This window comes from Manduca sexta, chromosome 1, assembly GCF_014839805.1.
Source record: "Manduca sexta isolate Smith_Timp_Sample1 chromosome 1, JHU_Msex_v1.0, whole genome shotgun sequence".
In the NCBI taxonomy this organism is placed as follows: domain Eukaryota; kingdom Metazoa; phylum Arthropoda; class Insecta; order Lepidoptera; family Sphingidae; genus Manduca; species Manduca sexta.
Window position 1 is genome coordinate 1,956,053 of NC_051115.1, and position 224,530 is coordinate 2,180,582.

Sequence of the window (224,530 nt, forward strand, 5' to 3'; positions counted from 1 at the left end):
ATAGTTTTTTTGCATAAAGTTTGTTTTTACATTTATATAAAAGCATCGGTCGCATCGAAACATGCGACAGCTTTTCCTTTTTAACCGACTTCAAAAAGGAGGAGGTTATCAATTCGGCGTGAATGTTTTTTGTTTTTTCTTGGTGGTAAGTTCAGTCTAACATATCGATCATGAAAGTTATTTTGCTATTTATTGAGTACGCATATGAATATCGGAGAAATACAAAAGCCGAGCATCCTTTGATCCTTTTTCCTAAATTTCATTTTCATGGTTTTTTTTCATTTGGCATATATTTTGGGCATTATTTTACATATTAAAACTAAAAAGTATGTATAAAACTTTTTGTTTTTGAATATTACGCTGACGATGTAATTTTGCTTATTTTTTATATGTATTGGGATTTTTTATATATTTTTATGATTTACTCATACTTGGGGCATTGCTATATATTCATTTTATTGTAAGTGATAGTGTAAATTTCGTTGAAAGATAGATGTCATAAAAGCTGTGGTTTATGACGAAATATTAGCAACAACATTATAATTTATAATTTATAATATATGCATGAGGTTATGTATTTGGGAAATAAATATGCATATTATCATCCATGAGGTTACATCATTTTATGATTTATTGTTAGAGAAAGTGGCCCAATCAATAATGTTGAAATTAACATAAATCAAATTTATTTATGTGTGATTTGATTGTCTTGTTTTTCCACATTTTTGAGTTAGGTCACTGTGACACTGAGCTGTCGATTTATGGGCATGGTGTATATCGGCGGTTGAAACGCGAATTGATTTAAGCGACATTTTTTTTTTCGAAAAAAATGACCTTTTTCTAAAAAAAAAAAAAAAGTGTTCATATTAAATATGTATGAAATTTAGTGTCGCAAAAAAATGTCGCTTAAGTCAATTAGCCTTTCGATATTTATTTTGGGTTTTATTGAATGCAGTTAAGGTTCAAATTATCATGAATACTAATGGAGGTTTTTTTTTCATCTTTCATGGGGTTTTTTATTTATACGTAATTCTTGTGTGGAAATGGTGTTTGATATTTATATTTTTACTTAAAAATTCAATTACTTTGTGTACTGCGATTACAACCGACAACACAATTTGGATAATAGTTGTTTTTATATTTGTAATTTTGTTTCATAGAAAACAATTTGTATTTTTTATTGAGTAATATTTTATTACTTTCAAACGCGTAGATTTTTGTATTTTAAAAATTTATCAAGGAAATTTGGCAAAATAAGCCACAATCTCCAATCCGACTGATTACAGGCTATATAAAATGTATTAAAAATAGAGCAAATATATTTGGCAGAATATGCCAAAATCTCTAAGCCGACTTAAAGCTACATTAAAAAACTAGTCATATTGTTTTTTTTTATAAAACTTAAAAACTCCACTTCCGCACATGCCATCATTAAACTAACACCGGGTTTCCTCCTCCCGCGTACGCAGGTACGCGTCGGTCAATCGGTCAGCGGCGTTGCTCAGGGTCTGGTGGTGCCGTACCCTGGCCTGGCGCTGGGTGCCGGGCTCGGAGCAGGCCTCGGAGCTGGATTAGCCCAGGCGTATTACTACGGTGCGGCGGCGGCGACTGCGGCGCCGTACGGAATCGGACTAGACCAGGGCACGCTGAAGGATTTGATCAAGAAACAGATGTGAGTGTTTTTTTTTTATCAGGTTTAATTTTTTTTAGTTTTTTTCATGGCTATAGTTTGAGATAGAAGGAAGAAGGAATGGCTGGTAGTAAAAAATAAGAAAAATAGGATTTTTTATGAGATGTATTTTTTTAGGCTTTTTTTATCGGTAAAGGTGGAGATAGAATGAAGAAAGAATGGTGGTATTAAAAAAAATATGAAAAAAGTTTCTTTTTGTGAATTCGAGAGTAATATAGTTTGTAATCTTGGAACGATGCTGGTTGTTTATATTGGCTTTTTTATGATGACATTAATATTAGTTTCGTATATTATGAACGTCTTTCAAATTTAATTTTGATATATTTTCACCAAAAAACCCAATTTTACTTTTCCGATATTTTTTATCATTTTATAGCTTAGTGGCGAATATGGCGCGCGTGAGTGTATTTCTGAATGAAAGTATGTCGTTGCGACGAATTCTTTCAGAGTAGTAGTAGTGGTTTTTTATTGATATTTACTTTGTTCGAAAATAACACATATTTAATTTACATCTACGGTTCGAGTAACTTATTGTAAAATGTTATTTTGTAAGACCTTGCAAATGACCATCTATAATGTACTCTCCACAGCGAATACTACTTCAGCCCGGACAACCTGGCGCGCGACTTCTTCCTTCGCCGCAAGATGGCCGCCGACGGGACCATCCCCGTGACGCTTATAGCTTCGTTCCACCGCGTGCGGGCCCTCACCGGAGACATGCAGCTGATCATAGAAGCTATACGGGATTCTGACAAACTGCAGCTTATCGGCGGGTTCAATGTAAGTAGTTCACTAGTTTTAGGTCTCTCGATTGATAGTTTGCCAGTGGTAGTATGTAGTTTATATACGTCCAGGTAGCGACTTGAATTGATATCAAAACTATGTAAGAAATATTGTTTGTATGAAGTGTGTTGGGTTCCAATTAGATTCATCCTTTGCAATTAATAGAACAGGCCCTAGTTCTTTCTTGGCATTATAATTAGCTTATTTTATGTTGTTTTTAATTATATGGTGGTAGGTTGTATTATATATTCGCCCGGATAGCGACCGCCGTACACAAGGTGTTAAAAACCCGCCATAGTGACCCACGTGTGTCGCGTTCCGGGATCAGCCTGTGTATATCCAGTTCCAACAGGCATAATTGTATAGACTGAGGGGTAATCATCTCTCGTCAATCGACATTCTATTGGACCCCACACATTACCATCAGGTCCAGTAGGGTCAATTTGGCGTGCACATCTTAATTTTTGTATCCTTTCCCATCGTCAGGTACGAACCGCCTTCGAGCCGTTAAAATGGCCCATACTAGACATAACGTCACCAACAATCGAAAACGATAAGATTCGAGCGATCGACGCCGAGAAGCCGAAAGCCGAAGACTCAAAAGACAAGAGCCCAGAGCCGGAAGTGATCGAGGGAGAAGCTGGTGAGGGACGCGAAGGAGAGCGAGAAGATCGAGGCTCCGAGCATAGATGGGGAAGAAAGAAGATGGAGCAGCATGTGGTGGATTCAGAGACTGATAACGGTGCTAAAATTGATGAAACAGAGGTAAGTGAATTAATTTTATATTTAATACCCTAGCTTTTGTCTGTGGATTTAGAAATTTTCCCAGGATAAGCAGTAGACTAAAACAATCTGAGTAATTTTATTAAATGATCTAGATGTTTGTTTTGCTTATTCCATATTTATTTCCTTTACAAAATCATCCTTTATGCATAATTTCTATGTTTCACGTGTATCATCGAGCAGGGGGAAAAATCTATCGATTCAAAATGGATTTTTTTTATAACTAAGCTGGATTTTTTTAGGTCAAAGAATATACGTTCAAATAGGATAGGTTTTGGTCGGATCTACTTCAGTGGCGAAAGGACCATATAACCCGTTTCTGGCTTCACTTCCGTCTCGTATGAAATCTCATCATTAGAACGATTTGCAGACCTTTATTTATGCATATTAGTACCTATATTGGTGTACCTTTCGGAATATTCCACTATTCGCCACTGACCTACGTCTTATGAAACCTTCATTAACTTCTCGACTTTCCACAGATTCCACCTGAAGAAATGAAAGAGGTAAAAGAAGAAAAAACAGAGAAACAAGAGACGGATGATAAGAAATCTGATTCGAACGAAGATCCACCGCTGCAGTCGGAGAGTGTAGAAGAGAAACCCGGAGAGAAACGGTTAGATCTTATTTCTTTTCTTACTTTGTTTTCTGAATAATACTATATACAGTGATTTTAATGATTCGTTAATAAATGAAACCATATACTCGTTTTTATCAAAGTAAAAATTGTGTCAAAAATCATCCAAGAATAAGAATAAATAAGAATTATTTTTCTGGTTTATTGATTGTTTTGTTGTTAAGTGCCAGTATGATGTGTGCGTGAGTGTATTTCTGACTGAAAGTGTGATGTCGCTGCGACGAATTCTCTTAGAATAACAGTAGGGCGTATTAAATCAAATTACTTTATATTGATATTTATTTTTTTTTTTGAAACATATACTAGTATTTACATGCGAAATAATGAAAATTTCGTAATAACTTAGGTAATACTATTTTTAAACCGCCAAAGAATCAATAAAATATGCGTGTGCGCAAGCATGTTAAGTTCTAAATATCCGCCAATAGATGGCGTTTTCTTAAACGTTCATACTAATGTGTCATAATGTATGGGATTGTGAATCGCGGTAGTGATATTTTGCGTTGACTTTGCATATATACTTGACACTATAAATATGTAACATAGTATAGTTATAGACATACAATTATAGTATTGGTTGTATATGTTATAACATTTATATTGAATTAACTGTAATTAACTTTAATAATAATAAATATATTAAATAACTCATAAAATTCAGACGAAAGTAAAGTAAATATTACATACGATTAAGTAACTGTTCGTCGAAAATAACGTGAAACCTTCACCCCAATAACTTCAACAGTCTTTGTTGTGAAAAACATCGACGCGACGTTATTGGGGTCGACACTAACGCGGCACAACCGAACCGCTCGTGTGGATACGCTGTGTGGATCATACATGTCGCTACAAAATATTTTTGTGGAGTCATGTTGATACAAATGAATGACGAGACGTCTTGCTCGCCTGATGGTAAACGAGCGCCCATAAACAGTAACACTATACAGAAATTTGTATTATAAATTGCGCGGCACTCTACGCCTCTGACTGAAACATTGAAGTCTCATAATACTCAGTAATTTATTTTTATATATGTATATACATATATATGTATTTTTATATATCTATATATTTATATATGCGAGTATGTTGTTATTCCATTTGTTTATTATTACTCTTTTTATGTGTTTTACTGTCTTTCATTATACACCTACCTCCGTCCTCTACACTACTCCAAGGTTGAGAGGGAGAGAATGCCCATGGCGTTAAGTCCGCCTGTATACAATGTGTACAAAGCGTAAAATAAAATAAAATAAATAATTTAGGCTAGTGTACTTCAAACCGAAACACAGACCCCCTTATTCATAGAAATTATTTATCTAAGGATGGAGCATTGCAGTGATAACAAATCTGTCAGCTTTGTTTATCTGACAGCCAACTAGATTCAAGTTGTATCTCAATGTTAGCTAATCACAACGGCCCTATGTCTACGCACTGCGAAGGCTGCCATGCCGTCAGCACTGAGAAACAGACTTGTTATCACAGCAATGCTGTCCGTCCTTAGATAAATAACGTCTATGAATAAGAGGGAGAGCATACACACTGCTGCTTGGCTGTAGAAATAGACATTGCGATGTCCATGATCCTTGATGTCTCATCCTCTCTCAATGATCGTCTTGGGTCGAGGTTCGTGCCCCGTTAGTGGGTCGCCCTGAGCATGGTCACTTAATTTTTAAGGGTTTAGAGTGCCTAAAGCACTCACTCGAAAGTCCGGTGTGTTTTTGACTGAAGGTATATGTATAAATAAAACGAAGAAGGATTCCGGGATGAACAGAGATATATATTACTACAGTAATATGGCAAGAGCCATGGGCACAGACAGAGAGAGAGGAAAGCTAGTGACGTTTTATTTTGTCAAAACGTCATTAGTGACGTGCTCGTTTTCTATTTATATATTGCGTTTACAATAATCGTCTAATAGTGACAAAAGTCAGGTTCAAAAAATAATTGCTATCTTACTTATTACCTACCATTACCAAATACGTTCCCAGTAGACCGCTGATTTATTATTTTGTTTACAGGCGAAAGAAGCAAATGGTGGGCATTTTCCCGCTGGCCACGATGGGGGGTCCGCTGGTCGCGCCCGTGTCGAGTTTGTTGAGGGCCGTGCCCCCGCCGCCGCTGCCAAGGTGTGTACTTAAGTGTAGTCAAAAATAGTATGTGTTTGTTTTTTTGGTGTTTTTAAATATTGAAATAATTGTTAATTTGTGATGTGGCTATAATGTTAATAGTTTTTTATTCAAAATGTTTTTTTTTTTAATTTTTATGATGTTAAAGTAAAGAAAAAAAAATATTTGGAGTTATTAAAGTTAACGGTTAGTGAGTATTTTACGTATTTTTTTTGTTTTTGATAATTTTTTTTTTCTTTTTTATATCACTTTTATTTTTCATGTAATTTGTGCTAAGTTTACTTATGTTACCTTTTTCTTTTTATGATTTTTTTTTATATATTTTCGTTAACTGCACTGGAATGTTTGTATGCAGTGCAGATGTTTTTTTATACATTTAAACGCGACTTAACTTTTTTTTCATATCTTAAAACGATAACAAATACCTATTATAATTTAGACATCATTTTGAATACTAACTAGTTAAATATGGTTGTTCCAAATAATCTCATATTTATTTCCGGATGCGTGCAGGATGTTCCGCAGCACTCGCGGCGCGGGGGGCGCGGGGGGCGCGGCACCGGCGGCCGGCGTGGCTGTGAGTGCAGGTTCGAATGCTGCTGCAGCACACAACGACCATCTCAACCCAGACGTGCCTGAGTTTGTGCCGCAGAACACCAGGAAAGGTATTTACTGATGGTTTTATTGTATCGGATCCTGCAGACAACACCGGGGGAAACAGGCGAATGGAATACTGGAGTCTTCCGGTGACTGCAGGGCTCTGGAGGAAAGTTGGGAGGGGATAGCTGGGAAGGGAGTGTGGGGGAATGTTAAGGAAATCTCTCAAGAACGGGGGTTAATTTAATAATGTAATTGAACATTTTAATATATTACGAAGAAATCCCGTTGTTTTACATTGCTAAACCTAATCCGCCTTATTACAAAAAGATAGGTTAGTACTGGGTTTAAACCAAGACTAAAAAGTCTAGGTTTGTTACGGTATTAAAGTTAGTACTCGGACTAAAATTCATTCTTATTACAAATCCAAGACCAACCGAGGATTAACTAGTACCTAAGATAGTCCCTGATTTAATTAGTATCCACAGAGTATAAGCAAAAAATTACCGTACTCCATTGATTCATTCACTCCGCGTTTGACGCACCGTTCCTTTTAACACAAGCATGTATAAAACGAAGGGCAAAATGTTTAATAAAATGTAATTTAGATAATGATGATGATGCTAAATATAAACTATTTTGCTATTTAAATATATCTTAAAGCTGAATAATTTAAAATGGCTTGGTTTTGTTTTAATTCACTGTTGACTTGTTAAGCTAGCGTACAATGGAATGAAGTGTGCGGCGCGCATATTTGAACATCAAAATGTTTACATTTCGGTTTATTTATGATTTTGATTAACAACACTTCAAGTAACATAAAGAAACGTTGTTCTTTCAAAACAATTTAGGCACGGCAACAGCATCACAAGTGTAATTGTTTTTGTTGTGGAATCACGTACGTTACGTATATTTTGGTTATACCAATAAAAATGGAGCAATAAATCAAAACAAACGAGGCGAATATTGGACTTTTGAAGAAAAGGTTAGTTAAAAGCAATCATCTTGGTTATGAGCAATGTAATAAATTAAAATGTTATTCAATTAGTACAAATTTCCTTCTTAATCCAAGAAATACTACGTTAACTTATTTCCAAGTCGGTTTACATATTAGATAATAAATCAACCAAGACGAGTACCAATATGTTAAGATGGAAAGAATGAAAAAAAATAACAAATAAGTGAGTAAATTTTGCTGTTTTTGTAATGAATATTTAGTTACCATGACTTATGTAAAATGTACCTATATTTGTAAGACTAAACGACTCATTAACTAACGAAAACTACGGGGTCTATTGAACCGCAGATTTGTTCCTAAAATTTTTAAATCTTCTAAATCCATTAAATCAATCAAATTTATTTCCATTTTTTTCTATTTTAGTTTATATTTGGTTCTCTAAACACTACTTTGAAATTTGATGTTTCGAGGTTAGTACTGGAGTTAAACTAGGGGTCACGGCGGTTTAACTTTAGTACCACAGATAGTACTCGGACTAACGATAAACTCGGTTTTGTAATACCATTTTTCTTAGTCCATAGTTTAAACCTGGTACTAAACCCGGTACTATAGTCAGTCTTCGTTTTGTAATAAGGCGGAATAAGTTTCCTCACACAGAAGACACAGTCTAAACTTTAATTTAGTAATTTTGCACGGTTGTTGGCATTTGTATTTTTTTTAGTAACAATTTAGCAATATTCGTTAAAACCGGTCTTACCCCTACTCACCGATACCTTTTTTACATTAAATATCTTGCTACATATGTGTAACATCGAATATAATAGCGGTTGTATAACATGATCCTCAAACGGATGGACCGATTATGATAATGTTTTTGTTTTCAGAAGAGTCGAGCGATAAAATGGATCAAAACGACGGCACTCCCGGCTCGGGACCTCTGAGCCCAAATTCCGAACAAAACACTGACGCTTGGACTGAGGTAACAAAAATATATTTATTTTTTATACATGTTTAAATTTACAGTTCTAATGCAATGTTATACAGACAAAGGAAATATTAATTTTAACGATTAACTTCTTATACAAATACATTTATATTTTTTATATATTTCTATACTTTTCAAACCGTCTATCATAGCGTATAAAAAAGTTCAAGATTAATAAAAAAAACACATATTTATAACTGAAAAAAAAAGAAACATATTTGTGAGTCATAAAAATATACATATATACATTTTTATAAATTTGTATATTACTCTAAAAATTTCGGAGGACCTCAATTTTTTATGTTTTTTGAAATATGTATTTTGAATAGTGTTTATGAAGTTTTTTTTATATTCCAGGTGAAACGCCGCACGAAGGCGGGGTCTCGGGAGCGCGCGCCGGCGCCGGGCGCTGTAGCCGCCGCCGAGCCGCCCGACGACGAGCCGCGCGAGGAGCTGCACTTCCAACTCGACGAGGAGCTAGACCTGCCGCCGCCCCGCCACAACACTTTTACTGATGCTTGGTAAGTTCAAAAAAAATATATATTATTGCTAGTGATGTATACTGTTGTTTTTTTAGGAAAAAAAGTTGCTATGGATTTATTCTACATTGATGTATTTTTTTATAACTGAAATTTATCGTATATGATAGTTGTTGTTTTTTTAAATTTGATGATTACAAATTGCTTTAGTGTTTCTATATTTGTGACTATCCTCAATTATTTACTGGTGCCTTTTAATTTCTTTCCGTACACTCCGTAGAAAAAATAAATAATAAACCTTTTTTGACACCCTCTTTCATTTAAAATCTCGTCAAGAATTTTTTAAATTTTGTTCCAGGTCCGACGAGGAATCAGACGCGGAGTTCACCGATCGCGATGTGGGCCGTCTTCTGATCGTGACGCAGACGACTGCGCGTGCGCACAAGCACGATGGACACGACCGTCAAGGTGACTGGACCACGCGCACAAAGATCACCCAGGATTTGGAACAGGTGAGCGAGTTTTTTTTTGTAAAATAATAAGAAAATATTTTTTTTTTTACTTTTTTGAGATATACAATAGGGGACCGTCCTGTGTTTGATTTTGTACATTATTCTATATGTAATGGTTAATAATACTAAAAAGAAACCCTGCTGCGAAAACTGCATTAAAATTGGTTAAAAAGTGAGCCAGTCAAAAAGTTGGTTAAAAAGTGGGCGCGAAGTAGGATATCGCTTCATCTCTTTCTTTCGCACGCGTCGTAATGCCCGATGACGTCACACGTGGGTATTGCGCCTCTTTTCTGTTTCTTGTTACTTGCCCCTTGTACCGAAATTGAAAGACTTATAACTTGTTGATTTTTTACCGGATTTCAATAATTCTTTGTGTGTTATAATTTATATAACGTAAATATTTGATAATAATAAAGAACAAAAATGAGTCCGGTCCCCTATTATTAGTAATGTGCTAGTTTTCGAAATATTTTCTTTTTTTTTAATGATTATTGTTGTTCGCCTTGTTATATGATTTTTAGTGTGAATTTTTAAAAAAGGAAAAGAACTTATATATATTTTTTTTTCGTAAAACAGGTGATCACCGACGGCTTAAGAAGATACGAAGAGGACTTATGGAATGATACGGATTATACATCAGTAAGTTCCGTTATTAAATATTAATGGTAAATAAAAAAAAAAACATTCGGGCCATAAAAAAAGTTGCATAGTCGTATAAAACAGAATGGGACTTGGATATTTTCTTTTTTTTTTGTACTGTTATTTTTTTTTAAATCATACTGTTTTTTTTTTTTACTTTATGGTTTAAAAAAATACTGTTGTTTTTAAATTGCTTATATATTTGTATGGTGTGTGCAGAACGTGGGCGCGGCGTCGTCGTACCGCACGGTGTCGCTGATCTCGCGCGAGCAGTTCGAGCAGGCCGTGCCCACCGAGCGCCACCGCAACCCGCCCGACCCGCCGCCGCCGCCGCCGCACAGGGTAACACGCGCACACACACACACACACACACACAGAGCTGAACCCCGACTCACACTCGTACCGTCCCCCGCAGAACATGGAGCTGCCCGAGCAGGCGGGCGGGCCGGTGAAGCGGCCGCGTCGCACGGCGCGCTTCTACGCGGCCAGCAAGGACCCGCACGCCACCGACGTCATGTGAGTGCGCCCCTACTGCTGCGTGTCCGGCTCGAAGGACCATCATATACACACGCAATTTTTTGTCGTTCCTTTAAGATATAGTGATTTCAAACGCTTAGATTGATTACAGTAAGATACAATATGATTTTTATCATTGTAAAAATTTAAAAAAAATGTCGTAAATAAAAAAAATATGAGTAAAAATCATTTGCCAGAATGTATGTTAACACATAACTTTAGAACGGCTGCATTTATTTGACTGTTTTTTTTTTTTTGTTATTTGTATTTACCACGACAATGTTCGTATCAAGGAATGATTTTGAAAATTAACGGAAAAAGTTGGTTATTCTGGTGATATTGTTGTATAAAAATATTTTGCGAGAATTTACTTAGTTACAGCTGGAATCATAGAATAATTTTGGATGCGATAGATAGCGCTGATGTGGCTGGTGATCTTAACATGAAAGGTTGACCAGTTATAATTTACTCACGTGATCATCTAAGAGTGTGATCTTTGTGTATACAGAAGCAGCAGGAAGCACAAGACTAGACACAGCCTCAACCCGCCCGTGGAGCATCACATCGGGTGGATCATGGACGTGCGCGAGCACCGACCCCGCACACACAGCACCGGGTCTGTACCACACTCACTATACTGCCGTATATATAATAAACTGACGTTAAAGGACAGACAGACTAGACATTAATTATAGCTAAGCATCTAAAACAATACAATACTGCAGTCAAAAGAGCTGTGTGCACAAAGCAAATAATAATAATATCAGCCCTGTATTATATACTGTCCCACTGCACGGGCCTCCTCTACTGAGAGATTAGTCCTTAGTCCACCACGCTGTAGTGCGGGCAGACTTCACACACCCTCGAAATTCCTATAGAGAACTTCTCAGGTGTACAGGTTTCCTCACGATGTTTTTCTTCACCGTTAAAGCAAGCGTTATAAACTGAATTATTTAGATCTTTGCAATAGTGAGCTAGCTAAAATATATTATTCAAGCCCTCTTAGAATGTTCCAAAACAACGCGACTCGTAAGGCGATGTTTAATTTTGAATCATTAATAATAATTAAAAAAAAACCTATCACCATAAACGACACGGTGTCGTGGTGGTGTGTTTTTTTTCGCCACATTTTAAACACACTATATTTTTGTTTTTTATTTTTATTCGCATTGACTAATATAGGAAGCCGCTTCGTCTTAGTAGTAAATACTAGCTATAAACACATACATTAGTCTCTCAACCAATCGTGTCGCCTCGTGTTTTTTTTTTGCCACATTTTAATCACACCGTATATTTTTTTGTTTTCTGTTTGCAGTAATAAAGATTCTGTATAAATACATACATTAGTCTCCCAAATAATCGTGTCGTGACGTGTTTTTTTTTTGCCACATTTTACACACGATTACCTTGTTTTTTTTGCCACATTTTAAACACGATTATTTTGTTTTTTTTTTGCCACAGTTTAAACACGATTATTTTGTAATTTTTTTGCCACATTTTAAACACGATTATTTTTTTTTTTTTTTTTGCCACATTCTAAACACGATTATATTGTTTATTAACACATGTATTGCCCGCAGGTCGTCGCTCGGCACCTCGCCGACGCTAGGCTCGTCGTGCGGCTCCGTCCCGCAATCGCTGCCCACCTTCCACCATCCGAGCCACGGACTACTCCGAGAGAACCACTTCACGCAACAGGCGTATCATAAATACCATTCTAGGTGCCTTAAAGGTGAGTGGAGTTCTGGATATGTGTGGCTTTGGCCTATAGAGAACTTCTCAGGTATGCAGGTCTCCTCACAGTTCACCTTCACCGTTAAAGCAAGCGATAATTCACAAAGAATACACACACATTTTTTTTAGAAAAGGAAGAGGCCGTGTCCACCATTTCTAATCTTCGACTTAGACGATTCCAATCGGTAACATACATACAAATATATATATTAGACCATTGACGTATATTCTATAGACACGAACGTCCATATATTTGTTCAAAATCTGAACTAAAATGGCAACCAAAACGTCACTGTTATAACCTAGTTATTCACTTGAACAACAAATTTACTTATTTGACTAATATTTTTTATTCAAATCCAGTTTTGCACTTAGACTCGCGTTTTTATATTATGAGCGCCACTCCGTACACAACCAAAAGCATCAATATTGACATGCTAAAGTCAGTTTGAATGGATGACAGTTCAATTTAGTTGAACACAATGAATGATCGGAACGCCAAATCTAGTACGTAGTACATATATATCGATGTTGTAGCCAGTGTAACTACTGGACATAATAAGACTTAACATCTCATGTCTCAGGATGGTGAGAATGGAATACCAAACAATACTTTGTAATTCATGGTGTTGGTGTTTCTACTGTTTATGGATCGTATCGCTTACCATCAGGCGAACGGCAAGCTCGTCTCGTCATTCAAAGCAATATGTCATTATGTTAAATATTTACACTAACAATGTCCTTCAAACCGGAACACAACAGTTACTACACACTGCTTGCCAGAAATAGACATTGCGGTGGTACATACCCAGGACTCTCACATATGAGAGACCTACCACTAGTAAATTTATATTGTTCCTTATTAAAATTAAACCATTTTTCGGACTTTAACGTGGCTCTAATGGTCCCCCCCGTGACCACGAAGGCTGCAGTCTTCGAAACGTGGGGAGAAAAGTAAAATATTATATAATAATATCAGCCCTGTATTATTTACTCGCCCACTGCTGAACACGGGCCTCCTCTACTACTGACAGGGATTAGGCCTTAGTCCACCACGCTGGCCTAGTGCGGATTGGTAGACTTCACACACCTTCGAAATTCCTATAGAGAACTTCTCAGATGTGCAGGTTTCCTCACGATGTTTTCCTTCACCGTTAAAGCGAATGATAAATTCACAAAGAATGTACACATGATTTTAGAAAAGTCAGAGGTGTGTGCCCTTAGGATTTGAACCTGCAGACATTCAACTTGGCAGTCCGTTCCACACCCAACTAGGCTAACGAAAAACAAATACAAAATATTAAAACAGCGTTAAAATTCGAAAAATAGTTTAATTCTAATGTCTAACATTCGCGTAAACATAAATCATTATCGTTCCCTACGTTTCGCAGAACGCAAGAAGCTCGGTATTGGGCAGTCGCAGGAGATGAACACGCTGTTCAGATTCTGGTCGTTCTTCCTTCGGGATCACTTCAATCGGACCATGTACAATGAATTCAGGTGAGTACTTGGATATTTTAATATCATCCTGTTTGAGCAGGCAGGGAGATATCTTCAAGATATCTTTTAGTACCTGCTTGAACTTTTGTGTAGTGATTTTTCGCTTTTTATGACACGATTGAATATAAAATAAATGAAAGAGTATAAAGTAAATAAAGAAGCCAGCCTGGGCTAGCAGAAAAGAAATAAAAAACGGTTCTAAGTTTATATAGAGCGGACATTGGGTAATTGTCATACAAACATTTTGCGCTTATGTGATGGTTACTCAATCTACACTCAAAACGTCAATGTAAAATACTTCACATTCCATATTGTGATTTGCACGATTTGCGAATATTAGCATATTTTCTGTAAATATATTATTTTTGTATTAATATCTAAGGACGCTGTGACGTCACACGGACATTTCAAACGCGACTTATTACCAATTGGTAATCACTTTTGGAGCAAATGTCTGGTCGATAACTAACTATATTATAGTCTCCGCTATAGATCCTATTTCATGTCCTTTTTTTTCTTTAATTTTTCCCAAATGATTCAACTTATATTTATATAATTTTGCTCTTAATATTTTAACAATAATGTTTCACGTGGAGTCAAAGGTGGACGAGGTTCCAGTATTTAATACATAATTAATCCCGCTTCCCCCTTATTTCATGTTCCCAGGATGTTGGCGAACGAGGACGCCGCGGAAGGCTTCCGATACGGCCTAGAGTGTTTGTTCCGTTTCTACTCGTACGGGCTGGAGCGCAAGTTCAGACCTGAGTTGTACCAGCACTTCCAGCAGGAGACCATCGCTGATTACGAGAAAGGTGAGATGAGTATTAGCAGGATCTAGCTGCGAAGTTGTAGCTCTGATACGCTGGCTGAATGTGTGACTGCTTGGTGGCGGAGTTGTACTGCATGCGGTACAACGCGGTACGTTACCACCCTGATATCCTGGGTCGGGCACAGTGATGTATGGGTTTTTCTACTGTGTCAGTCCGGGGTCTGGAATTTGTGCCCGATATGGCGATAGGCTTGCCTCCTATCATGGGACGGAACACACGTGGCGAAAAGTGGGTGCCCTGGTTGCGCCTCTGCATACCTCTTCGGTGATAAATGCGTGATGTGTGTATGGAGACTTCCCGCCCTCACACCCACCACTACAACTGTAAGCCAGGATCAGCAGTGGCATTGTATGACACCGAGCGGTGAAGCTCGCCGAGTCTCACACTAATGTATTTATCCCGCAACGATCAAATAGAAAGATATGGAGTTGGAAATTAAAAGTCCACTTCTATAGTAAAGCGGGAGACAAAATAATTAACTAAGGAGGCATTATAACCTCAAGGATAGGGACGTTTACTAGAAAGGCCGGTTGTAAAACACCACGTATAAAATTTAATTAAAAGGTGGTATATAGGAGAAGTATGAAGCTCACCTCGAGTCGACGTCCGAGCCATTTTGTGCCGGCGAGCGAGACAAATGTTTTATTATCATTTTTTGTGTATGGACACGGCATAGTAAACTGCACATGATGGTAAGTGGAATGGGGTAGCCGAAGATTTCTTTTGACTGGGTGTACTTGATAAAATGATTTTGTCTGTAGATTATTAATCTAACTGTGGCTTGGTGAATATAATCGGTTGTGCTTGTTAAATGCGCTAGACTTGGTATGTTAAATGAGCCCCGCTGGGCTTGCTAAATAAGCTCCAATAGGCTTGTTAAGTATGCTTAAATATTTTGAACGATATAAACCAATGAAATGTTTTATTTAAATATCGCAGTATTTAATACGTAGAATATGAACTTGAAACTGCAAGATTTTAATCTGTTATCATATCTTCACCAGGCCAATTATACGGACTAGAGAAGTTCTGGGCGTTCCTGAAATACTACAAGCATGCCAGCGCGTTGCAGGTGGACCCAAAGCTGGAAGGGTTCCTGGACAAATTCCAGAGCATCGAGGACTTCCGTGTGCTTGAGGTGAGATAAAATAAATAATTTTCTTTTCAATGCTATCTGTTGTATTCTATTTGTGGATTAGTTTCAGTAAGAACGTCTCATTTTGTAGTTATCTGGGATGAAAATAGTAGCATAGATGTAAGAGAAGGTCAGAGAACACTCTGACTTTTTACTGGACAGTCAAAAAACTAAATATTATATTTCTGAACTTATTCATTTGTTTTCCCATCAAAATGCTTTCCACCAAATTTCAAAGCTTTATAACTTATAAATTATTGCGTGGATTTTGAAAATTCTTTTTCCGATAGATTTTGGATGAAATACATTATTTATAAATGTATTTAATTTAAATGAAACTATTTTTCGGATTCTATCGCGGTTCTAATATTTCACTTTTCTCCCGACTTTCTCGAAGACTTTGCAGCCTTCATGGTCACGGGCGGGACACTCACCCAATAAAAACTTTAATTTAAATGTCAAACATAGGAAATGTGTTTAAATAAAGTGGTGATGTACTATTTTGTCCGCAGCCGGCGCTGAACGAGTTGCTGGCGGCGGCGGGCGGGCACGCGCCGGGCCGGCCGCACGCGCGCCGCTACGAGCGGCACCGCTCCGTGTCCGAGAGCGAGCGCCGCGCACACTACAAGTAACCACACGTCTACCACACCACACCACACACCACACACCGCACACCACACACCGCACTGGCGACAGCCCCGGATCTTGAATTTTTTTAAGTCGGGGCAAAATCTGAACAATGCCGCCCCTAACCGCCTATATTTTTACTTTTGTCATCATCATCATCATCATCATTTCGCGCCCCGCGGGAAACAATTTATGTGTGCTATATACTGGATATCTCAGAAGTCAATGTTGCGTTAATGATGAGATGTGTATTCGTCTGCCAAGTTTGAATTTGTCGCCCTCTAAATTCGCCGCCCGGGGCACAGGCCCTGGCTTCCCCCCCCCCCTAGATCCGGGGCTGACTGGCGAGGGCAACACCCTTCGCTAATGAGAGAACAGTTATCGACGGTCCCTACGTATAGTATTGAATTTGCAAAATTGCATTTGCTGATTCAATACTTTGCGTACGAATTGTCGATATTTAAACGGTCCTTATTAAAATGAACTGCATTTATTTAAGACAATAAGGATCGAAGTGCTTATCGCCATGGTGATAAACACTAAACAAGCGATGTATATTCGACGGTCCCTACGTAAAGTATTGCATCTGCATAATGCAATTTTGCAGATTCGATACTTTACATAGGGACTGTCATTTTTAATAGACGATCCCAATCTCAATATTCAATCCGAGAATTAATCAATTGAAACTGATTTGTAAACTTGTCAAATACCACTTTGTTCTGATTGGTTCATTTTTAAAATAGATCAAAAATGCGATTGGGATCGATTATTGAAAACGGTGGTTAATTAATAGGTTTAATTATCACTTACAATTTATAGGTGTAAGGTGAACACTTATGAACGAAGGTTGAGTTTTGCCTGAGTTGATGCCAATAAAAGAATTACGACCATCATAATAACATTATTATAATTTTTAATTAGCCTACTGTCAATATTGTAATTATACATAAATTTGTGTAAGTTGTAAATTTTTTCAATCAATAAAATATAATTGCATATTCAACTCTTATTAACAGTATAGTTTAGTTAAAATGTTTCAAAATAATCCGCAAATAATTTAGCTCTATAACTAACACCTTACCATCCATAATTATCTTATAAATATTTAAACGACTAAATTAGAATCAATATATTTTGTGTAGTGTGCAGTGATGTTAACTAATTGTCTGTTTAGTCGCAGCGGTGGCGGCGGCGGCGGCGGCGGCGGCAGCGTGGGCGGCGGCGCGCAGGCGCACGGCGCGGCGCACGCGGCGCTCCCCGCCAGCAGCAACCGCGGCCGCGCCGGCTCCTGCGGCGCGCAGAGCGTCGTCGCCGACGCGCGCCCCCGCGGTGAGCAACACTACTGGATACCATCACCGATATTGGCACTATCTCCACTGCCACTCGCTACCACTCACTAAAAATCAATAACACACTACCACTCACTAACACTCACTACCCCTCACTTACACTCACTTACACTCACTAACAATCAATAACACTCACTAACACTCAGTACCACTCACTAACACTCACTAATATTCACTTACACTCACTAACAGTCAGTACCACTTACTAACACTCACCAACACTCATACAAACCAATAGTTTCTGAGATTAACGCATTCAAACAAACTCTTCAGTTTCATATAATAGGATTTATTAAAATCTGTACTCTACAACATTAACGTTAAAATTCCATTTCCAGTGACATCCAAGAAGACCGACCGCCCGCAGGCCGAGTCGACGCAGTAATACAGCGCAGTTAGTGTAAATAACGTTCACGTTGTGAGACCAGACGTTAAAAGTGATGTGTGCTACTTAAAATTAGTTTCGTTACGCATTTTATATAAAAGTGTTGACTCGCGCGTGTGTGGTGTGCGCGAGGGATGCGGCGCTGTGCGGTGAGTCGATCAACGTTATTATTATTATCTCATCATCACATTAAATTCTATTATTAAAGTACATACATGTATTAAAGAAAATGGCGCCTGATGTGAGGCAAAGCCAGTGTTTCAATTCACCAAGTTCTCGCGTCTTGGAAGTACAAAATACAGTAACGAAATTTGGATTAAAAGATAGAATACGTGCATGGCAGAGTGAACTTCTGCGCTTGATGGTAACTGGAGTGGGATCCAATATAATGTCGACTGTCAAGGGATAATCAACTCTCGTCAGTCGACATTCTATTTGATTCTATTCCACTTACCCTCAGGTGCAGTGAGGTCAATTTCTCGTGCACGCATAAAAAATACATAAGTTAAATAGTATGTTAAAAAATCTAGTAAATAATACCATTATAAACCTAATTGCAAACATAGTAACTTCTTTTCTAGTGTATAAACCAAGTTAAATATTTTAAATTTTCCATTGTTACAGCGTCAACGCACCGACACGACGCGACGACGCCGACACGACATTGTCGTGAGCCACCACACGACGTGTGCGCACGTCACGGGCGCGCGTAACGTGACGTCACACGCCCGCGGCTCGCGCCGGGGACTGGGTTCGACACCTTGGCATGGCATAGAGAAAACGCCATATTCAGTATAATAGTATTGGCTCGATAGTAACAATCGTAAAGTCGTATCGATACTGGTAAATTTTTAGATCGATAGAAACGATCCCAATAGCTTTTTTTGGATCCGTGGCGAAAATTTACCAATCAGAGCAATTGTATGGACACGCTCACAAATGATTTGCTTTGATTGGTCTATTTTTGGCATCGGATTGAATAAACTGGCCCTGATTGGTTCGCTGTCGATTCAAAGTTTAAAATCGTCTGAAATAAGCTCTGTATCACGGATATATCGGTTAAACTGTGTGCACACACAAGGAATCGAACCATAGTCCGCGACGCGACGCCGCGGGCACGCCGTGCGCTTTCTAAAAAATAATTATGATATTTTTTTTTTGGTCGGTTAATTTTGTTTTTAGTGTTTACAATAGGTCGGACTGCCTTCTAGGTTTAGACTTCCGATTATGAAATATAGTTTACGCGTTTCCCGTTCGAGTCTAGTACTCTTGTCGGAGTCTTGTGTCATCAAGATCAGCAAAAGCCACGTTAGAGAAATCAATTGTTGCTAGCAATGATCGTACGCAACGGCGAGGCAATTCTCGCTCACGTTGACGTGTGAAATTCAACCGTTTATTGCTTGCAATAATTGCTTTATCTAACAGCGGTTTTCAATAAACAATTTTAATCCGATTCGGTAAATGAACCGGTCAAAACTAATTTGTATTGTCAATAACTCTGTTCTGATAGGTTCATAGTGTGGTGGGAATTGTTTATTGAAAAATGTCGAGTCTTGACAAGTCTCAGACGCATTCGTCGAGTCCGCGGACTCCCGAGCCCCGGGATTCGTTAGCTATTCACAGTTCTTTTGTAAATATGACTCGATTGTTATGGTTGCTTGTTTAGTAAAAAAAATAAAAAATAAAAATAATTAAAATAATGGTCATTAATCGCAAAGTTTAGGTACGGACGGTGTTCTAAATACATTTTTACATTTATTAATTATTATTATTCATTAAAATGGTAAGTTCCTAAATGATAGTGTTTACGGTCGATATGTGCTATTTGGTATTTTTTTTTTAGGTTTTTTTTCTTTTATTCGTGTTTTTTTTTTGTTGTTTTTTTTTCGATTTCGCGCGGTCACACGCGAGCGTTGGTTGCTGTTGTTTTGATTCGTTGTTTTATTTGGCTTATTGCAGTAATATATAGCTGTTTGACTGCATATTATGCGTATTAGTGTAGCTTCTAATACCATTTAAAGTTGATCAAATTAAACCATTTCATGAGTTGACCAAAAAAAACACTATAAACTCACCTCCAAGGCTAAACTAACAAATGAATCAAAATAACGGCTTCCAACGACACCTAACTAACTAGACAGGGTCTGTGGAAGCTTTGAACAGAGGTCTGTAGACCTCACAGCAGTCTCTGAGGTCCCACTGACCCTAAAACTTGAATGGTAAAAATGTTAACGGTGGACGTGTTGTGTCAGAAGTAGATGCTTAGTATTTTGTAAAAAAGAAATCTAAGTAATTATAAAAACTATGTGATGATAATAATTTTAATAAAATCACATTTTCATTGCTTTTAATTCAGACAAATATAACAATAATAAGCAGCTCTATTAAGGCTTCATAAAAAAAATAATTTCAATATTTTATGTAGTCAATTCCAAATGTCAATATCCTTCTGTAACCACAACGCGTCCACCTGAAAAAATTATAACGGATGTAAAATCACGCGAACATGTTGAGATTATGCTGTATTTGCTGTTGGTGGGGACAAATATTAGTGACCAGCTTTTGATTGCAGTTCGCTCGGCAGTTATTAAGGGATAACAAGTCAATAGCATTCGGGAGTAATGTAGCTTACTTATTGAAAGAATTTTCAAAATTGATTCAGTAGTTTTTTTATAACAGCACGACAAAGTCACCCCGTTTCACCTGGATAAGTGGGGGTCCAATAGAATGTCGACTGACGAGAGATGATTACCCCTCAGTCGACACAATTATGCCTGTTGGAACTGTATATACACAGGCTGATCCCGGAACGCGACACTCGTGGGCCACTATGGCGGGTTTTAACGCCTTGTGTACGGTCGCTATCCAGGCGGATATAAAATACATCCTACCACCAGCAAATGAGTCATCAGCTAACTATATTGCCAAACTGTCATTATAAACATACCGCTAGATATTTTTGGCTATCAACAGCAGATATAGGTAATTTTAACGTGTGGCGCGATGCTTGGATTTTCTAATCGTGGAGAACTGTTCATTACAGGACTGGCTGAATGTAAATTGTATGTATGATATGGCAACACTGAAGTTAGGCTGTCAAAGATTTGGCGGAATATTTGAATTTGTATATTGCAGTAATTTGATAAATTTTGCTAAGTGAGCGTTAGAAATTATCAAAATTTACAACAATGATTGATGTCAAGGTGTAACCGAAATTCATTTCTACTAATTTGGTAGAAAATAAAATTTCTACCAATACATTATTGGCAAGTATGGAGAGTAATACAAATTTAATATTACAAAATAACTTGTTAGACGACTTACTCGCTTGTTGTATATAACACCGACTTGTCCGTTAAACAGTTTCTCCAAAACGATATGTAAATAACTTAGGATACTTGTAACCATGGTAAGTAAGGCGAAGGAGCGTTTTAAAAAACGCCGAAAATGTGTAGCGTTTTTATTACCGCGCAACATAGTAAATTTCATCGTTGCGTACAAATATGACAATATAGCTAACTCACGTTATAGCTGTGGATATTTTAGTTTAATACGCAGAAATATAGTTGTCTCGCTCACTCATATAATTTAGAATGAAAGAGGCGATCATTGGCTGGCCAATCAGGAAATAGACAATAATGTTTGCATTTTATTTTGTTTTTCGCTATTACGGCCCTTTCATTCTAAGAGGTTAAGATCCCTAAAGTCTATCGTTTAGTAAATCTTCACGTTGCTAATTAATTTTACGGTAATTATAGTCTATTAATGCTTTTATCGATAGTCAATCGAACGATATGTCGCGTTACTAGCTTATTTTCGATGTAGTTTGCACAATTTATCGACTATTACAAATATAGTGGTTTTCTACGTGATTGAATGAGATGTCGAACTGGTTCATAGGTACGCGTTTTTAAAAACGCCTGTAAATCAAACGATTATCGCAGCGTTTTTACTGCCGTTTTTACACATTAAAACGCCAATGCGCAAGTGTTCAAATAAAGCAATAATACTTGACGCCTTACTCAGGAAAGTAAATGAAGTTTAAAAAAATACTTAATTCATTATTCCGCCCACGTAAAAGTGCGGCCCAATTATGCTAGGCAGCGCCAAGAGAATAGAAATATCTCTATGTGGCTTGTACTGAACAACATTAACTCCAAAAAAGCGGATATGACCATCAAATGTTGTTATTTTCTTGGTCAGGTTATTCATATAATAAAGCATAAAAGTGAAATAGACGCCGTATAGCTGAAATGGAACGAATATTTCACTTAATACCACCACCTTTTCCCTTCAGTGGTAGGCAGGGATGTGAAATATTTCACCAGCTATTTAAGTTCCATGTAATTAAAGGCGATTTTATATATTTTCTGAGCATTATTATATCAAGTCACGAAAAGGCTTACCAAACGCTGTAACATTCGTGCGTGGTTTAGATTTAACTGACGAGTTAACTAACTAACGCTATAATTATAGTTAACTGATATAGTGAACTAGTTAACTAACCTCAGTTAAATTCGCCAGTTAAAGTTAATCTAACGCGCGGTCAAACACGACATGACTTGCTCAACTTTCTTCTATGTGATTCTAGGTTTATGTAATGCCGGACATTCGACCCACGTCATAGATCGTACGATAAAATCTGTCGGTTCCGACAAAATCTGTATGGTTTTGGCCTCTTATACGAGTTGTTTATGTCTAGGCGCAGGCGCTATTTATAAGCTATTAAGCGCTTTGGATGCCTAAAAAACTGACTTAGCATACGATTTTGTCGTACGATTTATCGTATTGAAAAAAGGTCGGTTGTAGTTTCGTTTGTTTTTCAAATACATGCTTAGCTTCTTGAACTGTCAATAATGTTGTCTAATCTGCATGACCCAATACAGGATGTTGCAAAAATGAGGAATCAAAATTAAACCACGCTAAATAAATACTAATTATTTTGGCAACAACCTGTATTAATTCAATTTACGAAAAGCCTTGCCATTCTAAACCGTATTTCAATCATTATAAGAGTGATAAAGCAATCGAATACAGCAGACCAAACGTAATGAAGACTTAATCAGACATGCCTTATGAAATTGTTTTAAAACCACAATGCGCTTATGATACTGCCAATACAGCGTTAAGTGTGTGTCGTGAAAAAAAAGCCCTTTCACCAACCTGTCCCTAACTTGGGCGACGATAATGAGGTATAAATAAGGTGCCGTTCAAGTGTTAAGTAACGCAATTTGGAAGGGAGGGGGGCTCTTGTAAAACGTTACGATGTTACAGGCGCGGGAGGTGGGTCGGACAAAGCGTTATGTTACATTGTTATTTTAAGCATCTCCCTCATCAACCCTTGAGGCATCTCAATGTTTGCCGGCAAACATGACAGCTACATTGACATTTACGTGTGTCACGGGAATATAACCTTATATACTACATAATAAGGTTATTTTTCCGTGACACGAGTAATGTCATGTAGCTGTCATGTTTGCCGGCAAACATTGAGATGCTTTAAGTGTTTAAACAGTAGCAAAGGTAAATAGCGACTGTTTGATACTTTGCTCAACATAATTGCAAGAATTAGAAAAAAATAATAATTTAGAGTTACGTAACTTTTGGCAGGGGGCGGGCGCGTTCGGGAAAACGTTACGGCGCGTTACAGTGGCGGAGGTGGTTCAAAAATCTTCGAAAATTGCGTTACGTAATACTTGAACGGTCCCTAAGGAGTAATATTTCCCCAAGGTGCGTTGAATGTCGCGTCCAAGTTAGGGAAACGTCGGCGAAAACGATAATCGTGAACTGCCGATAAAATCGTATTTAAAATGAGTCAAATTAAGTATAACAAAATCTTATAGTTAAATGTTGCTTTTGCGCGATGAAATTTGAGCCTTAATATAACGATATAAGTAATATTTGAACGTAAGTTGGCAGGTTTGGTTGACCATTTTGTAACATTCGACCTCAACGAAGATATAACGACGCAATATTAGGAAATGTATTATTTTTTTGTTTGTTACGCGGTTGGTTAAATTAGATTGTGTGTATATGTGCTTTAGGGGATGGTTAGCATGTAGAGCCGTTGGTCCTGCTGATTTCTCTCCGGTCGTGTCGTCTCACCGGACTATGAAAAGGAACAGAGAGTGCTTGTGTATTGCACACACTCGTGCACTATATAAAACACCTTGAGAATGGCCGCCATAGTCGAAATTCGGTTAAGAATAATCATCGGGGCATGATAGAATTACTTACGAAGTATATTCCAATGAAATCTAGACAATCTGTCAGAAGGTTCAAAAATAAACATCAAATAAAAAAATCTACTTTTCAACTAACGGTTAGTTATTTCAAACAAAATATGTACAGTGAAGTACTCATGTGGTTGACATTAAATCTGAAAGCGTAAGATATATTTATCAATATAAGATACAAACTAGTACTCAATAAATTATTTAAAGTATGTAACCGCCGCTCTCAGAAAACCATCCCAATTCTTTCGATCCGTCGCCAAAACTGGCCAATGAGAGCAAAGTTTTATGAAACAAATGACTGATTGGTTTGTCGAGTTTGGAAGATAGACTCGTTCATAAGAACTGCCGTAGAATGCCCGTATATTACTTCCTACAGCTTCAACACAGACATTTTAATCTGCATTTTATTTTAACTTGAATGGATGGAGGTGTTGTGATCTAAAATGTTAGAAAAAGTCATATAGTATAGGGTGTGTTGGGTAACTTCGCATCGGAGGACTGTTGCTTCAAAATTATGTGTACAAGGTGTAGAAACTACAATGACATACTAGTCATTTTGATTTGGATTGACTGCAAAACAGCGACATATAAAAATGCTACAATTTATTAGTCATTTCCAATTATTAATAGAAGATATAAAATTCTCCAACTTTTATATTATGGCTTCCATCGTTTATCAGTGATTTTGCCAATATCGAGTAATAGCAGATTCAAAACAAAAATAAACTATAATCATATGGCCATTTTTTGAACATAACACCTTCATACGTTCCGTTTATTTTCAATCAATTTCTGTCAACTTATGTCGTATTATTGACAGTGAACGTAGCTTCGAACCACAAATATAGCATGAAGGTATACGCGATCCGTGTTTAATTGTCGATGTTTGGTAATAATGGATCAGTTAAACTCGGATCGACGTTTGTAAGCATGAATTATTAGTTTTAGTATGTAAGTGTGAAGATATTTTTAAATTTTTATTATATTAGTTGCGTTGAAGTTTGTTTGTTTCGGAATCGCGTGTTGAATCGATTTTGTGAATTTTGTCATAAATAAATACTGCCTTATTAATGTTTGAAATAAAAACAAAATAAGTAGATTTTTATTAACGAAGAAAATATTGATTTATTAACAATAGATGTGAAATTATGCAAACTCTTTTTTATTTGAATATAATTATTTAAAATTTTCAATCAAGTCACTCTTGCCTTAATAATCGACTTGGTATTTGTAATAACATTGCTTCCAAACTACAATACTTAGACATGGCAATAACTTTTTTTTTAATAATGGATTTTGCAAAATTGTAAATACGTTGGCAGCAGTGGCTTACATTTTGTTTCGCGCGCGGTTCCAAAACATATTGCACATAACATAAAACAAATCCACGTACAATTCATTGAAACATGTTAATTGTACGCAGGCGCGGATTTGGGGAACCTTTATGTGGTCATTAATTTTTTTAAGTTCCGTTTTTCGTCAGTATGTTGTGTTTCGCCTTGTAGAGTAGCGTTAAGTGATGTAAAAAATTGTTTTCTTTTTCTACGGTTGTATGTATAAATTTAGTTTTGGATAAGTTAATTGGTTTGAAATTGTGAGTGTTTGCCAAAAATCATGTAACTGTGTTCCCTGAATGCGCGTCGGTTGGATTCGAGTTGATGAAATGTATAAATGAAAACACAAAAAATTATCATTAAGTGTAGGTTAAGTGTTTAACAGTGTCTGGACAATGGTCTAATGACCGGACGTGTTGTAAAAACGAATGCTTAGCGTAAGTGGCGGTAAGGCGGCGGGGGGTCCGGGCCCCGCGCCGGTACCTTAAGGCTGTAACTTATATATTATATACATATTATTATATTGATAAATAAATTAATTATAAAAACCAGTGCGTTTTTTATTTATGAAGGTTCAGAACCAATGTGTTGATACTATGCTAATCAATAAGTAGTTGATTTTTTTTCTATTATACTATTTAATAAATATTTTATTGCCTATACTGCTGTGCTAAGCTCAAAAGCGGTATCTCAAAAAAATCTAAATCTTGATTTTTTTGTCGTCAGATACTTAGCTTAAAGAAATACCTATCCAATGAACTTATCTAAATAAAGGTATTTTGTTTAGAACTTGTTAAAAAAATACTTTAAATAGTTTCTCTATCTCAGTTTTATATACAAAACTATATTTACAGAACTTCGATTATCTCGAAATAAAATTTCCCTGACATACCGCTTTTGCGCTTAGCACGGCAGTGTAGATAAGATAAATAAACATGTCGCTGGCTCACTTTTACAAAACTCCAAGTTAAGTATTTGCAAAAATGGAATTATACTACACATCACATGATTTTATCTCTTTTGGTAAAAAAATCCAATAATTCGAAAGATAAATAAAGCGGGAATCGTCTTTCTAATTTACACAAACATGAAAATTTTGAATCTTATTTTTCTAAGTAATAATAAAGGAGCTTGTAATGAAGCAGAGATTTTTTGCCCTCAATAATGGTACAGTGAATACAAACTGAACTGTGGCATACAAGAGACCTCGCATAGCCCAATACTGCCTAGTACAAGTTTCCATCTAGAGAGGCATAGAGATATAGACGACGGAGTACACATATATTTTTGAAAAAATGACTTAAATTTCTATCATAATTAATATCAGCCCTGTATTATACACTGTCCTACTGCACGAGCCTCTTCTACTTAGAGATGTTAGGCCTTAATCCACCACTGGGGCAGTTTGACAGACTTGTATATCTTCAAAATTTCTATAGAAAACATCCAGGTATACAAATTTCCTCACGATATTTTCCTTCACCGTTAAAGCAAGTTATGTATGTTATATGTCGCATACCAGTGACTATTGCCCTAGGGAAAGTGCGTGTATAACCAATTTTTTGAAATGACGATGAATCGGCTGCGCTCCGGCCGGCAACAACCCATGCTACGCCATAAGAGAATGCTACGTTATAGGTTGGGTTATATTATATACTAAGAGCAGACTTAAACGATAAAAGCGGCAGTAAATATCTCATAATCGCTACATAAATGTACCAGGAATACCATCAGAGAAGAGTGGTGGCGTGTTGTAAAGTTTGTCACGAACACCTGAAGTGATACCGACAAAGAAGACTTGAACGCAGACGTCGCCACGTACTAATATTGACAGGTAATGTTAACGTAGAGTGATGACTATACTTTGGATTTTATTACATATATAAAGTTTTATCACGATTTTGCTTCCGTGGGAAATAGGTATTTTTTTATTGCTTTGAATGATGGGACGAGCTTGTCGTTCGCCTGAGGGTAAGCGATACGATTCATAAACAAAAACATCAACACCTTGAATTACAAAGTATTGTTTGGTATTCAGCGCTCGCCATCCTGAGACATGAGATGTTAAGTCTTATGTCCAGTAGTTACACTGGCTACAATACCCTTCAAACGGAAACACAACAGTGACTACACACTGCTGATTGACAGAAATAGACATAGCGGCGGTACTACCCAGAACTCTCACATATGAGAGACCTACCACCAGTGTAATTCAATATCATAATAGATTAGGATAAAATAAAACACAATTTAACATACTTCAATGTATTGTAAACATAAACACAATTTTTGGACATTAAAATACAGTCAAACGCATTTATATGCAAAATATAACCAATAGATGGCGCATCACATATACTGGCTTCTACCAGGCGCACACATCACGCATTTATCCCCGAAGAGGTATGCAGAGGCGCAACCAGAGTACCCACTTTTCGCCAAGTGATGTGAACAAAAATGTTAGTCAAATAAGTAAAATTATTTGTTCATGTGAATAAATAGGTTACAACAGTGACGTTTTAGTTGCCATTTTAGTTCAGATTTTGAACAGATAGCTTATACGGACGTTCATATCTATAGAATATACGTCAATGCGAAGTATGCTTTCGGCATGTCGCAGTGCGTAGACGCAGGCTACTATTGATATAGGACTTTACTTGGCTTTCAGATAAACAAAACTAAAGAGAACTATGAAATTGACGACTCTATGGTGCACTGAACCTCCTAACAGTATATAAATACAGGACAATGGCTACTAAGTAAACTATCATATCTGAAAAAATAGCTTTTCACATTTTTAATGTTTCATTATTTACTGTTTACTAACAAAACACAAAAAAGTTAGTAAATGATTGTTAATGAAGTGTTTTTCGTTTATTAACTTTTGAATTAAATAGGTTTGGTAGTAAACAGTATCTAATAACGAAACGCTAAAATGTGAATGTCGCAATTTTTCCAGATACGTTTACTTAGGAGCCATTGAGGCGTCAAATTATTTATATATATGGATGTTTAAAAAACTTTTACATATATAATTGTAACAGTAATGCAATGGTTAACGTCGACTAGTCACCGCTAGGAGTCGCGATATAAAACTCTTCGAGTTCTCTAATCAACGTCCGCCATTTTGGTCCTTCGAACGACTCGATGAAATGCCATCTATTGGTTATTAATTCATTTTAAAACTGATTTAAGCATAACAAAGGCATTACGGTAGTATTTAGAAGTCAATCGCTGATACAAACTATGGAGTGATCAGTGAAATTCTAGGACTATCCTCTTTTAGTATTAAACAGCAAAATGATTACATCAAGGCCGGTTTTCGCTGTAAGCAAAGATTCTGACAATGTTAATATATAGAAAGTACTTCCTAAACCTCTTGGCGTTGAAATATTCAACACTTACCAGCTTATTCATGGACGTTATTTATCTAAGGACGGAGCATTGCTGTGATAACAAGTCTGTTTCTCAGTGCTGACGGCATGGCAGCCTTCGCAGTGCGTAGACGTAGGGCCGTTGTGATTGGCTAATATTGAGATACAACTTGAATCTAGTTGGCTGTCAGATTAACAAAGCTGAGAAACAGACTTCACACTTATCACAGCAATGCTCCGTCCAAGATAAAAAACGTCTATTAATAAGGAGGATATTTTTTTACGCATACCAAATACGAGATTTGTAAACTGGCATGAACATTTTTATCCTACAGATGATCATTCATGGTCAAAAAATTCTAAGTTTATATAGAGCGGACATTGGGTACTTGTCATACAAACATTTTGCGCTTATGTGATGGTTACTCAATCTACAGTAATAGCAAAACATCAATGTAAAATACTTCACATTTTTCATATATTATTTGCACGTTTTTCTGTAAATATATTATTTTTGTATTAATATCTAAGGACGCTGTGACGTCACACGGACATTTCAAACAAGACTTATTACCAATTGGTAATAACTTTTGGAGCACAAATTGGTCCTAATGCCCGCTCTATAACTAACTATATCGTTTATCTTTGTTGCATCCTTTGATTATTATCTAGGAAATAAATTCTTAATACTTCCTATGAATAATTCACCTGAAAATACAATCAGAGTACCATAATGGTTAAGGTTGTTAAAAACTAGAATTTCACCGACTGCCCTCAAAATTATGACTCCCACCGTTGTCAACAACCTTCCGGCTTGAACTTAGCCACTTCCGCTTCTAATCTCGTGGCTAACTTCACCCGATTGGCGCTAACATAAACTTTTAATCCATATAAACTAAGGTTTAAAATTTACAAAAAAAAAATACAACTAAAAACATTATATTGCAGATATATTTTATCGATATTTGATTTTCAACTTATTTTTTTTTATTAAAAAAACAATTTTTTCCTAATTTTTCAGCTAATGAGTGCATTGCTAAGACTTTTTCCGTTTTTTGGAATTTTATAGTTGAAAAAAAATTATACCTTTTAAGGTAGACATTATTTTTTTATTAATATTCTGATCGTAGACGGGTTCATATATTAGGAGCTAGAAACCCGAAAATGACCATAAAAAAGCAAGAAATTTACCACAAAAAAGCTATTTTTATAGCGAAAATGGGATATCAAGGAAATTACTCGAAATTTTCTAACTTTACATATAGCCTGAACCCCGAAAGGGTAGGCAGATGCACAAATACACTCAAACCAATGGTGTTTTCGTCCCACATTAGTGTTACAAATAAAATTCACAAAAATACCATAACACCATATAATTTGATATCTATATATGACTTGATATCCCTTCAATAATTGAAATTACCAACTACCAAGATCTTTCATATTAATAATGACATTACACGATTAAAATAAATAAAATAAGTTTCTAATTATTATTTTTAACCGATTTTAAAAACAGAAGGTTCTTATTTTTACATTGTTTTATATATAAAGCCTTTTTTATTGATGTTATCCAATAATTTATTGTGAAACAATAAATATTGCTAAAAACATTGCTATAAAATAGATATTTTATGCGATTTTAAACTTTATTATCGGGCTAAGAGCTTTTCTCACGCGCATATAAATATGTATATTTTACTCATTAATTTACCAAGAAATAGCCACAGTAGTGTCTGTTAACTATTACAAAGGCGTAAGTAATAGAGTATTTGACATTTTATAACTTTGATAAAATATGTACGTCGTATAATCTAAAACAGAAATCATTGAAATCTGATGAAAAATATAAGTTACAAGCCATTGAAATTAGGTAGGGGTAACTGTCAAAAAACAGAAAAGAGACAAAATACTTGCATGTGACGTCAGCGGGCATTACGAAGCGTGCGAAAGAAAGATGGAGCGATATCCCCACTTCACACACTCTTGCACGTAACATTTTAAATATGAATTACTGCCTCATTTCTAATCGAATTTTAATGCTGTTTTCACAGGACTTTTTTTTATACTAATTGCTGTTACACATTAAAAAACGCACAAAAACATAGTCAAATACCCTATAATAATAATTTGAATTTTAATAGTATTATATTACGGTTGAATTTCGCAACAGTTATACTCTAAACAGACATATACAGGGTCATTTTGACATTGCGTTACTAAATGAAACCACATACTCGTCTTCACCTTTGCTGACATTGTGCCAAAAATCATACATTAATAACGAATATTTTCACCAAAAATCCTGGTTTTAGTTTTCAGATTTTTCAATAATTTTGTAGTTTAGTACAAATATGGTGCATGAGTGTATTTCTGACTGAAAGTGTGATGTTGCTGCGACGAATTCTCTTAGAGTAGTTGCATTAGCGTGTAAAATTAAAATTACTTTTCATTGCCATTTTATTTTTACACTTTTACATTTCAAATCTATGGCTTGAGTAACTTATTGCAATGTTTTCAAGACATGTATATAATTCCATTTATCAACTCAATATCAAAATGACCTTAAACAAAGTCATTGTAAAATACAGTAAACCATAAAGATCTTGGTAGTCCAAAAAACACAAAATTAGGTGACAAAATCATAACCTAAATATTTCTTATTTTTCCGTCTCACCCTGGACGCGGCACGTTTATCCTCAAAATCGTCATCATCATACGAATTCTGGATCACCCAATCAGGCGAATCGCTTTTCTGTTCTCTACCTGACGATAATCGCTTTCGCTTCTTCTTATCATCTTTAGATCGCTTCTTCGGACGCTCGTCCAACACCAAATGTTGGTATTCTTCAACTATATAGTTTTCTGGCTCGTAGCTCGTCGTTATCTCAACACCAACTGACGGATCCACGTCGGGTAATATGTAATAATTTTCAAAATCCCCTTGCAGAGTGATCTCGTTCATGTCTGAGGTGAAATGTCGTTTCTTTTTGCCGGTATTGCAGTGCTTTATGTAGGCGTATTTGGGCTTAGATTCCTCTGGCAGGATGTTGACTATCCACTCTTTGTTGTCGGCTGCGGGGATCTCCTTTACTTCTTCCATTGTTATCTCTTGTTCTTCGGCTATTTCGTAGATGAAGTTGTCGGATATTGTCGAGTCTTCCATTATTTGTAAGACTTCGTTGGCCGGTTGCTCGGATGTCGATGTTTGGGGGGATGATCTGGGAAGAAATATCATGTGTTAATAATGATAGCAGCTCTGTATTATATAGTCATTTTAACTTACTAAATGAAACCACGTGCTTATCTACTTGGATAAAACTTAACAACAAGTTACTTGAGCCGTAGATGTAAAACAAAAAATGTGTAAATTTCGAACAAAATAAATATTAATAAAAAGTAATTTTAATTTGACGCGCCCTAATGCCACTACTACTACTCTAAGAGAATTCATCGCTGCAACATCGCACTTTCAGTCAGAAATACACTCACGCACGCCATATTCGTATTAAACTACAAAATGATCAAAAAATCAGAAAGTGAAACCAGGATTTTTGGTGAAAATATTCATTATTAATGGATGATGTCAGCAAAGGTGAAGACGATTATGTGGTTTCATTTATTAACGCAACGTGAAAATGTCCCTGTATACTGTCCACTGCTAAGCTCTTTAGCTTTATATAATAGTATAGATTAAACAGCAGACCAGGCTCTGTGGTACCTTGGGAGAGGCCTATACCCAGCAGTGGACTGCAACGGGCTGATGATGATAGTCATCATGATGATGGAATTAATCAGGCAATTAGACTTAGTGATGCACACCGATGATGCTTACCTCTATCATCTGCTTCGGATCTGCCATTTTGGTGATGACCTGCTCCGACTGAGTGATAGAAGCCTCTGCTTTATCCGTCTCCACTTTAACAACCCAGAGCTGCTTGCGTTGCAGGTTCTTCAACGATCTGTAGTAATATTTAGATCTTATACAAGGTGTTACATTAATCTTACTTATCTTACTAATGAGTATCTATATATATATAAATGAATCCCTATTTCCCTTGGTCACGCCATCACGCGTGAACGGCTGGACCTATTTCACTAATTTTTTTTTGTTGTGTTTGTTATTGTCAGGGCAAGGATCTTATGAAAGATTAATTCAAAAAATTACGCGGAAAATTAGAAAAATTAAGAAAACTTAATATTAATGTTACATAACTGTCAGTGGCTTGAAATAACTGTCAGCGATCGACAGAATGCGCGCGTGCATCCATAGTTAAGACAGGATGTCTGTGGGGTCAACTAGTTTCTTATAATAAATGTACGTAGTCGTTGTACGAAATATTGACTGTCTCGGTGGCGTAGTTGTACTGCATGCGCTGTACGACAGCGCTCTGAGGTCCTGGGTTCGATTCTCGGGTCGGGCAGTGATATTTTTCTGCTCAGTATTAACCCAGAGTCTTTATGCTCGATATGGCGATAGGCTCGCCCCCTATCACATCATGGGACGTAGCGCAGTTAGCGAAAAGTGGGTGTCCTCATTGCGCCTCTGCATACCCCCTTCGGGTACAAATGCATGATGGGCTTTGTTTTTTATTACGAATTTTTTTTTTAGCTTTTGCGTAGATCGGACCACCAAAAGCTATATTTTTTTTTAAAAAAAGTTATATAATTGTAAAATGTAGGTAGATATTGTCACTTTGACTTTGCGGATGAACAACACCTCAGTCCCCCCCGTGACCATGAAGGCTGCAGTCTTCGAAACGTCGGGAGAAAAATAAAAAACAAAAAACCGCGATAGAATCCGGAAAATTAGTTTAATTTAAGGTGGTAGCTCAAGGTCCATTTTCATACATTTTGTTTCGGCTTTAATCTGGGTAACTAAACAAGTATTGGCAAGTAAATAATTTAAATTCACGTCTAGTTAGTGATTAGTTCTCGCAGTTGAAAGAAAAACGTAAAAATAATTAATAATCATGGATATTTCGGCCTTTAAAATTTCGTCATATTAAATTTTAAAGGCCGAAATATCCATGATTATTAATTATTTTACGTTTTCTTCTCAACTGCGAGAACTAATCACTAACTAGACGTGAATTTAAATTCTTTACTTGCCAATACTTGTTTAGTTACCCAGATTAAAGCCGAAACAAAATGTATGAAAATGGACCTTGAGCTACCACCTTAAAGGTCATTTTTTCTTAAGCGCCATTTTTTTTTTCAAAAAATTTAACCTAGTATAAAAAAAAATTAAGTATGTATCAAACTTGGTGTCGCAAAAAAATGGCGCTTACGTCGATATATATTTTTTTTCAAACTTATATCCATTGATTTAAGCGACATTTTTTTTTCGAAAAATTTAAACTACTTCAAAAAAAACTATAGAAAAAAACGATTTTAAATATGTATAAAACTTGGTGTCCCAATAAAATGTCGCTCAAGTCAATTAGACTTTCAACCGTCGACATGTTTTTTAAAAAAAAAATTTTTTTTCAAACTTATAACCATTTAAGACATTACTACTCACAAGTATCCAAGAGTGTCCACCAACTGTCTCACGTTGAGCCTGGAGACATTGTCCTGGGCCTCTTTGGCAGGAGGTTCCTGGCTGTAATTGTGGTCCATTCGAATCACTTCGGCCACTGTTGACAAGACATAATTATATATGTAAAAGTTTGCTGGCGGTTACATTTCTCTGGTTCATTATTGCAAGGTTCTTTATATGTGGACGGCATAGTGACCTACACCTGATGATAAGGAGTGGGGTCCAATAGAAGGTCGACTGACGAGAGATGATTACCCCTCGACAGTGGATCACATAATGAGTTTTTCAGTAAAAAAAAACAATAATTCCCAAAAAATAAATGAAGATGGAATCATTAATGATTGTTTTTTACATTTTTGTCAACGTGATAATTTTAAATAAAGGTAAAAGGTATCGGACCCTGCAGACAACACCGGGGGAAACGTGCGAACAAGATACTGGAATTCTCCGCTTAGCCACTGCAGGGTCCTGGAGGAAAGTTGGTAAGGAAGTGTGGGGGAAATATAAGGAAACCTCTTAGGATGGGAGGAGGGGAGAGGGCCAGGGAATGTTGGCGAGCCCTTATAGGACTCAATTTGAATTGACGACCATGAGGTGTACACACTGAACTGTGTGCCTAGGGCCGCGACACAAGAAATACTCTTAGGATGTGACAAGTGGAGAAGATCAAGAAATGTTTGCGAGCCCTTATAGGCCTCAATGGCAACCGTAAGGTATACACACTTAACTGTGTGCTTAGGGCCGCGACAAATGTCCCTCCTGGTTAGTTGACCGCAGTGCCCGTATGAAAAAACCTAGTAAAAGAAATTTTCAGGAACTGCTGAAAAGGTATAGATATTTGTCTAGATATCGAACTTGGATATTCAACAAACTAGACTGCTAAAGTATTTGATCGTGTCTAAACTATGTAGAATCAGAGCCGTATATCAAACCAATGTCAACTTTGAGTGCGATTTGAAGTAATCATTTGATAACACTTGAGCTGTCACTCAATCGACTGTTGTTACTTGATTCGGTTTAATAACTAACAACCGTTAGTTGTTGGTACCTGTAACTGGGTAGTTTGATTTAGGTGATTGCTTTCTTTAACTTCTTAATGTATTACCCAAATATCGTTCGGCATGCTGTTGAAATCAATATCATTAGATGTATTGTTAAGTGTGCGATCTTAAGATGCTGACTGAAGTGAGTTACATCGATTAATCTGGCGCTTGAGTTGAAATTTATGTTATGTATACAGGGACATTTTGAAAATACATTTTTTTTTAAATAATGAAATGTTTTATTCATCACGTAGCCGAATATAGTTGCACTTCACGTCAAGGTACATGAGAATATTTAATTATTACTCAAATTAAGTCGATTATAACTACAGACATTACTAAATGAAACCACATACTCGTCTTAACATCTGCAATTGTGTTAGTAATTCGTCTGTAAGTATCACCGTAATGTTTATTTCTGACACCACGCAAGCATGTTGTATTCCCGTTAAGAGATTGTAGCCTGAATCAATGGAGTTTAAGAGACTTGAGTAACAAGTATTAGTAACTAAGTAATAACTTGAGTGACTGCCTCGGTGGCGTAGTTGTACTGTATGCGCGGTACGACGGCGCCCTGAGGTCCTGGATTCGCAACCGGGTCGGGCAAAGTAATATTTGGGTTTGTAGCGGTACAATTAGTATTCATACCGCCATCTCGTCAACATCGGCGAAACTTCGAGAAGACCTATGTGGTATTGACACAACTATAGTGATTTATCGCATAGCAATCACGCAAGATGGCGATAAACGATTCTGGATTACACTTGCACAATTTGCGCGACGTGCAGCATATACACCACCTCCGAATAGGAACTGTCGGAGACGCTACGGCCGGTCACAAACATCTGCTTAACTGGGAACCTTCCCCTTCCATAGAGGAACGCAACCATCTGTTCCTCTACAACGGCGGCAACCTATATGCCGCTACAGGTTTTTCTGCTCAGTATCCGCCCGGAGTCTAGAATTTGTGCCCGATAAGGCAATAGGCTCGCCCCCTATAACATCATGGGACGGCACATACTTGGCGAAGAGTGCGCGCCCTGGTTGCGCCTCTGCATACCCTTTCAGAGATAAATGCGTGCGTGTGTGTGTGTTTGTTGATACTGAGCAGAAAAACCCAAATACCACTTTGTCCGACCCGGCATCCGAACCCAGAATCTTGAGCGCTGACATACCGCGCAGTACAACTACGCCACCGAGGCAGTCAACAAACACCCAAAAATACTTAATACTCTATTACTCTTACTCTTAAATGTTGTGTGTGAGTAACACTCAACATGACGAACGTAGAGTGCCGCGAAGGTTGTAACACAAAGTCCTAGTGGCCAATGGTGAAATTTTCCGAAAGGTACTCCGACACAACATATAGGTACTAATGCATGAATGCTGTCTGCAAATCGTTCTAATGATAGATTCTACATAAACGGAAGAAGGAAACGGGTTATATGGACCCTTCACCACTAAGTCCTGTATGGTATTACTGTTTATGGACGGTCGTATCACATCAGGCGAGAAACATGGTCTTGTTATTCAAGTACATTTTTTTTTTTTCTATATAAACCCCGCAATCAACATCGGGGGAAACATGCGAACGGTATACTACCGAATCCTCGGCTTAACGCGCTGGAGGAAGAGAGGAAAAGGAGAAATATAGGGGGGGGGGGGGTGAAGAGGAAATAACAGGATGGACGGAGTGAAGTAGGTGAGGAAATGTTCGCGGTCACTTATAGGCTTCAATGTGTAATACAACCAAGAGGTATACGCATTGAACTGTGTGCCTAGGGCCGCGACAAAGGTCCAAGCACGGGCGTGCATTTGGCGTGACGACCAAGCGCACAAGAATTGCCTCGTGGAGCGAATGTGTAAAATACTGGTCATTATGGGACAACTAATGTGTTTTGGTGTCAACTTTATAATCATCTATGCAACCAGACTCGCAAGCGAAAGTTAATATTTCCGATTTAATTTCCATATTCTTTGAGTCTACTACTATCTGCAATTCAACATCATAAGCCGCAAGAAGTCCTGCTGAACATGGTCCTCCCCCAAAGATTTTCAGATCGACCTATTGTAAGCCCGCATCCAGCGACCTCCTGCTACTTTCATAAGCTCATCTGTCCTAGTGAGTGGACGTCTGTTGAGCTTGCCAGTTCGTGGCCGGCTCCAGAACCTTCTTGCCCCATCGGCCATCAGTTCTGCGAGCTATGTGCCCTGCCCTATCTGCCGTTATTTTTTAATATACGTGCTACTTTAGATTGTTATTGCCGTCTCACTGGACTATGAGAAGGAACAGAGAGTGCTTGTGTATTGCACACACTTGTGCACTATAATAGCTCCTGCGTGATCTCCGTTGAGATTGGCAGCCGTGGCCAAAATTCGGCTAGAAAGGGATTCTTTAATTACTAATTGTACTGATCATTGACGTATATTCTATAGACACGAACGTCCATATAAACTATTTGTTCAATATCTGAACTAAAATGGCAAAACGTCACTGTTATAACCTATTTATTCACTTGAACAACAAATAATTTTAGTAATTTTACTAATATTTTTTATTCAAATCCAGGTTTACACACTTAGTCTCCAGTTATATCATGAGCGCCACTCCATTCACAACCACAAGCTATGAATATTGACCATACTAAGTCAGTTTGAATGGATATCAGTTCAATTCAGTTGAACACAGTGAATGTTCGGAACGCCAAATCTAGTAGTACGAAGTACATATATATCGATGATACTGAATTACTTTTATAATAAATAAATTACGATATAAATATTAATTTACGAATCTGTCATTTTTATACGATTGTTCATTGTGTTTTCTCATTTTGGCGCCAATACATTGTAAAATATTTTGCGATATTAAAATGGTGTGGGGTGATAAAGAGAACCGAATCGCTGTGATAGCATTACACAAAGTAGGTATGGAGCCAAATGCAATTTTAAAACTCTCCATACACTTGGTATTAGTAAAATGTTTGTGTACCGGGCTATTAATAGGTACAATGAGACCTCCTCTGTTTGTGACAGAAAAGATCTGGCCGTCCACGTAGTGTTCGTACGAAAAAGGTGGTCAAAGCAGTAAGGGAAAGAATTCGAAGAAATCCTGTCCGAAAGCAAAAGATTTTATCTCGGGAAATGAAGATAGCACCTAGAACCATGTCGCGTATTTTAAAAGATGACTTAGGACTTGCAGCCTATAAGAGACGCACTGGCCATTTCTTAACTGATAATTTAAAGAAGAATAGGGTGGTAAAATCGAAACAACTACTGAAGCGGTACGCAAAGGGAGGTCACAGAAAAATTTTGTTTACGGATGAGAAAATTTTTACAATTGAGCAACATTTTAACAAACAAAATGACCGTATTTATGCTCAAAGCTCTAAGGAAGCTTCCCAATTAGTCGACAGAGTGCAACGTGGACATTATCCGACTTCAGTGATGGTTTGGTGGGGTGTTAGCTATGAAGGAGTGACTGAGCCATATTTTTGTGAAAAGGTATCAAAACATCGGCACAAGTGTATCAAGATACCATTCTTGAGAAGGTAGTTAAGCCCCTTAACATCACCATGTTCAATAACCAAGTATGGTCCTTCCAGCAAGACTCGGCGCCGGGTCATAAAGCTCGGTCCACGCAGTCTTGGTTGGAATCGAACGTTTCGGACTTCATCAGAGCTGAAGACTGGCCGTCGTCTAGTCCCGATCTTAATCCGCTGGATTATGATTTGTGGTCAGTTTTAGAGAGTACAGCTTGCTCTAAACGCCATGATAATTTGGAGTCCCTAAAACAATCTATACGATTGGCAGTGAAGAATTTTCCCATGGAAAGAGTGCGTGCTTCTATTGATAACTGGCCTCATCGTTTAAAGGACTGTATTGCAGCCAATGGAGACCACTTCGAATAAGCTTTTATATTTTTAATTGTTTTATATTTATGTATTAAACTGACACACTGTAAAAGTAATAAATGTTATTTGCAGTTAACAATTTTCTTTTTTCTTTATTACAATATTTATGGCAAGACTAGGTATATCGATGATACTGAATTACTTTTATAATAAATAAATTACGATATAAATATTAATTTACGAATCTAGATTACCCATCGATTTAAAACGCATTCTAACTGCATACGATAATTTACACATCAAACTAAATAAAATACGAATGAATTAAATCGATTTTCTAATAATCGATTCCAATTCGATTTACCATAAACAACGTAACGTTTAAATCAAAATAACTCACTTGTCTTTACTGAAATGGAATCTAACTACATGTTAAATTATTTATTATTGACCTAAAATATTTTTATGTATAAATAAGGTACTAAAGGACGGTACCTTTTGGGCCTCCATCAATGAACTTTTCGTAAAGACTCTGATATGTTGTGCCCGCGCCGCGCCCTGCAATTATTTAATCAACGTGAGAATCAAACCTCAATAGTTTAGCATATTGGTTCGAGTCTGCGCGGGTTATAAATTGATTGCCCAAATATAAATTTTAAAATAATATTTTATTACTGCCCAAATTGAATTACGTTGTTACTATGTATTATTGTTTTTTATTTGTTTTGATTTTAAATATGTCATTGATAAAGAATCTACTTGCCCTATTAAGGTGGTGTCGACTTAATATGTTTTTTAAAACAATTTTACTTGCCTATTACGAGCGAGGACCTAGGGCTGATAAACCGATCTAACTTGAGTAGAATCTTAAGTAGGCCTACCGGTGGTAGGTCTCTCATATGTGAGAGTCCTGGGTAGGTACCACCGCAATGTCTATTTCTGTCAAGCAGCACAGTGTAGTCACTGTTGTGTTCCGGTTTGGAGGATATTATAGCCAGTGTAACTACTGGACATAAGACTTATCATCTCATGTCTCAGGATGGCGAGCGCAGTGGAATACCAAACAATATTTTGTAATTCAAGGTGTTGGTATTTCTACTGTTTATAAGCGGTCCTATTACTTACCATCAGGCGAACGGCAAGCTAAACTCGTCATTCAAAGCAATAAAAAAGATTAAGATGTCGAACTATTGAATAAACGTAGCTTGAGCCGTTAATTAAGCGTCTGTTGTCAGTTGAGTCGCGCAGAAACCAAAACTCAGCTGCCTTGATCCATCTTATACTGCCACTTAGGATACCGTTTGAGATGTTGTTCATGTTTATCAAATACCGGCGACATTAAGATGCTGGTTGTAACTTGAGTGTCTCAGCTGATATCGCACTTCAGAGCGTTATGAGCATACATTTTTTTTACTATCATCTGGGATTTTGATATTGAAAAATAGCGAACATTTTCCATACAATTTTATTGTTAATTGTTAAATTATTTACTTCATTCGTCGAAATTACAAGTGACATTTCTCTATCATTCAATATATCAACCAGTCAGCAACACAATAAAACCTTTTAGGTTATCTATTCCCTTGTGTCAATACGACCACTATCTTGTGGAGTCAACCCTTAACTTCCGATATTAATATGAATAGTTGGTGGCTCCTTCACATCCTACATTCCAATTATATGTCTCCTATACAGGGAATCAAATCAAATCTTAAAAAGAGAGTGAATACACGTGAATACCGACGTACAGAGCGACATGATCGTGAAATTACGACCAAACTCTTTATATGATAATATTATCAGCCCTGTATTATATACTGTCTCACTGCACATGTCTCCTTTACTTACTGTGAGAATTATTCTTCCTTCTTCTAGCTCTGTTTTTAAATAAATGAAATGACGAGAGATATCCGTTCGCCACATGCTAGGTACAGTTAGCATGACTGCCTCTGTGTCGTAGTTGGAATTGTTCACGGTACAAGTACGACTACCGCGCTGAGGTTCTGGGTTCGAATCCCGGGCCAAAATAATTGTGACTGGGTTATTCTATCGTAAATATTACTCAGATGCAGCTCACAGCAGTTGGCGTGCCTAAAGCACTAATGTCATGTCGTTGATCCTGCGCCTGATCTCTCTAAAACGATCGAAATACTTGCTTGTGACGTCATCGGGCATTAGGATGCGTGCGAAAGAAAGAGATGGAGCGATATCCCCACTCCGCGCTCACTACTGCACGTAACAATATTTGAAATATGAATTACTGCCTCATTTCTTATCCAATTTTAATGCTGTTTTCACAGAATTTGTTTTATGTACAAATTGCGGTTACATATTAAGAAATGCACAAAATCAAACATAATCAAATATATTAAATGCTGTTGTCACCGATGTATTGCTAGAGATCCAACTTAAAATGAAGGCTCCATTTTCCCCCGGGATAATATACTAAAAATATATAATTACGTGACTGAAAAAGTCTCTGGAAATTGTTATATTTTTATATTAAGTATATATTTTACAGTATATCTGTATTTATGTAGAATGTGTGTATTGTCTTATTTATGTTTTACATACTTACACCCACATTGTCTCATCTCAGCATCACCCAAAATTTGACTGTTACAAAATGCTACAGGCATTAAGTCTACCCGAATACATCTACTGTATATAAAGTTTAAATGAATAAAATAATGCTGGTGTTACAACAAATATTAGTAAGAGTAAAGAATACCTTGACTCAGTACCACTAACCTATTCAAGTAATCAAGTATCTAAGCTCAAATACTTGTTCCATGGAACAGAAGGTCTACTTCGAGAAACGAAATCATTAGTTTCTGATGAGGGATCACACGTTTTGTTACTACGAAGTGTTACGGATCCGAAGACGGATCCGATCCGTTCATCGCAATATTTCATGGTATTTGTAAGAACTTATACTATCCTTTTTTAAAATCATCTACGAGGATATAGTTCCACTGCTTTCTCCAAAAAATTATATACGGAAAATGGTTCCTACCACTAATGTAAGCTAAATAACGTTGACGAAGTAATTTGGTAGTAAGTTAAATCCGAAGTTCGTCGTTTCTTCGTTTCGGAGCGACGTTTTGAAGCTCGCTTTTCGAAGTAAAGGTATTTGTAACGCGTTTATAATAGGAGGAATATGTGTCTAGTCTAGAGATGCAACGGATAGCAGTTTATCCGGATACCAGATAGCGGATATTCGGCCAGCCTTGTAGCCGGATATTCGGCTGCATTAAAATACATTTCCTCATTCATGTTGGTGGCGCTAACATGGTGAAGAGTGTTTGACTGAGTATGATTCTGCTAGATGTTTTATACATACGCTTTAAAGAGCTATAAGTCCAGCCTGACGTGACAACAATGATTGCTAGTCGAACACGACTTGTGACCCTTTTCAATCACTTACTATTATACTTATTAATAATTAAAAACAATAATATCTTATGTTTACGCGAATGTTAGACATTAAAATTAAACTAAATTTCGGAATTTATATATATATATTTTTTTTTTGATAACCAACACCTTTGTCCGCCCCGTGACCATGAACGCTGCAAAGTCTTCGAAACGTCAAGAGAAAAGTAAAACATTAAAACCGCGATATAATCCGAAAAAAAGTTTAATTTTAATAACTAAAATCAATTTAATTACCTAAAGATAATTCGTTTTTTTAGTCCAGTATCCGGTCGGCCGGATACGCGAATAGGAGCTAGATATCCGGTATCCGGGCGGATAGTTTACGCCACAAGATGCCGGATATCCGTTTCATCTCTAGTCTACTTCCAAAACCTAGTACACGCCATCTTTAGATTTAATGTAATAATTCTGAGTATACTCACTTTTCTTATCTGCCGGTGTTTGCACCACCACAGGCGCCTTCTCCTGGACTGTGAGCAGTTCAGGGAGCATTGGAGAGTCGATCCAGAGGCCCTGGTTGTCCAGCTCGAAGTGGTAGCTGTTGACATCAAACGATATTAGATGCTTTACTGATCAAAACCTTACCACCCCCCCCCCTCGGCATTGTACTAAAGATATATTTTATATCCGCCCCCATAGCGACCACAATACACAAGGTGTTAAAACATGGCCATTGACATTGTATTGGACCCCACTCCATTTACCATCGTGTGCACACTGGTGGTAGATCTCATATGTGAGAGTCCGCCATTTCACCATGCAGTATGTAGTATTTAGTCGTCGTATGTAGTCACTGTTGTGTTAGAAGGACATTGTAGCCAGTGTAACTACTGGACATAATAATTAACATCTCATGTCTCAGGATGGCGAGCGCAGTGGAATATCAAACAATACTTTGTAATCCAAGGTGTTGGTGTTTCTACTGTTTGTGGGCGGTCGTATCGCTTACAATCAGGCGGACAACTTTAGCGACGTATAGTGGACACCGCTGTAAAGGAACAGATGGTTACATTCCTCTATGGAAGGGGAAGATCTCCAGTCAGGCAGATGTTTGTGACCGGCCGCGGCCCCTCCGACGGTTCCTATTCGGAGGTGGTATATATGCAGCGCGTCGTGCAAATTCTGCAATTGCAATTCAGGATCGTTTATCGCCATCTTGCGTGATTGATATGCGATAAATCACTACAATTGTGTCAATACGGCATCGGTCTTCTCGTAGTTCTATTGCTGTTGACGAGATGGCGGTGAGTTTACTAATTGTACCGCCACATCACACTATATTCTACGCGTCGCGCAAATTTTGCCATCGCAATCCAGGATCGTCAGTCGCCATCTATCGTGATTGCTGTGTGTTATCACTACAGTTATGTCAACGCATCGATCATCTTGCAGTTCCGGTGATGACGAGATGGCGGTGCATGCATTGATTGTACCGCCACAAACTCGTCTCGTCATTCAATGCAGGGATGTTATGGAGCTCCGTAACCGGAACTATCGGATATCCGAAATAAAAATATATCCATAACCGTAACCTTATCCGTTAATAAAGTTTCGGATAAGTTATGGATAATATATAACTACAGATTTTTGTTTCACCGCTCGCACGCTACGTGAATTTTGTATAGTTTGTTTGTTATTTTTAATCATAACATACTTAACCTCATTCATAAATAGTATTTTTTTTTAATTTAAGAATAGGTAGGTACTTAATTTAGTAAAATGAAGGAAAAGTGTTGTGTTACGTACTAAATTGATTTATAAGGACAAAATGCGTCCAAAGTAATTTAATTTGGACATTTTTTGAACAAGTTGAAGGTAGTTTTGCAAAATGTCAAAAGTGTGATAAAAACTTTTCACGGAGAGGTGGTGGCACTACTTCACTGAAACTTCATCTCAAATTAAAACACAGAGGTTTTCCGAACACCCATGTCCCCCAATTAGTTCATCGATTATAATTAATAATCGACGATGACGACGAACGATAGTTAGTAATCGTCGCCCTACTGTATTACATAATATTTTTATTTTACTTTAATCTAATATCCGTAACCGAAACTATCCGAAACTACCGGATAATCCGAAATAATTACATATCCGTAGCCGTATCCGAAACCGATATAATTTTATTTATATCCGTATCCATATCCATAACATCCCTGATTCAAATCAATAAAAATTCAAAATAAAAATAATAAAAAACACTAACCCGCATAGCTGCAAGCTGACGTGCCGCCACAGGCACTCGCTCTGCTCATGCATGGCCCCGTCGATCCACTCCTGTCTTTTACCTTCATTATCAGAGGATATGTTGGCGCTGGGAACAAAAACACAATAATTATTATTCATCATAATACTACATTTTTTATGTAATTTTCAGTTATACATACTTTTTTAACCGACTTTGTTGAAAAGGGGAGTTTTTCTATTGGATGTGTAATTTTTTATTTTTATTACCTCAAATCTCAGTCATTTATTAACTGATATGGAAAAATCTTTTTTTATTCAAAAGAATATATTCCTAGATTGGTACCGTGTTTATTTTTCAAAATCAGTTCAGTAGTTTTTTCTGTATGTACAGTTAGCAGGGTCAATGACTTGAGCGATATTTTTTTTTCGAATAAATTATACTAGGAAAAAAAACAGAGAAAAATTTTCTGTTTTCAAATGTGTATAAAACTTAGTGTTGTTAATAAATGCTTAGATCTATTTTATATTTTTTTTTGTATGTGTATGGCAACATGACTACAGATATTTTATATCTCGCTGAATAGCGACCACTATATAAAATTATTAAAAAACTCCATAGTGGCATACATAAGTGTATTATGTACCAGATTCAGCCGGTGTAAATCCGATTCCAACAGGCCGGCATAATTGTGTCGACTGTCGAGGGGTAATCATCTGTCATCAGTTGACATTCTATTGGACCTCACAACAATTATTATCATGTGCGGTCACTTTACCATGTACTAATAAAAAAAAGCTGTAGATTTTTTTTATTTTAACCAAAATCACATCTGTCGTAAAAGTATATTATGTTAATTATGATATTTGAAAATGTATAAGTAATTCTATTTTCAGTATATGTATTTGTATGTAATGTAGGGCAGATAATAAGTAGGTCATTTGTTTATTCAGGTCCAAAGCCCATAAATACTAACAGAAGGATCGTAGATGCTGGTTTTCAAGGCTGCTAATGATTTACAAAAAAAAATCCAGACAAAAAAATCACACATATTATTCTGAAGATGGGCAACCAAGGCAACAACTTTTCATCATATGCGTTCTGTCCTAAGATATGATAGATGGTGGGCATATTGCAATATCCTGCACAAATTTAAGTCCCCATCAGATCAAGTGAGAGAGAACTTAATGATGGCCTTCCGAGAGGTGATCTTACTTTGCACATCTTATGAATGTTGAATTACATCATAAAAGTTTATCACTTTTTTTTACCATTTTCAGTAAAATGGTTTGTTTTGACATTCTTTATCTTTGCCAATTATGAAGTGATTTCGATAATACTCTTCACCTTGTTAATAACAAGAAAATTTAAAATTTCAATTTCTATTACATATACCACTATGTTGAGTTTAACCACCCTGTATACTGTGTAACACATACTTGTTACATCCTATAGTTTCATAATACTAACAATACTTTATATTATTTTTATGATAATTTGTATAGATAGGCAAGTATTATGTTTATGTATACAATTGTTACTAGAAAGGTGACCTTATTTATAATGAAATAATAAATAAATGAATAAAATTAGATATAATATAATCATGGAATTTTTTGAGATATTTTGTTAGTAATAAAAAAATAATTTTCTAATACGAATTTACCTCTACACCCGTTTTTTCCTCAACTAAGTAGATTTTTAGTATATTTTGGCCTAATTATGAAAAACAAATAACCATTATACAAGAAAATGACACGCACACAACAATAATACTGGATATAAACAGAAATATAAACATACAGCAAGATTGTATAAAAAACAGTGTGTTTACGAATGAAACTTCACAAACCTTGCTGGGGTCACGCGGCGACATCCATAGATTTCGACCACCATTACGCCACTTATACAAAAAGGGCGTAATAACGAAATAAAACACCAAAAATACTCACTTATAGAACGAAAAGCTGCAGACCACATCATATTCCAAATTGCAGCCTTCAACCACGCACTTTTGATCGCTCATTTTGGTTAATCGCAACGGCGTCACCAAATATGGCTAGAATACTATCACATTGTAATACGATATAGAATTTATTAAAACAAATACATTTAGCGCGTAAACTAACTTTCAAACAAACTATTTTTGATGGGTCCTTTGGAAATTTATCAATCAAATGTCGTAATGACGTACATGTCACGAAAAGTCGAAAATTTTAGCAAACGCCGTCAAATGTCTGCCATGACATGGTGATGTAATTTGCGCGGTAAAGATGTTGGCAACATTGTTTGTGTCTGAACAATATTAATATCGATATGGAAAAATCATTCGATGTAACCTAATTATTATTTTTCATTAGATCATAATTTTATATAAATTATTTTTGAGATTCTAGATTCAATAAATACTTACCTGTGACCCAGCCATCAAGTTTTAAAACATTATTACTGTTTAAAAAACGAAATTTTATGAAATGATATTAATTTATAATTAAGTACAATATTTTTTTAGTAAATATTTTACAAAAATTGCAAACTTGTAACTTACACTATTACAAAGAAATAAAATATGATTTTAGATGTATTTGTTGTATCAAAAAATTTGATTATAATTTTCATAAAATTTATAATGTAATGCGTATCATGCATATTTAGAAATGTTATAGTTTTCGTTGTAATAATTATCAAAAATTATACCCTATTTCTGTTTACAATTAGACTCTTGTATCCAAACATTCTTGTAACTAATATTCAATCGCTCTTACTGTATGTGGACGCTAAAAACTTATTATATTTATAATCGATATTTAGTGTTGCTATACTGCTCTTTTTAAATACTATAGACAATAAGGACCTCTATAGCGTCACGAAGTGATTATGTAATGCTGGCATCCATAAATTTTCAAGGCTGATTATTTCTTCTTTATCCTTTTAATAAAATCATTATGAATAATAGTAGTAAATAATGTTACACAAGTACAATATTTCTTTTGTTTTAATATTGTTTGCTTTAAAATAAATTACTATTATATGCGCAGTTGTGAGTCATTTCCGGTTAAAGAAAAAATAACTTTTTACATGTCTGACAAAGGTAATTTTATTAGAAGAACGTTTTTAAAAATAAACATTGCGATAAATAAAAATAAATAAATATTATATTTGTCTTATTTGTCATATTTGACAATTTTAATCAAATCTGTCACCAAAGATTTGTAAATATATTTGGATATGCCAAGGAAATGACACAGGTATATCTGCGCGGAAAGGATTTAAAACGGAATGAAAACTAACTAAAATCAATAGCTTCACATGGAGATCGTAGTTCGAATATTGCGGTTTTTTAAATCCAACATAATTATATTAGCGATACTATCTTATATATGCTAATATTATGACTAACGGCCACTAATTTCAATAATGATCTTTATGACAAATTTCATATCAATCAGGGTATAAGCTAAGGGTAATCAATAACATTTCATGATGTTTTAGTTGAAACACTTTTAGATAAGTCGGACATATTTTTGAAATAGATGCAGATGTAGCGGCATGAATTTATGTTTAAACTTACTTGTGAAAATATTTGGACGTTTGATAGAAGTAAACTCAGAAACAGCTCAACAGAATTGGATGAAATGTAGTAAACACATAGATCATGTTCTGTAATAACTTCCACTATAACGATATGAAACTCTTCTCACTTCCATACATATGTAATGAAATTGTAACAGGCGGATGTCTGTACAGTATAAGAGGAACAGAAACCATAAGAACAACATTTTAAGGTGTTTATCTGTCTCTATGTTTGTACACGCGTCACGCTAAAGCAATTGAATAAAATTTAATGTAGTTTACTCCGATATATTGCTAGTGATCTAACTTAAAATATAGGCTTAATTTTATCTCAGGAACTTGCTCCCATAGGGAATGATTAAGTGTTTTAATGCCTGGTAGCTCTATCTTATTCGAGTGCGCGTTGTGGATCCATCTTACATACTTTAATCTATGGTTTTGCAGAGGGCGAATTACTTGGATTCTCTCGAACATAGTCAACGCTAGCCACTGGGCGGCGAATCTTTGGAATATCCTCAAATGTCCATTGTCAATTGTCACTGATAAGCAGTGTCCAGAGTTGCCTAATCATACAATGGAATACATAAACTGGAGTAATTGAAAGACGTATTTCAATACGTAGCGTAACTTAACGTAACGTAGTTCACTAATTATTAAAAATAGTGACTTGACAACATTCAATTGATTTTGCACTGATTTATCTGATATATTGTTTTAGTATAAACCGTAATTACAGTGGAAGAACACTTTTTTAAATTTGATTAAAAAGGTTAATTTGTTCTGAAAAGCAAAAGCCACAGTTATGTTTGTTTAGAGGACTGTAAAATAGATTTTCCCCTTGAAAATAAATAAAAGTATTAGTATCAGATTTGTGGTTGTAAAATCATAGTGCCCTGCCGTGCCATAGAGCCGTGCTCGGGGAAAGTGGTTGCCGAATTTCGACTACAAACTACTTTATCAGCTCATGAGTACATATTACGATTGTTTTTCAAAATTTATAATTTTCAAAACTTTTGTAAGATCATTTTTGTTATGTACACGTGGCTGTATAATTTTAACGATTGTAGTCTGGTAATTTGACTATTATCAGTTGTCAATGTTTATTTATTGAGTTGACAAATGAAAAGTGAGTACCTACCAATGACTAAATATAAATTTATCATTGGTACCTACTTAGTTTACGGCATAGAGTAAAGTAATATAGATGAAAGTTTACGGTCTATGTTAGGCAGTGCTCTATGTACTGGAATTTTATATTATACATTTGAGTATTTCAATGCCTGTGGTTTTTTAGTAACTTTTTTATGCGGTATTATTATTACATACAGTAGCGAAAACACCCATAGATAAAGTGGTTCATCCATCATATAAAGAAGTAGAATTTATGTACATTTTGCAAGTTTATGCATTTTGCGTAATATCAGCTAGTGTGCCCCTACTCTGCTTGCAAATATCACAATATTAGAGTGCATATTGCATTGAATAGAAATACGTAAAGTGAAAAAATTGGCGGGATTTTAAGTGTTCTTTTTTTAAAATGTATTCGAGAAGCTCCTTTAGTGGTGTCATAGAAGATATTCCAGATATTTTCGTGGATAATTTCATGGATACGAATAAAAAAGCTTATTTCTTAAGTCATTGTCACACCGATCACACAGAAGGCCTGTATAGATTCAAATTGGTTAACGATATGGCCAGGAATGGCGCCAAAATATATATGACTGAAGAGTCCATGAAAATTGTTATATATGAAGCAGAGAAAAGAGAAATTATGAAATTGGCGATTCTATACAATCTTTGAAACTCGGTAAGTGTTATTCACGTAAAAAGGTTAAAATTTAGATTTTTAACGAGATTTTGAGGTCGCAAGTGGTGACAAATAGTAGAATTATGGTCTGATGCTCTCCCGAGAGAGAAATTTGGAATTAAAAAAACTGGTAAAATCCGTAAAATAGTTTTATTTCAATGTCTAACATTCGCGTTAACATAAGAAATCATTAAATTATGCTATCTGATTAAAAATACATATTTTAGCTGTTTTTTTTTTCTATCTAATTTTCCAAAAAAAAATTGTGCTATATTAGGAGAGGCACAGACCAGTATGTGGCTTCATTTAATAATGCAATGTATACAAAGACAGTAAACTATATAGTTAGTTATAGACTGGACTTAAGTGCCAAATTTTTTCTTCAAGTTATTAATAATTGGTAATAAGTCACTGACTTATTTGAAATGTTTGTGTGACAAGATGTCAGCATCCATAGATATTAATACAAAAATAATCTTATATATAAAATTCTCATGTCACAATGTTTGTCTCCGTACTCCTCTGAAACGGCTTTACCGATTTTAACTAAATTTTGCATGCATATTCAGTAGGTCTGAGAATCGGCTAACATCTATTTTTCATACCCCTAAGTGTTAAGGGTTGTCCACCCTTAACATTTTTTTTTTTTGTAAAAAAAAATGTTAAGGGTAAAACAAAGTCCCCCGCTGCATCTGTCTGCCTGAACGTGTTAAACTCAAAACTACCCAACATATTAAGATGAAATTTGGTATGGAACAGTTTGAGACCCTGGGAAGAACATAGGCTCCCGGAAACTACTACTTTTATAACGGAAAACTTTAGCCTGAAAAACTTTATAACGCGGGCGGAGCCGCGGGCAAAAGCTAGTATATATATAAATTCACAGAAAATAGGCTAATATTTGCATTAAAAACATGAAAATCACGATAGTAAAAAAATATGAAGTATTTTACATTGAGTAACCATCACACAAGTGCAAAATTTTTGTATGACAATCTTCCCAATGTCCGTTCTATATAATCTTAGAACTCTTTGAATATCTACAGGGTCATTTTGACATTGCGTTACTAAATGAAACCACATACTCATTTTCACCTTTGCGGACATTGTGCCAAAAAACATCAATTAATAATGAATACTTTTATCAAAAACTAGCTTTTGCCCGCGGCTCCGCCCGCGTTATAAAGTTTTTCAGGCTAAAGTTTTCCGTTATAAAAGTAGTAGTTTCCCGGGAGCCTATGTTCTTCCCAGGGTCTCAAACTGTCTCCATACCAAATTTCATCTTAATACGTTGGGTAGTTTTTGAGTTTAACACGTTCAGACAGACAGATGCAGCGGGGGACTTTATTTTATAATATATTTTTGTAGAAATTTTTAAGAGGAACAATCCCGTCATACATCATTGCTACATAACTTTAACCGTTTACGCAGCGCACGCAACAGAAGCTCTCAAAACTAATAATTTTTCCCCGTTTTTGCAACATGTTTCATTACTGCTCCACTCCTATTGGTCATAGCGTGATGATATTATACCCTATGGGCCTATAGCACTCCAGGAACAAAGGGCTATCCAACACAAAAACTATTTTTCAGTTTGAACCGATAGTTCCTGAGATTAGCCATTACTGCTCCGCTCCTATTGGGTATAGCGTGATGATATATAGCCTATAGCACTCCACGAACAAAGGGCTATCCAACGCAAAAAGAATTTTTCAGTTTGGACCGCTAGTTCCTGAGATTATCCATTACTGCTCCGCTCCTATTGGGTATAGCGTGATGATATATAGCCTATAGCACTCCACGAATAAAGAGCTATCCAACGCAAAAAGAATTTTTCAGTTTGGACCGGTAGTTCCTGAGATTAGCGCGTTCAAACAAACAAACAAACAAACTCTTCAGCTTTATATAATAGTATAGATTCAGATTTTACATTAATGATTTTTTTATCATTTTATAGTTTAATATAAATATGCTGTGTGTGTGGGTGTATTTATGACTGAAAGTATGATGTGACCACTTCAACATATTCTCTTTGAGTAGTAGTAGTGACATTAGGGTGCGTAAAATTAAAATTACTTTTTATTAACATTTATTTTGTTTGAAACTTACACTTTATTATTTTACATCTATGGCTCAAGTAACTTATTGTAGATTCAAGTAGATAGTATGTGGTTTCATTTAGTAACGCAATCGAAATGACCCTGTATATGTTAATTTTGCAGGCACCACAACAGTAACAGTGGGCGATCAGCACATTGAAGTGACCTTAATCCCCGCAGGTCACTGCATTGGCTCAGTCATGTTCCTATTCAGAATACCAAACAAGACCATTCTATACACTGGAGACTTTAGAATCCGCCAAAATGACGTTCACAAATACTTACAACTTCACAAGAAGGGGGATCCGATTAAAATTGATGTGATGTACGTCGACACTACATTTATAGACCATGACCATCCTGAATTTGCTAAAAGAAGCGACAGTGTTGAAGAAATGTTGGAGAATATTGATGTATGGTTGAAAGAGGATGAGTATAACAGAGTAGCAATCCATACTTCAGCGGAATATGGTTATGAATTTGTGTTCAATAAAATTTACAAGCGTTTGGGGGAGAAAGTGGCTGTTGATGGGGGTATATGGCAGTTGTATAAGTGAGTAATATATATAATATAATAAAACAAAGTCCCCTTTTCTGTCTGTATTTTATTGGTTTTCTCGTCTGGAAAGGTTATAGGCTACTTACAAGATACAAAAGATAGTTCTTAATAAAGATGTTAACTAGTAAGGCCCCTGTAGGAATTTTTGAGCTATTCATTTTGAAATGTTTGGTAACAAATCAGATAGCAGACTACTCTTGGCGGACAAATGTAAATGCGTTGGCTATGAGGGTGAATGAACAGAGTGCTGTGTAGTGCACACACTTGTGCATTATAATATCTCCTGCGCCTGATCTCTCCGGTCCTGTCGGATGCCCTCTCACCGGACTATGAGAAGGAACAGAGAGTGATTGTGTATTGCACACACTTGTGCACTATAATATCTCCTACAAGGCTGATCTCCGTTGATTCATAAGTGTATTTCCTTTCAGGTGTTTCCCAGATCTACTCCCAGCCTTGAAAAACGATGACAATGATCCAAAAATACATCTATGTAGACGGATATGGGATAAAAATGATTGTAAACATAACAATAACATACAAAACAGATACCTATCGGTGTTTTTCTCAGCAAGATCTTGGAAGAATTATGACGAAGAGACAAAATCCTGCGAGATTTCTGGCCCAGACGTGATCAAAGTATTGTACGCAACGCATTGTAGTAGAAGTGAATTGCTGTACTTCGTAAATTATTTGGATCCAGTGAAGATCATTGGATTTCCGAATCCCTATGTTCCTAGAATCAAGGAAACCAATTATAAGGACAGGTGAGATGAACAAACCGACAGATGCCATTGACAATTTTAAAATGTAAACGTGCCTAAAATTAAAATACCGTTTATTAATTTTTCTTCTCTGAGTTCGATTATGTATTTTTTATATAATATTGATACTTTATTTCGAAGAAAAAAATAAAAAATTGATAAATGCTTGATGACGTCATACATACGGTGAATGAAGTTGTTCCTTGGTCCACCTTACTAATTATTTAAAAAACTAAGACACCGTTTGTCAATGTCAATATTACAATAGGTACGTCTCACCTTTCACTTTCAAAGAGAGAGAGAGAAACAAAAATAACTGTCACATCACTTCATTTTTACTGCAAAGCAAAGGTTATTACGTCTTGAGCCGTATATATGACGTCATTTGGTGCTTACGTCATTTCAGAATAAAACAAAATTCAAAGTGAAAATCATGAATGAAAATATCAGAGTTTTGAAAAAAGAAAAAATATGGGTTTCATAATTTAAGCTCTAGTTTCATAAAATATAAACATTTTAGTATGTTGAAAAAATGAAATGTTTTCAATTAACACTATGCTAACTTGAAAATGGCAACTTTAAAAATAAGATAAATTTCATAATACTAGAGATTTCTTAATAAGCGTTTCGTGTAATACAAGTATTCTTCATTTTATAGCAAAAAAGAGTTTTAGTAAACTTATAAATGATAAAGAAATAATAATTTTGCATTGTAACAGAAATTAGCCAAAAATAGATTTAGCGTAGTGTTAATTGTTGGTATCGAAATACTCATTGTTGGTACATTTAATAATAAATACTGCTTTATTCATCACGTAGGCGAACATACTAGCGCTTATAAGAGGTACATGACAATATTTATTACTTAAATTAAGTAGCTTATATAACTACAGACATTTTATATTGGTCATAAAATAAATGAAACAGTACAAAGTAAACAAAGAAACCGAATCGGGCTGGCAGGAAAGAAAAAATAAAATGATGTATATATGTATTTTTAAATAAACAATGAGGGAGAAACGCGTCGCGATCCTCACCGGTGAGGACAATAAAAGCCCTAGCCTAAGTAACCTACCAGCCTTTCACTAGCTACCTTTAGACATGAATTTATTTTATAATAATAATAATATCAGCCCTGTATTATATACTTGTCTACTGCTGAGCACGGGCCTCCTCTACTACTGAGAGGGATTAGGCCTTAGTCCACCACGCTGTATTGCGGATTGGTAGACTTCACACACCTTCGAAGTTCCTATAGAGAACTTCTCAGATGTACAGGTTTCCTCACGATGTTTCCCTTCACCGTTAAAGCGAACGATAATTCACAAAGAATACACACATGATTTTAGAAAAGTCAGAGGTGTGTGCCCTTGGGATTTGAACCTGCGGACATTCGTCTCGGCAGTCCGTTCCACACCCAACTAGGCTATCACCGCTTTTTAATTTATTTTATGTCCAATATAAATTTTCTTTAGTTTATATAAATTACGCGACTTTATCTAAGTAATAATTAATTATTCTCATATACCTTGACTTATTATAAGCGCAACTATGTTTGCTCATGACATGAATAAAGCATTTTATTTATTTTTCTTTTTAAAAGTAATGTTGTCAGTACAAGAAAATTGTTCCAATTTTTAAAAGATACGATATTTTTAATTTTCATGTTCGGGTTATTGTTCAACGAATTTTATTCAATTGTACTTCATTTCAGCTTTACTCCTTCACCGAAGAAGAAGAAGTTAGAGGCAGCAGAAGAAGTGACGGTGAAGAGAAAAGTTGACAGAAAACTGTTAGAAGAAATGTTTGGGGTTTGATTAGTCTTTGACCATGTCATACTCTTAATGAAATAATGACCTATTTCAAAATTGCCAATTTGTGAGAATCGTCAAACAACCAATTTCTGTTTGCGACCTTTTAGTTTTTTCCCTTTTTTTCATGCGGTTTCATTTTTACCTATCTTTAATAAGCTCAATTTTATAGCAACTTAAAAAAAAGGTAGCAAACAAAAATTAGTTTTCCGACGACTGCCACAAATTATCAATTTTGGAATAGGTCATTATTTTATTAAGAGTGCGATGTAGATACCACGCTAAGTGCTTCTTGCTGTGAAGAAAAAATGTGTTAATGTTACTAATAAGTAGTCCATTTCATGCACGCACACAACTAAATCTTAAACATAGTTTATGTATGACTGCCTTGGTGGCATAGTTTTAATTGTACAAGGTATGTTTACCACGCTGAGGTCCTGGGTTCGAGTCCCGGATTAGTTCAAAATAATAGTGACTGGGTTTAAATTCCATTTTAGAAATTACTCAGTCGCAGTTCGGAATAAGTTGGTGTGATATCTCTGTGTCACGTAAAGCCGTTGGTCCTGATCTCTCCAGTCATGTCGTCTCACCGGACTATGAGAAGGAACAGAGAGTGCTTGTGTATTGCACACGCTTATACACTATAATATTTCCTGGCTGGTCTCCGTTGAGATTGGCCGCCAAAGAAATTCGGCTATGATTGATTAATTCATACACGCTATGACAGTTTTTATTGTGTATCATCATTCGATCAGCATTTGATTTTATTCTTTGGCATAAAGATCATACTAGTCGCGCCTTTTTATTATCTACCCGTCATTTTGAATAAACGATTCCAATAGTCAAGTGCGTCGCCAGCTGATGGCCGGGGGGAGTGGGGGGGGGGGGGGAAGTTTGTATGAAGAATGAGAAAAGTATGAATTGTAGGTAAAGTCGAGAGCACGTGTTCCTCCACCACTACCGCTTTAACAATGACAGAGGAGAGCGTAATTGAGCGTACGGAATATTAGGAATGGAATTGGTGAATTCAATGGAGTTTCGATGTACGGGAATGATCGATCAAGCAAGTCGAGTTAAAGACTTAGGACTTTGGTTGCTTTTCTTTTGTGCGACTTTTTTAGAATCTCTAGGGAGGGGGGGCACCTGCATATCCGTGACCCCCCACCCCCATCCTTGGCGATGCCCGTGCCCTTTCGATATTTAAAAAACGCTCCAATCACAGCAGTGTTTTTTGACATTACAAATGAGTTATTTTGATTGGTTCGTTCAGAATACGGATTGAAGATTGACATTGGGATCGGTTATTGAATACGGTTAAATGTAATTTGAAAACATATTTTATATTTTTAATGTATTTTTTATATCAAGTTTGTGTATGCTTTTTTATTATAAAATTATATTTTGTCATACCCAAGGGTGCAATCACAAAAATATGTGATTTTTTGAATTTCAACTAAGTTTAATTGAAACTTGATTATATAAAATGAATTATTTTTCACTTATTTTAAGTGATAAAATTATGTTTAATTTTATATATTTTTATGTTTAAATACATCACAAAACGCTCTCAAATTAGCATTTAAAATAGACGCTATTATAAACAGAATATCTTAAGTCGTATCATACGGATTTTTACAGATTTTGTTTATTAAACGCTAACTTGGCTGAGAACAAGCACTTAAATTACCACTTAAGCTTCGTTTATTACAGTTCAATAAATTATTGTCTACTTGAGATCCTACTCAAACATGAGATTGATTTATTAATACGACACTAAGTTTAGTATATTAGGACATAAAAACATTCTAAATGGACATAAGAATGAATTGGAAAATGAAATTGTGATTCGGTCTGTGATAATACTAAAGACTGGTTGAAATAATGTGCTTATTTACGCAATTTTCGTTCAGCAGAGATAAGAACAAAATATCTAGTTAATTATTCTATTCCCCTAATTCATAGACGTTATTTATCTAAGGACGGAGCATTGCTGTGATAACAAGTCTGTTTCTCAGCTTTGTTTATCTGACAGCTAACTAGATTCAAGTTGTATCTCAATATTAGTCAATCACAACGCCCCTATGTCTACGCACTGCGAAGGCTGCCATGCCGTCAGCACTAAGAAACAAACTTGCTGTCATAGCGATGCTCCGTATGTTTAGTTGTTTTTGTAGGCGATTTAATTTTTATTAGACAAGATACGATGGAATTGGTTTCATTCATGAAACATTTCAAGAAATGTATCTATTTTATATTATAAAAATATATGCAATTATCCATAAATACATTGTTTTTTATTATTACAAAAGTCAGTGATGGTTTCTTAATAACAATATAATTTGAGTAGACATTAGGTACAGTCTTTCTTATGAACTTGTTTTAGCATTAAATAGCTGTCAAAAACATCACCGGTTCCTAGTTTAAACCTTAAGAGGCAAGATGGCGGGTTTTGACTTACAGCTGATCAAGTAAATTTGTGTTTTAACTAAGCATAGCTTTGCGTAATTTTTATAAGTAAGACTAAGTTGCTAAGAGAAAAATATTTTTAAAAATCCACTCAGGCGTACATGATGGGGATCTGATGCCCTGCGCAGACTTGCGTGGTATCCATACAAATATTTTGAGGCAGTCTAATTCATCAAATCTGCAAGTAAACAGTTTTTTTCATACTCAAGCATACTGACCCTTTACATACTAAATAAAATAAAATGCTTTATTCACCACGTAGGCGGTCATAATTGCACTTATAATAAGTAAAGGTACATGGGAATATTTAATTATTACTCAAATTATGTCGCTTATATAACTAAAGACTTTATATTGGACATAAGATAAATGAAAGACTGAAGTAACCAAAAACATAGCTCGGGCAGGAAAGATATAAAAAAGATGTATATAATCTTAATAAAGGGAGGAGCGTGTCGCGATCCTCACCGGTGAGGACATAAAAACTCTAACCTAGCTAACTTACCGGCCTTTCACAAGCTACCTTCATTATGTTTGTTTCTTCGTAATTCAAGGCGTTGGTGTTTCTACTGTTTATAGGCGGCCGTGTCGCATACCATCAGAACGGTATGTCTTGTTATTCAAAGCAATAAAAATATCAAAGATAAAAATCAAGAATGAAGAACGCATAGCCATAGAGAGCATTATTAAAGCCCTCCACCGATCAAACAGCCTTGAGCAATAAGCATACGTTTCATTGAAGGCGTACATACGGGAAGTCGAAGGAAACAAAATTTATTAAATCACATTTCTTTAATAACAAATTCATTATGATTACAATTATCACAACATATTAAAATAATACGATAATATTTACAATAAACATTATAACTTGAACACCAAAACAGTGTGGGTGAAAAGAAAAAACAAAATTATTACATAAAGCCATTACATAAAAATTTTGGTAATTTCCTTTTTCACCCCTTTCAAGCCATTTTAACGACACAATAACTGATGCTTTAATTTCAATTTAATTTCAAAAGCATAAAATCCTTAGACGATATAATAATAAATATAGAACATAATTAAAGACCTGGCTTGTACGATCTATCGTTTCTGCCAAACATATGCTCATGCGCACGTTTATAGAATGTGTTTATTAGTGTGCGTTGGTAACACCAAAGACATAACTATATAGTTAGTTATAGACGGACATCAGGACCAAATTTTTGCTCCAAAAGTTATTACCGATTGGTACTAAGTCTTGTTTGAAATGTCCGTGTGACAAAATGTCAGCGTCCTTAGATATTAATACAAAAATAATATATTGACAGAAAATATGCTAATCGAATTAAAAACGTGCAAATCATATGGAAATAATATGAAGTATTTTACATTGATGTTTTGCTATTACTGTAGATTGAGTGACCATCACATAAGCGCAAAATGTTTGTATGACAATCTTCCCAATGTCCGCTATATATAATCTTAAAACTCTTTGGAACACCAAATTATATAGTGGACACTTTCTATTAAAGTTACATTAAAAGCGATAGAGGCACTTAACAATAACAATTTCATTTGTAATAAAATTAATTTAAAATTTAAACTGATTTTATTGTAACGCAAAACACACGCATACTTGTGAAATAAAAGATAGTGCAATTATTGAGGAAGGTTTAGATTAATAGTACATTAAGGTTTTATGTAAATTGATTGAAATATAACGATTACTAATTGCTAATTGTAAAAATGCTTCGACTTGGTTTTATTACATGCCGTGTATCCTTCGTTAGAGGTCCTTAAATAAATAATTACTGTTAAACATGTCGCGTGGTTGAAAAAATCTCGTGGTTCGGGATTTACGCGGGAACACTTTGATACGCTGATTTCCACGCGAGCAAAGCCGCGGACACAGCTAGTAATATAAAAAACCGCGATAACATCAGAAAAAACAATTTTATTAATATTTGTGACTTAGGTCTCAATAAGGAGGGAGTTTCTTGAGGCGTCTCTCTCTTTATTTTTAGGATAAAATTAGAGATGTGTCAACTCGAGTTAACTTGGGTTGGGTTTAGGTCGAGTTGAATTCTCCTGAACTCGAGTTTAAATACTTACTTTATTTATTTTACGAAGATAATCTTAAATACATAAAACATAAATACATGATGAATAAATAAATTCCTTTATTATTGGTGAGTCATTATATTTGTAAAAATAACCCAAAACAAATCATTACTCAGTTTCATTTTACCCAGTTAACTCGAGTTACGTGAATTTCAATTCGAGCTGTGTTTATCCCCAGTTGGCACATCACTAGATAAAATCGCACGTGCGAGGCGAGAAAATTGCCCCAACTACTCAGGCATTAAAATTTATAATTAAAGTTAAGCCCCTTATTCATAGACGTTATTTATCTAAGGACAGAGCATTGCTGTGATAACAAGTATGTTTCTCAGCTTTGTTTATCTGACAGCCAACTAGGTTCAAGTTGTATCTCAATATTAGCCAATCACAACGGTCCTATGTCTACGCACTGCGAAGGCTGCCATGCCGTCAGCACTGAGAAACAGACTTGTTATCACAGCAATGCTCCGTCCTTAGATAAATAACGTCTAAGAATAAGAGGGTGAATTTATATCAGAAATATCTAGTATTCTAATTATGCATTTCATATCCTACTTTTGAAAAATTATTAAATTCAGTCTATTTTATAGGAAATATGGGATTCTATTTTGTCAAAATCGATTATTACTTAGGCAAAGGCAATTTATCATACAGCCTGGAACATAAAATACTTAAGCTAATTTGTATGGACAATGTTTATTTTATTTAACTCTAATATATTATATCGACAATTGAAATGCTAATTGATTAAAGCGACACCTAGTTTCATACATATTAAAATTTTTTTTTCTATGTTTTTTAAACGTAGTTAAAATTTTTCTAAAAAAAATGTTGCTAAGTCAATTAGCCTTTTGAACCGTCGATATAATTTCTATATGTGGCCTATATCAGAGTTATATCAAAGTCACGACTTAACGTTTTACAAAGGCATTTGACACATCGCTGGCTCACTACAAGATTATACAGGGTCATTTTGACATTGCGTTACTAAATGAAACCACATAATCGTTACCTTTGTTAAGATTATGCCAAAAATCATACATTAATAACGAATATTTCCACAAAAAAATCCAGTTTTACTTTTTAAAATTTTTTAGTTATTTGTTTATTGTGAATATAGCATGCGCGTGAGAGTATTTCTGACTGAAATTTTGATGTCGCTGCGCCGGATTCTTGTAGAGATAGTAGTGGCAATTTAGATTAAAATGACAATTTTTATAACATAAATATAATGTAAGTGAGCCAGCGAAATATAAGTAATTCAATATAAAACTTTTTATATTGTATATCACAAACTTGCTTCTGAATTAAAGAAAGAAGGCACCTCTCTTTATGATTGATTCCTTGGTAGCCGAATTTCGGCTACTCTAGCCAATATCAACGGAGATATTTTAAATGATCTGTCTCTCACTCGTCGAAAGTACGGCTTGCGCGTGAGGCAGCTCGTCGATCATTTGATTGACTGCACCAACCTAAGTCAGGTCATCTCCGCAGCATTTTAAAACAATAACAATAAATAAAATTCTCGCGCACTGAAAAATTCATTATAGATGATGTTAAAATAAGTATTGTTATAAATAATCGTTTGTAACTACCGGATATACCGTCATATGCTTAAAGTAGGCCAAAAATCTCACAAATCCGTCTCGTTTCATTGTGATTGGCCGAGAAAGTAACACGTGACTGACGCAGTGTTCTGATTGGTCTAGAGACACGCACGTGACCAACGCATTGCCGTGATTGGCCGAGAGACGACCACGTGACAAACGCATTGCTGTCATTGGTCGAGAGACTTGCACGTTACCGATGCTGTGATGTGATAAGTCAAAAGAGTAACTCGTGACCGACGCATTGCTCTGATTGGCCGAGTGACCATGGCCTGTCGACCAATCAAACATCAATTTACTAGTCGCGCCTTCTACCTTCTAAAAGGCTGATCATGTGTTCCGAATTAAAAAGATCCCCTCTCATTCGTACACAATAAGTGTTTCCTCCAACGGTGGATTGTCCTTCAAAAATTGTTCGATATCATCCTTCTTCACTGGTTTTTTCTTACCCTTCTTAACAATCGCGTGAGCCAGCATCATATGCGTCCTCACGTCTTGGTCTTTCCTGAACTGCTTCTTACAAATGGGACAGTCGGCCTTGTGCTTCCTCTCCTTATGCGCCAGCCAGAGGTGGTCCCATTTCTCTCTGATGCTGTCGAATTTCTTGCCGCAGTAATGACATTTGAATTTGATGACGACGCGATCATGGAAGCGTTTGACGTGTTTTCTGTATGCTGATTCGGTGTGCGACACTCGGAAACACACTGGACAGGTTATCGGCTCTGTTGTTTTGTGCATCTGAAAAATATATTTGTAATTGAATATGCAATTTTGAGGGCGAATCTCATAAATGTAAAATCTAGAAATGTATATTAAATAAATAACAACAAAACTTCTGTAATTGTTTATTGCTAATTGAACCCAATTCAAAACTTTATAAATTAAGCCACTATTTCTAACGTGTTGTGTCGTGAAGCTCTCTGCCGTGATGGCTACTGTTCACATCTATACACGCATTATGACGCTTTATGACGTATTTTTTAATCAGTTCCGTCTTGGCTGGCGGAGAGATTACACATTCGCAAATCATGAAGATTTGCAATAATTAAAATAAATAATCTTTTCTCCTATATCCTGCCAAATAGCTGCTCTAATATCTTAATTCTTATATTGTTTACATTTAGAATCATAAATTGTTTTGTATTGTACGTATTGATTAGCTCGTCCTCCATACTTGTGGCTCTAACGCAGGCTGGCACAACACAGCGCATCAGAGAACGCACGCAACCACATTAAATGTATGAAACCGACCTTACTGATGCGACACGTCACGTCAGTCAAATGTGAATTCGGCTTTATCTATTATTGAGTGGATTTTAAAAAATCATTTTCCGATAGGTTTTGGATAAAAATCATTTTTGATAAACGTATTTTAACAAAGTTGTCAACTACCCAAATCCACTGGCACGCAAGTCGGTGGTTCGCAATCCCTAAACTAGGCTATCTCTGTAAAACATATACAATAATATCAGCCCTGTATTATATACTGTCCCACTGCGGGCCTCCTCTACTACTGAGAGATTAGGCCTTAGTCCACCACGCTGTAGTGCGGACAGACTTCACACACCCTCAAAAATTCCTATAGAGAACTTTACAGATGCAGGTTTCTTCACAACATTTTCCTTCACAGTTAAATCAATCAATCATGAATTTTTAACAAATACACACATAATTTAGAAAAATCAGTTTTGGTTTTGAACCTGCGGACATTCTTCAACAGTTCATTCCACACACTAGGCTTTTTTCAAAACATACACACCTCCAAATGCTTGGTCAAAGACAATTTCGACTGAAACTTCTTGCTGCACACATCACAGACGACCACTTGAAGATTATGTACTTTCTTGTGTTTTGTGAAGTTGCTCGAGTCGCTGAACGCGCGGTCACATATGTCACATCTGTAGACAGGGAGAGACCCGTGGTCCCTCATGTGCAGTTTGTATCTGTCAGGCCGTTGGAACGATTCGAAGCATATTTGACATCTGGAAATTAATTAGATGGTTATTTATGTCAAAGCTTTGTTTACAGTATAGTAAGCAATACACGTCAATGTGGCACCAAAGTTATTTTTGGAGCTAATTTGGAAGAGAAGAGTACCCACGCCATCACGCATTTATTATGCAGAGGCGTTACCAGGGTACCCAATTTTTGCCCCGTGTGTGCTGTCCTACAATTTGATAGGAGACACAAATTCTAGACTCCAGGCTGATACTGAGCAGAAAAACCGAAATATCACTTTGCATGACCCGAGAATCGAACACAGTACCTCAGAGCGCTGCCGTACCGCGCATGTACAACTACGCCACAGAGGCAGTCACATTGAGCATTATTGAAATCAAATCAAATAATTAATTTGAACCTGTAAAATGTTATACATTATTTATATTCCATCAGTTTCAACTCGAAACTGAAGCGGCGATAGCCTAGTTGGATGTGGAACGGACTGCCGAGACGAATGTCCGCAGGTTCAAATCCCAAGGGCACACACCTCTGACTTTTCTAAAATCATGTGTATATTCTTTGTGAATTATCGTTCGCTTTAACGGTGAAGGAAAAACATCGTGAGGAAACCTGCACATCTGAGAAGTTCTCTATAGGAATTTCGATGATGTGTGAAGTCTACCAATCCGCACTACAGCGTGGTGGACTAAGGCCTAATCCCTCTCAGTAGTAGAGGAGGCCCGTGCTCAGCAGTGGGCAAGTATATAATACAAGGCTGATATTATTATTATAATGACTGAAAAATCAGAAAAGCAAAACCGGATTTTTCTGTGGAAATATTTGCTATACTTGGCAAAATGTCAGCAAAGGTGAAGACGAGTATGTGGTTCAATTTAGTAACGCAATGTCAAAATGACCCTGTGTACACTCACCTCAGTCCTCCATATACGGGTCTGTTGCAATACGCGTCCGTCAATAGATGCTCGATCAGATGCCTTTTGCAATCGTTTTTACGTTCAAAATGTCGCAAACATATCACGCAATCTTTCTTCTTCATTTCCTTTCCGCTTTGCAATAAATTTTCTGAAAAACAAGACGCCATTTATAGAAGTATGGATTAGCAATGACTTGAAATTGACTTCCGCTAGCATTTATCATTTATAAAACCACGTTAGACTTTTTTATTGCTTTTGAATGACGAGACGAGCTTGCCGTTCGCCTCATGGTACGCGATACGTAATCATGAATAGTAGAAACACCATCCAAAACCTTGATGTATTGTAACCAGTGTAACTATTAGATATTATAACACTTAACATCTCATGTCTCAGGACGGCGAGCGCAGTGGAATACCAAACAATACTATATAATTCAAGTTTGATGATGTTTCTACAGTTTATGGTCGTATCGCTTACCACCAGGCGAAGGGCAAGCTCGCTTCATCATTCAAAGCAAATAAATAACTACTTACTTATAACCAATTTTAAGCCTTCAGATCTCAGAGCGGTATTCAGAACACCTTCATCATCCCGTTTCTTCCAGCCGGTTATGAAATGGGTGTCCCAATGCCCATATATATTGTCCCCCTCTACCATACTCCTGCAAACCTGACACTGGTATTTCCCCTTGCTATTCTTCTTTCTATTTCTCGATTCTGCTGCATTCTCAATAACTTTCAACTTCACGTAAGTCTGCTTAACATGTTGAGCCACGTGTGGTATTAAGTTTGTCATAATATCAAACGATTTTAGACAAACAGGACAAGACATGTAAGGCACTCCGTGTACAACAAAGTGTAGAAGATATTTTTTTGGCGAATGAAAGTTTTTGTTGCACCTCGTGCATGGATATTTCGAATTCAATTCAGTTTTTTGTTCTGGTGTCTCTTTGTACATTGTCTCTGGTTCTATGGTGATATCGTCGCCGTTTCTGTACATTGTGTCCGGTTCAATAGTAATCTCTTCGGGCTCTTCTTTAATGAATTGTTCTGCGTCATTGATGGTGACGAAGATGGCTTCATATTCCTCATCCATTGGTTCCGTTTTTATTTTTGTGTTTATTGATAACGGAGGCATCAGGTCCTGGAATTTGGGTAATAAATATAAGTTTACACACATCACGCCTTAATAACCTAAAGGGTAGCCAGAGGTTAAACTAGACTCCACTATTTAACATGTTTGCTTAATACCCTAATGGGTAGCCAGGGGTGGAAATAGACTTCTTTTTGTATGTGTTACGTCCCATGATGTGACAGGGGGCGAGCCTATCACCATATCAGACTCAAATTCCGCACGAGCTGATATTAATAGAACAGCCCAATATCACTTTGTCCGACTCAGATATCAAATCGCAGACCTCAGCACTACAGTTGTACAAAATACAACTACATCAACAAAGCAGCAGTGGCGAAGGGTGAAAAATTTCATAAGGTAAGCCGAGGAAATATTTTTTTCTACAGTTAACATGTAATACGCTGTTCACAATAAATTAAAATCAATAAAATATTATAATACATAATATTTTATTGATTTATTTAATACATAATTCCTTCTAACATAAGCATTATTTCTAAACTCTAAATTTAACAAATAATCACATATTTTGAACATAGGTATTTATTTAAAAGAGCCCAACAAAAATTAATAACCCACACTATACACAAACACTAATATTATACATTCTAAATTATTAAAAAAAATCGCGCCAATAGCTCAACATGAAGCCGCAAATTCTCGGGTTACCCTGAAGTAAACAGACACGCACGCAAACATGTATTTTTACGTCACTTCCAAAAGATTAGACAAAGACACCGCGCTGCGTGTGAAAGAGACAACAATATCGCGAAGGAAGCTATGCGCGGCCGGGTTCACTTCGAACACTATAAAGCGCGGCGAGCACTGCGCGCGAGTTACGATTTAACGAACTGATAATAATATGAACTATGTACCGTAATCGTTGAAGTATTGATTTAATGAAATAAGTATAGGATGACTTGTTTGAATATACTATTATTATATAGTTGTTTTTCATTTATTATTTTAGGTTAATTTACAAAAGGTAACCCGGTAGGAATCGGCTTGTATGGACGCTTCGCCACTGCAAGGCAGTCACCACAGTTATTTATCAAGCAAATTTGGATGCACCAGTTGAAAGGGGACCCCCAAAGAGTATGTCCATTCATAAAATCTCCAGAAAGGGCTGGTCAAGGGTACTCTTAACCTACGAAAATGTATAAGGATGTACACATTTTAAAACAAAGTCTCCTTTTCTGTCTGTATGTTATCGATTTACTCAAAATCTACTGAACGGATTTTTATAAAATTTGATATGGAGATAGTTTAAGACCCTGGGAAGGTTGTAGGCTACTTTCTATCCCGGTCAAATACATATATAGCAGGAATTTAGTGGTCTTACTTCACTCATCTGATCGTAACTAGTATCTTCGCTCTTCACCCTCTGTACCATCACTCCACAGCTATCCTGGCTGTGTTCCTCATCATCAGCCATCTCCTGCTTGATCACCGTCAAGGCTTCCTTGAGTTCCTCCTCGGGGTACACCTTGGGCTTAGCTTGATAAGTCTTTCTGACATCCCTCGCCTCAAACACTGGGTAGTCCGCTGTGGAGTTGAGTTAAGATTAAACTAGCAAATTCTTGCAGCAATATATTGCGCAGATTCCAGATACGTTTACTAGCAGCAAGTTTTTAATAGTTGTATGTACTGTCGCAAGTCCTGCAGCAGAAGTCATCTCAAGTTCGTTTACAAGGTAAGCATCAAGTGCGGAAGTTGGTTTACATGGTCCTCTAAAAGTAGAGGGGAGAAGCTACGGAAGTTATCCTCCAAATAAAATAAGGTTTATTTAACTAACAATAGATTAGTTTGAGATCTTTTAATTCTGACAATCTTCTATTTTTTTTTCAAATAAACATGAATGTCATTTAATACACATTTTTATTATTTTTTAAACGAACAACAGACCTTCTCCCTCTCTCCATACTAAAACCTGATCACATCCATATTAGTTTCTACAAGTTTTATTGCCAATGTAAACCCAACTTGGGATACAATGAAAATGCATTATCCATCTTCAGCAATGGGGTTAAAAGGCAATTGCCACTCAGAATCTGAAAATAAGGCTTCGCTGCATCCAATTGAATACCTATACCCCCCTACCTACCCTCTCCCCCGGAAACTTTAGTTTCTCCCTCCCTCTGATTTGAAAGCAAGCCCAGGTACATTATTATGTATGTGCTATTGTGTGTGTATGGTGCCAATAAGCAATCCACTGGACCTTATTTATTTTAGTCACTTACCATAATCCTTCTGTCCAACCACCGTTCTTACAGCTTCTCGCTTCTCCGCCACATTTTCTTCTTCGGGAAAATACGTGATCGGTAACAAAACCTGCCAATGAACATTGTTATTTATTATCAGGCATTAAGATACATCAGAGTCAATCGTTTCAAAATGGCCGATACGAGCCCTTATGAGCTCGGAGGCTTTCGGGGTAGGGGGAGAAGTGGGGTTGGAAAAGGGTGTAGAAGCTGTGAAGAGATAAACACTTTCACATCTATATTATAAATAAAGACCTAATATTAGTCAGTAAAAGGTTACAACTGATATGACACAACTACTTTTGCTCGCGGTTTCGCTTGCGTGACCAGGATAAAAGTTCCGCTATATATTTTCCCGGAATAGAACCTATAACCTTCCCAGGGTCTTAAACTATCTCCATACCAAATTTCATAAAAATCCGTTCAGTAAATTTTGAGAAAATCGATAACATACATACAGAGAAGACTTTGTTTTATAATATGAAAAGATAAATAAATATAAGTAAGATTCTCACCTTTTCAAAATTATACCTCCGTTTATCATTCTTCTGTCTGTGCTCGACCAATCTGTGTTTTCTGAACGAACTCGCATCCAAAAACACCTCCATATTTGAACACATGCAGCACTTATATGCAACTTTAAACATATTAGAATGATTTTGATAATGAACTATTTCCATACATTGGTTGTCCAATGTTTCTGTACATATCTTACAGTGAACATCCTTCTCTGTGAGGAGTGTGTGAATGGCTAGAGTTAATTTAGTAGAAAATCCTTTATAACATTTATCACAATTGTAACTCATTTGCTTCTTATTACAACAGTGTAAAGCATGTATGAAATATCTATAGTTACATGAGGAGCATGTCTTATACTGTGATTGTATTGGTAGATCAGATCTCACCGAGTGATTACTAATCATATGGGTTTCCAATTCTGGTTCCGTTGCGAACATACATTGACATAGCCGGCACATGGCCATCTCTTGATCTCTTTCCACCTCAATATGCTTCAGATATTGCCAGCAAACGCCTTCGTGAGCCTTCAAACTCATACAAGAATAAAATCTATCATCGCAGCACTTGCAACTGTATGAAGCATTTTGTTTTTTAGCTGATATGTGGTGTTCGAAGGGCTTGTTACATTTCCAGCAGTCGCCTTCAACCTTCAAATACTTAACTGGAGGTATATTTATTGTACCGTAAGCTATAATGTTAGATTCGTGAGAATGTTCTTCTAAATCTATGCGGAAGGAATCAATGTGGTGGATTTTTAAATGGGTTCTGAATGGATCTAAACGCCACCACGCCGTCTGACAAATATAGCATTTATAAAATAGAGGAACGTCACGGTATTTAGAGGCACTCGTCCATATTTTCCATTTATGAATGACCTCCTGCAGTCTGATGTTTATAGGGTCATTTTCTATCGGCAAACGCAAAACAGACCCCCAATTATTTTTCAATTCTCTAGCTAATATCTCATCAGCTATGTTGTTGGACGTTCTCACAATCCTGTCTACTTCATCGTACAATTCATTTAAATCAACAACAACAGATTTGAAAGGCTGTTTAGGTTTTTTTGAGTTATGAACGTTCCCGTCTTTCAATATAACTCTCTGGTTTAAAGTTTGTGGTTCCACCGGTGATATATCATGCATTTCTATTTTTATTTTATGCTTGACATCTTCGTTATACTCTTCGACCTCCACTCTGACGGTGAATTTCATGTTTGGATTCTCTACATATGAACTTTCGTTAATTTCCTTCTTAATATTTGCTATGTTGATAACTAATTGATCATCTTCGTCGTTTTCGTCCATTTTGTCCAACTTTGAGGAGGTCTGTGCTATATTCTGCAACAAGATAGAGTAATATGTTTATTTATTGAGGATAGGTCTCTGATATATGAGAGTCCGCCTGGGTTGGAACCACCGCCATGTTTAATTCTGTCGCCTAACAAAAGTGTACACTGTTGTGTTACGGTTTGAAGAACATTGTAGCCAGTGTAACTACTGAACATAATATTAACATCTCATGTCTCAGGATGGCAGTGGGTGGAATATCAAACAAATCTTGGTAATTTATGGTGTCGGATGGTGTTACTAATTTATAGGTGGTCATAATGCTTACCATCAGGCAAACAGAAAAATCGTCTCATCATTCAAAACGATTAAAAAATATAATAATATATGTCAGCCCCGTATTATATTGTCTAGTCAAATATAGAGACTTCATCGTCAAACAGTTGACAAAATAATTTATTACTTTTTTAATAAATTCTGATCTAACAAAGGACTTACAATGTGATCAGCAAATTAAGGAATTTGGAGCACAAACATGCTAAAATGTTTCTTTATATTGTATTTATTAGTGTAGAATTAATATTTAACACATATCTTAGCTGTAGATTTCTTTTGTGACAATTTTGTACAGTTTGCATCTGTCATATTAAATAAATAATAAAATAATATATTTATGTATCATAAATTGTTATCAAAAATCATTTATTATCAGCACTGTATTATATACTGTCCCATTGCTGGACTCGGGCCTCCTCTACTTCTGAGAAGGATTAGGCCTTAGTCCACCACACTGGCCTAGTGCGGATTGGTAGACTTCATACACCCTCGAAAAATTCCTATAGAGAATTTCTCGGGTATGCAGGTTTCCTCATAATGTTTTCCTTCACCGTTAAAGCAAGCGATAATATGCACATATTTTTGTAGAAAAGTCAGAGTTGTGTGCCCTTGGGATTTGAACCTGGGGACATTCATCTCGGCAGTCCATTCCACAACCAACTAGGCCATCGTGGCTATGATTTATTAAATAGATGGAAATTATTTGATAAATTAGACAGGCCCTCAAACTAGAATTCGCCTAGTTCAAATTTAGTGTACCTTTAATGGTTAACATGCAATTGTTTATAATAAAAATAACCTGTAAGATGCCATACAGGACCAGTTTTATCCGAGTGCCCCTTTTTAATAACTTTTATGACTCAACTATGTTTATTTTTTTTATTGTGGCTTGGCAGAGTGGCTTTACTGTACCTAATGTTTAGCCAAATGAAGCTTATAGATACATTTACATTATTGGCATTACTCACGGTGTCGAAATATTTTTTAATATGCCTTTGGTTCACTATCCTTGGCCTGGGTCTATCCTAACTCTCTGTACCCTGATAATCAAGCTGCTAAATATGCCATTCGCAATATATTCTATATAATGTCTTAAATAAAATTACGCTAAGTTAACATTTAAGCGAAAAAAAAAAACGAAATTCTGAATCCAAGTTTAATGTTAAGGGTGCATATATTTTATATAGGTACTTTAATTTTTTTTTGCAGACTAAGGCTTCTATTTTCCTTGGAAAAATAATGGAATTATCTGAAGAAATAGATAAAAAATAATTTAGGGGAGAAAAGAAGTTTTGCTACGAAATCTCGACCTTATTTTATTTATTCTGCCAACTGCAGCCAATTTGTTTATGCTTATGCATGGCCGTATTATATTATAAGCATTTAGTGGAATATTCCCGAGAGATTTCTGTTAAAAATCGCGCTAACTTGTCAATTTCTAAACAGTTGTCGAAAAAAATATTTTATTCATTTCCGCCTACCCACTTTCCAAATGTCCCTACCTTCATATCGAAAATTTACGCATACAAGAATATAAATGAACATGCGCGATAAAATGCAATGAAAAGCGTTACAAACATTAAATTAGAATGACCAAATGCATAAATCGTGTTATAACCACGTAAAACCTTATATTGGTGAATGTCTATCAAAATGGTGGCCTACCTGCAATTCTACATTTATTGCTTCATCGAGATTTACACCGTCACGCACAACAAGTTTGTCTTTTCTACTGTTCTTGCTGCTGATTCCACTCATTTCACCATTTGTACCCCAAATTTTAAACTAGAAAACTGAAAAACAGTCACAAGTTCTTTAAAGCACGAAAACTTGAATGTTTCTTTAGAATGAAAATAAGTAGGTAATAATAAGAGAAAGTAATGCTCACAAAGCAAACGACAATTTCGACGCGTTATAATTATCTTTTATCTCTTTCTAATTTGTTATACATTATATAAGTAGTCTGGATAAAACACGTCCGGTAGAGGAAGTTTTAAATTGGCCGGATTATTCATTGTAGGTTGCAATTCAACTTCCCAACGTCGTGCTTGTCGCAGTGGTGCTGGGTAGTTGCGATTGCGTATTCTTTTCGTTCAGAAATATGTACATCATTTGAGATAATTCGTTTATTTTATCCCCTTTAATAAAATTATGATAAACTGTATAAGATTGTTGTTTACGAAATTTACTGATATTTTTATCAAAATACAAAACCAGTCTTTTTGGTCTGCAGGTATATATTGGCTTACCTACATCTACATTTGATTCTTTTCAAAATTAATGACCGTATAACTTATATGTCTACATATAGACCTGTTTTTGTTTTATTTCAATCAAACGAATACCTAGTTTTGGAAGTGACGATAATTTTAGTTTTCGTCCTATTTGATAGAGCGTATGTACTTTTAGGGTACAAATCAAAGATGATATTTTTCATTCTCTTTGATCTATCATCTACATTATCTGTGGTATAACCTAAAAATGGACCCTAGTTTTTGATTGTATTTATTTTAGGGAAAATATCGAAAAATGAGTTTATTTATCAAACACTGTCGTCCTGGCTGCATTTCGACCACATATAATACAAAAATATGGCGTTTAAATTCCACTACGGCGGATACAGCGCTCAAAAAAGGCGAGGAAGAGGAGGAATTCCGGGTTCTAGATATTTTGAAAAAGAAAGATCGTCAACAGAGAAAAGTCGCAAGAAGAACCGACATACAGCCAGATAGAGCCGATAGGATGGCACCAGACCAGGTATATGTTTAAATTTCAATTTTCTTTGGTTATTTATTTCAATTAAATAAAAAAAAAACTAGGATAATCCTTCGATTTTGGTATCTCTTTCTTCATTTTTATGAATTCACACTGGCTGCAATGCCTTAAAACAGCGTATGCAGGCTGCAGCATTACAAAAATAAACAAAGCAATGGGTTCTAGACAGTGTGTGGCATATAAGAAAGCACTTATTCATTTATCCTTGTTTTGCATAGTAAAGTATACTATACCCTTATTGTGTAAGCGTGTCGCAGATCAGAAAGCAACTAAGTCAATATTTTTTCAGATGAAAGGATTTATTTCAACATGTAAAATTTTATACATTATTTAAATTCAGTCAATTTTAACTCTACCACCAGTTCGTGCAGTTCTCACCAGAGAAGAACGGGCAAGAAACTCTGGTGTTGCTCTTTTCAAAATTTGTTTAATGTATAGACTACAGTACATGATAAAGAGAAGACAGAAAAACATTTTTTTTTGTTTTATTGTACTTGGAGTAGTTCTTTATATGCTACAAAATAAGTAACAAATTAATTTTAAATTTCCATACAAGTGTACAACCCTCTCAGGAGACTTAGGACAAAACTTGATTTATTGAAGTTAAATTTTTCTTCTGTAAAATTATATTATATGCCAGGAAGTAATTATTATTGCATACTGGTGCTTTATTCTCTTTAACGCACGTTATTTTGACAGTGCGTAACAAGCATGTAATGCATCATGTTTAGGACTATAGAAATTTGGCTTACAGAATACCATTCCACGCACATTTCTTGAAGATAACATGACACGGCCACGATACGCGTTTTCACTATCATACAGAATAAGGGCCCTGATGTTTGTGTAAAGTACTCCCAAAACGCTGTTTCTAAACAAATAACTAACTGTGATGATCTAATATTTAGTGTTTAAACTATAATTTACAAATTTTTGTATACCATTGGTTGTCCTATTAATGAAATAAATAAAAATATTTACCACCTATATCAAAACTACAAATTAAATATGGTTATTATTAAAGTATTGTAAACTAAACTCAACATATCTTAAGAACTATCTTGGCAGGAATAAATAACATGAAACTGCTATAGTTTTTTTATATGAGCATAGCAGTGACCCGTCTGCTCCTGAGAGTATGTGGAGTGGGTTCCAATAGAAAATTAACTGACGAAAAATGTGAAAGATGATTACCCTCTTTTTTTTTACGTGGGGAAAAAAACGTGTTATCGCTACCACCACTAGGAGGGTCAGTGGAATGGTTATGTTGGTTTCACCGGTCTAACGGCCCAATGTCGACACTAGGGAGTATAACATCATCCGAGCGAGCGTTGGACCGAGTCCCTAACCCTTGTATACACCGGCATACCAACCAAAACCCGTGGTGACCTTCTTCGGCGCATACGGGACGGCCCCAGGATATCTTGTTGCACTAAGATAGCTGCTCGGAACCGTCCCAATGATTACCCTTGCCATTCCACATGATTATATCGCCCCTTAGTATCGGGATACACTGCTGATCCCAGAACGTAACACACATATGTGGACTACTATGGCGCGTTTTAATACCTTGTGTATGGTGGTTGTTATCCGTCTCATATAAATTATATTCTACCACCAGCAACAATGTACAAATGTCCACATTTAGTTATAACTTTTCACTAAAAATATGTATTTTACACTCAAACAGTATTTACCAATATTTTATGTAGTACTGTATGATCTCTATAATTTTTGTTTTTATAAAACCTCATTGTATTTAAATAATGGAGACCAGCATAGGAAGGCACCTCATGAGATGGACCGACGATCTGGTGAGGGTCGCTGGAGTCCGATGGATGAGGGCGGCCCAGAAGCAGTCCCTGTGGCGCTCAATGGGGGAGGCCTATGTCCAGCAGTGGACGATGCCTGGCTGAAATGATGATTTCAATAATATGTGGATATTTTTTTAAGTCTGCACAATATTGCTATCTATTATTATCCTGTATTTAGACTTTCACATGTGCAGGATTTACCAATAGTTAACATGGCGTTATACAACCACAATATTTTTTTTTTATGACAATAACTCATTTTATTTATTCAATATGTGAATTGGTTTTGTGGATGCCGAACACCTCTTGCAATCGGGCATTGTCATGTAGTTATTCATGTGACAGGACTTTGTAGATTTTTTTTTATAACAAATATTTATATGTTTCAGAACTGGGGTAACGTCTGGCCAGGTCCGAAGACATTCCATCCGTCTTCTGTACCCCTCCCACTAAGACAAGGCTATGTCCCAAAAGGCCAATCACCACCAGGCAAGAAAGCGAACGCAGAACTCATGAAAGTGCCAAACTTCCTGCATTTAACACCACCAGTTATAAAAAGCCAGTGTGAAGCGCTGAAACAATTTTGCACGGAATGGCCAAAGCTTTTGAATTCCGAAGAGAGTATTGAAAAGCACTACCCAATGGAGGTCATAACATCAGATTATTGTCATGCCAGTCCATCTATAAGAAACCCTTTGGCTAGGGTTGTCACTCTGCGTCTAAAATTGTCTTCTTTAGAGTTAGACAAGCATGCCAGAGACAAGTTTATACGGTTGGTCGGAGAGAGATATGATGATCAGACAGATATAGTGACTATAACGGCAGATAGGTGCCCATTGCGCGGGCAGAATACTGATTATGTGAACTATCTTCTGACTGCATGCTATCACGAGTCCTGGAATTTTGAGGAGTGGGAGAAGGAAAAGATGGAAGAGGACATGGAATATTATGATTACGATAAAAATGCTTCGAAAAAGAGTTTGATTGATTGGTACCATAGAGTTCGAAATGAGCAGAAAGAGTTGAGCAAGGATGATTATGTTGTCTATGATGTTAAGGAGATACCCAATGGGGAGGAGTATAAGACGGCTGTATCGAATTTGATGAATCAAGGCGAGAGTGAGGAGACTTGGCGGAGTTATGATGTAGCTGTAAGAAACTTGTTTGGTTTACCGCAGAAGGTTATTTAAGTTTGTAAAAATAAATGTAGTGTTATAATATTTGTTTTATTGTAGAAAATGTGTAGTTTTTTTTTAAATTATTTGGCAAAGGAACAATATACATAAAGAATTATTAATTGGTACACCAATAAAACCAGTTCACAACATTAGAATAGACCACTATTTTATATTGTAAATGAGTGAGGTGGTCTTCGGTAAATAACAAAATGAGTGACCATAGTATGTACTATATTTTAAGAAAAACAGGTTTCGCTACTATCAAAGAGATTTAGAAAGGACAAGAAACGTAGATGCAATTGTATACTCACAATAATTTCTTTATTTAGAATACATAAAAGATATAAGTTGATCGACAACTTCAACACAATATTATCAGCTATTCTTACAATAAGAGAGGTTAGAAATAATAATAATAATAGCAGGCAGATGTTCTTTTGTTCCCTAATGGTCCCTTGGGTATTTGGGTATTAATTAGAGTACAAAAAAAGTATTATGAACCTTATAAACACACGTTCTGATGACGTTGCTATGGACATTGCTCAACATTAAATTTCTTAACATTTTCGCTTATAACTTTTTTATTTATAGTTCTACGACAAATAGTTACTGGATCAAAGTTGTAGAAAATTTAATTTGCAACAAAAAATGTTTATACATTTTTTTTGTCAGATAAATAGTTTAAGAGATACACCGTAAAAACCATTTCAACCCCAATTTTCAAGATGGCGGCCTTGGGACAAGGGTGGCGACCCCACAAACTTGGTTTTAGCTTTAGACTGACCCCCCTACACTTCAAAAAAATAAAATTGCGTCCTCTAAAAAACGCAACCCCAAATGTAACTTTTCAATGGACTAAAATACGAAACTGTAAAACTAGTTTCGCGGGCTTGTAAACCACAATCTCAAAAGAAAAAACATTTATCGCGATCTAATTCTACGCTGGCGCCATCTATTGAGCGCACAAGAAAATATTTACGAAACTTAATTTCAGTAATTTAACATGGTAAACCTGCAAAAGAGTTGTAGAGTAATTGTAGATTTATTATATTTGCCTTAAAGAGGTTACTGATCTAAATTACTATCGATTCCTTGGCGATATCTATACACAGTATAAAATAAAGTCCCCTATTCTGTCTGTTCGTATGTTATCGATTTTCTCAAAATCTACTGAGCGGATTTTTATGAAATTTGGTATGGAGATAGTTTAAGACCCTGGGAAGGTTATAGACTACTTTTTATCCCGGAAAACTCCTTCACGCGGGCGAAACCGGGATCTAAACCTAGTAGCAGTATATATACGGACAGTGGACTGGGAAGTCGTATGTTCAAATCCTAAATCTGGTAACTGTGTGATTTGTAAGATGCGCCGGGGACTCTACTTTTGGAATGGGGTTGACAGCAGCCCTGGGAAAGCGGGAGACAAATGATCACTCTAGGCGCCTTGTGTCTAGATAAGACAAAAAACAAACACACATCACGCATTTATCCCCGAAGGGGTATGCAGAGGCGCAATCAGAGCACCCACTTTTCGCCAAGTGTGTTCCGTCCCATGATAGGGGGCGAGCCTATCAACATCGGGTACAAAGTCGAGATTCTGGGCTGATACACTTATATCACTTTGCCCGACCCGGGATTGGAACCCAGGACCCCAGAGCGCTGCCGTACCGAATATGCAGTACAACTATGCCAACGAGGCAGTCTAGATTAGATAGACGATCGTAAAATACTGGTGGTAGGTCTGTCATATGTAAGAGTCTGCCTGGGTAGGTACCACCGCAATGTCTATATCTGCCAAGCAGCAGTGTGTTGTCACTGTTGTGTTCCAGTTTGAAGGACATTGTACCCAGTGTAACTACTGGACATAATGAGACTTAATTAATCTCTTCTATTTTTGTAATTCTAGTCTATAGTTCTTACTGTGTTTTCTAAAAGTCGTAATTTGATCCAAATAATAAAATAAAATTTGTTAAATAAAATATATTTTGGACTATTTATATTCTTACCACTAGATTAAGTGTTATATATAATTATTTTCTGGACTTTTTGTAAATGTAATAATGTATCATTGATTGAATTTAATAAATAACTAAAAATAACGAATAAAAACAAAAAATCCTGCAGTTACATCATAAGTTACATAAATAATCTACTTATCGTATCGATAAAGAGATATCTTAGGCAATAGTTATATGTTTCAAGAATAAATTATTTCTTAATCATAAGATAATTTGCATTGACGTATGTTCTATAGACACGAACGTTTTGTTCAAAATCTGAACTTAAATTGCAACCAAAACGTCACTGTTATAACCTATTTATTCCCTTGAACAACAAATAATTTTACTTATTTGACTAATCTTTTTTATTCACATCCAGGTTTACACTTAGACTCGAGGACTTTTATCATGAGCGCCACTCCGTACACAACCACAAGCTGTCAATATTGACCATACTAAGTCAATTTGAATGGATTGCAGTTTAATTCAGTTGAACACAGTGAATATTCGGAACGCCAGATCTAGATAAATATGTATATGTCGATGGTAATTCGCACGTGGAGTGTATTTATTTTTACGTATTTAAAACCTGCCATTTTGTTAAATTAGTTAGTTTTTTAATAAAAAGGTGTCGATGCGTTTAAACCTGGAGTTTAAACAGTTTTCTAACGCTAAAATTGGGGTAATTAACACAATCTGGAAATAAATATAATTATATTAAATATTTGATGTTTCACTCACTCTCGTATAGAAGCTGTATTATTTGGGAAGAATAAGATTGATGTTTCGTAACATTTAGTTTAGTCTTTCATCTTAGAAATAGTGTCAATTTATATATTTAATAGCTATTTTAGTAAGTTTTCTTTGGCTTTAGTTATTGTTCTGAGTCCTATACTTTATAATATGAAATATTTTCATTGGTGTTTTGCTATTTCACAGTAAATTGAGTAACCATCACATGACCGCAAAATTTTTGCAATTGACAATCTTTTGAAGTTTATAAAAATACATATAAGTATTAAAAAAATTAAATCATATCCTTAACTACATTACATTATTTTTACTTTGGTGTTTTCTATTTTTTTATGATGCGGATGTGAAAATGCCACTAAAATTGTCAATTCAATGCTGCTTCTAAATTGCCCATTATTTTTGCAACTATTAGATAAACCACGTTTTGGTAATGTAAATTTTCCAAAAAAATTTAAAGCCACCTAGGAGACACTCTCCCACCGGAAAAAATCTTTGTTCCCCCTCTTCGATTAGAAATCCATCTCTGTTCATAATAAAATGTTTATGAATGCTCCAATAACTTGAATTATTGGAAACCATAAAGTTTCGTAAATCAAATTATTTTTTATTTGAATGTGAAAATGAAGGGGTTCGTGGTGTACATTTGTGTATTTAATTTATATTTGGCATTTTGTAATGAAATGGAATTTAATTTTGAAGATAGTGAGTTACTTTTTCATATGATATTACTAGATTATTGCTTGCAGTTTCGCTCAAAAAGCCTTTCCCGCAATAAAATTGCCTAAATCATTGATTCCCAATGAGGTCCAGGGTCTAGTTGGGGGAGACTTGACAGGGTCTACTTTGGCGTGGCCAAAAAATGAGGGTTCACAATTCGCAAATAAAAATTTATCTGGTTTGATAGTAAAGTACTTAATGTTGGCTTGACTGCACAATGGACCTTTCGTTACTAGTAAGAAGTAAAATTTACTATCTACAATAATTATGTAAAGTGTAGACCTAATAAAAACGAATTCCAAAGCCGGGGACAGTAAAAAAAAAAACTATTTTTCGGATTTTATCACGGTTTTTATTTTTTGTTCCCGACGTTTCGAAGACTGCAAGCCTTCGTGGTACGTGGACACGACCCGATTTTAATGTCTAACATTCGCGTAAACATATGAAATTATTATAAAAAAAAAACAAAATTAAAATAATGAATTCAATAAAAATACAATATTATGTCAATTTCCTTGATAAATCATTTACAGTTCAGGTTGCACCAAAGAGAATTATAAAATATATGGAAAGGGTGCACGCTTGTGGAATGAGTTCCCTGTGTCGGTTAACCACGATACACCTTTACTTTTAGTCTAAGAGCCCGTGAACCCCAGACCTTCGTTATTTTATAAAAGCTGAAAGTTTGTCAGCACTTGCTCCCAACACAGGTAACAACGATGGGCCATTATGAAGTTTAGGCTACAGTGGCTTTGGCAGGTACACGGTATTAAAGGTGTGTAAAAGGTGTGTGTGTATCAAAAACGTCTGGCTAACGAGGAAACATTATTTAGTTATTACCCAAGTACTATATATAAAAATCAGCTTTTATACTATAACGTAAATAAAATTATAACTTCATGAACATTAAGGGTGTCTGGCAAGGGATTGCCACGATGTTAAGTGTCTGTCAATGAATAACGTGATTTTTAATAATTTTCTGAAGGTAATACCATAAAATCTCACTTTATTATTTGATGAAACTAAATCTGTATTTTACACACCTTTAGTACCGTGTACCTGCCAAAGCCACTGTAGCCAAAACTTCATAATGGCCAATCGTTGTTACCTGTGTTGGGAGCATGCGCTGACAAACTTTTAGCTTTTATAAAATAACGAAGGTCTGGGGTTCACGGGCTCTTGCTCTATTTAGTTGGCTGTCATAAACAAAGCTCAACAAAGGCAAAGAAAGCTATCAAACTGCCACCATGCATTAGGGCGCACTGTGTGGCCCCACAGTATTGTTTGTGAATACAAGAATATTTACAAAGTTTTGAGCCGGGGAGTCCGTGGCACTTTCTCCGTAATGCCACCTTACTGTTATTCCTCTGCAGTGGTGTCTTTAAACGACGCTAGCTTTTGGCCGAGCAAAAAAAAGTTCCCTGGATTTAAGTTTCTTCGTGAATATCATAAAAAAATCTTTCAAGGCGCCGCATAAAGCCCCTGTTAGCTCAAAGCGCGGGCGGTTGCCCGGTTCGCCGACACCTTAGGCCGTCTCTTGGCCTCTGCCTTTAGTATAACGTGAGACAATTAATTAGTTTGCGTTATCCTTGCAGTAATAAATGTGAAAAGTTATGTGTACTGGCCGAACGCTACGATACCTTTCTACATAAACCCAGATCATTTTGGTAAGTCTTTTGTTTGGCGATTTACTAAGTTAATTTAATTATGATATAATAGTATTATTGTCTACTAAGCCAATAAAAAAGCTATATGGGGCGTGACACGTATGCTGCCAGCAAGAGCATTTACCTCTCTTCTAAGCTCATTCCTTGCCTTTTATACCACTGAAATTAAACTAATTTTCCGGATTCTATCGTGGTTTTTTGTTTTTTATTTTTCTCCCGACGTTTCGAAGACTTTGCAGCCTTCATGGTCACGGGGGGGACTGAGGTGTTGTTCATCCGCAAATTCAAAGTTACAATATCTACCTACATTTTTCAATTATACAACTTTTTTAAAATTTAGCTGTTGGTGGTCCGATCTACGCAGAATCTTCAAGACACTGTGAGCTCATTCTGCGTAGATCAGACCACCAACAACCATAAACATAAGAAATCATTTTATACCACTGTCTACCCCTAATAAAGGATAGCGGCGATAGCCTAGTTGGTTGTGTAACGGACTGCCGAGACGAATGTCCGCATGTTCAAAACCCAAACACACCTGTGACTTTCTGAAGTTATGTGTGTATTCTTCATGTATTATCGCTTGCTTTTACGGTGAAGGAAAACATCGTGAGAAAACCTGCACACCTCAGAACTTCTCTATAGGAATGCCTTACGATGTTTTCCTTCATCGTTAAAGCAAGCGATAATTCACATATACACCCAAATAGGCTATCGCGTTTTATGTCTGTATATCTAATTATCTTAAAATCAGTTTTTTTTCATATATGCACAGCAGTGACCCCACTGCACCTGATGGTAAGCGGAGGTGTGTCCAGATAGAACGTCAACTAACAAAAGGGGTTTCTTCTCGCCATTTGACACAATAGGGGACCGGCCTATGCTTGATTTTGTACATTATTCTATATGTAATGGTTAATAATACGAAAAAGAAGCACTCCTGCGAAAACTGCATAGACAATTGGTTAAAAAATGAGCGAGTAATTCATATTTAAAATATTGTAATGTGCAGAAGTGGGCGCGATGTGGGGATATCGCTTCATCTCTTTTTTCGCACGCGTCGTAATTCCCGATGACGTCACATGTGGATATTTCGTCTCTTTTCTGTTTCTTGTTGATTACCCCTTCCACCGAAATTCAAAGACTTGTAACTTGTTGATTTTTTAACGGATTTTAATAATTCCTTCTGTGTTATAATTTATATTATGTAAATATTTGATAATAGTAAAGAACAAAAATGAGTCCGGTACCCTATTATGCCGGTCTGTTTGAAGCAGATATACACAGGCTGATCCTGAGCGACACTTACGTGGGCCACTATGGCGGGTTTTAACACCTTGTGTGCGCTGCTCGCTGTCCGGGCGAATATAAAATCGACGGTTTCCAAGAATAATATCTTATCTGCAAAATGTCTAGTTGCAGTTTGAAGGTTTTAATTGAACATATAAAAATCAATTACTCACCCCAAAATAAAAATAAAATTATTTTTTGTTAACATTATTATTTTTATTTTTTATTTTTAACAACAATCAATAGTTTTGAAATTGTTAATTAATATTTATATTTTCACAAAATGTCTAGTTGCAGTATGAAGGTTTCAAGTGAAGTGAAAATATAAAAATCAATTACTCACTTTAAAATAGAAGATAAATTATTTTTTGTTACCAATTTAATTTTTAACAATCAATAGTTTTGAAATAAGTAATTGATATTTATATTTTCACTTAACCTTAAACCTTCACACTGCAACTAGATGTAGATGAGATTTTGTTCTTGGAAACTGTCGAAATACACCACCAACTAACTTCATTATTCTTTAACGATCCATTTTTTTAGACCACGAACAGTCATTTGCGATTATGACGGCGCTGTCCATGTTCGCATTCAAGACTTGCCTGAAGTTCGTTCCTGTGATGGTGCCACCTGCTGACGACCACCATGCTCTAGTCTTCGTCAACCCTGACGGGAAGAGACGCTGTGTTATGCTTACAAGTGGACATTCGGTGTTCGAGCCGCATGTGAGTATAATAATAATAATATCAGCCCTGTATTATATACTGTCCCACTGCACGGGCCTCCTCTACTTCTGAGAGGGATTAGGCCTGAGTCCACCACGCTGGCCTAGTGCGGATTGGTAGACTTGACACACCTTCGAAATTCCTATAGAGAACTTCTCAGATGTGCAGGTTTCTTCAAGATGTTTTCCTTCAACGTTTAAGCGAACGATAAATTCATAAAGTATACACACATGATTTTAGAAAAGTCAGAGGTGTGTGCCCTTGGGTATTGAACCTGCGGACATTCGTCTTGGCAGTCCGTTCCACACCCCACTAGTCCATCGCCGCTGTGAGTATTTAGTTTTAAATATGGCGGCTAGAACTTTTTTTTCTTGCATGGCAAAGATCCTACAGCACGTAATAAGAGGAGTGGGGTCAATAGAATAGATTGACGAGAGATTACAGTCAGTCGACACAATTATGCCTGTTCGAACCGGATATATGCAAGCTGATCTCGGAACGCGACACGCGTGGGCCAGTATGGCGGGTTTTAATACAAATATACAAACATATATATCAATAGCTAATTCAAATAAATAATAAAATACAATCTACTCTGTATTTAGCATATTGACAGAAAGGCTTATTGATTATACGGACATTTTTTATGTTATAAAAGAGCTAATTTTAAACATGTATGAAACTTAGTGTAAAATGAATGTCGCTCAAGTCAATAACCCTTTCAACATCGATATATTTCTTATAGATAACAAACACTGTTAGCTACACAGGTATTTACGTGACGATTTTCTTCCGAATTACATTTAGCATAAGCGACAAGCCGCGGAACTTCGTTTAAAAAAAAATGCTGACTCTCTCAAACTTTGTTATGCCCGGCTATAATTAGAATAATATCAGCCCTGTATTAATACTGTCCCACTGGACGAACCTCCTCTACTACTGAGAGATTAGGCCTTAGTCCACCACGCTGTAGTGCGGGCAGACTTCACAAACCCTCAATATTCCTATAGAGAACTTCTCAGATGTGCAGGTTTCCTCACGATGTTTTCCTTCACCTTTTAAAAGCGAACGTTAACATGATTTTAGAAAAGTCAGAGATGTGTGCCCTTGGCATTTTAACCTGCGGACATTCGCCTGGGCATTCTGTTCCACACCCAACTAGGCTATCGCTGCATAACTTGCCTGCCTGGTTAATTCATTATATATCTTACAGACGGTGATTCTTGGATACGACTGCCTTAAGTCTCCACAGATAGACATGATGATAATGAGGTCTCTGGGATTCCCTTTCGAGCACAACAAGGCGACTAGAGACCTCTACGTCGAAGTGTTGATGGAAAATATTGAACCAGGTGAGTTGATTTATTATTCTAGAAGGACAGACTTCTTTATTTTTATCTTATTGTAAACTTGATCTACACGTTTATCCCAGACAATGTAGGTGGAGGTGTAACCTTGGCATTAATTTTGCTATGTGCGTTTCGTCCCATGATATGATATGGGCGAGTCTTTCGACATATCAGGCGGGAATTCTAGACCTCAATTAATACTGAGCAAGGATCTTAATATCACTGCTCGAGGATATCAGAGCAGTGGCTGCCAAGGGCATGGCTACTGCCGTATCAATGATGCAGAAGAACTCGCGTACTGAAGGTCGTTCTCAGCGTCCACGCTGCCGTCCATCCCGGCAAGAGCCTCGCCAGCCGATGGCCCAGGGCCGGAGGAGAGTTAATATGGAGTATAAGAAAAGTATGAATTGTAGGTAAAGTCGAGAGCACATGTTCCTCCCCAACTCCCTCTCTCCCGCTTTAACAATAACACAGAGCAGAGCGTAATTGAGCGCCGAATATTAAGAATGGAATTGGTGAATTCATTCGATTTTCGTACGGGAACGATCGATCAAGCAAGTCAATGACTTAAGACTTTAGAATCTCTAGAGGCTGCCTCTCCCTGCCTCCTCTAGCAACGCCTTTGCATCCCAGGGGTCACTACAATGTAGTGTTGCCCAAATTCAGTCTTGGTCTTGCAGTCTTGGTCTTGTTCTTGCGTTTTTGCAAGACCAAGACCAAGAACAAGACCGCGTATTTTTAGCAAGACCAAGACCAAGACTGACCGTGCAAGACTTGAGCAAGAACAAGACATAGCCTGCAAGACTCTTGCGTCTTGCAGCTAGGACTTAGCGCTATTTCACTGAGTAGTTAGGTGTAACAGTTCGGTGTATAGGTAGGTACGCTTAGGAATTCTATGAGACGCAAAAACCTGTATCAAAGAATATGAAAAACTGGACCTATGCGCATTACGACTAATACCATAAACATAGCGAATAAAAAATATCTATTAAAATCAAACTGAGTGCATGCATAGCTATGTTTTAACCATCGGCACTTTGATAATGCGGCATCAAAGGTTTTGTACTTACTTCTCAAAGAAATTTGCCGCTTTTCGGAAGTACATGGTTATGATACACGCGCCGGCGGCTTCTTTTGAAATCTAAAACAATCGTTGCCGCCACGCCGAAATCATAACATTTGACACTATTTGATTGCCGCCATAGGGCGTAGGTATACTCATGCAAAATAATTTCGAATTTTAAGAGTACCTACAGGTGTTCCAAAGAATAAATAAGTTTCAGAGTGCTTAGAATGAAAATGAATACATTATACTGATCACGCAAGTAGTATTATGATTGGGATAAAATGGTAAGGATAGCCCGACTAGAAATTTAAAAGTGCGACCAATGGGGCCCCTCTTGGGGCCCACTTTGGGATGTCACGCAAAGCCCTCTTGGGCCCCCATTGGGAAATCCCAAATGGGCCCCCATTGGGAAATCCCAAATGGGGCCCAATTGGGAAATCCCCATCAGATCCCAATCTAAATTTATAAAAAATCTAAAATTTCAAAAAATCAAAAATAATTTTGAATTACGGACTCTGATGGTACTATAAATTTATATTTCGATTAGAAAGTGAACTATTGGTTGAATGCATCCTTGTCGTCAGTTGGGCTCGAACTCGGGTCCTCTTGATCATCAGTCGTTCACGTTACCACTGGTCCAAGCGGGAATATTACATTCGTCGCTTTATTTGATGTACATCGAATCAACTAGATGATATTACTAATATTGCGGTTAAATGTTTAATATTTGTTTCTGTTTTTTCGTTTATCTTAGTTAAAAAAAATAAAAAAAATAAAATACTTTATTTATCACGTAGGCGAACAAAGTTGCACTTATGATACGTCAAAACAAAGAATAAGAATAATTATTATTTCTAAACAACTATTAAAATCACTTATATAACTATGGAGATTTTAAATTAGGGATAAAGTTTATACAAAAGACTAGGTACAAACCGAAGTAAGCAGCTCGGGCTGGCAAGTAGGGGGAAATAGAAGGGTAACGCGTCGCGATCCTCACCGGTGAGGACATGAGCCCTAGCCTAGCTAACCTACCAGCCTTTCACTAGCTACCTAAGTGATGACTACCCGAAGACGAAAGGCAGAAAGAAACTCCGGGCTTTCTTTTTGTCATCAATTGTTCAGTACTTCTTTTGTATTTTTTCCAAGTCTTTCTTGTACATAGTCACAATAGTTATATAAGCTAATGCACGCACATCACCGTTAACATGGGATAAGATGAAATCCAATCGACTAAACCTGGAGCGGCATAAAATAAAATTAGCGATAGCAAATAAAAGAGAACATAGATTCATACTTAAATAACGGCGTACAGCGTGCATTCGCCTACATTTACAATCATAGTTTTCAATCATGAGAAAAGAAAAAAAAAATAGTGATATTGAACAGGCAAACACAACATGATCGGGTGGTCGTCTTTCAAAAATTACATTTCATTAAGATATGATATGATTATGTCAAATTAGAACTATAGAAATGTCATTATTATAAAAAAAAAAAGCATGTGAGACATGTAACAAAAGACATTTTAGGCAGTTAATTAATTACTAATGTGTGCTAACATGGTGGGTCATTGTGTGCAGGACAAACTTTCCAAACCGTCTTATCATTAAGGTAATCAGATACAGTATAGTATCCTTTACACATTAATTCACGCTTAACATAACACTTGAATTTTTGTTCGGTCAAATTGGTAACTTCGAAGGGAAGTTTATTATAGAACTTAATGCTATTAACTAAGAAAGATTTATTGGTTTTACAGAGCCTATGATTAGGGACAACCAATTTATTTTTATTTCTGGTATTTAGACTATGCAAGTCACTGTTTTTAATAAAAGTACTAAGGTTTTTACGTACGTACATTATATTCTGAAAAATATATTCGGCCGGCAAAGTCAGTATATTCACCTCCTTAAACATTTGCCTAAGGGAATCATGAGAGCGAAGGTTGTAAATAGCTCTAATCGCTCGTTTCTGCAAGATAAAAATGGTCTGCAGATCTGCAGCAGAGCCCCACAGAAGAATAAAATAGGACATAATGCTGTGGAAGTATGCAAAATACACTAGCCTTGCCGTAGCCACGTCAGTTAATTGTCTAATCTTCCTAATAGCAAACACGGCAGAGCTCAGTTTACTAGAATTTTTTTGAATATGGGGGCCCCATTGCAATTTACTATCGATTGAAACCCCGAGGAAGACCGTTGAGGGAACTAATTCTAATTTATCCCCATCTAAATCAATATTTAGTTCCTTTTTTTTTATTCAGTAACGAAAATCTGACACATTTCGTTTTTGCGGCATTTAAAAGTAAAATATTAGAAGAGAACCAGTCAGAAATCAAACTAAGTACTTTATGTGGCTCACCGAGATTCTCATCCCTTCTATTTAACTTAAAAATAATCGAAGTGTCGTCAGCGAACAATACTACATCTGCCATATTATCAACCATGTAAGGCAGGTCATTTATGTAAACTAAGAATAGGAATGGACCCAATATGGAACCCTGGGGAACCCCAATTCTAACTGCGGACCCGGCAGAGGAGACGTTGTCGATAAATACTTTTTGATTTCGACCTGATAAATATGAAGATATTAGTTTAAGTCCAATTCCTCTAATACCATAATAATGAAGCTTTAAAATGAGGGTTTTGTGATCGACGCAATCGAATGCCTTGGAAAGATCACAAAAGACCCCCAGTGCATCCTGGGATCCCTCCCAAGCATCTAACACAGCTTTGACTAAAGCACGTCCAGCATCTTGCGTGGATCTGCCTTTTGTAAAGCCGAATTGTCTATTATGTAAGATCCCATTTTTATTAAAAAACACCAGCATTTGGTTAAGCATTAGTTTTTCAAATACCTTACTTAAGGCTGGTAAAATAGAAATAGGTCTGAAATTAGAGGGGTGTTAGAACAACCTGCTTTAAAAATTGGTACTACTTTGCTAACCTTCATAAGATCAGGAAATATGCCGTCTCTGACGCAGCAGTTAAAGATTTCCGCAAGAATTGGGGCAATGTTGTCTATTACTGACTGCAACGCTTTAACAGATAAACCCCATAGGTCTTCAGTGCTTTTTATGTTTAAGCTCTTAAATACTTTTATTATATCAGAGTGCGTGACAAACTCAAATTCGAAATTTGGAATCGACAGATCAACATTTTGTTTTAAGAACGACTCAGCTGCCCCTGGTGAGGATGGCAGACATTTTGTCGTTTCAAAAGGTATGTTAGTAAAAAATGTTCAAAGTAATTAGCTATTCTATATTTATCTGAAACTAGCTCGTCATTAATGTTCAATAAAATCTTGTCATTAGTTTTATTTTTGCCAGTTTCAGTATTAATAATTTTCCAAGTAGTTTTAATTCTATTATCTGAGTTTTTAATATGACTACTGATATAGGCAGCTTTAGCATACCTACATACACGTTTAAAAATTTGAGAGTATGTTCTCACATAATTATTAAATTCGACATTGGGTGTAAAGGACCTTCTGTCATATAATTCATAGAGAACATCTCTACTACGTCTAATACCGTTTGTTGCCCAAGCACTGAATGATATTTTATTTTTTAGTGGCACTGATTTTACACTACATGTTTTATTAAATATGTTTGTAATACCATTTAATAATGTTTTAAACATATTATTTGGGTTGTCTGAACCGCAAGTCAGCATAGGCAACACCAAATTAAGCCTAGCACTAAATTTCTGTAGATTATATTGGGTTAGGGGTCTAAATTGTACTATGTTCTTACTTCTATTGCTTTCACAATTCAGTTTGACCATTTGACATGTGTGGTCTGAGCGAACGCCAGCTAATAATTCTTTAGAGTTAATTTTAAAATTTGAAATAACATTATCAATACAGGTAGCTGAAGTTGTAGTTAATCTAGTCGGCTCGAGAAATTGACAGTTTAGATTAAATGATTGAAGTAAATTCAAAAAGTCTTTTATCTGTGGAATCCACTAGCAAATCTATATTAAAGTCCCCACAGACTAAAACGTTATTATTCATTTTAAGTTTTTTAAGAATATCCTCCATTTTAGAAATAAATGCCAATATACTTGATGAAGGAGGCCTATATACACACAATATAATAAAACCACTGGTCTCTGCACACGCGACCTCACACACTCGTTCTACAGAAAGTTTTACAATATCCTGCCTATCCTTGTGAGAGACACCATCCTTGATGAGGATCATGGTGCCTCCACCTTCTGCTGATATCCTAAAGAACGAGCTGGCGACTCTGTAGCCACTAACACTAAATGCCATTTTATCTGCTTTTAACCATGTCTCCGTAAAACATAAAATATCAATATTATATTTTTCTGCTAATAATTCTATGTCAAGTATTTTGCCAGAGAAACGATTTATATTTTGATGAGTTAATATTAAGTCACTTTTCTCTGTTGTCATAACTAATTGTTTAAATTATTTACTACACTTATATTAGTAATACTACTAAAACATGTAGTAATGGAGGACTTCGTCATAGTACTTATGACTGAGTTAATATTAAATGCTAACAATGTAGCAATCTTAACTTTAACTAATTTTGACAGATACATAGTATCTCTAGTCAATGAAAATCTACAATTGTCTGTAAATTTATTTATGTCAAAAATAACAGTTTATCACTATAGTGACTTACTAAAAATTGCATATGATTGTTTAACATGTGAATGTGCTTATTTAACCTGTCTGGTACATTGGCCAGAAAGGGAAATGCACATAATATTACTTTTTACAATTTAATTTGGTCATAGAGGCAATGCTTTCTGTAATATCCCTTTTACATAAGTTCTCACTATTGCCCACTAAAAGAGCAATACAAGACTGAGAACTATATTTTTTACTTATTAAACATTTAACAATATCCTTATAGTGCATTCCTGACAGGCAGTTATTAGTAACAGAGTGCTCGAGACTGTTACTTAGCAATGTACCAAAACCTTTCCCTATGTTATCTGAAAATACCACCGTAGAAAATCCCGCACAATGGGTCTCTTCTTTAGCGTTACTCATATTGGTAGACTGGTGGTTTAACTGACCGATACACTGAACATCACCCATGACAATCTTTTCTGTGTCAAGCAAAGACACAGTGCACTCAGATGCCACAGCAGTACTCTCTGACAAGTTTTTACAGTTATTATTAATATTTGTAACATGATCTAACTGAGACACTGTTTTATTATCTAATTGTAAAAGAAGTTCATCAATTTTATTTTTAGAAGATATATATTTATTATATGTTAAGCTTAGAGATTCTTCCAGCATTCTAATTTCATTTAACAAATGCTGGGTGTCAATTTCATAAATGCTCTTGCTATCTTCTAATTTTATCTGGAAGTTATTAAATTTATCTAATAAAGCCCTACGTTCCTTCCTTAAAGCTAAATTCTTGGCAAACTGTTTTTGGTTCTGGCTAAGTCTTTTATGTTTTTTAATAAATTTATTTAATTTTATATATTTAATTATCTTTTATGACTCAAATTATGCACATTAGGTTGATTATTATTTAATAGTGAGTCATCCTCAGTAAGATCAATTGTTAAGGTAGGTTTCACTGGGTGCGGGTCAAAATTTCCACAAATTAATTCAGTATATAAGCTTTGGTTCACCGCTGCCTCAGAGCACTCCTTTTCTACATTTAGATTATTTATAATGTTGTTGGCACTATTTAATTCTGATTCTAAGTCCCTAATCCTACACAGAGCCGCCTCATATAAAGAACTACAGTGAGTAAAGGAATCTGTGACCGGCTTGTAATTTGTTCCGTTCCTCCACTAGAACTTCATTTTGTTGATGCAACTCTAATAACTGACGCTTAAGAGCTGCATTTTTGTTAACAATGATGGCCACTTCCTCCTCGCTGTCCTCACGTTCTTGCAGGAGCTTCTGGCATTGGTCTTTGTATGCCCTCAGATCAATTAGGGCTGTCCTCAACTTCAGTTCAGTTTCTACAGCTGCAGCCTTACGGGTCTGCATAGTGGAAGTTTTGTGCTTTGATGTACTGAAAATAAATAAGGAGAACAGAAAACCTTTGATCTAGCGAGAGTAAGGCCAACAGGTGAAGTGAAGTAGTGGGGCGGGTACTTTAATACTAATTTACAAAATTACACTATTTACTAAAACACTGATATATTATGTTTTGAGTTATTCAAGTAGAATTTTGTAGTTTTTAATGCTGTCTGGGGCAAGAAATGCAAATCGTCAGTTCTATTTCCACTTTTGTCAAATAGAACGAGATTCTAGCGTTGCCAATGTGTGTATAGACGTAACTCATGGAAATGAGCAGTGTAATTAATGTTGTGAAGTGTAATGTATTGTAAAATATTAGATTCAATAATACTCGCCGGGTTTTTTAATGTTATTTGAAAGTCAGATGACCGTTGACTACGTTGCGATGTCAGATTTCCTTTATCACAATTCCACTTTAGCAGTCACTATAATTTATAATAATTATGTGAACAATGAGTAATTTTCTTTGTTAGTCACTTAATTAATAACAATTTCTACAAAATATTAATATTTTAACAAATTATTTTATACAAGGAAAAATTTTTGAGTTAGATTTATTCAAGCGGAACTATTAGCAATAATTTACTATTTCAACGTTGGGATTTCCCACTTAAATCCCACTCAAGCCCCAATTAGGAAATGTTAACAATAATTTTTCATTTTTACTTTGGGATTTCCCACTTTGGCCCCACTCGGGTCCCAATTGGGAAATATTAATAATAATTTTTCATTTTTACTTTGGGATACAATGATAAATCGTAAAACTCTTTTATTAAATTTCTTATAAGTTGAAGGTTCAATCTCTTTCTAGACAGATAAGTATTGTTCTTTAAAATACAGTCAAGTTATTGTAATTAATTTGTTTTTTTACATGTTTTAGCAAATGTAAGCTTATAAATCACAAATGTTTATTAAGAAACAGTTACTTCCATGGAAAACGACATATAGGTCAGTTGATTTTTCGAATTTCTTATCAAATCTTCAGTTATTTATTAATCTGCTTGATCTTTACTATGGCTATGTTAATTCAAGCTCACAATGTTCCAATTCTAATACGTTTTTCTAAGATTTAAAGTAAACTTTAATAAATAGTAATAGACTAATAGGTAATTGCAAGACTTGCAAGACTCTTGCTGCAAGACCAAGACCAAGACCAAGACTGGGAGCGCAAGACCAAGACCAAGACCAAGATCAGGTGTATTGACGCAAGACCAAGACCAAGACTGGCTAAGTCTCGTCTTGTTCTTGCATTTGGGCAACACTACTACAATGTGCTCAATATGCACTACGTACACTAAGATGAACCCCTGATGGCTATCTTAGTCGCCTTACAACAGGCAGGGGACACCGCGGTGGAGTAGGGAACCGGCCTATGTTTGATTTTGTTCATTATTCTACATGTAATGGTTAATAATACGAAAAAGAAGCACACCTGCGAAAACTACATAAAAATTGGTAAAAAAATGGGCCAGTAATTCATATTTGAAATATTGTAACGTGCAGAAGTGGGCGAGTTGTGGGGATATCGCTTCGTCTCTTTCTTTCGTACGCGTCGTAATTCCCGATGACGTCAAATGTGGGTATTTCGTCTCTTTTCTGTTTCTTGTTAATTATCCCTTCCACCGACATTCCAAGACTTATAACTTGATTTTTTAATGGATTTTAATAATTCCTTCTGTTATAATTTATATTATGTAAATATTTCATAATAGTAAAGAACAAAAATGAGTCCGGTACCCTATTCTCCAAACGCCCCCAATCTTCGTGACGGATGTAAATTAAATACCTGTAAAGTATTGATAATATTTCGCAACTTAAGATAACTCGATCCGCGAGCACATAAATCATACTGATAAGGAATGATAAGCATGATTACAATAGTATTATGTTGGTAATGTGTGATAAGGTGTAGTGATGTGATGTTTGGACGCATTCGGGCTCAACATAGAAAGAGATCATTAGGTGCAGTTTGTAAAGAAAATGTATCAAGCTTGTTTGTGTGTTTTTATTTAATAATGGTAACAATAAAGAGTATTGTATTTGTAGATGTGAGGCAATAAGAGCGGTTTTGAAGATATTTAAATAATGTTAATCGATATTTACTATCTGTCAATTTTTTTCTTTTTCTCTTTGACAAGGCAAAATTTAAGGTTATATTACAGTTAGTGTTTTGAAAAAGAAACAATTTAAAAATAATACTGTTTAAAAATTTGTGTTTTTAATTTATAAATAATCATAATATTCTACTTATCTGTGTTTGATAATTTGAATAAGTACATTTTTATTTCAATATGTCACATTTTTTTTTTAATGATATCCATCGATAATAATATTTTACATTTATATATTGAAAATAAAACAGCCATATTATTTACTCTGTGATGCCAGTCCAAAAAATTACGTGTAAATCAGTTTGGGCCGCAACATCACTAGATAAAAGTATTTGGGTCAAATTTATTTTGACGCTCAGTAGGCCACGCGCGTCCAGTACCGCGTTGTCATTGGCGTCACAACATAACCTACTGCGGTTTGTAGGTTGATGTAAAAAAGTAGATTATTGTTGATCATGTGCAGTGTTTCACAAATGTCAAATAGTTTCATAAGTTACCTCATTAGTAGGCAACGTAATTAAACGAATATAAAAAAAATGCAGTGCGTACGTTTCTTCTGCAAAAACATTCGGCTTTTTTCCACATTACCGAAACGTTCGGTCAAAGTGACCACACTGTGTACTAATTATAAACAGTGGCATTCGATACAACGGTACCGAAGCGACATCATGTCTTTCAAGGAGTTTAAATTATACGAAAATGTTTTTATCGAGACGAACGTCCTCTCCAACGATTACGACGCTGTGGTATTCATCTTATACCCTGAGGACTTAAAGGTGCCTTTACCAACGCACATCGGTAGCTTCGTGGACAAGATCTCGAAAATCGACAAGCACATACACAAAGCGGCAACTGTGTGGAACTGTGACTATGTTTCTGGTGGAAGGTTGATCCTCGCTCCTACTGGAAAGATAACACCATACCACGACGCGAGAGTTGTTAAAGATGCTGCCCTTAAAGGTCTGATTAGAGCTCTGGAAGCCGGAGCGAAGAAACCATTGTTAGTCGTGCAGAACATTGTTTACTTCCCCGATTGTCAATTGGTGGCTATTTTGGGAGCTTTAGAGGCATTGTACGTCCCCCTGCAGATGAGGGAAAGAGACAATACCAAGAATTTCTTAAGGATCGGTTTTCATGCTGAAGAAAAGCGTACTGAAGCCTTCGAAAGAGTTGTGAGGAACGCCATAGCGTTGGAAAGATCTAGAGTGTTCGCTCGTGACATCGCTGGAGGCGACCCTGAGAGGATGGCGCCTGCAAAGATAGTAGAATACGTCAAAGAGTCGTTCAACGGCGACAACAACGTAAAGATCAACGTCATTGACGATGATGATGTTATAGCGAAGGATTATCCGTTGCTATCCGCTGTATCGAGAGCAGCGAACAGGATTGACAGACATAAACCCAGAGTTCTTGAGATTATCTACTCGCCTTCAGATGTAGCAAGGGTTTCAGAGACCCTCATGCTGGTTGGTAAAGGAGTTACGTATGACACCGGCGGTGCTGATATCAAAATATCTGGCAAGATGGCGGGCATGGCGAGAGATAAATGTGGTGCTGCTGCGGTCGCAGGCTTTCTTAAAGCCTGTTCTATCCTCAAACCGCCTCATTTAAAAGTGATTGGGGTTCTGTGTCTTTGCAGGAACTCTATTGGTGAAGATTCGTACGTAGCTGATGAGTTATTGATATCTAAGAGTGGGAAGACTGTTCGAGTGACGAATACGGACGCTGAAGGAAGATTTGCGATGGCTGACGCTCTTTATAAGTTGGCAGAGTCTGCCAGTAATGAGCTAAACCCTCATTTGTATACCATAGCAACTCTAACTGGCCATGCTAGAGCCTGCTATGGTGGCTATGTGGCCGCCATGGATAATCACAGCGCGAAAGCCACAAACCATTCAACGAAATTACAGTTCAGTGGATCCCGGATTTCGGAACCAATCGAAGTGTCTTACGTAAGGCCTGAGGATCTGGCAGTCAACGTCGGCAAGTCCAAGGGCGACGATCTTCTCCAAGTGGACATGGATACGAAGTGCAGACATCACCAGCTCGCTGCTGGCTTTTTGATCAAGGTCAGCGGTTTGGAAGACAAGAATGTGAAGTATACCCATCTGGATATAGCTGGAGCGGCAGGGTCGCCACCTTCGGAGCCCACTGCGGTCCCAATTTTGAGCTTATGCCATGTGCACAAGGTTTTGTTATGATTTGCTTGCTGAGGGTGTGGATTATTTTTGTTGAACCCGGTGTATAATCTATGAGAACATTTAATCGCGACTCAAATGTATTAAGAGATAATCATCCTTAATTGAATTCTAAGCTTAGTAAAGACATAGAAAATTGACTAAGCACCATAAAAATAACCACTAAAGAAAGAGACAAAGTAAATAACGGCAAAATTAGTTGTCAATACAAAAACTAAAAACCACAACTAATGTCCGTATGTTCCATTTTTAAATACTCTTATTCGACGGTTTCCAAGAATAAAGACTCATCTGCAAAATGCTTTAGTAGCAGTATGGAGGTTTTAAATAATTGATATTAAATTTTACTTAACTTAAAACCTTTATACTGCAACTAGGGCATTTTGCAGATGAGATTTTGTTTTTGAGGACCATCGTAATATTATTTGTAAGTAGGGGCCCCATTCCGTTCTCTATATAAATAAAACACGTCATAAGAGTTGAAAGAATCATAAATATTGATATTAATGCGTAAATAAAGACTGTTGTTTAATCTACTTAACAAATTCTTGGAAACATTTATGTAGCTGATAATATAGTAAGTCGATGCTTTGAGTAAAATTCAATATAAATGCTTAGTTTATCTCTTTTTATCAAAGACAATAGACATTATAGCTATAGGCCGGACCTCAGGACTAAATTTGTGTTCCAAATGTTGTTATCAATTTGTAATAAGTAATTGTTTGATTTGAAATGTCCGTGAGACAAGATGTCGCAGCGTCCTTAGATATTAATACAAAAATGACATATTTACAGAAAATGTGCTAATATGCGCTTTAAAAACGTGAAAATAACAATAGGGAAACCATATGAAGTATTTTACATTGGTATTTTTTTATTTCGCGGTAGATTGAGTAACCATCACATAAGCGCAAAATGTTTGTATGAAAATCTTTCTAATGTCCAATCTATATAATCTTAGAACTCTGCTTTTTATGCATATTTCAACTATTTCAAAGTTTATCAGTTATTTAACAATTTTGAATTTTTGAATTTCGAACTGTAACCGTCATGTGGCATAATATTGAATTTTTTGCTTCGTCCTTAGAGGACAGGCTATAGTCTTACGACGATACTGCCTAGTCTTAAGTATGACATAATATTGATTTATGGTAATCTACAGATAATAGGATAATTGATTTGATATACCTGGATATCGATTTTATAATCGGTTTAAAACTATAATCTTTTTTGTTATTTGTCTATGAATATTTTTTTAATAACGACTGAATGTTGGAGTGTAAAATAGCAATAAATATAATACAAAGATTAGAATATACTATCAATATTACAGAGTTACGTTATTTTATGTATTTCATAGGAATTTTGTAATCCTTTTTTAAAATATAATTTGAAAATTTTTCTGATTAAATTGCGTTATCTTTGATAACTAACATAATGATTTCTTATGTTTGCGAATGTTAGACTTTGAAATAAAACTATTCGGATTTCATCACGGTTTTTGTATTATGATTTTCTCCTGACGTTTAGAACGAGTGACCAGAGGTGTTGGTCATCCGAAAAGGTTATTGTAACACTGACTTTTCGGATGCGCAACACCTCAATCCCCCGTGACGACGACTGCAAAGTCTTCGAAACGTCGGAATCAATCTTTGTTCACTTTAAATAATTTAGTCTTGTTTTTGTTGCATTTATTATACGATATTTTATAAGATGTAAACATCTGCAGTTAGATATTTCAATAATGTTAATAAATAAAAATAGTTTTATTGTTTTTCTGTTTTTTCATTTTTTCAATTATTTAGAACCTTTTTTTTTTACACACACACGCACACACATACATTTAAGTGAGTTTTATTCGCAAAGAGGTAGTCAGAGGCGCAACTAGTTCACTCACTTCGTGATATTCCTATTACATGGATTGAGGATGAGCCTATCGGCATATCGGCAGAGGCGGCCTTTGGGGGAGGCGAACCGGGCAACCCCCGGGGCCTCGCGCGGTGCCTCGACGGACCTTTTTTTTACGTTCTTACCGACGAAACTGTTAAAACAGGGGAACGTTTTTACTCTGCCCGGGGCCTGGCGTATGCTTCTTTTTGATTTCGCCTGGGGTCTCGCGTTTTAGGGCCGCCGCTGCATATCAAGCAAATATTTCAGACTCGGCTGATACTGAAAAGAAAAAACCTTTATAACTTTACTGACCGGGATTCAAACCCGAACCTCTCAGCTCTGCAGTCGTATTATAATATAATGACGTCAACGCGGCAGTTTATAAATACTTCGTGGATAAAGGCGTATAATTGAGTTGTTAGAATCACTATTAATGAAAGCGTAGAATTTTAATCTGTATTCACTTTTGAAATGAAATCAAGAAACTGCCGGGTCCCAATTGGCTCCAAAAAGCACAATCAAGAGACGAATGGAATTCCTTGGAGGAGGCCTTCACCTGCAGAGGGATTCTTGCAAAAACACATTGCGACTAGTACATTTAATTAGCAAACAATAAAAAAAAAAAAAAAAAAATGTATGTGCACTATATTAGTTACTAAGCAAGAAATAAAAGGCTTATTATTATTATTATTATTCACTTTTCTATCATCTTTAATGTTGCTTATATTCTGTTTTATTGTATAATCTATATATATTTTTTTAATTAAAGCAATGAGACATGCATTGAATGTCGTTCCATTGTTTTTACGCATACAAAAGATTTTATTCATTTATGTAACGAAATCAATATAAGTTTATGTAAGACGGCAAAAGATGGCACCACTTATTCGACGAAATATAACTATTTATTACTATTACTTTTAATAATTATTGTATAATTAATATTATTGCGCAAACATATTTTATAATTATTATTATTATTTATCACATATATAATTTTAGAACACGTGTTAATTAAAAATGTTTTTTTAGTAATATTATTTAATAGAGCTGCATCGCGCTATGGTTTTGTTAATGAAGAATGTTTATAATCTAAAATAATAAGCACGCTGGAGACCTACCTACCCTATTCCTAATTTAATGATGGAAATTTTTACAAAGCAAAAGCCTGTGAAAGGGTCGATGCTTTTATAAATTCCGAAAAATTATATAACTCATTGTGTATTGATAATAGGGGACCGGACTCATTTTTGTTTTATATTATTATCAAATATTTACGTTATATAAATTATAACACAGAAAGAATTATTTAAATCCGGTAAAAAATTCAACAAGTTATAAGTCTTTCAATTTCGTTGGAAGGGGTAAAAAGAAACAGAAAAGAGGCGCAATACCCACGTGTGACGTCATCGGGCATTACGACGCGTGCGAAAGAAAGAGATGAAGCGATATCCCCACTTCGCGCCCACTTCGGCACATAGTAATATTTGAAATATGAATTACTGGCTCATTTTTTAACCAATTTTAATGCAGTTTTCGCAGGAGGGTTTCTCTTTCGTATTATCAACCATTACATATAGAATAATGTACAAAATCGAACACAGGCCGGTCCCCTATTGAATGATGAATGGATTAGAAAAATTGAAACCATTCACATTTCACGTAGAGTTGGTGATGCCTGACTCATTAGAAGTTGGAACGTTTGACCAGACTCCAGAGGCGTCCAGAGAGTACAAATTGACAACCTATCTGAGCATCTATTAGTGCAGGCAACTATTGGAATGTTTGACTAGAGACCAGAGTACATTTTGACAACCTAACCGAGCATCTATTAGCGTCTGATGGCAATTAATGCTATTTTGAATTAATTTCATTAGCTTGCAAAATTTCATGGCTTAGCATGCTAAACAACCATGCTAATTGCAAATATGAGGCATGAATTAAAATTGGATTAGTAATTCGGATGCAATCATGTATCAATGTAATCCATTCAAACTTACTTTAGTATGATCAATATTAATGCTTGTGGCTGTGTACGGAGTGGCACTCATAATATAAAAACGCAAGTCTAAGTGTAAACCTGGATGTGAATAAAAAATATTAGTCAAATAAGTAAAATTACTTGTTCAAGTGAATAAATAGGATATAAGTGACATATTGGTTGCCATTTTAGTTCAGATTTGAACAAACAGTTTATGGGTTGTTCCGTGATTTCGTGCAAATTTCATCGATCCGCGGCATTTTAGAAAAATGTCAAATATCAAGAATTTTATTCAAAAAATCAAATGTAGACTGCCTCTGTAATGGTATACAAAGGAAGGCACTTTTCTATCGTGTTTAGATTTGGAGATATCGCCGCTAGAAAAATCTGCAGTGGATGGTAATAAACTTTAAAAAGAATGTAATGAAATAGCCTAGGAAGGTAATAAAATAGGGAAGATGGTAATGTAAAACAGAGACAAATTAATTTTAAAAAAAATCAAATGTATTTTTTTTGTAATAATCAGTATTTTATTTATTGAGATTCAACGTTTACAATATTAATTATAGTTCTCACAGCAATTATCTCTTACAATATTGTCAAAATCGTCTGAAAGTAAAATCAGCACCAAAATATCCATATAAATCAACTATAAAAATAATAAAAAAAAAAAATCTTTGGATAGAAGTTTTAAACAATTATTATGATTAATCATTATTGGCCTATTACATCTATTAAGATGATTTAAACAGCGTCAACAATTGGAGGTTTTGATACATTTTCTTTGATGGCTGTAAAGTTTCAACAAGTGAAGGGCAAATCCGGCCACATGACGTACAGATGTTACTATGAGAGTTTGCCCAGGATGATAAGGGGTTGCTAACGCTTTCGTGTCATTTTGCGTGTTTCTCGGATAGGTCTTTAAATCAGGAATTATCGTGTTCGGTTACGCCATCAAAGATAGCTTTTCGCCAGACGGCGCGATCTTCAGCTAATCTTTCCCCGCTCTTCCAGTTAATATCAAAGTTAATCATAGTGCCCTAGCCAACGCAGCCGTCTCTTTTTCAAAAGTGCAGCTATTCTAGGCAGCTGTGCAGACTTCAGTACCGCCTCATTGGTGATCTTGTCCCTCCATGTTATGCCTAAGATGCGCCGAAGACAGCGCATGTGAAACGTATTAAATTTTCACTCCTGTTTGACATACGATATCTAGGTTTCAACTCCATACAAGAGTATGCTTAATACGCAAGTCTGATAAACTATAATCTTGGACTTGGTTGTTAGGTGTCTATTGTCCCATATCCTTGCATGGAGCGTATCAAACATGGTGGCTGCCTTTCCATTACAGCTCACAATCTCTGCATCAAGCGAAAGATTTCCAGTCACGGTCGATTCAAGGTAGCAGAAACTTCCAAAGTTTTCTAAAGGTGTACCACTCAACAGGATAATTGGTGTGATTGTACATCCTTGCTTCATTACAACGATCTTCTTTGCGTTGATAGACATTGAAAGCAGTACACATGCCTTAGCAAACTTGTCCATGATGTTCTGGAGCTCTTCTTGTGAGGTAGCGACAAGAGCTGCGTCATCTGCAAACAAGAGGCAGTCTGCTAACAAATCCTCGCGATGACACTTGGATAAGAACAGAGAAACATTGTATAATTTGCCATCATGTCTTGTGTGCAAATGTACTCCCTGTTTGGCATCCTCAAAAGCAACTTTAATCAGAAGCGAGAAGAAGATGCCAAACAGTGTAAGTGCCAGAACGCAACTATGTCGTACACCCCTGCGCATATCGAATGGTGATGAAAGCTGACTGTTAAAAACGACCGAACCTTTCATGCCTTGGTGTAAATTTTTGATCAAGTACAGAATCTTAGGCAGGCGTCCTATTTTCTCTACAGCATACAGGCCTTCTCTGCTCACGGTGTCGAAGGCTTTATTGAGATCAACGAAACTGATTGTGAAGATTATATCAATAGTGGATATTTGGGCACATCTTTAAACTTTTTGCTCGTATAATATTAGTATATTATACGAGCAAAAAGTTTACCAACGATGCTTAACAAGGATATACCGCGGTAATTGTTACAGACATCGCGATCGGCTTTTCCTTTATACAGGGTAGCAATATTAGCACCGCGCATATCCTGTGGCACGTATACTTTCTTCCGATACTTTACTATCAACTTGTAAATGATAAGTTGAGTGCACTACACTTTTAGGAGTTCTACAGGAATTCCATCGTTTCCAGGGCTCTTTTGAGCAGTTTAATAGCATTTTGAAATTCTTGTATTCGTGTGTAGGTGGTTCATCGAGTTCGTTTAAGGTAGCCAATATCGGTATGGAGTCTATTGCTTCTAGTTGAATATCCACGGATCGAGAATATAAATTCAAATATTGTTCTACCCATCGTGAGAGCTGGCGATCAACACTGCTGATAAGGGTTACTTATCGATCTTAAGATGGTTGTAACGCATTCGTCTTATTACATTTGTGGCTCACGACTGTTGGGGAACTTTACTACTGCTTGGAGTTAGTTAGTTGCTTAGTTACTTCTATTATTTTTAACGGGTCTGCTCTCTGTATAATAGAATCAGCCATACTAGAAGCGGAGTTTTCTACCAGTACCATCTCAATACTTTTCTTTTCTAATTTCCTTTTTAAATAATTTTCTGTATTTTCTCTGACCTTTGTGCTCTGGGAGTCATTTCCTTAATACTGGAAATCTTATTAATAGCTTTTCAGGCCCAATATCTTGTTCTTTCTTTCTATTTTTGGATGGCATATAGTTCAGGGATCCTTTTAATTGGTGTATATTTTTTGATTCGTGAAGTCAGTCCATCTTCGTCATTTTGCGCTGAACTGTAAAAAATATAAATCTTTCTTGTTAATTTTCATAGGTAGATGCCTTACTAATGTATATTTTATTTTTATTACAAAGCCTAAAAAATCCAATGTATCTATTAAAAGTAAATAATTAAAAAAAAATCATTCACTTCTAACATCGTTCATAACCATCCACGAAAAAAAAAGGATGGGACGGATGGAAATGCAAAGGAGATAAATGAGAATTGTAAAGAATTACCTAAATAACTTTTTTACTTATACTTAGTAACTGATTCAGAATTATATGGGATTATAATCTATAAAGTAGGCTTAATTCATGAAAATTATAATAACTGTAAATGCAACATACCTTTTCAAATTCGACGGAATGTGATGAAATAATATTTGGACGAAAGGCTCTTGAAGGCACGAAGAATGTATATAATTTCAAAAGCGAGGGAGATACGTGCACTTGGCTTTGCTGACGAGGCTAACTGACCAGTACGAACAGTTTGCGTCATGACTCTCGGGTGGGGATTTATAAACGCGCATTAGAATGGAACGATTTTGACTCTGGATGGTGATGATTTTTTTTACGTGACAAAATTTAAAGTCCTTTTTTTAATAATTTATAATATGTTTATAATTTTACAAATATTACTAATGAATTAGTAAGAAATTAAACAAATGGATTATCGAAGAATTGGAAGTTAGCTAGTCAACAAAAAATTAATAAACTTGTAAAATGCAACTTTGTCACTGATTGGACACAGAGTGTAATGAGATTTTTGGGAGTTAAACTATCATAATTTGATAATAAACTAAAAATTCTAACTTTTGAATGATACTCCTTTTTAAGTACTTGATTTGTTGTCCATTCGAATATAATTCTGTTAAATGCAGGTATTTCTTCATGGGTTAATTTGGCTGGAAATGTAATTTGCACGAAATGGCGGAATGACCCTTATATGGACGTTCGTGTCTGTAGAATATACGTCAATGATTCTAATGCTTAATCCAATACTATCATCTTACTAAGGTCTCGATGACTTTCATTCTTGATATCATCCTATTGTTGCAGGCGCTATAGAACTATTCACAAAGGAATCAAAACTACCGTTGGAGTTACGCAGTTTACCCTATGATCCAGACAGCGTGATGCATTTCGGCATCAGAGACTACAGTAAGAATGGACATAGGACTATCATTTTTAAGGTAACCAAACATAGAAGACACAAGGCGTCTTTATTGTTGATAATATAACTAGTTGACCCGACAGACGTTGTCCTGTCTTAACTATGAATTTGCAGCGCGCATTTTGTCAATCGCTGACAGTTATTTCAAACAATTGACAGCTATACAAAATTAATATTTTCGTTAAGTTTTCTTAAATTTTCTAATTTTTCCCGCAATTTTTTGATTTTTTTCTTTCATAAGAACCTTCTCCTAACAATAACAAACTCAACAAAAAAAAAAAATGTGAAATCGGTCCAGCCCTTTACGCGTGATGGCGTGACCAAGGGAAATAGGGATTCATTTTTATATATATAGATAACAATAATAATATCAGCCCTGTATTATATACGGTTTTACTGTTGGGCACGGGCCTCCTCTACTACTGAGAGGGATTAGGCCTTAGTCCACCACGCTGACCTAGTGCGGATTGGTAGACTTCACACACCTTCGAAATTCCTATAGAGAACTTCTCAGGTATGCAGGTTTACTCACGATGTTTTCCTTCACCGTTAAAGCAAGAGATAATTCGCAAAGAATATACACAAAATTTTAGAAAAATTAGAGGTGCGTTTGGGTTTTGAACCTGCGGACATTTGTCTCGGCAGTCTGTTCCACAACCAACTAGGTCATCGCCACTTTTATGTTTTATGTCTTTATTGTGTAATGTGTATAAATCTAATTATTATTTACTAAATTCACGTCTTTTTATCCCCAATCATATCGATGGGTGAAAGGGCTAATTAACTTAAGCGAAATTTTTGGTGACACTAAGTTATACATATTTAAAATCAGCACTTTTCCTATGTTTTTATAATCTAGTTAAAATTTTCAAAAAGAAATATCGCTGAAGTCAATAAGCCTTTTACCCGTCAATATTATTATTCAGAGAATGAAAAAAATCAATTCTGTAATTTTTTTTATAAACTTTTACCATATAAGCAATTTTTAACAAACCCTATTGTATTCGGCAAATATAATTCTAGAAAATTGATTTTTTATTGCTTTGATTGACGAGACGAGTTTACCGTTCGCCTGTTGGTAAGCGAAACGGTCCATAAACAGTAAAAACACAATCCAACACGTTGAATTATAAAGTATTGTTTGGTATTCCACTGCACTCGCCATCCAGAGACATGAGACGTTAAGTCTTATTATGTCCAGTTACACTCAGTACAATGTCCTTCAAACCGGAACACAACAGTGACTACACACTGCTGCTTGACCAAAATAGATATTGTGGTGGTACCTACCCAGGCGGACTCTCACATATGAGAGACCTACCACCAGTAAACGAGTACGAAAGAATCATTTCTTTGCGGTTTCTGACTGTCCCTAATGTTATATAATTCCTCAATTAGAACCTTAAGGACATAAAACTAAACCATACAATTCCATAGTCAAAAGGTTGGACATAAAACTTAACTAAAACTGTCTTACAGGACCACAAAACTCAACAAAACAGATTCACACTCACACCAATCGATTTGCGGAAGATAGAAATAGTCTACGGACCAGAATGTCTGAAACGAGATCGGCAAGAGAAGATAGAGCTCTGCCAGTCCTACCCAGGCGTAGCTAGAAGGAAACGCAGCGTAGAAGTAGAAGAAAATAAGAGCTTAAGAGTCAACCCTGAGATAACTCCGCCCCCTGATCTAAACACGACAGAAATCGACGAAGTTCTAAAAGAATTAGGCATTGAAAACGACGTGCAAGAAATTGTCGATCAGGTTTACAAAGTGACTTCCTTAGCCCTGAGCAATGCTAGAGCCAAATACTGCAATAACACAAAACCAGATTTAAGAATCGGTGATATTAAACTAAACAGAAGTTCTGACATACTAGGAATAGTAGAAGTTGTCGCCGACTACGCGAAAACCATGGTAGATAATGCATTAGGAAACTTAACAGATTTCTGCGAGAGTTCAAAATCGATTGACGCGTATCAACGGGCTAGATGCCCGTTCTACGACGAGAGTAGATGCAGGCAGAATTATTACAAATCTACTAAATCTGGACCAGTGCGACATTCGACCCAGCATAGACCCGTGCACTGGCAATCTACCAAACATGAAAGCAGAGGTCTAAGACCCCAATTGCATTTACGTAGTGATAATGACACTGATATAAGAGTTAAAGAACGAAAAAGAAGGCACGTAGAAGATTCTGATGAAGTGTATTCCACGCGAGGGTTGGGAAGAAGAGCGATTAATAAAAGAGAAGCTGTTAATGATGGCATAGATAATGCAAAAGTTACAGATAATGCGAATGGTACAGTAATTATTACAGATAATATAAAGATGGATTTAAGAATGGGAACGACTGTGTTGGGGTATAAAAAGGATGTGTATGGAGGCGACAGAAGAGATATAGACGGACGTAGATACAGGTAAAATAAATGATGTTCTGTAAAATATGTTTTTCCTTTTTTTATCCAGCATTTTATTTCCTGATTTACGATTCAATTCTCAAATTTACTGGTGGTAGGTCTGTCATATGTGAGAGTCCGACTGGGTAGGCACCAGCGCAATGTTTATTTCTGCCAAGCAGCAGTGAGTAGTTACTGTTATGTTCCAGTTTGAAGGACATTGTAGCCAGTGTAACTACTAGACATAATAATTAACATGTCATGTCTCAGGAAGGCGAGCACAGTGGAATACAAAATACTTTGTAATTCAAGGTGTTGGTGTTTCTACTGTTTATGGATCATATCGCTTAACATCAGGCGTACGGCAAGCTCGTCTCGTCATTCAAAGCAATTAAAAGAAACACAAGGAGATAGTAGTTGACAAATAATCAAAATAAATTTGTTAATTTAGATATAACAACAATTTCTAAAAATAAAAAAACACACGCACACTAGCCTTTTGTCTCCAAAGGGGTAGGTTCAGGCGCAACTGGTCTACCAACTTTCCCCTGCGCATATTTCATGATGTGATATAGGTGAGCCTATCGCCATATCGAGCACAAATGCCATACTCCGGGTTAATGCTCAGTAGAAAAACCCAATATCACTGTCTGACCGGAGATCGAACCCGGACCTCAGCATTGCAGTCGTATTTTAACTCAAATACGCCATCGCGGCCGTCAAACGTAGTTAAAGGTGTTATTGGCATATTTTTATCCGAGCAAAGCAACGTATCCATACTGCACCTGATGGTAAGAAGTGGGGTCCAATAGAATGTGGATTGAGAGATGATTATCCCTCAGTCGACACAATTATGCCTGTTGGAGCCGGATATACACAGGCTGATCTCGGAACGCGACACTTATGCAGGCCTCTATGGCGGGTTTTAATAACTTGTATATGGAGGTAGTTGCGGTATATTAGATATTTCATATCACCAGTAAAAAAATATTTATGCAGATGTAAATGGAACTATATACTTATCTTCTTGGAAATAAGGCTTATTTGAATCGTAGATGTAAAACAAAAAAGTGTAAGTTTGTAACGAAATTAATATAAATAAAAAGTAGTTTAATTTCACACGACCTAATGCAAGTACTAGTTAAGAGAGTTCGTCGCAGCGATATCAAATCATTATGAAGTATTTTCTGACTAGGAATTTGAATTCGGGAACTGTTATACAGCGTAGCAATTAAGTAGTCCTAAGGATCCAGATGTATTTAGTTAAATATCAATCTATATTCTATATTATTAGCTTGGGGGAAAGGTTTCTCGCATTTTATATGAAAACTAAGACTTCTTTTTGCAAACATTTGAATATTTTTTCTTTCTTTGAAATGTAACCTTTTTAGGAAAAAAATTCTTGCATTTTATATGGAAACTTTAGACTTCTTTTTTCAAATATTTTAATATTGTTTCTTTTTTTGAAATGTAACCTTTTTAATGTCATCAAAACCAGTCAGATACAAATAGTACAGCCAAAGAGATTTTGTTACAAGTTTATACAGACTATAAACGAAAAGACTTTATCCCCGACCTATTAATATTATAAAGAGAAAAAGTTTGTGAGTTTGTAAGAGCTCTGGAACTACTGAACTGAGTGCCATAGGCTGGTGTTTATCTCAATAAACACTTTCGCACAGGCGGAGCCACGGTCTAAAGCTAGTAATAATTAATAAGTTAATGTAAATTTTCCTTTAAGTTAAAAAAACACGACATTATATTACGAATTTTATCGTTATTGTATTTTTTAGATTTAAAAAAAGGAAAACTACACCCGAACCAGAGATCGAAGAAGACATATCGGAGGAAGTGACCGAAAAAGTCAAAACAAAGCCAAAAAACAAAATACAGGTAGAAATAGGGAAACTTAAGCAGAAACAAGAAAGGTAAGTACGGATTTATTTTTTGCGTAAAAGTTTTTTTTTTAATTCGTTCCATATGGAACTGGCTAAGGTCAGATAACATGCTGCCAAGTTATAAGTAACCGTAAATTAGTTTAAAAATAGTTTTTTCAATTTCTTTTAGATCCAATTCCAAGTCGGGTAAAGTTATACTGGTGTTTTCTGATCACACTGGGGTCTGAAAGAGCATTTCAAATTGTTTGTTAGTTGAATTCGCGAACCTCAATCAATTTCATAATTATATTTATAAAAAAAAATCTTAGAAATTTCGGTAATATGCCTTAAGCATCAATTAAATCTATGCCCAAATTGAAAAACATTTTTTAAACTCTACTTTAAGTATGGAGATATCATGTGACGTCCGCTGTTGCCATATTAATTTTAATTATTTGGAATATATGCGAACCTTGGTATACCTCTGTCTATACCTTTGGGGATAAAATGCGTGAGTGTACGTGCCAAATGAAAAAAAATATAATAATATCAGCCCTGTATTATATACTGTCCCACTGTACGGGCCTTCTCTACTACTGAGAGATTAGGCGTTAGTCCATCACGCTGTAGTGCGGATTGGTAGACAGCCAATAGGAATATTATGACTGAATTAATTTAATTTATTTTAGATTGGTAAACAAAGCGAGATTCAGACCAAGGCCTGGAAGGTACCATCCGAAGACGATACCACTGTCAAAGGCTAATAAAGAGTTTTATGATGAACGAAAATGGCCAGAGGGAGTCGTCAGATATATTATTAGCGAAGAAAATACTAAGAAATGTAAGATACTAGCTGTGCCCGCGGCTTTGCTCGCGTGGAAATCAGTTACAAAGATTATCCCGCGTAAATCCCAGACCACGAGTTTTTCAACCACGCGACCTCTTCAACAGTAATCTATTTCAGTCAATTTACATAAAACCGTAATGTACTATTAACTTAAACCTTCCTCAAGAATAGGGGACCGTCCTGTGTTTGATTTTGTACATTATTCTATATGAAATGGTTGATCATACGAAAAAGAAACTCTCCTGCGAAAACTGCATTAAAATTGGTTAAAAAATGAGCCAGTCATTCATATTTCAAATATTACTATGTGCCGAAATGGGCGCGAAGTGGGAATATCGCTTCATCTCTTTCTTTCGCACGCGTCGTAATGCCCGATGACGTCACACGTGGGTATTGCGCCTCTTTTCTGTTTCTTGTAACTTACCCCTTCTACCGAAATTGAAAGACTTATAACTTGTTGTTTTTTTACCGGATTTAAATAATTCTTTCTGTGTTATAGTTTATATAACGTAAATATTTGATAATAATAAAAAAAACAAAAATGAGTCCGGTCCCCTATTGCATCTTTTAGTAAAAACCGTACAAAAATCCGTTCAGTAGATTTTGAGAAAATTGTTCACATACAAACAGACAGACAGCTTTTGCTACAACTACGCGGTGCTCGCGTCTTCGACCACGTGAAAAGCTTTTCGCAGTGCAAAAGTCCTTATTCCTTAATACACTGTTATGTTTAGTTTGTGGGCACTTAATAAAACAATTCCGATGCAATCACTGACACTGCTACTCGCGCGGCGGCCGGGCGGGGAGTGCGTGGCGAGCTGTCGCTCCCCGTTCTCCCTACTCCCGTACGTCCCACCAGTACTCGTGTCTATATTTATTATCTATACACTACATACACTAACGATTTATAAGATGCCTGCGTAATCTATATAAAAAAGTCCATTATTTCCGATAGGAGCAAATTACCAGGATAAAACGTAGCCTGTGTCTTAATCCTGGACATGGTCTACTCGTATGCCAAATTCCATCCAAATCTGTTCAGCAGTTTCTGTGTTTACTGCTAACAAACATCCAACCATCACAAACTGGTTCCACCTCTGCCTACACCTTTGGAGATAAAAGTATGATAATGTTTATTTTTAGATGATTTAGAAGACCTAAGGAACCGTCTGGAAGAAGTGAACAGCATACTTCGAAGGAAAACGTGTGTGAAGCTTCTAGAAATATCTGAAGATGATGCTAAGAAATACAAAGACTATTTAGTGATAGATACAAGCCCAGATTACGTCACAGGAAGGGTCGGAGGGAGGCAGGTAAGGTGGTTTTTATCATAGCCAAACATCATCATTGTTTTAGACTAATGCTGAAATTGTTACAAAAAAATTAAATCGCTTTCAAAAACCACTAAAAACCAAAAAATAATGTAACATTACCGATTGAGAACATTATCAATTTTTTTAATTCGGTTACAAACAATAACATTCGTAAGCGAGGTAAGTATACTTTTACATAATAATGTGTTCGTAAAAACCATGCAAGACACTTAATTAATAGTTAATTAAAACCAAAATCGTATTTAATTAAAAACAATTATGTACCCGAACATTTGAAAGCCGAGTCAATTTCGTCGCGCCAAATTTTGAACTTGGAACATTGTCTTACGGCCAGTATTTTGCTTATAAATAATTTAACCTAAGCTGTGTGTTATACCTTTGCCTGCTATTTAAAAGACAGCTGATAAACTGCCAAATTATGTGCATTGACGTAAAAGAGGTGAATAACATTTGTGTTTACTACAGTGTATGAGAGCGAGATAGATATATTACTAGTATTTAAAAAAAAGTGCGTGAGAAAAGGACGAGGTATACACGTGGTCGGTGACGTAAATTGGGGAATCAGAGTAGCGGGGTGGTCAGGTAATAAATAATATCTGGATTTTATATTATTTATTTGTAAATTAACAATATGAAAATGTATAATGATTTCGTTGTATGATAGTAAATTATGTTTGTCAGTTTACTTCTAACCTTGCACTATTCGCAAAGTAAGTATATGAATATAATTGTTTCTAACATTTGGTTTTAAAAAGAATATTCATGCATTATAACCACCTTAAACATATAAAATTTAGGATTGGTTTAAAGAATTACTTCTAATCCTATGTTAAATGCAGATAAGGTTGAAGTTAAAAATTATTTCTGCATATTCATTATGCACGATTATAAGCTATCGACAAAAACATTAACAAAACAACTACAGATTACATATTCTTGTACTGATACGAAAGTTCCAAGTTATATCTTTATAATTTAATTAAAAAAAAAAAAAATGTACGATTAATATATAAATAATGTAGTTAAAACATACATTTTATTATCCGTCTAAATGAGTATAACATTGTAATAACTTTATTTATATCCAGTCACGTAAAAAACGCAATGTTCATTTTATTGCAGCAAGTTTTATTATTACCGATCATGGTGAATTTTAAAAACCTATTTTATAAAAAACATATTAATATAAATTATTTTCCATTAATAAATATTAATTTTTGTAACGTCTCGAAATTCCATGATCCATTACCTGACATCACTGTCAGATGTTTATCAACGCTGCGCGCTGATTGGTCGGAACATTCCCGACATCGAAGCTTCTCGAATCTAATTGGCCGAACATATAAATACTCCCCGGCGCGGCAAACCAGCAGTATTCGAAACGTCGCGTTCCATATTTGAATTCGTATAAGTCGCCAAATCACGTTCGAATTTTGAATTCGTATTTCGAATTGGAATTCAAAATGGTCGCGATCGGAATTGATTTGGGGACTACGACGACTTGCGCGGCTGTGTGGAGGGACGGAAGTGTTGAAATAATACCAAACGAACACGGAAACAGGACGACGCCATCTTACGTTGCGTTTACGGAGACACAAGCGTTAGTAGGTGAGTCAGCATTCCACCAGGCATCTTTGAACCCTAGAAATACTGTCTTCGCCACTAAACGTCTTATAGGACGGCGGTACGATGACATCGGGGTTCAAATGCACCTCCGCCATTTTCCTTTCAAAGTCAGCAATGTCAACGGTAAGCCTATAATCTCAGTCGAATACAAAAATCAAGTGAAACAGTTCACTTCGGAGGAAATAAGCAGCTTCATACTTTTCAGGGTGAAAGAGATAGCGGAATCGTATTTAGGCGTGAAAATTAGCAAGGCAGTGATAACAGTTCCCGCGTATTTCAACGATTCGCAACGGCAAGCGACGAAGAACGCGGGCGTGATAGCTGGGTTCCAAGTTTTGAGGGTCACGAACGAGCCAACTGCAGCAGCGCTTGCCTACGGCTTGGACAAGAACTTACAAGGTCAAAATATAATGGTTTACGATCTAGGCGGAGGGACTTTCGACGTCTCAATTCTGAGCATAAAAGATGGCGTGTTCGAAGTGAAAGCTACTGCCGGAAACACGAATTTAGGTGGCGAAGATTTTGATAATAGACTTGTAGCTTATTTCATTGAGGATTTTAGAAAGAAGTACAATATAAATATAACCAACCATAAATCTGTGAGAAGGTTGAAATGTGCTGCGGAGAGGACGAAAAAGTTTTTGACATCGGCATCAGAGGCTTCAGTTTTAGTCGACTCGGTTTACGACGGAATAGATTATACTGGAAAGATCTCTAGAACTCTATTCGAAGAGTTGTGCTCTGATCTTTTTAATGACACGCTTAAGCCTATACAGCAAGCGCTGACTGACGCTAGACTGGGCAAAAGTGATATAAACAAAGTCATTCTTGTAGGAGGAAGTACCAGGATCCCAAAAGTGCAGAGGATGTTATACGACCTCTTTGAAGGGAGAGTGACGGCGTCTTTAAATCCTGATGAAGCAGTAGCACACGGCGCCGCAATCCAGGCAGCAATACTTAGTGGTGAACGACATGAGAAAATACAAGACTTACTTCTAATAGACGTCGTGCCTTTGTCGCTAGGCGTTGAGACATCCAGAGGCGTTATGTATAAAATAGTAGAGCGGAACACGTCTATTCCATGTCGGTTAACTAAAGACTTAACGACTTTAGACGACTATCAAAACACAATGACAATAGAAATCTTTGAAGGCGAAAGAAGTTTGACCAAAGACAATAATTTGCTTGGAGTTTTTGATCTAAGAGGCATACCACCTGCTCCAAGGGGAGTCGCCAAAGTTGACATTACTTTTGATATAGACGCCAATGGTATTCTCAGTGTCACAGCGGAAGATCGAAGTACGGGCCATAAAAATGGTATTATAATAAAAAATGAGAATAGATTGAGTCAGCAAGAGATCGGGAAGATGATAGCAGATGCTGAACTCTTTAGAGAAGAAGATAGAGAGAACAAAAGAAAATTAGAGTCTAGAAATCAGTTGGAAACCTATATATTCAACATAAAGAATACAGTCAAAGAAAACAAAGGAAACCTAACCGAAGAAGATGCTGTCTTCATGGAGAAAGAAAGCCAGCTAGCTATGGCATGGCTAGACGATAACCCTGACTGCTTAAGGGAAGAGTTTGAAAGGAAATTGACAGAGCTCATGCGCCGCTGGTCTGTAATAATGAAAAAGTTATCTGATATGTTGAAACACCGCGCTAAGAGGCAGAGAAGTGAGACATATCAGAAAGAAATTAATGAGCATGGGGCAACTACAATCGAAGAGGTGCATGAACATGAATTTGAGGCTACTATTTAAGTTATTAAGACCTCCACGAAAATGACATACTCTAATGTATAAGTCTAGAGGATGTAATTTTCAAAAGGCCATCGTCTTTTTAAAACGATAATTTAATTTTGGACAACTTTTTAGAAATTATTGCTTTTAAATATGAAATTCAAAAGGCCGTTTAAAAAGGAATTGGTAAATTCTTCAGAAATTATTGATTTTGAAGATGAAATTTATGGATGTGGTCAATTTGAATCAGTTTTTATTTAGATATAAGTTCGAATGTTCTAAAAATGGCTTCGATATTTTTGTGAATATCTTGGTGATTTTAATACTTTTTTGTGTTTAGGTAAGTTTTTAATATTTGTCTTGTTTTTCTATGCTTATTTCGTAAATAAGGGTCTGTTTCATGTCTTGATAATTTGTATTCTCACTACAAGCTAAAATAATGGAGTCCATACTGTTATGAAAAGATCAATAAAGTGAAAAAATCTATGCTATTTATATTCTAAATGTTCTACTTTCTAAAGTAAATCAAAAATGTTTAAAATGTAAATTTTTCAATGGCGGACATATTGAATCTATTTCAATTATAAAAACATTATGACAAACATTATTGGAATGAAATGTGTTGGGTTCCAATTAGATTCATCCTTTGCAAGAAATGGAATAGGCCCTAGTTCTTTCTTGGCATTATATTAGTTTAGTTTATGTTGTTTTTAATTATATGGTGGTAGGATGTATTTTACATTCGTCCGGATAGCGACCGCCGTACACAAGGTGTTAAAACCCGCCATAGTGGCACACGTGTGTCGCGTTCCGGGATCAGCCTGTGTATATCCAGTTCCAACAGGCATAATGGTTTCGACTGAGGGGTAATGATCTCTCGTCAGTCGACATTCTATTGGATCCCACTACACTTACCAATTACCATTAGTGGGATCATTTTGCCGTTCTCGTATTAAAAAAAAAATATAATCACAATGATTGTAACTTTGCTTTTTTTGTATTACATGTATTTTTATTTATTTTTCTGCTTTTAGCTGAATGCATTCAGACGTCACCTAACTTTAATGGTCGTTAGAATGTTTTTGTAATTCTATTATTTTTATAACCAGCGATTATTCTTAATATAAAAAAACACTGACTTATTGGAGAAAAAAATAATAAAAAAATGGCTAATTAATATTAAAATTAATGACCCAGAGAGAGAGAGAGAAATAAAAATAATGACATCTCTGAGTGTCACAGTAAGTCAAACAGCTAGTAATCAAAGAGTTCTAAGATTATATAGAGCATACATTGGGAAGATTGTCATACAAATATATTGCGCTTATGTGATGGTTAGTCAATCTACCGTAAAATAGCAAAACACCAATGTTGAATGTGTCCATATAAGAAAACTATGTAATAACATATAAATATAATAAAGAACCATCTAAACTTTTTGGACTAAACTGCATTTTATATCTTGGTAATAAGTTTTATAATAACAAAAAAATTTAAACTGATTTTAACATTTTATACACTTTTAATAATGAAGTAATATTTCTTTTTCAGATTTAATTTTCTAGAATGTTCCACCGATATCTTGATGGTTCCGGAATGTTCAAAGTTGATTGCGGACCAGGAAAAGTCGTTACGCATATTTATGGCAGTATGACTCGCAGAATAATCTTTGATTAATATTTAATGCTAAATGGCACAAACCCAAAAAAATTAAACAAATACAAAATCTAGGTAATTTGTAGAAGATATAACTGCACGTGCATTTAGTTAGTATTCCTTTGCCTATTAATAATATTATTTGCTTTTAGATTTTTTAAAAATGTCAACAAGGTATTAAATTAAAGTAAAATTTAGTAATTATTTTTTTATTAACAAACTGCCTAAGCAACAAAAACTGCCATAAAAAGCATGAAAGAATGGCTTATTATCTGCCTCTTTTTTTACTCATGTTGATATTTTTATAGTGTTAATAATTTGCCGCCATTTTTATTCCCGCCTTTGTAATAGGGCTGTGTAATGCGTTAATAAGCTAAAAGATATGTCGTAATTTTTTTATAATTAGAAGGCTAGGTTTTAATAATATTTGTTTTATTACATTTTGTACATACCTCATGTTATTTTTATTTTAAAGACAAAATATTAAACGGTCCTTTATACTTTGTGTTTTATTTAAAACCTTTTCAACTTAATTACCAGTTGTTCCTGACATTAGTGCCAAGAGTGAAAAAAAGTAAATATAAAGCTGAAGAGTTTGTTTGGTCGCACTAATCACAGGAACTACTGGTTGGAATTAAATAAATCTTTTAGTATTAGTGTTATGCAGTTATTGAAGCTGCGATAGCCTAGCTAGTTGTGGAACGAACTGTTGAGACGAATGTCCGCAGGTTCAAATCCCAAGGGCACACATCTCTGACTTTTCTAAAAAATTATGTGTGTATTCTTTGTGAATTATCGCTTGTTTTAACGGTGAAGGAAAACATCGTGAGGAAACCTGCATACCTGAGAAATTCTCTATAGGGAATTTTTCGAGGGTGTGTGAAGTCTACCAATCCGCACTAGGCCAGCGTGGTGGACTAAGGCCTAATCCCTCTCAGTAGTAGAGGAGGCCCGTGCTCAGCAGTGGGCAAGTATATAATATAGGGCTGATATTATTATTATTTAGTATTAGTTAGTGTTAGATAGACTCTTTATCGAGGAAGGCTATATAAAACACTATGACCAATAGGAGCGGAGCGTCAATGAAAAATGTTGCTAAAGCGGGGGAAAAATATTCTTTTTGAGGGCTTTTGCGTGCGCTGGGTAAACAGTTAGTTACGCAATAATCCTGTATGACAGAATTGTTTCTCTCAAAAAGTACTAAGCATTTACTATAAAACAGTCCCCCGCCGCATATGTCTGTCTGTCTAAACGCCATAAACTCTAAAACTATCCAACGGATTTAGATGAATTTTGGTATGAAGATAGTTAAAGACCCTGGGAAGGATACAGGCTACTTTCTATCCCTCTCTCTTTGGTTGTATTTTGTAATTTGCATTTTAAATAAAATAGATAAAATACATTTTATGTTTTACATTTCAGATTCACGACTTGAAAATATTTTGTATTTCGTATTTCAAATACAAAGTAGTATTTTGTGTTTTAATTAATGTATTTTGCCCAGCCCTGTCTAACCATCGTTCATTCGCTCATCAAATTGATTTTACACCATCTGCTGAAGTTATGAATCAATGCTAAAATTGGCATGTAACTTCTAAGTATGTATTACCGGCACGCAGCCAAAATGTTATTAAAATATGGAAATATGGACGTCACCTATATTTATTTATTAATACCACTACAACTCTAAGCCAGGATCAGCAGTGGCATTATATGACACCGAGCGGTAAAGCTCGCCAAGTCTCACACTAATGTCGTTATCCCGCAACGAAATCAAATAGAAAATTTAATAAAATGAGAATAAATATATCTCGCACCCTTAGAACTAAGGTGACCAAACTCCAAAAACACGATGTGGGAAACGTATAAAAAATATTTGAAAACAATATAGAAGTCAGTGAATTGGGCGGTCGTCGAAAGTGAGAATCCCCGTTTCTATTAAGTATATAATTTTGTCCTTTTCTTGTCATTGGTTTATAGAGCATGCTTTGGATGGTCGTTTTTTTAACAAAATCAGAAAATATTTAAATTTTGAGTTCAGTCACTTTAGTTCTAAGGGTGGAAAAAAACACTTTTTTCAATTATCTACTTTTAGTATTTACTAATTGTCGTGTCGCGAAATAAAAGGCTTTTTATTTTATTTAGTTCTAAGGGTGCGATTAATATATAAATACATCAAAATATTGGAAAAAATATTGGAGTGTATATAATATTACACTCCAATATTTTTTCTAAAGACGCCTATGTACCCTCCACCATATCCTCTTGCAGAATTTCGGCAGCATCGAGCTCTTTCGCGGTGGACAACACCGCCAGCACGCGGCCATGATGGCCATGGCGATGTTAGGCTTCTACTTCGAAGTGGCGCGCCACGACCGCGACAAACACATCAGGGTTCACATGAGGCATGTCAGGGCTGGTACGTCGTTTCTTTATTAACCATCTCTTTAGTTCAGGCCTTAGTTACCATTCTGCTTGTGGTAGGATGTATTTTATATCCGCCCGGATAGCGACCGTAAACAAGGTGTTAAATCCCGTCATAGTGGCCCATGTGAGTGTGATCCGGGATCTGCATGTGTAATCCGGTTCCAACAGACATAATTGTGTCGACTGTCGGGTAATCATCTCTCTAAAGCGGGGAAAATTTATTGCCTTCTTCATGACAGTATAAATACCATTAGAATCATTAAATTACATCGATATATATATGTACTACGTACTTGATCGGACGTTCCGTACACTCATTGTGTTTAACTGTACTGTACTGCAATCCGTACACCTGACTGAAGAGTCAGGTGTACGGATTGCAGTACGGTTGAGTCATACTACTATGATTTCAACGTTGACAGCGTGTGGTTATGTACGGAGTGACGCTCATAATATAAGAACTCGAGTCTAAGTATAAAACGTGGATGTGAATAAAAAATATTAGTCAAATAAGTAAAATTATTTGTTGTTCAAGTGAATAAATAGGTTATAATAGTGACGTTTTGGTCGCCATTTTAGTTCAGATTATGAACAAATAGTTTATATGGACGTTCGTGTCTATAGAATATACGTCAATGTTAAATTACTATACCTATTACAGACAAACTTCACCATTTTGAGAAAATACGGGAAGATGCCACTTTCCCTCTTCCCTACGACTACCAAAGCGCTACTCATCCAGCGTGGCAGTATTGGCGGAAAATTGGCAAGACTGGCATATCTTCTGTGGCTACTTATAAAGAACAGGTAATATGCCAGGTGGAGGCCACGTACAGGCAAGAGGAATGTCGGACGGCCGCCTACAAGGTGGACGGACGACCTGGCTAAGGTCGCAGGAAGTCGCTGGATGCAGGCCGCTTCCAACAGGTCGACGTGGAGATCCTTGGGGGAGGCCTATGTTCAGCAGTGGACTTCCTGTGGCTGATATGATGAGTATGCCAGGGCCGTAGCTGGACTTGAATTTGAGATAGGGCAGCTGTGGTTACAGCTAGGGCGGAAGTATAAATGTTACTAGATTTGATCTGATCAACCGATTTGTGGCTTTCTTGACTTGTGAACATGAGTATATTTATCACTATTTATTTATATATTTTTTTATATATCTTTAAATCACAAAGGGGGTTATTCCACCCATCAATAGGTATCAACTTTTTCTAACCAACTTCCAAATCGTGAAATAAAAAACCCGCTGTTCCATATATTTTTGAGTAGTTATGTAAAATTTATTTGATTAAGGTAGGGAATTAGTATTTTAAGGTAGTGTATTGCCCCACAATGCCTCCCCGGCTCTGTAATATGCATAGGCGGGAGAGGGGTGCAAATACACGGACACCTCCTGCCTAGAAATAAATCACAAAAAATATAAGTCACTGAATAAAGCAACAATGGAAACCATTGACCATAGGTATTATGATAAAGCATTTTAAAATGCGTGATACGAATTTGAAAATAATAAATTATGTTGCATAGTGCGTGATGCAGATGTACCTCCCTAAAACTCATCTTGGCGGCGGCCATGGTAAAATGCTATTAGCTTATGATCAATATATCACCCCTGTATATTGTCCCACTGCTGGGCCTCCTCTACTACTAAGGGATTAGGCTAAGGCCTAATGAATGATATAATAACTAACTATACTGTTTTTCATTAAACTTTAATGTCTTTAATTCCATGAATATTTCCGCCGTAACCCATGCGCTGTAAACGTATGGAACGGATGCTCCAAGCTGTTTCCTTGGCTTTGTTTCTAATGTTCTCTATAAATCATGTTTGCCTTTGCTCGCACTTCGTCCGCGTAAAGGAGTTCTCGTGGATAAAAGTCCCGCTATATATTTTCCCGGGATACCGTATAACCTTCCTAGGGTCTTAAACTATATCCATACCAAATTTCATCATCATCGTTCAGAAGATTTTGAGAAAATCAATAACATACAGACAGAAAACTTTGTTTTATAGTATGTATACATTTGCTTCTCTTTTACAGGACCCAGATGGTTCAGTAATGAAGTCCTTAGGACAAAACGAGGAACTTCTCTCCGATCTAGACATTTTGAAAATCAACAGCGTCTACGGCATTAAATGTTTTAAAAATAAATCGGATAATAAAGATGTTTAATAAAACAACGTGCTTTTATTTTAACCGATTTGTAAAAAATGAGCTACTGGGTTGCGATGGTAGGTTAACACCAGTTTGGTCTATATCTATCTATCTCCAAAGGGGTATGCAGAGAGGCCACTAAGGCACCACCTTTTCGCGTCAGTCCACACTTTCTGAACACCAGTCCGCTTGCCATAAGGTGAAGTCGAAGCACATTCCTTTACCCATTGACATATACGTACGTAAACTATTTGTTCAAAATCTGAACTAAAATGGCAACCAATGCACTGTTATAATAACCTATTCATTCAGTTGAACAACAAATAATTATATAATAATATCAGCCCTGTATTATATACTTGCCCACTGTTGATCACGGGCCTCCTCTACTACTGGGAGGGATTAGACCTTAGTCCACCACGCTAGCCTAGTGCGGATTGGTAGACTTCACACACCTTCGAAATTCCTATAGAGAACTTCTCAGGTATGCAGGTTTCCTCACGATTTTTTCCTTCACCGTTAAAGCGAACGATAATTCACAAAGAATACACACAACAAAGCAAGCTTTTACAAATAATTATACTTACTGACTAATATTTTTTATTCAAATCACTGACTAATATTTTTTATTTACACTTAGTCTCGAGTTCTTATATCATGAGCGCCACTCAGTACATAACCACAAGCTGTCAATATTAACCATACTAAAGTCAGTTTTGCAGTGATTGCAGTTTAATTTAGTTGAAAACTGATGTTCGGCACACCAAATCTAGTACGTGGTACATATAGATCGATGCTTGTACCCGTATAAAAAAAAAGACTAAAATATACCAATTAAATGTATTACTAAAACTATGCTAAATTAATGCTGCTTGATTTTCTTAGTAAGACTGATGTCACTTTTTGTAATTATATCGTAGATGCTGATATCTTCGGGATATCTCCTTTTCTGGATGACACATTTCTCCATGCTTATCATCACGCTGACGGCTGGAATAAAACAAACAAACACATCACGCATTTATCCCCGAAGAGGTATGCAGAGGCGCAACCAGGGCACCCATTTTTCGCCAAGTGCGTTCCGTCTCATGATAGTGGACGAACCTATCGCCATATTGGGCACAAATGACTTCGTGCTGATACGGAGCAGAAAAAGTGAGTAACTAGCAGAGAAGAGAGAGAAGCAGCGAAGTAAATAACTAAATATCATTTGACGGCTGTATTGAGGTTGTCTAAAAATTTAGTTCGAATATCAAAGCTGTTGCAGAGTAAGAGTACTTGTGTCGCGTTCCGGGATCAGCCTGTGTATACCCGGTTCTAACAGACATAATTGTGTTGATTGTCGAGGTTTAATCATGTTTCGTTAGTCGACATTCTATTAAAATAAATAAAAGTTAAGGTATATAAGAATATCTAATTATTACTTAAAAATGATGTCGCTTATTGGACCCCATTCCACTTAACACCAGCTGCAGAGGAGTCACTTTGCCGTTAATAAGAAAAAACATATTTTTAATGCTTGTTGCAAAGGAATTTGCCCTAGATATGCCACTGATTTGATGCTTGGTCTCTACCCTGAAATCCAGTTCCAAGCAAGCAATGGTAAATACCTTAGTATTTGCTGTTCTGGGGTTTGAACCCAGAGTTTTTGGGTTTACAGCCTTTCTAGATACGTTGTCATTATAGTGAGAAAGCAACAAGTGATTACATTCTTATTCATTTTCACTTTTTATTGGGAAAGAAAAGGCTTTCAGCCCGTACGACTGCAAAATTTTAAATTTCGTTATTATTTTTTAATTGCCTACGTGGTGGCACTAAGGAAATGATTATATTCAGCCAAGACAGAATTATCGAAAACTTGATAGATGGACAGCAAAATAAATAAAATGGGTTGGATTAGAAAACGAACCTGGTCTTTCAACAGCATTTACAGACATTCTTTCGATTTTATGCTCTTGTGTCCATGTGAAGAACATTTTCTTTATTACAGCCATAACTAAAGCTATCATAAAAATACTTAGACCGAATAATATAGTGTAAATAGCCATTTAGAGCGAAAATAACATTTATAAACATTTTGAGTTGATTATCAGTTGTTGTCATTTTTTTGACATTGGCGTTTGATTTTACACAATTAAATGCTATTTTAAGCGTGTACAATGATTTTAAATGTTTTTCTTCAATTTTTCAAACTTGCAAATGAGATAGATTTTTTTAAATATCCAAAACACAGATGTTAAAAAAAGAAAATCCAGAATCATATTTTTTATTAAAATTGCAATCTATTTTGTTTAAATAAAAATTAGAGGATAATACTTTGCATTTTACTAGTACATATATTAAACCTATTTTAATGTACTACATAGACATTATAAGACGTAAGGCTGTATGAATAAAGATACCTTTGCAGAGTTATCTTTAAAGACTTATTGGGATGTAAATCCTGGCGCGAAAACAAATTATTTTTATTGATTCGAGGAATCAAAACTACAAACTCGATAATATAAATAATTGTGATAATATTTGTCATAATGATCGCCTTTTGTGGATAAACGTGCAAAATATAAAATGAGTTTTGACGATTACGGTAAGAATTATAATATTACCCACGCATTTTTTTCATACTTAGTACATTTAATTAGTAGGTAAACGAGATTTTTAAATTTATTTATGACAATAATAGCAAATTATGTATCGAGCTAAATTATAAAATGTGTCATATATATAGAGTTAAAGCAAATAAATTACACCATTTAACATTAAGTATACTTTGATATACATAATAAAAAAAGTAATTTAATGTTTCCAAACACTATCTTCGACAGCGTAAATAGACAAATAATTATAATACATTTAAAAAATTATTTTGATTGGTTTAATTATATACTTAATGCAGAGGTTAAATAAGCAAGTTCCAGATGTGAATGTGGAACTTGCAGATTTTTTTTGCATACAATTAATGTTCTATGTTTTAATACTGAAGATTTTTGCCATGAGACGTCACGAAACTCCCACCCCTTCTTGTCCCATAATATCTCATTTTTTGACCCCACCCCCTCGAACTTGACGTGTGACGTAATTTATAGATTGTTTTAATACTGAAGAATTTGTCATGTGTCGTCACAAACCCTATAGCCCCGCTTCCCTGTCACGTAATGTTAATTGACCCCCCCCCAAGGGGAGGAAGAGGGCTTTACGTGTGATGTAATAGATGGCCCCTAGCCTTAGGGGCCGTTCAAGTATTACGTAACACAATTTTGGGGTAGGGGGGTCTTCTAAAACGTTACGATGCGTTACAGGGGCGGGAGGGGGATCTCGTACAAAGCGTTATGTAACATTGTTTTTCTTATTTTAAAACAATAACAAAGGTATTTTAGCGACTTTCCGGTAATTTGAATAAAATAATTGTGAATACTTATTACAAAAAAAATGGTCACTTTAGAGTTACATAACTTTTGGAGGGGGGGGGGACGGGGTACAGAAAAACCTTAAATTACATGGGCGGCCGGTGTGGTCAAAAATCTTTAAAAATTGCGTTACGTAATACTTGAACGGCCCCTTAGCTTTTTGTTTATTTTTTAGTAAATCACATATCACAAAAAATCAGATTGGCAACAGCAATAGCCGTCATAAGAAGTAAACCAAAAAATCTAAACACATTAGAATATATCGAGAAATTAAGAAAAACTATCGCCCCTATGAGCTATGATAGTGACGTTACGATCTGTAGCGATGATTTTGATTTTGAAGATAGCACTAGTGTACACGTTTCTCATAATATAGATGATGAAACTAAGAATATTGGATCTAATGCTCCTAATAAAGATAAATACATTGATACCAAATATATAGAAGTCAATACGAATCAAAATGGCATAACTCACGATGAACAAGTCATTCATAACAATAATAAAGATTACAATGACAATAGCAGATATGTAGATGTTAATATGAATCAAAATGGCGTAACTCGCGATGACCGAGTCATTCACGTCATTGAAGAACGTATCGCCATTGATATTGAGCCTCAAAAGACAAATAGTAGTGTAGTAAATTGCGATAAAAGTAATAAAGGTATCGATTTTGTTGGAATACTACAAGAATTGAAGGAACTTAGATCAGAATTGGATAAGGTAAGAATATATGACTAATAACTAAGTGTGGCACTTTATTATAGCACCGGCAAGTTATGGATATATTTTATATCCACCCGGATAGCGATCACAGTATACAAGGTGTTGAAACACGCCATAGTGGCCCACGTAAGTGTCGCGTTCCGAGATCAGCCTGTGTATATCCAGTTCCAACAGGCATAATTGTGTCGACTGAGGGGTAATCTCTCGTCAGTCGACATTCTATTGGACCCCACTCCTTACCATCAGGGGCAGTGGAGGCACTTTGACGTACTCGTATGAAAAAAGTTCAGTTAAACGTTTCATATATGACTTTTATGTTTACTTTCCCTCCGACGAGGCATTATCAATGGCATAGTTGAATATGTATTTGACAATGTCGTTTAGAGTGCTTCCTCGGGGTTGCTTGTCCTCGTTGAGAGCTTCAAGTTTCCTACAGTAAGCTTCGACAGCCTCTACGAAAGCCCTGTATACTGCCCTACTGTTGGGCACGGGCCTCCTCTACTGAGTGATTAGGCCTTAGTCCACCACGCTGTAGTGCGGATTGGTAGACTTCACACTCAAAATTCCTATAGAAAACTTCTCAGGTATGCAGGTTTCCTCGCGATGTTTTCACCGATAAAGCAAGCGATAATTCACAAAGAATACACACATAACTTTAGAAAAGTCAAAGCATTCCACTTCCAACTAATCTATCGTCGCTTAACAACTCTTGAATAAGTTCAAGCTAAAAATTAGTAACTCTTGGAATGGTCTCAGAGGAAAAACAATATCTTTTCAGCCAATACCATGTCGTAACTTAGACAATGCACAGACCCAAAATGATATTGATGATGACTCCGATGCTACGTATTGCGAAACATTACCTAACACACAGACAATGCTAAATAAAACATTAGAAGAAACCCAGATTTACTCTATAAGCGATTTTACGCCATTCTACACCCATTACAGTGAAAGTCAGATGCAAAATGTAGCTGTAGACCCAAAATTAATTTATAAAAATCAAAAGGCAGAATCTAAAAAACAAGTACAAATTTTACAAAATACAGAATGCTTAAACGATGGAGATTTTAATGAGTATAACACAGACTTAGATAATGTAACTGGTTTAGGAACAAATATGACTTTCTCTCAAAATGCACAAAATAGTGAATCATCAATACATGTAAATCAATATAATGCAAGCGAAGATAATATATTAAAACCAGAACCAAATAACATTAGTAAAATTGACACTTTTGCCACACACTTAAATAGTTATGTTCATAATTCAACTTTGGAAAAACACTCAAATAGTTTTGACAATGTCGCAAATTATTATACATTAGATACAAATATGAATGACGGAAACATTAATGACAATATTACAATCATTAAACACAATAATAAAATAAGCTCTATTTTTGAAAATAAAAACGACGCAATTATTACCAATGACAAAGCTACAAATGACGCAATGACGAATGGCAATTCTCAAATTGTCGCAAATGATATTGACATTGACTCAAATGAGTCAGATGATATGACCGACTCGCAAAGAGAGATAGTTCCTTTCAAAGTGATCGAGGAATTGAACAAAATAAAGGCTTATTTGAAAAAACGGAATGATAGAAGGACCAGTGTTGACGGTTCGTCCGATTCGGGATACCGGAGCGACAGCCAGGGCCGAAGTTCTAGAACATGTGAGTGTGAGAATATTTAGATGCATTAGTCAACCTACACTGCCCCTATAGACCAGAAAAGCCTGTGGGAGACTGGGTTCGCATCCCACGTCAATATTTTGTATGGGTTTCTTTTTGTGATAGCACTTCCCTTGAGCTTCACTTTGCTAAACATCAGGTGCACTTTGCCCCGATAAAAAAGACCTAATTTGGTCCAAATTAATTCAGTGGTTACAAATTTTCTAGCAAATTTCAAAATATGACACCCACTTTCTGTCAAGTGTGGTCCATCCCATGATAGGGGACGAGCTTATCGCCATATCGGGCACAAATTTCAGACTCCGGGCTGATACTAAGCAGAAAAACCCAAATGTCACTTACCCGACCAGGGATTGGAGCTTCTTAGAGTGCTGCCCTATCCCGCAAGCAGTACAACTACCCCCCCGAGGTAATTCTTCTGCGCTCAATCTCCACACCGAATGCACGCTCGCACGGGGGACATTTGTCGCGGCCCGAGGCACACAGTTAAGTGTGAATACCTCATGGTTGCCAATTCACACTGAGGCTTATGAGGGACGGTAAACATTTCCTAGCCTTCTCCCTTCCACCTATCCTAAGAGGGTTCCCTTATCTTCCTCTCCTCTTTCTTTCACACTATCTCTACCCTTCTTCCCTCCAGGCCCCTGTAGTCGCTAAGCTAGGGAATTCAAGTATCGCAGTCGCTTTTTCCCCCGGTGTTGACTGCAGGATCTGTATCTAAGAAAAAAATCACAGGAGGTCATTGGATGCCGGCTGTTTATAGTAGGTCAATCTGGAAATCTTCCGGGGAGGCCCATGTTGGCGTCATTTTGACATTGCGTTACTAAATGAAACCACATACTCGTCTTCACCTTTGTTGACATTGTGCCAAAAATCATGCATTAATAACGAATATTTTCACCAAAAATCCTGGTTTCACTTTCTGATTTTTTGATCATTTTGTAGTTTAATACGAATATGGCGTGCGTGAGTGTATTGCTGACTGAAAGTATGATGTTGTTGCGACGGATTCTTTTAGAGTAGTAGTAGTGGCATTAGAGCGCGTAAAATTCAAATTACTTTTTATTAATATTTATTTTGTTAGAAACTTACACTTTTTTATTTTGCATCTACGGCTCAAGTAACTTATTGTAAAGTGTTATTTCCAAGAAGATAAATATGTGGTTTCATTTAGTAAAGCAATGTCAAAATGACCTTGTATATAAAAAAACTATTGTATTATTTTAATATGTTATTTGCAGCGACATATTCTAGTACGTCTATAAACCAATCAGCCCATAGTTTACTTACATATATTATATGTTGTTCTCTCACAACGAATACATATGAAATAACGAGAGAAGTTTCTCGGGTAAGTTGATTTTTAAATATCTAAATAGATTTCGTAGAAATACTTATATGTGATGTTGTAAATATTTACCCCCTTATTCATAGAAGTTATTTATCTAAGGACGGAGCATTAATGTGATAACAAGTCTGTTTCTCAGCTTTGTTTATCTGACGGCTTGCTGTTTGTTCAGCTTTGTTTATCTGACAGCCAACTAGATTCAAGTTGTATCTCAATATTAGCCAATCACAACGGTCCTATGTCTACGCACTGCGAAGGCTGCCATGCCTTCAGCACTGAGAAACAGACTTGTTATTACAGCAATGCTCCGTCCTTAGATAAATAACGTCTATGAATAAGGAGGTTAGTTTTTTTTATTTTGAATGTCTGTTTTTACTGTCTGGATGCTTTTGTACTGAAAATGATCAAAATAATTTGAAAATAATAGAGTCTATAGGATTTTTTTATAGGAACTGCGGATTGCCTTAATGAGGCATTGCAAAGACCTTGGGTTCGATCCCTGGGTCGAACATAGATCGTTTTTTTTTAAATAGAAAATGACATTAAATTGATACTTATTATAAGACATTTAAGATTGCTATTTCTATACTTACTTTCTGTAACATACGCAGCATTGCATACCCGACACTATCGTAGTGTGAGTGCACACATGCTCACGCGCACGAAGCGATTAGGGAGAAGTAGTAGGGTGCGTCTTCATGGATGTCATTATTTATAAAGTTACTAGTGACCTGCCCCGGCTTCGCACGGGTGCAATGCTGATACTAAATACACTACAGAAAAACTGTGAACGTTGTATACAAAAACATAGCGGCCCGCTCTGGCTTCGCACGGGTGTAACATAACAAAATAACAGTATTTCTCCATTATTTAATGGATGTTATTATACATATAAACCTTCCTCTTGAATCACTCTATCTATTAAAAAAAACCGCATCAAAATCCGTTGCGTAGTTTCAAAGATTTAAGCATACATAGGGACAGAGAAAGCGACTTTGTTTTATACTATGTAGTGATACTTCCCTTACTGTCAAATTAAAATCACTTAAAAGTCCATGCTGTATCAAATACTCACCAGAAACTTTTTTTAGACTCTAGGGTCCCTGATTGACAAATTACATGAAGATGAAACGTACCCACCCTTCTTAGAGATTCTTCTAGAAACTATAACAGAGTTATTGAGAAGTATTTATGAAGATGAATGCAGTAATGTGGTGAGTTCAGATTTTCGAGACATTCTCCACACTTTACAGGCCGGCATAATTATGTCGACTGGCGAGGGGTAATCATTTCGTCAGTTGACTCTATCTGAACCCTACTTTTTTAATATGACGTTCTTTCTGACGTACATTATTGAGATATTATCTACACTTTACAGACCGGCATAATTGTGTCGACTGGCGAGGGGTAATCATTTCGTCAGTTGACTCTATCTGAACCCTACTTTTTTAATATGACGTTCTTTCTGACATACATTATTGAGATATTATCTACACTTTACAGCCCGGCATAATTATGTCGACTGGCGAGGGGTAATCATTTCGTCAGTCGACTCTATCTGAACCTTACTTCACTACCATCAGGTGCAATGGAGGCATTTTGTCGCGTCCATATAAAAAATGACTTATTTTGACTACTGGACTAAAATCTAGTTAATCTGATGTATTTAATGCTAATATCGTGGTAAAACTTCAAATATTTGGCTTTGGAATTGAACTTTGGATCACTCGTTCCATAAAACATTTTTTTTATTTCTCTGAATGACGAGACGAGTTTGCCGTTTGCCTGATGGTAAGCAATACCCATAAACAGTAGAAACAACACCTTGAATTACAAAGTATTGTTTGGTATTTAGCGCTCGCCATCCTGATACATGAGATGTTAGTTATTATGTCCAGTAGTTACATTGACTACAGTGTTCAAACCGGAAGACAACAGTGACTATATACTGCTGCTTAGCGGCAGAAATAGACAGGCGGACTCTCACACATAAAACCTACCACCACCATATACCCTACAACTATATAAAGTGATATAAGGAATAACTTCTTATTTTCAGTTACTAACGAAAGACGAGAAAATCCAAAGAGTATTACTGCTAAACAAATCCGCACACATCCAAAAATATACCATAGATAAAATAACGAACATACTAGAATCCATAGACGCGGAGGCCAACGAAATAAACCATACAGCCAAAATGGAGAACTTGTGTTACATATTCCATATTTTAGAGATAATATTATCTAAATATAAAGTGGAGAATAATTCGCAATCGCAAGATTCGCAGGAAAAAGTTTTGAAAAGAAGTTCAATAACAGACATTTGGAGGAAAAAATGGAATTTGACAAAAGAAATTATAATTGACAATGTTGAGAAGAAATACGACTTGACAAAATGCAGTGAAGTTTTGAATAAAATGATAGTCAATTGTATGGAAGGGTACAGTCTCATATCCTTCGTTGCTTTGAAATGTTTCAACTTGCTGCAACCTTAATAAAGTTTATTGATAACATTGTTTTATTCTTAGTTTATTGAATTGCTATTTCTTGCAGCAATATACAGTCAATTTGACATTGCGTTACTAAATGAAACCACATACTCGTCTTCACCTTTGCTGACATTGTGCCAAAAATCATCCATTAATAACTAATATTTTCGCCAAAAATGTTGGTTTTAGTTTTCTGAATTTTTGATCATTTTGTAGTTTAATGCGAATATGACGTGTGAGTGTATTTCTGACTGAAAGTATGATGTTGCCACTGCAACGAATTCTCTTAGAGTAGTAGTAGTGGCATTAGGGCGCGTAAAATTAAAATTACTTTTTATTAATATTCATTTTGTTCGAAACTTTATTTTTATTTTACTTCTACGGCTCGAGTAAGTTATAGTAAATTGTTATATTCAAGTAGATAAGTATGTGGTTTCATTTAGTAACGCAATGTCAAAATGACCCTGTATAAAATAGCATATGTTTATACTAATTATATAAGATTGCCTTGATGGCGGAATACGATATACGACAGCATTGCTGAGGTCTTGGTTTCGAATCCTGGGATGGACAGTGACACTGTATTTTTCAGCATAATATCAGCTGATTCTAATAGGTGTCCAATATGAGAGACCTAAGTTAAAAAATATTTAGTGTGATACACTTCTACCTAATCCCAGAAAAAAAATGAAGCTAAAAAGAAACACTTATTTACGCATCTTTATTCCTTTACATTATAAATGCCTTCATAATAACAAGATAGTTCTTCTTCTAATTTATCTTTCTCGCAAACTTGCTTCAAATGTCGATTCAGCTTGCTTCGACTCTGAAAAGGTAAAAATTATGGTATCATGATAGTTAAGGTGCTCAACGAAACCTATTAAACATACAGAAAAAATAAACATGATTTCCCTAATATGTTATCATAACACTTTGTGATAGTAAACCAGCGATTTGTCACTTTGACACAAACACGTGACTAATTTGAGTTACTGACACCAACGTGTGACTGATTTGACTAACTGTGACACCAACTCCTAACTAATTTGAGTAACTTTTACACCAACTTCTGACTAATCTGAGTAACTTTAACACCAACACGTGACTAATTTGAGTAACTTTTACAAAATGTGACTCATATGATCACCAACACAAACCCACCTTAAACGTCCTAGGACATCGATGGCACGCGTGAGTCTCGCTCGTCGGCTGTTTGTTGTGACTCGCGACGTGCCTCACGAGCGACTTGCGGCTCGTGTACCGCGCGCCACACGTGTCGCACGCGTGGTCCTTCGTGGTGGAGTGGACGGTCGTCATGTGGGATGTTAAGGCTCGTTGGTTAGGGCACACTCTTGCGCATACTGGACATTCGAAGCTGGAAAAATAGGAATTAATTTTTATAGTACCTGGATTCAGTAAAGTGATATTTTTTGGTATTCCATTGCGTTCGCCATTCTGAGACATGAGATGTTAAGTCTTATGTCCGGTAGTTACACTGGCTACAATGTCCTTCAAACAGGAACACAACAGAGACTAGTCACTGTTGCTTGACTGAAATAGACATTACAGTGGTACCTACTACCAACCTAGACAGACTCTCACATATGAGAGACCGATGCGATACAATATATATCAATAGACAGACGATAATATCGATATTTATTTTTTCTGGAAAACTAACATAGTCAACGAGCTTTTACACCTCTGCTTACCCTTTAAAAGGGCAAACAAAAGCTATGTATACTTACACAGTTTGCTGATGTACCAAAGCGTTCCTTCTATGCGCCAATAAACTCTTCCTAGTCGAGTAACCGATCTTGCAGACCTCGCAGTAGTGCTGCTCGGCTTGCGCGTCGTGTTTCTTTTTATGCTGGTTTAGCGTATACGGACTGCTGAAGGTGGAGGAACATAGATCACATGTGAACTTTCTGTTGAGGTGTTTACTGAAAAAAAGTAAAAAAAAAAATTGGTTGCATTTTTTTATGACCACGGAAAAGTTACCTCACTGTTCTTGATGGTTGGAGTGGGGTCTAATGTCGACTGACGAGAGATGATCTCTCGACAGTGGACACAATTATGTCTGTTGGAACCGGATATACACAGGCTGATCCCGGAACGCTTATGTGAGCCACTATGGCGGGTTTTAACACCTTGTGTACGGTGGTCGCTAACCAGGCGGATATAAAATATATCCTACCACCAGCAAATGCATTGCATGTTTACATTCTTTTTTTAAGTTTATAAAACGGCATTGGTTGTACATGTGAATGGCATTTATGGTAAAATTTGAATAAAGTTTATAAAAAAAAAAATGGTTGTACGTAATGAGCATTTAAATTATAAATAACAAAAATGTGACAATATCATAAATATTCTAGGCGTTTTTTTTTTCAAAAAATTTTACATAGCGAAAATATATAATTTGCCCAAAAAGCCAATACCCTTATTTTATTAAAAAAAACATAACTCACATCATATGAGTCCTCACAGCGGCTTGATTACTGTAGTTCTTGCCACAAACGCTGCAGGAATAACTACGCAAGCTGGTCTTCGATTGGTGGAACCTTTTCAAATGCTGCTGTAGGCCGGCAGCGTCTCTGTAAGCAAAATAAAAAAAAGTGCCTTACAAAAAGAAGGTATTTTTTTTAATATTTAGAACGAGAATTGAGCACTGAATACCCGCCTAAAAGGTCTCTCGATCAACCTTACATACTGTATACGAAAAAAATGATTTTCCATTTTTTTTTATAAGTCCATTATACATTTGATCATTACATCTCAATAGACTAAATTCATCAGTACGCACGTCTTGTTTTGTTTTTTAAACATTTGTCCTTAATTTAATTTCTTTTTTTCATTTTAAACCTAGCTCAAAAATGTTTATAATAGTTTTCTATGCATTTTCTTTAATTAATTTCCCTTTTTAATTTTAAATTTATAATACCCCAAAAATACTTAAAATACACACCCTAATTCTGTTAGTATATTTTTTGTAGTCTTCAAACATTATAATCTATATATATAAAAATGAATTGCTGTTCGTTAGTCTCGCTAAAACTCGAGAACGGCTGAACGGATTTATCTTATCTTGGTCTTGAATTATTCGTGGAGGTCTAGGGAAGGTTTAAAAGGTGAGAAAAATTCGAATAATTGCCGGGAAAATCCTGAAAACAGCATTTTTCTATTTCCCATACAAACGTTTTCTAAATAATACGTAGAGTCAATTTGAGCTTTATTGCTATTGTATAAAGTTCACTGTTGTCTAAGCAATGTAGGTGTGTTCCTAACATCAAAGCAGTGTGCGTTGGAGCACAGAATATAATAATGTAATGTCGCGTTCTGAAACTCAACAAAAGTGATATCGCGGACCCGACTAAATTGAACAGTCACAAAATTTAATATATCATTAGTTATTTGGTTGGCTTCATGATATTATTTCTTTTGTTTTACTTTAAAATGCATGTTTTCGTTATGGACAATTTTTGAGCTACTTTTGCATATCTATACTTATAATAAATCTGTAGAGAGGTCAATTCTGTACATGAAATATATTTCCAAAATAACTGGGGGTGATTAGGGATCGATACTGATGCCAAAAATGCAATTAGTAAAATTTTTGTCTGTCTGTCTGTATAACCGTTATAGAAACAAAAACTACTCGACGGATTTTAACTTAACTTGGTACAATTATTTTTCATACTCCTGAGCTGGTTATAGTATACTTTTCATCACGCTACAATTAATAGGAGCATAGCAGTGATGGAAAATGTTGGGAAAACGGGAGAAGTTACTCCATTTTTAAGCTTCCGTCATTTCGTGTGCAACCTTAATGGTTAAAAGTTCCTTCGATTTCACCAGGATCCCATCATCAGACCCTGACCGGACAATCGGACCACCTGCATACCACCATAAATTAAAAAAACATCCCGACAAATTGAGCACCTTCTCCATTTTTGAAACCCGAAATCCACGCGGGCGAAGCTGCGGGCGGAAGCTAGTATTATCTAAAAATACTTGGAGCATTAAATTCTAATGTTTTTGTATCATACCTAAACACCCTCGCACACAGATGGCACGGCGCAGCACTCCCGCGACACTTGGCGGCGTGGTGGCGCGTGTGGCGCGGCGAGGGGCGCGCGCCGCAGCGCCGGCACAGCGCGCGCGTGGCGTGCAGCTGCGCGTGCGCACGCAGCACCGCCGGCGACGCGAACCGGAGCGTGCACGTCGCGCATTTATACTCGCCGTTAGACTATAATAAAAAAACTGCCCTTTATACTCTTTCTCTAGTGAAAACATAAATCAATGATGTTATATTTGCAGATTCTTTAAATTATAGATTTAGAATAGTTCTTTTTTAGAGAACGACGCAATGTAAGCTATTAAAAGCATTATTATCCGGAATTATCGAGGGCAGCGTTAATACACTACGCTAATTTTCCTAAGACATTAGATAATGTTTCATACCGCTCTATAATTAAATTGGCTACAAAGATTTTTAATATCATGAATATTAAAATTATTTAGTTTCATAAGTAAATTTGCTGAGGCGGCCTTAAGGGGGAGACGGGAGCTGGAGAGGTGATGGGTCGAACCTAGCAACCGCCTGGGCCTTGTGTTTATGGGAGCCCCGCGTATTGTTTTGGTTGACCTTTTTTTGTACTGTCTTACTGACGATAAAGTTAATACCGGAAAACTTATTTTGCTCCGCCCGGAACCATGTATAATTTTTTTTCTTTCCCCTAAGGCCACGCGCTGTTTAGGGCTGCTACTGTCTTTTCTTACTAATTATAGAAAACAAACAAAAAAACTTACTTCTTCATGCCTCATCATATGAGCCTGATATGTATCTTTGAACAAAAACCCCAAAGCACAGTTGTAGCACTTGAACTCAGCATCCAAGTACTTCTTCTCCTTCCTTTTAGCTTCTAACTCCGCCTTCTGTTCCTCTAAAGAGAGTATTATCTTTTTGAATCCTGTCCGTTCCTTTTTTCTCTTTTTTTTCTTTTCCTCGCCAATCGTGTTATCATTTTGGTTATATACTTCATTATTCACGTTGTCAGATTCAGTTCCATTTTCAAAATATTCGCAACTGTTCCCATAATCATCATATTCGTTATCGTTATATTTATTTTCGTTATCATAACGAACGTGACAGCTATCTGTTTGACACATTACGTGTAATTCCGTTGTATTTCTTTCCAATTTGATATCACTGAAAATTTAATACATTTTATAGTTTAGGTTGGGTTTCTATAAAAATCTAATCAACCCATTGGTCAATCATTAGGCATTTATTTTAGATTAGTAAAATTGAAAATATATCAGCGCGTACACAGACAAGTAAACCTTATAGAAAACAATAGACAAGCACGAATTGAACTAGCGCGCTGGGGTCTCCATGCAAACGTTTTTGAAATGGCAAAATGGAATAATTTATATGAACTTACCTATAAGTAAGTTTCCCATTTTCATTATCTGATAATTGGTTATTGTATTCCAAGTTACAACTTGGACATACATAATTGTTAGGAAGCTGAAAATTTAAATTATATCTGTAGTAATATCAAAATAATACAAAAACAATTCTATACTGATATTGTAAAGAGGAAAGGTGTACAAAACAATGGGGACTTCCAAAAATAAAAGTAATGCGAATAGATATGTATGTATAATGATTTCTTATGTTAACGCGAATGTTAGACATTGAAATTAAACTATTTTTCGGATTTTATCGCGGTTTTAATATTTTATTTTTCTCCCGACGTTTCGAAGACTGCATCCTTCGTGGTCACGGGGGGACTGAGGTGTTGTTCATCCGCAAAGTCAAAGTTACAATTTCTACCTACGTTTTACAATTATAAAACTTACTAATTTTTTATGTCTTGGTGGTGATCGGACCACCAACAGCTAAAATAAAAATATATTAACCACGATAAAATCCGAAATATAGTATAACTTTAATACGTATGTACACTAAATGATTTATAAAAAAAATAAAAGAAATTGATGACATTATTTTACACTGACGATGATATGCATTTCATTGCAGACAAAATTGCTGAAGCGCGTTTCGCATCGACAGAAGGTTTCTTGGTTTGTAGGGGTTTATCTCTGGAACTACTGAACCGATTTTGAAAATTCTTTCATTAGAAAGTTACATTACTCCTGAGAACTGTAGCATTTGTATCTCGTAAAAACTCTTTCAAGCGGCCGGAGCCGCGGGCAGAAGCTAATTTATAATAAGAGGCTTTGCTCGTGATTTTACACATATGCGATTGTTTGTAAAAATATATTTATTAGTTAAGTAGCGTAGTCAAGTGCGTCGCTAGCCGATGGCCGCGGGGAGGGGCGGTAGAGTGGAGCGGTCAAATTGATATGGAGTATGAGAAAAGTATGAATTATAGATAAAGTCGAGAGCACATGTTCTTCCCTCTCTCCCGCTTTAACAATAACATAGAGCAGAGCGTAATTGTGTGTACGGAATATTAGGAATCGAATTGGTGAATTAATTCGAGTTTCGACGTATGGGAATGATCAAGCAAGTAAAGTCAAAGACTTAGTACTTTGGTTGCTTTACATTTGGCAACATTTTTATAATCTCTTGGGGGGGGATGGGGGTTTAGTGTTTAATAATATCAGCCCTGTATTATATACTGTCCCACTGCACGGGCCTCCTCTACTACTGAGAGGGATTAGGCCTTAGTCCACCACGCTGCGGTGCGGGCACCGTTAAAACGAACGATAAATTCACAAGGAATACACACATGATTTTTTAGAAAAGACAGAGGTGTGTGTTTGAACCTGCGGACATTCGTCTTCGCAGTTCGTTCCACACCTAACTAGGCTATCGATTATTAGTGTTTATTACCTGATTATTTTTCTCTAAATCGCTTAATGTTATTTCATCATACAGAATTTGACATTTGATGCACTTGTTTGCATTAATTATTGAGTTATCTTCACGGAAGGTTCTCGCACTTTCTGTGTAAGATATTACTTTTCCTTCATTGTCTATGATTAAGTTTGTATTATTTACTTCAAGTCCCTGTAAAAAGAAAGTTGTAGTAGCACAATAAATTGAAGTGATTGAACAGAGAATGCACCTGAGTTTCTTTTTATGTAGTATGTTTAGTTAGTTTAGTATGTTTCTTTTTCTTATTTTGCTGCCATGGCGGAAATTTCGCTAGGAGGGACCTCTTTTCAATGTATTACATTTTGTTACTGCAGTATGCGAGATTGGGAATACCTAATTGTTAGTGGATGTAGGTAATGTATTTTTATGTTATGTTTTTTAAGGCAGAGTAATTTCTTAACTGGTAGTAGAGTATCAACACAATATTATAAATAATTTATTTATGGGTAATAAATTTTGATTGACCAGACGAGCTTGCTGTTCACCTGATTATAAGCGATAGCAGCGCTCATCAACAGTAAAAACCCCATCCAACACCTTGAATTACAAAATACTGTTTGGTATTCCACTGCGCTCACCATCCTGAGACATGAGATGTTAAGTCTTATGTTCAGTAGTTACATTTGCTACCATGACCTTCGAAATAGAAAACAACAGTGACTTCACACTGCTGCTTGACAGAAATAGACATTGCCGTGTTACCTACCCAGAACTCTCACATATGAGAGACCTACCACCAGTATTAGTTCACAATGGACATGATCTTATAATAACTTACTTCGGATCTATTAAACGGCAACACATTTCTCTGCCTCAAATCATCCAATTCTCTTTCTAGGCCTATCTCCTGGTACTCTTTAGACTCCTGCAGGAAACTGGTGTTGGAGTCCACAGAGAACACCGAGGGTTGGGTGTATTGAAAGAATTGTAAATTTTTGTGATGGGATGTCTGGAATCAGATATGAGATTGAGCAGGTCATACACATGTTATTTATTTATTTAATTACAGAGAAACAAAACATTATGATCAACTTTATTAACAATTTTATAAAATACTAACTTTTGCTTGCGGCTTCGCCCGCATGAAAGAGTTTCCCGGTATATTTTTTTTCTGACTTACTTGATATGTATCGTTATATTATGACCAAATTACACAAAATCATTATAAATTGTAGCCTGTGTGTTATTCTGATGTATAACCAATAACACTGTAAAGTTTCATCCAAATCCGTTCACTAGTTGTTTCATGAAAGAGGAACAAACATACATCCATCCTCACAAACTTTTGCATTTATAATATTAGTACTATATAAACTTAGACGTGCAGAACATGCTAACATGCAAGTATAGAATAAAAAACATATATGGTGAAATTTTAACAGTGTAAGACAAGTTGTGTACTATTTATTAGTGGTGTTTAGTTTTTATAATTTCATTAATGATCCACTCCTATTGATAATAGAGTGATGTTATATAGCCTATAGCCTTCCTTGATAAATGGGCTATTCAACACTAAAAAAAAAATTCTATTCGACCCAGTAGTTTCCGAGATTAGTGCTTACAAACAGACAAACTCTCCAGCTTTATATAATACCATAGATTGTATGCTGGAAATGTAAATTTGTGAAGTCAATAACATTACCTTCTCATTTATAATAACACAGCTTTCTTGTACTTGTCGCGTGAATAATTCTATTTTTTTTAACATGCCATGGCATAGGTAGCAGACCACTGAGTTTTGAAAATCAATCTGTAGTAATAAAATATATTTGAAAAAGTATTTAAATTTACTGTAAATAACTTCAAATTCACCTTAAAATTGTGTTATTATGGTACTGTAATCCTTTTTAACTTATTAATAAGTGAGAAACAATGTTTTTTACCTTTATTTCGCTTTGTAACTGTAGGAAACTTGCATGTTTACAAGTAAATAAATGGATTAATGGCACATTTTGCACTAGACAACAAACACAGACAGTTTGGCTAGATATTATGCGTGCAGGTTCGTGTTCAGCATTATATTCTTGTAGAGTTTGTGCCATTTTTAAGCCATTATTTACCATTTATTGCGTAAAAAAAACATTTTAATAACTGTCAGATTACAGTCGTCAATTGTTTTTTTTTAATATTATACATCTATGAAGCAAAAGAACATTAATTAAACCAGCTAAAACAAAATGAGATTCCATTCCGCGATATATGTGAATTACATTTGTTTAATTTTCAGGTTTAATGCAATTGATGGATTTAACTTTTTTATTACGAAACAAAATTTTCTTTGAACTTTGATATTCATATGGAATATCATATACTTTTATAAAAACAACATATAATTAAAAAATAAAAATATAACAACCGATTTATTTTTATTGAATCACATTATAATAAAAATATAGATTTTTTAAGTTTGTACGCAATTACATTTTTAAATATTATAACATTTTGTTGTCTTTTTCGATATCACGCGGATTAGCATAAATTATTAATTCATTGTCTCTGGAATGCGTTTCTGTAGTGTTTGCCTTAATTTATTTACCAATTAGTCGATTGTTACTATAATTGATTACTTCGTTTAAAGAATCAGTAGGATTTTGGATTTATGGGTTGTTATGCATTAATTTAATCTACTGTTTTTATAAAAGTAATGTTTAAGCATTTCTATGTTCTTGGAACTAGTCTTTATCTAGATTTACTTAACTAATATTTTTGACCTAAATAAAACCGCATGGTAAACTATTTCAATTATCGACTACATTCAACTCTATCATTTAACGCACATCCCTACAAGTTCACGTCAGAATCGGAGAAAAAGGGATAAATTTTGTGCCTTCAAGCATTCGTAAATTTCATTAGGAAATATTGTTTCAAGATTGACAAACTGGATGCTGTAATTGGAGCAATAAACTGTGTACCGTTTTTATTACTTTTGCACGTGAAACGCGCGCGTGGTTGTGATTTTTTTCATGTTAAAGCTAACTATTTTGTGTTCCGCAGAAGGAATTGGCACTAATTGGATGTTTTTAGAGTGGTAACTTGTGTATGAAAACAGGCCAGTTTGGTTCCATTAAAATGTGCGTCGGCGGTAAAGAAGAGAAATTTAGGAAGAAAAAACTCTGACTATTGGCTTTGCGTTCTGTAAGTACATTTTTTTTATGTTAAAAAGTTTGTTTACAATATATCTGCATTATGGTTATTTTTTTATCGGCGTAATGTATCGAAACGAAATCTATTTATGTGTTTCGTATCTCGTGAGATTATTATCACATTTGATAAGGAATCAATACGTGACAAAGAATAAAAAAAAAACTCTTAGTAAATAAAACATACCTTAGGCTGTATAATTAAAAACCTTGAAAAAAATATTTAAAAATATTTTTTTCATAATTTCTGGCGGATGCGCAAACCGCGCCTTGATAGAAGGAGAAAAAAAAATACTTTATATGAAACAGTTGCAATGAAAATAACTAAATCAATTATTTTTGAAAAACATCTCCAATTGTAAAATAAATAAATCTGATATTCTTAATTTTCAAAATAAAAAGAAATATAATTGTTTTTAATAAATCCAAAGGAAAACATGAAACTATGAAATCATTCACTAATAAAAGCTTTTATTTTCATGTAAATAATATTCATAGATATTATACAAATTTATGGTGAATTATCATATTTTTTTTTGTCTATATGAAAAATTATTTCGACGGATCCTTTGATACTAGTACAAGTGCAAAAACACAACTTTACAGGAAAGCGATTTAAATATTCTAAACTTTTAAATTTTCTTATAGTTCAACAGAAATCTTTGAAAATTTTGAAGTACTATGGTATAACATTTCAAAGATCCGTTGAACTATGACAAATTTACCAAGTTTATAATATCAGCCTTGTATTATATACTGTCCCACTCTTGGGCACGGGCCTCCTCTACTACTAAGGGATTAGGCCTTAGTCCACCACGCTGGCATAGTGCGGATTGGTAGACTTCACACACCCTCGAAAGTTCCTATAGAGAATTTCTCAGATGTGCAGGTTTCCTCACAATGTTTTCCTTCAGCATTAAAGCAAGTGATAATTCACAAATAATACACACATAATAATTATAACAGTCAGAGGTGTGTGCCCTTGGGATTTGGACCTGCGGACATTGGTCTCGGCAGTCCGTTCCACAACCAACTAGGCTACTGTTGCTATTACAAAGTTTAGAATGTTTAAATCGCTCTCCTGTAAAGCTATGTTGTTGCACATGTATACATAGGACCTGTCAATTTATATAAAACATTACTAATCTTAAACTATGTATTAAAGATGTGGCTTGTATGATCTGTTCTTTCTGTCAAACATTAAATTCTCATTTATAATTTGTTGTATTTACTTAGTGCGTGTAAAACAGACATGTATTTAGGAGTTATTCATGTGTGCATTTATAAAACATAATCATATAGTATGTATGCATGTTCTATGTAGAAGTTACATTGAAAGTGACTGCCTAGGTGGCATAGTTGTACTACATGCATGGTATGGAAACGCTCTGAGAGGCTCGAATTCTATAACGGGCAAAGTTATACTTAGGTTTCACTGTTCAGTATCAGCCTGGAATCTGGAATTTGAGCTCGATATGGCGATAGGCTTGCCTGATCACATCATGGGACGGAACACACCTGGTGGGAAGGGGGTGCCTTGGTCGCGTCTCTGCATACCCTTTCGGGGATAAATGCGTGATGTGTGTGCGTAAAAGTGACAGATTTTTTTGGCTGCAATAAGCATTGGTCCTTTATATATGATCTAATCTTTCCAAGTTTTTTTTATATGTGCAAAGCAAAGTGATATCCCACTGCACCTGATGGTAAGTGGAGTGGGGTCCAATAGAATGTCGACTGACGAGAGATGATTACCCCTTTGGCAGTCAACACAATTATGCCTCTTGGAACTGGTTATACACACGCTGATCCTAGAACGTTACACTTACGTGGGCCACTATGGTGGGTTTTAACACCTTGTGTATGGCGGTTGGGCGGAAATAAAATATATTTTACCAGGAGAAAAAAACTGTTACCTTATGGGATAAGTAAAAGCTTGTCACCATGCTGAACACAAATATTTTTATATTGCCAAGCAGCAGTGTGTAGTCACTGTTATGTTCCAGTTTAAAGGACTTTGTAGCCAGTGTAACTACTGGATATAAGACTTAACATCTCATGTCTCAGATGAGCGCAGTGGAATACCAAACAATACTTTGTAATTCAAGGTGTTGGTGTTTGTACTGTTTATGGGTAGTATCGCTTACCATCAGGCGAACGGCAAGCTCGTCTCGTCATTCAAAGAAATGAAAAAATTTAATGAGGTGGTCAGCAACCCCCTAATGCACTTCCAAGTACGTAGCCACCGATCCATTTATATAGTCTTTCGCAACAAGTTCGCTGCACGACTTTCAATAATAAGATTGATAGTAATTGAATTACCTTACGTGCTGTAGGTGCAAAGTATTATATCATACATCTATTTATACGTCTCGGTATGTACTCAGGCTTGTTTGTGGGGTGAATAATTAATAAAAATTTAGACATGTTGTGGCTAGGGACGGGCAGCTATCCCTTCCTAGTGATTCTAAAAAGTTGAGAAATGTAAAGCAACCGAAGTCCTAAGTCTTTGACTTGCTTGATCGATCATTCTCGTACTTCGAAACTTGAATGAATTCACCAATTCCATTCCTAATATTCCGTACGCTCAATTATGCTCTGCTCTTGATTGTTAAAGCGGGAGAAAGGGAGTGGGGAAGGAACATGTGCTCTCGACTTTACCTACAATTCATACTTTTCTCATTCTCCATATCAACTTGCCCCCCTGGACCATCGGCTGGCGACGCTCTTGCGTTATGGTCTAACAAATTAAATGATTTTTTTTCCGTGCGCTGCGTAAAATAGTCCACTGGTTGCTTCTCTGTCTATCTATATCTATAAATATTATAAAACAAATTTCCCTTTTCTGTCTGTATGTTATTGATTATCTCAAAATTTACTGAACGGATTTTTATGAAATTTGTAATGGAGATAGTTTAAGACCCTGGGAAGGTCATAAGGCAACCTTCTATTCCGGAAAACTCCATCGCGGGCGAAGCCGCGAGTAATAGCTAGTTTAGAGATAAAAGGCGTGAATGTAAAAACAAAACTTACCTGTCAACTGTGATCTAACTTTGTTCTAAGAGTTCATCAAAGAAACAATTTTACGATGCTATAAAACATGTTGATAACAAACATGATCAAAACAATGAACGGAGTGAGGTGTGTTAAAGAGCAAGCAAATAGAACAGGGGGTTTTAAAAGAAAATCTGATAAATACGAGTCAAGTTTCTATGAGGGTTCCGTATCATCACTACATAGTATAAAACAAAGACGCTTTCTCTGTCCCTACGTGTGCTTAAATCTTTAAAACTACGCAACGGATTTTGATGCGGTCTTCTTTAATAGATAGAGTGATTCAAGAGGAAGGTTTATATGTATAATAACATCCATTAAATAGTGGAGAAATACTGTTATTTTGTTATGTTATACCTGTGCGAAGTCAGAGCGGGCCGCTATGTTTTTATATACAACGTTCACAGTTTTTCTATAGTGTATTTAATATCAGCATTGCACCCGTGCGAAGCCGGGGCGGTCGCTAGTCTATTATATAAAGCTAGTGTTTGTTTGTTTGAACGCGCTAATCTCAGGAACTATTGGGTTGAAAAATTCTTTTAGTGTTGGATAGCCCACTTATCACACACATGCATCACGCATTTATCCCCGAAGGGGTATGCAGAGGCGCAACTAGGAAACCCACTATTCGCTAAGTGTGTTCCGTCCTATAATGTAATAGGGGGCGAGCCTATCGCCATATCGGGCACAAATTCCAGTCTCTAGGCTGATACTGAGCAGAAAAACCGAAATATCACTTTGCCCAACCCGGAATTCGAACCCAGGACCTCAGACCGCTGCCGTACCGCGCATGCAGTACAACTACGCCACCGAAGCAGTCACAGTCATCCCATTTATCGAAGAACGATATAGGCTATATAACATCACGCTATGACTAATAGGAGCGGAGCATCAATAAAAAATGATGCAAAATTAGGGATAATTTATTCCTTTTGAGAGCTTACGCTGCGTGCGATGCGTAAACTGTCAAAATTATGCATGCATGACGGAATTGTTCTTCTTTAAAGGTCCAAAAAAAATTATTATGAAACAAAGTCCCTCGCTGCATGTGTCTGTGTAAACGCGTTAAACTCAAAATCTACCCAACGGATTTTAATGAAATTTGGTATGGAGATAGTTTGAGACCCTGGGAAGGACATGGGCTACTTTCTATACCGCAAAAACGTTGTTACGCGGCCGGAGCTGCGAGCAAAAGCTAGTTATGAATAAGAGTAAGAAGTAAGTTTCATGCGTGCAATCAATCCACTCGGGATACAGTATATCCGGTGGCAACCCACGTGATATTAAAATTGCCATAATTATACGAGTCCCAACACTTTAAAGTGATGATGTGTCTAGGAATTTATTAAGTGATTACTCATTGTGTTCAGACGTTGCTTTGATACTCGCCCCGGGGCCAATTCCCATGTTACAAGATATTTTGTCAGTTCGTAACAAACACGTGGCGCGCTCCATCGCGTTTATATTAATTGAAATTGCCATACCAAACCCTTCAAACGGATGGCGAACCTTTAATGGTTAACGTGCCATGATTAATAAAAAAAAAAGACTTGTAATGTTTCATCCAATGCCGGTTTACCTATCCGAGTGCCCCTTTTTACATCCGGTTCCAATAGGCTGGCATAATAGGGATTATTTCTTTTATAACTTTCATAAAATATGTATGTCGTATAAATTCTAAAACAGAAGAAATCATCGAAATCGGATGAAAAATCTACAAGTTATAAGCCATTGAAATTTGGTAGGAGAGGTGAGCGTCAAGACACAGAAAAGGGACGAAATTCTTGCATGTGACGTCAGCGGGCATTACGCTGCGTGCGAAAGAAAGAGATGGAACGTTTTCCCCACTCCATGCCCACTCCTGCACGTAGCAATATTTGAGATTTGAATTACTACCTAATTTCTTATAGTATTTGAATTCTGTTTTCACAGAAGGATTCCTTTTTTCTACTAATTGCTGTTACATGTTAAAAAATGCAATAAATCCAACATAATCAAATACCTTTTTGTGTCGTCTGTCGAGGGGTAATCATCTCTCGTCAGTCGACATTCTACTGGACTTCACTCCACTTACCATCAGGGGCAGTGGAGTCACTGCCGTGCCCGAACAAAAAATGTGGCAACTCATTTTTATGTATATAGATTCAATTAATAATATTTCCAATAATTACATTTTAATATATATTTTAAAATATTAGTGTAGATCTCATCTTATTGTCGATGTGTTTATTGACACAGAGGTGCAATCATTAGGGCACTTACTGTATATCCTTTTTCGCGGGGAAAGAACGCTATATTGCTATCAGCACTTAGAGGGTGAGTGGAACGGTTGTGTTCGTTTCGCCGGTCTTACGGCCCAATGACACTCGGGAGTATAGCATCAGAGCGAGTAATAGACCGAGTCCCTAAACCCACCACACCGGTATACCAACCAAAACCCGCAGTGGTCTTCTTCAGCGCTTGTTAGCGAGTCCCTACGCGTTACCGCATTGCGTCACCTCTGTAATTGAAGGGGCTAAGATGCCCCTATACGCTTAAAGATGCCTTTCGCGTCTTCGATATTGGTAAACTGAATACCCGCATTGTCGTCCATCTCAGAGTTGCTGTAGTCAAGCGAGCAGTCACTGCTTGCCTTTCAACTCAAAGCCCCAGTTAGTCGCCTCTTACAAGCAGGGGATATCGTGGCGGAATTTTCTAGATGCCTCCAATCCACAGGACACACTTACTTTACAGCCTTGGTATTCCATCCCATGATGTGACAAGAGAGCCTCCTTAGTTCATTATCTGTCTCCCGTTTTGCTATGGAGGGAAGTGGACTATTGATGTTTCCAACTCCTCCCTATCTTTCTGTTTGATTAATTTCGTTGCGGGATAATGACAGATTAGTTTTTCCTGAGACTCGCCGAGCTTCACTGCTCGGTGTCTAAATGCGTGCCACTGAGACTGGCTTACAGGAGCTGTAGTGGTGGGTCTGAGGGTGGGAAAGTCTCCAAAGAGGCGAGCCTATCTTTACGGCATATATTCTAGATTCAGGGCTGAAACTGAAAAAAATCGGTAATCACTTTGCCCTAACCAGGAATCGAAACGAGACTTCAAAGCAGAAGTTCCCCGCACGCATTGAAGCATCGATGAAACCCTTTTAATTATGACAATTATAATTGATACTCCAAAACTACAACACCCTGTACATAAGTCTAATAGTCCAAGGAATCATTCGTATTAACAATTTGATAAACAAATTAGTGTGTTGCGAGCTGACGGTTTTCACACATATCGATTTGAATAGCCCGTAATGCAATTATTGGGGTCACGGAGTGATTCACGACTTGGAACAGAGGTAGGCAGAGGAGTTAGTAAGATAGGACATACTATAGCGTGATGGGGTTTTCATTATACTTAAATGATTTGAAATGAAATAATTTATTTGAACCATTGACGTAAATTCTATAGACAGGAACGTATAAAGGATTTGTTCAACATCTGAACTAAAATGGCAACCAAAAAGGGACTGTTATAACCTATTTATTCACTTGAACAACAAATAATTTTACTTATTTGAATAATAATTTTTATTTACATACAGGGCTGCACTGAGATTCGCGTTTTAAAATTTAAAATTTCCATACAAGTGCATAATTTTCTCAGTACGTAAGTGTAAACAAAATAAAATATTTTTTTTACAAAGAAAATCTTCAACTTTGTTGTGGCAGTCCAAACCGCCTTCAGAGAGTTTACTGGTCCTCGCCGGTGAGGATAAATACGCCATTTTTCTCCTGCCCCAGTAAAAATCCATGTTATGGATGCTATTCTTGAACCTGGCGAGCAAGAATGGTTGTCGGACTCGCTGGCCTTCCGACTCAAAGGGAATTTGATGCCGTCTGGGTTGGAACCCTACCAATTATGCCGTCATACCGACTAAAACCCGCGGTGACCTGCTTCTGCGCACGTAAAAGGATTCTGGAGGGTAGAGAGTGCTTCCAAATTCGCCGGAACCGTCTCAGCACAATGCCTCTACGCATCTCTTCTTTATTGAGAGGGATTAGGCCTTAGTCCACCACGCTGTAGTGCGGAGTGGTAGACTTCACATACCCTCATAATACCTGTAGAGAATTTCTCAACTATGCAGATTTCCTCACGATGATTTCCTTCACCGTTAAAGCAAGCGACAATTCACAAATAATACACACATAATTATTAGAAAAATTCTGAGGTGTGTGCCTTCTGGATTTGAATCTTTGGACATTTAGGCAATCCGTTTTACACCTAAGTAGGCCAGCGAAGGTTGGAAAAAAAAATATTGTCTTCTAAATAAACCAAATGAAACCAAGATTCTTCTGGTGGTTGGTCTCTCATATGTGAGAGTCCGCTGGGTAGGTACACTGCAATGTCTATTTCTGTCAAGAAGCAATGTGTAGTCACTATTGTGTTCCGGTTTGAAAAACATTGTAGCCATTGTCACTACTGAACATAATAAGGCTTATTTCATGTCTCAAGATGGCGAGCGCAGTGAAATACCAAACAAGACTTTGTAATTTAAGGTGTTGGTGTTTCTACTGTTTATGGATCGTATCGCTTACCATCAGGCGAACAGTAAGCTCGTCTCGTCATTCAAAGCAATAAAAAATATATGTAAACACCACAGCTTCTCGATCAATCGCTGTACCACAGATCATTCTCTTATCAGCAACCTCCAACCTTATCAGGCATGCACGAACATATTTTAACCCAAATATATTTAACATGATTTTTATATTCGGCCGCCATTATTGAGAGTTTTATGATCTCATGGTGTCTGCCTCGGTGGCGTAGTTGTACTGCATGCGCGGTACGGCGGCGCTCAGGTCCTGGGTTCGAATCCCGGAGTATGAAATTTGTGCCCGATATGGCATTAGCACTGCACTGCGGCAATAGCCTAGTTGGGTGTGGAACGGGCTGCCGAGACGTATGTCCGCAGGTTCGAATCCCAAGGGCATACACCTCTGACTTTTCTAAAAAATCATGTGTGTATTCTTTGTGAAATTATCGTTCGCTTTAACGGTGAAGGAAAGATCGTGAGGAAACCTGCACATCTGAGAAGTTCTCTATAGGAATTTCGAAGGTGTGTGAAGTCTACCAATCCGCACTAGGCCAGCGTGGTGGACTTAGGCCCAATCCCTCTCAGTAGTAGAGGAGGCCCGTGCAGTGGGACAGTATATAATACAGGGCTGATATTATTATTATTATTATGGCATTAGGCTCGCGCCCTATCAGATCATGGGACGGAACACACTTGGCGAAAAGTGGGTGCCCTGGTTGCGCCTCCGCATAACCCTTCAGACATAAATGCGTCTGTTTGTATTTGTTGATACTGAGCAGAAAAACCCAAAATACCACTTTGTCCGACCCGGCATTCGAACCCAGAACCTCAGAGCGCTGTTATACCGCGCAGTACAACTACGCCACCGAGGCAGTCAACAAACATCCAAAAAAATTTGTATTCTATTACTCTTTTTCCCACACTCTTTTATTACTTTTATTTCAATATACACACCTGCTTGCTATATTTGTATAGGTTTCAGTGCTTCCATCGCGGCGTCGGTCGGACGATTTTTTTTGCTTGTAACTGGGTCGCAGTGGAGAAATCTTATTAGCGGTCTCGGAGGGCCGCGCGAAATTGATTATTGCTTCGTAGCGGTCGAGGTTCAAATTTGTATTATTTGTTTTTTATTGCTTTGAATGACGAGACGAGCTCGCCGTTCGCCTGATGGTAAGCGATAAGACCGCCCATACACAGTAGCAACACCATACAACACCTTGAATTACAAATTGTTTGATATTCCACTGCGCTCGCCATCCTGAGACATGAGATATTATCTTCTAGTCTTATTATGTCCAGCAGTTACACTGGCTACAATGTTCTTTCAACCGGAACACAACAGTGACTACATACTGCTTGACAGAAATAGACATTGCACTGTACCTACCCAGGCGGACTCTCACATATGAGAGACCTGCCGCCAGAAAAATTTGGGTTTTTGGTTTATTGTTAGAAGGCAATTTTTTTCCCAGCAGCCCTGGCCTAGTTAGGTGTAAAATGAACTGCCTAAATGTCCGCAAGTTCAAATCCAAAGGGCACCCTCGTGACTTTTCTAAAAAATATGTGTGTATGGAAATTATCGCTTGCTTTACTAACTATTTTTAATGTGTTTTGGTAGTAAACAGTACCTATATAATGAAATATTAAAAAAGTGAATATAGGAGCCATCGAAATCGTCTTTTGTTGAGTTAGGTGACCTTAGTTCTAGCTGGGACGGTTCCGAGCAGCTATCTTAGTGTAACAAGATACCCCGGGGCCGTCCCGTATGCGCCGAAAAAGGCCACTGCGGGTTTTGGTTGGTATGCCGGTGTAGGGCTTACAGGGTTTAGGGACTCGGTCCAATGCTCACTCGGATGATGTTATACTCCCGAGTGTCATTGGTCCGTAAGACCGGTGAAACCAACATAACCATTCCTCTGACCCTCCAAGTGGTGGTAGCGATAATGCGTATTTACCTGAGAAAAAAAAATGTGACCTTAGTTCTAACGGTGCGAATATTTGGTTCATATGTCCAATCTATAACTATGTTGTTTAATGCCTGCTTTAAATTATATGATACATTTATACAATAATAACACATTCAGTTTCCTTTATCTCTTATCATTGTCATTTCCTGTCAGTTTATCATGACACTACGGTATGATATATCGCTGTAAAGTAGGTTTTGCGTGCGGTTCTGGCTGTATTAAGATGCTCGCTCGAATAAACAGGCTTGAACGAATCACAATTATCGTTGCATATACCCATATGCAACGATTTCCAAAAAAAATAAATAAGCTTCTTACCGCCTTATTCATAGACGTTATTTATCTAAGGAGGGAACATTGTTGTGATAACAATTCTGTTTCTCAGCTTTGTTTGTCAGACAGCCAACTAGATTCAAGTTGTATCTCAATATTAGCCAATCACAACGGTCCTATGTCTACGCACTGCGAAGGCTGCCATGCCGTCAGCACTGAGAAACAGACTCGTTATCACAGCAATGCTCCGTCCTTAGATAAATAACGTCTACGAATAAGGGGGTAGGTCTTTTTGAAAATTTTACACTACCAAAATGTTTATTATTAAATTGTCTGTTTAATAGTGTTGGTAGCAAATTAATTTACACACACACAACATTACGCATTTATCCCGGAAGAGGTATGCGCAAGTCAAGTCTCAAGTACTTTCAGGTCCAAAAAAAAACAGAATGTCACAAATTCTGTGAAAATTTCAAACGGATATCTATAATGATATAAATACAAACCTTTTAAATGAATGAAAATGACAAAAAAGACACGTTTTATGCCTTTTTACTACTATATTATTATTATTATTTTAAATACGTAAATAGGTGATTTTTTGAAGTTCCATTGATCCTCTTTGCGTACGGAATCATTCAAATGTTTAAGTATATATGTTTTCTCTTTCTGTTACCTAATTCCATGTTATTTGTTACAGGATAATTTACCTTATTTATTCGATTTCCCTAAATTATCCCCACCCACTTCCAACCACATTCCAATTAATACATCTTCCACAATCATTCCAATAAAATCTTCCAAACTATGTAATACAATTGATATTTTATTTATCAATTTAATTAATTAAAGCACTCAATAATATTTCTCTAAATGCAATTTTTATCTACTTATAATTGAATTAATAATATAATCTTAATTAATTAAATGATATTTTATAAATAAATTGATTAAGCCAACTCATATTCTAAATATAAATTAATTGAACGAAATAAATCGGTGATAATAATAATAAATGTAATGTGAGAATTTAATTGTAAATTAAATTTATTCGCAATAATTATGGTGTAGTAATTTGAATATGGAATTTGTGATGTGCTGACGTCACGTTAAAATGAGTTCGTCCCCCGCTATAGAGCCCTCCTCCCCCTCCACGACCCCTTCGTCGCCAGCGTTGAGGGCGGAGTGCGCGCAGTTCCAAACGTCGACGCCAAACTATTCTTCTTTGGGGCGGGTGAGTACTGAAATTCCTCATCACCTTTGGTTTTTATAGGGTCATGGGAAAATGACGCCTCTGCACCTGATGGTAAGTAAAATATCGATTGGCAATGAATAGTTATGCTTCTATCGACACATTGCCGACCTGCATAATGCATACAAGCTGATCTTGGAGCGTGGCTAGTGGCTCACTAAGGTAGATTTTACATCTTGTGTACCGTGGTCTGAATGGATAAAAATATATACTACCACCAGTATCACGAATACCTTTAATGGGTTTTTTGGATTTGCTATACCAGACAGACCAACTGATGAAGGTTTCAGAAAGTCACTATAAAAGATGCTCTTAGAAGGTGGATGTGATCTTCTGGTGAGGCTAGTGTTGCCAACAATTCTTCGGTGAAATATAGTATTTTTCAAAATAAGGTATAAAAAATGTATAGCACAAATTAAAAAATTATATATTTGTTACTGATTTATTTCTATAAAAGCTCGGATACACGCTGTCTCATCATTTAAAAGTTAATACAGTGGAACGTTCATATATTTTATAAATGAAGAATTTATTTGTCAGCTATAGATGTTGAAAATATACTATTTTTGCGTACTGTATATCTCTTCAACAGTATATAGTACGCAGATCCTATATATAGTACAATACTATATTAGTACGGTTAGCGAACTTGGTGAGGCCTATGTGCATTGTGCAGTAATGGGCGTCCTGTGGGTTCTTAAGAACTGGGTTCGTTATTCTGGTTAGACAATTCAAAATAAGATGTCCTTCATAGCTCCAAAGCCGCAAATTTAAATATTTCCTCTTAATATTATTATATGGTCGCTATCCAAAAAGATTTAAAAATGCAACGACATTCGTACAATGTCAATAACACATAGATTGTGACTATTTATTGTTTTATATAATTAATCCGATTTTATTATTTGATAAGGTATATACGAAATTGTCATTTTAGTTTGTGTTTGATTTTCGTTTTGTTTAGTGCTATATTTATAATAAGTTTTCGTGTAACAGTTTTAGTTGCTGTACTGATAAAAGAGAATTACAGAATAAGATTTAGACTGCCGTTCCTTACACATTATTTTATCTTCATCTCATTTTTATCTGTAAGATATTGATTAGAGATAAGATTGTTATTTGTACGATTTTATGTGTTCGGTTGTGCAAGAAAGTATTACAGATTAAAAATTATAAAATAAATGCATAATCAATAAATAATTGCGATGATATGACAAGAAATAAAATAAATTACCAATAATCAATAAATGATTGTGACGAAAGAATTATAAATGAAATAAATTCTTCATAATCATTTATAATTGAATTGGTTTAGTGTTGTGTTTCCGAGTGTTTTAATATGAGTGTGTCAATTTGGGCTAAATTATGGAGTAGATTACTTCATTTGCTTATGTATTGGGATGTTACGGTGAGACATTTTTTTTTTCTATATTTCGATAGTCTAACGTGGAATAGAACGGACTATCGAGATAAAGGTACGCAGGTTTAAAATCCAAACTGTCTTCGAAATTACCTGTATATTTTTGACAATTATTGCTCTCTTTAACGGTTAATGAAAACATCATGAAGAAACTTACATTCAGTAATATAGGTAATTTGAAGTTTAAAGTCTGCCTGCATTTGCGTTGTGGACTAAGGCCTAAACCATGGCTTTTTAAAGTGGGAGATGCGATCCCTTAAGGAGGTGTAATGACATGTAAAGGGGAACGCGGTTTTGATGATTTCTATCTCTCGGGAACAGTGTCTATTTTTTTCAGAATAAAATGTACCCTATCTCCTTTTTTTGTACCCCTGACAACTGTAAATTAAAACTTTGTCTTGATCAGTTGAGTAATTGATACGTATAAGCGTAACAAATTTATTTATTTATTTATTTATTTATTTACAAATCATAGCACTTACATTATGTGGGTCACTACAACTGCGTTAAGATGCGCACTAAGTTTAGAACTTGTATCGCGTATCCTTTACAAACCAGTAACAATAATTAGATTTGTCAGACTCTAGTTCGAAATCTCAGTTACAAAAAAGAAAACAAATAACAATAAAAATAATGATAACTACAAAATTCTTTATAAAGAATGAACTACTAAACTAAAACAGCACGAATTTCCTATTTACTGTTAAAATCTAGAAAAATATAATAAAAAAATATATATTGAAATTAAACTAATTTTCCGGATTCTATCGCGATTTTTTGTTTTTTATTTTTCTCCCGACGTTTCGAAGACTTTGCAGCCTTCATGGTCACGGGGGGGACTGAGGTGTTGTTCATCCGTAAAGTCTATTACAATATCTACCTACATTTTACAATTATACAACTTTTTTAAAATTTTAGCTGTTGGTGGTCCGATCTACGCATATTCGCGTAAACATAAGAAATCATTATAAAAATATATATATTTAAGGTTTTTACATTTATTTATTAGAAAAATTTACATAGAACTAAAATAGTTATTATTACTTATGACAAAAACTTTAATAATTTACAAAAGAGAAAAATTTGAATCAAATTAACAAATAATCAAGAACACAAAAATATAGCTAGCGAAAAGATTGTGAACGTCCGTCCGATGCAACAATTAATGACAGCCAAAAATGTATCGGCGACGCAGTGGTCCGCGCGAGCTGGCCATTTTAAACCAAAGAGGATATAATCCGACGTTATAGTTGCAGCTAAGCCACGCCTTCCGGTCTTCTAGTAATATTTTGCAAATTATATAATATTAGTTAGGATACTTGGTGAGCCTTCTGGCTGCCTCTTCCTTTCAAAGAAGCGAGGGCAGAGTGGGGATTTCTATTTGCATCATAGGGTTTCGTGGAATAAAATACTTTGGGAACCCTTGATCTCAAGCCTCTTAGTACAAGTCTGTCCAGGGACTTTCCCGCCCTCACACCCACCACTACAACTCCTGTAAGCCAGGATCAGCAGTGACATTGTATGACACAACCAGTGCAGCTCGCCGAGTCTCAGGGAAAACTAATTCGTCATTATCCCGTAACCAAATTAATGAAATAGAAAGATAGGGTGGAGTTAGAAACATTAATTGTCCACTTCCATAGCAAAGCGGGAGACAAAATAATGAAACTTACTAACATTTTAACCTCAAGGATAGGGACGTTTACAGGTCTGTCCAGCAGTAAAATTCCATGTCTGCATATCCTGTGTTTACTGATGATTATAATGACGATCTCTTTGGTTACAGAAGCAGCATCATCCACCATTGAACGTGGTGCTGCCAGCGACGGCGCCTGCCACACCACCCATCTACGGTGCGTCATATTACTACCATCCCTTGCCTGGTACAGTGGTGTATGACTATTCACCGCAAGGTCATAGGTTTGAATCCCGGTTCGATTGATATTGGGTTTTTCTGCTCAGTATCAGTTCGGAGTCTGGAATTTTCGCCCGATATGGCGATAGCCTCGTGCCCTATCACATATGTAAGCATGACGTGAATCACGTGCACTTTTTACGTCTCTAACCCCCTTTGAGTGTGTGATTGACTTAGAATAAAAGAAAGATCTTCAGAAATGCGCGTAGCTCTTAGACCATCTAGAATGGATGAGCCATGTGCCCATTAACGCGAACTAGTTCTGTCGCTTTCAGTGGACTAGTACATTGAAAGTACCACGCAGTAGTGTATTTGATTATGTTTTATTTAGTTTATTATTCTTACGTACCAAAAAAATATGAAAAAATGTCTTCAGTGAAATCGGCATCAAAATTGGTTGAAAAATAAAGCAGTTATTCATGTTTAAAATATTGTTGTATTGTGGTGGGTTATCGCGCTGTCCTTTTCTCACTCACGCAGCGTTATGGCCGGTGGCACTGGGTGACGTCACATTTCACTATTACTGTAATTAGACAGCTTCCCTTTCCACCAAACTTGAAAGCTTTTTAACTTATTTATGATTGCAGGGATTTTAAAAATATTTTTTCACGATAGTTTAGTATGAAATACATTTTTGATAATGTATTTGAAATATATGTACCCTATTTTGCGGTTGTCATGAAACACGCGATCCCAATCTACATACCCCTATTTTCACAACAATTTTTTCTTGCTTGATCGTTTCCAGGCGAGCCAACTTTAACGCCGCCGCCGAGGTCCCCCGGAGCTCCCGTGGTCACGCCCGCATCCGGGGACTCTAGGGCGCACCCCCCCGACGGGACTTCGTCTGACAAGGTAAGGTTTATTGGTTCATTTTTATGGAAGGGATGCAGGCCATATTTCGAGAAATGGTATTATGAGATATTTTGATTTGGAAGGCAACCAATTTTAGGACTAGGGTCACCTATTTAAGAATAAGGACTAGTTGTTTTTATTGCCACCAGGGCGGCGCCACTTGATGGTGGAAGGTAGAAATTATATACCTTTTTTTAAATATGTAATTTTAACTTAATAGAGACCTTACATCATTAAGATTAGTCATTTTTAGTTTATTTTAGTATTAATGGCATCTGGAATAAAAAAACACTTATTGGTAATAGAATTAGAAGAGGTGTGTCAGACGATGAAATCCGGGTTAAGAGTGGAACGGCCTGTCCAATTTCCAAAGATGTTAAACCCAGGGGCACGCAAATTTGACTTTTCTGAAGTTGTGTGTATTCTTTGTGAATTATCGCTTGCTTTAACGGTGAAGGAGAACATTGTGAGGAAACCTGCATACCTGAGAAGTTCTGTATAGGAATTTTGAGGGTGTGTGAAGTCTGCCCGCACTACAGCGTGGTAGACTAAGGTCTAATCCCTCTCAGGAGAGAGGCCCGTGCAATGGGACAGAATATAATTCAGGGCTGATATTATGTGCGTCAGTGAACTACAATCATCTTAGTAGCGTATACAAGTGTTTACAAAAAAGTCTATTCATTCTTTAAATCAGCGTTGTACGAATCTGGCATTATGCACAGGCTCCTCCACTATAATGGTTTTTTTTTATTTTTATTAAGTTCGGAAAACTAGTCGTACAGAGTAAAATTAATCGTTCTCTTAATAAAACAATGACCTATTCCATAATTGTTAATTTGTGGGAATCGTCAAAAAACTCATTTCAGTTTGCGACCTTATTTTTTAAGTTGCTATAAAATTTAAATTGTTAAAGATAAGTGAAAAATGAAAGCTATAGCATGAAACGGAAAAGGAAAAATAAAAAGGTCGCAAATAGAAATTAGTTTTTGGACAACTCCCACAAATTTGGAATAGGTCGTTATTTTATTAAGAGAGCGTAATATGTAAAACAAAAAAAAATTAAAAATACATACAGTCGAATTGAGAACCTCCTTATTTAAAGTCGGTTAAAAAGTGACCAACCTTCTTCATCATATACTCTCCAGTCATCAGAGACAGCCGTCGGCGGCGTGTCGCGCACCACGAGCACGGCCCTGTCCCGCAAGGAGAGCTACAAGGCGCAGAGGCAGCACTACAGGCGGGAGAAGAAGCGCGTCGCGTCTGCCCTGCTGCACTCCATCGAGGATCCCTCCGTGGTGGTGCTCGCTGACTGGCTGAAGGTGCGTAGCTTGGGAGGGATGATTACGTAGGCCTGCTCCATCGAGGACCCTTCACTATGTGCATATGCTAAACTATGTTAAGAAAACAAGAACAATGTGTCTTCTCCTTAATAGAGACAATAAGAAAAGTGTTATTGAACATATTCTTAGGCATAGTCTAATTACAAGTTTAGGTTAAATTTAAATAAATTAAAGCGGCGAAATGTCCGCAGGTTCAAATCCCAAGAGCACTCACCTCTGACTTTTCTAAATATTATGTGTGTATTCTTTGTGAATTATCGCTTGCTTTAACGGTGAAGGAAAACATCGTGAAGAAACCTGCATACCTGAGAAGTTCTCTATAGGAATTTCGGGGGTGTATGAAGTTTACTAGTCCGCACTACAGCGTGGTGGACTAAGGACTAATCCCTCTCAGTAGTAGAGGAGGCCCGTGCTCAGCAGTGAGCAAGTATATAATACAGGGCTGATATTATTATTATTATTAAATAACTTATTAGTCTTAAGGCTAGATTGTTGTCAAAATGAGTTATTGCATACAATCGGTATATCATAGAATATAAAAACTATACAAATATAAAGAAACTTCTAGAAAATTTTTGTTTTCAAATTTACCAATTGGATCGTAGATGACTTCATAATTGTGCATAAAAGTAAAAACATCTGTCAGCTGAATATATAATGGAAATATTATGGCGAATAATACATTTGTTAATTCAGCTGGTGTGGGTTTCTTTGAAGATTATTCACAATGTGCTCACGTGAGGCGCGTTCCAGAATCGGATGAAGCCGCGAGAGAAACCTAGTTATTATCAGTCTTACTTATAAACTTGTTTTAGCGTTAAGTGGTGATTAAGAATTGCTTAAGTACTTAATGCTGGACATGTTAGCCGGCTAACATGACAGTTACATGACATTACGCGTGTCACGGGAATATAACCTTACTGTTCATTACATAATAAGGTTATTTTTCCGTGACACGCGTAATGTCATGTTAGCCGGCTAACATTCCAATCATTCCGATGGCAAATGGGTTAAATAGCTGTCAAAAACATCACCGGTTCCTAGTTTAAACCTTAAGAGGCAAGATGGCGGCTTGACTTACAGCTGATCGAATAAATTTGTGTTTTAACCAATGACTAAATATAAAGAGGACAGGCCTCAAAAGTTAGCTATATGAATAAGTTATATTTATGTTAGGGAAATCGACGCAGAATTGTCAATATATATGTCTATCTCTTTTACTCAAAGCTTATTTGGAACGCAACAAAAAAAGACAAAAATAATTGCTTTCTTCGCATATGGCACTATTTCGTTTACTTCAACACACTGGGACCGCCTTGCGGCAGAAACGCCATTTTATGCTGGCCAGTCGGCAAGTACATGTAGTGTCAGACGATGTAAACAAATCTTCATAAATATTGAATTTAAAGTAATATAATCATATTCTCAATTGTTCAGTGTGTTTATTAGTGTATTTGTTAAGTTTCGAAAATGACTCAGTGTTGTGTGAAAGGATGCAAATCGAATTCACGCAAGAAAGACCCCGAAATATATTTTCATAGGTTAGTAACTGTTTTTACCGAAAATTAGCAAATATCTTTGTATAATTACTTTTTGGATGTGTTTTTATCAATTAAAATGATATGTGGATCTGGTTTGTTAAGCTTTGAACCCTTTTAGGCGTGATTTATACACATTAAAATCATTATGTTTGTTTACACACGAGCTTAGGGATGGGTGGGTGGATTTGTTTAGAAATTATTGATATCGATATTTTAACAGACGCCCGTTTATCAGTTACGGTTTTTGTCTTTGAAAGAATGTTAGAGCACACATCAATATTGTATTATTCAGAACGACAAACTAAGTGAAATTAGAATATTTTTTAAGATAACCAAAAAATTTAAAAACCAAGGCAAAATGAATTGAGAATATTGAGCGACGTGATTGGAATCCTACACCAAATACATATTTCTTTACATTTTGAGAAGATATGCATAAACCACACGTTTAATTAACGCGAGTAAAGATAACTGTTTTCCAACAATATTCCCGATAAGTAAAATAGTAATGATTATTATACTTCACCTAATAGTAATATTACTTTAATATATTGCTATGAATAAAATTAGAATTGTTACATAAAAGAATAGATAAACATAAAAGAAACAACATAAAGATGAAATGTAAGATATATTTTTACAATTGGCGGTCTTATGTTTCGAGCAACCTTTGCATGCACGGAAATAGATACATAATCATATTGTTGTTATTGCAAATAATTATTATAATTGATTATCTTAACCACCATTTTTACGGTCATTGATTTTAGTTTGCTGAACCATAGTTATGTTTCTCGATCAAAGAGCATAATAATAAAATAAAATAAAACCAACCAAATAATTGCTGCCTACGCTATCTTATTCCATTTATCATGTATTAAATAAATATCTTAATCTGTAACTTAAATTTTTAGCAAGGAATAGTGCAACATACAAATATAGATTAAACACAACTGGATGTTTGTCACAACAGGTACTGCTTTGTTTAACAATTGTTACGTATAAATCAGTTTCAGTTTGTTTGTTTACATTATGGTTTGTTATATTTATATTATGGTAGTTCCTAACCCCTTTCGTATTTGATCTTTTTGGGGCTTGTTTGTCTCTCTTAATTCTTCGATGTCGATACAAAATTTTCGGTACTGGCATATCACTATTGTAAGGGGCGGAGTCGGCGCCATTTTATGTATTAAATGTGCCGCATGTCACGTGACCATATCACCCATCCTCTATACTTCTTTTATCATTGGTTTTAACAGAGCATAGCTTGCGTATTTTTTATATGTAAGACTGTATATATACAATGGAAACCGGTTATAGCAACTCCGGTTATAGCGAAGCATCGGTTATAACGATTAAATAGTAAAGTCTCTTTAAATAAATGCATATAAAAAAGTGTATCGTTTATAATGAGTACTGGATATAGCGTCAAGATTCGATGATCCCGTCGATGTCGTAATAACCGGTTTTCACTGTATTAATAAGAAATGTGGTCAGATTAAATTTTCCTTGCCAATATTAAAAATGTTTTTTTTTAAACACCTTGTATAAACTATTTTAACGAACACCCTGTGATCTCAGGTTCGAGGCTCGCTGAAGTCATGGACTAAGCTCTGGTGCGTGCTCAAGCCCGGTCTGCTGCTGCTCTATAAGAGTCCTAAAGCGAAGGTGAGAAAGTTTACATTGATTTGGCAAATTTTTAGTAAGAAGTTATGTTCTAGAATGTTAGTGTGTCTGGCCAGTATTTCAAACATTGGATATTTTTGCCACCGAGCAGGAGTGTGTAAGGTTTGAGGATAATTGCCATTGTGACCTTATATCTCGGGGTGGCGAGCGCAGTGACATGAGATGTTAAGTCTTATTATGTCCAGTAGTTACACTGGATACAATGTCCTTCAAACTGGAAAACAACAGTGACTACACACTGCTTGACAGGAATAGACATTGCGGTGGTACCTACCCAGGACTCTCACATATGAGAGACCCACCACTAGTAGGGTATATGGACCACAAATTCCAGACGCCGGGCTGATATTGAGCAGAAAAACCTAAATATCACTGCCCGACTCCATATTCGAACCCAGGACCTCAGAGCGCTGCCGTACCGCGCATGCAGTACAACTACGCCACCGAGGCAGTAAAAAAAACACTTGATTATAATAGCCTAGAATTTTAAAGGTGTGTGAAGTTTACTAATCCGCACTAGGCCAGCGTGGTGGACTAAGGCCTAATCCCTCCCAGTAGTAGAGGAGGCCCGTGCAGTGGGACAGTATACAGGGTCATTTTGATATTCCGTTACTAAATGAAACCACATACTCGTCTACACCTTTGCTGACATTGTGCCAAAAATCATTCATGAGTAACGTATATTTTCACCAAAAATTCTGGTTTTAGTTTTCAGATTCTTTGATCATTTTGTAGTTTAGTGCGAATATGGCGTGCGTGTGTGTATTTCTGACTGAAACTATGATGTTGCGACGAATTCTCTTAGAGTAGTAGTAGTGGCATTAGAGCGCGTAAAATTAAAATTACTTTTTATTAATATTTATTTTGTTCGAAACTTACACGTTTTTTATTTTACATTTACGTCTCAGGTAACTTATTGTAAAGTGTTATTTCCAAGTAGATAACTAGTTTCATTTAGTAACGCGATGTCAAAATGACCCTGTATAATACAGTTCTGATTTTATTATGGTCATAATTTTTTTTTGTATTTTTATATGCATGTTTTTTTTAAATGTATATGTAAGAATGTAAAGAAAATACCTTTAAAATAAAAAGAATATTATTATTATGTTGTATCTTTCCTTCGGGAAATGACGGCATAAAGGCCAGTCCTTTTGGAAAGCTTGCGTGGATCCAACACGTAGAGGCCCCTTTAAGATACATTACTCTAGTTGGGGTTTATACACCTTGCGAGTACTCTCTCTGTCTGTACTTATGGAGGAAATACAGCCAAAGACAGCGCTTGCAAGGTGCAGGGACTATTGCAGAATAGATGGAAATTATACTGGGTCTATGGATGGGATCTAGCTGGACTGGTTGCTGGGCTATTGATTGAGACAACGGGACGCCTGCCAAGTAAAATGTCTCAATCTTATGTATTTAAGGCAGACGGTGACTTGCCCCCCACTAGATGGGCATCCCATAAGTGGCATTATTATTATTATTATAATATCAATGTATCACATTGCAGAGTAGCCACTGGGTAGGCACTGTGCTGCTGACGTCGTGCCAAGTGATCGAGCGGCCGAGCAAGAAGGACGGGTTTTGCTTCAAGCTGTACCACCCGCTCGAGCAGAGCATCTGGGCGCCGCGGGGGCCGCACAACGAGACCATAGGTGAGCGGACGCGCGGGGGGGAGGGAGCTGTTAGAATATTTGGGCACGGATGATATTGACAGTGACGGGGGTAAGAGAGTATCTTTATTAGACGGAGGGTCTGCAGAGGTGACGGGTGATGACACTGGGGCTGGCATGAGCGCCAGTGAGTGTATTAAGGCCTAAACCTTTTCAGTGGAGGAGGCCCTTTTATCAGCGGAATGTTTGCCGGCAAACATGACAGCTACATGCCTTTTTTTGTTATTTATTATTTAACAAAACGCATAACAACATAATCATTGTAAATAATACTTAAGCACTAAATTACATTAAGCCTAGATTGTATTCCTTAAACCTATGCCCTAATTGAAATTATACTATGAAAACGACTGTACAAATAAGAATTAACAATATAAACATCTGCTTATACTTAATTGAGTTATGTAGACATAAATTGTATGGAAACCTACAAACTACTTTATTTTCGAATATTATTTAAAACAGGCCCGGCCTGCTGTTCATTATGTCAATGGTACCATGTATAACATAAAGTTCATTATATAATCTACTCAGCCTGATAATGGGGTTATAATAGGACGTATTATTTAAGAACATATTACGCGTCTTACGGAAAAATAACCTTATTGTGTAGTAACTAATAAGGTTATATTCCCGTGACACGCGTAATGTCATGTAGCTGTCATGTTTGCCGGCAAACATTCCGCTGGTTAATGGCTTATGTAGCAGTGGGACATGGATGCTATTATCAAACAGAACGGATGATTGGTCATGAGCTGTTTAAGAATTTTAAGGATTAAGTTGAGCAATGAAGTTAGTCATGAGTGGCAAGCTTGAAGTTAGTCACGTAGCTACTGTGCACACGCGTGTGACCACAAAGAGTGTATGCGTCGTAATTGATTTCATACTGTATAATTATATACTATTATTAGATTATTAGATGTTTGTGGTAGGATAGCGACACACAACATCACGCATTTTATCCCCGAAGGGGTATGCAGAGGCGCAACCATGGCACCCACTTTTCGCCAAGTCCGTCCCATGATGTGATAGGGGGCGAGCCTATCGCCATATCGGGCACAAATTCCAGACTCCGGGCTGATACTGAGCAGAAAAACCCAAATATCACTTTGCCCGACCTGGGATTCGAACCCAGGACCTCAGAGCGCTGCCGTACCGTGCATGCAGTACAACTACGCAACTGAGGCAGTGGTAGGATAGCGACATAAGGTGTTAAAACCCGCCGTAGTGGCTCACGTAAGTGTCGCGTTCCGGGATCAGCCTGTGTATATCCTCTACCAACAGGCATTGTGTTGACTGTCGAGAGGCATTTCTCATCAGTCGATATTCTATTCGACCCCACTCCTTACCATCTGTGGGGTGAATTTGACGTCATTAAAAAAAAAACAGAGACATTATAAATATCATTGATTTGACAGGCGCAGTAGTTCAACCGCTGCCCACCGCTCATCTGATATTCCGCGCGCCGTCTCAAGCCGCAGGACATTGTTGGCTCGACGGGCTGGAACTAGCTTTAAAATGCAGCAATGCTATGCTCAGGTGAGGAATATTCTTCCATACTACGGTTACTGATAAGTATTTTTTTTTGTGGGTATCGGACCCCGCTTTAACGGTGAAGGAAAACATCGTGAGGAAACCTGTATACCTGAGAAGTTCTCTATAGGAATTTCGAAGGTGTGTGAAGTCTACCAATCTGCACTACAGCGTGATGGACTAAGGCCTAATCCCTCTCAGTAGTAGAGGAGGCCCGTGCTCAGCAGTGGGACAGTATATAATACAGGGCTGATATTATTATAAGTTGACGTGAAGTCGGAATATTATATTTTCTGATATCTAATTTTGTCTTTTTTTATCATAACATCTGTATAAAGATCCTACGCATTCCATTTCTATATAGATGCATAAAAAAAAAACATTGATTAAAACTAAATGGTGAGACAGATATGTCTGTTTGATGCTTACCGCCATTGAAACATCTGTTTCTTTAATTCTTCAACGTGAAACCTACTCACCACAAACATTCGTCCTCTGACCCATCCTTTCTCCCAGATGTTCCCGCGCGCGTCCCGAGCAGACGGTGGCGGCGGAGGAGCCGTCCTCGCAGACCAACCTCTCGCACGAGGAGTTGGAGAAGCACTTCAATGAGCACGGTGAGTGACCTTGACCTTTGTGAGTGTGACGATGACCTGTGACCTTTTTGAGTGTGAATGGATCGTAATGGTTTTGTAGGGCAGTATGTGACTGAATTTTATTTGTGACCTTTGTAAGTGTGAGTTCTAAAGGTCTATTTATTCGTGACCTTTGTGAGTGTGAGGGAATTGTAAGGGTCATTGTTGACGTGAACGCCCATAATCGCAATAAATAAGGTTTAAAATACAGCTTTAAATCAAACAGTGACTGTCTATTGTTGTTGTGAAAATATTGATAACTCCCGCCTAGTAACGCTTTGACTTTTGTGTTCAGGCGTTTGATATTACTTTTTCTACTTTAACTACTTAATGCTTGACACGTTAGCCGGCTAACATGACAGTTACATGACATTACGCGTGTCACGGGAATATAACCTTATTATTTATTACATAATAAGGTTATTTTCGTAACTATCATGTTAGCCAGCTAACATTCCAATCATTCCAATGGCAAATGGGTTAAACTTTGACATTAGCAAAATCATCGTCTGTCAACGATGGAGCCACAATCTAAATATTTAATTGAAATTGAAATGTCACCCATTGAAATGTGACCGTTGAACTTGAATGTTTTATGAGGTTGTACAATGTACCAGCGGTCTGTGACGGTTCAAATTAGGACAATGTCAACTTGACCTTTGACCTTGGAGAGTGAAATCGATTTGCCAATGTTTACAATTAATTACAAAACATTATGCCATCTTATTTTTCAGTTACGTTAATATCAATGTTGACGGTTCAAAAGCAAATTGACTTAAGCGACTATTTTTTTTTTCGAAAAATTAACTTTTTTAAAAAAACATAGAAAAAAGTGATTTTATTTTTTTTTAATCTTAGTGTCACAATTTTTTTCTTTTTTGTAAGAACTGCGTTGTTAGCAGTAAATTACGACCTTGTCTATACGACTAACAAGCAATACAATTTTCACTTAATTTTCTACGTTAAAAATTATAGTGTCACAAAACTTTGAAAAAAATTTAATCTTTTTAAAAAAACATAGAAAAAACTGTTAATTTTAAATACGTATGAAATGTAGTGTCAGAAAAAAATGTCGTTTAAGTTAATTACTCTTAAACCATCGATATGAACTATTGATAGAAACTTTACTAAGACAAAAACCGATTGAAAAGGTAACAAAATATTTTCTCCCGCACCGTATCGCTAGTTCTAAAATCCGGCTACAATACCCCGCTAATGTCTATACCTAATTCTAGACAAAGCCCTGTAGAACCTAAGCGTAGGAAGTCTAAAACCATTGCAGCCAAATGGGCTAGCTTTATCGGCTCAATAGAATCCGTGTCGAAATGCGACGAAAGCAGCGGCTCTCAAACTCCAGACGAGAAAAAGGACGCAAGATTGCTAGACATAATAAGGAGGAAAGAGACGGATAGATGGTCGCCGTTTGCTAGTAAAAGCCTCGCGTCCAGTCCTAGAATGGATTTGGTGCGGAAGTCTGCGTTGAAATGCTTCGACAAGAAGGCTTTGAAAGGCAAGATATCTCCGACAATAACCGACGAGAATTTGTTTAAAATGATGTCGTTTCCTAAGCGAAGGAGTTCGACGCCGTCTACATTGTTTCTGACGCAAAATAAGATGTTGAGAGAGAGTGGCGTGAAAAGTGATACGGAAAATGATGAAGTTTTCGCCAAATCGTGGAAGAAGAAGAGATGTAAGGATGAAGTGCTGTGTGCAACGCCAGAGAATATTATTATAACTAAAACTGCGCCATCTATGGAGAGATTTCGCGAGTATAGCTCCACGTCTTCGAATGGTAGCGTGGATTGTAGGTGAGAATTAATAAAAATAATTTGTTACATCGCGAAAGTAGGTCGTGCGTTTATGAAATTAAGAATCACTTTTTATATTGTTATTGTCACTTTATATTCCAAAAATAATTTAAAAATCTAAAATTACTTACATGACGAAAAGTCTGCATTTGATAGTAAAAAAATCCCGCCAATTTGTGCAAAACGTGCGAAACGTTTAAATTCGAAAATTCTAATGAATTTTGAATTTGATGCTCTCGTTCTATTTTCAAAATATACAAACAAAACTCGGCGTTATTCTAATTTTAAATTCAACACAGAACTCACAATTTTGTTCTATTTTCAAATCGTCCGCATACGCGCCAATTTCTTTCCATTTTCAAATACCATAGACAAACTTCCCGCCGCTTTTACCGTAGAGAACCGTCGCTCTCGCTCATAGCCACGCCGGAGAAGTACTCGTTGATTGATTATCATAAACTTCCTTCCGTAAGTTTCGCGGCGAGTTGCAGCGAGAGGCGGGACGAGCGTGTGTCCACACAGAGCGTGTACGTCGCTGGCAAGATTGTCAGAAGCGGTAAGGGATTGCCCGGGGCCTCATTCTCTATGACATTATTAATTCTTAACACGGCTGTCAATGACGTTTTACAAATAGACGCGTCATAGACTAACAAAATTGCGCATAAAAACAGCGCAGTATTTACTATAGTCACATACCTGTAACTAGCAGCTCGCATTGATACGGCCCGAGCGTCGACAGCCGCCATGACAGTCGAATAAAATGCATTTATTAGTTAAAAAGTAAAAAAAATGTGAAATAGTATATACTTATTACTAACGTATGAAATGAAACGTTTTTGTCATTTACAGTTGTAGTATAATTTGTACATCGTCTAAAAACACAGAAAGGCATTTTATTAATAAAAATACAAATAGTTAGTAAGCCGACTAGCCGCGACAATGGTTGGAGGTTGACTAAGTGAATGTCGGGCAATTACCTTGCTTTCGCCTTGCCAGTATTGAGCTCGAACAACGTATCTATGTAATAAAACATCTTAGACAGCCGTGTTATCTTCGTGAAGTTAGCGTGGAATGGTATTTTGCAAATTTCTATCATCGAAAAGGCGATGATGATCACGTGTATTTTTAAAACTGTCAAAATAATTGCATAGAGAATCGGTGCCCGTCTAGAATGTGATATAAGGGCCGTTCAAGTATTACGTAACTCAATTTTTGATATGTGTAAAAGTGCCAAGTAAAAATCAATATGAACACAAAGTAGGCTAGTATTTGTAGTTTATGCGTAGTGTATGAAAACAATTTTTTTACGTATACTTAATATTCCGTAAAAAAGCGGCGATAGCCTAGTTGGGTGTGGAACGGACTGCCAAGACGAATGTCCGCAGGTTCAAATCCCAAGGGCACACACCTCTGACTTTTCTAAAATCATGTGTGTATTCTTTGTGAATTTATTGTTAGCTTTAACGGTGAAGGAGAACGTCGTGAGGAAACCTGCACATCTGAGAAGTTCTCTATAGGAATTTCGAAGGTGTGTGAAGTCTACCCATCCGCACTAGGCCAGCGTGGTGGACTAAGGCCTAATCCCTCCCAGTAGTAGAGGAGGCCCGTGCTCAGCAGTGGGCAAGTATATAATACAGGGCTGACATTATTATTATTATAATATTCCGTACGCACAATTACGCTCTGCTCTATGCTAAAGCGGGAGAGGGGGAGTGGGAGAAGAACATCTACTCTCGACTTAACCTACAATTCATACTTTTCTCATTCCCGCCTAGGCCATCGGCTGGTGACGCTCTTGTGTCCAAACCATATCCAAAGCATTGATTTCCAAACCGGACCAGCTGGGAACGCCCAGGTGGCCACGGTGGTCTGTATTGGCGTGACCTAAAGGTCCTATTACTTTCTTCTCATCTTCATCAGTCTACGTCTTACCTTCTCTTATTGCTTTTTCTTTTGCTACGAGGGATAAAACAGTCGCAGCTTGAGGCCCACCTATTACAGATATTCTAGCGTGGTACAGGAAGCTGGGGGAGTATGCGCGTCCACACATGCCGTAGTGTCCAGCACCAAAACTGCCTCCTACAATGACAGTAACTGGAGATCCATAATAGGGTACCGGACTCATTTTTGTTCTTTACTATTATCAAATATTTACATAATATAAATTATAACACAGAAGGAATTATTAAAATCCGGTAAAAAATCAACAAGTTATAAGTCTTTCAATTTCGGTGGAAGGGGTAATTAACAAGAAACAGAAAAGAGACGAAATATCCACATGTGACGTCATCGGGAATTACGACGCGTGCGAAAAAAAGAGATGAAGCGATATCCTCACATCGCGCCCACTTCTGCGCGTTACAATATTTTAAATATGAATTACTCGCTCATTTTTTAACCAATTGTTATGCAGTTTTCGCAGGAGTGCTTCTTTTTCGTATTATTAACCATTACATATAGAATAATGTACAAAATCAAGCATAGGCCGGTCCCCTATTCGTAAGCCACTAACGAGTTACGAGCCTCGGCTTAGCACGGTCACTGGAGAGGATGAGACATCAATGATTATGTATGCGCGTAGTCGTAGCGAACAATCTATAATAATATAATAATATCAGCCCTGTATTATATACTGTCCCACTGCTGAAGGCCTTCTCTATTACTGAGAAGGATTAGGTCTTAGTCCACCACGCTGTAGTGCGGATTGGTAGACTTCACACATCCTCGAAATTCCTATAGAGAACTTCTCAGGTATGCAGGTTTCCTCACGATGTTGTATTGCTTTGTATGACGAGACGAGCTTGCTGTTCACCAGATGGTAAGCAATACGACCGCTCATAAACAGTAGAAACACCAACACCTTGAATTACAAAGTGTCGTTTGGTATTCCACTGCGCTCGCCATCCTGAGACATGAGATGTTAACTCTCATTATGTCCAGTAGTTACACTGGCTGCAATGTCCTTCAAACCGAAACACAACAGACTACACACTGCTTGACAGAAACAAAAAACTCGATAAATTCCGAAAAATTGTTTAATTTTAATGTCTAACATTCGGGTAAACATAAGAAATCATTTTTGATATTATTAAAATACTAGCTGACCCGACAGACGTTGTCCTGTCTTAACTATGTATGCACGCGCGCATTCTGTCAATCGCTGACAGTTATTTCAAACCACTGACAGTTATGTAAAATTAATATTATCGTTAAGTTTTCTTAAATTTTCTAATATTCCTCGCAATTTTTTGAATTTTTTCTTTCATAAGAACTTTCTCCTGATAATAACAAACACAAAAAAAAATTGTGAAATCGGTCCAGCCGTTCACGCATGATGGCGTGACCAAGGGAAATAGGGAATCATTTTTATATATTAAAATATGGAATGCTCGCAGTTTGTTATTGTGAAAAAAAAACTGACAAATATCAAAGACCTTGGATTTACCTTGGAGACTTAAATATAATACCGGCTGTTAATCATTCAATAAATAACGAAGTAATACGGTTTAGATTATTTTTTATCGCTCTTCTGACGTCACGTGTGACGTCATAGAGTTAAGCACCGTCTCCGGTGATGTTAAGTGATTTTGAATTTTAAGACCAATTTCGCAAGTTTCAAATTTGATTTCATAGTTAACGTATTAAATAGCAAATTTTTTTATCTCTCTTCTGACGTTACGTGTGACCTCATAGCGTGGTGGACTAAGGCCTATTCCCTCTCAGTAGTAGAGGAGGCCCGAGCCCAACAGTGGGACAGTATATAATACAGGGCTGATATTATATTGTACGAAAAGGAAGCCGGTAGGAATCGGCTTACATGGATCTTTCGTAACTGCTAACTTGTCAGCATTGTCAGCTTCTTACCAATCTAGAAGGGTATCATAGCACATACTTACCTTTCCGAATAGCTGCGTGACAGTAACACGAACCTAACTGCGCAATAAAATATACATTGACTTTCCTCGACGCAAAAAAAAAAAACATAAATATATGCAAAAGTGCCGCCGCGCCGACTCATGCGCAGCCTTAACTACGTCACTGACATTTGACATTCTATCATTCAGTTTTGCCGCGTACGCTGCGCGATACGCACGTCCGTTCGATAACGTATTTGCCGATAATGAGTTTCGAACGCGGTGTTCTTTTTTTGAAATACGAATTTTGAATAAAGAATACTTATTTTATAATGCGGCCAGTGACTTGTGATTAGTGATTGTGAGGTTTTTAGTTTTGTTATGTGCGTATGACCTTTGTGGAGTGGATTGTTTGTTTGGAAACGTTCGGTTGTTGGTTCATTCCCTGAAATGTTTGTTACTTGAATTATTGAAGTTAGGTTTAGTAACTTATCTTAGTAATATATTGCGAAAGGGCTTTCAGATGCGTGTACACAAGCGGCATATTCTAATCTTTTCTAAAATAGATTAAAAACTTGCAGAAGTTTCCGTCGTAGTCATTTTTACCGAGTATACAATCACAGCTGACTTCTGTAAACGAAGCAGGGCTTGCAGCAATGTAAAGAACTATTGAAATATTGCCGTTAGTAAAAGCATCTAGAATTTGCGCAATACATTGCTGCGTGAACTTGCTAATCTAATAGTATTACCCTTTAATGCATTTTGGGCGGAAATACTGTTGACGAATTGTAAATGTTCTCTGCCTACCCATTGCAGTCATGAGCGTGAAGGTTATCAATATTACCCCTCAATTAAGTTTTACGATAATTTGTATAACTCATTTGCATACAAACGTGTTTTGAATAATATTCTTCTTATCTTATATTTCTTGTAAACAAATGCGAAAATTTGTGAAATGTTCAAATGTTTGTACGAAGTGTGCGCTGAAAATACTGAACCGATTTGGATGGAATTTTGCATACGTGTAGACGTAATTTTGGATCAAAATATAGGCTATTATTTATCCCGGAAAATACAATGGGAGTTTTTTCGAGAAAGCACTTTTACCGTCTACATAACAATATTTAGCTACATTTTACAATTGTATCATTGATTGAAGTCTCCTGTAAATCCTTGAGGGTCCCGAGAGGTCTCCTAGAGACTTGACGGTGATCTACGTTGCCATGACCAAAAAATGAGGGTTCACAATTCGTAAGCGAGGGCCTAGGGGTACACAATTCGTGAGCGAGACTATCGCCTCTATCCAAGACTGATATAGTGTTCGCCCAATAGGGTACCGGACTCATTTTTGTTCTTTACTATTATCAAATATTTACATCATATAAATTATAACACACAAGGAATTATTAAAATCCGGTAAAATATCAACAAGTTATAAGTCTTTGAATTTCGGTGGAAGGGTTAATTAACAAGAAACAGAAAAGAGACGAAATACCCACATGTGACGTCATCGGGAATTACGACGCGTGCAAAAGAAAGAGATGAAGCGATATCCCCACAAGGCGCCCACCTCTGCATGTTACAATATTTGAAATATGAATTACTCGCTCATTTTTTAACCAATTTTTATGCAAATTTCGTAGGCGTGCTTCTTTTTCGTATTATTAACCATTACATATAGAATAATGTACAAAATCAAACGTAGGCCGGTCCCCTGTTGCTACAAGAATCGTACATATGTATACATACAACCAGAGTATATACCTACCATTGATTCCCAAAGTGGTCCAGGTGGACCTCCAGGATCACGGGAGACTTGACGGGATTTACGTTGGCGTGACCAGAAAATGGGAGTCCACGAAAATGTATCTGGTTTGATAGTAGTTCTAAAATGTCGGCTTGACTTCACCTATCTAAGTAGGTAGATAATATTGATAGGGGTCGGAAGGCACAGCGACTCCAACATAACTGCTCAGACGCCCCCGGCGATGGCTGCGAGTAGTGGTAAAGCACTATCTCCGCGATACGAAATATCAGCAAAAGTTTCAAGTTGTCTATGAGAATAAAGTTTAGGAACCTGAGAATTATATATTTTTAATTTATTTATGACCCGACAGACGTTGTCCCGTCTTAACTATGAATTTGCAGCGCGCATTCTGTCAATCACTGAAATTAACTTTTCTTAAATTTTCTAACGTTCCGCTCAACTTCCTTAATTTTTTCTTTCATAAGATCCTTCTTCTGACAATAGCAAATACACCAAAAAGAAAAAACAGTGGAATCGGTCCAGCCGTTCACGCGTGATGGCGTGACCAAGGGAAATAGGGATTCATTTTTAATATGTATATAGATTGTAAAGATTATTTAGATATTGTAACTTTGACTTTTTGGACGAACAACACCTCAGTCCTCACCATCACCATGAATGCTGCAAACGAAATGGCGGTGGAAAATTATACTTTAAAAACACACATCACGCATTTATCCCCGAAGGGGTATGCAGAGGCGCAACTAGGGCACTCACTTTTCGCCAAGTGCGTTCCGTCTCATGATAGGGGGCGAGCCCATATTTATCGGGCATAAATTCCAGACCTCGGGCTGATACTGAGAAAAATCCAAATATCACTTTGCCCGACCCGGGATTTGAACTCGGTAATTTAGAGCGCTGCCGTACCGAGCATGTAGAACTACGTCACCGGGGCAGTGATTTAAATAATTAAAAATACCGTGATATCTGCAAAATAGTACAATGTCTAAAATTCGCGTAAACACAAACCGTAATATTAAACGATGTGTACCCATCGCCAGATAACAGACTGCGTTCTCATGAACTTAATTTACTCAACGGCAGACTAAACTAAATATTTGCCGTATAGTTTGTTTTCATTTATGAATTATCAAAAACAGACGTGGCCTTGGAGTCATTTGTGAGCGATATCGGCTCTTGCTTGCTGTTACACTTGTAATAATATAAAAATATCATGTTCTACTGCTGCACGGGCTTCTACTACTGAGAGATTAGGTCTTAGTCCACCACGCTGTAGTGCATCTTCGGCCCTGTATATTCTTACTACTGCACGGGCCTCCTTTACTGAGAGGGATCAGGCCTTAGTCCATCACGCTGTAGTGCGGGCAGACTTCACGCATCCTCAAAAGTCTTAAAGAACTTCTCAGGTATGCAGGTTTCCTCACGATGTTTCCCTTCACCGTTAAAGCAAGCAATAAATCATAAAGAATACACACATTTTAGAAACGTTAGAGGAGTGTTTGGGTTCTGAACCTGCGGACATTCTTCTCGGCAGTCCGTTCCACACACAACTAGGCTATCGCCGCTTTTGTTTTGCACCACGTTTACATTTGCCATAGTATTTTCCATGTCATTTAATTCGGGGGCATTATACTCTTCACGCATGTTAAGCCGTTGGTCCTGCTGATCTCTCTCCGGTCATGTCGTCTCACCGGACTATGAGAAGGAACAGAGAGTGCTTGTGTATTGCACACACTTGTGTACTATCAGTCTTATATACTTGTTTTAGCGTTAAGAGGTTTTAAATTGTTAACTAGAAAACCGGTGATGATTTATGACAACTATTTAAGCAATTCTTAATCACCTCTTTACGCTAAAACAAGTTTATAAGTAAAACTGTATATGCTAAAGCTGAAGAGTTTGTTTGTTTGAACACGTTAATCTCAGGAACTACTTGTTCGAATTGAAAAAATATTTTAGTGTTAGATAGCCCATTTATCGAGGAAGACTATAGGGTATATAACATCACGCTATAACCCATAGGAGCAGAGCATTAATGAATAATGTTGCGAAAGATGGGGAAAATTTATTCTTTTTGAGAGCTTCCGTTGCGTGCGCTGCGTAAACGTTCAATCCACTATAAGATTACGTCAGAACAGAAGACGATTGCGAAGAATATTTTCAAGTGCATTATAGACAACACTCGAATGTTAAAAATAGTTGGATCAAATGCGGCCAACGTGTTTGGATATTGGATCAAATTATGATATACGAAACTCTTTGCTAATGTTCCGTCTAAAGATTTATTATTTGAACAACATCAATTTGAAAAACATGACAGAAAGTGGCTTTTTTTATTTCTTTGAATGACAAGACGAGCTTGCTGTTCGCCTGATGGTAAGCGATACGACCCATAAACAGTAGAAACACCAACACCTTGAATTACAAAGTATTGTTTGGTGCGCTCGCTATCCTGAGACATGAGATGTTACGTCTCATTATGTCCAGTAGTTACACTGGCTACAATGTCCTTCGAACCTTAACACAACAGCGACTACACACTGCTGCTTGGCAGGCGGACTCACAGTCTTATGTTTAACATCTAAAACGAATTGATGGGGTATTTGACTTATTTTTATTTATAACTTTTATATAATATGTACTTGTATAAATTCTAAAACAGAAGAAATCATTGAAATCTGGTCAAAAATCCACAAGTTATAAGCCATTGAAATTAGGTAGTAGGCGTGAGTGTCAAAAAACAGAAAAGGGACGAAATACTTGCATGTGACGTCAGGGGCTTTACGATGCGTGCGTAAGAAAGAGATGGGGCGATATCCCCACTCCACACACTCCTGCGCGTAGCAATATTTGAAATACAAATTACTGCCTCATTTCTCATCGAATTTTAATGCTGTTTTCACAGAAAGACTTCTGTTTTGTACTAATTGCTGTTACATATAAAAAAATGCACAAAATCAATGTAGTCGAGTACCCTATTGTCGCATTTTGAGGATACCAACATCTCAAGATGTCCTACTATGGTAATTTGACATTGGGTTCATAAATGAAACCACATACTCGTCTTTACCTTTGCTAACATTGTGCCAAAAATCATCCGTGAATGACCAAAAATCTCGGTTTAGTTTTGTGATTTTTTATCATTTTGTAGTTTAGTGCGAGTATGGCGTGTGCGTGTGTATTTCTGTTTGAAAGTACGATGTTGTTGCTGCGACGAATTCTCTTAGAGTAGTAGTAGTGGCATTAGGGCGCGTAAAATTAAAATTACTTTTTATTAATATTTATTTTGTTCGAAACTTTATTTTTTATTTTACCTCTACGGCTCAAGTAACTTATTGTAAAGTGTTATATTCAATTAGATAAGTATGTGGTTTCATTTAGTAACACGATGTCATAATGACCCTGTATTACTTATTAATTAATAACAATCATTCCTATATGTTGTTTGTTTATCCTTATAGCATACTGGGAATATAACTAGACAATTTATTATATACGACGTGAAGTTTGGATTAAGTTGTTCTCGCCAGAAAAACGGCACGTATTTTTAGAAGCTAGAGCCGAAATTTATAAAACACTAGCATTTGCTCGCGGCTTCGTCTATTTAAATGAATTTTTGAAAGACCCGCTATATATTTTCTCGGGATAAAAGGTAGCCTATGTCCCTAATCTCAAATTTATTTATCACTACATAGTATAAAACAAAGTCGCTTTCTCTGTCCCTATGTATGCTTAAATCTTTAAAACTACGCAACGGATTTTGATGCGGTTTTTTTTAATAAGTAGATAGAGTGATTCAAGAGGAAGGTTTATATGTATAATAACATCCATTAAATAGTGGAGAAATACTGTTATTTTGTTATGTTATACCCATGCGAAGCCAGAGCGGGCCGCTATGTTTTTATATACAACGTTCACAGTTTTTCTGTAGTGTATTTAGTATCAGCATTGCACCCGTGCGAAGCCAGGGCGGGTCGCTAGTATGTAATAAGGTACACCAACAGCACTACATATTACATCAATCAATGTTAAAAAAGCAATAAGATACAGCATCTGATATGTGTGCTACTAATAGGTGAACACAGCATTTACCTCTAACATGTTGAATTGAAATTATTTTCATGCCTAATTGTATCGGTATCTGTTGAGTAGTTTTTGAGTTTATTGTGTTCGGACAGGTACACAGATGCTGAGGGGGACTTTGTGTTTCATAATATACTAGTTGACCCGACAGACGTTGTCCTGTCTTAACTATGAATTTGCAGCGCGCATTCTGTCAATCGGTGACAGTTATTTCAAACAATTGACAGTTATGTAAATTAATATTGTTAAGTTTTTTTAAAGTTTCTAATTTTTCTAATTTTCTTTCATAAGAACCTTCTACTGACAATAACAAACACAACAAAAAAAAAATAGTGAAATCGGTCCAGCCGTTCACGCGCGATGGCGTGACCAAGGGGAATAGGGATTCATTTTTAGACATATAGATTTAACGCTGAAAAATCTAAACTATTAAATAAAGTTGAATAGTTTTGTTTAATCGATGTAATCTCAGGAAGTACTGGTTCGAATTGAAAAATTGTTTCAGTGTTGGATAGCCCATTTATCGAGGAATGCTTATAATATGACATCACACTGTGACCAACAGGCGCGGATCATCAATGAAAATTATTTCAAAATCGGAGGAAATTTTGATTCTTCTTGAGAGCTTCAGATGCATGCACAGCGTAAACGGTTGAAGTCACGCAACAAATATGTATGACGGAATTATTCCTCTTAAAGTTCTAAAAAATCTATATATATAAAAATGAATCCCTGTTTCCCTTGGTCACGCCATCACGCGTGAACGGCTGCACCGATTTCACAAATTTTTTTTTCTTGTGTTTTGTTATTGTCAGGGGGAGGATCTTACGAAAGAAAAAATTAAGGAAGTTGAGCGTAACGTTAGAAAATTTAAGTTAATTTCAGCGACTGACAGAATGCGTGCTGCAAATTCATAGTTGACAGGACATCGTTTGTCGGGTCAACTACTATTTAATAAATTTCACATTTTATAAATTGAAGCATGAGTATAACTTACAAATATTTGACCCATTATAAAACTTGGTTTGTTAGCAGAGATTTGGCCATATTAGACTTTGGCTTAGATAAGAATTTTCATTATCTGGCCTACTTTGTGTTGAGATAGATTTAGGTTTGAATACATGGTGCTCCAAAAATATAACGTTGTAAATATTGAAAGAAAGTAAATATTTATTTGTAACAAGCAAGATAATTACGTAAGGCACAACCGGAGGTTGTAAAAAAAACCAAAATTATTTTAATAAATTTAATTAAGAAATAAAAATTACAATTAGAATACGTGTCTATTAGCCAATGTTAGGTCTAAAAGTGCTTCTTACTGATATTACATAAAAAATGAAACGTATGGAATGGAAAAATTATATAGCTAAATTGCAGCGTCGGCGCCTCGTGCCCGATGAGTAGGTGACACGTGTGGTCGATGACCGATGAGTTGTGTCCGTCGTTGCTGGGGCGCATCATGGGATGCATGATCAGCGACTATAGGGGTGGAAGTATATGTAACACCTCCCTCCCAAAGATCAGCAACTATTTGGCGACCTTGTCCCAAATGCTGCTGAGATGCGATTGAGATTCACTTCCTCGGGTTTGGGGGTTGGTTTAGTTGATTCTTGTATCTCCGCATATGTTGGCTGAGATAGAACGGTTTCCAGGTCACCTTTTCTTTTCAAATTAAGTACCATTCGGCGAGTCATGATTCCAATAATGAGTGCACATGCACCGAATAGGATAGAGTAGACAGGTATCGTAGTATGATACAGGCTCCAATCATTCGTTGATTTTAATTTTCCAGATGACTGTAGGGATATTTTGGTGTTACTGGTATGCAGGTTTTCGAGATGAATGGAGTTCAACTTGACTATGGGTTCCTCTTGGTGAATTGTTTCTTCGGATACGGGTGGTAGGTTCATAATTCTTAGGATATGTCCTTTTATTATATTATGTGCGTTACAAATCTTAAATGTAGGCGTCTCTATAGAACACCGGTATGGAAGCGATACGAGGTAACTTCCTTGTAGGGTTTTGTATTGCTTTTGTCCACAGATAAGTAGTACTTTTGTAGGTTTGGGTAAACTCATAGTGTAGTGTTGGTCGTCGAGTTGTTCTACTGCTTCTCTCGTGAGTTGTATGGAATTCAATTTGCAGGGCAAGCTGCGTTGCTGTGTGGTGATGAGATGCTGTGTACAATCAGGCTCCATTTGTGAGTAATAGCTTATTCCTCCTTCGCAGATGTACCAGTTGTTTGCCTTCGGGCATTCTGCCTCCATGTACCTAGAATCATTGCTTCGAATTGCTATGGCTAGGGTAGGATGGGTATTAGGGCTTGATTATATCTATTCGGTACAATAGATAGTTTATAATAATCATATATTTCTGGAAAGGCAATTGGTACTTTATATACTAGGACTATCTGATTATCTACATAGTATGAACCTAATTGTATAATTCTATTGTATTCTCTAGAATCAATATCTATGATTTCGGAGCTGGAGTATAAAGTTCTTAAACTATTCATCATATTCTTAAGAAAATTTAGACTTAACATTGTATGTGAAAAACTAGACGTACGAATAAATGCTAGGGTAGTTTCTAAGGTAAGTAATTCCTCACTAAGGTTATCTATGTTGTCTCCTAGAATAGCGAGAAACTGTGCTAAATGAGCGACTTTTATTGAGTCAGTTTCTATGCTATTTTCTTTTGATATAATGGACGCTAAAATCTCAGCTATTTTATTTTGGTTATTTACTATGTCGTCTAAAATTTTTGTATGATGCGATATCCAATCTTTTGATTAACTAATATGATTATTGATTTCTGAGTATAACTGATTCTGATTATCTTCCAAAATGTTCAACGCATTATTATATTTAATGGCATCTGTATAGTCAAGATTTCCCGAGATGCTTTTTATAACCGAACCAAGACCATCTATTAATCCTCTTTTAACTCTGTGAGGTTGAAAGGTGGCTAAACGTTCAGCTATCTCATCTATCTTTTGCTTTAAATATGTCAGATGTGGATCATAAAGTGAATCTGAGGTGTTGCCAGTCCTTGTCTTAAATTCCGATATTTGAGTTTTTACTGATTCTATTCTAAATTGAATGTCTGTGAGGTTAACATATTGTAGAAATGTGTGGTAATGAGATATTAATCGTGATTGGCCTAATTTGAATGGGAGTAGACCTGGTCCATCATCGAGGCTATCGAGTGTTATGTCCTGGGCCCACGTCCTTTGAAGTAGAAGCATCAGTGGTAGAAGCATCCTGCAACAAGGGTGAGACTTTAGGGCCTCGCTTAAGGCGAGATTTGGCAACTGGGCCTCTTTTCTTTTTGGTGTATATGTGAATCGGTAGATCGGCTAGGACAGTGTCCTGGGTAACCCTGGGTGCTAACTTTTGACGACTTGCTAGAGGGTTGCGAACAAAGACCGTTTGATCAGGTTCATATTCCTTTTCAGGCTCGCGGTCCTTGTTTCGATTTTCCGTCAATTCGGTTCTATGGTGTAGGGACGACTCGTTAAACAAATTATAGACTTCGGTCATGCGTTTTTTATGATCTTGTACGTATTGTTGTAGTAAGTGTTCAGTGAGGTCGATTTGAAATGGATCTCTAGGGTCAAAATGTCCTACAATCAATTCCATAGGCCTGCATTTGGTAAAACTATGTATGGTATTGTTATAGGCTAGTATGGCATATGGCATCAAGTTAATAGCTGGTTCTTGCCGGCGTTCTAACTTCAATATCCTGAGATGTTCCAAAAGGGTTGAATGGAAACGCTCAACTATACCATTATCATTCGGCGTGTGAGCGAGTATTTTATGATGCTGAATTTTGTGAAGTCGTATAAACTCTGTGAAGACCTGATTTATAAATTCAGAACCTTGATCGCTTACTATTGTCAGGGGTACACCGTGGTGAGTAAAAAGTTTCAAGAGGGCTTGCACTACACTTATGGCGGTAGACGGAGGAGATATGCTTGTGCGTATTTTGAGAAAGCATCAACGTAAGTGAGGTATTTCTCATTTTCTACTGTGAGGAGGTCAAGATGTACTATTTCAAATGGTTTAGTAGGGGGCGGAACTATACAAAATCTCTGTTTTATAGGGTGGCGATCATATTTGGCTTGTCCACAAGTACTACATTCGTTAATATATTTGGCAATGTGCTCTTTCATCTTGGGCCAGAAATATTTCTTTGACAGGGATAGGTAACATTCATTTATTCCTCTATGATTGGTTTTACCCTCATGATAGGCTTTAATTATTTCCTGTTGTTGTAAGTAAGTTTTAACATTTTCTATTTCAGTTTTACATAAAATGAGATTCATAGAAGAACTTTTGAAATATTTCTGAATGACTGGTATGATTTTGTACATAGCAAGAGTGGGATATATTATAATGCCTGTTCGTACTTTGGGATTTACGTATTCTTTTATAGCGTTTACTATGTCTGACTCTAAATTTGATTCTGAGATTTGAATATTAGTTCGCGTGTGCGACTCAAATGGTTTGCTAACAGTGGGCTTTCTCTTTATGTCACCAACGACAGTGAAACATATTTGTCGGTTAAATTTATTGAGAGGGTCCTCTATAATGGGAATTTCTAGGATGGGATTCTCTTCACTGGTGTGTACTGTAACCGTGGTAGAACCGGCTCTCGATTGAGGCCTATCTGAGTAATTCACATCTAACGAATCGGTTTCTTCGTTGTTAATCTCGATTCGCGAGAGGGCGTCAGCGTTTACGTTATACTTTCCTTCTTTATAAAGGACAGTAAAGTTGTATTCGCTAAGCTTAAGCCTCCATCGGGTTAATCGTGAATTTGGCTCTCTAAGGCTCATCATCCACTTAAGGGGCTTGTGGTCGGTGATAACCACAAATTTTCGGCCAAATAGGTAGGGTCGGAAGTACTTAGTTGCCCATACGATGGCCAACAGTTCTTTCTCTATTGTACTATAATTAATCTCGCTACTATTAAGAGTACGAGAAGCGTATGCAATAGGTTTATCGGAGCCGATAGGTCCCTGTGAGAGGACGGCGCCTATTGCTAGATTAGAAGCATCCGTTGTTAATATAAAATCTTTAGCAAAGTTGGGGTATTGCAATATTGGATCATTAGTAAGAAGTGTTTTACAATGTTCAAAGCAACTGATATATTCAGGATTGTTAATGTCAATTTTAGAGCCTTTCTTTAAACATTGGGTCATGGGCTTCGTAAGCTTTGCAAATCCAGAAATGAATTTCCGATAATAGCCTAAAAGACCGAGAAATCGCTTAATTTCAGTTGCGGTCCTGGGTATCGGAAATCTTTTATTGCATCGATTTTATCGGGGTTTGGTTTAATACCTTCAGTGGTAATGACGTGACCAAGGTAGGCAGTTTCCAACTTTAGGAATTCAGACTTGTCCATCTGAATTTTAAAATTAGATTCTCTCAGTCTGTCAAACACTTTTTGCAGATTAATCATATGCTCTTGTAGAGAGGTACTAAACACGATAATATCGTCGAGATACACCAAGCATATCTGATTTTGCAAACCGGTAAGAACGTTGTCCATAACTCTTTGAAATGTGGACGGGGAATTCTTAAGGCCCATAGGCATCCTTAAAAATTCGTAGTGACCGTTTTCAACATTAAAAGCAGTTTTTGGAATGTCACGTGGATCCATTTCCACCTGATGAAATCCACTGGCAAGATCTAAAGTTGTGAAATATTGACAATTACCAAGTTTGTCTAAAACATCGGCAATGTTCGGAATAGGATATTTGTCATCCAATGTCTTCTCATTTAATTTCCTATAGTCGATAACAATACGCCATTTGATTTTACCGGAAGCATCCATTTTCTTGGGCACCACCCATATAGGTGAGCTCCACGCTGAGTTGGAAGGTCTGATAATACCCTGCTCCAACATTTTTGAGATTTGGCTACGAACTTCATCTCTATGAACATAGGGGTATCGGTAACTTTTAGAGTAAATGGGTACTTCGTCTGTGGTCCTAATATTATGCTTTACTTGGTTCGTAAAAGTCAATGGTTCGCCTTCTATATAAAACACATCATAGTATTGTCTACATAAATTTTCTAAGTTCACGCGCTCTTCAGGGTTCAAATGACCGGTACGTAAACGCGATATTACTTGGTCAGCGCGGGACATAGTCGACGGTGTTTCAGTACGGTTGTACTGGATATTGTATACTTCGGCATTGATCGGACGATCTAGGGAAAATATTAAATCATTTGGGGTTTCATTACTAATTTCTATAATTCCGCGGTTCTTATTCACACTGGTTAAACATTCCTTTATAATACAATTCGAATATCTCTGCTCCGGAATGTAAGCGTCACAATCGTGTATGTTAATTGGCACTCTAATCATTTTTGAAGAGTTTGCCGGTATTATGTCTTCATTAAAATTGCAATTACGCGAATCGTACATTATAATATGATTCATAGCGCGTCGAGTTGTGAGAGTGTTATGTTTCAAGTCGATATTCGATTCCCATTTATTTAGTAAATCCAAGCCTATAAGTCCATCGAAATATTCATGAAATTTATAGACGAATAGGGTGATGGCATCGGGTTCATTAAATTCTTTAAAACACGGTATTGTAATGGAATAGTTGTTGCGGGTTGTAGCGTGAACATTTGTCACCTCGAATGGTTCATAATTTAGTGGTGCATTATTAAAATGTTGTTTTACAGCTTCCGGGGATATGAAGGATTGATTCGCTCCGGTATCAATTAATAATTTAAGAGGAGGACTAGCAATCTGTATGTACGGTAGTTGGCGTTGCGTTTGAAGATTGACTTCTATTTTGGTCTTGCGGAGTCCGAAGCTTTCTGAAAATCCTGATCATCTTGCGTATGATGTTTATCAGATTCCAGTGGTTCTACAGAGTGGGCATGGTATGGTTCTTGGTACGAATACTGTTGTTCAACATTATAATCGTACTCAGGGCCATATTCGTAGGAATATGATTCGTTGAAATAGTATTCATATGGATCATATTCATAATATGGGTCATAGCACTCATTGACATTTACTTGGCGGCTTTTAAAGTAATTAGAAGGGGGTGGATTTCCGTGTGTAGCCCAGTTATGGCCGTGCATACCAGTAGGTGGTAAGGCTTTTGGGGTAAAGTGACTTACGCCGCTCATTGGTCGAGGTACGTCATTAGGCTTGGTATTAAAATTACGTTGTGGTTGTGGCATAGTAAATATGTGCTCGCGGGACCGATTCGGTAGAGGCGCTGCGAAAATTTGTTGTGTGCGAGTGGGACCTCTAATTTGTGCATTTTGATTGTATATGGGTTTTGTCATTTGGGGGTAAGTATGTGGAGAATTGAACGCACGAGATTGACCTGGCATAGACGTGTTAAACATGAAAGATTTCGGGGGTGGTAATGTTTCGATCGAAAATTTATGGGGTTGATACGGTGGCAGAAAATGAGGTTTCTTATCATAGTTTACATTATGATCACCGCGTTTTTGCATATACAAAATATTCGCCTCTTCGTGGACAAACTCGAGAGCCTTCTCTATGTTTTCCGGGCGCATGCAGCGTATGCGTGAACCTAATGGTTCCTTTAAGCCGCGTAAGAATGATTGCAACGTTAGCTTCTTATATAATATGCGCTTAGCTTCAATAGTGGTAGGCAGAGATTCATGTAAAGATACGTACGTCATGATGGTACTAAATAGATTTTGACAGATCTCGTAGTATTCTTGGGGTGTATTTGGCCCTTGAGTTAAAAGTGCTAGATCATTATATAACGCGGTCTCGTCGCGATGGTCTGCGAAATTGTTGATTAAGGCATCACGAATACCTTGCCAGGTGTCCGGTACACCATTTGTATTAATTAACCGAGCTGCGGGTCCTATAATTTTGTTCAATATGCCATTTAGTAGAGCGGTGCAATTCAACGGTTGGGCTTCCGTAACAAACTCCTGAACTAACTGGTCGCATATCTTAATAAAACGCGTCAGGACATTTGCATTACCGTCGAATTCCGGAACCAATCGAAGCGCCTTAATAATGGCATCATAATTACTTGCCATCTTTTGTTCTGCTAAAATGTTCGGACTACTGTTCAAGTCTCTTTTGCTATCTAATGCACGTTGCCTACGGTCTCTATCTAACCTAGGATTGCTTAACTGCCTTGGGTGAAAAATTTTTGCGGTTTATTGTAACTCGAAAGTTAAGGATAAGAACTAGATATTGACTATCGATGTTAGAATAATTAATATGAATATAACTAATACGAATTGATTACTAAACCTATGTAACCCTATATAATGATATATTATAATAGGTTAAGGGAACAACTATCAGAGTAAAGGAAATAAGGAAGCAACTCGAGAGCGATTCAAGAGGTACTTACATATTCTGGTTCTTCTTGCAGTATCGATGTCTGGATACGCCTCTAGTCGTGACTTCGTAGGTTCTGGATACTAGATGAGGGCTGGAAAACCCGTCAGCGACTTTACGGAGTCGAGCTGTTTAACGATTTTGTTGCCCTTTTTTTGACCGCCGCGCACTGATTCTAGTATCCTACCGACTGCGCCAATTACGTAAGGCACAACCGGAGGTTGTAAAAAAAAACAAAATTATTTTAATAAATTTAATTAAGAAATAAAAATTACAATTAGAATACGTGTCTATTAGCCAATGTTAGGTCTAAAAGTGCTTCTTACTGATATTACATAAAAAAATGAAACGTATGGAATGGAAAAATTATATAGCTAAATTGCAGCGTCGGCGCCTCGTGCCCGATGAGTAGGTGACACGTGTGGTCGATGACCGATGAGTTGTGTCCGTCGTTGCTGGGGCGCATCATGGGATGCATGATCAGCGACTATAGGGGTGGAAGTATATGTAACAAGATTATAAACAAAAAAAGCGGCTGTAGCCCAGTTGGTTGTGGAACGGTCGAGACGAATGTTCGCAGGTTCAAATCCCAAACTCACCTCTGACGTTTTTGAACTTATGTGTGTACTCTTTGTGAATTATCGCTTGCTTTAACGGTGAAGGAGAACATCGTGAGGAAACCTACATACTCGAGAAGTTCTCTATAGGAATTTCGAGGGTATGTGAAGTCTACCCGCACTACAGCGTGGTGGACTAAGGCCTGATCCCTCTCAGTAGTAGAAGAGGCCCGGGCACAACAGAGAGACAGTATAAGTATGTTATAAATATCATTATAGAGTTCCATATCGCTATAAATTACACTAACATAGCCTTTATGAATATGGTTATAATGTTTAATTTTTGCATCGATTTGCTATGACGCAATGCATGTCACGTGTTTACTATATTAATTTGTGTGGACGTGTCGTGGTCAGTTTGCGGAGAAGGTGTTTATGAAAAACGTCTAGAAATGTCTAAAATTAAAACAAGTATATTGAATTCCATGATCATACTTTAGGTATGCCCTTAAAATCATTGACGTATATTCTATAGACACGAACGTCCATATAAACTATTTGTTCAAAATCTGAACTAAAATGGCGACCAAAACGTCACTGTTATAACCTATTTTTTCACTTGAACGACAAATAATTTTACTTATTTGACTAATATTTTTTATTCACATCCAAGTTTACACTTAGATTCGACTTCTTGATATTATGAACGCCGCTCCGTACACAACCACGCGCTGTTAAAGTTGAAACCATAGTAAAGTGAGGTGTACGGATTGCAGTACAGTTGAGTCGAACACAATGAGTGTGCGGAACGCCAGATCTAGTACGTAGTACATATATATCGATGCTGTAAAATTTATTTTTTATACGTGCAAGACAAAGTGTCTCCACTGCTTCTGATGGTAAGTGGAGTGGGGTCCAATAGAATGTCGACTGACGAGAGATGATTACTCCTCAGTCGACATAATTATGCCTGTTAGAACTGGATATACACAAGCTGATCCCGGAACGCGACACACTTAAGGCCACGAGAATTTTTCAATTCGAACCAGTAGTTCGTGAGATTAGGGCGCTCAAACAGACTCTTCAGTTTTGTAAATAATTAGCGACCTGCCCCGGCTTCGCACGGGTGCAATGCTGATACAAAATACACTACAGAAAAACTGGGAACGTTGTATATAAAAACATAGCGGCCCGCTCTGGCTTCGCACGGGTATAACATAACAAAATAATAATATTTCTCCACTATTTAATGGATGTTATTATACATATAAACCTTCCTTGAATCACTCTATCTATTAAAAAAACCGCATCAAAATCCGTTGCGTAGTTTTAAAGATTTAAGCACACGTAGGGACAGAGAAAGCGACTTTGTTTTATACTATGTAGTGATATAGTAATATAGTTTAGATTGCGAGAAGCGATAGATCTCCTGAAACAATGTTTATAGCAAGGGGAAAATAGTCTTCGCGAATATCGCAGATTATGTACTGCACGTATGATCTAGCTTTCTAAGTAATGGTTTTGTTTAGATGGGCGTCTTATGAGTCACTTATCATAACTATAACATATGCAGTCTTGCGGCGATAGCCTAGTCGTTTGTGGAACGGACTGCCGAGATGAATGTTCGCAGGTTCAAATCCCAAGGGCACACACCTCTGAGTTTTATCGAGAATTTTCGAGGGTGTGTGAAGTCTACGAATCTTACTAATATGATATTATTATTATTATTTTATGCAGTCTTACTTATAAACTTGTTTTAGCGTTAAGAGGTTAAGAATTGCTTAAATAGCTGTCAAAAACATCACCGGTCCTAATTTAAACGTTAAGAGGCAAGATGGCGGGTTTTGACTTACAGCTGATCGAATAAATTTGTGTTTTAACTAGGCGCTATGCTTAGTTAAAACACAAATTTACTTCAATGATTGTAACAGTAAGTATAAGTACTTTAATACATTTTTTAGTTATTCTATGAAAAAAGTGTAACACCTCAGCAAAACACCTTAGCTTTTACAAAAACAAAGCGGCGGAAAAATTTTAGGTCGTAAATTATGTGAGCTATGAAGTCTAGACTCGAGGCCGGTGTAGAGAAAATAAATAAAACGTAACAAAATCTAGGCTAAATGTATGCGAGCTAAGAGAGCACGGCTTATATGTTTTAACAGTTTAAATTCGAACTGGATTTTATGAATCACTGGCTCGCGGCTTCGACCGCGTGAAGGAGTTTTCCCCTAAAAAAAGTATCCGATTTAATTATGTTTATGGCTCACTATTTTGGTCGTGGCTTTCACATAAAAGGTAGATATATGTTATTGCGGACTTTTATTTAGAACTATTTAAGACAAACAATCCTACGGTACATCATCTTTGTCTAACTCCAACGGTTTAGGTAGCATACGCCAAGATATCAATTTTTTCCGACTTACTTGATATGTATCGTTATATTATGACCAAAACACAAAATCATTATAAATTGTAGCCTATGTGTTATTATGATGTATAACCAATATTACTGTAAAGTTTCATCCAAATCCGTTCAGTAGTTTTTTCGTGAAACACGAACAAACATACATACATCACAAACTTTCGCATTTTTTAAATTAGTATGATTGGTATTTTACTAAACGTATAGAAAAAGAATCATTTGATTTTGTGTTTGGAATGGATAACTTGGAGAACTTCTGAATCGGTTTTGAAAATTCTTTCCCTGTTAAGTAGCTACGTTAGCCCTGAGTGTTATATTAATATTACTTTATTTGGAAAACTACAGAAAATCGCTTCCCATCAGGCGAACGGCAAGCTTGCCATTCAAAGCAATAAAAAAAAAACTATTCAGTTTTTATTACCCTTTTTTTTTTCATGGGGAATATTCTCTTGGATCCCCACCAATAGTAAGCAGAGTATGCCGGACTTTTACTAGCCAAAAACCCCATGTTGGTCTCCATAGGCACCTTCGTGAAGCTCTGAGATCTCAAAATGAAGACGCCAGAACTCCACCAGCGCGTCGCTGAAAGCACTGTCCCGGTGGAGGAATGAGAGCTCTTGCTAACACCTCCCACCCTCAATGCAATATATCTGCAATCTGTTAAGCTAACCAGGGCGATTCTTTGTGAATTTATCGTTCGCTTTAACGGTGAAGGAAAATATCGTGAGGAAACCTGTATACCTGAGAAGTTCTCTATAGGAATTTCGAAGGTGTGTGAAGTCTACCAATCCGCACTAGGCCAGCGTGGTGGACTAAGGCCTAATCCCTCTCAGTAGTAGAGGAGGCACGTGCTCAGCAGTGGGCAAGTATATAATACAGGGCTGATATTATTATTTATTTTAACCAGGGCGATTGATACGACCGCCTTGACGTCTTCGTCTTCGAACGGGGTCGGCCCTCTCCCGATCCCGCTCTAGGTATTTATTACCTAACTTCCAGATAAATAAGCATTTATTGGTCCTGCTATTTTTCAAATTTACCGATTTTATATCTAACAGCAACACACGAATGGCCTTAGACCCCGTTTTTAAAAGGCCAACGACCATATGTGCCGACTGGACTAATAACTAAAACAACAAATATTATAACATAAGCTTTTGCTCGCTACTCCGCACCTTAACGCTCGTTCTCAGCATAAAAAGTAACCTATGGCATGAGACGTAAGGTAGCTTTTTATTTGTGAAAGAATGAGCGAAATCGGTTGTATAGTTTTTGAGTTTTCTCATTCCGAACATAAAAAAATACTCTATAGGGATATTTTGACATTACGTTAGTAAATGAAACCACATACTCGTCTTCACCTTTGCTGACGTGCCAAAAATCATTCATTATTAACGAATATTTTCACCAAAAATCCTGGTTTTAGTTTTCTGATTTTTCGATCATTTTGTAGTTTAATGCGAATATGGCGTGTGAGTGTATTTCTGACTGAAAGTATGTTGCTGCGACGAATTCTCTTAGAGGAGTAGTAGTGGCATTAGGGCGCGTAAAATTAAAATTACTTTTTATTTATATTTATTTTGTTCGAAATTTACACGTTTTTTATTTTACATCTACGGCTCAAGTAACTTATTTATTGTAAAGTATTATTTCTAAGTAGATGAGTATGTGGTTTCATTTAGTAACGCAATGTCAAAATGACCCTTATATTATTTGGGACTAGTGCATAAGGAAACGTTAAGCTTGGTTTATTAACGGTGAAGGAAAACATTGTGAGAGAACCAGCATACCCGAGAAATTCTCCAAGAAATTTCAGGGTGTTTGTAGTCTATCAATCCGCAATACAGCGTACGGACTAAGGCCTAATCCCTCTCAGTAGCGGAGGAGGCCCAGAAAAGGTGTAATGCAATATAAAAATATATAATATATACAATATCAGCCTTGTATTATATACTGTCCCACTGCTGAGCTCGGGCCTCCTCTACTACTGAGAGGGATTAGGCCTTAGGCCACCATGCTTGCGTAATGCGAATTGGTAGACTTCACACACCCTCGAAATTCCTATAGAGAACTTCTCAGGTGTGCAGGTTTCCTCTCCATGTCTTCCTTCACCGTCGAAGCAAGCGATAATTCACAAAAAATAAACACATAACTTTAGAAAAATCAGAGGTACGTTTGGGTTTTGAACCTGCGGACATTCTTCTCGGCACTCCGTTACATTTCTAACTAGGCAATCGCCTCTTGCGGCATTGTGAAGTATATAATCATATCACCAATATATTGGTGTAAAAGCTTGCTAGTCCAAACTTAGCATTACAAAATGTGTGATGCTATACAAAAAAGAAACACGTCGAATTGTTAACGTCTTTTTTTGAATTCAGTTAAAAGACGACACAAACAAATGAATAATTATCTACTAATAGCTCTGATAAGATATCGCTTGTTATCAGCGGGGTAGACGGTGAAATGCCGTAGCGAAACGCAATTAGAAACAATTGCTTCCGTTAAACAGATTTTAATAATATACAGGGTCTATTTGACATTCTAAAAATCATGTGTGTATTCTTTGTGAATTTATCGTTCGCTTTAACGGTGAAGGAAAACATCGTGAGGAAACCTGCACATCTGAGAAGTTCTCTATAGGAATTTCGAAGGTGTGTGAAGTCTGCCCGCACTACAGCGTGGTGGACTAAGGCCTAATCCCTCTTAGTAGTAGAGGAGGCCCGTGCTCAGCAGTGGGCAAGTATATAATACAGGGCTGATATTATTATTTATTATTATTATTTTGACATTGCGTTACTAAAAGAAACCTCGCACTTATCTTCTTGAAAATAACAGTTTATAAGTTACTTGAGCCGTAGATGTAAAATAAAAAATAAGTTTCGAACGAAATAAATATTAGTAAAAAGTAATTTTTGTTTTACACGCCCTAATCCACTGCTAAACAGAATTTATCGCACGTCACACTTTGAGTCGTAAATGCACTCACGCGCACGCCATATTCGCACTAAACTACACAATGATCAAACAAGTAAAACCGGTACTTTTTTGTATAAACATTTGTTGTTCATGAATGACTTTGGCACAATGTTACCAGAGATACACATTATTATGTGATTTAATTTAAAAACACAGTCTTATAATAACCCTAAATACTGCTGTTAAAATGTTTTCTAACTCATATTTTTTTTGCATTTAGAGTTTTGATTGGTGATCAAATATTAAGAGCTATGGTAAATCACTACATAGTATAAAACAAAGTCGCTTTCTCTGTCCCTTTGTATGCTTAAATCTTTAAAACTACGCAACGGATTTTGATGCGTTTTTTTAATAGATAGAGTGATTCAAGAGGAAGGTTTATATGTATAATAACATCCATTAAATAGTGGAGAAATACTGTTATTTTGTTATGTTATACCCGTGCGAAGACAGAGCGGGCCGCTATGTTTTTATATACAACGTTCACAGTTTCTCTGTAGTGTATTTAGTATTAGCATTGCACCCGTGCGAAGCCGGGGCGGGTCGCTAGTTGTTAATTAAAACGATTAATTATAGTAGAACTTGTAGGGTTCGTATGATAGTGTAGGCAAAGGGTCTAAGGGTCCATAACCCGATTCTTGTCGGCTTTCATTTCATAATTTACTTGAAAATTCTAATTATTGTTAGAACGTTTTGCAGACAGTATTTTTTTTTTATTTTTACGTTTTTGGAAAACAAAGAGTACAATTATACTTTGACATTAATGGAATTAAGAATAATACATAAAAAATCCGTAATATCAAATTAAGAGCAAAACTAGTACAAAGATAAAACAAGAAGTATTATTAAAATTATATACAATTATATATATATTTTAAACTCTAAGTAGGATCCTGTAAATAGGTCTATTTATTTATTTATTTAAAACTTTTTTGTACACCGAAAATGTAAAAAAAAGAAGACAAATTTGTGTACAGATGGTGGAAAAGATAACATTGGTGGTACAAATGGCGGTGTTATCGCTCGAGGCGATTTCTACCAGACAACCATTGGATGGATATGATAAAAATAGTCGAAAGGGCAGTTTAGGGCGTACGTATACATGAGAGAACTTACTATTGCATTAATTACAAACTCTAAATATGAATGTGTTTAGAGCATAGTTCGTTCTTAAATGGGACAGAAGAGTATATATATATAATAAAAACAATATCAGCCCTGTATGATACACTGTCCCACTGCTGAGCACGGGCCTCCTCTACTACTGAGAGGGATTAGGCCTTAGTCCACCACGCTGTAGTGCGGATTGGTAGACTTCACACACCTTCGAAATTCCTATAGAGAATTACTCAGGTATGCACTTTCCTTGACTTTAGTATGGTCAGTATAGACAGCTTGTGGTTGTGTACGGAGTGGCGCTCATGATATAAGAACTCGAGTCTAAGTGTAAACTTGGATTTGAATAAAAAATATTAATCAAATAAGTAAAATTGTTCGTTGTTCAAGTGAATAAATAGGTTACAACAGTGACGTTTCGGTTGCCATTTTAGTTCAGATTTTGAACAAATAGTTTATATGGACGTTCGTGTCTGTAGAGGTTAAATACAGAACCTCTTTTTTGTAGTCGGTTAAAAAGACGGCTGGTATTGTCAACCGTAGTGGCAGATACATTAATGATAATATACCGTCGGTGACACGCGAAAGGCCTTGAATTGTCGCGTCACACCGCTCATTACGCTGTTCAATTGTTTGTTATTGGTCAATGATATTAAAAAATATAGACATGCAGTTCCTTAACGCATTGTTGCGATGTGTTCCGATCTCACATTCTTGACGTTGGCTTAGATGACGTAGGTCACGGGGGCATAGTTTTTTTTGCAATATGTTAGTTGATGACTTTAAATACATTTATCTAAAATGTATTTTATCTAAAATGTATTGGAAAAAGAATTTTTAAAATCCACGCAATAATAAAGGAGTTATAAAGCTTTGAAATTTGGTGGAAAGGGAAGCTGTCTAATTACAGTAATAGTGAAATGTGACGTCACCCAGTGCCAACGGCCATAACGCTGCGCGAGTGAGAAAAGGATAGCGCGATAACCCCTCCACACTCTCACTTTTCCTAATAACAATATTTCGAATATGAATAACTGCTTTATTTTTCAACCAATTTTGATGCTGATTTCACTGAAGAATTTCTTTTTCATACAATTTTCTATTACATATAAAATAATAAACTAAATCAAACATAGGAAACTATCCAATAGGGTATTAGACTTATTTTTATTTAAAACTTGCTTCTAGTCTAGCCAGTGTAACTATTGGACATAATAAGACAACATCTCATGTCTGAGGATGGCGAGCGCAGTGGAATAGCAAACAATACTATGTAATTCAAGGTGTTGGTGTTTCTACTGTTTATGGGCGGTCGTATTGCTTACCATCAGGCGAACGGCAAGCTTCTCTCGTCATTCAAAGTAATAAAATAAAAAACTGACTTTTAGTATTCTTCCCTGTACTTGAGGTTCAAACCCCTCCTTAGTTCAATATTTTGTCTCCGGCTTTGCTATGGAAGTTGACAATTAATATTTCCAACTCCCTATCTTTCTATTTAAACCCTGCGGACCTTTGTTTCGGCAGTCCGTTCCACAATCAACTAGGTAACGCTGTGAAGTTAATGATAATCTTGAAATCCAACATATATATATATAATACTGGCTGCCCGAAAGACGTTGTCCCGTCTTAACTATGAATTTGCAGCGCGCATTCTGTCAATCGCTGACAGTTATTTCAAACAATTGACAGCTATATAAAATTAATATTTTCGTTAAATTTTCATAAATATTCTAATTTTCCGTGCAATTTTTTTGAATTTTTTCTTTCATAAGAACTTTCCCCTGACAATAACAAACGAAACAAAAATAATAGTGATATCGGTCCAGCCGTTCACGCGTGATGACGTGACCAAGGGAAATAGGGATCCATTTTTATATATATAGATTAATACATACGTAAAGAATAAACTTTGTCCCCTTTTTGAAACACATTGCGCGCGCCGAGTGTGAGATTTGTTATTATTCAAGTTCATATAAAGGAGTACAGAAAAATATAATTTAAGTATAAACAGTCTTACTTATAAAACTTCGCAAAGCTATGCTTAGTCAAAACACAAATTTACTCGATCATCTGTAATTCAAACCCGCAATCTTTCCTCTTAAGGTTTAAACTAGCAACCGGTGATGTTTTGACAGCTATTTAAGCAATTCTTAACCAACTCTTAACGGTCAAACAAGTTTATAAGTAAGACTGAATATATGTTATAACTATATTAAATTCGATGGTCGATTTTCGATCACTACAATAACTTGTAATTATGAAAACCTTTTATCCTCCTTCGGGGAATGAACCAACGACATGTATTTTAAGTCATTTATCTTTACTAACTATAGTAGTTTTAAAGGAAATAATGAAAACAAAATGGACACCTAAATGTGTTTGAGAACATTTATGATACGATTACAATGAAGTCCTCAAACGTATCAAAATGGGTCTAAATTGACCCCACACACACACGATTCAAAAATGGAACACGAAACGAAGATGAAAGACAAGCCTGAGAGACGGCGTTCGTCGATCTTCTCGCTTCTGAAGAAGAAGAAGTTGACTCGACAGTACTCCGAGCCGGCTCCGTTCGCTGCGTTGAGTTTGAATCGGAAGTTCTCCGTCGACTCGGCCATTTTGTCCGACTTCACCAAGGCCGAAAATGGAGATTGCGGATACGTCAAAGTGTTTTTGGATAAGTGCAATGGAGGTTAGTTTGCGAATCGCTTGTCGGGTCTAATGTGACCCGCCGTTAATGTGAAGATGAAACATGACACAGAATTACAGATATCAATTTGGCCGCTGTATAACGTTTTTTGAGTTGCTACGCAATTAATTTTCAACGTGGGTCAAAAATGACCCGTCCGTTTTTATTGTCTCTGAATACAATGTTTGATAACATGACACTGGTCCGACTATTTATAAAGCTGAAGCCGATAATTGATAAAGTTTTGAGTATTATAATGCTATATTTGCTATGTTATGAGTGTGTGATAGTATTGTTGAAGCTAGATTATTTTCTAAGTGGAATGTTTTCCCAACATGGATGCAATATAAATCTTATTATTGCAACATTTGAATACATTTTCCGGTAGCAAGGCTCGAAAATACAATCAAAAATCAAAAATCGGGAGGTACTATTTTCTGATGTAACACGATACGATGTATGCTATTAGGTTCTTTGTTACCCCCTTGAAATAGGTAATGTACCCCCGCAAGGGTAATTTACCCCAGATTAAGCGCCCAGTCTGTAGAACATCCTGTTGCAAATGCTAGTTGGTAATGTTCTGCATCATCGAGATCTTCAGCTAAAACTTTACCCCCTTATTCATAGGCGTTATTTATCTAAGGACTGAGCATTTCTGTGATAACCAGTCTGTTTCTCAGTGCTGACGGCATGGCAGCCTGCGCAGTGCGTAGACATAGTGCCGTTGTAATTGGCTAATATTGACACAACTTGAATCTAGTTGGCTGTCAGATAAACGAAGCTGAACAAACAGCAAGCCGTCAGATAAACAAAGCTGAGAAACAGACTTGTTATCACAGCAATGCTCCGTCCTTAGATAAATAACGTCTATGAATAAGGGAGTTAGTTTTTAAGCATGTTTTTATGACTGCTAATTTGTAAATTAAATTTGTACACATTAAAAGCTATCAAGACCGCTAGCCAGGTCATTCTAGCTCCTTCTAGAACCTTCTATCACGCACGCACTTCGCAGAGTTAGCAGGCGTGTCCGACTCTGACAGCGACGCGTCGCGCGGCGTGATGGTCGGCGGGCAGGAGCTGGTGGACCGGCGGCAGCAGGTGCTCGCGAGGATCGAAAGGTGCTACGTGGAGGATCCTGATCGAGAGACAGGGGCGGTGAGTGGATGATGAAGTGGAGATTAATTCTTAGTAAGAATGATAGTTTCCTGGTGGTAGGTCTCTCGTATGTGAGAGGCCTGGGTAGTTACCACCGCAAAGTCTGTTTCTGTCAAGCAGTGTGTAGTCACTGTTGTGTTCCGGTTTGAATATGGTAGCCAGTGTAATTATTGGATATAATGAGACTTAACATCTCATGTCTCAGGATGGCGAGCGCAGTGGAATACCAAACATTTTGTAATTCAAGGTGTTGGTGTTTATATTGTTTATGGGCGGTCTTAACGCTTACCATGAGGCGAACGGCAAGCTCGTCTCATCATTCAAAACAAAAAAATCGTCTGTAATAATCTTCAATTATTAGCCAATTCGATAGGTGATACATTCTTTTTTTTATTTCCAGGCTGGAGAGTTGGTGGAAGAGGTGGCGGAAGAGAACAAGTCCCTCCTGTGGTTCCTGTTGAAGCAAGTGCGTCCCGGTATGGACCTGTCCAAAGTGGTGCTGCCCACGTTCATACTGGAGCCGCGCTCGTTTTTGGACAAATTGTCCGACAATTATTATCATGCGGACATTTTGGCCCAGTGAGTATGATGTTTTATTTACATTTTATTGGAGAGGTTGTTGTTTGTTATTGACATTATATATTATTCCACTGCTGGGCACGGGCCTCCTCTACTGAGAGATTAAGCCTTAGTCCACCACGCTGTAGTGCGGGCAGACTTCACACACCCTCAAAATTCCTATAGAGAAATTTCAAACATTTAAATTGATCATTACCTTGTTCTCAGAGCTCAAACAATGGAAGATCCGTACCAGAGGTTCAAGTGTGTGCTGCGCTGGTACCTCTCTGGGCTTTACCGTAAGCCCAAAGGGCTCAAGAAGCCCTATAATCCAGTCTTAGGGGAGACTTTTAGATGCTGCTGGAAGCATCGACAGACTGACACCTATACTTATTATGTGGCTGAGCAGGTTGGTATATGCAAACTTTGTTAGTGGTAGGTCTCATATGTGAGGGTGCGCCTGGGTAGGTACCACCGCAATGTCTTTCTGCCAAGTAGTAGGGTGTAGAACTCGGGGAGAAGGTATCCATTATCATCCAAATAAAACTCATTAACTAATTTACTTATTATTATTTTACTGGTCATAGGTCTCTCATATGTGAGAGTCTTGGGTAGGTACCACCGCAATGTCTTTCTGCCAAGTAGTAGGGTGTAGAACTCGGGGAGAAGGTATCCATTATCATCCAAATAAAACTCATTAACTAATTTACTTATTATTATTTTACTGGTCATAGGTCTCTCATATGTGAGAGTCTTGGGTAGGTACCACCGCAATGTCTTTCTGCCAAGTAGTAGGGTGTAGAACTCGGGGAGAAGGTATCCATTATCATCCAAATAAAACTCATTAACTAATTTACTTATTATTATTTTACTGGTCATAGGTCTCTCATATGTGAGAGTCTTGGGTAGGTACCACCGCAATGTCTATTTCTGTCAAGCAGCTGTGTAGTCACTGTTGTTCCCGTTTGAATATTGTAGCCAGTGTAACTAGTGGACATAATAATTATCATCTCATGTCTCAGTATGGCGAGAATGGAATACCAAACAATATTTTGTAATTCAAGATGTTGGTGTTTCTACTGTTTATGAAAAGTATCGCTTACCATCAGGCGAACGGCAAGCTCGTCTCGTCATAAGCAATAAAAAAAAGTGACATCCATTAACTACGTTTCATCTATTTTAGTAGAAATAAAAATTGCAGTAATGGAGACTTATTCTCCTGTGAGATTTTGGCGGCGTTCAATACTTGTAGAAATAATAATGTTTTTGAAGAGAAAAGTCATACTCACTTTAACCTAGTATAACTTAGTAGTTCAGTTTCTGTCACAGTTATTTGATATTTAGTGGCGCTTTTAGGGGGGCAAACTGGGCAATATTCCGGGGCTTCAAGCGGTGTTAACCAATAAGGCCACTTATATATGATATTATTGAAATCCGGGACCTCCTTTCATTCTCGCCTGGAGCCCTTGTTAAAAATACGCCGTGTGCATAGGCCCTAAAGTCGCCACTGTTGATATAATAATAATAATAATAATATCAGCCCTGTATTATATACTTCCCACTGCTGAGCACGGGCCTCCTCTACTACTGAGAGGGATTAGGCCTTAGTCCACCACGCTGGCCTAGTGCGGATTGGTAGACTTCACACACCTTCGAAATTCCTATAGAGAACTTCTCAGATGTGCAGGTTTCCTCACGATTTTTTCCTTCACCGTTAAAGCGAACGATAAATTCACAAAGAATACACACATGATTTTAGAAAAGTCAGAGGTGTGTGCTCTTGGGATTTGAACCTGTGGACATTCGTCTTGGCAGTCCGTTCCATACCCAACTAGGCTATCGCCGCTTTTTCCACTGTTGATGCCTTCGCCTAATTCAAAGTGTGACGTAATTCGTGGACGACCCCCTATTAGTTCGAAAATGTATCAAATTTTTAAAACCTTTGTAAACAATTCTTCATTACGAGTGTAATTTTTTCAGGTCTCGCACCACCCACCGATATCCGCATTCTACGTGTCGAACAGGAAGGAGGGATACGTCATAGAAGGCAGTCTGCTGGCCCGGTCCAAGTTTTACGGTGAGTGACTGATCGAAAACTAAATGTACAATTTTAGTATGTAGCACTCTCAGTCGCGGATCTTGAATTTTTTGTAGGCGGAGCAAAATCTGGATAGTGCCGCCCCTGACCACCTATATTTTTAATTTGGCATCATCATCATTTCGCGCCCCGCGGGAAATAATTTACTGGATTTCTCAGTAGTCAAAGTTTGAATTTGCCGCCATCTGCCAAGTTTGGATTCGCCACCCTCTAAATTTGCTGCCCGGGCCATAGGACCCGGCTTGCTTCCCCATAGATCGGGGGTTGCGCACTCTTAATAAAACAACGATCTATTTCAAAATTGTTCATTTGTGGGAATCGTCAAAAAACTGATTTCTGTTGGCGACGTTTTCCTTTTTTCCTTAACTAACTTGTTGTAAATATAATATCAGCCCTGTATTATATACTGTCCCACTGCACGGGCCTCTTCTACTACTGAGAGGGATTAGGCCTTAGTCCACCACGCTGTAGTGCGGATTGGTAGACTTCACACACCCTCAAAATTCCTATAGAGAACTTCTCAGGTATGCAGGTTTCCTCACGATGTTTTCCTTCACCGTTAAAGCAAGCGATAATTCACAAAGAATACACACATAACTTTAGAAAAGTCAGAGATGTGTTGGGTTTTGAACCTGCGGACATTCGTCTCGGCAGTCCGTTCTACACCCAACTATATAACGTAAGGCAATCATATCTAGCGATTATCAGTAAATTTTTGAGTAGAGTGCTTTCAAATTTAAATTTTAATATGAAAATTCATAACAATTCAACTTTTTATTTTATAAAGATATAGTCTAATGTTATTAAAATTATCCTTGGACATGATCGCCTTACAAACGTCGATAAGTATGTGGTTTCATTTAGTAAAGCAATGTCAAAATGGCCCTGTACAAATAAATGCCATTTGTGGGACTCAGGTAACTCGACGTCCGCCATACTGGAGGGGTGCGCACGCGTCCACCTGCTGGGGTGGGGAGAGACATACGTCACCACCGCGCCCTACGCACACTGCAAGGGCATCGTCATCGGCACGCTCAGCATGGAGCTCGGGGGGAAGGTAATAACAGCGTTTTACCTTCAAATAAAACGCATGTTGTGTCCGGAGACTCATTCGGGGTCACCATTTTAAATGCCTGGTGTTTTATGAGCCCCAATGAGCAAGGAAGCGTGCCGCTGCCACCTGGTGAACGGAAATCGGAAATACGTCATCAAGCTGTCAAGAGTAGGGATAACCGGATGTTCCTACGTTGAGATGTGACGCGGAAACGGAAGATGCTGAACTCAAATTGTGTTTACTTGACCCCGAATGAGGCCGAAGGACAATTGTGTCATCCATTATCATCCAAATAAAGCTGATTACTTATTATTATTTTACTGGTCTCTCATATGTGAGAGTCATGGGTAGGTACCACCGCAACGTCTATTTCTGTCAAGCAGTGTTTGTTGTGTTCCGGTTTGAACATTGTAGCCAGTGTAACTACTGGGCATAATGACATCTCATGTCTCAGGCGAACGTAGTGGAATACCAAACAATAAGTAATTCAAGGTGTTGGTGTTTCTACTGTTTATGGTCGTATCGCTTACCATCAGGCGAACGGCAAGCTCGTCTCGTCATTCAAAGCAACAAAAAAACAATGACATGTTTGGAGTTGTCACGTACTAAAATTTATTTTTACTTTATTTTATTTTTACAATAATATTTGGAGTAATAAATAGTTGCTTTACCAAGAGTAAAGTAATTTGCGGTCTACACAATTTCATTCTTATACAATTTACAATTCATATTTTAAATAGAAATGTATAACATAATTATTATACAGGGGTGCAATAACTTGTGGATCTTTTTCAACTATACAGTGGGTGCAAAAAAATTGGGATCCTTTTTAATATTTTTTTTTCATTTCAGGTTCACATTATGTGTGCAGACACGGGCTACCATGCTGACGTCGAGTTCAAACTAAGAGTGAGTTATTTTTAAACTTGATTTAGATAAAGAAGTATAAATAAAAATAATAATATCAGCCCTGTATTATATACTTGTCCCCTGCTGTGCTCGGGCCTCCTCTACTACTGAGAGGGATTAGGCCTTAGTCCACCACGCTGTAGTGCGGATTGGTAGACTTCGCACACCCTCGAAATTCCTATAAAGAATACACCGGCCACGTGAGCGTTCTCGGATCAGCCTGTGTATATCGGGTTTCAACAGGCCGGCATAATTGTGTCAACTGATAAGAGGTAATCATTTCTCGTCAGTCTACATTCTATCGGGCCTTAATCTGTTTACCATCAGGTGCAGGGGGAAACTATCGTGCCTAAACTCGAGGTTGTACTATCCTTAGTTCATTATTTTGTCTCCCGCTTTGCAATGGAGGTGAACAATTAATATTTCCAACTGCGTATCTTTCTATTTGATTTCATTGCGGAATAAAGACATTAGTGTTTGAGACTCGGCGAGCTTCACCGCTCGGTGTCATACAATGCCACCGCTGATCCTGGCTTACAGTTGTGTTGGGTGTGTGGATTGTATAGATGGTAAAAAATTCTCGTGTAATACGACTGTAAGCCATTGATGTGTACTCTGTAGACACGAACGTCCATATAAACTATTTGTTCTAAATCTGAACTAAAATGGCGACCAAAACGTCACTGTTATAACCTATTCATTCACTTGAACAACAAATAATTTTAGTTATTTGACTAATATTTTTTATTCAAATCCAAATTTACACTTAGACTCCATATTACACAACCACAAGCTGTTAATGTTGACCATTTAGTCAGTTTGAATGGATGACATTTCAATTCAGTTGCACACAGTGAATGTTCGAAACGTCAAATCTAGTACGTAGTACATAACGCACTCTTAATTAAATAACGATCCATTCCAAAATTGCCAATTTGTGGGAATCGTCAAACGACCATTTCCTGCTTGCGACCATTTAGTTTTTTCTTTTTCTTTCATGCTATAGGTTTATTTTTTTACTTATCTTTAATAACCTAAATTTTATAGCAACAAAAAAAACTTAGCAAACAAAAATTTGTTTTCAGACGACTGCCACAAATTAACAATTTTGAAATGGGTAATTATTTTATTAAGAGTGCGATATGTCGATGCTGTAAGCGTTTTTTTTCTTCGTACACCGCAAAGTGACACCACAGACCCTTATGGTAAACGGAGTGGAGTCTAATGTCAACTGACGAGAGTTGATTACCCCGCGACAGTAAATCGATAAAAAAAAAATCGTTATTCTAAACGATTGATGTCACGTTTCCAGTCGTTCCTGGGCAGTTCGGACCAGACAAACGCCATTTCAGGCAGGATAAAGAAGGGCAAGGACACTATAGCGACAGTAGACGGATACTGGGACGGCAAGATCGACATTAAAGACAAGAAGACCGGGGTGAGTACGCACGAGATTGTATACTGGTGGTAGGTCTCATGTGAGAGTCTTGGGTAGGTACCACCGCAATGTCTATTTCTGTCAAGCAGCGTGTAGTCAATGTTGTGTTCCTGTTTGAACATTGTAGTCAGTGTAACTACTGGACATAATGAGATTTGACATCTCACGTCTCAGGACGGCGAGAATGGAATACGCGCGTATGAGTAACGCGATGTCAAAATGTCTCTGTATGCCTACGTCACTGCGGCATTATATAGGGTGTGTTTTTAACAACTGAACTTGGTTATTAATGGCGGGTGCGTTTATATTAATTCTATTTATTTCCTCTCTCTTTCAGGAAGAAACTAGCCTTCTAGACGTGGCCCTGTTGAAGGAGCAGCGTCTCCCGCGCTACCTGATGAGGCTCGACAACCAAAAGGATTACGAGTCGCAAACGTTGTGGCTGAAGGTGTCTGAAGCCATCTTGAACGATGATCAGGTGAGGAATAGAGGTATTACCCCGGTCGAGCCGGGGTAATGCCATGACGTAAATCCGAACGTCACAATGATGAGGTGAGGAATAGGCATACTATTCACGAACAATACTATGAGGTATTACCCCGGTAGAGCCGGGGTAATGCCATGACGTAAATCTGAATGTGTTACAATAATCAAGTGAGGAATAGGCATGCGTATTCACAAACAATACTATGAGGTATTGCCCCGGTCGAGCCGAGGTAATGGCATGACGTAATTCCGAATGTGTCGCAATGATGAGGCGAAGAATAGAGATCCGTATTCACGAACAATACTATGAGGTATTACCCCGATCGAGCCGGTGTAATGCCACAACGTAACTCCGAATGTGTCTCAGGTGGCGGCGACAGAGCAGAAGACGATAATAGAGGAGGCGCAGAGGGCCCGCGCGAGAAACCTAGTGGCGCCATGGGTGCCGAGGTTCTTCCACAGGGACTTGCACGTCATGGCGCCTGATGGTAAATACATTTTTTTTTATAATGACATTATGTAGTACTAGCATTTGCTCGTGGCTTCGCTCGTGTGAAAGAGATAAGTCCAGGGATAGAAAGTAGCCCATTTCCTTCCCAGGGTCTCAAACTATCTCCATACTAAATTTTATCGAAATCCGTTGGGTAGTTTTTGAGTTTATCGCGTTCAGACAAGTAGACAGTCGCGGCGAAGCATTTTGTTTATATATTTTTAGAATTTTTAATTTAGAATTAACCGCGTTCAGGCAGGCAGGAAGAGGGGGGGGGGGGTGGACACTTTGTTTTATATTATTTAGATTTTTTTGAGAGAAACAATTCCATCATACATGATTGTTGCGTAACTTTAACCGTTTACTCAGCGCACGCAACGGAAGCTTTCAATATGAAACAATATACAATTTCGCCGTTTTGTAACATTTTTCATTGATGCTCCGCTTTTATTAGTCATAGCGTGATATTATATAGCCTATACCATTTAATAAATGGACTTTCCAACACTAAAATGATTTTTCAATTCGAGGAAATAAATAGTTCCTGAGATTAGCGCGTTCAAACAAACAGACACTTCAGCTTTATATAATAGTATAGATTATCACCTTCTTTTCAATCTATATATATAAAAATGAATCCCTATTTCCCTTGGTCACGCCATCACGCGTGAACGGCTGGACCGATTTCACTATTTTTTTGTTGTTGTGTTTGTTATTGTCAAGAGAAGGTTCTTATGAAAGTAAAAATAAAAAAAATTGCGCGGAAAATTTAAGAAAACTTAACGAAAATGTTAATTTTATATAACTGTCAATTGTTTGAAATAACTGTCAGCGATTGACAGAATGCGCGCTGCAAATTCATAGTTAAGACTGGACAACGTCTGTCGGGTCAACTAGTTATATATTTATTCTGCATAAGAACTGAGATAGCATTTGAAAAGTAATATATTTTTCGAATATAATAATCCCTAAATTTGACAACATCTGTACTACATTTTTGAAATGTATTTTTTTTCCCAGGTATCGTAGATCAAGGTTGGAAGTATAACCATATTAACACAAAGTGAGTATTATTTGTTCTTCTTGTCATTAGTCATTATGTAAAAATATGAACAATATTAAGGGTCTCATGTTTCAAGTATATTATATTTGACAGTTATTTTATTTTCCTGGTGGTAGGATATATCGTACCCTTAGAATTAAAGTGACTTAACTCAAAATTTATACATTTTGATTTTGACATTGCGTTACTATGACGAGAAAAAGACAAAATTATAGAATGGAAAGAGATTCTCATTTCGTACGACCGCCCAATTCATTGCCTTCCATATTGTTTTATAAGCGGCGACATAAGCGGCGATAGTCTAGTTGGGTGTGGAACGGTCTGCCAGGATGAATTTCCGCAGGTTCAAATCCCAAGGGCACACATCTCTGACTTTTCTAAAAAATCATGTGTGTGTTCTTTGTGAATTTATCGTTCGCTTCAACGGTGAAGGAAAACATCGTGAGGAAACCTGCACACCCGAGAAGTTCTCTATAGGAATTTCGAAGAAGTTTACCAATCCGCTATAGGCCCGCGTGGTGGACTAAGGCCTAATCCCTCTCAGTAGTAGAGGAGACCCGTGCTCAGCAGTGGGCAAGTATATAATACAGGGTTGATATTATTATATATTGTTTTCAAAACAATTTTCTTTGTTTTCCACAAATCTTCTTTGTTAGTTCATCTAAGTCCTAAGGGTGCGATATTTTAAGTATTAAAACCAGCCATACTGGCCTACGAGTGTCGCGTTCCGAGATCAGTCTGTGTATATCCTGTTCCAACAGGCATAATAGTGTCGACTGTCGACGAGCAATCTCTCGTCAGTCGACATTCTATTTGATCTTCAGTTGCAGTGAGGCCTCTTATTCATGGTCGTATAAAATATTTTTGAATTAATTTTCAATTTTGTATCCACAGCGCCTGGCATCAAGATGAGCAGATCGAATACGAGGACGACTACGTGATACAATCAGTGCGCAGCGGCGGCGCGGCGCCGGGCGTGGTGGGGAGCGTGGTGGGCGGCGTGGTGGGCGGCGCGGAGCTGCGCCGGCGCGAGCGGGATGCGCGCGCGCACTCCGACTCCGACAGCAGGGACGAGCTCGCGAGGCGCTCCAAGACTTCCACGTATGTACACGTTCATTTATAACGGTACAATCATCGATGTATATGTACTACTTACTAGATTTGGCGTTCCGAACGTTCACTGTGTTCAACTGAATTGAACTGCAATCCGTTCAAACTGACTTTAGTATGGTCAATATTGACGGCTTGTGGTTGTGTACGGAGTGGCGCTCATGATATGAGAACTCGAGTCGAAGTGTAAATCTGAATGTGAATGAAAAATTTTAGTCAAATAAGTAAAAGTATTTGTTGTTCAAGTGAATAAATAGGTTATGACTGTGACGTTTTAGTTCAGATTTTGAACAAATAGTTTATATGGACGTTCTTACATTTGTACATTATGAGTGCCACTCCATACACAGCCACAAGCATAAATATTGATACAATACTAAAATCAGTTTGAACGGATTGCAATTCAAATCAGTTGAACACAGTGAATATTCGGAACGCCGAATCTAGTACGTAGTACATATATATCGATTACTGACAACAATAAATTTCAGTTAAATTAGTTACATATTTCAATGTGGACAATAAAATAAATAAATAAAATAAAATAAAATACTTTATTTATCACGTAGGCGAACAAAGTTGCACTTATGATACGTCAAAACAAAGCATAAGAATAATTATTATTTCTAAACAACTATTAAAATTACTTATATAACTATGGACATTTAAAATTAGGGATAAAATTTATAATACAAGGCACAAACCGAAGTAACCAGCTCGGGCTGGCAAGTAGGGGGAAATAGAAGGGTAACGCGTCGCGATCCTCACCGGCGAGGACATGAGCCCTAGCCTAGCTAACCTACCAGCCTTTCACTAGCTATATATAATATAATTTGTATTTTCGTTTGTAAAAAACAAATCATATCGAATATTTTTCCAGAATGACGTTGAAGCAAAGTCTATACGCAATAGACGCAGCGTTAAGGGAGCAGACGATGGCCATAGAGCGGTTATCGAAGACAGTAGAAGCTATGAACGAGAGCCAACGCGTCGCCACGGCGTACAGAACGCAGAACATGGGCCGAATACCAACCGCAACTCACTCGTGGGACCTGTTCGGTGGCTTCGTGTTAGCGCTGGTGTTGCAAGCCTTGCTGAACTGGATTTTCTACCACAAAGACTGATGTTTGAGATAAAGGTTTGTGTGGGCGTTTGGAGGTGAGGTGTTGCAAGTTTTGTGTTTGGAGGATTTTGTTAATTGTTGGCAATATTTTGGCTATTAGATTTGAAGATTTTTTCTGGTATCACCATGAGTTAGTTGATTATGCTTTGAAATTATTTGCTTATAGTAATGACAAATATTTATTTCATTGATATGTCTATGTAAAATTGCCATTATTTATGTATAAATAAAACACATTTCACCTCCAAACATAGTCTATGGAACCATAGACGATAAAAGGCGAAGTGAAAAAAAAATGTGAATAAAATCCACTAATAAAACCTACGATTAATTCTTTTGTCTACGACTCACCATAGGTATAGGCTATGGTGCATAATGGCGGGTGGAGAAATTCAAATTTCGAACGGCGTCAGTGTTGCTAGTTTATTGTTTTTGTTAATTATACTATTTTGGTACATTGTACATCGACCAAATTTTTTTTAGTATTTAAAGGGGTTTGTCGACATATATAATATACATGTATTTGACACAACGACGGCTATATGTAAAATGCAGGTTATTTAATAATATTGGTTGTATTTAAGAACGTAATGACGAGACGAGCTAGTAGCTCGTCAAACGTCATGACGGTAACAATACTGCTTATCCTTTTTAAACTTAGTGGATAGGCGCGAGCGAACGCTAATGCGAGTTGAGGAAGTTAGTTTAGCTTAGTTCGTATAGTTAGAGGTGATGAACCGAGCATTCGTCCGGGACCTCGCGCGGTGCCGTAAAGAATCTTTTGTACGATCTTACCGACGATGAACTGGGAAACTTTTTTTGTTTTCGGCCGGGGCTTCGTTTTTTTCGTTCGCCTGGGACCTCGCGTCGTTTAGAGCCGCCATTGCAGTTGACATTATTTTCATGCTTGTATGAAGGCCGGTATTAATACAAACTAAGCTATGTTCTTTGAGTATTTGTTTCTATGCGAGCTAAGGTAAATGAACTATTTTTTTCGGTCTACAACCCGCAGTATGTATATAAACAATTGTGCGGACAATTGACCGACGGCGAGCAAGCGTGCGGTCCGCATTGCCGGAGAACGCTCGCGAACGTTCGCTCGCGCTCTTTCGCTTAACATATCATCGGTAAAGAAGAGTCATAAACAAAAATCTTAGAAATCGAAATAATGAAGTTCGCGTATTATTTCGTAAAAAAATATTTATAAAATAATCGCGAAACTATTCGATAATTATTATTATTACTTCATTACATAAAATCTAGTTTTACATATAAGTAAAGTTTATTTTCAGCATTATGTCTGTAGAATTAATATCTAAAATGAAGATTTTTTGAGTTGTGACTCTTGCCGATGAGCGAGCATTGTTCAATATCGCCTCGTCGACGGACCCGAATCTATGAAGACATATTAAATAAGTTGTAAAGAAATCATTATTAATATTATAATTGTTGATTGATGATTTTGTTTGGATCGTTGTTTACTCAAAATTTTATTCTAAAGAGGTTTGCGTGGGTTTCTTGGTTTTTTTTTTTATATTTCGTATTTAGTGACTAAATGCGTGTTTGGGTGCCTCGTGTTTTTTAGCTTTCATTTCGTTTTTTTTTTTTATGGATGAGATGCAATTTTGTCATTGACAATTGATGCTGTTATATAATTTGCAAACGTTAATATGAATGACTCGGTTAGAAAACATATGCTAGGCATTCTTACATCAAATGTAGTTATTTGATCACTATCGAATGACAAAAGACTTTTTTGTAGCAGAATTGATGTATTGTAAATTCCTGGGTTTGTAGCCGTGTTCTTTTATGTTTTCTAATATTAAAAACGAATAAACGGAATTATTTATGATACAATAGGTTTATTGCTTACATCTGTCCTTACCTCTTTAAGTTTTAATGAGGGAAAATATTTGTTTCTAAACAAAATCATCGATCAACAACATTGTAAAGATATTAAATTTTTCAAAGCACTTATCATTGAAGTAATGCCCGAAGCGATATTATAAAAATATAATAGTTTCAAGTAAAGCCTAGTTGGGTGTGGAACGGACTGCCGAAACGAATGTCCGCAGGTTCAAATTCCAAACGCACCTCTGACTTTTTGAAAGTTATGTGTGTATTCTTTGTGACTAATCGCTTGCTTGGTGAAGGAAAACATCGTGGGGAAACCTGCATCTGAGAAGTTCTCTATAGGAATTTTGAGGGTGTGTGAAGTCTGCCCGCACTACAGCGTGGTGGACTAATTCCTAATCCCTCTCAGTAGTAGAGGAGGCCCGTACAGTGAGACAGTATATAACACAGGGCTGATATTATCGCTTAAAGAGTAATTTTCCAATGATAAGTGCTTCGAAGTTAGTCACATGCCTCGGCTTTCCACTGTTTTATTGTTTATTTATAAATATAAATTATTGTGTTTTGATTCCGTTTAAAGTTTTATCATATTTGACCAATTAAAATTGCTAGCTAAGCTAAATATGTGGACATATATTATACGAAAATAAGGTTCAATTTTGACTGGTCACCGAGACCAAAATTAAAAATTTAAAAAATTAATTATTCTTTTTAACGCGTTTTATACTTGATCAGCTTATACATACATGTATGTTACGTATTAAGAATGAATTTGAGTAACTGAAAGACCATGTCCTAAATGAACACATGGGTTACTTATTATCCCGGTAAATTGCTCCCACGGGAAATTATAGGAATTTTCGATCAGATTCTTTAAATAGATGACGTGACTTACAAATGACGCTATACATCGCTAATGTTTAGGAATTCTGTAGCGGCAAATGGTAATCGCGCGAGTCAAGTCGCAATAACTAGTTAACATATTGTTACATGCTAGGGTTTTTGATAGATAATAAAAATATCGATTGAACTTAAAAACGATGTTATTGCCACGAAAACTCTAACATAGCAACACACACTTAATCATAAGTAATACGTGGTTACACACAATCTACGGTATTCGCTTCAGTCAATTGTAGTTATCGCTTGTAGTTCGCTTATCGCTCTTGATCGCGTCGCAAACTTGACTTGCGGTGGCCGCGCGTGCTCCTTTTATACCCGGCCGCATGTACCATGAATGTCTGGAACTTTCTCGAAAGATCCAGAATGGAACTTTAGAAGAATTGAGGTTCGTTACCGAGTTTCCACGGCATTCTGGAAACATCGAGATCTTTCGAGAACGTTCCATCGCCACATTCGGTGTTATTATCAACGTGTGCCAATGGGAGCATTATGAATGTCGCATACCACTTATTTTACGTTATATTAATAGAGATAAATGTCACACATGCTGAGCATTAGAGAAATGGATATACCCTCTTACTACTGGACACGTCCTCCTTTAATGAGAGGGTTGTGCCACGCTGTAGGGCGACTTCATACTATCGAAATTCTTATAGAGAATTCACAGGTATGTAGATTTCCTCACGATGTTACAACCAATTGTATTACTACTTAACGATGTTAATATTGAACTTTAAACGGAATCAAAATAATTATAATACACGTTTGTATAGTTTTCTTTTGGTGTCCATAATTATTATTTTTAGAGAGCGTAGCCTACGTGCTTGTTTATTATAATCGAAATTAGTGTAAAGAGAATATATTTTAGGTTATATTCAGACCATAGACTAGGAAAGAATCGAAAAAAGAATAATGTTTTTTTTTACCAGCCAGTGTTTCTTCAAATGGATTTGATTTTTATGGCATTTTTTGTACATTATGCCAATTTCAAGTTGAGAAGGTTTGGTTATTGTGGAGAAAAAATATAAAATTTAAATATCGAATACAGATCAGTTAGACAAACAAAGGATTTATTATTTTCTACCGGCCAGTGTTTTGCTATATAGAATTGTTTTTAAATATGGTAATAATGTTTAATATTAAAAAAATATCCTTTTACATTCTATCTTGCCAAAAACTAATTGATAGCAATAATGAAAACGCTTTTAGAATTTATCATAATAATTTTAGATTTATATTATTTTAAATGTTTCTGTCTTTATAGGATTGTGGTTTTAACTCTAAGTCTGAATATAACCTAAAATCTAGTATATTTTTAATAGAGATGCTCGAAATTTTAAAAAATCTCGCTTGATACACTGAAAATTGTCTGTACCAAGGAATTATATGGAAATTGTATAAATAGTAGAATATTCAATTATTTGGCAACACTATTAGTATCACCTATTTCTATGGGTCACTTGGTATGGATCACCGGTGACTCGCAAGCATGAGATACGTACGTTTGTTATATAAATATAAATAACATAATATGTATAAAATTGTCCCCTAATATAGGTAATTGCATACTTTGAATGCTAATAAAAAATACAGTTCTTTTTTGAAGAATTCGCATCGTATGCAAGCTTGAAAGTGGTTCAAAATAACCTTACATTAGACATCGTGGGAGTAGATGGGAAGCCATAGATTTCTGTGTATATCAGTGATTGTGGGGGGAGGGAGAGGAATAAGTAAAATTGAACCTTATGTAAATCATGATATGGATAGTAATTATTTGTATATGCGAATTCGAACGAAATCATATGCCATTACCTATATTACACTATATATGTATTTAATTATATATTGAAGACGAAAGCAATGGTATTTAGAGGTCGATATACTATCGGAGATAAACGATCTTCATCTCTATCTCTAGATTGCACGATCATAAACCAGAAAAAATGATCGCAATATTGTGTTTTGGACTTTTTAACAGATTATTAAAAATTCGTCATAGAGAAGATACTAAATTTAATATTGCTTATTGGTTTATGTTTTAGATCGATCTATAGATAGGTATCTGGATTGTTTATCGGTCGTATGCGGATTAATGTTGGAAACTAAGTAGGCTCATAGGAATTGGTAGGAATACAATTTTGTACCTCCCGACACTGTATTGTGAATATTCGTATATTGATTTTGTTAAATAGAAATAAATTTAAATAAATTAAAAGGTATTTTTATTTCCTATAATTACTGCTTTGAGACGCCCAGTAAAATGGCGCGCTGATCGTATTTTTAGAAGCTATCTTCTTGATATTTATAAAACATATAGAAATAAATTAATAACGTTTAAACTAGGAAACGGGTAATATTTTTGACAGCTATTGAAGCAATTCTTAACCACCTCTAGTATGTTGTACAACCACAAGACATGCACACTGCATTGTGTCCAGCGACACTGTGTACCTCGATCCGCGACAATATATACTTAGCTTAAAATTATTTATTGCAGTATGTAGGTACTTAACATACTGTTGGTTTTAAATATAAAGATTAGAATCAGTATTTTTTATGTCGGATGGTAATTTATTGTTAATATTGCTATACAATGGGGATGCATGGCCGTGATTCGGTGCGGAGCGCACAATTGCCTCAGAGGAGATTTTATAAGTTAAGGTTACTATGGGCTGATACTACACGAAATTAACACTAATTCCGCCTCGTGTCTTTTCATTAGGCCTCATTTAAAATACATTTTTTTTTCTTCTATTTGGACGGACAAATTATTGGTAGCATTAATAGTACAGTTATTGCAAAGATTACCCTGCCTATAGCGGCGAAGGGTGAAATTTTTCAAAATGTAACCCATGGAAAAAAAGTCATTAGTTAATATGTCGGGGCTAATTTAACAAAAAACAAATGCTAAGACAAACAAATGAACTAAAAGGGACGCCGGTAGGAACCAGGTTGTATGGATGCTTTGCCACTGCCGTCTAACTATAAGCAATGGAAATGATATTCACCCGCGTTGCTGTATACGAGTCTTTGCAGATATTTAAATAGTGCGTACGATTATTGCTAACAACAATAAATCCGTCTAACCGCCAGTAATAAACGATTCCAATCGCTATTTTCGATTTATCTCAAAAATGGACCAATCAGAACAAGGCTTCTTTTGACATTACAAATGAGTTATTTTGATTGGTTCATTCTCAGAATCGGATTGAAGATTGAAATTGGGATTGCTTATAACAGCTGTAAATAAGACTAATTCCATTACTATCGGTTGAGGGTAAAAAAAAACAAATATATTACAAAATATTTATTTATGACAGATTCACAGCCTCCGCAAATCTTCCCCGAGGTCCGTTAAACCAATAATAACCTAGTCTTTTAATATCTCCCTCATCCCAATGATACCTCTTTGGCATAAAATGTTGCAACCTTTTCCTTCCATCGTAATCTTTGACGTATCTATTCCGACCCTGGAAATATATAAGCTTAGCTTCCTTCTTGGATACCTTTTTGGCCTCTCTCGATCCACTGTCAGATTCTGAAGACCCGCTATCGCTTTCTGAAGACTGATTGTCGACAATCTGATATCTATTTTGACTATCGTCAGATTCTTCTTCAGATGAGGTATCGGAATCGTCAGCTCTTAACGTGCCTTTAGTTTTATGGAGTTTCGTTTCGTAAGGCCAAGCTCGTCTCGCTTCGTAATCGTTTCGAACTAAGTCGCCAACGTCTAAATAGTCGTTAGAAAAATCGTCCATATTTCTATTAGCTTTAAAATCGATATAATCCGACGAAAATTTAGACACAACTCCTCTTGTCATATCAAAAAATTGTTTTGGTTGTTTGGTTTGCTTCCTTCGCCTCTTATAAGGTTCATTTCGTAATTTACGTTGCTTGTAATTTTCAAGGCATAACAATTTTTGTGCCTTGGTTCCGTATATGCTGCCAAAATGGCGGTCACATATGTTTTTGACAGATTTAAATTCGTAATCTGAGCGAAGCTCGTCTATAGTCGGTTCTAGAAACTTCTTGAATTGATCGGATAATAATTTTAATTGTTTATCATTATTTATGTTTATGAAGTACAATTGTATTGCTATTATTTCGGTAACTGTAAAAAAGTTATGTTTTGATTAATTTAAAAAGGGAACATTTATACCTATCTTCCGATCGTTCGTTGTTCAAATTTATGGGACCAACTTCGGAGTATCTTACCCTATCCATTTAAAAAAGAATTATCGAAATTAGTCTATATGTACTGTAAAAAGTTATGCTGGGTCTAACATAAAAAATATATACTTATACGTTTCAAATTGAGAACCGTTTTTTTCGTCGATTAACAGTCAGTTACCACTAAAGACATTAAAATATATAAGTAGCTAGTTATAGATAGGATATTGGAGCTAAATTTTTGCTCCAAAAGTTATTACCAATAGCTAATAAGTGGCTGTCTTATTTGAAATGTCCGTATGACAAGATGTCACAGCATGTTAGATATTTATACAAAGATAATATATTTACAGAAAATATGCTAATATTCGCATTAAAAACGTACAAAAATATGGAAAAATTATGAAGTACATTTTACATTGATGTTTTGCTATTACTGTAGATTGAGTAACCCTCACATGAGCGCAAAATGTTTGTATGACAATGTCCGCTTTATATAATCTTAGAACTCTTTGGTAACCACATATTGTATGTAAGAGCCTTGCTTGAGAACGACTCGACTGGCTTGACTGATCCTTTTTTGTTGTTCCCAACTATCATACCAAGGTTTGTATTAAAGAATATTTTTGAAAAATTGCAATTTGGGTCATATATTTGTATGAAAATATTATTTCGTACTCGCTTATATACTAAACGACAAAACCGATTTCTTACTTGGATTTATTCTACTAGTTTCTTGTAAAATATTATATTAAAATATTAAGGAAAAAGTTCGCAAACATTTTATAAAAATCATACTTACCAAAACACAAAAAGCAATAAATAAATGTCTGATACCGCATTTTATTTATCAAACAATCACGAATCTACATCCATTTTAATTGAAAAATTCTTCTCTAATGAAACATTTCTGATATGCGTAGTTGATTTCAAATCGAATTCCAACAATGTAAAATTAATGACTGCATAATTGAAATTTACAATAGTTGAGTTTATGTTTCAACGCGAATACTGGCTGCATACAATCACGCTTTTTACCGCAAAAGCGGTAGACAGAATTGCAACTAGAACACCCAACTAGTTATGTGTATTCCAGACCTATAGCAACCTACAAAATCTAGACTCCAGGCTGATACTGACCAGAAAGTCCAACAGTTACCCAAACCGGAATCAAACTCAGTATAGTAAAGCAGTTTTACGAGTACAGCAATACAACTACCTCAATTAATATTTGAAGAAATTACTCATGGTCAAGGTGGCCTTTGGAGGAAGCGAACCGGGCAATCGCTTGTCGCCTCGTGCGGTGCATTAGAGGACCTTTTTATCAATGTTACCAAAGAACATGTAAGACCGGGAATTTTTTTGCTCCCTGCTGGACTTCGAGTCGTTTTTTTTGGTTTCATCTAGGCCTTGCGTCGTGTAGGGCCGCCACTGTATTTATGTAATGATAATTTGTATTTTATGTAAGTATAACTTCAATAAATTACCTTAGTCCGCACTTTAAGTAATTAACTAGTATAAGGGCGCAATGTTTACGAATACAATCTAGGTTTTATGTTTGTATATTTTATAATTTGCTTTAATTTTGATTGTAATCTGTTTTGCGTCTTAATTGTATTAAATAAATAAATATTTGTGATATCAGCAATAATAGTTGAATGGACTACCGAAAAGGTCTAATGGTTGATACCGAAAGTTACCAAAAAAAATCGAAAGGAGAAAAGAGACTTCGCCTGATTTTAACAGTTTCATCCCTAAGATCGTATACTAAGGTCCTCCGAGGTACCCACAACGCTTCGGCCCTGGGCGGTAGCCCGATCCGCCTCCCTCAAAAGCTGCCTCTGCATAAAAACATATCTACATCAGTGGCAAAGAGTGTTTTTCAAAAGGTAACCCGAAGCAAAAAGAAATGCCTTAGTTAACATATTGTGGCCAGTGCCAGATTTATATTTTTTATGAGTGTAGTGTAGTGTACTTTATTTCCGCCGTATGTAGGTCGGTTTATTTATGTATGTAGGTTTCTAAAATACTTAATAATTTTCCATTTAGTTGTATTATGGAAGGCACTAAAGTTAAATAAACGAATGATTAATTGAATCGAGTGAGCGTCCTCTGAAACCTGCCGGCTCTAAGAGGCTGCCGCACATAGGCCGCGGCTTATAATAATAATAATATTATCAGCCCTGTATTATATACTTGCCCACTGCTGAGCACGGGCCTCCTCTACTACTGAGCGGGATTAGGCCTTAGTCCACGACGCTGGCCTAGTGCGGATTGCTAGACTTCACACACCTTCGAAATTCCTATAGAGAACTTCTCAGATGTGCAGGTTTCCTCACGATGTTTTCCTTCACCGTTAAAGCGAACGATAAATTCACAAAGAATACACACATGATTTTAGAAAAGTCAGAGGTGTGTGCCCTTGGGATTTGAACCTGCGGACATTCGTCTTCGCAGTCCGTTCCACACCCAACTAGGCTATCGCCGCGGCCTATACGGCCTATTTACCAATCCAGGACTGATCGCGGCCAATTTATAGAAAACAAAGACACGTAAATAAACCTAAAAGGGAAGCCGGTAGGAATCGGGTTGTATGGACGATACGCTACTGGTGTATATAACGGAAGACCTGGTGTATTTTCGTTATCTTTCTCCATAGCTTGTTACTACTAAGTGTCGTTGGCGTGTGGGGATATGTCGGATCACAATAACCGAAGTTAGATTTTAGTAGTTGTAGTTTTTGTTCCAAAACAATTATAATTCCAACAACACACAAACTACTACGGAACGCGAGCCAGTCTCCACGCATCCACAGGGCCCTTATTCTGTATGATAGTGTAAACGCGTAACGCGACCGTGTTATGTTATCTTCGAGAAATGTGCGTGGAATGGTATTCTGTAAGCCAAATTTCTATAGTCCTAAACATGATGCGTTGTGTTACGTGCTTGTTACGCACTGTTAAAATAACGTGCGGGATAGAGAATAAGGCCCCAGCACTAGTCTCCAATAATATTATTCGATCACTCGATCTAAACCAGTTGAATTGCTAATTTTCCACAGGCTTGTCATTCTCTTTGACTGCTAGCTTTCCGGCCTTCTTGATGTCGTCTGACATCCTCATTGCGCTGTGTAGCGAAGATTTTGTCGAACGCCATAAGATGGCGTTGGCGTTCCATTAAAAAAATCAACTGGAAGACGACAGATATAATAATAATGTGAGCTAATGTAATGACTCTTCTGCTTGGTTCAACAGTAGCTCTCGTACTTTCCTTTTTGAAGCGATCGGAGGGCGACCGATCATATAGGTTTCTTTAGCAATAAAACAAGAAATACATCGGAAATATTTATTACAAAAGCCAGATACAAAATCTTTACATTACTTATTACCTAGAAGATCATTCATTCGATCATGGAATTTATTACAATATAATAACAAAAGAAAAATACTGAAATAAATTAAAACTATTGTAAACATCTCTCGTCAGTAAAACATTTACATGCGGGCGGAGCTGCGAGCAAAACCTAGTGTCGAAATAAATATTAATGAATAAAAAAATTATAACAATTATTATCTATTAAATTCCATTTTTTTCTCACAATCTGTAAAAAAAAATTAAATACAATTGGTAGGTAAATATAAGACAATAAATACCAAAATTTCGACTTAACAACAAAAACTACTAAAAAAGTTGAACACAAAATTCTACCAAATTGTTTTTAGTTTTGTGGTATGGCTACACTGATTATAAGGAGTGCAACATGATTTGATACTTATCGCTTTTGACATAGAGTAGTGGATACAAAAATAACGCCTAAGTTCTATACTGCCGTGCTAAACTCAAAAGTGGTATCTCAAAAAAAAAAATCTTGATTTTTATGTCGTCAGATAGCTTAAAGAAATACCCATCCAATGAACTTACAATAACGGTATCTTGTTTAGATTGTAAAAAAACCTTAAAAGAGTTTCTCTACCTCAGTTTTTCATACAAAACTATATTAACAAACTTCGATTATCTCGAAATAAGGTTTCCCTGACATATCGCTTTTGCGCTTAGCGCGGAAGTATAATAATGAAACCACGTTCCTATCATTTCATTCACACCTACTTCGTACCAAGACGCTACATATATAAATACTTGTATAATCTTTATAAAATATACACTAAGTTTACAAAAATCGTTAAGAGTTTTGTAAATTTTAGAAAAACGTGATTTAATACAATAATTAATACATATTGTACATCACTTACATTGACCGTATGTGCATTTTCATTATTACCCGCTTTACTTTGCATAGTTGACTCCTAAAACAATTAAACTGGGGCGAAAAGGAACGGTATTTAAACACTATTCCCAAAGGCATAACACATTAATTTAGTTTCCATACAATTTATGTTTACATAACTCAATTAAGTATAAGCAGATGTTTATATTGTTTATTGTTTTTTGTAGAGTCGTTTCTGAAGTACAATTTCAATTAGGGCATAGGTTTAAGGAATACAATCTAGTCTTAATGTAATTTAGTGCATAAGTATTCTTTATAATGATTGTGCCCTGTGTTATGCCTTTGTTAATTAAAAAAAAAAACACAAGCTGGGAAGTTAACTCATCTATTCTCCTACAGTTTTTTTATTATACAGGGTCATTTTGACGTTCCATTACTAAATGAAAACATCGTTTCTATTCACCCCATTTTACCGATGCCCAAAAGCCATGCTACCCGATGACTAAAATTTGCACCGCTGTCTTAGGAGTTTATAATACGCAAAGTAGTTAAAACGGGTAAAAGTATTGTCTCTTAGATATGATATAATATTGAATTTGATATGAACTACTAATGAGCAGTGAGCAACAAAAGTAAATGAACAAATTCTAAACTTCAATTCTCTTATACACGTTTAGTTGATTTTTTCGTGTAGAGTAAATGTTTTTAATACAAAAGTATAGTCGTTTTGGAGTTTTGAACATACAGTGAAAACCGATTAGCGAAATCGAAGGGATCCCCCGAATTTGGACGCTATATCCGATAGTCGTTATAAACGATACGCTTTTTATATGCATTTATTTAAAGAGACTATACTATTGAGTCATTATAACCGGTCTCTACTGTATTCAGTTACTCATGTGGGTAATTGTACACGCAATGATTATTCTTAAAATAATTTAGCAAATAAGTAACTGAAATATATTTTTTTTAATTACTATAAAAATTCATGTTTAGACAACTTTAGTATCAAGGCAGGTTAATTCTGCTACAAAAGATAGATGAAATGACGATTTAAATTACAAATAAATACGATACATTAAAAAATTACTTGAAAATACACATTAGGCAAATGTTCTCAAATACGATCTTTATCAAAAGCTTTAACTATTTATATTTGATAATACTTTAATATGACGTGATGTTAGTATTTAATTATAAAGTAAGACCATGAACTTCAAAGACATTAAACTATATAAGTAGTTAGTTATAGATTGGACATAAGGACCAAATTTGTGCTCCAAAAGATATTACCAATTGGTAATAAGTCTTATTTGAAATGTCCGTATGACAAGATGTCAGGGTCCTTAGATATTAATACAAAAATAATATATTGACAGAAAATATGCTAATACGCGCATTAAAAATGTGCAAATCACGATATGGAATATGAAGTATTTTACATTGATGTTTTGCTATTACCGTAGATTGAGTGTCCATTATATAAGCACAAAATGTTTGTAGGACAATCTTTCCAATATCCGCTGAATATAATCTTAAAACTCGTTGATCAATTAAGAAGTCATTTTCTACAATGTAACATAATTTGAACATTTCTATAGATTCAAAAAGTTTCTTTTAAAATGGAACGTGTTAACCTCTTTCTTCAAAAATTCAATGCGAAGTAACGATGTAGGACTTCCCACAATATTTAGATCAAATTATCTATTCACACAATCGTGTTGATTATTAGTAATACAACATCTTTGGTTGGCCGATTTCCATGGACTTCACTACACTTAGCATGATTGTAACTAAAAAAAATGCCAACCCACAAAGTATTTTTCAAAGAATGCTTATCGAAATGTCAAAATATCAAAGACATTAAACTATATAGTTAGTCATAGATCGGACATGAGGACAAAATTTTTGCTCCCAAAAGTTATTACCAATTGGTAATAAGACGTCTTATTTGAAATGTCCGTATGACAAAATGTCACAGCGGCATTAGATGTTAACACAAAAACAATATATTTACGGAAAATATGCTTATATTCGCATTAAGAATGGAAAAAATATGAACTATTTTACTGTAGAATGAGTAACCATCACATAAGCGCAAATTTTTTGTATATAATCTTCCCAATGTACGCCCTATATATTTTTAAAACTCTGCAAAAGATCTTTTTTAAATCAACCTTTACGTTAGCATGTAAGTTTATATTTATAAAAATCCGTTACATCGTGGACTTACTTATATATTAATTATTAACAGCACATTTTAGATATTTTTTATATTTTATCGCAAAATAAATCTATAATCATGCAATATATATTTAATTATATTTATATGAAATGTGAATATTTTTTATCATAATCCAAACACCTTTGCCTTGTAGAAGTTTTGTATAGAAAAGAAAAATGAATTAGACGTAAATAATGTATAATTGACTAGCCTTTCATTGCTTGTTTGTTAATTTTTCTTAAAAAAGATCTTTCTATGTGCCAAACTTCATTAAAATCCGTTCATGAGTTTCTACGTTGACTGATAACAAACATTACCATCGCATTTATATTTTAGAAAAATATGAGTAAGAAATAATATTAGTATTAATGATTTCTTATGTTTACGCGAATGTTAGACATTAAAATTAAACTACTTTTCTGATTTTATCACGGTTTGTTTATATTTTAGTTTTCTCCCGACGTTTCGTAGACTTTGCTTAGTATTTCAGGATATCTGTGAACTAGTGGCGAAGATGCCATTCTCTAAAAAGAAACCCGACACAACATATAGGTACTGATGCATGAATGCGGTCAACAAATCGTTCTAATGATAGATTCTACATAAAGAGAAGTAGGAATCGGGTTCTATGGACCCTTTATCACGCTGTGATATATATAACTACAATCATTCACATTTCATACAAACAGAGAAACATTAAACTATCCGCGGTGCGTTACATAACTGTGATATAATACTGTAATAGGCAAGAGATTTCCAAATGTCTTATCTTATGGAGGGTTGATTTTTATATGTGCAAGTTAAATTGACCTCACTGCATCTGATGGTAAGGAGTCCAATGGCGACTGACGAGAGATGATTACCCCTCAGTCGAACCAACTCCTCCCTATCTTTCTATTTGATTAATTTCGTTGCGGAATAATGACATATTAGTTTTCCCTGAGACTCGTCGAGCTTCACTGCTCGCTGTCATACAATGCCACTGCTGATCCTGGCTTATAGTTGTAGTGGTGGGTGTGAGGGCGGGAAAGTCTCTACCCCTCAGTCGACACAATTATGTCTGTTAGAACCGGTTATACACAGGCTGAACTCGGAACGCGACACACTTATCACCATGGCGGGTTTTAACATCTTGTGTTCGGTCGCTATCCGGGCGAATATAAAATATATCCTACCAGTATAGAAGGACATTTTTTCTTTGTGCTGTTGGTCTAGCTATTCCTTTGTTAAGCACTAAATTTCCTCTATTAAACTCGTGCTGTATTAGGGGCTTTCTTTTACCTGACCCCCTAATGATGTTCTAACTACGCTTTTGCTTGGGGATCATAATTTCGATTTAAAGTAGACAAGTGGCCATTTTATTGACTTTGGAAATCTCCTTATATTCTTTCTATGCAACTAAACATACAATTATTATAGGAATGAAAGGTTGTGTTAATAAAAATCAAAGATAATATTTTTAAGAAGTATAAATAATCTCTTCACAACGAATTATTTTGTATAAGTTTTCATTCAACAGAAATCAGGATTTTTTTGTAAGTATCAAGATCTTTCAATTCAACTATATAAATGTCATTTTTACAGTCGTTTTAAAGTATGAGGATGAATCTATTATTCTATTTCTTGATATGGCACTTATAAAAAATCATATTTTATTTACGTGAATAAAACCAATGATATGGCCCATACACAGATGTTTAATAACGACGTTCAGACGTTATCTTTAATAAAAAGAGATTACCAAATAGAGATCTTCTGTAATCAAATGACACCTTGTTAGCCAATGACGTTTTACAAATAGACGCGTCATGCACTAACAAAATGGCACATAACAACGGCGCACTATTTACTATAGTCACGTACCTGTACATATAATTTCAAATTGGCTCGAAGAAGGAATAAAAAGATGCAGCATACATTCGTTAGAAAAGGATATATATACATCGACAGTTACGTAACAACGTTAGTGCACGCTCATTGGCTGTCAAGTCGGGCAATTACCTTACTTTCGTCTTGCCAGTATTGAGCTCGGACAACGTATATATGTAATAAAAACATCTTAGTTGATAGCCCTATAGGTAAATAGGGCGATTTTTTTACTCTGACTTATACGGCCATCGAAGTTGTCCTTCGAATAGAACGCCCGTAATTACAAAAACACCTGACCTTATGGATCTAAGACGTTTTTATTACATAGATACGTTGTCCGAGCTCAATAGTGGCAAGACGAATTTAAGGTAATTGCCCGACTTGATGGCCAATGAGCGTGCGGCACTAACGTTGTTACGTGACTGTCGATGTATATATCCTTTTCTAACAAATGTATGCTGCATCTTTTTATTCCTTCTTCGAGCCAATTTGTAATTATATGTACAGGTACGTGACTATAGTAAATACTGCGCCGTTTTTATGTGCCATTTTGTTAGTGTATGACGCGTCTATTTGTAAAATGTCATTGTTATGGATGATATTTTAATTTTTATTAACACATATATTTATCGTAGTATGAAATATAAAGCGTTTGCTCTAAAAGGCGTTTATAGCACCTAACTTACTGATAAAATTATAATTTGTCATCAAAACGCTGAAAATATGATTTCTTTAAAGCCAAAGACATTAAACTATATATTTAGTTATAGATCGGACATCAGGACCAAATGTTTGCTTCAAAAGTTATTACCAATTGTAATAAGTCGCGTTTGAAATGTCCGTGTGACAAGATGTCAGCGTCCTTAGATATTAATACAAAAATAATATATTTACAGAAAATATATGCTAATATTCGCAAATCGTGCAAATCACGATATGGATTATGAAGTATTTTACATTGATGTTTTGCTATTACTGTAGATTGAGTAACCATCACATAAGCACAAAATGTTTGTATGACAATCCCAACGTCCGCTTTATATAATCTTAGAACTCTGATCAAAGCTGTGATTAAAATCATATTTCTCGCAAATGAAGATTATTTGACAGGATTTTGAATATACCATCTATGGAAATAACAATTTATATTCTTTATGCATATGTGCTAATATATATATGTTATGAGTTTTAAAATATTTTGAGTTAGGCGCTAAGTAAAATTATTTAATAATATATTATCACTAATAAATTAATGTAAATCGATAAATTATTAATGAGATCATCAACTAAAATTAATGACTAAATAAATGTATGTCCGTTGTATCAAATTTACTTAATTTCTGGACGTGAATAGTTTTTCTAAACATGGACGTAAACAATCCAATTGAAATAAAAAATAAATTAATTTGATATATACCTTAAACTATACATATGTAAAAATATAATTTGATTGTCATTCATGCAAATAAATATAACCGACGCTTCATAGGCAATCATATCTAAGCGACAAATATACCCAAAATTAAATATAAATATTTCGAATCGCCATATTTTTCTCGTCATTAGATCTAGGTTTTGTAGATCTAGGATAATTTTTATAACATTATCCCCCTTATTCATAGAAGTTTTTTATCTAAGGATGGAGCATTGCTGGCATGGCAGCCTTCGCAGTGCATAGACATAAGGCCGATGTGATTGGCTAATATTGAGTTAAAACTTGAATCTAGTTGGCTGTCAGATAAACAAAACTGAGAAACAGACTTGTTATCGCAGCAATGCTCCGTCCTTAGATAAATAACGTCTATGAATAAAAGGGTAGATCTTTATAAAATGAAAAGTTTAATTGTTATGAATTTTCACATTAAAATCAAAACTTAAATCACTCTACTCAAAAATTTACTGATTTTCGCTTAGATATGTTTGCCTTTCAAGCTAATGTTCCTTGTTTGTGGAAACAATATATCAAATGACAGGTATGTCAAATGTTATAATAGACATATTTAATTTGTCTACCATATTTATTTTGTGCTAAAAAGCATGTTTTACTTAATAAATAATAATTTAATAATCATGGGGCCTTCTTTTCTCAATCTAAAGCATTTTCTGAAAGGAAAATAATACATTTGTTAGATAATACTTCAAAATAGAGATAGGATAGAGCTTTTTTTATTATTTTTGTATGCATGACGAGACGAGCTTGCCGTTCGCCTGATGGTAAGCGATACGATCCATAAACAGAAGAAACACCAACACCTTGAATTATAAAGTATTGTTTGGTATTCCACTGCGCTCGCCTGAGACATGAGATATTAGTTACTTTGTGTAGTAGTTATACTGGCTACAATAACAGAATATACTAACAGAAATAGTACTTATCGAACATCGACTAAAAACTGTCGTAACAAAATAAATGTTGTACCTAAGTTTACTGGTGGTAGGTCTTTCATATGTGAGAGTCCTGGGTACCACCGCAATGTCTATTTCTGTCAAGCAATGTGTAGTCACTTGTGTTCCGGTTTGAACATTGTAGCCAGAGTAACTACTGGACATAAACTTAACTTCTCATGTCTCAGGATGGCGAGAATGGAATAACAAACAATACTTTGTGATTCTAGGTGTTGATATTTCTACTGTTTATGGGTGGTCGTATTACCATTAAATGGACTGTAAGCTCGTCTCGTCATTCAAAAAAAAACTGGCCTATTTTTTTATTTGCTGCGAACTTCAATATAGACTGCAAGCTCGTCTCGTCATTAAAAAATCAGATCCAAATTTTTTTTGATGCGAATTTCAATATGGACTGCAAGCTCGTCTAGTCATAAAAAATCATATCCGACATTTTTTATTTTGACGTGGATTTTGACATCGACTTACCTGACCTCACTGGTTGATTGAGTTGAAGTATTTGAGCAGATCGGCGTCAGCTCGCATGACCCAGGCTGCGTTGAGGGCTATGGTGTCCAGCGCAGCGGCCGCGCCCCGATACTCACCGAACACCTCTCTGAACTGTGAGAAAGGATATAAATCCAGATCAGACGTATATTCTATAGACACGATTATAATAATAATATCAGCCCTGTATTATATACTTGCCCACTGCTGAGCACGGGCTTCCTCTACTACTGAGAGGGATTAGGCCTTAGTCCACCACTCTGTAGTGCGGATTGGTAGACTTCACGCACCTTCGAAATTCCTATAGAGAACTTCTCAGATGTGCAGGTTTCCTCACGATGTTTTCCTTCACCGTTAAAGCGAATGATAAATTCATAAAGAATACACACATGATTTTAGAAAAGTCAGAGGTGTATGCCCTTGGGATTTGAACCTGCGGACATTCCTCTCGGCAGTCCGTTCCACACCCAACTAGGCTATCGCCACTTACATATAAACTATTTGTTCAAAATCTGAACTAAAATGGCAACCGAAACGTCACTGTTGTAACCTATTTGTTCACTTGAACAACAAATAATTTTACTTATTTGACTAATATTATTTATTCAAATCCAAGTTTACACTTAGTCTCATGAGCGTCACTCCGTACACAACCACACGCTGTCAATATTGACCATACTAAAGCCAGTTTGAATAGATTACATTAAGCTAGTAAAGTGTACGAATTGCAGTACAGTACCACACGCTGTCAATGTTGAAATCATACTAGTCAGGTGTACGGATTGCAGTACAGTTGAGCCGAATACAGTGTATGGAACGCCAGATCTAGTACGTAGTACATTTAGGTCGATGGCGGTGGCCCTCTCCGGCGCTCTTTTTGCTTACCTTCTTAATTATTTACTTATTGTACCACATATCCCTGTACTGCCGTGTATCTATTACTTTCAGCCATCTGGTCCAGAGAAAATGGCTAAATAAAGATTTATCTTTCTTTCTTTTACGATAGGCATGGGATATCGTGGTGGAATTCTCCAAACGCCCCAAAATCCACATTTCATGCTGCCCTAGCGATACATATGTCGACTAGCGACCCGCCCAGGCTTCGCACGGGTGCAATGCTGATACTAAATACACTACAGAAAAACTGTGAACGTTGTATATAAAAACATAGCGGCCCGCTCTGACTTCGCTCGGGTATAACATAACAAAATAACACTTTTCTCCACTATTTAATGGATGTTATTATACATATAAACCTTCCTGTTGAATCACTCTATCTATTAAAAAAAACCGCATCAAAATCCGTTGCGTAGTTTTAAAGATTTAAGCATACAAAGTTAGGGACAGAGAAAGCGACTTTGTTTTATACTATGTAGTGATGTGTGGTGTATTTTATTACTCACCCTGTAATAATCGTAAGGCTGGTGCAGACACCTGGCGGCTGCTTGTAACGCGGCTGGCGGTAACGCTGGTTGAGGACTCAGAACGCGCCAGACTCCTGCCGCGCCACGCCATCTAGCCAAAGATAAATATTACCGTGAAGCAGAGGTTAAAAAAGTCTCATAGACCCCTTTGAAAATTTTGCTCTTTTCAGAACTAGTTTAAGGTATAAACAGTACAAGATAAACAGAAAAAATACAATAGGGTACCGGCCTCATTTTTTTTTCTTTACTATTATCAAATATT

General features: G+C 36.5%; 12 protein-coding genes and 4 long non-coding RNA genes across 27 annotated transcripts in view; 8 read left to right on the top strand and 8 right to left on the bottom strand.

Annotated features, from left to right (window-relative positions):
- Positions 1 to 26,392, top strand: part of LOC115454429 (la-related protein 1) — a 105,102-nt gene extending 78,710 nt beyond the window's left edge. For 6 of the 8 annotated variants that reach the window (XM_037447618.1, XM_037447624.1, XM_037447646.1 and 3 more), the window contains 21 exons: positions 1,470 to 1,672; positions 2,281 to 2,470; positions 2,960 to 3,238; positions 3,739 to 3,872; positions 5,915 to 6,022; positions 6,536 to 6,687; positions 8,462 to 8,556; positions 8,920 to 9,083; positions 9,400 to 9,553; positions 10,130 to 10,192; positions 10,412 to 10,534; positions 10,608 to 10,708; positions 11,217 to 11,324; positions 12,289 to 12,440; positions 13,834 to 13,942; positions 14,609 to 14,754; positions 15,777 to 15,910; positions 16,420 to 16,535; positions 17,712 to 17,866; positions 18,225 to 18,420; positions 18,896 to 26,392. In XM_037447618.1, the coding sequence (XP_037303515.1) occupies positions 1,470 to 1,672; positions 2,281 to 2,470; positions 2,960 to 3,238; positions 3,739 to 3,872; positions 5,915 to 6,022; positions 6,536 to 6,687; positions 8,462 to 8,556; positions 8,920 to 9,083; positions 9,400 to 9,553; positions 10,130 to 10,192; positions 10,412 to 10,534; positions 10,608 to 10,708; positions 11,217 to 11,324; positions 12,289 to 12,440; positions 13,834 to 13,942; positions 14,609 to 14,754; positions 15,777 to 15,910; positions 16,420 to 16,535; positions 17,712 to 17,866; positions 18,225 to 18,271 (2,733 nt within the window). In that variant the 3' untranslated portion in view covers positions 18,272 to 18,420; positions 18,896 to 26,392. The remainder of the gene's footprint in view (positions 1 to 1,469; positions 1,673 to 2,280; positions 2,471 to 2,959; positions 3,239 to 3,738; positions 3,873 to 5,914; positions 6,023 to 6,535; positions 6,688 to 8,461; positions 8,557 to 8,919; positions 9,084 to 9,399; positions 9,554 to 10,129; positions 10,193 to 10,411; positions 10,535 to 10,607; positions 10,709 to 11,216; positions 11,325 to 12,288; positions 12,441 to 13,833; positions 13,943 to 14,608; positions 14,755 to 15,776; positions 15,911 to 16,419; positions 16,536 to 17,711; positions 17,867 to 18,224; positions 18,421 to 18,895) is intronic. The other 2 variants (XM_037447619.1, XM_037447630.1) reach the window with 2 other exon arrangements.
- A 4,889-nt stretch (positions 26,393 to 31,281) lies between these two features.
- On the bottom strand, positions 31,282 to 47,537 carry LOC115453429. The gene is made up of 7 exons (XM_037443360.1): positions 47,230 to 47,537; positions 45,299 to 45,406; positions 43,515 to 43,630; positions 40,150 to 40,212; positions 34,740 to 34,854; positions 33,047 to 33,177; positions 31,282 to 32,431 (listed from the first exon to the last, which is right to left on the bottom strand). The coding sequence occupies exons 1-7, from the start codon at positions 47,301 to 47,303 to the stop codon at positions 31,845 to 31,847; spliced, it is 1,194 nt and encodes a 397-aa protein (XP_037299257.1). The 5' UTR covers positions 47,304 to 47,537; the 3' UTR covers positions 31,282 to 31,844.
- A 2,443-nt stretch (positions 47,538 to 49,980) lies between these two features.
- Positions 49,981 to 58,175, top strand: LOC115453431 (protein artemis). Of its 2 annotated transcripts, none has more exons than XM_037446794.1 (4): positions 49,981 to 50,657; positions 52,880 to 53,309; positions 53,747 to 54,082; positions 55,794 to 58,175. In XM_037446794.1, the coding sequence occupies exons 2-4, from the start codon at positions 52,957 to 52,959 to the stop codon at positions 55,894 to 55,896; spliced, it is 792 nt and encodes a 263-aa protein (XP_037302691.1). In that variant the 5' UTR covers positions 49,981 to 50,657; positions 52,880 to 52,956; the 3' UTR covers positions 55,897 to 58,175. The 2 variants fall into 2 exon arrangements, with proteins under 2 accessions (XP_037302691.1, XP_037302736.1); XM_037446839.1 differs by lacking the exon at positions 49,981 to 50,657 and adding an exon at positions 52,695 to 52,713.
- Positions 58,176 to 59,129: 954 nt separating this feature from the next.
- Positions 59,130 to 72,516, bottom strand: LOC115453997 (zinc finger protein 43). Its single transcript, XM_037446888.1, has 8 exons — positions 72,150 to 72,516; positions 68,859 to 70,199; positions 68,323 to 68,413; positions 67,425 to 67,627; positions 65,482 to 66,091; positions 64,943 to 65,093; positions 63,829 to 64,051; positions 59,130 to 62,807 (listed from the first exon to the last, which is right to left on the bottom strand). The coding sequence occupies exons 1-8, from the start codon at positions 72,240 to 72,242 to the stop codon at positions 62,430 to 62,432; spliced, it is 3,090 nt and encodes a 1,029-aa protein (XP_037302785.1). The 5' UTR covers positions 72,243 to 72,516; the 3' UTR covers positions 59,130 to 62,429.
- A 411-nt stretch (positions 72,517 to 72,927) lies between these two features.
- On the top strand, positions 72,928 to 76,312 carry LOC115455199 (28S ribosomal protein S35, mitochondrial). Its single transcript, XM_037447287.1, has 2 exons — positions 72,928 to 73,241; positions 75,463 to 76,312. Exons 1-2 carry the CDS (start codon positions 73,014 to 73,016, stop codon positions 76,261 to 76,263), a joined length of 1,029 nt encoding a protein of 342 aa, XP_037303184.1. The 5' UTR covers positions 72,928 to 73,013; the 3' UTR covers positions 76,264 to 76,312.
- Positions 76,313 to 79,577: 3,265 nt separating this feature from the next.
- On the top strand, positions 79,578 to 120,152 carry LOC115452598. Of its 2 annotated transcripts, XM_037446941.1 has the most exons (12): positions 79,578 to 79,706; positions 81,317 to 81,388; positions 83,225 to 83,406; positions 84,620 to 84,758; positions 103,942 to 104,075; positions 105,536 to 106,482; positions 108,255 to 108,389; positions 109,028 to 109,179; positions 110,329 to 110,498; positions 117,815 to 117,962; positions 118,632 to 118,777; positions 120,016 to 120,152. In XM_037446941.1, exons 1-12 carry the CDS (start codon positions 79,625 to 79,627, stop codon positions 120,145 to 120,147), a joined length of 2,439 nt encoding a protein of 812 aa, XP_037302838.1. In that variant the 5' UTR covers positions 79,578 to 79,624; the 3' UTR covers positions 120,148 to 120,152. The 2 variants fall into 2 exon arrangements, with proteins under 2 accessions (XP_037302838.1, XP_037302881.1); XM_037446984.1 differs by lacking the exon at positions 118,632 to 118,777 and having other exon boundaries at positions 79,579 to 79,706.
- On the bottom strand, positions 91,639 to 93,875 carry LOC119193706. Its single transcript, XR_005114025.1, has 2 exons — positions 93,589 to 93,875; positions 91,639 to 92,276 (listed from the first exon to the last, which is right to left on the bottom strand). It is a non-coding gene; the product is annotated as an uncharacterized LOC119193706 (long non-coding RNA).
- LOC119193561 (putative aminopeptidase W07G4.4) lies at positions 94,335 to 97,938 on the top strand. The gene has a single exon (XM_037447232.1). It carries the CDS (start codon positions 94,499 to 94,501, stop codon positions 96,161 to 96,163), a length of 1,665 nt encoding a protein of 554 aa, XP_037303129.1. The 5' UTR covers positions 94,335 to 94,498; the 3' UTR covers positions 96,164 to 97,938.
- LOC119193751 lies at positions 102,311 to 103,657 on the bottom strand. The gene is made up of 2 exons (XR_005114030.1): positions 103,231 to 103,657; positions 102,311 to 102,896 (listed from the first exon to the last, which is right to left on the bottom strand). It is a non-coding gene; the product is annotated as an uncharacterized LOC119193751 (long non-coding RNA).
- Positions 111,738 to 116,277, top strand: LOC115452599 (heat shock protein 68). Its single transcript, XM_037447153.1, has 2 exons — positions 111,738 to 114,227; positions 115,439 to 116,277. The coding sequence occupies exon 1, from the start codon at positions 111,983 to 111,985 to the stop codon at positions 113,906 to 113,908; it is 1,926 nt and encodes a 641-aa protein (XP_037303050.1). The 5' UTR covers positions 111,738 to 111,982; the 3' UTR covers positions 113,909 to 114,227; positions 115,439 to 116,277.
- Positions 120,153 to 120,955: 803 nt separating the features above from the next.
- LOC119193753 lies at positions 120,956 to 122,317 on the bottom strand. The gene is made up of 2 exons (XR_005114031.1): positions 122,039 to 122,317; positions 120,956 to 121,119 (listed from the first exon to the last, which is right to left on the bottom strand). It is a non-coding gene; the product is annotated as an uncharacterized LOC119193753 (long non-coding RNA).
- A 1,405-nt stretch (positions 122,318 to 123,722) lies between these two features.
- LOC115452601 lies at positions 123,723 to 129,810 on the top strand. Its single transcript, XM_037441092.1, has 5 exons — positions 123,723 to 124,262; positions 125,044 to 125,947; positions 127,207 to 127,316; positions 128,405 to 128,527; positions 129,373 to 129,810. The coding sequence occupies exons 1-5, from the start codon at positions 123,828 to 123,830 to the stop codon at positions 129,808 to 129,810; spliced, it is 2,010 nt and encodes a 669-aa protein (XP_037296989.1). The 5' UTR covers positions 123,723 to 123,827.
- A 696-nt stretch (positions 129,811 to 130,506) lies between these two features.
- Positions 130,507 to 138,933, bottom strand: LOC115452597 (zinc finger protein 425). 2 transcript variants are annotated; one of them, XM_037447049.1, is made up of 11 exons: positions 138,601 to 138,928; positions 138,360 to 138,467; positions 137,496 to 137,666; positions 136,673 to 136,849; positions 135,252 to 135,337; positions 134,617 to 135,016; positions 133,854 to 134,053; positions 132,276 to 132,401; positions 131,553 to 131,747; positions 130,966 to 131,179; positions 130,507 to 130,630 (listed from the first exon to the last, which is right to left on the bottom strand). In XM_037447049.1, the coding sequence occupies exons 1-11, from the start codon at positions 138,778 to 138,780 to the stop codon at positions 130,526 to 130,528; spliced, it is 1,962 nt and encodes a 653-aa protein (XP_037302946.1). In that variant the 5' UTR covers positions 138,781 to 138,928; the 3' UTR covers positions 130,507 to 130,525. The 2 variants fall into 2 exon arrangements, with proteins under 2 accessions (XP_037302946.1, XP_037302980.1); XM_037447083.1 differs by lacking the exon at positions 138,360 to 138,467 and having other exon boundaries at positions 138,601 to 138,933.
- Positions 138,934 to 139,495: 562 nt separating this feature from the next.
- On the top strand, positions 139,496 to 209,679 carry LOC115452600 (oxysterol-binding protein-related protein 8). Of its 2 annotated transcripts, XM_037436357.1 has the most exons (21): positions 139,496 to 139,852; positions 150,425 to 150,958; positions 154,183 to 154,249; positions 155,060 to 155,166; positions 156,312 to 156,485; positions 159,629 to 159,715; positions 161,244 to 161,388; positions 162,825 to 162,945; positions 163,456 to 163,556; positions 194,236 to 194,378; positions 194,779 to 194,957; positions 195,165 to 195,345; positions 196,917 to 197,013; positions 197,952 to 198,091; positions 198,941 to 198,997; positions 200,310 to 200,435; positions 200,773 to 200,913; positions 201,289 to 201,409; positions 202,432 to 202,474; positions 203,369 to 203,575; positions 204,465 to 209,679. In XM_037436357.1, the coding sequence occupies exons 2-21, from the start codon at positions 150,839 to 150,841 to the stop codon at positions 204,706 to 204,708; spliced, it is 2,601 nt and encodes an 866-aa protein (XP_037292254.1). In that variant the 5' UTR covers positions 139,496 to 139,852; positions 150,425 to 150,838; the 3' UTR covers positions 204,709 to 209,679. The 2 variants fall into 2 exon arrangements, with proteins under 2 accessions (XP_037292254.1, XP_037292256.1); XM_037436359.1 differs by lacking the exons at positions 139,496 to 139,852; positions 150,425 to 150,958 and adding an exon at positions 152,175 to 152,384.
- Positions 209,680 to 210,756: 1,077 nt separating this feature from the next.
- Positions 210,757 to 212,584, bottom strand: LOC115452610. The gene is made up of 2 exons (XM_030181196.2): positions 212,437 to 212,584; positions 210,757 to 211,575 (listed from the first exon to the last, which is right to left on the bottom strand). The coding sequence occupies exons 1-2, from the start codon at positions 212,474 to 212,476 to the stop codon at positions 210,776 to 210,778; spliced, it is 840 nt and encodes a 279-aa protein (XP_030037056.2). The 5' UTR covers positions 212,477 to 212,584; the 3' UTR covers positions 210,757 to 210,775.
- A 9,408-nt stretch (positions 212,585 to 221,992) lies between these two features.
- LOC119188621 lies at positions 221,993 to 224,361 on the bottom strand. Its single transcript, XR_005111971.1, has 3 exons — positions 224,248 to 224,361; positions 222,827 to 222,958; positions 221,993 to 222,055 (listed from the first exon to the last, which is right to left on the bottom strand). It is a non-coding gene; the product is annotated as an uncharacterized LOC119188621 (long non-coding RNA).
- Between the last annotated feature and the right edge of the window lie 169 nt (positions 224,362 to 224,530).

Excerpts from the sequence above, each read along its gene's own strand:
- LOC115453429 (XM_037443360.1), bottom strand. The coding sequence starts at position 47,303 with ATGAGCGATCAAAAGTGCGTGGTTGAAGGCTGCAATTTGGAATATGAT. Across the intron at positions 33,178-34,739 it reads GTGGACACTCTTGGATACTT|ATCGTTGAAGAACCTGCAAC; the intron begins GTGAGTAGTAAT and ends ATATTACTACAG. Across the intron at positions 32,432-33,046 it reads GAAGCAGATGATAGAGGTAA|CCCCCCAAACATCGACATCC; the intron begins GCATCATCGGTG and ends TTCCCAGATCAT.
- LOC115453431 (XM_037446794.1), top strand. The coding sequence starts at position 52,957 with ATGTTCCTATTCAGAATACCAAACAAGACCATTCTATACACTGGAGAC. Across the intron at positions 53,310-53,746 it reads GGTATATGGCAGTTGTATAA|GTGTTTCCCAGATCTACTCC; the intron begins GTGAGTAATATA and ends ATTTCCTTTCAG. Across the intron at positions 54,083-55,793 it reads GAAACCAATTATAAGGACAG|CTTTACTCCTTCACCGAAGA; the intron begins GTGAGATGAACA and ends ACTTCATTTCAG.
- LOC115453997 (XM_037446888.1), bottom strand. The coding sequence starts at position 72,242 with ATGAGTGGAATCAGCAGCAAGAACAGTAGAAAAGACAAACTTGTTGTG. Across the intron at positions 66,092-67,424 it reads GTTACGATCAGATGAGTGAA|GACCTGATGCCTCCGTTATC; the intron begins GTAAGACCACTA and ends CCCAAATTCCAG. Across the intron at positions 62,808-63,828 it reads CTTTGACCAAGCATTTGGAG|ATGCACAAAACAACAGAGCC; the intron begins GTGTGTATGTTT and ends TATATTTTTCAG.
- LOC115455199 (XM_037447287.1), top strand. The coding sequence starts at position 73,014 with ATGAGTTTATTTATCAAACACTGTCGTCCTGGCTGCATTTCGACCACA. Across the intron at positions 73,242-75,462 it reads ATAGGATGGCACCAGACCAG|AACTGGGGTAACGTCTGGCC; the intron begins GTATATGTTTAA and ends TATATGTTTCAG.
- LOC115452598 (XM_037446941.1), top strand. The coding sequence starts at position 79,625 with ATGAAGGGGTTCGTGGTGTACATTTGTGTATTTAATTTATATTTGGCA. Across the intron at positions 108,390-109,027 it reads CTTAAGCAGAAACAAGAAAG|ATTGGTAAACAAAGCGAGAT; the intron begins GTAAGTACGGAT and ends AATTTATTTTAG. Across the intron at positions 109,180-110,328 it reads CGAAGAAAATACTAAGAAAT|ATGATTTAGAAGACCTAAGG; the intron begins GTAAGATACTAG and ends GTTTATTTTTAG.
- LOC119193561 (XM_037447232.1), top strand. The coding sequence starts at position 94,499 with ATGCAGTGCGTACGTTTCTTCTGCAAAAACATTCGGCTTTTTTCCACA.
- LOC115452599 (XM_037447153.1), top strand. The coding sequence starts at position 111,983 with ATGGTCGCGATCGGAATTGATTTGGGGACTACGACGACTTGCGCGGCT.
- LOC115452601 (XM_037441092.1), top strand. The coding sequence starts at position 123,828 with ATGAGCTATGATAGTGACGTTACGATCTGTAGCGATGATTTTGATTTT. Across the intron at positions 127,317-128,404 it reads TAACGAGAGAAGTTTCTCGG|ACTCTAGGGTCCCTGATTGA; the intron begins GTAAGTTGATTT and ends AACTTTTTTTAG. Across the intron at positions 128,528-129,372 it reads AAGATGAATGCAGTAATGTG|TTACTAACGAAAGACGAGAA; the intron begins GTGAGTTCAGAT and ends TCTTATTTTCAG.
- LOC115452597 (XM_037447049.1), bottom strand. The coding sequence starts at position 138,780 with ATGGTAAATAATGGCTTAAAAATGGCACAAACTCTACAAGAATATAAT. Across the intron at positions 137,667-138,359 it reads GTGTTATTATAAATGAGAAG|ACATCCCATCACAAAAATTT; the intron begins GTAATGTTATTG and ends ATCTGATTCCAG. Across the intron at positions 134,054-134,616 it reads ATATGATGAGGCATGAAGAA|TCTAACGGCGAGTATAAATG; the intron begins GTAAGTTTTTTT and ends TTTTTATTATAG.
- LOC115452600 (XM_037436357.1), top strand. The coding sequence starts at position 150,839 with ATGAGTTCGTCCCCCGCTATAGAGCCCTCCTCCCCCTCCACGACCCCT. Across the intron at positions 154,250-155,059 it reads TGCCACACCACCCATCTACG|GCGAGCCAACTTTAACGCCG; the intron begins GTGCGTCATATT and ends GATCGTTTCCAG. Across the intron at positions 194,958-195,164 it reads CATGCGGACATTTTGGCCCA|AGCTCAAACAATGGAAGATC; the intron begins GTGAGTATGATG and ends CCTTGTTCTCAG.
- LOC115452610 (XM_030181196.2), bottom strand. The coding sequence starts at position 212,476 with ATGCGGTATCAGACATTTATTTATTGCTTTTTGTGTTTTG. Across the intron at positions 211,576-212,436 it reads TTATTGCTTTTTGTGTTTTG|TTACCGAAATAATAGCAATA; the intron begins GTAAGTATGATT and ends ACTTTTTTACAG.